Genomic DNA, 270,516 nt, shown 5'->3' with positions numbered 1-270,516 from the left:
CAATATGATTCCATGTAAATTATCCTGATGTTTAACAGCTGTAGATAAATAACTGCATATTGGCTAATAGCGTTTATACATGATTAATCCACACCATCAAATAATCCAGGCACTCTAATTTTAAGTGAGGGGAAAAAATTGACTTTGTGTGTTATATACAAAAAAATTATTCTAACATAATGACTCTGTTCGTAACCACTTCATCATTAGTGGAGGAATCATTTTGTTACCATCTTCCCGTAGAGTGTCAGCTTTTATTTCGTCCTGTGAATTTGTGATACCACATTTTCTAAAGGACTTTTCCGACAGTGGGAACAGACTGGAGTGCCACTCACAAATCTGGCTGCTCGATTTTTTCACTCTGTGTGAACTTGTGGTTATCTTCGGCCATCCATTATGTATATCACTGTTTAAGTGCAGCTTTGAGTGGCTAATTTACACACACACATTAGTGGTTGCATGACGGACGTTAGGGGTAATGACCAAGTCTGTGTTTCCTTTCTGTGCAACTTCTCAGACTTCTCAGTTCCTGGAAGCTGTCCAGGACAACCATGTTACATAAATATAACAACACATCAGGGCAACACTGCCAAACATGCATCACCCACTCAACCCCCACATCATGGTCCATCCACCCTTTTTTAGATTCACTGTTGCCAAAATGGATTGAACTGATAATTTTCGATTTGTTTTCCATTTAAATATCACATAAGGGGGTGGCTTTCATCTATATTCAGTTACATCATCACTGTACACCTTTGCTCCTTATTGCCGCCTGTTCATATCATGAGTCCCCTTTTCTTTTCATGGTGTTACTGAGTGACATCTCAAAATAGACTGGCATTTGATCCATTACCAGTTTACGAAAATGTATAGGAATGTTCATGCTTGTAAATTCTATAGCAATGAAACTTCACTACTTTTTCTCCGTAAGTGCCCGTAAGCCATTAAGCAATGGTAATTTCCCTCCAGAAGCATAATCCATGCCAACTGAAAAGTCTTGTTAGCCAGTGCCAGCTAGCTTTGAAAAAAAGTTATGGCTAGGTCTTTGGCTAAAGCCAATGGTTTGGGAAGTCACATTTAACTTGTCGCCACACTTCTGTATTGTCGCTTTTAACCTACTGTGTCACAGAGCATTTTTTGAAGTCCAGATGCTACGCTTTTTAGCCATGAAATCCCCAGCGATTATCATTTGTTTCTTGAAGTCACATTTTGTTTATTTGCCAGTCGCGAATACAACCCTTGCTCACATTCGACTTTCTTCCTGCTGCACGGTTTCCAATGTTCTCAGCTTCTTCGACAATTTTAAGTTTTTCTTTAGTTGCACGTAAGTGGTAATGAGAACTTGCAGGCATAATTAAAAGTTAACATGTGGTTAATACTTAATGACATGCTACTGACAAGTCGCGTACTTATGTTGCAGCAACATTGTAGCATTATCTATTGTTGTAGGCAGAGCAGTACCAACCTTACTAGAATTAATCTGTGAAACCCAGTTTTTTATCCTTAAATTCGGGGAAAAATATGTGCAGATTATTCATGTAAACATGGTATGTCTTAGCAATGAGCAAAGAAGTCATTACAGTGGTGGAGTCGTCCTCTCCCACTTTCCTATTTTATGAGGAGCTTCTTATGACATCTTCCTCCCCTTCCTGATTTCACATTGAACTATTTACCTTTGGCAGAAAATTGCATAATCCACCTGTACACGTGAGAGAAACGATCTGTGTGTTTTCTTGTCAGAGCAGAGTAGTTCACCTTTATTAGCATTCATGACCATTGTGCCATGTGTAATGGAGACTTGCAATGCAATATCATTTGAAGTATATCAAGTGTATTGTTAAATAGTGGTGTTTCTTAAAGTTAGTATGCTCCAGTGATTAAATATTGTTTTCATATTTGGATTGTTATAAGAAGGGTAAGCTAAAACATTAGTTTTATTGTAACTTTTACTATGTGTTTATGAGGCATTTTCACAGACAGCTTTTGCAATGTGTGTTTTCAATATCAGATCTGTAGTTACCATGAAAATGGGTTACACATCTAATGTAAACTAAAATTAATGTAGCAGGGTACTGTATCCAAACACAAAAACTGCTAGATCTGCGCTCACATATTGCAACATGTCTGTCAATCCCATTCTTGCCAACTTTTACTTGCTTTACAAACTTTTTGGCAATCTGCAGTATAGTATCCCCAAAGGGTGTGATCTTCTTGTAATTAAATGTTTACATTTTTGGGAAAGTTTGTTTATATTGTTGATATTAAAAGATTGTTATTGATATGTTTGTGAAATGGATGTAGCTAGGGCTCAAGGTCATTAGTTGTAAACACAATGATGAATAGAAACACTGTATTTCAACAGGGGTGTACACACACACGTGTGTGTGTGTGTGTGTGTGTGTGTGTGTGTGTGTGTGTGTGTGTGTGTGTGTGTGCGCGCGCGCACACACACGAACAATAGCTACAGTAAACCATCCGTTACCATGACCAAATGAATCATTTATATCTAAACTAAAATTAAGTCTGCAACTGCAGAAAACAGAAGGGCCGTCGAGCAGGGCTTGAGCAGCGACAGACTTCACTGGAATACGATTCTTCTTGTCTCCAGCTGTTGTAGCAAATTCGATGTTCTCGATTATCTTGTTAACTGTCAGTTTAGAAGAAGGAGACATATATGCTGATTTACCAAAGTCTTTATTAGCAAGTTCAGCCATATGGTAGGTTCGAAAAGCAATAATGTCTCTGTCCACAAAACTTTCAAGTCCAGGAACATTTGGTACTCCAAGACCATCGAGAATATCGAATTTGCTACAACAGCTGGAGACAAGAAGAATCGTATTCCAGTCAAGTCTGTCGCTGGCAACTGCATTGAACGCTGCCAAGATGCCGTACAGAAGATATCGCCGTCGTTCTAAACAGACAGTTTACAAGACCATCGAGAATATTGAATTTGCTACAACAGCTGGAGACAAGAAGAATTGTATTCCAGTCAAGTCTGTCGCTGCTCAAGCCCTGCTCGACGGCCCTTCTGTTTTCTGCAGTTGCAGACTTAATTTTAGTTTAGATATAAATGATTCATTTGATCATGGTAACGGATGGCTTACTGTAGCTATTGTTCGTGGAGGTACAGGAGTACCAAATGTTCCTGGACTTGAAAGTTTTGTGGACAGACATTATTGCTTTTCGCATTGCGTGCGCGCAGAGTATAGCAGTTACAGCTCTGCCCAAATACTTTTAAGTAATATGGGACAGCATGTGCTTTTTAGCCATGTGAAGGGGGAAAAGTGTGCACAGCAAGCTTTAAGTAAGAGAACTCACTCTCAACTTGATGTGTTTTTCAGCCAAAAGTCACCTGCAACCCAGTCACCTACTACTTCTGAGCCACATACTTCCATATAAATTGCTTCCAAATCAAAAGTATCTGTATTACATTCAACAGCAAATCACTCACAAAGACTTGCAGAATTTGTGTTAAAAGATGATGTTATGACTTCAGAAATTCTGATGCGTTGAAACAAAAATGACACAGAAGTCGCGTTGGAATGCTGAAACGGATGCTACTGTAATGTCAAGAATGTGTAAAGACAGATGCAACTTAAAGCATGTTCTTATGTTCGCAACTGCATCTTGCAATCAACTGTCGCTTGGATTGCTTGATGAAAGCCAGTTATATTGTTATTGGTTGTGTTGAATCACTAATAATGTTTTGGGCACACACCAATGGATGTAAACACACAAAAAAAAAGTAGTAACAATTTGTATTTTACATCTTTTTCGTGGTCACTCCAGAGCTACCAACCTTTCATCTTCACTCATTGATGTGACAAGATGTACCAAAGGTAAAATTATAAACATTTTGATGGACAGTCCAAATGTGAATTACCTGTTTCTGAAAGAATATAAAGCACATTCAACTAGTGTTAAAACCGCTAGATATTGGTAATGTAGTGAACAGTATTATGTGCGTAATGCCTTCAAAGGTGCAGTCAAGGCAACACATTGGAACACTGCATTATTTTTGAAAACCTTGCATAATTTGTACAAGAATGTTCCAGCCAGGAGAGAATTATATCCTTGGTATTCAGACTCCATGTTTCCAAAAAAATTTGGTTGTATTCAGTGGCTGCTGATTTTCTCAAATGCTCAAAGTGCAATTGATATGATACCAAACATGAATAAATTTGTCAAGGGTAAGAAGAAAGGCACAAATGAACTGAAGAGTGAAAGTTTCATGTTGATGAGTAAGTTTATTAATGAACCATTGCCGTGTCCCAAACTTGCTTGTTTCAAGTTGCCAGTCTATGATATCGTGCCTTTCCAAGCAAAGTTCCAGACAGATACTCTGTTAATTCAATTTCTCCATGCAGCTCTGGTATGTACAATACAGGCAATATTAGAAAATCTTATGAAGCCAGAGATATTAAAGAAAAGCAATCAGCCATGTTGCCAGATGCCAAGGGAGAAGAAATATCTGATAAATGCAGAAAACTAGGTTTTGACGCCCTGAAAAGAATTAAAGAAAACCAGTTCAGATGTGAAAGCCATTGATATTCTTGCATTTTGACAAGAATGTAGAACATTCTTCAGACAGGTTTCATCAAACTTAATAACAGATCACCCTTAATCTACATGCTGATGCTCACCATTATATATCTTGATCTGGGTTTGGTTGTGTCAAACATCAGTTTGGCAAAATACTGTCTTGGTAAGCTGCTTTGTACTCTCACAGAAAATAATCACTTCAGTGAAACTGCAATGGATAATTTAATAGGTGAATTAATAGACCTGACTTCTCTACAACATTTTATCAGTTCTTTTAAAGAGTACAAATAATCTGAGGAAAGAGTTGATCATCTCTTATTGATTAATACAAAAATTTGATGATTATTGTGAAATTAGATTGCAGTGTTTCCCATAGGAATGCTAACATTGAAAGGTGCTTTCCTGTTAATGGTGAATGCCTTTTTGAAAACACGGGGGAGAAATCTGTTGTTACATGTAGGCAGATATAGGATGATGTGTCTGATACTGGAGGCAATGACAGTTTGGATATTCCAGTCCAGGAATACACAGTATGTAGATTATTGTAATTAACTCAAAGAACAGCATGCAAAGAAATGGAGTATTCTAGAGAAAAGACATGGAAGTGAAAGAGTTGTAAGCAAAACGTTTGAAAATTTGAGAGTACTGCAAAAGAAGGAAAGATAATTATGCTTGCATATTATAACATGACCAAAAATCTCCTCTGTAAGACTCAGCATGGGTTCTGGAAATGATGATCTGCTCATTCCAGTATAAAAGCTTTCCTAGCTTTCTTGGTTAATTTATTAAACTTTCAGTAACCATCATGACAATGGTGGCAGTGTGATCATCTACCTCTGTCTATGAAGTGACACAGTCAGCATCATAATGTGCAGAATTTAATAGGAATTCAGCAAGGATCAAATTCATAATCAGATCCTCCTCGTCGACAAAAATAGCAGTGGCCCCAGCACCGACCCTTGTGGAACGCCCTACTTAAGTGCCCCATTGGGACTGAACATCACTACCACTCTTGATATTGTGGAGAATTACCTTCCGCTTTCTGTTCTTAAAGTAAGAGGCGAACCAATTGTAAGCTACTCTCCTTACTCCATAATGGTCCAACTTCTGCAATAATATTTTGTGGTCAATACAGTCAAAAGCCTTCGTTAAATCAAAGAAAACACCTAGCGTTCGCAACCTTTTATTTAATCCGTACAAAACCTCACAGAGAAAAGAGAATATAGCATTTTCAGTTGTTAAACCATTTCTAAAACCAAACTGAACATTTGACAGCAAATTATGTGAATTTAAATGCTCCAGTAACATTGTATATACAACTTTCTCAATAACTTTAGCAAACACCGATGGCATAGAAATAGGTCTATAATTGTCAATATTATCCCTGTCTCCCTTTTTATAAAGTGGCTTCACTACCGAGTACTTTAATCGGTCAGGAAACCGACCACTGCTAAAGGAAAAGTTACAGGTATGGCTAAGTACTGGGCTGACATACATAGAACAATACTTCAGTATTCTGCTAGATACCCCGTCATATCCATGAGAGTTCTTGGTCTTTAGTGATTTAATTATTAACGCAATCTCCCTCTTGTCAGTATCATGGAGGAGCATTTCAGATAACAGTCTCTGAACACTTTTTTCTAAGAGTGCTATATGATTTCCTGTTGGGACAAGGTTTCTATTTAGTTCACCTGCTATATTCAGAAAGTGATAATTAAATACTGTACATATATGCGACTTATCAGTAACACGGACATTCCCACTATGCACTGATTCTATATCCTCGAACAGACCAGCCACTTCCTTTACGACTGACCATATGGTTTTAATTTTATCCTGAGACTTAGCTATTCTATCTGCATACCACATACTTTTTTCCTTCCTAATAACATTTTTAAGCACCTTACAATACTGTTTATAATGGACTGCTGCATTTAGATTTTGACTGTTTCTAACGTTTTGATATCATTGCCACTTTGTTCTGCAAGATATTCTTATCTCTATAGTCAGCCACCCAGGCTGCCTGTTTGTGCTAGTACCCTGTTTTGAACGTTCTAACGGAAAGCAACATTCAAAGAGCATGAGAAAAGTCTTGAGAAAAGCATTATATTTATCGTCTACTGTATCAGTGCTATAAACACCTTGCCACTCTTGTTCCTTGATAAGATTTACAAATGTCTCTACAGCAACTGGATCAGCTTTCCTAAACAGCTGATGACTATATTTAACACGTGATGCAGCACAAAAATCTTTTAGAGTTAAAATTTGTGCATCATGATCTGAAAGGCCATTCACCTTTTTACTAACAGAATGCCCTTCTAGTAATGAGGAATGAACAAAAATATTGTCGTTGGTTGTTCTACTGTTCCCTTGCACTCTCGTTGGAAAGAATACGGTATGCATAAGATTATATGAATTGAGGTGGTCTACCAGCATCCTCTTTCTTGCACAATCACTTATACAATTAATATTGAAGTCACCACATATAACTAACTTTTTGTATTTCCTATAAAGTGAACCAAGAACCTCCTCTGGCTTTAGCAAAAATGTTGTGAAGTCGGAGTCTGGGGATCTATAAATAACAACAGTTAGAAGTTTGGCTCCATTAAATGTAACCACGCCTGCACAGCATTCAAACACCTTTTCAGTGCAGTACTTTGAAACATCAATTGACTCAAATGGGATGCCGTTTTTCACATACATGGCTACTCCCCCACATCACAAAGAGCTCCTCGAAAAGCTGCCAGCCAACCTGTATCCTGGTAAAGGAAGCCTCTGAATTATCTCCTTATTTAAGAAGTGTTCAGATATACCAATAATTTCAGAGTCAAGATCTATAAGCAGTTCACTAACTTTATCTCCAATACCTTGTATATTTTGATGAAATATACCTAAGCTTTGTCAAAAGTGGTTCCTTTGCTAGAGAGACTTCCCTTAAGCAGGAATACCTATCAGCTGACTTCAGTCTAAAAAAGGTGCAGCTCTAACACCCACTACTGCAGGAATTTTCCCATGAGTGATCCCACCAACCCCACCTATGCTGTCACCTATAAGCTTTGAAAACCTCCCCTTCCCATACCTGTTGAGGTGCAGGCCATGTCTAGTGAAACCCGTCCTGCTGATAGACTCCACCGACACCACTGAAATGTGACCCATGCTTTCTGTCATCAGCGCACCCCCAAGTCTCATGTTATTACGCCTGACGGCTGTATTAATATGAGGCCGATCATGACGAAATGCACATTCGTGTTGCCAGTCTGAGGCTATCTTTTCCAGGTCACAATCTATGTTAACACTCTCCATCCCTATCAATACTATTACCAGCCCCACCCACAATCACTATGTGATCCTCTTTAGTAAAATGCCTAAATAACCCCCCTATGTTAAGTCACCTGAGCCAATCCTGCATTAGGCTTCACAAAATTCTACTGACCTGGTACTCACTCCCCAGCACTTCCTGCAACTGCTGGCCTACACCTCTGCCATGAGAACTACCTAACAGCACAACCTTCTTCTTCCTCTTCGACTTTGCTACTGTTCTAGCCACCGTAACTACTGAGGTCTGCTGTATACTTCCTACATCTACAGCTACTAGAGATTCCTCTCCACTAGACTCTGACAGTTGGTCATATGTATTGTAAACACTAATAGTAAAACTATCTGAAAATCTTCTTCTCCTAGCAGATCTCTTGCCAACAACCAGCTCCCATTCCCCAACCCCCTTCTCCCTCCTCATCCTATCTAGCTCCTCCTGTGCGTTTTTCAACTGCTCCTCTATCAACTTACTCTTGCTACATAACCTGCAGTTCTAGGAGAGGGTCTCACCAGAATGCCCACTGACTTCCCCACTGCATTCCCCCCAGTGAAAACACTTCGAACAAGTCTCACACCGTAATCCACTACTCACGAACCTACGGCAAAGCCCACACTTCTCACTCATGGCAAAATTGAACTTTTCGCTACCACAATAAGAAGATGTTAAAAACCAGACTACAATAATCACAAACTTACTCTACAAGGGAAGTGACCACTATTATTAACAGTATTAATAAACAACAAATTTGAATATAACAAAAGACTAATACAGAAAGAGAATCAAACGTCTAATGACAGTAACGAAGCTGAAAACAGTTCCCAAAAGGTTCTTCTGAAATTATTTCACCAGAAAACACAAAAAACTCTGGTTGAAGACTACTAAAGTTCCTAAATAAACCACTATACACAAACAATTAATTAGTACTTAGCTTTCGATGCGCCGCTACAGCTGCAACTGGTCAGTGCGGAATGTAAACACAATGGCTGATCACATCACTACCACTCAGCATGGCTGTGGATGCCTGTCACAATCTCAGCACTCTTGTTGAATGAAGCTGTACTCAGGCTCAGCCCCAGAAATCTACATGCCCCTGTTGTTGAGATGGCATGTAGGTAGAAGACCAAACAGTGACACGCAGGACAGCTGAGGAGGATGTCCCAGCTTACAGCCAGTAAGGTAATGCTTGCACTGCCCATAAGTGTCAGCACATGTCCCGTGCTCTCAAGCTGAATACCTCACAGATGGGCAGAGGGGTTCTTCATTTATGCTAGATTGGCTCAGTCAATCACAGACAAAGTTCTCTTCAGCCAGACAGTTACAGTTTTATAGTAATGGACTCCAAGGTGGTGGTTGGATGTAGTCAGTTGGTGTATTCCCCAAGGTGTCCTGCAGCTAGCAGAGCTGACCTTTTATCAGTATCCAAGCTGCAGATGGAATGGTCTAACTCTGAGAGTAAGTGGAAGGAAGGCAAAGGTTTTGTTACAGTTACACTTGATTCCTTTCTGATTGTGACACCGCATGTGCTCCTGTTGTCTGAGCTTGTCAGCACTCATGGCTGGCCTAATGTTTAATTTCGGGACTTCAGAGTGTTCCTTTATGCAAGATTTGCAGCTTTCTTGAACCATTCCTAGGTGGTCTTACTACATGTAGCCTCATTATAGAAGAGTGTTGTGAGCTCTGCACTGTTGTCTGTGTTCAAACAGGTTCCTGGTGTAATTTCTTGCACGCTGTGAATCAGTAACTGGGTATTAGGAAGATACTTCAGTGTGAGACAACATGGCAGATCCTGGACAACATCGCTGATGCCATTTCAAGAAATTCTTTCATAGCGCTACATCTTATCAGCCAGCCTCCACCTGTTGCCTTTTGGGTGGTTGTGACAGAAGATCAAGAAGCAGTGCAGTAAAAACAGCTATGATAACCATCTGCAGCAGATAATTGCCAACAGAATCCCGCACTCCTTTCCATGAATGTAACTCATAAATGCAACTTCAAAGCGTACACTGATTAACCAGAACATTATGACTACTAATCTACTACTCATATATACCCATCCAGGCAATAGCAGCATCACCTGGTGAGGAATAACTGTTAGTCATGAAGGGCATCAATATGTTGGATCTGGTTGGGGATCGGTGCTTGTGATGAAGGTGAAAAATGAGGTATGTGTTAGTATGGAAAGTAGGAAGACAGTATCAGGGTATACACAGAAGAAAAACCTTTGATGTATGAGGGTCACTCCAAAAGAAATGCACACTATTTTTGTAAAAATACAGTTTTCATTCTGCATGTGTGAAAGTTTTACAGTTTGTAGATACATCCTTCCCACTGGTTTTCAAACTTAGTTCAACCTTTTCCCGTGAGTAGCACCGTCTCAGCCTGTCTTCAAGATGGCTGCTACACTTCATGTTCTTCAGAAGCAATGTGCTGTCATAGAATTCCTGTGCTGTGAAAACGAGACAGTGGGAAACATCCACAAGAGGTTGAAAAGGCATATGGAGATGCTGCTGGCGATCGCAGTACAGTTAGTCGGTGGGCAAGCAGGTTACGTAATGAAATCAGGCACGGCAATATTGAGGATTGTCCTTGCACCAGCAGGCCTCATACTGCACACACTCCAGAGAGTTAACGAATTGGTGACTGCTGACAGACGCATCACAGTGAATGAATTGTCACACTACGTTGGGGTAGGTGAAGGAAGTGTTTGCAGAATACTGAAAGTGTTGGCATCAAAAAAGGTTTGTGCCAGGTGGGTTCCCAGGATGTTGACAGTGGCTCACAAAGAAACAGAACAACGGTTTGCAGTGAACTTTTGGAACAGTACGAGAATGGTGGAAATAAATTTCTTGGAAGAATTGTGACAGGTGATGAAACATAGCTCCATCATTTTTCACCAGAGACGAAGAGGCAATCGGTGGAATGGCATCATGCAAATTCACCCAAGAAAAAAAAATCAAAATGACACCTTCTGCTGGAAAAGTTATGGCTACGGTGTTTTTCGATTCCAAAGGATTCTTGCTTGTGGACACCATGTCAAGTGGAACCACAATAAATTCTGATGCATATGTGATGACACTGAAGAAACTTCAAGCTCGACTGAGTCGTGTTCGACCACATCGGCAAACGTAGGATGTTTTGCTGTTGCACGACAATGCATGGCCACATGTCAGTCAAAAAACCATGGAAGCAATCACAAAACTCGGATGGACAACACTGAAACACCCGCCTTACAGTCCTGACCTGGCTCCATGTGACTATAATCTCTTTGGGAAACTGAATGACTCCCTTCATGGAACAAGGTTTGAAGATGACTCCCTTGTGCAAGCTGCCAAACAGTGGCTCCAACAGGTTGGTCCAGAATTTGACCATGCGGGTATACAGGTGCTGGTTCCAAGATGGTGTAAGGCAGTGGAGAGGGATGGAAATGATGTGGAGAAATGAAAATATTGTTCCTAAAGGATGTATCTACACACTGTAAAACTTCCAAACATGTAGAATAAAAGATGGGTTAAAAAAAAAATGTGTGTTTCTTTTGGAGTGACTCTCATATAAATAAATTGAGTTGCCAGATCAGCACATTCTACATCCACATGGATACTCTGCAAATTACATTTAAGTGCCTGGCAGACGGTTCATCAAACCACCTTCACAATTCCCTATTATTCCAATCTCGTATAGCGCGCGCGGAAAGAATGAACTCCTATATCTTTCCGTACGAGCTCTGATTTCCCTTATTTTATCGTGGTGATCGTTCCTCGCTATGTAGGTCAGTGTCAACAAAATATTTTCGCATTCGGAGGAGAAAGTTCATCTACGTCTACGTGATTACACTACTATTCACAATAAAGTGCTTGGCAAAAAACGAGCACTTAAAGTTTTCCATGCGAGCCCTGATATATCTTATTTTATTGTGATGATCATTTCTCCCTATGTAGGTGAGTGAAAACTTAATGTTTTCGCAATCGGAGGAGAAAATTGGTGATTGAAATTTCATGAGAAGTTCCTGTTGCCACTCCAATTCACATATCATGTCTGTGACACTATCTCCCCTATTTCATGATAATACAAAATGAGCTGCCCTTCTTTGTACTTTTTCGATGTCATCCATCAGTCCCACCTGATGCGGTTCCCACACTGCACAGCAGTATTCCAGAATAGGGGCACAAGCGTAGTGCAAGCAGTCTCTTTGGTAGACCTGTTGCACCTTCTAAGTGTTATGCCAATCGATCGCAGTCTTTGGTTTGCTCTACCCACAGTATTATCTATTTGATTGTTCCAATTTAGGTTATTTTTAATTGTAATCCTTAAGTAATAGTTGAATTTACAGCCCTCAGATTTGTGTGACTTATCGCATAATCGAAATTTAGCTGATTTCTTTTAGTACCCATGTGAATAACTTCGCACTTTTCTTTATTCAGGGTGAATTGCCACTTTTCACACCATACAGATATCTTATATAAATCATTTTGCAAGTCGTTTTGATCATCTGATGACCTTGCAAGACGGCATCATCTGCAAACAATCTAAGACGGCTACTCAGATTGTCTCCTATGTCATTAATACAGATCAGGAACAATAGAGGGCCTATAACAGTTCCTTGGGGAACGCCAGATATTACTTCTGTTTTACTCTATGACTTCCCGTCTATTACTACAAACTGTAACCTTTCTGACAGGAAATCATGAATCCAGTCGCACAACTGAGGTGATACTCTGTAGGCACACAGTTTGATTAGAAGACGCTTGTGTTCTGTGTGTCCTGCCAACAAAACGCAGCCTTTGGTTAGCCTTCCCCACAACATTTTCTATGTGTTCTTTCTAATTTAATTTGTTCGTAATTGTAATACCTAGGTATTTAGTTGAATTTACAGCTTTTAGATTAGACATGATTTATCATGTAACTGAAGTTTAACGAGTTCCTTTTAGCACTCATTTGGACGACCTCACACTTTTCATTAATTAGGGTCAACTGCCACTTTTCATTAATTAGGGTCAACTGCCACTTTTCACAGCATTCAGATATTTTTATGATCATAGAATAAATAGCCTAGCCATAATCATCTATTGCACAACAGATACCAATAGGATGTAAAAATGGAAGTTTGCAAGGGAATATGTAAGCATGTGTTCTGGTAAAATACCACATTTATTCAAGACACTAGTGAACAAACTAATAAACTAAAAGACTAATAAATGTCTGATGGCTGCTGTTCTTCATAACACTCTCAGCTGAGTTAAAAATTTACATTTATGGTTGGGTCCTGGAGGCTCGAGCATGATCTATCATTCATTATGGAGGGTCGAGGAATCGTTCAGTAGTGACATCCACGCATTTATTCACATGCTATAGATTCAGGACAAATTTAAGAATAAAAAAATACTTCAGCAGTATGAACGTGGTCAGCAAATGGTCGACCCCTTGGCTTGACTGCCGAAGCAAGTGAAGAAGAATTCATCAATAAAAGTAAACTGTTAATAATTGCACCATAGACAAAATTCTGAAACTAATTTGGAAGTTTTATCCGCAGATCAGTAACTGTGATATGTAATGATTCTCAGAGTCCATGAATACAGGGTTGTCACAAACAAAAATTGTGCATAAAATAAGTGGTTAAATGTAGAATAACTATGCATATTGGGCAAGATACATTATTATGAGACACAATCTGCAAACATGAGGGTCTCAGGTTCGTACACATGTGCTGAGACAACAATGAAGTATGGAACCTAGATTACGTTCCTGAAACTGAAAATGGCAAAGTTTCAGAAATATATTCAGTTATACTACACTCGTGAGATCACCAACGAACTAAATCAGACTCAACTGAGAAGATAAATCACAAATCCATGTGCTTGAACATAGGTAGGGCAGAAAAATAGCTTGCATGTGTGGCTAAGTGCAACTGCTTTCAATGTTCCAAAATTAGCAAGAAAAATTCTGTATACCACTCAACAAGCAGTGAACTATGAGAGCGTGGTGTTAATTTTGACTGGAGCTGAAATTACAAAAATAAGGTATTGAATTAACTATGAATAGGCACACTCGCATTTAGTATCGCCCATCTCACATCTCCCAGAACACAGCCAAGCGAGCTCTTTTGGAACCAATGCTCCGAGTTCCTCTGGAAGTGCCCTGAGAGCTCCCTATTGTGTGGCGCTAACCTACACAAGAGCTTTGTCCAAGGCGAACAGAAACCTCTCTGCTACCTGGTATGTGCTTTGTATGGTTGGATGTTCTTGGTTGGATGTTCTACCACAGGGGCAGACAACTTTTCCGCCTACAGATGTACATATTGAAATTTATCTTGTATACTCTCATTCATGATTTTCATTCATCAGATGAGATGATGAAAGGATGTATATACTGACATATTGCACATAAATGTGTGCGTGCGTGCGTGCATGCGTGTGTGTGTGTGTGTGTGTCCGTCCGATAATTACCAGAAAACTTAGTGAAAAAGTGAAATTGAGATACAGAGTCCACCAGAAAAATGTATGCACACTTTGTCAGACTCTATCTAGATACTGATATTGTCGTTTGATTTGAGTTATGAGTGTGTTGTAGTATGGTCTTTGGCTCAACAGATATTAGTACTTTCATCTCGGTATTGAGAAAACAAGATGGCTGGAGCACGGTTGACATTTAAGCTATGAAAATGTATTGTGAAGTTGTTTTTCAAGTTTGATAATGCCATTGAAGTGGAATGTCAGTGGAGGCGGGAGTTTGAAACAGAACCACCAACGTACCTAACAATTAAATGCATCATTGACATGTTTGAATTGCATGGAATGATCTGTGATATTCACAAAGGAAGATTAGGAAGACAGCATACAGCTACAAGCCCTGCTTCGTCGGCTCTCATCTTGGAAACGTTTGTTAATTCTCCTCGGAAGTCTGCTATGCAATGTGCGCATGAAGTGGGGGTTAGAAGTACAAGTGTACGAAGAATTCTAAAAGCTGCAAGGTGGGAAGTTTACATTCCATGATTACGGCACCGATTAATGCTGATGTTCCTGATTGCTGAATATGCAATTTTGTGAATGGTATCAGCAAATGGTAACTGATGACGAACAGTTTCTAACGAAGGTAGTGTGGAGTGATGAGGCACAATTTAAACTTAATGAAACCCATGAATCTGTATAACAGTGTGTATTGGGCACCGTAAAGTCCGCGTGTTTATGTGGATAAAGCGGTAAATCTACCAAGGGTTCATGTGTGGTGTGGACTATCGTCTAGGAGCTTAGTAGGACCCTTTTTCTTTGATGCTGCTGTCACTGGAGAAGTGTACCTGGAAATGTTACACACATCAATTTTGCTAGGTATACTTGCACTGTATCGAGCTGATGAAGAGGTCTTCTACCAACAGGATGGGACACCATCACACTACCACCTACCTGTACGAGCTTTCCTGGATGCCAGTTTTCTGGGGGAATTGGTTTGAACTAAGAGGGCCCATTGAATTCCCTCAATGGTCACTAGTCTGACACCGATTGACTTTCACTTGTGGGGGAACTGTGAAATATAGTGTTTATCGACGTAAGCCACGCACGCTGGAGGAACTTCACCAGGAGATTACAGCGACATGTGCAGCAATCTCCTGTGTAACATTGACTGACATAGTTGCAGTGCCTACTTGTCGTTCTGTTGTTTATATACACCAACAGTAAACATTTTGAACATTTTAAGTAACCATGTGCTAAACTGAAGATTGTACAACATGTGTGATCAATTATTAAATGTAAAATAAACATTAAGTAATACTTTTCATTCCTTAAAGTGTGTATATGTTTTTCTGGCGTGCTCTGTACACTGTGCCACTATAGATGTACCCAGTTGTGTCTCTCTCTCTCTCTCTCTCTCTCTCTCTCTCTCTCTCTCTCTCTCTCTCTCTCTCACACACACACACACACACACACACACACACACACACACACACACACACACCATTTTGTCCGTGTGTAGAATGGGGAAGGACTGTGATGGGATGGTTCAAGGAACACAGTGGCATGTTTCAATTGGTGTACTGGCTGCTCAACATGCAGATCTGAAGCCAATCAAACACTTCTGAAATGTGATCGAATATGACATTAGACCTCATTGTCCCTTCACCAGAATTTGTTGGAATTATGTGACTTGGGTGTGCAGATGTGGTGCCAACTCCCTCCAGCGATCTACCAGGCCTCATTGCTTTCATGCCGTGACACATCACCTCTGTTATCCGTACTGGAGGTGAACAGAATGGCTATGTGGTAGGTGGTCATAATGTTCTGGCTGATCAGTGTTAAGTGCGCCATGGGCCCATGCCTCATTGACTTCCATGGCCTGGCATGTTGGTTGCACCCCTCACTGTCAACAATAATGCTCCCTGAGAACAGGAAAGTCATCCCATGCAACAAGGGAGTCAGAATACAACGGAAGATAAGGATTCCACCACAGTGCCCTCCCCATTGCCCAGGGGATTAACAGCTTGTGCCTAAGGACTGAGGCGTGATGGCATGCCTTGTAGAATTTCGCAGACAAAAATTGGTGTTATTTCTGTTTATAATCTGTTTCAATTAGTTATAATGATTATGAAGAAGGGAACCAGACTTTAATTCAAGTGCAGTGGTAGATATAGTGGGGTATGGTAGTGAGCAGGGGTTCGAAAGTACAATTCTGAGACGGCATTACACTCTAGAGACTTTCGAGGACATAATTCACGGATCTTGGTAAAATTCGCGTACACAAATAACAAAAGCTGAACAGAATACACATGTGGTTTTCATCAGTGTTCAGTATGTTCTGGCAGTAGACTGTTGTCCTGCTGCAATATCATAAAAATTTATTCTATTCCTTGCTTCTGAAATACCGTTTTTAAAATATTCCCAGAGCTTCTACTGTAATCTTGTCTAGTATATTATTTATGAAAACATAAGATTTGTATTTTACAGTTAATTCTAAACACCATTTCATTGATAACACAACTAAAAAATTTGCTGAAGAGTCACTTAACAGCATTATTCTTTTCTTTGGGGAAATACGAGCACCTGGTGCAGTTAGTTCCACTGTATTGATGTACATTTTAGTCCTCTCTTCTATAGCCAAACCTGAGGGTGGGTGAGATAGATGAGTTGTCAGGAGACTGGATGGTTGAGAGGTGAGACTGGATGGCAGGCCAATGAAACCAGGAGAAAGAGGCTGACCAAACTAACACTTTTGTTTCCAACTGATACATTGGTTCTGTGGCATTATGGGGAGGCATTCATGTCCCTGTGCCACAGGAATGGGCCTGTAGTCAGTCAGCCAGTGGGTAGTGCTCATCCAGCTGGCTGCAACACATGTTGGCATCCTACTTTGCTGGTGGTTGCACTCAATGCCAGACCTGCGCACTGCCAATAATGCATATTATAATCTTGTAGAGGTAGCCCCTCTATGATGAGGCCAAACACAAGTGGCCAAGGTGAGTGGCAAAAGGTGCATCTCCTACATGTCGGAAGGCAGCTGCTGTGCCCAGGGTGTGACCCGCAGCACTGTGGCACCAAGTCCAGTTGGTGGAGTGGGTAAGTGCAGGAAGCAATACCCCAGCAGGGACTCAAACCCATGACTGCGGCAGCTGGTGGCTCCATCTACTTTCTGTCTGGTGTGGCCTCTGTGTTCTGATGGTCCTGCTGGACTGTGAATGAATCTGCTAAAAAATGAACTGTTTTTGTACCAGAGAGCAGTGCATTTGTTATGCCCCCGTGCCACTTCTGGTTATGTACATGGCAGCACCACTGAAATCATGATGATGTTGGCATTGCCTTGTCTGTACAGTGCATTACCGCTGCACTGGCAACTTATGCTGAGTGAGGCTAGCATGCCCCACAATAATTTCACATGCTTTTTGTCTTAAGCCAAATGTAAGCACATTGTGCTCACTGGCCATTGGAGCCTTATGCAAAGTTTCGCCACAATCTAACAAATTTTACTCTTCACCTGGTCATGGCAGTTCCCTGTGTGTCACATATACAACACAAGTTCCCTTCGCAAAACATCTGGCAGTACAATTTTTTAACTTAAGAGTTGGCATTTGATGATTTGCAAACATTCACTGCTTACTCGTTGGACTTATAGTCTCTTATATTATATTGGACACATTTTTCTTTTTTTAAAAAAAACCACAGTATTTCCCTTTCATGCTCTTAAGAATCCAGTCTACCAGAACCTATATTACCAGTGGATTCATCCGCTTGGTGACCCTCCACCTCAAACAGGTGAAGGCTATGCAGAGAGTTAAGTCACTATTGTGCTAGGTATCGTGATACTCAAGGTCACAGTGACTTGTTGTTGCCCTTCCTGATGTTGTTTAACATGCTGCATTAACTACTCCGCAGAGGTTCGCCCCTCTTGTGCAGCTATTAATTGGTTCAGAGAACAGACAGGATCTGGTTCTCATATATTGCTTGATTAGGTTCTGCTTAGGGAGTATCTCCAGGGGACAGTACAGCTGTGGCTATTTTATGTACAAGTGAGTAACTACAGTCATTATGGCTGGTAGATGAAAGTATCTCCTTGTTACTTTGCATGCTGTCCCATTAACCAACAACTCACTATCTTTCTGTGCCATCTGTCGCACCCCAGTGAGCCTTCTTTGCTCATAGTAACTACCTACAACTACCACACTGTCATAACGCAGAATAAATCCGATGCTGACTTGATTGCTTGAAATATGACTTACGTTCCACGATATCCCTCAGACAATGCTGTGACCCTCTGCTCTGCCCATGAATAACTGCACTGCATATCCATTCAGATGTATCTGAATCACACAAGCTGGACATAGTGTCACTTTCTCCATCCGGCAATGTCACAACTTTTCTTTTGTCATCACTGCATGACTGTCTACCTCTTCAGATATCAGCAACGTCTCACCTGTCCTAACCTACACAGATTTATCTATGGTTCTCAGTTTCACTGGAATAGGAGTATATGGTGTAGCACTTAAAATGTATGTGTCTACCTAACAACAGGATCCTGACCAACATGTATAGTTGTTCTTGGTCTGCCATCACTTCCACTGATACCATAGTTGTGACAGTAGAAAGGCAGATTCTGCCCACTAGGCTCTACTATTAATCCTAACTCTGACTGAAGCTCTCTCTACTATTTTCTCAACCTTGGCAAATACTGGTGACAATAAGATGAGACAACTGCCCATGTGAGGCATGATGAGTAGTCTCTTGCAAGCTCATCACCACCACTCTTGCACCCCAGATTCCAGCCACTAGTGATAGCAATAGCCTCGTTATGGTGATTCTCGCATCCAGTACTTCTACTCGTATGGTAGAGCATTTGCCCGCAAAAGGCAAAGGTCCTGAGCTCAAGTTTGTCCGGCACACAGTTTTAATATGACAGGAAGTTTCATTTTGGCCCACACTCCGCTCTGCGCGAGTGAAAAATCCCATTCTGGACTTCTACACTCACTTGCATTACTCCCATTTCCCAGTTCATAGTATTCTCTGATACCTTTATGTTGTCAGTAGTCATGCTTGTCAGCTTTCAGAGTATACCCATGTTGTTTAACACTGCTCTTCAAGCTCGCTTTCTGTGTGGTATGCCATTTTACCACTGGCTTTTGATCCTTGGCCAGCTGCTTCACTGCCTCCATTGTGCTGTTCCGTTCCTTTGTCACCAGCCTCCACTGTTCTAAATATATTCTTCAAAATTCTTCTGCTGGTGTCTATGCAACCTCCCCAAGTTCACCTCTATTCTTGGTTACCCATTGCAAAACATTAGAACATCTCCTTCAGCATCTTTATTTCATTGTGGAATTCCTGTGCCTTGAAAACTAAACTCTGCATCCTTTGGTGATGAGTACTCGCCGCATCCTCTTGTCTGGCAAACAGTACTCCTCCCTGCAGATGTTGATTCTGCAGTGCCACTCCATCGCATTCAAAGAGATACAGCACCACCACAACTAGCATCCTTCCCATCCGCATTCTTGATGTACAGCAGCCTGAGAATAGTGACTACTATGAACCTCCCTCCCCCCTAAGAAGTCTGCTGTCACTGGTCAGCACTTTTCATAGAAGTAAAATGAAAGAATTCCTATTGTAACTCAAAATTCATGTATTGACACTTAACATACTATACTGTTAGCCAGCACATAATATCCTAAATAATCATCAATAAACACAATAAAAATATATCTGATATTTCCATAATCTCAATGCATATGATACTTCTTTCACAGGTCTACTTACGCTTTCCCGTGTACTGCTCCCCGTAGGTGTGCACGGTGCACCGTAGCCGACCTCGTTCGTAACTGTAGCCTAATGTTGACTGGTGAATGTGGTTTCTATTACCTGATGAGGATCTTAGTACCTCATCACACATTTCATTGTCCTGCCTTTCTATGTGTAAGGACTGGACAAAATCATCCAGTCTTTACTGCAATATACTTCCTGTTAATGACATCTTCCTCCTGTCCCTCCAATGCCTTGATGTTTGTGCTCTGTACTCAATCCCATATCTCTCTCGCTATTCTCACAGCTTCTTGCTTCTTTTTGGCTTAACACTTACAGTGCTGATGTAGTTTATATTTGCAGTCCCCTGCGGACTGGGTAAAATCATTGTTTTTCTGTAATTTGTTACTGCTATACAGCTCAATGTTATAGGAATTCCAAAGCATTTTTATGTTAAGTACTCAGATTTTGGGGTCAATAATTTAAAAATTTGAAGGCACCAATGAAATTTCAAGTCAGTGATATTTACTGCCAGAAAAAAATTGAAAAAGAATTACAGTACTGTTATATACAATGAAATGATATTTTCCTCTAAAAATATTTTCGAAACACTCGAAATAAAGAAAAATAACAATAAGCATAAGTTCAGAACACAATTTAGCTTTTAGTGTGGACAACACTGTGATAGAACATTTCTCCTTTTCCCTACACACCACACACCTCCTCTGTCCTTTTTTCTTCCCTTCTAAAATGTTGACATGATTAGGGAAGTGTTTTTCTGAGGGTCGTACTAATTTTGATGATCCATGTGGAAAGCTCTCTGTCGAATCCCCAGCAGGCAATGCCAATACTGCACATATTTCTTGAATAAACTGAGACGTGGCTAGTTTTTTTTCTTTTTGATTATGTTATGCAGTATGCAGCCTTTTGATACTGCCCTTATTATGCAATGTACAGCTAGTTTCCTCCACCACATCACAGTCTTGTGATCCAGAGTCCAATACGATAGTCATTGGTCAAATAGGTCCACCCCAGCTTTGTTTTTATTGTAGTCAACAACTGCTGCAGGTTTCAGTTTCTCCATTGCTCTTCCTGTTCTGACACTCTGCATTGTAACTGTGTGCCTTATGCTGATCATCCAGACATCTCTTATATCTTTCCAGCGCAAGGTGAGCACATTCACTTTGTGACAGAAGATCTGTTCTCCTTTTTTCAGCTTTGCATCTTTCAGCAATTTTGGAAGTCCTTTCCTGTTTTTCATCATTGTCCCAACAAGACCAGTATTATCATCAGTCAATTCTTCGGGTAATTGAACACTTGTGTAGAAACGATCAACATACAATGTGCCCTTTACCCAGAAATTTATTGGTCAAACACTTCACGACACTAGAAGCGCTGTTGTCCATTGTCTCATCTCTTCCATGGTATATCTCAAAATTCCAGATATATCCTGTTCTGGATTCAGCCAAACTGTACAGCTTCATACCATATTTGTTTGGTTTATTGGCCATATAAACCTTGAAGCCTACTCTCCTCTGTAGGGACAGATTCCTTCATTGACTGTTACTGTTTTCTCTGGATAATAAATATTTTGGAATATCTCTCTCAATGAATTGAGGAGAGGTCTAACTTTATAAAGTGCATCAAAACTGGTTCACCATTCTTTTTTGCCATTGTGTTATCATTGTGGTGAAACGTAACTAAAATGTTTATAAATCTATCTCTTGGCAAAACACTGGGACAAAAATAAAAGCTGACAACAGGATCAGTATTCCAGTGTCTCTTCATGCTTGGCCACTCACTTATTGCCATATGCAGCAAAATAGTGAGGAACTTTTTTTGTATCTGCAATCGTTACAGTTTCCCACTGTTTGAACCTAGAATTAGGCAGAAGATTGTTGTCAGACTGGAGCTTAGCAAGTTTTTGCCTGGAATAACAATTTGCCTGTTCTTTCATTGTTGTTATGAGAGTAATGCCAAAGAAATAGAAGAATATATCTAAAGGATCACTTAATTCATGAATAGATACATTCTGTACCAACCCGTGAGGTCCTGTGTATACAGCTACGTCAGGAATTTCGTCAACATCTGTCCTGTCACCATCAAAGCCACTTCTACCTCGTTTTCTACTTTGAGTATTCGTAGATGTAGAAGGCGAGACATGATCTGATTCATTTTCTGAATTACCTGCAGGCGCATAATGCATAATATAAAATTCTGGGAAGCTAACAAAAAAAACAAACCGTTTGCAGCAAGAAAATCTGAAACAAATCTTGACTTACTACTATTTTCAGACGACGTATAATCCAAATCATCAGACAGCCCTATTTCACCATCTGAAAACTTGTTAAGGGCTTCATAAATCATTTGCTCCAAATGCTTATCCTGTTCACTGCACATATTGAAAAGCAAATCAACACGAAAATACTAAAAACGAATGAAACTGAGAGGATGCCAATGCCAGACGATGTCTATGAAGTATGCTACAATAACAAAGTCTTTCATAAATACAAAGTATTCAACTAAGTTAGCTGCTGCTATCTAGCGCTCGCAATTAAAACTACAAAGTCTGCAGACCACTCAAACTTCGCAGGAGTCATAAATGTACTTTTGATGCCACAGGGAAACATTGTAACTGCCACAAAATTCGGTTTCCTTCTGAAGATGTAATATTACGCCGGCAGCACGCTAAGTGTTAATCATATTAAATTGTGGTGGCATTTTTGTCCCATACACTACCTCACATATTGACAACCCTGTTCTGATGTGGACCTATGAATTGTACAGACACATTATGTAGGAAAGATCCATGTTCCAATCATTGTGGCTTGAGTTCTCATAGTTACTCAGCATCCTTCCGTTCGACTGAGGATAAAATGGACTAATTATTAATTTCTTCATGTGTAACGAATGGTGTAATTCCTTCTTCAAGTCTGGCATTAAGTTCATCCCCTGATCTGTAATAGTAATTTCCAGTACTCCAAACTTAAGTTTCCACATACTGACCATTGCCTACGTGACTGCGACCACTTGCTGGTTCAGCATAGGTAGCATCTCAACATGTGGTGAGAAATCAACCATCGTCAGCATAATATGTTTCCCCACTGGAGTCTGATTAAACAGTCTTAACACATTCACTCCAATCATCTCAAATGATTTTTGAAGCTTCTGGCAGTCTCTGCAATTGTAGTTGCTTAAGACTCAAGTCTGCATGCTGCGCACACTGCACGTGCATGCACTGATCCACATCCCCTTTTCTTCCTTTCCAGCAGTATTATTTAACCACTACCCTTTGGTTTATTGCTCTTGTGCACCACTTCCCATTCTTCAAGGCCCTGGCGCAGTACTTGTACTACCATTACCTTCCTGCTTAATGCATTTGAATTTGCATGTTTCTTTCCTTGCTTATCATCTACTATGTTGTCAAACTCACTGACTCTTAATGCCCATCTCGTTAGTCTGCTGGATGGGTCTTTCACCCTGATAACCCTTTCAGAGCAGCATAATTGGTCACCACTTCTTCCCATGAAGGTAACATGGAAAATACGTCACCCAGTGTGAGGCTAAGAATTTTTCTCTCCATGTCGGAATAGTTTCTCTTGGCCCTATTAACTAGTCTCAAAGCAAGAGCAATAGTGTGTTCCTCACCACTGATATCTTGACTCTGAACACACCAGAGAGAATGATTAGATGCACTTTAGGTCAATAAAATCTCCATCTGGAAATCCAGGAACACAAACACTGGACTCAGTGTCAGAACTTTTCAATTCTTCAAACACACTAACATTCCTCCTTCCAAGCAGATTTTCCACCCTTTTTCAATAGGTGCGTGAGTGTCGAACAACCCTACCACAACAAAGGTCAAAATTTAATAATTATTGTGGTGTTGCTCATGCTGCTAAATACTGCATTTTCGGGCAGCAAAAAAGTTATTATGTGGCAGGTGTCATTAGAGCACAGCTAATAAAGTCATTTCATATAATAATGAATAAACTAGGCACTCATCTTTTCGTATTTCCCACGCTGGTCTCATTGTAAAATCATGGCTGAATCGTCAAAAATCTACGTGGTGATGATTCCAAGCTCAGATGCAAAGAGGCCTAAGTTTTATTCTGCTATATTCAAAAGTTTTGTAGATGTGCTTCACAAACCATTCTTGAAGATTACACTTTTGCAGGACAATGGTGATGTAAAAAAAAGTAATCAGCACTCCGAATTTAAGGTACACTTCCTTTTAATTACTTTTATTGCAATATCACGTAGCACACAAAACATCATTTCACAATACAAAACATACTTGAAAACATCTTCCTCACAGTCACTGTTAAAGTTCACATTTTATAAGCTGACTACAATATGCGTCTTTCCAACATGAGGTCCAAGACTTGACTTTCTTCAAGGTCCGACTCTCACTACTGCTTACAGGCCCAAAAATCAAGAGTTACAAGTACGTCAAAGATCATAGCGACAAACGAAAGAATACACATAAGAATAATATCATTGCAATATAAACATATCGATGCATCAAAGTATCTAAACATTAATGAAATCAAATCTGAATGTTGTCTCAGAAATATGTCAACTACTTTACAGAAACACAGTAGAATATTGCTGGTATCAAGAGGTTGAGTTGAGGTGCCATAATGGTTACGTAATTCAAGTAGCATTACAAGTGGTTGCACTATAAATCAGCAAATCCCCTTTGAATTTCTTATAATAGTTAGTCCCAAGAACGACTGTAGTTCTTTACTCTTCTTCAGCACTTGAGAATCCTTCTCTGCCTGTACTGTACCAGTTTTGGGTCTGTCCTTACCCTCATCTTTGCTAATCACGTCTTAAGTAACTTGATTCCTCTAATAAAGAAGGACACCTCATACTCGTCAGATGTGCAACCTCTTAAATACTTCTCTCAAATGTTGTCTATAGTCTTCCATGTCCCATGAGAACACAATTATACTGCCCAAATGAAGTAGACACTGGCGAGGCTTTAACCCCTTCAACCAACGATGAAATGTCACAGCAGCATTCTTCATCCTGAACAGCATTCTCCAATACTGGTCATGGTCTCAGGGTAACGAAAAAGCCGTCTTCAGTTGATCCTCAGGAACTACTTCCAACTTAGACTATCCACTTCTTAAATCCATGGTAGAGAAATATCTGTACTGCCAGAAGTTACCACTGGTCTCTGTGATGTTGGTATGGGTTATGCACCTGTTACTGTCTTACTATTGAGATGGCGGACATCACAGCAAAATCTGTATTTCTTGGAATTGTCCATAGAATTTTTTGCACACTCACAATTCCCCAAAGACTCTGACTCTCTTCCATTATCCTAGTTGCTGGTTAATAATCTCCAAAGTCAGTTGCAAATGCCGAGGTATCCTATATGGTTTGCGGCACATCAGTCTTCATTTCCTGTCAGAATTCTGTTGTCTGTGACTTCTATTACGTAACACACCCCGAGAAAAAACAAATCCTCAAATTCCACTATAGCTCCTCCATCTGTGTTGTCTCCAGTCCCTTTAGATGCTCCACCTTCTTGCGTAATTCCGTCTCACCAGTATCCTGTGGCTGTTTATGGCTTACACCTTCTGTGCAGCAATTCTGCTGCTGTTGCTCCTCCTCCTCCTCCTCCTCCTCCTTCTTCTTCTTCTTCTTCTTCTTCCAGAATGTCCTGTTCCACTATCAACATCTTCTTTGTCAACTTTACCTTTTTGGCACGAAATCGGTCAATATTGATGGGTACTACCTTCATGCAGTCCTTTTCCTATCTGCATACAATACTCTTTTTAACCAAACAACTTGGTGAATCTAATACATCGTTCCCTTGCCAAGGTTCTACTATGCATAACATATTGACTGGTAAGTTAGCCTTCATTCTCACCCAAAGCAAATGCCCAGTGTCATTTGGCATACCATACACTCATGTGAATGAAACCATAATGTATTTGTATGCATTTTAAACAGATTGTCCACTATGACAGAAGCACTTCGCAACAGATCTACAGTGATGATGGCTTCCCTTAGTCGTTTCACCAAGTTTCACGTCATGTTGCCAAAGGTCAATTATGGCATGATGTTGATGCAAAAAGCCTAACCCCAGGATCATGCTGTACCCTCACATGAGGCTCTACTTCCACACACTGTTTAAATCTGACTCCTCCACCTGAAAATCTGTTTCCAATGACCCCAACGGCTGCTAACATATGCACCTCTGTGTCTAATAAAAACTTATGCTTCCTCTCCTTCACCACATCCATTATTGCACATTCTGCATTTGCATACATATTTGTTGTATCAAATTGTAATGGAACATCTCTTGGCAGTCTTTGGGTTCTGTCTTGTGTTTAATGGCTGCTTTCTTCCTCTCTGTTCACTTCTACTACCATTACCATGTTGTTGTTGTGGTCTTCAGTCCTGAGACTGGTTTGATGCAGCTCTCCATGCTACTCTGTCCTGTGCAAGCTTCTTCATCTCCCAGTACCTACTGCAACCTACATCCTTCTGAATCTGCTTAGTGTATTCATCTCTTGGTCTCCCTCTACGATTTTTACCCTCCACGCTGCCCTCCAATGCTAAATTTGTGATCCCTTGATGCCTCAAAACATGTCCTACCAACCGATCCCTTCTTCTAGTCAAGTTGTGCCACAAACTTCTCTTCTCCCCAATCCTATTCAATACCTCCTCATTAGTTACTTGATCTATCCACCTAATCTTCAGCATTGTTCTGTAGCACCACATTTCAAAAGTTTCTATTCTCTTCTTGTTCAAACTAGTTATCGTCCATGTTTCACTTCCATACATGGCTACACTCCATACAAATACTTTCAGAAACGATTTCCTGATAATTAAATCTATACTCGATGTTAACAAATTTCTCTTCTTCAGAAACGCTTTCCTTGCCATTGCCAGTCTACATTTTATATCCTCTCTACTTCGACCATCATCAGTTATTTTACTTCCTAAATAGCAAAACTCCTTTACTACTTTAAGTGTCTCATTTCCTAATCTAATTCCCTCAGCATCACCCGATTTAATTTGACTACATTCCATAATCCTCGTTTTTCTTTTGTTGATGTTCATCTTATACCCTCCTTTCAAGACACTGTCCATTCCGTTCAACTGCTCTTCCAAGTCCTTTGCTGTCTCTGACAGAATTACAATGTCATCGGCGAACCTGAAAGTTTTTACTTCTTCTCCATGCATTTTAATACCTACTCAGAATTTTTCTTTTGTTTCCTTTACTGCTTGCTCAATATACAGATTGAATAACACCGGTGAGAGGCTACAATCCAGTCTCACTCCTTTCCCAACCACTGCTTCCCTTTCATGTCCCTCGACTCTTATAACTGCCATCTGGTTTCTGTACAAATTGTAAATAGCCTTTCGCTCCCTGTACTTTACCCCTGCCACCTTCAGAATTTGAAAGGGAGCATTCCAGTCAACATTGTCAAAAGCTTTCTCCAAGTCTACAAATGCTAGAAATGTAGGTTTCCCTTTTCTTAATCTTTCTTCTAAGATAAGTCGTAAGGTCAGTATTGCCTCACGCGTTCCAACATTTCTACGGAATCCAAACTGATCCTCCCCGAGGTCTGCATCTACCAGTTTTTCCATTCGTCTGTAAAGAATTCGCGTTAGTATTTTGCAGCTGTGACTTATTAAACTGATAGTTCGGTAATTTTCACATCTGTCAGCACCTGCTTTCTTTGGGATTGGAATTATTATATTCTTCTTGAAGTCTGAGGGTATTTCGCCTGTCTCATACATCTTGCTCACCAGCTGGTAGAGTTTTGTCAGGACTGGCTCTCCCAAGGCCGTCAGTAGTTCTAACGGAATGTTGTCTACTCCCGGGGCCTTGTTTCGACTCAGGTCTTTCAGTGCTCCGTCAAATTCTTCATGCAGTATCTTATCTCCCATATCGTCTTCATCTACATCCTCTTCCCTTTCAATAATATTGTCCTCAAGTACATCGCCCTTGTATTAACCCTCTATATACTCCTTCCACCTTTCTGCCTTCCCTTCTTTGCCTAGAACTGGGTTGCCATCTGAGCTCTTGATATTCATACAAGTGGTTATCTTCTCTCCAAAGGTCTCTTTAATTTTCCTGTAGACAGTATCTATCTTACCCCTAGTGAGATAAGCTTCTATATCCTTACATTTGTCCTCTAACCATCCCTGCTTAGCCATTTTGCACTTCCTGTCGATCTCATTTTTGAGACATTTGTATTCCTTTTTGCCTGCTTCATTTACTGCATTTTTATATTTTCTCCTTTCATCAATTCAATTCAATATTTCTTCTGTTACCCAAGGATTTCTAGCAGCCCTCGTCTTTTTACCTACGTTATCCTCTGCTGCCTTCACTACTTCATTCCTCAGAGCTACCCATTCTTCTTCTACTGTGTTTCTTTCCCCCATTCCTGTCAATTGTTCCCTTATGCTCTCCTTGAAACTCTGTACAACCTCTGGTTCTTTCAGCTTATCCTGACCCCATGTCCTTAAATTCCCACCTTTTAGCAGTTTCTTCAGTTTTAATCTACAGGTCATAACCAATAGATTGTGGTCAGAGTCCACATCCGTCCCTGGAAATGTCCTACAATTTAAAACCTGTTTCCTAAATCTCTGTCTTACCATTATATAATCTATCTGATACCTTTTAGTATCTCTAGGATGTATACAACCTTCTTTTATGATTCTTGAACCAAGTGTTAGCTATGATGAAGTTATGCTCTGTGCAAAATTCTACCAGACAGCTTCCTCTTTCATTTCTTAGCCCCAATCCATATTCACCCACTATGTTTCCTTCTCTCCCTTTTCCTACTGACGAATTCCAGTCACCCATGACTATTAAATTTTCGTCTCCCTTCACTACCTGAATAATTTCTTTTATACCATTACCATAATGTTGTTAATAACTCATACCATCCCTATTCTGCAGAGGCTGGCAGCACTACTTCTGCACGTGCCCTGTGCACCCACAATTTTGACACTTCGCAATTGCCTGTCCCTCACACTCATCAACACATCAATCTTCTCACACTCCTTTCCTTCTCACACAGCTGAATGGAGGCCCTTAGGCACCCTTGTGCATCCTACCCAACATATATGGTGGCAAACCTCTTATGAAAGTATTGGGTACCGTGTGCTTGGCCTCCTGCACCAATATTTTATTTGCTTCACCATTTTGAGTCGGCTATTACATTTGCTTTTCTTATTCAATCAGGAAAAGCTTCCACAGCTTCTCTTTGCCTCTTTGTAATAGCACTGAACTGCACCTAAAAGAATCTTGCACTACTCTGCTTCTGATACCTCTACAGAAGCCCATTTCAGTTGCTCAAACATCTCTGCCTTATTCAACACCTTTGTGCATGTCACAAAAGTATTATTTGCCTATCCTGTTAAATGTAACTTCACTACCTGCAACAATTCTTTATAAGACCACCCGTCGACACTTGCTGACGTTTTCAGGCCCTCCACAAATGCTATCACACTCTCAAGAGGACCTTACAGAAAAGGGGCTTAGGTTGATGGCAGATGGATCTATAACAAGGTTTAGTGGCCTGAGCGATACTAACTCCTCACCTGTAGCTGCCAGCTCATTAGGTAATGCTGTGTTGTCTCCGCTCCATTGTGCTACCTTGTTAACTAATGCCAGAACTGCCTCCAGCCCAGTGATGCCCTACGTCTCCAATACCACCACTGCAATACATTTATCCTTCATTCATACCTAATAGTAACACGCTATGCTTACCAACTGACAAAAAGAAAATATTTACACCTTGTGCCTTATCAATTGCCACCTCGATTCTCCACACTGCTTCACAACATGGCCAAAACAGTGGCACATAAAACAAGTTCCAGATACTGATTCAGTGCACAGCACAAAATGCAAAAGCGGATTACACTGGAAGCGCCTCACAGGCTCTAAATACTGCTCTACTGCCATGAAATTCACACACATTAGCCAGTTCTTCTGATCTTAACAAACTAACCCTCAAGTTGCGATGAAACTCTTTCTTATATCCCTTGCATGTCACACACGTAAAAAGCAACATACAGTTTCTTCACTCACCCCACAGTGTTGAAGTTGCAGACTTGGTCCATACGACACGCTGCTCGGATGACACACCCTCTGCTGCCCACTGGAGGCAATGTCTGTACTTCTGACACTGCTTTATAGTCCACTCCAGGAATGGGATGGGGCATCTACATTGTCAGGAGGTTGGGTGGCTGAGGGTGAGACTGTTAAAATTAACACTTTATTTCCAGCTTGTATATTAACAGATCTGTCTGTGCTCCGACTGTTTGTTTGCACATTTTTGTGAAACGCCCAAGAAATCACACAGGGCTAACAGGTAATTAGGATTGTGGAAAGGGCCAAGGGAGATGCGGTCGGATTCATTTCACAATTGTAATTTATTATCATTTAGTTCACAATTACATTTTTGAAAGAATTGAATTTGCTTCACAGCTGAATGCCTCCAAACATGCTTTAGAATAAGTTCAATTTTGAAGAGACATGACACACAGTTAAATTTTCAAATAATATAAATCATATACATACTATGACCAGGAAATAAAAGCAGTCGAGCAAAGATACTACTAGAGGGGATATATCGATACATGCTGCTAACACCGCTCACAGTCAGGCAAAGCAGCAACTCGGTGACAGTACTAATTTTAATTAACATAGTGAGGTGGAAGTACGTTAAAAAAAAAATGAAAAACATGATGGTGGGAACACGAGCCATGTGTGGCTCTTACATTTTGGAAATACCGGTTTTGACTGTGTTATAATGATCGGAGCTGTGGTTCCAGCCAGAAACTAGTCGTAGAGTGAATTAAACATGTTTAATTTGCATCTTTGGCTTGTTTTTTGTTGTACTGATGAACAGAAATTGCTGCCTTACATTATTCCAGCATTCTGGAAGTTCGTAAACTGCTTACAGCTTTGCTCCTCCAAAGATATCCTTTTCATGTCAAGGCCCATCATATGCTGAATTCTTTGTGTAGTTTTATTTACACTCACCAGCTTGATGGTCTGACCTAGGGGGAAATCCAACATCATATTTCTGATCAGAGTGTCACTGTGGCCCATTGCGTAATGAAAAACATTCATGCAAACACGCTCTCTTTTTCTCACATTTAATTGACTAGTGCTTCCATCAAAGATTAAGGCAGACTATGAAGTTGTCATGATCTGACAATACACTCCAAGCCTGATTCATTGCTGCCAGTGTCAACATCATAACCACTCTCATGTGTCCCATCAAAACACAGTGAAATGTGTTAGTTATGGTAGAGATGCCTCATGAGGATGATTTCGTGCTTTCTTCTCCCTACTGTATCAATTGTAATGATGCCCATACTGTCTCATCCCATGAGTATCCTGTGTATCTTGACGAGTGGGCCATTTAGGAGATCAGGGTGAAGGAAAAATAACTATACCCTGTCGTTTGCAAGGTGTTGGCTACTCGAAAGCTCTGCATTCTACCATCTGGAACTTGTAGAACTGTTCTTGTTACATGTCGCTCCATGATGGATGTGGCCATACAAATTTGTAACCTCCCATTCTGTAATGCAGTTGTGAAATCGCCCACTGTCATGGTAGCACTGCCATTTCCCCCTCCTACAACTGTGCTACAAGCCATCAAATCTTCACCCCTGTGGCAAAATCACATGCCACACAACCAGCAGGCTGGAAAGGACAAAAAGTACACTCACACAAAGAATTTTAATGTCCCTCCAGCCAACAAATACCTGGGTCTTTGTCTGCTAACTGTTAAAGCCCTAATAAATAGAACAAATGCAAATGGTTTTCTCCTTTTCTGACTCTGAGATTCTCTTCAGTGGTGTCGCTGCATGATACCCTCAGGCGACCAACCTCCATTTTGCTGGTGCACACTGTCAACCATTTTTCTGCCCTGGAGTCCCCAGGTTGACCCAGGAAGAATGTCGATGCCTGTGTAGATTTCATGGAACAGAATCTTCCAGCCTCTGCATCCTGTAGCAGTGAATCTTCAAAGGCTGACAATCGGCAGCCATCGAAGTGACTGCCCTTTGTTTGAGCCTCCTTCCTATTCCCTGTTATGACTCTTCTCCAACTGAAAGTTTGTGGCATTAGATTTGACAAGGAGGAATTATGGCTGCTCTTTGAATCATAGTGTCTGGTTGTTTCCTTCTTGCAACCACTTTGATCTTTCACTTTTCCTTCCGGTCCGTTTTGACCTTCCCTCTGAGGACAGCATTCGATCTCATGGGGAAATCATGCTGCTCATTCGGAATGATGTCCTTAGCCAAACCATATCATTGAACATCCAGCTGCAAGCTGTTGCAGTCTGCAATTTCCTTTTTTGCAATCTGCATTTTCCTTCCTTGTTTCACCTTTTCACTTTGTAACATTTACATCCCTTTGTCATTTGGTGTCACCAGGGCAGGTTTAGCTTATTAGTCAGCTCCCTCATCCCTTTTCACTGCCGGCAACTTTAATGCCCACTATCCTCTTTGTGGCCTCTTCGAGAACCTGTCCAAGAGGCTCCCTCTTGGCTGACCTTCTCAACCAACTCAACCTTAACACTGGAGCACCCACATTGTTTCAGAATCCACACACACATGTTCACATTTTGAGCTCACATTCTGCACTGCCCAGCTTGCCCTTCGTCTGAAGGGTCCATTATAAAAACTGACAGGAGGCTTTACTCCTTCCTGGCAAACTTTGACAAACAACATTTCCTCAGTAGTGATGACCAGGTAGAATAACTTGCGAACATTTTCCTTACCACCACAGAATGTGCCATACCTTGCACTTCTTCTTTACCACACCATGTCCTGATCCTCTGGTGGACTGAGGCATGCCATGATGAGATTCGGGCACGGAGACTTGCTCTCTGCATTTTTAACCATCATCCTACAATGGCAAACTGTATATTTACTGCTCTCTGGTACCAATGTTTATTCCCCAATTTCTGGCCTAGCCGGCTCAGGTGATACCCTTCTCCTCTCACTATTATGAATGCTACAACGTCTCCTTTACTATGAGGGAGCTTGACCATGCTCTCATCTCATACCAATCTTCTGCTGCAGAACTGGATAATGTTCAAATTCAGATGTTGCAGCACCTCTCTCTTACAGCCAAGTACTTTCTCCTTCGTATCTACAATCACATTTGAGTAAATGGCACATCTCCCAGAAGCTGGTGTGAGGCTGTCATACCCATATGTTTTGTAATGCGCACACTAACACTATGCCTGGTAAGGACAAACATCTTCCTCAGCATCTGTGTTTGCCAGGTAACGGAATGTATGACTCATGGCCAGGTGGTATGGCAGCTCGAGCCTCACAACCTGCTACCCACTGTACAGTGTGGATTTTGTACACACTGTTCTGCAGTTGACATCTGATCACTTTGTCAACCAATATCATGAACAGTTTTCTGCAGAAATTTCAAACTGTATTCATGTTTTTTTGATTTGGAGGAAGGCTATGACACTCCTAGAGGACTGGTACCCTCTGTACTCTATACACATGGGGCTTCCAAGGCCACCTATCCCATTTCCTTCAGGAATTTTTAAAAAGACCAAGTTTTAAAGGTATATATGGGTTTGGCCGTGTTAGACAACTTCAGCCACGAGAAAGGGGTGCCTCAAGGACTGTGATCTGAGCATCATCCTCTTTGTTACAGCCATTAATCCTGTTGTGGACTGTCTCCCACCTAGCATGAATGACTTGACGATCTATAGCAATTATCGAGGACTTGTCTCCTGGAGTGGCATCTTCAGCGATGTCTTTATCGTCTTTACTCATAGATTATCGACAACGGCTTTCACTTTTCCTCTGACAAAACCATTTGTATGAATTCTTGGCAGTGCATTGGGTTTACTCCACTGTCTTTACATCTTGGGCCTGTTGTTGTTCCTTTTGCTGAAACTACAAAATTCCTGGGACTCATTCTTGATAGGAAACTTTCTTGGTCCTCCTGGCCACACACTGTACCCTGTCCCTCTGTGACCTACTTGTCCTAAGTGGTATTTCCTGGGGAGTTGATAGGACCACCCTCTTCCATTTATATCAGTCCCTTGTCCATTTGAAACTGGACTATGGGTGTTTCGTTTATTCATCTGCATGTCTGTGCATTTTATGTGATCTCAACACAATCCACCATCATGGAATATGTTTGGCCACTGGTGCCTTTTACACTAGACTGCTTACTAATGCAGAAACTGCCGAACCACCATTGTCACACTGGTGTGATGTCCTCATTAGTGGATACACATGCCGTTTACTTTCCATGCTTGGCCACCCCCCCCCCCCCCCCCCCCCCGTACCCCATTTTTCGATGACTCCCTCAACTGCCAGTATGGGACATTGGGACATGCTCTTCTCTGTAGCTTCCTGGAGTTTGCTTTCGGCTACTGCTCCGGCAGCTCAACTTCATGATATCTGCCATGTATTATGATGGTCAATGTTCATCTTGGACTTCATTCACTTTCTAAGGATGCTGTTCGAGATTCAATCTATCACAGCAAGTTTCCCGATCTTAGCATGCAACTTAGTGATACCACCTTTGTGTACTCTGATGGTTCTAAGTCTGACTGTGGTGTCAGGTGTGCCTTCATCTTTGGCACCAACCACTTTTGGTATTGACTTCCAGAACTCTGCTTGATTTTTCAGCAGAGCCCTTTGCCCTCTGTCAGGCTACCCAGTCCATCCAGCGACACAGGCTTTTTAATAGTGTCAAGTTCTCAGATTCTCTCATGTCCTTCAAAGCCTCTGTGTGCTGCACACACAGTCCATCTCTTAGTGCAACGAGTCCAAGAAAGCTTCCAGTTGCTCTCTGTTGAGGGAGTCACCATGATGTTTATGTGGATTCCTGGTCATGTCGGTCAAACGATAAATGAGGCTGCTGATGCTGCTGCCAAGTCTGCAGTCCTACCTCAGCCTGCTAGCTCATTCATTCTTTCAGATGATCTCCAAGTTGCCATCTGTTGGCAGATGCTATCACTTTGGGGTCACCACTGGTCTTCTCTTTACAGGCACAAGCTCCGGTAAATTAAACCTTTTCCATTGGCTTCATCAACCTCCTCTCATCATGACGATATCATTTTAGCTTGGTTGTGCATTGGGCGCTGTCTTTTTAGCCATCCCCAGTTGTTAAGTTGTCATCCCCTGCCACTTTGTGCTCATTGTCATTCACCTTAGACAATGCATCATTTCATGTAACAATGCCCTTTTTTTTAACTGTTTACATTTCAGTGTATGTTTACCAGCTGAGTTATTGGCCGTTTTACCAAAAGACATGTGGACTGTCGATTGCATTTTACCTTTTATCCACCAAAGCAATATGGCAAAGAACATTTAATCTTTGTTCGGGACCTCCGCTGTATCTATGGTGCATTTTGTGGATCTTTGTTAGGGACATGCACTGTATCTACGGTGCATTTTGTGAACGTTTCCCCAAGGGGAGATCCTTGTTTTTAGCTCTTTCCTTCTGTTCATTGGGCTTAGCATATAGTTGCTTTTAACTTCTTTTTCTTGTTTGTGCTCTAATGCTATGGCATGGGGAGCTTTGACCTCAGCCCTCTTTGCGCCCTAAAGCACAAAAAAACTCCAGTTCCCCACAGGAGTAGTTGATCAGCCAGTAGCACACAGTTGCATTCTGGTCTGATCTGCCAGAGGTGGCAGATAGCGGTTATTTGAGCTTGAGACATGCTTGCTTGTGTGAATGAATGTGTGTCTCTTTCCTTTTTCAAAGAAGACTTTGACCAAAAGCTGAATGTGTTACAGTCTTTTCATTGTGTCTGTCTGCAACTCAGCATGTCATCTTTATAGTGGGTGGCAATGTATCCTTTTCCTTATACTGTTGATATTCCAACCTGGAAGGTCCAGTGTTTAAGAAAATTGTTCACATATAATGATAAACCGTAGGAGGTGGTGTCTTCATTGCAGTTGACAAAAATGTTGTGTCTATTGAGGTCAAAGTGGTACAGACGAGCCGTTGTGTGAATTACTTTTGAACACATTATCCAAAAACTGTCTTGAGCAGCTAAATTGACAGCCAATGTGTAATGGAAATATTTTAGATCTGGTAGCCACGAACAGACCAGACCTCATCGACGGTGTCAGTGTTCAGACAGGGATTAGTGATCATGATGTTGTCATTACGACTATCGTTATGAAAGTTAAAAAGTTGGTCAAGAAGGCTAGGAGAGTATTCTTACTAGAAAGAGCACATAAGCAGTTGTTAACATCCAACATAGTAAATGAATCAACTTCATTTACTTCCGGTACGATGGACATGCAAGAATTATAGGCAAATTTTAAATACATTGTAAATCACGCATTGGAGAAGTATGTACCGAAAAAGTGGGTTACGGATGGAAAAGCGCAATTCGGAGAATGCTCAGGAACCAAAGGCAGTTGCATTCGCGGTACAAGAAAGATTGGGAGAATGAGGATAGGCAAAAGTTAGTAGAGATTCGTGCTGCTGTAAAAAGAGCAATGCGCGAAGCATACAACTACTACCACCATCATACCTTAGCAAAAGATCTTGCTGAAAACCCAAGGAAATTCTGGTCTTACGTAAAATCGGAAAGCGGGTGAAGGCTTCCTTGCAGTCACTCACTCATCAGTCTGGCCTGGCAATGGAAGACAGCAAAACGAAAGCTGAAATTTTAAATTTTGCATTTGAGAAATCTTTCATGCAGGAGGATCGTACAAACATACTGCCGTTTGAGTCTCATACAGATTCCCGTATGGAAGACATAGTGATAGACATCCTTAGGGGTTGTGAAGCAGCTGAATGGGTTGAAAATAAATAAACTGCCAGGTCCTGATGGGATTCCAATTCGGTTTTACAGAGAGTACTCTACTGCATTGGCTCCTTACTTAGCTTGCATTTATCATGAATCTCTAGCCCAACGTAAAGTCCCGAGCAACTGGGAAAAAGTGCAGGTGATGCCTGTATATAAGAAGGGTAGAAGGACAGATCCTCAAAATTATAGACCAATATCCTTAACATCGGTTTGTTGCAGGAGTCTTAAACATATTCTCAGTTCCAATATAATGAATTTCCTTGAGACAGAGAAGTTGCTGCCCATGCATCAGCATGGCTTTAGAGAGCATCGCTCCTGCGAAATGCAACTCGCCCTTTTTCCACATGATATCTTGCGAACCATGGATGAAGGGTATCAGATGGACGCCATATTCCTTGACTTCCAGAAAGCATTTGACTCGGTGCCCCACTGCAGACTCCTAACTAAGGTATGAGCATATGGGATTGGTTCCCAAATATGTAAGTGGCTAGAAGACTTCTTAAGTAATAGAACCCAGTACGTTGTCCTCGATGGTGAGTGTTCATCGGAGGTGAGGGTATCATCTGGAGAGCCCCAGGGAAATGTGGTAGGACCGCTGTTGTTTTCTATCTACATAAATGATCTTTTGGATAGGGTGGATAGCAATGTGCGGCTGTTTGCTGATGATGCTGTGGTGTACGGGAAGGTGTCATCATTGAGTGACTGTAGGAGGATACAAGATGACTTGGACAGGATTTGTGATTGGTGTAAAGAATGGCAGCTAACTCTAAATATAGATAAATGTAAATTAATCCAGATGAATAGGAAAAAGAATCCTATAATGTTTGAATCCTCCATTAGTAGTGTAATGCTTTACACAGTCATGTCGATTAAATATTTGGGCGTAACATTGCAGAGCGATATGAAGTGGGACAAGCATGTAATGGCAGTTGCGGGGAAGCCAGATAGTCATCTTTGGTTCATTGGTAGAATTTTGGGAATATGTGGTTCATCTGTAAAGGAAACTGCTTATAAAACACTAATACGACCTATTCTTGAGTACTGCTCGAGAGTTTGGGATCCCTATCAGGTCGAATTGTGGGAGGACATAGAAGCAATTCAGAGGTGGGCTGCTCAATTTGTTATTGGTAGGTTTGATCATCACACTAGTGTTACAGAAATGCTTCAGGAACTCGGGTGGGAGTCTCTGGAGGAAAGGAGGCATTCTTTTCGTGAATCGCTACTGAGGAAATTTAGAAAACTAGCATTTGAGGCTGACTGCAATACAATTTTATTGCCGCCAACTTATATTTCGCAGAAAGACCACAAAGATAAGATAAGAGAGTAGGGCTCGTACAGAGGCATATAGGCAATCATTTTTGCCTCGTTCCGTTTGGGAATGGAACAGGGAGCGAAGATGCTAGTTGTGGTACAAGGTACTCTCTGCCATGCACCATATGGTGGTTTGCGGAGTATGTATGTAGATGCAGATGTAAACCAATGTATAAAATGTCAAAATATATTAAAAGACAAATTTACGACGGAAGATGTGACTATATAACATACTCATCTCCATTTTTCAAAATAATTTGACTTATTTCATAAACTGTTCTCTTTAAGTATAATTTGCTTTTCTTCTAAGCAGAATCTAGGCCACCTAAGAAGTATGTTCAGTTTCCACTTTTCATAGATGCTAAATGCTGACTTTTAAGAAATGTAGAGTGTAATTTTTCATGTTAATAGTGTTTTTATCATCCTGAGAACGTAATTTTTACTCACAGAGGAGAATTCATGTTTGTAACACTATCATAGAGTGCTATGTCATACGCATATGTGATTCAATATGTCATTTTTCTGCTCCATCCATATTGGCAGTTTTAGTACTCCTGTCAGTGAACACTCAAGTGGCTGTGGATTAGATGTCGTAGGTGGCACCTGTGCAGAATGGCATGGTCAGTGACTGTTTCATCTATTTACTCCCTGTAGATTCACTCAGATATAGTTTAATTCCTCTTCCAGGGTTTAGCTTCTGGCTTGAAACTGAGCCACTATTAGCTCATACAGTTTACATTCTTGCCAACAGTGATGATTCACGATGTTGTCACACCTTGATTGGGTACTAAAGTGGTGATGCTGAAAGTTTTTACATGTGTGAAGTTGTTTTTTGTTTCATAGTGTTACATTGTGGCCACCATTTACCTGGCATTTTTGTAATGCTGGAACAAGCAGCTGTTCTTCCGGAAGCAGCAACAAAAGCTGCAACAGGAACAGATGCAGGAACTGCTCAAACAGAATGCAGAATTGCTCTGCACTCGCACCACACTGACAGCAAGCCAGGCATCAGAGAGATGCCTTTTCCCGTGATGTCCTCCTCCCACCCTACTAACCCCCACCTCATCACTGTTCACTGGTCTTGATGCAGCTGCACCCGTTTTTGCTGCACTGCCAGGTAACACATATCTTTGATCCAGCTGATAAGGCTGCCTCAGAATTGTCCAGCAGTGCAGGATTATACAAAATCGTGAAGAATTTGAGTTCCTTTACAGACTCTGAGAAATTTAAGTTTGATAAACTCCATCAATAGTTGACACAGTATTTTGCTCATTAAACCTGGGGGTGGCAGTATGATTAGTTTAATAAGCATCATAAGTGCTACAGGCAGTCTTATGTAGCATGCATTGCGACCTGTGAGTAAGCCAATGTTGGGCTCAGCAGATACACATCAGTCAACATGTCATAATCCCGCTCGTGACAGTTTGTGGGTTATTTGTGTTTACTTTTTCTGCAATTGCTTCCCCCAATGGGCTTGCCAGCTGTCATGTCCCAGTTGTCATTTGGTGTATGTCTGACAGCACTGTCCACATGTAGAGGCCATGTGTGTGGTCTTCTGCTGCAAAATAGGTCACTTGGTAACAGTTTGTGACATTCAGCAAGCTGTGGGACTATTGTCAGAAGCCTCAGCATTTTCCCTGGACTCAGAGACTGACTGTGATGCCTTGCAATTACTGCCCCAGCATATTCTGGTGCCATTGATAGTGGATGGGCAACCAATTGAGTTTCTGACAGATGCATGGAAGCAATAGCCAGCCTAATTAACTTCGATATGTACAGTCTGTTGGGTTGCTCTCCATTTCAACAATCACTACATCAAGTTATGTCATATAGTAAACAGTGCATTCCTTTGAAGGCACAATTCTGCATCCCTGCACATTATAAGACTGTGGAATCATACATTGCTTTGTTACTGGTAAATTCACTGTTGGTGCAAAATATTTTTGGGCTAGATACCTTTTTTGTTTTTTTGCTTCCAGACTGTTGACAAAATAAAGTATATTAAATGTCTGTCAGTCTCCTTTTAAGATTTTGACTCACTGTGATGACCTGTTTCAGAAAATCTTGGATTGTGCAGAAAACTTTGAGTGATAGTTACATTTTGTTGCCCCCACCGCAATCCCTTCACCATCTGTGACAAGGTCAGGGGAAGTTGCAACATTGGCAGTACCTCAGCATCATTTCCCCAGTTTCATCAAGTCAGTGGACCACTCCTTTGGCTTTGGCAGTAACTCAGAAACCAACAGAACCATGTGCCTTTGCAATAGTCTTAGAGAGAAAGTCAATGTGCAATGTGTTGCAAATTCATGTCCAGTTCCGTGGTCAGAAGAGCTGTTAATGAAATTGTCAGGTGGCCAGTATTTTTTTCGTGCATGGACTTCTGTGACACAATCCTGCAGTTGCCATTGGACACAGCTTCTCAGAATTTCTTGGTGGTCAAAAGTCTCTTTGGGCTTTACCAGTTTAATTGCTTGCCTTTTGGAATCAAGTCTGTGCCAAGAATTTATCAACAATATTTGGTACTGTTGATTCACAACATTCCCTGTTGCATAAACTATCTCAGTGACATCTGGGCAATGGACTGTACGTGAGTCTTTCAGTGCCTTCTGGAAAATTACTTCTGTTGCAAGCTGGAAAAATGCAGTTTTTCTTCTCCCCAGAGGTCCAATTTTTTGGGGCATCTGCTTAGTAAAGATGGCCTCATCTATACAGAAGAGCACACTAAAGCCACCAACAACCTGCTGGCACCAAGAACCTGAAGAAGCTCCAGTTGTTTTTTTGTTTTTTTTTTTTTAGATCTCTTATTATGAAACATTCAGTTCCCAGGCTACACAGATTTGCCATCTCCTTAACTGGCTGTGCCAAAATAGTGTCAAGTTTGTGTGGTCTACATATTAAAGGGTTTTCAGTGTCTCCAGCAGTGTTTCTGTCCACCTTCTGTTTGGATTTCTGTACACCAGGTAAACCACTTACCCTTTTTGCCGATGCCCTTCCAGTATGGTAGTGGTGTGATTCTACACCATTGTAACCCAGATGGGACTGATCAGCCTGTTGCTTATGCATTGAAGGCATTTTCCACAGTACAATGTAACTACTTACAAGTTGAAAAGGAGGTGCTCTCTATCATTTATGGCACTCAAAAGTTTCACATTTTATTGTTTTGAGAGAAGTTCTTACTCATCACCAACCACAAGCCCCTGGTTTCCTTATTCAGCCCACACTCTAAGCTACCAAATCAGATTGCCCACCAGTTGCACAGGTGAGCTTTCTTTCTCAGTAATTATAGTTACAACATTTGTTACCTACCCACCACCCAGCATGCTAATGCAGCTACACTACTGCAGCTGTCAGCCAATCCTGGTCCAAAGCTCAATCAACAGGGGACTCTAGTTTTTGCTTTGTATGGTACCTTGCAGCAGGCATTGCTGAATTTTTCTTTGATGGAGAGGGAGGTTGCGGATGGCATGGCTGCTGACCTGCTCTTCCAGAAAATCAGTTTAGCTGTTCAAATGGGCTAGCCCAAGCACACTCCTTCAGAAGTAGATTCAGTGTGGCACACATTTTTTTCTGCTGCTGGATCAGCTCAGCATTGTCTAGGGGGTCCTCATGCTTGCCATAGAGGAGTAAAACTGTAGATTGTCATCCCTCTGGTTTTGTGTCCTTGCATATTCCAGTTTCTACATGCACCACACAGGGGTATGCCTCTCATGAAGACTTTGGTGCAGCCTCATGTCTACTGGCCAGTGGTTAATCATAATATTGAACACCTTGTACCTTCGGGACAGAGCACATGTCAATTTTTTTAGGGTGCTTTCGATAACATGTAGTTGTTGGTGATCAAGGCATTGTCAAATTTTCCCTATGCTGCCAAACTGTCCTCTACATCACTGGCAGCCATTATTCATGTGTTGTCAGTCAATTTTGATAACTGTGGCACTCCTCACACCCTCATCTCCAATAACAGTCAGCAATTTGTGTTGCAGAATTTGCAGATAGTTGTGCACTCAGTGGTATCTAGCATCTCACTACTGCTTCATTTCAACCAGCTTCTAACTCAGAGATAGCACAATTTGTGAGAACATTTAAAACTCAAATGGAAGTCCTTGACTGCCTCACCTCATGAGGACATGCTATCTAGTTTTCTTGCCAAGTACTAGATGACACAGATTAACATCACAGTGCAGCAGAGTATTTGCAAGGCCACTAGTTGTGGGGTCATTTGGATTTGTTACACAAAGAGTCACATGCCCTGGACCATTGTGGCTCACCCTATTTTCCCTGTGGGGCTGCTGTTTTTCCCAATCTTTCAACCAGCAGCAGGGACCATAAAGATAAAGATCGGCATTTGTTTGTAGGGGACATCGGTCGGAAACAGCTGCTTCATCATTCCAGTCTGCTGCACCCATGGCATGTGGGGCCCCCATTGCTACTGTCTCTAAACCGACCAAGTAACAGGCTCATTCACAGCACTGGTCCAGTTGAATGCTCCCAATTGTGATAGCATGTACACCTGCTGCCGCCCCTCTGTGCTTTCCATTGTTCTGTCTTCGACCACAGACTGGGGCTCTTGAGGGTCTTGCACCCACGTCAGTTCATATTGAGGCCATGGAATTTGACCTGGTGCCCACTGCCCATCCCATGCACCAGTGGTTGAGTCTCCACCTCCACCGCTGCCAGTAGATCAACCATCACCCCAGCCTCTGTGATATTCTGGATCTCTGGCAGAGCTACCTGCAGTGGTGTTGCCTCTGTCAGTGATATGACCAAAGTTCAGTATGACAAAGTAGCCATACTACATAATATAGTTCTTACACATGTAACAGAGAAAGCTGGAACCATCCATTTGTTGCTATTCCTTATAATAGTTTTTTCCTCATTTTATCCCATTTTCTGAATGAGACATATATGATGGTTATATAAAACATTTACTTTCTTATTCAAGCTGATATTTATAAAGTATTGTTCAAAATATAATTTCCAGATAGCTGATGCTGGTAACCTATCTGATTTACCTAAAGAATGATTTTTATGAGTAGATATTCTTAATTTGAGGATTGGTACAGACTTGTGGAGGTGAAATTTAGAATAAGTTAACATGTTATTCTTAATGTAGTAATGTATCTCATCTGAAAACCTTGCAATACAGTTCAGCTTTTCCCAAAAATCACCTAATTCAAAAGTTATTCACAATTAGTATTTTTTTTCTTCTAGAATGTTCAATTTTTAACTAGTTCTTATTCCTGAAATTCTCTCTCTGTGTGAGAGGTTAACAATGTCTGATAGATTTCTAATGTTTGTAGACTGCATATGTGTGTAGGTTACAGCCACACACCTGTGACACAAGTGTTTTATTGTTCTGTTAACTTCATAAAATTGTAGGCAGTATTATGGATGCTGAAATAAATAAATATCATTAATTTAATATAATAGCATAATGAAATTTTCATTCAAAACTTGCTTAATACCAGGAGAGCAGCTACAGACTGAATCACTAGCTCGATTGAGAATGTACTAAGTCTTACAAACCATGCTGCTGTTCAAAGTTATCATTCACAAATAGGTTGTGGATAGTTTTCAAATTTCACAAGCCTGTGGTGAAGTTTCACAAATCTCTAAATATGATACTGCAGTTCACAGTTAGTCCTCAAAACTATGTGGAAATTTCACAAGGCTTTAACCAGTCTGTTGCTCAGTGTCTCAGTCCATGAGTGCAACTGCTGAAACTTCACTAATTTCCTAAACTCATGCTGAAATTTTACAATTCCCTAGACTTGCTGCCCAAAAAATTTTAAACACTGTATTTTTAACTCACACATTGCCCATCAGAACATATCTGTACTCACCAACCTATCAAATTGAACTGACTCAAGGCCAACAGGCCACTGTTGATTGCGTTCACTTAAACTTATGGCTTGACTATTTTTGGTTTCATAAATCTGTTATTACTTTTATGTTGTAATTTCATGTAATGACACATTCCGTGACCTTGAAAATTTGCTCCTCAATTTGGTCCTGCGGGACTTGACATGTAAATAAATATAAAATAAACTGTATGAACTTTTGGTTGAGGATGTCTATCTGTGTGTTCCTCAATTACCATGTCATTTGCTACTGAGAGGCTAAATATTTTCAGACAGAATGTTGTTTGTCATCCAGTGACAGGTCATTCAGATTCTTTGTTTCTTTAAAATGCACATGATACCTTTCATTGAGATTAATTTGAAAAGTCATGTAGAATAACTCCTGGGTATTCTCATTTTGTAAGTGTATATATAAATATGAAAAATACAGTCTTTCTGACCCTCATTTGTTTCTGTTGTTGGACTCTGTAAGTTGTCAAATGATTGAAGGAGTATGGGAGGAAGGGTTGCTGAGAAATAATTATTGGGTTACAAAATATGAGAAGTACACTAATTTCTTGGAATAATGTGGTGGTGAGACGACAGAAGAAAAACAAGCATGGCAAAGTGCTTCAAATATCACTACTGTATCTTGCATCTAGTAAAATATTGCATTTCTTTTAATATCTGGAAAGCAGATTATTGTGTCTGTCCATGATCTAGATGCTTAAATCAATGAAAAGATTAAACTCTAAAATTGTTTATTTTTACATACTTTATCAATATTAACTCACATTCTTGTACTTAAAACTAAGATATTTCTAAAAATTTGTTCAGTAGTTGGCAGCACTCAAGAAAGTGATGTAATCTACATGCTACACTGGTTCTGTTTATGATGTTTATATGTAAGGCACTTTTCAGCTGCTTCTGTTGGCTTCTTGTTAGATTTGCGTTGTGAAGTTAAATGAAAGAAAATTCGCAGTGTGAAAAAGTAAACGATCTCAAAACCATTAATCAGGCTAAATCCCAGCATAAGGCCAAGTATTCCACCCACAGTAGCTGTTGGGAAAAAGAAAACACAGGAACATGAGATCAGTGGTAATTCTTCTTTGTTTAACATAAGCACACTTTAAAATACAAGAGGATAAATTAAATGAGAGACTTGTTGCAAATAATATAATTAAAGATGCAGTGATGAAATTTCCGTACAAACTGTTAAGACTTGCAAAATCTGCAATGTAATGAATATGGTACACAGTGGCAGTTATGTTCATGACAAGTAAGAAATCTGATTTTGGGCCTCTGTCTACTACAAATTTCCACTTGTCATTACAACATTACTCATTATGACAAATAAGGCTCCAACTAAATACTTCTCAAAAAGATTTTTGCTTAACCCTCTCTTGCTTGTGCTATGCGTGTTTTGTACAACTTCCATAACCTTTCCTTCATGTCCAAAGACGTTTTTTTTCCATGTTTAGTGAACTTTTTATTTTATTTAGTTATCATATTTATTTGTTGGTAACCTTTTACCTGTCCCCAGTCATCCTTTTTGTTTATTCATCATGCTTTTCTCAGCATTCAGTGATCTATTTTTCTTTGGTTATCTCTCTTAATTGCTTTGCAATCAACTTTCTTTAGATGGCAATCCAAGTCCATGGTTAGTCTTCTCTCTTTATTCTGCAATAATTTTTTCCTCATTTATCAACGAACTTTCCTTTTTTGGCACCTTTTTTCTGCATTTAGCAACAATCTCCCATTCCTTTTCAGTTGTATTTGCATTTCAATAATATTTTCAGTACATTTAGACTCTTTCTCTTGTTACAATTATACTGTCTATTTACTGAACATCCACATAATTGTGTCAGAGCAGGGTAGAAGATGTTGAATCGAACAAAATTCTCAAGTTAACCATAGGTCAGAAATACACAGTCCTGGAGTGACGGCTTGAAAATAACTATTGAGCATATCTAGTAGTGTGATTTTGCCGAATTAAGCTGCTGCTTTGTTGTGCTTTGATGGATGTGCTTCACTGCACTTGTTGCTATGTGCTGTACTGGGTTGTCATCATCATGAAAATGTACACAAACTAGCTATTTGATAACCAAATTTTTTTAACAGAGCTGTGGGTGTAAGAAGATGGCAAGCTGAACATTTCTCAAACATAAACCTATCAGCAGCCAATACCTCTAGGCCTGTGGATGACTGCTTGAGGGAAAGAGATGTGTTTGACCCAAGAAAGTCAATACAGGATACCAAAGAACAGTGAGGACTCTAGAACTGGATGAAGATGTATCCCACCATTCATCCAGAATCAGAGTAACAATTCACAAAGTCTGTGTTACTCTTTGGCTTGTTTGTAATCAAACAAAGGAAAATGCTTTACATCCTTACTGTGCACAAAGGATCACGCATTTGGAAGTAGACTGTCATCCTAGACGAGCAAATTTTTGTGTCTGAGCATTAAGGCACTGACAGCACCAGTGTCCCAACAATGTGAATTTTTCCTACTTCATCTTGTTTATGTATGAAGTTATTTTTACTAGTGAATCAGTATTTAATGTCAACAACCATCACTGGGGAAGGGGGAGGAGGGTGGGGTATGAAAGTTTCCGTTACATTTTAGAACATGGTTACCTTGATTGGTTTCCATTGAATGTATGGACAAAAACTATCAGTGACAACTTGCTTGGACCTCTCCAATGAAATAGGACACAATAATTTACAATTTCTGCAAATGAAATTGTCCAAGTTGTTGGGAATCATTCCTTTCCACATGCATCCAAGGATGTAATTCCAGTAGGCTGCCGCAATCCCACATTCCACTCTGACAATTGGCCATCAATTGAATTAAGTGTTTGGATGCAGTTTGCCTAGTTTTGACTCTTCAGTTAAAATCATTATCTTTGGATAATTTAATTAGTAACTGCAGTCCTTAAATATAAGCTTGAGCAAGTTAGTTTAAAAGCACACACCTCTGCGCATTTGTCATTGATTGGCTACCGTGCATTTCCAGCCTATGGTTATATCGCAAATTTTGCTTAATTTGATGTCTTCTTCCCTGTATTGACCTTATTATCAGGTTGTCTTGTTGTTAGTTGAATAGAGTGCAGTGCCTCTCAAATTGTGAACAGAACAATGCAACTGAAGTACACTGCTCTCTATATCAACATGCTTCAAAGCACTATATCAGACATGGACAATATATGCTGTGTCACTTTATGGCAACTAGATTTTTCATCAGGGGAATTTCCAACTGAATTGGCTTACACCACATTGGTGTCATCATAATAGGACTCAAAAGATTTAAAACCTGCATTGCATTGGTCACTCATGCTCAACAACTCCAGCTGATGACTACTCTCAACAAATTATTGCTCTTAACTACTATGAGGAGAAGGCAACAAATTTTGTGCTTGGTTTCTGTGTCAAAATTAATGGCATCCAGTCATCTCTATATGATCAAATTGACTTCTAGGTGGCCATTATGAACACCAGAAAAAACATCCAGTGCCATGGTGCTTGAACATATTGAGCAAGGGAACACCTGAAATGGAACCCAGATCATTGACATCAGGTTCTCTTCACAAATGATTGAGTCATTTGTATGATACCTGAAATCATGGAAATGAGGGGAACTAGCTAGGTACCCTCACAACATCTCAGGCATTAAGTCCCAAGAGTTAAACAGAGAGGTGCCCCAGTGATGTTTTAGTTTGACATCATGTATGGATATTGTATTCCAGGAGGCAGAAATCAACCAAATGGAATAGCCTGTGCTATGTTTGAAATGTTTAGTTTGGCATCATGTATGGATATCGTATTCCAGGAGGCAGAAATCAACCAAATGGCATAGCCTGTGCTGTGTTTGAAATGAACCCAGTTGAGTGTGCTTGGGATTAGTTGAAGCTTGTAGTGTGTCATTCCAGAAACCTTCCTTACCTACAGGATGATAAGGGAGAGCTGACACCAAAGGAAAGGGTAGCCTTGAGTATCAGTGTCTCAAGCATGTTCTAGATGGCATGTCAAAAAGGATTCAAGAATGTTACTGTGCACGAGGTAGAACTACACATTATGAATGTTACACAGCAGCAAATTTTTATCTTACAGATGGACAACGATATCTACTTTCAAACAAACTGCCTTCATTTTGGATTTGATTTTGCTTTTATTTCATATAAAGTTATTTTATAGTTTCATAGAAAAATCCAGGATGGAAAGTAACCATATTCTGAGAAGGAAAGTGGCTACTCACCATATAGCAGAGATCCTGAGTTGCAGATAGGCACAACAAAGAGACTCTCACAATTATAGCTTTTGGCCATTAAGATCTTTGTCAACAGTACACACACACATACACACACACACACACACACACGCACAAGCGAGCGATGGCACGCGCGCAAATGCAACTCACACACTTGACTGCAGTCTCAGGCAACTGAAACCACACTGTGAGCAGCAGCACCAGTGCGTGAAGGGAGTGGTGACTAGATGGGAGTAAGAAGGAGGCTGGAGTGAGGAGGGGAAGGTATAGTATTGGGGGGGGGGGGGGTGGCAAGTGAAGTGCTACAGGTTATACTGAATACGGGGGAGAGGTGGAGAGGGGGCAGGGGAAGTAGCAGAAACAGAAAAGGACAGACATGAAAAGACTGGGTATGGTAATAGAAAGACAGCTGTTTAGTGCTGGAATGGGAACAGTAAAGGGGCTGGGTGGGTGAGAACAGTGACTAATGAAGATTAGGCCAGGAGGATTACGGGAATGTAGGATGTAGTGCAGGGAAAGTTCCCACCTGCGCAGTTCAGAGAAGCAGGTATTGGTGGGAAGGATCCATATGGCACAGGCTGTGAAGCAGTCAATGAAATGAAGGATATCGTGTTTGGCAGCGTGTTCAGCAACAAGGTGGTCCTCTTGTTTCTTGGCCGCAGTTAGTTGGTGGCCATTCATGAGGGCAGACAGCTTTTTGCTTGTCATGCCTACATAGGATGCAGCACAGCAGTTGCAGCTTAGCTTGTAGATCACATGACTGGGTTCACAGGTTGCCCTGCCTTTGAAGGGATACTAACCACCAGAAATACCTCCTCTTCAACAGCTGCCACCCGTGGTCGTCGCATCAGCATTGACAAGCAGTCTCTCTAAAAATCTACCGAGGGTCTCACTGATCATAATTATCCTCCCAACCTTTTACAAAAACAAATCTCCCATGGCCTATCTTTCCAATCTCCCACTGCTGCAGCCACAGAGGAGCATTCCCCTTATAACTCAGTACCACCCAGGACTGGAGCAACTGAATTACATTCTCCACCAGGGTTTCAATTACCTCTCGTCATGCCCTGAAATGAAAACTGTCCTGCCCACTATCCTTCCTACCCCTCCCACAGTGGTATTGCACCGTCCACCAAACCTACACAATATACTTACACAACCCCTGCTCCGAATCCCTTACCTCATGGTCATACCACTGTAATAGATCTAGATGCATGACCTGTCCTACACATCCTCCCTTCACTACCTACTACTCCAGCCTGGTCACAACGTTACCTACCCTATCAAAGCCAGGGCTACCTGTGAAACCACTGATGTGGTCTACAAGCTAAGCTGCAAACACTGTGCTGCATTCTATGTAGGCATGACAATCAACAATCTGCTCACATGAACGGCCACCAACAAACTGCGGCCATGAAACAAGTGGACCACCCTGTTGCTGAACACGCAGCCAAACTGTGTGTGTGTGTGTGTGTGTGTGTGTGTGTGTGTGTGTGTGTGTGTGTGTGTGTGCAACTCAATATCTCAACTGTATTGAGAGTGGCAACTTCCCTTTTCATAATATTGTTTTAGTTTCACAGGTGATATTGCTTCATTCTCTGCTCCCACTGAATCAAGCCAATGTATTTTTGCAGATATAAAGCTGATACAATATGTTTTTGAGCAGTTACTGTAATTTTACATCACATAAATAATAATTTGTGGACCCCAATGAGTAAGTCAAATATGTAAACTGATAGCTTAAAATTAGATATAGGGGGAATTAGTGAAGTTTGGTGGCAGGAGAAGCAGGACTTCTGGTCAGGTGAAAATGGCTCTGAGCACTATGAGGCTTAACATCTGAGGTCATCAGTCCCTTGGAACTTAGAACTAATTAAACCTAAGGATATCACACACAAGCCCAAGACAGGAGTCAAACCTGCGACCGTAGCAGTCGCACGGTTCCAGACTGAAGTGCCTAGAACTGCTCGGCCACAACGGCCAGCTCTGGTCAGGTGAATACAGGATTATAAATATGAAATCAAATAGGGGCAATGCAGCATGAGGTTTAATAATGAATAATAAAATAGGAACACAGGTAAGCTGCTGTGAACAGCATAGTGAATGCATTATTGTAGAGAAGATAGACATGAAGCCCACACCCACAGCAGTAGTACAGTTTATATGCCAACTAGCTCTGCAGATAATGAAAAGATTGAAGAAATGTATGATTAGATAAAAGAAATTATTCAGATAGTTAATGGAGATGAAAATTTAATAGTCATAGGGGACTGGAATTGCATTATTGGAAAAGAAAGAGAAGGAAAAATTGTAGGTGAGTATGGACTGGGGAAATTAATGTAAGACGAAGCCACCTGATAAAATTTTGCACAGAGCATAATTTAATCATCACTAATACATGATTTAACAATTATGAAAGAAGGATTTATGTGTGGAAGAGATCTTGGAACCAGATATTTCCAGGAACAGATGTGGACTCTGACCAACTTATTGGCTATGACCTGTGGAATAAAACTGACGAAATTTAAAAAAATGTAGGAAACTAAAGAGATGGGTCCTGGATAAACTGAAAGAACCAGAGGTTGTAGACAGTTTCAGAAAGAGCAATAGGGAACCATTGAGAAGAACAGGGGAAAGGAATACAGTAGAAGAAGAATGGGTAGCTTTGAAAGATGAAATAGTGAAGGCAGCAGAGGATCAAATACATAGAAAGGACTAGCAGAAATCCCTGGATAACACAAGAGATATTGAATTTAACTGATGAAAGGAGAAAATATAAAAATGCAGTAAATGAAACAGGTGAAAGGGAGTATAAATGAGATTGGCAGGAAGTACAAAATGGCTAACCAGGGATGACTAGAGGGCAAATGTAAAGATTTAGCAGCATATTTCACTAGGCGAAGGACAGATACTGCCTACAGGAAAATTAAACAGGTCTTAGAAGAAAAGAGAAGCATCTGCGTGAATATCAAGATGGAGAATGAGTCTTAAGCAAACAATAGAAAACTGAAAGGGGTTGGAGTATGTAGAGAGTCTATACAAGGAACATGTACTTGGAGACAATGTTATAGAAATAGAAGAGGATGTAGATGTAGATGAAGATGAGATGGGGGATACAATATTGCAAGAAGAATCTGACAGAGCACAGAAAGACCTAAGTTGAATCAAGGCCCTAGGAATTAGGCCTCGTTAGAACTACTGATAGACTTGAGAGAGCCAGCCATGACAAAACTCTTCCATCTGGTGTGTAAGATGTATGAGACAGGTGAAATACCATCAGACTTCAAGAAGAATATAATTCCAACTCCAAAAAAAGCAGGTGGCAGTAATGGTGAATATTATTGAACTATCAGTTTAATAAGTCATGGTTGCAACATACTAATACAAATTCTTTGTGGAAGAATGGAGAAACTGGCAGAAGCTGACCTCGGGGAAGACCAGTTTGGATTGTGAGAAATGTAGCAATGCGTGAGGCAATACTGACCCTATGACTTCCCTTAGAAGATAGGTTAAGGAAAGGCAAACCTATGTTTACAGCTTTTGACAATGTTGACTGGAATACTCTCTTTCAAAGTCTAAAGATGGCAGGAGTAAAATACAGGGAGCAAAAGGCTATTTACAACTTCTACAAAAACCAGACGGCAGTTATATGTGTCAAAGTGTATGGTGGGGATGCAGTGGGTGAAAATGGAGTGGGACAAGTTGTAGCTTATCCCTGGTGTTATTCAACCTACACATTTTTCAAGCAATGAAGGAAACAAAAGAAAAATTTGGAGTAGGAATTAAAGTTCATGGAGAAGAAATAAAAACTTTGAGGTTTGTTGATGACATTATAATTCTGTCAGAGACAGATGACATTGTAATTCTTTCAGAGACAGCAAAGAACTCAGAAGAGCAGTTAAACAGAATTGGCAGTGTCTAGAAAGAAGAATGTAAGATTAACATTGAGAAAAGAAAAATTAGGATAATGGAATGTAGTAAAATTAAATCAGGCAATGCTGTAGAAATTAGAATAATAAATGAGACACTTAAAGTAGTAGGTTAGCAGATGAGTTCCACTGTTTAGTCAGCAAAATAACAGATGATGGGCAAAATAGTGAAGATATAAAATGTAGACTGGCAATGGAAAGAAAAACATTTCTAAAGAAGTGAAGTTTGTTAATTCTGAGTACAGATTTAAGTGTTTGGAAGTTCTTCCTGAAAACATTTGTGTGGAGTTAGTCATATATGGAAATGAAACATGGATGATTAACACTTTACATCAGAAGAGAATATAAGCTTTTGAAATGTGGTGCTACAGAAGAATGCTGAAGATCAGCTGGGTACATTATGTAACTAACGTGGAAGTACTGAAGAGAACTGGGGAGCAAAAAAAGTGTGACAGGGGGGGGGGGGGGGGGTGTAAGAATCACAGGTGCACGTGTGTGTGTGTGTGTGTGTGTGTGTGTGTGTGTGTGTGTGTGTGTGTGTGTGTGTGTTAATTTCACACATAAAAATAAACTGAAATCTACAACCAGTGACATATTATTAAACAGTCAAATTTTATTCACATTGATTGGCATTTATCAAGGTTTAATTTCTCATCTTAAAGTACTTTTAGTTTTTGACATGATGAGTTGCTTTTCACCTGAATGACATTATTGTGATGCTATAGTAATGTTTATCATCTGTAAATTAAACCTGACACACATTAATCAGATTACATTCAACCCATACTTAGATTTGTGGCTGATTGTGATGTCAGTTTCATTTTATTTTCTTGTTTTACCTAGGCACAACTAGTTCAAACTCAAAATGCTTGTCTCCAGTGGGCTACAGCTAATTCCTATTAATTTTGCTTTTCCGAGTCTACATTTGTACAGTCTTTGACCTTTCTAGTATTTATTTCAGTATATTTAATTTTTTGTGCCACACAGTAATGTTTTTCACTCTTCATTTAATTAAGTGACAGATTTGCCAACTTACCCACAAAAGCCTGCCATTCAAGGAAGATATCTGTTCGATATTCATTAATTGTAAGATCTATGAAGAATATGTGGATGATACTGTGCCTTTCAGGACTCAAATTTCCACTGTAAAGTAAAAATGCTGGTAAACACTACAGTGAGTCATGGTATATGAAATAATGCAAAAAATTAAATACTAGAAACATCAAAACAGTATAAAAAGAGCTATACTTCTCTGAAAGAGCTTACAGGAGTAAATTTGAAGAAAGCAAACTGTTTGTTGAAATAGCATTGGTTGTGGTCTCAACAGTATAAATGAGACTTGAGCAATCTGGCAAACATTTACATGGTTTATCATTATATTCAATGTCATATTTTATTGTTTTGTCATATTTTCCTCTGTGAATGGCCTGAAGTACCTCTGAAACAAATACAATACAATGAAAATCATTATAAACGTGCAAGCAAGTGAAAACATAATTTTATTGTAGCAGAAATGAAGATAGCACTAAAAATAGTAATTGAAAGTACAAGGCAGAATGACCATAAGTATAGAAAGGACAAAATGCTACTCACTTAGCAATTAAAGTTTGCTAAGTTAGTTTATGGTCAGTCTGTAGCAGTTCTTCTTCTTCTTTTGTGAAAGTTGAGAATGTCTCTCCAGTCAAATGTATTATTGTAGTTTAAAAACAAAGGTTCCAAGACTTACCAAGCGGGAAAGCGCCGGCAGACAGGCACATGAACAAAACACACAAACACACACACAGAATTACGAGCTTTTGCAACTGGCAGTTGCTTCGTCAGGAAAGAGGGAAGGAGAGGGAAAAATGAAAGGATGTGGGTTTTAAGGAAGAGGGTAAGGAGTCATTCCAATCCCGGGAGTGGAAAGACTTCCCGTGTCTGTGTATGTGCGGATGGATATGTGTGTGTGTGCGAGTGTACACCTGTCCTTTTTTCCCCTAAGGGAAGTCTTTCCGCTCCCGGGATTGGAATGACTCCTTACCCTCTCCCTTAAAACCCACATCCTTTCATTTTTCCCTCTCCTTCCCTCTTTCCTGACGAAGCAACTGCCAGTTGCGAAAGCTCGTAATTCTGTGTGTGTGTTTGTGTGTTTTGTTCATGTGCCTGTCTGCCGGCGCTTTCCCGCTTGGTAAGTCTTGGAATCTTTGTTTTTAATATATTTTTCCCATGGGGAAGTTTCTTTCTATTTTATTTACAGTATTATTGTAGTTCATGCACAATGTTTCAGTAATATTTGAAAACATTAAAAGCATACTAAAGTTTACTCAGATAAAATACAGAATCTGTTGAGATGCAATGTAACAACATAATTTTTAAAGTACAAATCACATAGTGCTATAGAATAGAACATGTGTAACTAATGCATCAGTGTCAGCAGTATATGTAAGAATGTAATCTTTGGTGCACCACATGGAAACATGACTGGACTGCTCACATTGTCAATACATAAAAACACACTTGTTAAGTGAGCAGGAATTTGAGATTGTTTGTCACCACTTCTGCTGTGCATGAAAAAGTATTAAGACTGCCAGGTAATTTAGAATACTACAGTAAAATCTAGTTACATGCAGGATTAAATGAGGGTGCTACACCAGTACTGAGAATCTCTCTGATTTTTGTGAAAAATGTTACATCAGTGAGTTATTTGCACACCAAAAAATGTGATGCAAAGACAATAACCATCTACATAAGTTTTATAAAATGTTATAGTATGGGAGACTACAAATAGCAGAGGCTGCAAAGCATCCATTCTAGCTGTGTGCTGTAATCCTGTTCTGCTACCAGGTTGTCAGCCTTGATGCTCACCACAGTTTGGCAATGGCTATTCATTCAGGTGGACAGATGGTTGATAGTCATGTCCACATATAAGATGGTGTGGAAGAAACAGCAGAATTGATATGCGACTGCTTCCATAGGAGACACCCTCTCTGCTGGGATAGAATATGCTTTTAATGATACTGGATTATGGTGTGGGTCATAGAGCAGATTCTGTATCTGGATCTTTCCCTGGCTTGTAACACATGTGGCAAGTGATTGCTCCTTTCCACATTTTTGAGTGTCAGTAATTCAGAGCTGATTCATTCCACACCACGCCATATGTGAGACACATGTCCATCAGTTCCTCATTGCTGCACTCCAGGATAAAGTTAGGGAATTACTGTCTGCTATGTAAAGCATCACTATAATTCTTATATATTTTGTGCATGAGGTGCTCCATGCCTCTTAAGCACTTGGAAAAGAAGAAAATCATCACCATGAAGATGCCTTATTATTTTATTTATTCAGTTACTAGTTTTGATAACATTGTCATCCTATTATTTAAACATCTAAATTCAAAAAGGTTACACACATTCCATAAGTGTCGATATCTAAAAACAATTTTTTTTTTTTTTTAAGTTTCAGGTTATCTACAAATATAGATACTTATGAAATATTTGTACTGCTTTTGAATCAGGATTTTGAGTTAATGTGTCATCTATGATGATGATAAACTAGTTTCTGAATAAATAGTCACTTTGCAGCTTCTCGTCAAGTGTGTCTTCTCTTTTCATCTATTTGTATTTTTATGTACTGGTCATTTGAGTGCCTGTAATTGACTACTTATTCCTCTTCAAAAACTCCTCAATGTACAGAAAGAGTTGCTAAGGAAGTACAACTTTATTCTACATTAAGTGAACACACTTCTGCTGTCTGTCAGACATTTTAGTTTCATGGACAATGAATTTTATGATAGTGTATTTCACTGCTTCCTGTGTTGAAGTTAGATTTATTAGAAGGAAGTGCAGATGCTTTTCAGTTCTGTGATTGATTTACGGAATGTCTCTATTAATCTGAAGTTGCAATGGCTTAGAGACAACAAATGTCACCAGTGGATAAATGTACAGTGAATCTGTGGTTAATATTCCTAATTGTTTAGACAGATTTCTGCATGAAGTACATGTGTAAATGTTGCACTTAATTCTAATTACCTTATTTTGTGCAGTGAATACTTTCTGCTTAAATTTGGAGTCACCCTGTAATCTATATTACTTATTGACTAATGGTTCATGGTCCCAGTTGTAGGTTGCCTATCCAATGTCTTCCAGAGGCAACAAAAAATTGCATTTTCAATATTTCATATAATTTTTTACCTAATTTAAAATGCTATCATAATATACTCATCAAGATGTATAGTTTTAATAAAGATTTAACACAGTAAGACAAATATTACATTTAGAAACTGTGTATAAGTCTTGAGGCAGTGTGTGAGGCAGTGTACTCTGACTAAATTCATCCTATATGAGAAGTGAAGCATTTAGTGTCTTCCCACAAACTTTAAACATAATTTCAAATCTTAATGAACTTTACTCTCACATATATGCTTAATGTCAAATATTTAATACATCAACTCATTAGTAAAGTAATCAGGTGTCTGAAACTTTCTTACATGGGAGAAACAGCTATGTACAGATATCAGTGAATAAAAATGGGCAAAATTTATTGATGTAATCAGTTCTGTATTACCAAAGCTGGCAATTTTTCTTATGGGAAATATAGCTGAATCTACACACTTTAGTTGGGCTATTACATGCTGTACCAGTTCAAGTTTTCATTGTTATGTACACTTAGGAACTTAAAATTTTCTACCCTGCTTATTATTTTTTGTTGGTACTCTAAAATGATAAGTACAATATTTCTAGTAGAACAAAACTGACTGAGCTAAATTTTTCAATGTTCAAATCTATTCAACCTGTAAAAAAATTAATAACTTGGTGACATTTTCATATAAATACTTTTTACAAAACATCTGCAAGAGCATGAACAAGAGGTGCCAAGGAACATAGATAATTAACAACTTAATGATATCTAAGAGTAAAGAGCATCTAGGGATATACATTGACTTGCAGCACATAATAAAATATTGGCTTTTTTTCTGCTCTTTACCATATTCCCATCTGCTGCCAAATACTAATGGTACTTTCTCCTGAAATGGCCACAGAATCCAGTTCATATGATGATTGATGGAGGAGTAGGTAAGTCTGCAAAGTCTGTTGTGAAATCATCAGGCATCTTGTCCAGTTAGTTGTTGATATGTCAGTGGTGCAGAAAACTGGTTTAATGTGGCAATGGAAATCTGGTGTGGGTAGCATTAATGTAAACCTTAAATGCCTCATCTTTCCACTAAAAACTGGAGTCCATCATATCGTGACTGTAGGGGCTCATGCCTGACAGAGACCAGTTTGCATGTCCAAACAACAGAAAAAATGAATGGGTGGTGCTCCCTTTGTGCAAACTGGCTTAAGTTGGCGAAAGGTATGAATGTAACTATTCAACAAAGTTTTACAACTTAATAAAGTGAACAGGCTTAATGTTGAAGAATTAATCAGGTACCTGAATTGGTTGGCAATAGCCCAGTTCTACTGTTGTAGTGTTATAAATCATCTTGGTGGTAGTGCAAAGACCCACTAGGACAATAGATTGTGTCTCTGTCCAGCTCTGTGATTTGAGACATCTTAAAGACATTTTTAATTGGCTGTATAAATGCTCAACCAAGCTGTTTGTTGCTATGTGATAAGCTTCAGTCAGAATATGCTACATGTCTAACAAAATAAAGTGATATCAATAAAAGTGACTTAGATTGAATGACTTATTTGGTAATACAAAGACATGTTCAAATCCTTGGTGGGTGGGACATATATGCCAAGAGGTTCAACATCATGGCAGGTGATCTTACTATCTTGAGAGATTATGCACAGTTGCACAAAATCATTATATTCTCCATCCATATTTGGTAACACAAAATCTTGCTTAACAAGCGTTGGTACAGTCAGGACTCTGAGATAGGATGACTCAAGGACCAACAAGATTACTTGTTGGCAAAAATTCACTATCACAAAGGTGATGCACTTGATGTGGAAACATTGCAAAACTATTTTATGTTAAATGGGATTGTTGGACACAATAAAGCTGCAAAATGGATGAGTTTGCAAGGGAGTCTTGTTGTTATGTTATGCTGAAGCAAAGTGAGCAAGTCCTGTCATATTTGTTTGGAATTGTGTTTATTCAGAAAAGTGTGTCTGCCAACATCCCAGTCCTCTGTCAAAATGGATAATATGAGTCACAAATGATGCTATGTAATCGATGTGTAACACTTGTTGTGCCAACATCTTGTATATCCTCTGACACAAAGCATAGATAAAGCCTACTTATAATGTTTCAAGAACCAGCTTTAAATAATGACTCTAGGAATATACTGTAGCCCTTTATATATTGTTTCAATGGGGATCATGAATACAAGAGTAGATTAATTACAGCATGCATGGAGGCATTTAAACAGTCATTCTTCCTGTGTTCCATATGTGAATGGAACAGGAAGAAACCCTAAAAACTGCTACAATGGGACATACCCTGTGCCATGCATATCATAGTGATTTGGAGAGTATAGATGTAGATGTGAATAGATTAACAGCTTGTGATCAATGTAAATTGTTGGCCTTCAAGCTTATATCAGAATTTCTTTATGAAAGCAAAAGCCACATATGACTTGCAGTCGTATTTTGACCATCTCTGCAATGAAGGAGACAGTTTTTGGTGAAAGAGTGCCAAGGGATGACATTGTTGCTTTGCCTGTTGCTGGGGTGCACCACTTGTTGCAGTTGTAGATGTGTCAACCATCAAAGCAAATGGCACTTGCAGAACGGCGTATGCTAAAACTACAACCTCTGTGATAGCACTTGTTAAAGATGTTTTCCTGCTTCACTATGTCATTACAACTTATTTCCTGATTTCAATGAAACCTGTAAGAAGTTATTCAGTGGAGTAACACACAAAGTGAGTGTTCGCACATGAAGTAGTAGTTAGCAAGTAGCAAGGCTGAAAAATCATCACAACTCATGAACTGTTGTAGGCTGTGAGTACTTGGTAATCGCTTCCATTCTGTCTTTTGGCAGCAAAATTCCTTATATGTTGATGATGTAACACAGGAATTGAACTTCTTGTGCTACAAATATGCAATTTAATCAGTTGATGACTTATCAGTGTGAATGAAGGTGTTTCAAGACTTGTTGTAACTGACACTGGTGCTCAGTGTCATAGCTGGACATCATAATAAATATCAATAAAGATGTAGCGGAAGGCAAAATCATGCTTGATTTCATCCCTAAAGCACTGGAATGTCTATGTAACATTGTGTAATCCAGAAAGCCCCCTAGTGAATTCAAATAAGCTGAATAGATTACAGACAGTGGTCATAGGTACCTCTTCATGGGCAAAGGGAATCTGGTGGAAAGCAAGTTTGCGTTCTGTTGTTGACATGGCACATTTGCTAAGGAAAGTTAGTGAGAATTCTTCAACAAGTAGAACTTAGTACTGACCAGTAATTGTTCTTGTACTTGAATTAAACTGACAGTTGTTATGAACAGGTTGCCATTTATTGATTTTTTTTGGAATGACATGGAAGGGCAAGGCCCAGCTGCAGTGAGAGTTGATGAGTGAGCATAAAATGTGGTTGGGTATGAAGTGGCAGACCTAGGATTGTTAAAATGTAGTACATTGTCAAATTCTGTGCAGGCCCTAGAGTGGGCAGCTGCTGAGAGGTCTCCTGGAAGTGTCAAAGGAATTCCAGATATAGAGAATCACCAATGATTACACACACAGCTGTATTTCTATAGTGCATAAATAACCATAGCTACTCACTTCTGGTTTTATCAAGAAAGTGATGGTGGGTAAGGTCTAAAGCAGTTTGTAAAAACATAGAAAATCTGCTTCAAGAATGGGGTATAGGACATCTGACACTATGAGCTGCCACACAAGCTCATTGCAAAAGCAGTGGTTCAGTGAGAATGCGACACAGCCATTTGTCTTGATTGTGAACACCTTGGCAACATAAAAACAGTTGAGAAGTTGGATACATCAATACACTGGCACCTGTGTTCGCTAGAAACTGCAATTTTGTATGATGTTCATTGACAAACAGTTGACAGCTGCTGTCTGAGAAGCTAGTTGCTATTATTATCAGTTACCAGACATGATTCCCATCTCACATTGGAGCAGGAATCATCAAGCTTCTGAGATAAATTGCCTATGGTACCCATACATTGTTTCAGTTGAAGACGAATACTGGTGTATTGTCAGTGAGCATCAGCACTGTGGTGGACAGCTGCAAAGTCATGCTTGAAAAGCAGCGACCTATTTGATTTGAGATGCTCATCAGTTTATGCTTTTAATGTGCCCAGGGCACCGTCTGATTAGGGAAAGACAACTGCAGCACATGGAGACAGAGGCATTTGGTGCTATTCTCCACCATTTGTGCAATGGCATCAGGATTGTCAATGTCTGTGGTGAATACTTTTGTGTATTAGGTTATAAGTGCAACAGCCAGTGGTTTAAGAGAATGGCTTTATCAACAGTATTGTCCACCAGGGTCTAAAGGCAATGCAGCAGTTGGAAAGGATTGTAATTAATCTAACTCATCTATGTGGACTATATTTTCTACTCATTTGGCTTTGAACTGGACAAGTGTTTCATTAGTGCATATTTAATGGCAATGTGTATGTATGAGGCTCAGGTATCTTGGACTTCAGTGGCATGTCCTTGTTTAGAACAGCAACAACATAACTATACTTGGCTATGTCAGAAGTTATTTTACTGTCTGTCCCTTCCCAACAATATGTGGCTTTAGGCTTATTGTAAATGTCACTAAAGTCGATATTTTCAAGTGTTGTCTAAAATCCTCCTCTGTTTCATCATTAATCACATAACACTTCTCCACCCCCAGGTCACCACTTTTTGGCGGGTTTGTGATTGGCTACCACAGAGCCCCAGCCACTGCAGCATTTTTTCCCTTCCATCCTGCATGTCTATCCTATTGCTATTCTTTCTCCCCTCCCTTGGGGAACATGTCTGGGGTGTTATTGGGAATGTTCTGCATTATCTGTCGCTGACATAAGAACAGTCTCTCCATTGTTTTTTGCTCCCTTTTCCTTTTTTTCTTTCCCTTTGCCTCTCATTTCCCTGCTTTGGCATTTGAGGTTCCTCTTTTTCTTGTTCCTCCCTGTGCGCTCCTGAAGGTCGGCCCATGCATCTAACGCATGGTGAATGGGTAACGCATAACTCCCAGCCCTGGGTCGACAGGTAGGATTTGCACATACCACCTGGTACAGGCCAGGCCCAGGGAAGGGTGATTGCCTGAGCTGCAACCTTCCAAAATTGCTGATTGGTTACTCTGTCAGGTGTTCAGGATGTGTGAACAATCACCTAAGTCAGGTGTGCCACCTTGTGAAAGGGGCCCCCAGTTGGAAGGAGTGTGCCATCTGAGACACTGGCAATCATGGAGGATTTTCTTGCAATGAATCAATCATCTTCACAGTGTCTACAAAACATAAACACAATGAGGCTAATGATTCAAAGACCCTTCCCACTGCACCACGGTTCCTCCTGGTATCACGTACTGGAGACGGTCAGCCCTTCATCAAGGTAAAGTTTGTTTATTATTCAGAAAGATGTTGATGCAATTCATCCTGCTCTCATTTACCAAATGGCACTTTGCCTTTGGAGAATACTTTTGATTCTCATGCACAACAACTGCTTGCCCCCCTCACTTCTCCATGGCTACCCTGTTTGTGTCAAGGACCATAGAACTTCGAATTCTTCCCATGGTCTTATTTACACTTGGCCTCTCAATGGTCTAACTGAGGCCAAAATCCAATCTTACCTCTCTGATCAGGGTGTCATTGCCATCTGTCGTGTAATGAAAAAGGTAGATTCCTCCTCAGTGCCTGAGTTGTGGTAAAAATTGCTGTTTTGAAGAGTGTGCCGCAGCACATTGTGTGAACCAGTCACCCTCCGTTCCTGGCGGTGGCACCGCTGTTGCAATCACAGCCTTGGTGTCTCCCTCTGGAGGGAAAGGGGAAAGGTTGCCTGTTCACGTGCATTTAAGGGGTGCTATGAGCTCGGTGGTTGGCCACTCGGAGTGAGTCTGGGTCAGTCTTGCATCACCAGTTGCTGGTCTACCTCTCGTTCGCATTTGAGTGGCAGTTAGTGTCTGTCTGTCGTTGGAGTGCTAGTATGTCTGTCATTTGGATCAAACTTTAAAGCCAACAAATGAGAGTCTTGCCACTCTGCTAGTTACAGTACACAGCTAGTGGTCACCCGGTCAGGGCTGAGTTCCTGCATCTGAGTCTGTGCGTTAGGCCGCCAGTCTACTCGAGTTGCTCGGGCAATGGTCATTGGCGGTTGGATTGATTGGTTGGTCGGTGGCGCACTGAGACACAAGATGACTTGTCCGCCTTGAGCATCGACGCATGTGTGGTTGCCACATGAATGCAGTGGGCCGCACTGTATAGGGAGGGGTAGTGGCTTTGCGGACGATACGAGAGCAACAGGAGTCAACCCTTGACATCGGGTTGGCCAGTGCGAGCTGCGATGCTGTGAGATGGGAGATTGGCGTGCATTCCTGCGTCTGTTGAAATGGCTAGCAACGGATGGTTCACGAGAGCATTGCGGGTGCTGTGCCAGGTCTTCACCAGACATCGCAGTTTATTAGAAGTTAAGTGATTCATGATATGTTGTTTCATTTACTTGTTAAATTCTACTTGTTTCTTGGTCAGTCTCTCATCCCCAGCTTGCTCGTCTTGTCTCCTGTCAGCATTTGTTAGGCAGTTAGTGTCTGTATGTCTGTCTGTTGGTCTGCCATATGTTAATAGCTGCCTCTGTCATGTTTGTTGGGTTCGGTGTTAACGAATTTATTCCTTGAAGTGTAACGGCTGAATTCCTGAAATATGTTTTTATCTTGCCTATCATCTTGAGAGGCAGTATACGTGTAATGCAGAGCATGTTTGTATATTTTATGTAAGACTGCATTTCATTGGTTTTTATTTAAATGGTTATTTTAGTATATAAAGTTGCCACCCTTCCACGGTAAGAGTTTTTTTTTAATCATGTTGCACCTTCAGTGGCAAGTTAATTTTTCTAATGTTAGTGTTTTGTACCATTTACATCCAACCCTCCTATGGGGTGCATAGTTTGTGTGCTTGTGTGAGCTGTTAAATTTTTTAGTTTAAAGTAATCTGGTGTGTTGCAGATTTGCACCAGTGTAGTCTTTCAGAGGTTGTTGTTGAGCGGTCGTGACTACGGCCATGTCAAAAGGGAGCGGCATGGTTCTCAGCCCAAAAGCTTATACTGTCAAAATTTGTTCTTTCTGCCTCTGAATAAATTGTAACTTGATAATTAGAGGGTGCTTTCTGATTATAATTTTAAATCTGTTTTTAAAAAAGAAGGGGGCGGGGGATGTTTGGAATAAAATTTTCATTTGTTGAAAAGAATTTAACTTGTTTTCATCGGTTACGCACTGCCAACTACTTCCATGCTCACATAATGTGATTAAATGTGTTAATGTTCTTGTTGAATCACTAGTAAATAAAGTAAATTCTTAAGAAAAGGTTTTGAAAGTAAATTCATGGTTCAATACCCAATCACACTCTTTTTCTTACATTTGATAGAGTGGTGCTTCTGTCTAAGATCAAAGCATGCTATGAAATTGTCACAGTCCGGCCATACATTCCAAACCAGTGTCATCGTTTCAACCACACTATAACATCTTGTCGACACCCTGTCAAATGTGTCACCTGTGGTACGGATGCGTACGAGGGTGATTGTCCACCTCCTCCTCCCCACTGTATCAACTGCAATGGCAGCCATGCTGCCTTCTTTCAGGATTGTTCCATGTATCTTGATGAGCAGACTGTCCAAGAGATCTGGGTAAATGAAAAAGTACCTTACCCAGTCGTTCGCAAGTTATTGGCTAGTGGCAAACCCTGCATTCTCCTGTGTTGCACTTATAGTTCTGTTCTTGTTACCCCTCACTCCATGAAGGATATGGGCACATAGACAGGATACCTCCAGTTCAGCACTGAGGTGATGAAATTGCCAGTGTCTAGGTAGCAACGCCATCCCCCAGTCCAGCTGTGCAGCAAGCCATCAACTCTTGCCTCAAGGGGCAAAGCCACGAGCTAAACAACCAGTAGGCCAGAAAGGACAGAAGGTGTACTCCTGTGAAGACTTCCTATGGCCTCAGACTGGCTGGCCTCCATGTAGCTGGTGTGCACCACCAACCATTTTTCAGTGTTGGACTCCACTTATCAACTGCACAAGCAAGCCGGTGCTTCTGTGGACCCCATGGAACAGGATCTCCCAACTTCTGTGCCCTGTAGTAGCGACTCTTCACAGGCTGTCACTCGGTAGTGGCGAAGGTGACTCACCTACATTTCTTCCTCATAGTGACTCTCCTCCAATGGAACATTCACGGCCTTTGGTCCCACAAAGAAGATGTACTGCTGCTTGTAGCACTGCAGCATCCCCTTGTACTCTTCCTTCAGGAAACAAAATTGTACCCTCACGACCACTTTGAGCTTTCACATTTCTCACCAGTTCATTTTGACCTTTCTCCATGAGGTTGGCATTCCATCTCATGGAGGTGTCATGCTGCTCATAAGGGATGACATTCATAGTTAACCCATCTCCCTGACTGTCCATCTTCAAGCTTTTACAGTTCGCCTTCTCCTTGCCCACCTGTCTTTTTCCCTCTGTACCAATTATGTCCCTCAATTATTCGATGTCACCAGGGCAGACTTCCTTCGGCTGGCCGAAGTGGCCGTGCAGTTCTAGGCGCTGCAGTCTGGAGCCGTGAGACCGCTACGTTCACAGGTTCAAATCCTGACTCCGGCATGGATGTGTGTGGTGTTCTTAGGTTAGTTAGGTTTAACTAGTTCTAAGTTCTAGGGGACTAATGACCTCTGAAGTTGAGTCCCATAGTGCTCACAGCCATTTGAACCATTTGAACTTCCTTCAGCGTATTGGGCAGCTACCTCCCCCATTCTTGTTACTCAGTGACTTTAATGTGCATCATCCTCTTTGGGGTTCTCTCAGGACCTGTGAGAGAGGTGCCTTCTTTGCTGACCTTCTTAACCAACTTAACCTCTTCTGAAATAACTTTGGTGCATTCACTTTCCTTTCTGACCCCTCACACACCTATTCCCATTTGGAGCTATCCTTCTGCACTGTCCCGCTTGCTCATCATCTTGAGTGGTCCATTCTTTCTGACATCTACTCGAGTGACCATTTCCTGTGTGCTATCCATTTGCTGACTCCTACCCCATCTGCGTGCGCACCCAAAAGGCAGCTTACTAAGGCTGGCTGGCAGCTTTACACCTCCCTGGTGACCTTTAAAGAACAAGATTTCCCCAGTTGTGATGACCAGTTGGAATATCTCACAAATGTTATCCTTACTACTCCAGAACATTCCATTCCTCACACTTCCTCTTTACCACATTGTGTCTCAATCCCTGGACTGAGGCATACCGCGATACAATTCGCGCACAGAGATGTGCTCTCTGTGCTTTTAACCATTGTCTTACGATGGCAAACTGTGTCCATTATAAACAGATGCAAAGTGTCATCGCATTCTTCAGGATAGCAAAAGAACTAGACGGATTTCATTCACCAGTTCTTTCAACAGTTCCACCCCTTCCTCTGTCCCATGGGGCAACTTCTGATGGCTCTCTGGAACCAAGATCCATTCGCCAATTTGTGGCCTGACAGTAGCACATGATGTTATCATGGACCCTACTGCTATCTCCAACACCTTGGGCTGCCATTTTGTGTACATTTCGAGCTCTTCCCACTATCACCTTACCTTCCCCCATGGGAAATGAGTGGAGGCGGCTCAGGCGATATCCTTCTCTTCTCCGAATTGTATTACAAGCCACCTTTACTATGAGGGAGCTAGATCATGCTCTCAGTTCATCCTGACCCTCCACCCCAGAGCCAGATGCTGTCCACATTCAGATGTTGCAGCACCTCTTAACATGTACAACCACATCTGGGCAGAGGGCACATTTCCTGGAGATTGGCATGAAGTCGTCATCATACCCATACCTAAGATTGGTACAGACAAAAACCTTCCTTCTAGCTACCACCCCACCTCCCTTACCAGCTGTGTTTGCAAGGTGAATAGAATGTATGATTCTTGTCTGGCTGATATGGTGGCTTGAGTCTCACAATTTAGTGACAAATGCACAATATGGGTTTTGAGCATGGCATTCTACAGTTGACCATCTCATTACTATGTCCACTCATGAATGGTTTTTTGAAGAAATCACAGACTGTGGCAATGTTTTTCGATATGGAGATGGCCTACAACACTTGCTGGAGAATTGGCATCCTCTGTACTCTTTACATGTGGGGCTTCTGTGGCTGCCCGCCCCATTTTCTTGAGGAATTTTTAAAAGTCCGAGTTTTCAAGGGGCTTGTGGGATTCTGCCTTAGCGGACACCTTTAGCCAGGAAAACGGTGTGCCTCAGGGTTCCATACTGAGCGTCATCCTCTTTGCTATTCCCATTAACACTATAATAGCCTGTCTCCCGCCGGGCATCTCCAGTTCCCTTTTAGTTGACTATTTTGCCATCTATTGCATTTCGCTTTTCTCCATGGACCTGTCTCACTGAGCGGCATCTTCAGCAATGTCTTGATATTCTTTACTCCTGGAGCATCAACAATGACTTTCGTTTTTCCACTGACAAAACTGTCTGTATGAATTTCTGATGGTGCAAATGGTTTCTCCCACCATTGTTACACCTTTGGCCTGTTCTCTTCTGTTCATTACCCTTCTGTTCATTGAAACTACAAAATTCCTGGGACTCATGCTCAATTGGAAACTCTCTTTGTCCTCCCATGTGTCTTACCTGGCAGCCCGCTGTATGTGGTTGCTCACTGTCCTACATGTCCTCAACGATACATCCTGGGGTGCCGATTGAACCACCGTCCTCCATTTGTATTGGTCCCTTGTCCATTGGAAACTCTACTATGGGTGCTTCATTTATGCATCTGCACGTCCATCCCTCTTATGCTGTCTCAACACCATCCACCATCGAGGCATCCATTTTGCCACTGGCGCCTTTTACTCTAGCCTGGTTGAGAGTCTGTATGCTGAAGCTGCTGATCTACCAATGTCCTGCTGCTGTGACTTTCTCCTTAGTAGGTATGCAGGTATGCATGCCATTTGTCTGTGATGTGTGGCCACCCATCCTATGCCTCCTTCTTTGATGATTCCTTTGTTCACCAGTATGGGGCACATCACTTCTTCTCTGTTACCTCCTGGAGTCCTCTTTCGTCACTTGCTATGGTGGCTTAACTTCACACTACCTGCAACTTTTCTGGTGGGTGTGAACTCTTCATCACCTTGGCTTTGTGAAGTGGCCCATGTTAACCTTGGCCTTCATTCACTTCCTAAGGACACTACTCTCGCCTCACTCTATCGCCTTTAGTTTCATGACCTTCAAATGGAACTTTGCGATAGTACCTTTCTATACACTGATGACTCTTGGACTGACTGTTGGGTCAGGTGTGCCTTCATCATTGACACCTGTGTCTGACGATATCAACTTCTGGCACGCTGCTCAATGTTTACAGCTGAGCTCTTTGCCCTGTATCAGGCCATGGAGTACATCTGACAACACAGCCTTTTCAATTGTGTCCTCTGCTCAGACTCACTCAGCACCCTTCAAAGTCTATGTGTGCTGTACACCACTCATCGCTTAGTGCAGTGGGTCCAGGAAAACTGTCACTTGCTCACTCTTGGTGGAGGCAGTGTGATGTTTCTGTGAGTTCCTGGTCAAGTCGGTCTGCCAGGAAACGAGGTTGCTGACGCCGCTCCCAAGGCTGCAGTCCTTGTACCTCAGCCCACTAGCTCCTATATTCCCTCCAACAATCTCTGTCAGGAGGTGATGTCCCTTTGGCATCGCCAATGGTCCTCCCTTCATGGGAATAAGCTCTGGCTTATTAAGCCTCTCAGAGAGGCTTGGATGACCTCCTCCCAGCCCTCCTGCTGGGAGGAGGTCATTTTAACCAGGCTGCATATTGGGCACTGCCTTTTCAGCCATCGTCATTTGATAAGTGGCGCTACCCCAGCACTTTGTACACAGTGCGCCCAAGTTGTAACTGTCTGCCACTTCCTGCCGGAATACCCTTTTTTTAACCATTTATGCTCCTGCTTCGGTTTGCCGCCTGAGTTATTGACCGTTTTAGCAAATGACATGCACGCTGTCGATCATGTTTTACTTTTTATCCACCAAAGCAATATGGCAAAGGCCATTTAATTTTTAGTTTTTGGACCTCCGTTTCTGTATGGTGTCTTTTTTAGCCCGTTCTCCACATGCCTGTTTTTTGCTGTCTTCTCTTATGTCAATTGGCACTGATGTACAGTCGTTTTTGAACTCCTCTGTCTTCATGTTCCATAGTTTTGACTTGGGTGCATATGACCCCAGTTGTTTTTTGCATCCTAAAACAAAACAAAACAAAACAAAACCGAACCTAACACTTTTCTTTAACTGTTTGTGGCCTGTAAATATAACTAAGTTACATAAAGTAACTAACTGTGCATAATGATCTGACAGTCCATTTATTGCAGGATAGGCATGTGTTTGTTTATCTTTTGTTCATAGCATATCTTAATGCCTTTAAAAAATTTACATCAAAATTACCTTAAATTTACAACCACTTCTTTATATTTGCCACATAGCATGCTTAGGCACCACTTTTAACATTGATTTAGAAGAGGGCTATATCAATTACAGAAATTTAATTAAGGAATAAATATACTGAGAAACAGCAGTTGGTATACCCAGTTCTTTGATCAACATTCTACAGATTTTCTTGGATTGACACACAAATAATTGGTATTACTCACTTTTGGACCTGGAAAAATGTGAAATTAATTTGATGGGTTGCCCTAAAAACATATATTTTATAACATTTTAGAAGTACATGGAAATGGAAGATTTGAATATATTTGCAAAACATGAGGAAGAAAGTGAATTTAACATGGATTATGGCAAAGCAGGAAGAATTTTTCAATGTAATGTTCCTAGGCAAAATCATCACACTGTTGTAACTAAAATGACAGCATCAATAATTTTTCATTAGCATACATTACAGTCAATGAGAAATAATTACCATGCAAAAAAATATACTTAATTTACAAACACTTAAGGTAAATTAAAAGAAATTGAAGATTTAATAAACAGTAATGTTATGTGTCACTGAGCATATCAGGAGGCCTTCTGAAGAAGAGTACGTTGTGTTAACATAGTTTACATTGGAGGATCACCTTTTGAATCATATTCAGTGTTGGAGTGATCTGCATAATTATAAAAAATGATACTACTGCTTCGTCATTGTATTTGTGCTACTTACATAGTACTCAGAAAGACATAGAACTGTTTGTAGTAGAACTCACAGACCTTACCTTTTAGTAATACCAGTTCACATATCATTGTCTGCCAAAATGAACTCTTTTTGTAGAGATTTGGCCTCAGCAATAGAAAATTGACTAGAAGAAAATCTTTAAAAATTTCTGCCTCAGGTAATTTCAATATAAATTTTCTCTCAGCTATTAACTGTAAGAAAAATTATGAAATGCTATGACCTTGACCTGAAGGCTAAACCTTCAACTAGTCTAATCAACCACATTATACCCTATCCCAATAAACTAACAAGTACGTGGATTGCTTTGTATATTCTGTAAATTTAGGATTCCCTGACCCTTGTGCATTAATTATATTACTAATGTTACCAGTGGTCAAGTGACAACTCAAAGAAACTAAAATCAAAGCAGAAATGTTTATGGATATACATTACACCTCTGTCTACCCCATATGCAAAAGAAAACTGGCGGAGTGAGTACCAGTTTCATTCTGTGGACAGCAAATTTGAAGTTTTTTTCAACATTCCTTCATGTAACTTTGACTACCACTTCCCTTGGCAAAGTAGGAGTACATGCATCATTAGGAAATCCTCCAGACTACATCAGCAAGAAGAAACATGCACATCCTCACTCAAAAAGGATTATTTTGAAAGTTAGTGTAGTTTTCAGTCTTACTTATGTACCTGCCTGTAGCTCAACATTGTACTGTTAGTTGAATAGAGTGGTCCACTTTGCTCTTGGCCACGGTTTGGTGGTGGCTGTTCATCCTAGTGAACAGCTGCCTGGCAGCCATACCAACATCAAAAACTGAGCAACGATTGCACCAGAGCTAGTATGTGACATGGATGCCCCTGCGGCAAGGGGTTTGGGATTGGAAGTGGCATAGGGATGAACTAGGATGTTGTGAACATTGGTTGAAAGATGGAACACCATTTTAGGAGGTAGTGAGCAAGATCCTGAGTAGGATGTCCATAATTTCAGGGCATGATAATCTTTAATAAAAGCCTTGATGAAGGGTGTGGATCAGTTGCTCCAGTCCAGGGTGGTATGTGAAGAAGGGTGTGCTCCTTTGTACCTGGTTCTTGGATGGTGGTGGGAGGATTGGAAGTGTATGAGGATTTGTCAAAGGAAATCTGCTCATGGACTGGACTGAGGGATAGTGCCTCTCTATGAAGGCCTTCAACATACAGGGCAAGGGACCTCCCGTCACTGAAGATACAAAGTCTCTGGGTGGCCAGGCTGAATGGGAGGGTTGTTTCGTGTGAAAGAGATGGCAACTGTCAAACTGCTGGGTGGTGGGTTTAATGTGGATAGAGGAGTGGATGGAGCCATCAGAGAGGAGGAGTTCAACATCCCGGAAGGTGGCACTCGTGAGTTGAGAAGGACCAAGTTGGTGTCTATGGCTGTGCCGCAAATTTGTTCATATAGCTTCCCTTCAAAGGACAAATAATTGTGTGTTAGGATACAGTTAGGAAGGTGTATGACAAATGAGCTACTGGGCTTGGAACTGTAAGGATGTTGGTAGGGGTAGTGTTTAATACTAAGTTTAACCATGTTGGACTTTTCAAAGACCTACTCTCCTTCTCATGATCCCTGCAACAAAAACACTTTTTTGTCACAGTCCCTCCAACCAAAGCCAACCAAATCCCAAAACTGTACCCTGCCTCTCCCAGTTCATACCACCATGCAACTGTGACTCCCTCCTCCCACCTAACCATTTCCTGGTCATCTTCCAGGAATTATTTACCACTAACGTGGCCTCACCACACTTTCCCAGGTCTCTTCCTAAGAGCATCAACATTTCAGCAGAAGAAAGAACATGCATAAAAAGCCTTAAAACAAATCCTTATGTAATTTTTCCACCTGCAAACAAAGGTTCCACCAGTGTCATTATGTATCATTGTGACTACCTGGCAAAAGTCCTCTGCCAATTGTCTGAGTCCTCCACCTATAAACTCTACCAGAGTGATCCTATCCCAAAAGCCCAACATAACCTCCAGTCCATGCTTAAAGGCTTAGGCCTCCTCAGAACCTCTCCCCTGAATCCCTCTCCCTCCTCACTCCTACAATACCCCACAAATCCACCTTCTACATGCTCCCCAAAATCCAGAAACCCAACAATCCTTCCCACCTATTGTATCTGTTTATTGTGCTCCCACTGAAGGAATTTCAGTCCACATTCACCAACTCCTCCAACCTACTGCCCAGAATCTAGTCTTCCTCACCAAAGATACCAATCACTTCATTCAGTGATTCTTCACCATCCTCACTCCTTCACCTCCTGAATCCTTACTCATCACTGTTGACACCACTTCCCTATACACCAACATCCCTCATGCATGTGGTCCAGCCACTATTGAACATTATCCCTTTCCCAATGTCCAGTCTCTGAACCCACTAATTCATTTGTCACACAACTAACTAACCATACCCAAACACATAATTATTTCTTCTTTGAAGGGAAGGTGTACAAACAAATCTGCAGCACAGGTATGGGCATCTGCATGACACCTCCTGTGTCAACTTGTCAATGGGTCATCTAGAGTTATCTTCTTAGCCTCCCAAAACTGCATATCTCTAATCTGGTTCAGGTTCACTGATGATATTTTCATGACATGGACTCAGGGCCAGGGTATCCTATCTTCTTTTCTTTACAACCTCAACACCTTCTCTCCCACTCAATTCACTTGGTCCTACTCTACCCATCATGCCACCTTCCTGGACGTTGGCCCCTCCTCATAGATGGCTCCATCCATAGGTACTGTCCACATTAAACCCACCAGCTACCAACAGTACCAGCATTTTGACAGTTGTCATCCATTCCACACCAAAAAATTCCTTCCATATGGCCTGGCCACCTGGGGACTGCACATCTGCAGTGACTGGAGCTCCCTTGTCCTGTATGCTGAAAGTCTCATAGAGGCCTTGACAGACAGGCTGTACCCCCCAGACGTATCCACAAATAGATTTCCTTTGCCGTGTACCCACACACTCCCAATCCTCTCAGCACCCCCAAGAACCAGTTACAAAGGAGCACTCTCTTCCTCACCTGTACCATCTTGGGACTTGAACAGCTGACCCACACCCTTTTTCAGGGCTTTGGTTATCTATCATCATGTCCTGAAATTAAGGACATCTTATCCAGGATTATTCCCACTCCTAAAGTAGTTTTCCATTTTCCATGCAATGTCCATAACATCCTACTCCATCTGTAAGCTGCTCCCAATGCCAACCCCTTGCCACAGGAATCATATTTTTGTGGAAGGCCCAGGTGCAAGACCTGCCCAATCCACCCAGCTAGCACATCCTGTTCAAGTCCTGTCATAGGGTTATCCTACCGCATCAGCAGCAATGTCATATACCAGCTCTGTTGCAATCCCTGCTGAACTTATTACACTGAAGCACCAAAGAAACTTGTATAGGCATCCATATTCAAATACAGAGATATGTAAACAGGCAGAATACGGCACTGCAGTCAGCAACATGTATATAAGACAACAAGTGTGAGGCACAGTTGTTAGATTGATTACTGCTACTACAATGCCAGGCTATCAAGATTTAAGTGAGTTTGTACATGGCATTATAGTTGGCACACGGGTGATGGAACACATCATCTCCGAAATAGTGATGAAGTGGGGATTTCCATTTCACAAGTGTACCATGAGTACAGAAAACTTGTAAAACATCAAATCTCTGACATCACTGCAACTTGAAAAAGATCCTGCAAGAATGGGACCAATGGCAATTGAAGAGAATCATTTAACATGACAGAAATGCAACCCTTCCACAGATTACTACAGTGTTTCAGAAGAAGGCTTTGGCCTAAAGCTTATATATAACAAACAGTCTTTTCGTTTTGCCTGTCTGCAACTCAGTGTGTCATCTTTATGATGAGTAACACTCTATGCTTTCCATAATATTGCCAAAAAATCCTAGGTTCTAAATATTGTAATTCCTCCAAAACAAGTAATAGGATTTTGAAGAGTGCATGTGTACATTAAGTAGATTGACTGGCAGCACACACTCACATTACTGAATTTACTTAGCACATGTCTTGTAAATATATGACCATACATTCACATAAAATAACTCTTTACTACACTGTGTCTCAATATTTTTTAGTGCCTGAGACATCTCTTACTAGCATCATAACTATAATTAGAGCTTTGTGGTACTTCCTTATGAAAAGTAACATTTCCTAGTCTGATGTCTTTTGATTTGCATTATAACGGCAACAATTATTTATCATTGCTGTTACTAAGAAATAAATATGTAAAAAATGTTTAATATTGAAGTATTGGCCTTAGTGCAAAATGTAAACAAACAGCATTGTTCCAGTGTCACATGACAATACCAGATTGAATCAGTTGAGTCACTAGCATTGCAAAAATCTGTATTAATGATGATACAGCATTGTGATGGTCTCATTTAACTCCATATTAAGCAGGGAAAGAAACATATTTGTGTGAATATTTTGAAAAATAGCAAACATAAATATATTGAAATATAAACATATAAATTTTTACATGAATTTGTGCAAGCAGAAGACAGAAAAGTGTTACCCACTGTATTTGTAACACTACCTTATAAAAATGTCTTGATTCCTAAAACTGTTCTAAAATAATGGTTGAAACTGTGCACCTAAAATGTAGTCATCCACAAATATATAATGCTATTAGCCTTTGCATGGGTAATTTGTACTGATGTTTAATGTTCTGTGTTCATCTAATAATAATTTTGTGTATTAATACCAGTATAAGGATTTGAATATTATAATGCAAAATGGACAAGAAAGAATTAAGTAGTTGTTTTGATGAGCAATTGCTGTTCCAGTTCATGGAATATATTAAAATAAGAATAATTGTAATGAGAAAATATTATAACATGTGACAGAATCAGTGTGCACAGAACTGTATTAAGTATTTGTTGTCGTTGTGGTCTTCAGTCCTGAGACTGGTTTGATGCAGCTGTCCATGCTACTCTATCCTGTGCAAGCTTCTTCATCTTCCAGCACTTACTGCAACCTACATCCTTCTGAATCTGCTTAGTGTATTCATCTCTTGGTCTCCCTCTGATTTTTACCCTCCACGCTGCACTCCAATGCTAAATTTGTGATCCCCTGATGCCTCAGAACATGTCCTACCAACCGGTCCCTTCTTTTTGTCAAGTTGTGCCACAAACTCCTCTTCTCCCTAATTCTATTCAGTACCCATCTAATCTTCAGCATTCTTCTGTAGCACCACATTTCGAAAGCTTCTATTCTCTTCTTGTCCAAACTATTTATCGTCCATGTTTCACTTCCATACATGGCTACACACCATTCATATACTTTCAGAAATGACTTCCTGATATTTAAATCTATACTCAATGTTAACAAATTTCTCTTCTTAAGAAACGCTTTCCTTGCCACTGCCAATATACATTTTATATCCTCTCTACTTCGACCATCATCAGCTATTTTGCTCCCAAAATAGCAAAACCCCTTTACTACTTAAAGTGGCTCATTTCCTAATCTAATTCCCTCAGCATCACCCAACTTAATTCGACTACATTCCATTATCCTCATTGTGTTTTTGTTGATGTTTATCTTGTATCCTCCTTTCAAGACACTGTCCATTCTGTTCAACTGCTCTTCCAAGTCCTTTGCTGTCTCTGATAGAATTACAATATCATTGGTGAACCTCAAAGTTTTTATTTCTTCTCTATGGATTTTAATACCTACTCCAAATTTTTCGTTTGTTACCTTTACTGCTTGCTCAATATACAGATTGAATAACATTGGGGAGAGGCTACAATCCTGTCTCACTCCCTTTCCAACCACTCTTTCCCTTTCATGTCCCTCGACTCTTATAACTGCCATCTGGTTTCTGTACAACTTGTAAATAGCCTTTCACTCCCGGTATTTTACCCCTGCCACCTTTAGAATTTGTAAGAGAGTATTACAGTCAACATTGTCAAAAGCTTTTTCTAAATCTACAATGCTAGGTTTGCCTTTCCTCAATCTTTCTTCTTAGATAAGTCGTAAGGTCAGTATTGCCTCACATGTTCCAATATTTCTACGGAATCCAAACTGATCGTCCCTGAGGTCAGCTTCTACCAGTATTTCCATTTGTCTGTATAGAATTCACGTTAGTATTTTGTAGGTGTGACTTATTACACTGATAGTTCAGTAATTTTCACATCTGTCAACACCTGCTTTCTTTGGGATTGGAATTATTATATTCTTCTTGAAGTATGAGGGTATTTCACCTGTCTCATACATCTTGCTTACCAGATGGTAGAGTTTTGTCAAGATTGGCTCTTCCGAGGCTGTCAGTAGTTTTAATGGAATGTTGTCTCCTACTGGGGCCTTGTTTCGACTCAGGTCTTTCAGTGCTCTGTCAAACTCTTCACGCAGTATCATATCTCCCATTTCATCTTCACTTACATCTTCTTCCAGTTCCATAATATTGCTCTCAAGTACCTCACTTTTGTATAGACCCTCTATATACTCCTTCCACCTTTCTGCTTTCCCTTCTTTGCTTAGAACTGGGTTTCCATCTGAGTTCTTGATATTCATACAAGTGGTTCTCTTTTCTCCAGTGGTCTCTTTAATTTTCCTGTAGGCAGTATCTATCTTACCCCTGGTGATATGCGCCTCTACATCCTTACATTTGTCCTCTAGCCATCCCTGCATAGCCATTTTGCACTTCCTGTTGATCTCATTTTTTAGATGCCATTTGTATACCTTTTTGTCTGTTTCATTTACTGCATTTTTATATTTTCTCCTTTCATCAATTAAATTCAATATTTCTTCTGTTACCCAAGGGTTTCTTCTAGCCCTTGTCTTTTTACCTACTTGATCCTCTGCTGCCTTCACTATTTCATTCCTCAGAGCTACCCATTCTTCTTCTACAGTATTTCTTTCCCCCATTCCTGTCAATTGTTCCCTTATGCTCTCCCTGAAACTCTGTACAACCTCTGGTTTAGTCAGTTTATTCAGGTCCCATCTCCTTAAATTTCCACCTTTCTGCAGTTTCACCAGTTTTAATCTACAGTTCATAACCAATAGATTGTTGTCAGAGTCCCCATCTGCCCCTGGAAATGTCTTACAATTTAAAACCTGGTTCCTAAACCTCTGTCTTACCATTATATAATCTATCTGATGCCTTCTAGTATCTCCAGGATTCTTTCATTTATACAATCTTCTTTTATCGTTCTTGAACCAAGTGTTAACTATGATTAAGTTATGCTCTGTGCAAAATTCTACCAGACGGCTTCCCCTTTCATTTTTTACCCCCAATCCATATTCACCTACTATGTTTCCTTCTCTCCCTTTTCCTACTCTTTAGTTCCCATCACCCGTGACTATTAAATTTTCATCTCTCTTCACTACTTGAATAATTTCTTTTATCTCATCATACATTTCATCAAATTGTTCATCATCTGCAAAGCTAGTTGGCATATAAACTTGTATGACTGTAGTAGGCATGGGCTTCATGTCTATCTTGGCCACAATAATGCATTCACTTTGCTGTTTGTAGTAGCTTACCAACACTCCTATTTTTTTATTCATTATTAAACCTACTCCAGCATTACTCCTATTTGATTTTGTATTTATAACCCTGTCTTCACCTGACCAAAAGTTTTGTTCCTCCTGCCACTGAACTTCACTAATTCCCACTATATCTAACTTTAACCTATCCATTTCCCTTTTTAAATTTTCTAACCTACCTGCCCGATTTAGGAATCTGACATTCTACACTCCGGTCCATAGAATGCTAGTTTTCTTTCTCCTGATAACGACGTCCTCTTGAGTAGTCCCCGCCCGGAGATCCGAATGGGGGACTATTTCTCCTCTGGAATATTTTACCCAAGAGGATGCCATCATCATTTAACCATACAGGAAAGCTGCATGCCCTCGAAAAATTACGGCTGTAGCTTCCCCTTGCTTTCAGTCGTTCGTAGTACCAGCCCAGCAAGGCCCGTTTGGTACATTGTGAAAAGTGTTTTAAACGAATGATGGTCTGGTATATGGATGTTAATTTGGCTAGAACAGTGTGTCACATGAAAAATGCAGGACAGAGACACAAGACAGTGTCTTTTGTGTGCTTCTTGGAGCCATCCAGGTAAGGTGGGCTAGAGTGGCATGGGGCCACATGTGTGTTGATTCCAAGGCAGGATCAGGCCTATAGGAGTTTTCAGAAGCTAGTCTTAAGTTTGTAAGTTTCTTGCATTATATAAGTTTATTGCATTATATATCTTGTGTTGCTAGCCATCAACTGTGGCCAATGAGATGCAAAAACTTTCAAATGAATGCAAATCAGAGGATATTGGGAGTGATCATAGTAGCCCTAGTATCCCAACGAAGCATAGTTGGGTGCCAAGAAGTGAACTCATTCAATTATTGATTGTATTGACTGAGAAATTAGGTGAAAGCTTAGATTAAAAATTGGAAAATGTTGAATCTGGACTAGAGTCAAGTATAAAATCCAAAATTGCTGGTTTAGAAACTGAACTTGGAGATAAAATAAATGAAGTAAATCACAGGTTTGAGATGGTGGAAAGCAGATTAAAAAAACTTGTAAATAAACTAAAAGACTTGAAGAAACTGTTGAAGGCCTCAGCAAACAAACAGGCAAAGTAGAAAAGGAGCTGTGAATCAAACTAGAAACTGTAGAATCTGAACTTCGGAGATGAACTGAAGCACAGGAGAAGTAGTATAGGAAATGCTGAGCTAGAATTAATAATAATAACTGATAATGAAAAGTTAAAAGAGAAGTAGCAGTTATTCAAGGAAAGACAGACAATCTGAAGAAAACCATAAGTAATGTAGTAGCTGGGCAGACAGGTATGAGAGGGTGGCCCATGGCAGTTGGCAGTAATATAAAGCCATTCAGTGGTGAAAATGTGTACCATGCAGTAGTTTTCTTGGCTGTGTTTGAAGATAGCTTTATAACAGGGATGAGTGAGGAGGCAAAAGTAAAGTTTGTAAAGAGAGAGCTGGCGAGATCATCTCAGACTTCAGTTAACCAATACACGGAGGAATTTGTGAACTATAAGAAATCTGAAGCAATGTTCTTGAATAAATAGTGGGTTCAGGTTAAGCAGTTAAGGTCACAAGATGACTTCTTAAATGGGCAAAATTACACAAGTGGTAAAGAAACTATGAGAGAATTCTGCATGAGGGAACTCAACCAACTAATACATTTAGATAGACCCTTAGGGGTACTAACAGAAATATCAGCATTAAAATGTATGAACGGGTGGTCACAGACAACATTTATTTTGGTCATTTGAGCAGAGTGACAATGACAGGGACTGGAGAAACAGGCAGGAGAGAGAAGAAAGAAACCATTTGGTGTCTGGAATGTGATTGAGTTGATGCTGTAAGTTGACAAGTAATATGGTAGTGATAAATGAAGACATTTATGTTCCAGTATATTAGTTGTTTGTGTGTAATAGGTTAAGCATATTGGGAGATTATTATGTATATTGACGTATTGTTAGGTGTATACTCGTAAGAAATTTTGGAGAAATTATGGTCTGTGTTGGGTAAATGTAATTGTTATTTTAAGGGTTTGTTCAGTAATTGTAGGCAGAAAGCTTGTGGGGAAATAGGTTGTTTCTTAATATGGTGAGGAAAATTGTACACACAGCTTGTGGCAGGTGCATGGGGGTGGTGCCAGTAGTGAGCTGGTCAAAATAAATAAAATGTCACAGCAAGGCAAAATATCTGTAATTTGAAAAAAATATTGATATAACTATAATTAGAAAATATATTCAATGAAATGGAATTTAGTGTTTGCTGGGTGAATTAGCACATAATTTACCTGTTTAAGTAGAGTATTTATGAATTACTAAGTTTGTGGGTGTGATTAGGTTCTGAGATTGATTGAGAAGGAATTTGCATTTGTTTGTAATTTATCCATGCACTTTGCTCTGTGCTTCAAGATCTTTCACTTGTGAACTGATAAAGTGAACATATGGTAAACCATGGAGGGTTTTAATAGCCTAAATTGCTGGGAAGCCATGGTGTCACAGTTACAGGCAACTTTTTATTTTGGTCATTTGGCATTTGTCTGTATATGGCTTGCCTGTCATGGAGGACAAATCACTGGTGGCTGTGCTTTAATGTGAGAGAGATGGCGTGCTAATGCACAGATGGAGCTGGAATTCAAGGGGGTGGGGTGGGGATCCTTGCTGTGGCAGCAACTGGAGGACTGCAGTGAGTGCATAACCAGTGAAGTGATGCATAATAACACGGAGAACTGAAGATAAGCAGTTCCATTCAAATTTATTTGACTGATGACCATAGAGACCAATTATTGAAATTATAAATGTGTTTAGAAATGAGAGATCACTTATAATTTAGATGTATACTTACTTACACATCTCTTATTTTAATGCCGAAATTTTTGTCACATGAAGTTCTTATCCAGGTTTCAGCACAGTTTATTTGAACTCACATTTGATTATTTATATGTACAGTAGTAGAATGAGTGTGGAAGTCTTGGTGCTACTTCTTGTAGCCATCACAGATGTGGGGGTATGTAATGTAATAGGTGCAACTGTGTTCTTAATCATCCGCAAATACACAAAGCTATTAGCCTTTGCATGGGTATTTTTTACCAACATTTCAATTTCTACATTCATTTAATAAAAATTTTATGTACTAATACTAGTAGAAGGATTTTAATTAAATAATGCAAAAAGATAGAATTAAGTAGTTGTTTTGATGACCAGTTGCTGTTCTGATTCATGCAATATATTAAAATAAAAATATAATAGTATGTGTCAGAATAAGTATATAAAGAACTGTGTAATGTATTTGGTTTAAGTATTTGTACATAGTGAAAAGTGTTTATAAATGAATGATGGTCTGGCATATGGATGTTAATTTGACTAGAGTAGTGTGGCACATGAAAAAATGCAGGACAGAGGTGCAAGACAGTGTCTTGTATTCTGGGTGCTATGTGGGTAAGGTGGGCTAGAGCGGAATGGGGCCCCTCATGTGTGTTGATTCCGAGGTAGGATCAGGTCTATAGTATTGTTCAGAAGCTAGCCTTTGGTTTATAAGTTTGTGAGCTGTGAACATAGTGGAATTACAGTGACTGATGTAGTGAACTGTTATTGCCTGCCATCCACTGTACTAAAACTCTTTACAGATTCGATTGGACCATTGTGTGTAGGACCATCATTCATAGCTAAGCAAGTTTCTATGAATAAAGCAATGATATAAATCTAATTTGTGCTAAACATACATTAATATCCATAATTGTTTATTTCATTGCACAATTTACTCATATATATCTGCATTTCACTGACTAACCTCATAGGACACCTTAATAATTGTTTGTGTAAGGGCATAAAACAATGGTGTGCAACAAAACTCCTGTGCAGATGAATCATTTAGCAAGTTGAGCACTTGCCCCTGCTGAATTGCTAGTAGCAGTAGCTACCACTAACCACTGATGATGTTCCACTGTATCAGGCTGTAATAGTAATGTGACTGTATAACATGCTGTCAGTCAGTCAATAACAACAACAGACATCAACATATTGGCAAATGTTTTGTTGGCCAGATCTTACCTCCTCAACTTGCTCCTTCTTGTTTTGTGCACTGGCCCACCCTATGCTGTCAGTGTGCTAGTACCATGTAGTAGTGCTATTCATTGACTAATGAGTTAGTGGTCGTTCTTCACATTTTAGTGTTCCTATTAATACTAATTTCGAAAACAAATATTACACTTCTTGGGCCCCCCAGGGGGGCCACAGTCCTTTCATGGGTATGTGTGTAGCGTGCACTGGGTTCCGAGCTTTGCAGTCTCCTTTCCTTTCCTTTGAAGGCTCCATTCCCATCCTGTTCCTCTCCCTCCCTGTGCTTGCTGCTTTGTCCCTGCCCCTCTTTTCCCTCTTAGTGGACTTCTTTATGTCAGACTGACCATCCTCCAGGCTTTGTTTTGGTCTGTGCTATTGTTTAGTTTGCTGTTTCCATGTCCTTTTCAGAGTTTTTTGTCCCCTTGGGGTTTTATCTAAAATTTTCCGTTCAGTGTGAGCCTTTTGGGGGTGAATTCCCTACCTAGCTTCCATGGTGCAGGTTCCTCTCCCCCTCCCCTCCCCTTTCCCTTTGCACCCTGGCCCCCTCCTGCTATGTCACCAGCAGGGTAGCCAGTCCGTGTGGTGGGGCTATTAAGTACCCACTTGGCTGAGTCCCCTGAAACCACAGGGATCACACTACTAGTACCTGAGTTGTTAACACCTCGTGTATGTCCAGGAGTCGATGCTCATTGTTTTGGGGCACCAGAACTCCCGGCAATGGCTGCCGTGCCAGACGGCCCTTGCTGTGGCTGGGTGGCGCCCACGGGGTGAGCCCCTGATCGGAGTGGGTGGTACTAGGGTGGACGCTTGCACATGAAGTGACAAAAGCTTCACCATCCTGGCCATTCTGTGGCCGTCTCTAAGAGTGGTAGCAGACGTGACAATCCTTCTTCTGAACCTTCGGCCTTCCCCTCCGTGGCCACCCCCTGGGAGGAGGGGCAAGCTCGCTGGCTTGGGTTTAAACCTTTCCCTCAGTACCTGGTTTGTACCAGGATGGATGGCGGTAGTTTTGCCACGACCAAGCCTTTGTTTTTCATGGAGACGATTGAAGATAAGTATGGCGAAGTTGAATCAATGGGTAAAATTTGGGTCCAGTGCTTTGCTCATCAAGACAGCTTCTGCTGCCCAATCTGACACCCTGCATGTTTGTGACCATCTCAGTGACTTCCCAGTTTCTGCCACGCTCCACCAATCTTTGAACTCAGTACAGGGCATTATTTTCCACACAGATCTTCTTCTGCACACTGACGAGGAGCTCTGTGCTAACCTCGAGTGGCATGGGCTTCATTTTATCCACTGTGTGCAGCGAGACCCTCCAAACAATCACATCACTACTGGTGCCTTTATCCTGGCCTTTGTCCTCCCAGAGAAGGTCAAGGTAATGATGTATCAGTGTGATCTAAAATGTTATATTTCCCGCCGATGAGCTGTTTTAAGTGCTTAAGGTTTGGACACATGTCTTCCTGCTGCACCACTGATCCCCTCTGTTGTGACTGTGGGTGCCCCCTCCATGAGGGGAGTGCCTGTGCTCCCACGCCAATGTGTGTAAATTGTAATGGACAGTATTCTCCATGCTCATCTACATGGCCAGTGTTTGTGAAAGAAAGAAGGATTCAAGAGTACAAAACCTTAGATTGGATCACCTACACTGAGGCTCATCAAAAATATAACCGGCTCAATCCCGTGTCTATGACCTCTACTTTTGCTTCAATTATATCCATTCCCCTTCCTACACCCTCCTCTTTCAAGCCTCACCCCATTCACCCCATGCCTTCAGCCTCCTCCTCCCCCCCCTCTCTGACTCCCACTCCCCCTCCCCCTCAGTACCCATACCCACCCCTTCAGGTGCTGCTCACCCTCCCCCGCCGGAGAAGTGCTCCCCTCCTTCAGCAGCCCTCACCCCCGAGACTCCTCTTCCCGGCACCCCCCGCTTCCCCCTCCCCCCTCCCCCCTAGCCCCCCTCGAAAAGCGATCTACTGCTCCACATTGGCAGCGTGATCCACGGCCAGTGGGTGCCAAGATTGTCCTGTGTAATACCATGCCTGCCCTCGCTGAAATCTGCCCTTCTCTTCCTTCCCAAGAGAAGGAGCAGAAACGCAGGAACAAGGGCAAGATCCGTCTGGTGCCCCCTGAGCTGCAGCCTCCCCTCTACAGTCAATGAAACAAAGGAGTGTGACCCCACCTATACAGATATTACCCCACCCTTATTGGTGACGGATAGCGACTCGGTGGCGTGACCGACTCCGGTCCATTCACTTCCACTTTGGACTCTGGCTTGAGAATCCTCCAGCGGAATTGTAATGGATATTTGCGTCACCTTCTAGAGTTGCAGCCCCTTCTTTCCTTCTACTCTGCTGCTTGTATTGCACTCCTGGAGACCCGTTTTGTCAATTCTTACTCACCCACCCTTCGTGGGTTCCACGCTTTCTGTCAGAATTGAATTGGCCCCTTGCGGGCTTTTGGTGGTGTTTGCACCTTGGTCTGCAAGGGCATTGTTAGTAAATGGGTTCCCCTCTGTACCACTCTGGAAGCCATTGCTGTCAGGGTCCACCTGGCCACTCCAATAACAATCTGTAATCTTTACCTCCCACCTGACAGGCCACCCACATCCCATGCCCTCACCACCCTTCTTCAACAACTCCCTTCTCCCTTCCTGTTATTAGGGGTTTTTAATGCACACAACCCTCTTTGGAGTAGTCATACGACTACTGTCCTGGGCAGGACAGTTGAAGTTGTTCTGGCAGGGCTTGACCTCTGTTTACTAAACACAGGCACTCCCACACCCTTTAGTGTGGTGCACAGCACTTTCTCAACCATTGATCTCTCCATCTGCAATCCCGGCCTTCTTCCCTCCATTCAGTGCAGCATCCACAATGACTTACGTGACAGTGACCATTATTCGATTGTTTTGACCTTCCTTCAGTGTCTCTTGCTCCGTCACCCTCCCAGGTGGGCCATATCTAAGGCTGATTGGGGTGCCTTCTCCTCTGTTCCCATCCCCCTATATTGCCACACGTCAGTGTTGGTGAATCCACTCAGACCTTGACTGCCTCCGTCCTTTCAGCATCTGTTTCAGCAATCCGTTCTTCTTCACGTTCCCCCCACCAGAAGATGGTCCCTTGGTGGACTCCAGAAATTGCTGCAGCCATAAATGACTGCTGCCATGCTCTTCAACACTTCAAGCGGCACCCTTCTACTGCTCTTCTGCTGGTCTTTAAACGACTGTGCTACCAAATCAAATTTCAGAAACGGATTTGCTGGTAATGACATGTAGCTGCCATAGGACCCCACGCCCCCTCTTCACAAGTCTGGGTGAAACTCCAGTGAGTTTTCGGCCACTGTCCTCCCGCCGGGGTTGTGGGAATTTCTGTGCATGATGTTGTCCTTACCAATCCGGACTTTGTGGCAGAAAATTTCGCTCAACACTTTGCTCAAGCTTCAGCATCAGCTCAGTATCCACACACGTTCCTTCTCCTGAAGGAGCATTCAGAACACCTGCCTTTGTTTTTTGTTTCTCGCTGCTCAGAACCATATAATGCTCCTTTTAGCGAGTGGGAATATGCCAGCGCCCTCACCCTTTGTCCTGACACGGCTCCTGGACCAGATTGGATACATAACCAAATGCTCCAACACTTATCAGTGGCTGGCCACCGTCATATATTGATCATCTTTAACCGTCTGTGGGGTGAGAGATTACTTCCTACCCAGTGGCAAGAAAGCATTGTTATTCCAGTGTTGAAGCCAGGGAAGCTGCCACTTCAGTTGGACATCCAATTAGCCTTACTAACACCCTCTGCAAGCTCCTTGAACACATGGTGAGTAGACAGCTGTTTTGGATCCTTGAATCCTGCTAGCTTTTGTCATCAACTCACAGTGGTTTTCGCTGTGGCCACTCTACGGTGGGTAACTTGGTCCACCTGGAGTCTGCTATCTGCTCAGCTTTTGCTCATCGGCAACACCTCCTTGCAGTCTTCTTTGATCTGCATAAAGCCCTTGACACCACCTGGCACCATCAAATCCTCACCACCCTTCACAAATGGGGTCTTTGTGGCGCTCTGTTCATTTTTGTCTATAACTTTCTTTCTTGTCACTCTTTTTGGGTCTAGGTTGACTTCTCGTACAGCTCTCCCCATCGGCAAGAAAATGGGGTTCCACAGGGTTCCGTGCTGAGCATCCCTCTCTTTCTCATAGCCATTAATGGTCTGGTGACAGCTGTTAGGCAGACAGTGTCCCTCTCTTTGTATGCTGATGATTTTTGTATCTACCTCGCTCGCTTTCTCTGTAATGGTTGCTGCAGAATGCCATCTACAGGGGGCAATCTGTCAGGCCCACTCATGGGGTCTCTCTCCCAAGGCTTTCAGTTTTCGGCAACCAAGAGTTGTGTCATGCATTTCTGCCATTACCGTACAGTCCATCCCCATCTGGAACTGTTCCTTGATGGCCAGCCCCTCAAGGTGGTGGACACCCATCACTTCTCGGGTCTGGTCTTTGATGCCCAGTTGACATGGCTCCCTCACCTTTGCCAGCTGAAGAGGACGTGCTGGTCCCATCTCTATGTCTTTAGATGTCTGTGCAATATCACCTGGGGTGCAGACCACTCTGATCTTCTGTGACTGTATCAAGTGTTGGTCCAGTCTCGTTTAGACTATGGAAGTCCTGTCTATGGTTCTGCATCACATTCAATACTGCAGATACTAGACCCCAACCACCAATGTGGGGTCTGACTTGCGACTGGTGCCTTCCGGACTAGCAAGTACTTATCCTTCTCGCAGAGGCGGGGATTCCACCACTGCGAGTTTTGTGCCAGCAATAGCTGATATCTTCTGTCTTGTGGGCCCCTACCATCATGGCACAGCACATCCGCAGGTTGCGGATAGGGGATATGGCCTTCAGAAATGAAGGGTAGCTGCGAATACAAAAAATAAGCCATCGCGGACAGCCGGTGGGGAGCAAGCGATGGCATGATGAACCATCCCTGTTCTTCTTCTCTTACTGTCAAATCTATTCTTCAAGAATCAGCACCATTAATGCCCATGGGTACCTTTGAAATAAAATATTCTGGAGGTGAACTAGGTTCCCACTTGGATCTCCAGGCGGAACCTACTTCGAAGAAATTCAGGCCGAAAGGAACTTTCAGGTTTGGAACATGGAAGTTTGAACAGGCCAGGAACGTTACAGACATTATTAGATGAATTAGATAGATACAATGTATACATTACAGCTATTCAAGAAACTCGGTGGCAGGGGGAGGGTAGCATAAAGAGGGGTAACTATACATTTTTCTATGGCAGTGAGGAGTCTCACAGTTTCAGAACAGGTTTCTCAGTACAGAGAAAAGTGCTTCACGCAATCAGAAATATATGATTCATTAGTGACTGACTATCAGTTATAGTGTTGTCAGGCAGGTGGAATAGACTAGTAGTAATTAATGTACATGCACCGACTGAGGACGCTGAAGAAGTTGTTAAAGATGGCTTTTATGAAGAACTAGATCAACTGTGGGATGAGTTCTCCTCGTATGATACAAAATTAATCATAGGTGATTTTAATGCAAAGATAGGGAATCATTCCAGCCTACAACTGGGAAAGAAAGTTTGCATAACATTTCGAATGATAATGGCACAAGGGTGGTTAATTTTGCTGTTTCAAAAGACATGATTGTTGAGAGCACATATTTCAAAAGGAAGGACATTCATAAAGCAACTTGGGTCTCTCCGTATGGAAACATCCGAAACCAAATTGATCACGTTCTTGTAGATCGGAGGTGGCACACTAGTATAGAATATGTTAGGAATTTCAGGGGAGCAGACTGCAATTCTGATCATTTTCTTGTAGTTGCTAAAGTTCACCAACTGCTATCTACAGCAACATCAAGGTGTCACAATGCAGAATTTGATAGGTTTGACACTGACAAGCTAAATGATGAAAACTTTAGAAGAAGGTACATGATAGTAATTTGAAATAGGTCTGATGCTCTCAGGACACATGAAGATCAAGATGAGGATGCAAAAAACAGTGGACCACTGTGAGGAATAATATCCAAGAGGCAGCGAAGGTCACAATAGGTACAATTAAGAAGAACAGGAGGAAACTGTGGTTTGATGAGCAATGCACGAAATTGGTAGAGGAAAGGAGAAAAGCACGATTAGATTGGGATAGAATGGGAGACAGAAAACAAGAGGAGTTCTTGAACATGAGAAGGGAAGTTGGTCGTAGGCTACGGACAAAGACGAGGGATTATTTGAACAATCAAATTAAAAAAATGGAAACAAACAGTAAAACAAAAAACATTATGGAACTTTACCTAGATATTAATGGGTATAGGAAGGGTTCAAGGCTAGGACAAATGCACTTCGAGGGAATGCCAGGAGAATACTGACAGACCTCAGTGTTATGTGGAGTAAATGGAGGGTGTATTTTGAGCATCTATTAAATGTACACCAGGAAGCAGGAAATAAGCAGGCATACGAAATACACACAGCAGAACCCCAGATACCTGAGCCAACATTAAATGAAGTAAGAGATGCAATCAACAAATTGAAAAACCATAAAGCACCAGGATCAGATTCCATAACTGCAGAATTAGTTAAAAATGGGGGACAGAAATTGGTGGAAGTAGTTCACAAAGTGATAACTAAAGTATGGAACTCAGAGATGATACCTGAAGAGTGACAGGAGTTGATTCTGATCCTAATTTTTAAGAAGGGTGGCAAAATGGATTGTAGTAATTATAGAGGGATACCACTATTACCAGTAAGTTCCAAAATTTTCTCGAATATTCTGCTAAGTAGGCTTACACCATATGCAGATGAAATTGTGGGGGATTACCAAGCTGGCTTTCAGAGGAACAGATCAACTATAGACCAATTATTCACCCTGCATCAAATTTTGGAAAAGTAATGGAAATACAATAAACCAGTTCATAATCTTTTCATAGATTTTACAAAAGCATGTGATTCAATATTGCAAACAAAATTGTACAGAAATCTTTTGGAACCTGGAATACCAAAGATGTTAGACTTACAGAAGCGAGTTTGAAAATACAAAAGGTAGAGTACATGTGGGGCAATTGGAGTCATAAGAATTTGTAATAAAGAATGGACTTAAGCAGGGAGATGCCCTGTCTCCGCTACTTTTTAATTTATTCCTAGAATATATTATACAAATGGCAGCAGATAATTCAGAGGGTGAGGAGTTAAATGGAAATATTAAGATATTAGGGTATGCAGATGATCTAAACATCATTAATGATAGGAAAGAATCTGTAACAGCAAATGTGAATGTGTTAATCAAGGCTAGTGAAGATGTAGGTCTAAGGATTAGTGAAGACAAAACTAAATACCTGGTTACTACTAGAATGCCAACAACAGTAGATCAGGAAATATTAAGAGTTGGAAACATGCAGTTTGAAAAAGTGAGCACATTTAAGTATCTAGGTGTGGACATCACTTCGAGAAATGAGATTGAATCCGAACTGAAGAACAGATTATGAGCGGGAAATGCATGCTACTCCTCACTGAATAGATTACTTTCATCATGGATATTGTCTAGGAATTTAAAGATTAGAATATATAAAACTATTATTCTACCAGTTTTAATGTATGGGTGTGAGACTTGGTCTCTCACTGTGCAAAATGAAAAGCCGTTTCAAGTATTTAAAAACAAAATTTTTAGGAAAATTTTCAGAGCAAAAAGGGATGACATTAGCGGAGAGTGGCAAAAGTTGCATAACGAAGAGGTTCACGAACTCTATTCAAGCCCTGACATAATCAGTATCATTAAATCACGTAGGCTGCAATGGGCAGGTCACATAGCTCGAATGGATGAGGGCAGGGCAGTGCGCAGAGTACTGCTAGGGCACCCAGAGGGAAAACGTCCTGTGGGGAGACCGAGGCATAGATGGGAGGACAATGGGAAGGCTGATTTGAGGAAACTAGGTATTGAAAGTGAATGGAAGTAAATAGCCCAAGACAGGGGCAGATGGCGAAAATATGTTGCTGCAATAATGGACTCTCGAGTCCAGTATGACCAGTGAGAAAGAAAGAAACAGCTGATATCTTGTGTGCTCTGCATTCACTGCACCCCAAAGCATCCTAATTATGGTCTCCTCTATCCAGACATGGAGATCACCCTGCCGCAGCAGCAGCCACATTGTGGGCTTACCATGGCTGTCCACATTCACTCAATCTTTTCTGCACTCCAGCAATTGCCTTTACCACCTCTCTTCTCCACTCACACACATACCCTTCCATGGTGCGTCTCTCTCCGTGGCTCTTTCCCACCAGTTCTCTCGTCTCCTCAGTTCCTTTCAGAGTTCAGAAGTGATTTGTACTGATGGCTCCATGCTTGCTAGCCGCACTGGTTTTGCTTACACCTATGCGTGACACACAGAACTTCACTCCTTGCCAGATGGCTGTAGTGTTTTTACTGCAGAATTGGTAGCCATCTTGGGCGCACTGGACTATGTCCACTCCTGCTCAGGACTATCCTTCACTATGTGTAGTGACTCATTGAGCAGTTTGCAAGCTGATGGCCCTTGCTTCCCTCGCCACCCGTTGATCATCGCTATCCAGGACTCCCTTTCTCTCCTCACTCAACGAGAATGCTTGGTGGTTTTCATTTGGACCCCAGGCCATGTTGGGATTTCTGGCAATGAACTTGCCGATCAACTGGCTAAATTAGCTACTACCAGGCTGAACAAGCTCAGGGCAATGAAGGATTCTACAACTCCATGGCGGTCCTCCTTACAGGCCTCTCATAAGGCCTCTGTCATCCTCTGCCGGCTCCATATCGGCCATACTTTTTTGACTCCCGTTATCTTCTCCATCATGAGGACCCCTCTCTCTGTCATTGTGGATCAATGTCGACTGTTTCTCACATCTTATTGGACTGCCCCAACTTAGCCACCCTACGATGGACTTTTAGCTTTCCAGAATTTCTACCCCTGGTGTTGGCTGACGATGCCTCAGCAGTGGATCTCGTTTTAAGTTTTATTTGTGATGGGGGTTTTTATTGCTTTATTTAAGGGAGGGGCCTTCCACCTTATCGGTGAGTGGAGGGGATGGCAGGCTTTCATGCTCCCCCTTCTCCCTGACTGGATTGGCTTCAACTGGGCTTGGTGGTTCATCCCAGCCCTCTGCCTTCCCTCTCCTTTCCTCATGAGGTCTGTTATGTCCTGAGCATCTCTCTTGTCTCCTGTTCTTCTTCTTCATGCCCCTGTCATTAGTCACTTTCTTTCCCTCACCTTGTCTTCTGTCCTTTTCCTTCCTTCCTTGTCAATAGTTTATCATTTTATGCATGTTGTAGCTCCCTCTTTTAATATGAGATTTTATCAGTTTTTGTTAATCTCAGGTCAGAGGGACTCATGACCACATAGATTGGTCCCTTCTGCAACCAGACAACCAACCCCTTCTTGGAACACTGGCAGACATACTGATGGAAGATGCGGTACTACAAAAAAGTGTCATTACATCTGTTTCCGGCAAAGGTGTTGCCAGCAGGAAAAACACAGCATATCCAGCTTGTCTTGTATGCTGATGATGCAGCAATCTTCTGCTCCATCACAAATTCCAGCACTCTCCAACATCAACTGCATTTGCCTCAAACAACCTGCACACCTAAGCCTTCAAGTGGTGCCATAAATTCATTGCTACCAAAACGCAATTCTTGGTAGTTACTCACTATGCCATCGCTATAGTGCTGCCAACCATCAACAACACAGGCAGCCCTGTTCCACAGAGTGACACTGTGGGATTTCTTGGTGCCACACTAGCCTGCCATCTAATGTGGCACCAGCACAACTGAGATATGTCAGGAATAAAGTCAGCGGTTGGCTCTGCAAGGTGCACCCATTACTGAATCTACTTCCACCCTACTGCCACACCTTGGTGTCACAATGTGCAAGATGCTGCTCTATCCTGTACTGGAATATATTGCTGTTGTGTGGGGTCAAGCTGCTGAAATTCACATACAGACAATAAAAAGAGTGCAGAATTACACACCAAAATTGGCTCTGCACCTACCTAGGACATTTGTGACAGTTAGTTGTCCTCTGGCAGGGAATCAGTTGTCCTCTGCCAGGTGCACATAGGCCATACATGGGTAACACATGGTCACCTACACCATCCCGAGGACCCACCTCTGTGCCGCTGTGACTCCCAAATGACAGTCGTCCACCTCTTGCTGGACTGCCCAATTTTAGCCGCTCTTCAGCAGACTTTTAACTTCCCGAGCTCCCTACCTTTGGTGTTGGGCGATGATGCCTCAGCAGCAGCTTTAGTTTTAAGTTTTATCTCTAAGAATGGGTTTTATACTTCTATGGAAGTTTTAATGTGTTGCAGAGTGACTTGCTTCTCCTCTTTATTCTCTTGGTCAGATAGCCACTGTAATCTGCTTTCTTGTTTTACTCTCTTCTGTTTCTAGTGTCTCTATTGTTTTCTTGACCTCTTTTGTTTCTTTTAGAGTTCATTGCCTTTCCTAAATTCTTGTGGTTTTTCCCTTCTCTCCGTTTTGTGTTACATGTCTTGTCCATTTTATTCTCACAGTTGTGGCATTGTTTTTATTAGGAACGAAAGACCAATGACCTCATAGTTTGGTTCCTTCCCCCCTCTTTTAAAACCAACCAATGAACAGTTCAGCTGTATGAAATGGTTGAGACCTCATGCTGAAGGGACTATATTCTATGAGAAAACGCAGTGATCACACAACGTGAAAAATTCTTGAGCTAGGCTGAGAAATGCATTGTGGTATCCATTCAAAATGTCTGCAACAGCTAACTGCATAGGCAGTTGCTACTGGCCTGAGGAAAATTGGCTAAACAAAAAGACTATCACACCTAACATTTACAAAAAATCAACAAAGAATAGGAGAAAAAATACATACAAAGCAAACTCCAAAAACAGCTAGAGAATTACACACAACTCTCTGAAGATCCATCATGTGCATGCAGGCTCACTCTCATTGTCTGCAAATCAGCCAACTCCATGTTCTGATTTAAACCGACAATTGCCTAGACAAAGAGACGATATTTATGGATTTTGCTGGATAATGAACTGGAATGCTCTTACTGTTGTGCAAGTCAACTATGCCTCTTTATGAGATTGCTAAGAGTGAAGTTACGCTTCAGCATATATGGACTGTATACTTAGACAGTGTAGTGAACTAACTAGCCATTGCTGTGGTCTCCACCACTGTCTATCAGTATCGCCACACCTGTAAAAACTTATCTGTGTCCAATTTATTCAGCATGAATGGTGAATTATTTTTTTATTGTGAACGTATTTACTTTTTCATGTTTCAGTTTACTTATACAAGTGTAATAAATACTTGAAGCAATAGAAGAGATAGTAACAAAAGCACCAGAGTACTTTTCACTGCTCTGTTGAATGCACACACAAAAATCTGCTATTAAATTATTATTATTATTATTATTATTTAGAAACAAAATTGATGTCTGCCATTGATAATGGGCATAGCTTGACAAAAAGAATATTTCTTTGGACTGCACAGTGCAAAATCTAAATAGCAAATAACTGCCAAAATCCCATAGTAATTGCAACTGACACTTTTAGGAAAGACATCTAGGATAACAATGTTCCTCCAATAATGGTCAATATTCAGGACATAGGACTTTAGATGTAATATAAGGTAATTGCTAATAAAACTCCGTTTTTACAACATATGGGATTACTATCTTTGACTAAGGTTTTCAAATATTTCTTGGTTAGGGATCTTAGTGTTCCTTATTTGTGTTATTATTAACATTTTTAATTATTTCTTCTATATGCTCTTTTGCTATACACTTTTTTGCAAATTGATGCCTGGTGCACCATACAAAACACTCCTTTAATGTATGCTCTATTGGATTTTTTGTTATGCATATTTGAATCTGCTGCAGTTTTTATTCTCAAATTCCAGAGTATTATGAAAACAACAGATTGCTACTCACCATAAAGATGACACACTGGGTTGCAAACAAGCACAATGAAAATACTGTTCTGCACTGAGCTTTCAGCTGAACCTTTTTCAGAAAGGAAACACCAACCCACCCACCCACCCACCCACCCACCCACCCACCCACCCACCCACCCACCCACCCACACACACACACACACACACACACACACACACACACACACCAACCCCCCCCCCCCCCCCCACACACACACACACGCAAAATCAGAACATTTCAAATAAACATGACCACTGTCCCTGGCTGGAGCAGCTGGAGATAGTGGTCATATGAGGTGTGCTTGCTTTGTGTGTGTTTGTGTGTGTGTGTGTGTGTGTGTGTGTGTGTGTGTGTGTGTTGAGGGGGAGAGGGGGGGAGTTTACAATGCAGGCTCTTTTCTTATCAAAACACCAATATTCCATTCATTATCGTATATCAGTCCAGCACATGAATGCATGCATACTGTAGTGGTCCAGTTCCAGGATCACTTCCCATGCAGTGGGCAGCTGACATTCCCAGTTCTCTAGCCATTGGATCTGGATGATATACAGGAGGCCCCCCAGTCTGCACCAGGTCTGTTGTCAGATCACAGCCTGCTCTGGAACTGGCAGCAAGCCACAAGTCCGAGCCTCCATTACGTACAGCCTGTTTGGTGTTGGGACTGTGAGCAGCTTCTCTATTACTAACAGCACCTATAACGTGCACTCCAGTTGTCACAGCACTTGGCCAACACCCCCTCCCCCTCCTCCTCCCCCCGACACCAGCCATGATGGTTCCAGTCTTATGGTCCAGTTCAAGGGCGGAAGGCAGGCATATGACAAATCACTCGATATAATTCTATACACATTTGGCAAGTTCACTAGACATGGCATGGAAGGATACATCTGCCAGCACCTGGTCACATGGCAAATGCCCACAGATATTTCATGACTACCACAGACCATCAGGCAGTCATTTGTCAACCAGCCTCAGTTTACAGCAAATTTTTAAGTGTATCTATTGACAATGACCCTGCACTACTTTCTCCTGGACAGTGATTAGAATTTTGTTTTTTTTTTCCTATTGACAATGTGGGACTATCACATGGATTTGCCTGTCTGCCTAAGGTATGACTGTCTTTACTCACTGTTCATCTGACCATTCTATTTGCCATTAACACACTGAAGGCACGTGACTGCATGGAAGTATGGTTCATCTCTGAGAGCTTCACAGTTGAACTTGCAAACAGTGATTTCCAGCACTGACATGTGACTTATTCAACAACACACATTCAGAACACTGTACTGGCTATCAGGTATCCAGTTCCAGAAGTCTCTCATTTGTGCATTTGTGCAGGAGTCAAGAACTATTTATTATCTTCTGTAATTTAATTGTAAATAAGCTGTGCTTAAGAAAACCAGAGTTGTTGAAGAAGCTGACTTACAACAACTTACTTCTGTTTTTTGACAAGCATGGAATATCCAAGAAATTGCATGTTCTTCTAGTACCTGTAACAAACAAGTAAATAAGACAGTCAATTACAAATGACTTCTGTTTGGTAATAGATTAAAATACGTTTCTACTGCATAGGGACAAATGTGTATTCATTTTTTAAATGTGTTTGCTTTTCAGTATAATAACCACACACTATGACATGTACATTTGTGACTGCGCAGTCAGATTCCTGTAGCAAATGGAGCATGCACCAATGTTGAAGAAATAATACTTGTAGTACTTCAATAATAAAAATTAATCTAACCTGAATGAATAAGATATTGGCAGCCACTGAATATTTTTGTATAGATACTTTTGAGGTAACTAGATACTGGCAGTCAAATCTAATTTAATTTAAAAAACAAAGAAAGGAAAAATGTGTTTCTGCAACTGTCTGCCAATCAGGTTTGTTCAACAAATTTTTGTAAAAGTATTAGGCAAATTAAATACCTTAGAACCCAAATGTTAATATTTACTTTCAGGTAGTTTGACAAAAAATGCTCATCCATTCTTATCAGAGTGAAGAGAAGGAGATACAAATATCAGAGAATACTACAAACTTTAGGACTGTACTGTGATTTATCTGAACAATTACTGTAAGTTGCTTTGTAATTAGTCTCATTTACAAGTGAATGGCAACTTTAATTCATTTAATTTCAATAATATTTAGAAATTATTTAATTAAATCATCTAGAAAATGATGCTATCTAACCATGTTTCTTTATTTCCATATTTTAATCTAAACTCTATATGTCTTTCTCTGTTTATTTTCCATATTAGTATCTTCTTCATAGTGTTATGGTTTTGTCTTAAGAGATTCCATATTTATGTGAGCCACCTTACCTTTCAATTTGTCAAGAATATTATTCCCATTTTGTTCAGTTACAATGCTGTACTTATACATCAAATTTCTTGCAATTAAATTTAAAAAAAATTGAGCTAATTTATCTGTGACTTTCCTCAGTCCATCTCTACCTCCAGGTGCCTCTCAGCAGCTGCCTCTTGCTACCCCAATACTGCAACCAAAATTGTGACAGATACTGGCTAACTCCCATTTTGTGCTGTTGCAGCCAGATTATCCTGGCTCCTAGCTAGGATCTAGGGATCCTCACAGTAACCTCACAGTATATATATTCCCTTATGAAATTTATTGATAATAATCCAACCCAATTCAAAAGTAATAGCAGTGTGCATACCTATAACACCAGGAGAAAGGATGATCTTCACTATGCAGGGTTAAATCTGACTTTGGCATAGAAAGGGGTAAATTATGCTGCCACAAAAGTCTTTGGGCACCTACCAAACAGCATCAAAAGCCTGACAGATAGCCAACTAACATTTAAAAATAAATTAAAAGAATTTCTAGATGACAACTCCTTCTACTCATTGGCTAAATTTTTAGATATAAACTAAGTAAAAAAAAACTTAATCATTAGTGTCATGCAATATTTTGTGTAATGTAATTTCTTGTACAGACATCTTTTATTAACCTGACACGTTCCACATCATTACGAAGTGTCGTATTCATGATCTATGGAACAAGTATTAATCTAATCTAATCTAATCTAATCTCAACCCTGAATTGTGGCCAGTTAATTTCTGTCTGACACAAAACTTTACACTGCCAACAGACAGGGCAATTTCTGAAGAGATATATCAACCTCAACCATTTACTTACACTGGGGTGCATATCTCAGGTTCAAGATATGCACCATCAGCTGGAGAGTTTACAACTGATATCAAGAAAACACACTTCAGTAATTAGAAGCAAATGAACTATCTACACCTATTTGCTGCTAATTTGTTTCAGTAGCATTAGACCCGCTAACCTTAAACCAGCAATATTATTACAAGTGTCTAATTGTAATTACTCTCTGTTATTCTTTGTCTGTTTCCAACTCTCTCACTATTCTCTTACATCATACCAAGACTACTTCTCTCCATGGCATTGTCTGTGACCAGTTTGCTATAAAAGATTACCATGGTTACCATGATCTCTCTCTCTCTCTCTCTCTCTCTCTCTCTCTCTCACTCTCCCCTCTCCCTCCCTCCCTCTCTCTTCTCTATGGATGCCATACCATCTGCTTGATTGCGACAACTCCTCCAGACTAATCTCTCAGACCATGTGCTTTCCATACTTCCCTTAGTCTACCAGCAATATCAGAAAATTGTATGTCTGTCAGTCAAGCAATGACAAATTTTAATAGTCCGCAGGCAGGCAGCTAAAGCTGTCTCCTTACAGTCTGCCTCTGTAGTCCATTAAACAAAGGAAAATTAGGGACAAATATTTTTGTAAACACAATTTTTTGTTCAATGGGAAGATGGAGTATAATGAATAAAATATTACAGTCATAAGCATGGCGGGTGGGTGGAGGATCTGAGGGTGGCCTTTTTAAGTTTTTCTTGACTATCTCAGAAATTGCAGCATCTAGTAAAATTGTATAAACTATATTAAATTTCCTATAAAAAAGGGCTTATTCATTTTTACTTTAGGACTAATTGCAGGGGATGGAAAAATTGCAGATTATTAACAATATTAATTTATTGGTGTGAAATTGATGTCTATTGTTAAAAGAAGTGGGTTAAGAATGAATATTGAATGCATGTACCACACGTGAAAGCAGCAGAATAATGTTAAAGGATAAACTGCGTTCTGGGGGTGTAACAGGATGGAAAGGGGGAGGGGGGGGTGGAGGTTACAAGTGTGAGGGAAAAGAGGTCACCAGATTGTGGTCATGCACTGCCCTCCTTCATAGGCTTGCAAAATGAAGATCGAGCAGGCAGTTCCTCGTTCTCTGTACTGCATTTGTCAGGAAAAGCAACTACAGGCTATTTCACAAAGTTATAATGACCCTACCACAGCTCACCTTAGGTATCACTGATGATTAAGTCCACAGACACTCCCAAAGAGAAGGTTATTTATTTTCCACAAATTGTCTTAACACTACATTGAATACAGATTATGTTGTTCTTGTGGTCTTCAGTCCAAGGACTGATTTGATGCAGCTCTTCATGCTACTCTAACCTGCACAAGTATTTTCATCTCTGAATAACTACTGCAACCTACATCCCTCTGAATCTGTTTACTGTATTTATCTCTTGGTCTCCTTTAACAATTTTTACCCCATATGCTTCCCTCCAGTACTAAATTGGTGATCCGTTGATGCCTCAGAATGTTTCCTACCAACTGATCCCTTCTTTTGGTCAGGTTGTACCACAAACTTCTCTTCTCCCCAATTCTATTTAGTATCTCCTCATTAGTTGTGTGATCTATCTATCTAATCTACAATGTTCTTCTGTAGCACCACATTTCAATAGCTTCTATTCTCTTCTTGTCTAAACTGTTTATTGTCCATGTTTCACTTCCATACATGGCTACACTCCATACAAATACTTCATGAAGGACTTCCTGACATTTAAATCTATACTTGATGTTAGCAAAATTCTCTTCTTCAGCGATGCTTTTCTTGCCATTGCCAATCTACATTTTATATTCTCCCAGCTTTGACCATCATCGCTATTTTGCTTCCCAAATAGCAAAACTCATTTACTACTTTAACTGTCTCATTTCCTAATCTAACTCCTTCAGCATAAACTGATTTAATTCAACGACATTCCATTATCCTCATTTTGCTTTTGTTGAAGTTCTTCTCATATCCTCCTTTCAAGATACTGTCCATTCCATTCAATTGCTCTCCCAAGTCCTTTGATATCTCTGACAAAATTGCAATGTCATCATCAAACCTCAAAGTTTTTATTTCTTTTCCCTGGACTTTAATTCCTACTCTTAATTTCTCTATTGTTTCCTTTACTGCTTGCTCAATATACAGGTTGGATAACATCTGGGATAGGCTACAATCTCCCTTTTGTGCCCCTTGACTCTTATAACTGTCATCTGGTTTCTGTACAAATTGTAAATAGCCTTTTGCTCCCTGTATCTTACCCCCTGCCATCTTTAGAATTTGAAAGAGAGCACTCCAGCCAACATTGTCAAAACCTTTTTCTGAATCTATAAATGCTATAAACATAGGTTTGCCTTTCCTTAACCTATCTTCTATGAGAAGTCATAGGGTCAATATTGCCTTGCATGTTCCTTCATTTCTCTAAAATCGAAACTGATCTTTCCTGAGGTCGGCTTATACAATTTTTTGCATTCTTCTGTAAAGGATTTGTGTTAGTATTTTGCGTCTATGACTTATTAAACTGATAGATCAATCACTTTCTTCTTGAAGTCTGAGGGTATTTCACCTGTCTCGTACATCTTGCTCTCCAGATGGAAGATTTTTGTCATGGCTGGCTCTCCCAAGGCTATAAGTAGCTCAAACAGAATGTTGTCTACTCCTGGGGCCTTGTTTTGACTAAAGTCTTTCAGTGCTTTGTCAGATTCTTCAGGCAATATCATATCTCCCTTCTCATCTTCCTCTATGTCCTCTTCCATTTCCATAATGTATCCCTCAAGTGCATCTGTATTGTATACACCCTCTACATACTCCTTCCTCCTTTCAGCTTTCCCTTCTTTGCTTAGAACTGATTTCTCCATCTGAGCTCTTGATATTCATAGAGATGGTTCTCTTCTCTCCAAAGGTCTCTTTGATTGTCCTGTAGTCAGTTTTTATCAAATGCCTAGTGATATACGCTTCTACATCTGCACATTAGTCCTGTAGCCATTCGTGCACTTCCTATTGGTCTCACTTTTTAGACATTTGTATTCCCTTTCACCTGCTTTGTTTACTGGCTTTATACATTTTCTCCTTGCATTGATTAAATTGAATATCTCTTGTGCTACTCAAGGATTTCTACTAGCCCTAGACTTTGTACCTACTTGATCCTCTGCTGCCTTCACTATTTCATCTCTCAAAGCTACCCATTCTTCTTCTATTGTATTCCTTTCCCCTGTTCTTGTCAGTCAACCCTAATGCTCCCTCTGAAACCCTCTACAACCTCTGGTTCTTTCAGTCTATCCATGCCCCATTGCCTTAAAATCCTACCTTTTTGCAGTTTCCTCAGTTTTAGTCTGCAGTTCATAACCAATAAATTGTGGTCAGAGTACACGTCGGCCCCTGGAAATGTTTTACAATTTAAAATCTGGTTCCTAAATTTCTGTCTAACCATTACATAATCAATCAGAAGCCTTCTGGTGTCTCCAGCTCTCTTCCACGTACACAGCCTTCTCTCATGATTCTGAAACCAAGTGTCAACTGTGATTAAATTATGCTCTGTGCAAAATTCCACCAGGCAGCTTCCTCTTTCATTCCTTTCCCTAGCCCATATTCACCTACTACTTTTCCTTGTCTTCCTTTTCCTAGTATTGAATTCCAGTCCTCCAAGATTATTACATTTTCGGCTCTCTTAACAATCTGAATAATTTCTTTTTTCTCATCATACATTTTCTCAATCTCCTCCTCATCTGCGGAGCTAGTTAAACATGTACTACTGTGGTGGATGTGGGCTTTGTGTGTATCTTGGCTACAATAATTCATTCACTATGCTGTTCATAGTAGCTTATCCATGTTCCTATTTTTTACTCATTATTAAACCTACTCCTTCATTAAACCTATTTGATTTCATATATATAACCCTGTATTTACCTGACCAGATGTCCTGTCCCTCCTGCCACTGAACTTCACTAATACCCACTATATCGAACTTTAACCTCTCCATTTCCCATTTCAAATTTTCTAACCTATCTATCCGATTAAGGGATTTGACATTCCATGCTCTGATTGTAGAACACCAGTGTTGTTTCTCCTGATTACGATGTCCTCCTGAGTATTCCCTGCCTGGAGATCTGAATGGGGGTACTATTTTACCTCAGGAATATTTTTCCCAAGAGGATGCCATCATCATTCAACCATACATTAGAGCTGCATGCCCTCAGGAAAAATTATGGCTGTAGTTTCCCCTTGCTTTCAGCTGATCACAGTAGTAGCATATGTGCGGTCTAAGGCGCCTTGCCATGGTTTGTGCAGCTGCCCCCATTGGAGGTTCGAGTCCTCCCTTGGGCATGGGTGTGCGTTGTTCTTAACATAAGTTAGTTTAAGTTAGATTAAGTAGTGTGTAAGCCTAGGACTGATGGTCTCAGCAGTTTGTTCCCATAGAACTTAACACAAATTTCCAAAGCACTAACACAGTAAGGCTATTTTGATTGATGTTATAAGGACAGATCAATCAGTCATCCAGAATGTTGCCCCTGTAAGTACTGAAGAAGCTGCTGCTCCCTTCAGGAACCACTGGCCTCTCAACAGATACCCTTCCGTTGTGGTTGCACCTACCATACAGCTATCTGTATTGCTGAGGCACGCAAGCCTCCCTGCCAACAACAAGGTCCATGGCTCATGGGGTGTGGTGGTGGTGGTGGTGGTGTGGGGGGGGGGGGGGGGGTGAATACAGATATGAGTTGCTAGTAATACAAATGAATGAAAAGGGTATGGGCAGATCTATATAAATCTTTGCACGCTGTTCTACACTGCTGCAGAATTCTTAGTCCTAGTCATTCTGTGTGCCAGTTGTAGCATTCTTTTGAGAAAGACATCTTCCATCATGAGTGCTGCTTGCTTTTCAGTTTACAGATAGACTATATCTCCCCATCATTTCCTGTCCAGTTCTGTTACATAAGTAGATAAAATAACTTGAGCTGATGTTATGTAGTGGAGTTATTTTCAACATGCTGAGCTAAGCAAGCACCATTGTTCAGGGCCAACCAGCAAAACGATTTTCAAATATATTGTTGTACTGCTCTTCTGGAAAACTTTTTCTTTCCAGGGTCATGAAGAAGGATGCAATGATTAATAGTTTTGACCAGTTAAATGGCCATCTTCAGACATTTTGTATTTTATTTCTGTTCATCTGCTCATTGTTCAGAATTAAATGCATTGTGCCTTTATATGTACTTGTTTACCCTTTTTATATAGCATTTCTAACTGCCTCAGTCACATGTATTACGTCAAGGTCAGAACCTTCAGTTTTGTATATTTTCTGCTGTTTTTCAGACAAAAACACTGACATGCACTTAAGTGTAGCCAGTAGCTAAAAGAAGAGCTGAGTCTCTACATCAAAAATAAGGAAGACCCTAAGCCATTATGTGAGTAGCCATCAAAATGATTTTGTTGTACATAGTAGTAGCGTGCACTTCTAGATGGAAAGTTACCCCAGTCTCCCTTTCTTCTTCTTTTGTACAACTCTAAAACCCATGAAAGTACAGACCTATTGCTATTTGAGATGATACATGGATGGAAAATGCCAACACCATTTGAAGTAATCAAACCACAGGCAGGAAAAAATTAAAAACCAGTACAAAATTTCTTGAGAAAATTGAGAGAAGTGTGGAAACAGATAGAAAGAGGTCACACTTTGACAACAAACAGACATTTTCTCCTTGACATCACCTTCTAGTCTATAGAAGAATTTTTATCATTGTAATGAGTAAAAGGTGGTGAATAGGAATTATTAACTCATATCTGTAGACTTTTTAAATTGCAATTTGAATGTAAAATGACACATTCCACTTAATTATGATTTATCATGGAAATGATCCTTGAAACAGGAAACTAACTAAATAACTGCCAGAGGCCTTAAGTGTCAACAGAGAGTGGGACAATGCAATGCTAAACTAGAAGAATATCATGAGAGTCAGTGGGTGATGCTGACAGATCCGTATACCTCAAAATATTAAACAAAAAGATTTGTCACCCAGTACAATGGTCCATCTTGGGTTGCTGAGATGACCTCACCAGTGAATGCAAGTCTGCTGTTGCCAATGCATATCACACTGTGCATGTCAGACCTATTCATCCTTTCAGAGGTGCAACAAATTCATTGCCACTGGTAACAGCAGTCCTCTCAAAAATGAGTAGGAGGAGGTACGAAGTACAAGGACAAACCTGAAACATCCAAGCAATCTGCATGCATACTTTCATATGCATTTAGATCACAGAATAAGTAGCAGTATGTGTCATGTACCACAGAAACCAAAGCGTATGAGCTCTTGATCAATTGGTAATGGAAAATGTGATATCCTAGATATTAATTATGAATAAAAATGTATGTGTTGTGTTGTGAGGAGGGGGGGGGGGGGGACTGACCAATGAAAAGTTAGTGGTTAAGTGTCATTGTGTGGTAGAGTAAGAACCTTTTTGGGGGATGTTATGTCTATAGTTATCTTAGATTAACTTACTGTATTGACTGGGTAATTCAGGAGTTATTGTGTTATAAAGGAACATCACATGATGTGAGTAGAGTTTTTTATATTTATTTAGTGGGGAATAAAGACAAGGGTGTTATTTGCAGATAAAGGATTTGGACTGAGGAAGGGCAGAATTATTATGGCTTCCTTCGTCCTGGTAATATCATCAATAAGGATGACTTTGGGGCACATCATAATTCTGGCAGTGATGCACCTCTACAGCTGCAAGGGGCTGAGTGACTTGTAGCAGTGACCACTGGAGCGAGGAGCATTTTTCTCCAGGCAGGAAGACATAATCCTAACCAGCCACCTGAGTATATTAAAACTTACTTATAATGTATGACAATTTGGAAATATGGTACAAAGGCTTGAAGCTGGGAAGAAGAAGCATTAGGAGAGATACAGGAAGAACATTGATTACTGCAACTCTCCTATGAATGTCTCTGGGACCAATTACAGCAAGCTGTGGACTTGGTGCCACACAAATTGAGGCAACAGAAGAGGAGATCATTAGACATGTGATGCAGATTACATATTACAGAAAATAGAATTTGGGGCCACAAACACCAATGATATATGGAAACTTGACAACACACTTTTGCATGTTCAGAAGGTACTAAAACTCTGATGAAATTACACACAACACAACTAACAATGCTAGAGCAAGAAGTTCTGAACAATATCAGAATACCACAACAACAGAACTAACAAGCTATGTAAATGTTGTCACCAGTGTGTTGAATTGGGATTTAGGTATCACACAGATCCAATTAGACCTACAGATACCAAGTTAGCTGTAGCAAGACTTCTGCAAAGACTGGTCACCAGTGTAAGGGATACCTGGGCTGAGATAGTGGAATTGTGCTAAGCGATACACCACACAGTGCATGGTCAACTAACACTTACCATGTTACCATCAACATAGTTTCTGGATGGCCTTTGTAAGGTACAAGATGATCTGCCAGCTACATCAGAGCTTATTACTCCTCAGGACAAAAAAACCTGTCACTATTCTAGCTCCTCACAACAGTAACAGTCAACACTGACACCTACATGTGCTAGCCCAGTTTCCAATAGCAAGCACCAATGCCTGATACAAGTGCTATAAATTCTCCCATACTCAATGAGAGAGGAGAGTGGGAAAATTTGTGCAAGTCAGAACAAATGATTTTGTCAGGGGGTAAAACTAGGCCCTAATATCAGCAGATGAAGTTCATCACTGCCATTGAGAGCAAGTCACCATATGCCCATCCCATTTCATTCAGACTGCTACAGAAGCATAGTAGATGTACTACCTGCCTAATACTTGACCTACCTTCTAAATTATTGGGACAGGCTAATAGCAGTGTATGAAGGGGCATATCAGGGCTCAGTAAATGCTTCAGCATCTACAATATTGCAATAATTACAACCATAAAGCCATGGCCATCTTGATTGTGACTCTCATCTGTGTTGCCTCTCACTATTTATGGCAAAAAATAACCAACCTCCTGTACACTATAACCCAACCAAGTGGGTCACCATTAGCAAATAATTACTGATTTATTATACCAGCTATTAAACACTGTTATTCAGGCTGGAATAGTCAAATAGAAACCTGAATGGAAATATACCCAACTGTAGAAACATATGATATATATTATTAGCAATTTTCAGAAATAATACCAGTCTGTGATCTGGTGGACCAAATCTTCCAATGACGGAAGAAGTGCTGCACCACTGCCTTTCAAATTGACATCTGACACCTGTGGCCAAATGAGCAGACAGCTGTCAGTATATTTCTCTACCAGAAGCTAAAAAGAGGCCAATATTACATAACAAACATCTCCATCCTTGCAGAAAACAAGTCTGTTTGCCATGCATCTAGCCTCACTAAATGCTGCTAGGGCTGGAACACTATCAACTCACCAGCGAATATTAGTGCAAATTATAACATTGGAGACCTGGATTATGCCACATGTGAGCATGGCACTGCACTGCTTCTGTGGTCTTCGCAGTCAAAAATGAGTTCTTGTCATAACAGGGTGGTCAAGCAGCCATAAATAACTCCCACTCCACCCATGCAGTGTTTCTCATCATCTGCAGCCTCGCCAGTTGTTGGCCTGATCTGGATCATTCTGCATCAATTCTATTAGGCACTGGCTCTGCTAGATGTGGATCTGTGGCCTGCGCCTAGTCCTGATGCTGAGTGGAGCTGAAATGGTGCCTACCAGCTGGGAGCCATCTGCTGTATGCCTTTGTATGGCTTAAGAGGCCTACTTGGGCTCCATAGTTTACAGCACCAGGCATCATCTGCACCTGATTTGCTGCTGAGCTGTCACCTACCCTACCCCGTGTCTAAGCACTCTGCTAACACAGGTTTGCATCTGTGGGCTGCTGGTTCTGCATCCTACACCACCATTCCTTGTTTTGCAGCCGTGCTTGGGTACTTTCTGCATTAGGCTCACTGCTTGTTGGTAATGCATTTACACCAAATGGTGTAACTGTCTTAGTTCGAAGTTTGCTGCCACACCATCATTGTTATCTGCCCAGCCTAGTGTAGCTCTATGCACCTGCTGATGAGCCTACTTGGCTCCTGCACCAAAGTGTGCCTATACATCCTTGTAACTGTGTGCACAGGCCACTCCTGCTCCTGCATGCTGAGCTAAGCAAGTGTTACCGTCCAGGGCCAGTCAGAATTGCATGGCACTAACCCACCAAGACAATGCCTTCAAATTATGGTCTATAAAATTGTTTTATTTATCACTGCCCTCTGTGATCCCATGACAACAGAACGTCTGGTTCTACAAACTTGCTACCCTGGCAACCATCGTCCATCACCTTCATGAGCTGGAACTAGTCGATGAATGCTTGAGTCATCCTGTCCCCACTATATTGGCATCAGATTACTCCAGACCACCATGGTGTCACCACTTGGTTAGATCTTGTTATCATTAGCAAGCAGAATGCAGAATACAATTGGCTCAGGGCTTGCTTGAGCAAATGTGATATGATCTGTGGAGTGTGCATCAAGTGTGTCATTAGTTTAGCTATGGTTTTATGTTGTGGACTCTAGCCAGAGCTCTAGCATGGTGTGGACTGGCTTTTGTAATATGCACTTCAAACAGTTTGCATGGTTTCTTAGGAGCATTCAGCGTAAGTCTCCTGTTGTTAGTAAACTGGGGCAATTTCCCACTAATTTTGCATGTAACTACATTTTTATGAAATTTGTGATGAAGCAAGGTGGAATATTTTTAATTCCCCTCTTGTTTTGCCATCTGCCTCCTTAAATTCGTTTTTTCTCTATGAACTAATTACCATTAACACACATACATAAGTATAAACTACTTTTTCATAAAAGAGAAAGATTGACCCTTCGTTTTAAAGAATATAACACCAGATTTAGTTCTGTGCTTAGTTTTATGTATGGAACTGATTTTCTAATTTATTTTGACTATTCCTTGTTAGTATCATTTGTTATAGGGCGAAATCAGTAAGTGTTTCATAACTTAAATTCTATTGTTGATGTATAAACAAATATAAATTCTGTACTAAATATAAATGTTTGGAAGACTAAATACTAGTAATCTTAAAGTATTTGTTTAGCTATATTCAAAAACATGTTATTAAAGTCAGCCCTTAATTAATTTTGAAGTAATTAACAGTTTTGTCAGAAGTATTGTTTATGTAACTATATTTGTTAATTTCATGATTTAAACAAATAATTCAGCTTAACCCTTATAGTAGAAGAAATTGTTAAAAAGAGCCAATTTTCTAATGTATTTAATGAGTTAAGTTTTAATTGTAATTTCTATAAATGTAACTTTAAACAATATATAGTTTCAGTATCTATTATTGCGATGATACATAAGAGCCCGAATTTTGCTCATGAGACAGTTAGTGCACCGCTGAGTTTCAGACAAGTAACCTGTGCTGGTTAGAACAACAAAAATGCTTCAAATTAACTGTGGAATATGTGTTAAACAATTAGGCCATGTGTAAAAACAGTAACAGTGTCTGCTCCAAATGTACTTCATTATTCTTCATCAACTGTGAACTTTGTGGTTAGGTTTTACTGGTTGTAGATGTTCACCAGGGAACAACTATTGTAGCAGCATGTGGATGTTCGACTGCAAGCTATTAATGAGGCTTATGGAAAGTTAAACAATAGTGCTCTGGCCATATAAATGTGTATTTGGGGGTTGTGAAAAGTGAAAGTAAAAGACAGTGAAACGTAATTGTGCATCAGTCGGCTACATTATTTACAGTAGTCAGTGTACAAATTACAACCCTATACGTCAGCTAGTACGTCAACACTATGGACAACAAATGAAGAAATAAAAGCTGGTGGAACCGCTACAAATTGGAGATGACTTGGGATGCATGATGGACCCAAATGGAACCTTCATAACATATTTGTACCTACAACTACTAACACAAAACGTGCAGTTGTCAAGAGCTAATGATGTATTTATTACAGGCACTGCAAGCATGAGCAAATGTAGTAGGTGCATGTCCTGGGCTGCCTGTTTTTATAGCTTTTCCAGTATTTAATGAACAATGTGAGGAGTAGGACACTTACTGCTTTCAGCTTGTCATATTTTTGATAAGGAGAGACAGAAGGCCATGTTATTTTCAGGAAAGTGTATCATCCAATACAAAAAATTAACTATTAATGAACCCAACAAAACTTGAATTGTCTAGAATATTTTCTGTATTGCAAGAATGTCTTTCAGTGAAGTAACATATTATTACAGACAGAACAGAATTAAGGCAATGGAAAAGGGCCCTAATCAATTGTATTTAGACTTAGCTATTGACCTACATGGATTAAACTGTAACTGAAATGCCAAATGTTTTGATCAGGGAAATCATAATGCATTTTAGTTCTGACTTAGAAGCGAGAAACGATTGCCTGTATGACCTCACAAACAACCACACCTAGGCGATGGGCCATGTCAGAGGCAGCACTGCTGCCCAACTCTAAATGTTGCTTCTTTCATCATCCATGCAGTGCCTGACATGCCACAAGTACGGGGAAGAGGGACACTCACAGGAGGTGTTGTAATAATTCTGACACAGAAACGTCCCAATCTATGGAAGTGAGAGAAGTGTAGATTTGTCAGGATTCAACCCACCAAACATACTCAGAGGTGTTTACAGGCAGGTGTTTACGCTGTCAATACATCTGTGTCCTGTTAAAAAAATCTACTTACATTGCAGGCAGCCAGAACAAAACTTTGGCCGTATGTATGTCATAATGTGCCCTTGCCAGGAAGGTTTCCAATTTCACTCACTCACAACCAAGTGGTGGGGACAGACTTTTCCATGCTTTTGGATTTATGATTCATAAAATAGCAAAAGGACTAAAATGCAGCCTGTGCAAGTGTTCTTCCATGTGACTGGCCTTGACAGATTTGGGGTTGAACCTCATTACCAATTGACTTGAACAAATTCTGAAGGTGGCAGGGGTAAAATACAGAGAGTGAAAGGCTATTTACAATCTGTACAGAAAGCAGATGACAGTTATAAGTGTCAAGGGGTATGAAAGGGAAGCAGTGGTTGGGAAGGGAGTGAGACAGGGTTGTAGCCTATCCCTGATGTTATTCAATCTGTATAATGAGCAAGCAATAAAGGAAACAAAAGAAAAGTTCAGAATAGGTATTAAAATCCATGGAGAAGAAATAAAAACTTTGAGGTTCACCGGTGATATTGTAATTCTGTCAGAGACAGCAAAGGACTTGGAAGAGCAGTTGAACGGAATGGACAGTGTCTTGAAAGGAGGGTATAAGATGAACATCAACAAAAGCAAAATGAGGATAATGGAATGTAGTTGAATTACGTCGGGTGATGCTGAGGGAATTAGATTAGGAAATGAGACACTTAAAGTAGTGAAGGAGTTCTGCTATTTGGGGAGCAAAATAACTGATGATGGTCGAAGTAGAGAGGATATAAAATGTAGACTGGCAATGGCAAGAAAAGCATATCTGAAGAAGAAAAATTTGTTAACATCAAGTATAGATTTAAATGTCAGGAAGTCAGTTCTGAAAGTATTTGTATGGAGTGTAGCCATGTACAGAAGTGAAACGTGAACGATAAATAGTTTAGACAAGAAGATAATAGAAGCTTTCAAAATGTGGTGCTACAGAAGAATGCTGAAGATTAGATGTGTAGATCACATAACTAATGAGGAGGTATTGAATAGAATTGGGGAGAAGAGGAGCTTATGGCACAACTTGGCTAGAAGAAGGGATCGGTTGGTAGGACATGTTCTGAGACATTGAGAGATCACCAATTTAGTATTGGAGGGCAGCATGGAGGGTAAAAATCATAGAGGGAGACCAAGAGATGAATACAATAAGCAGATTCAGAAGGATATCGCTGCAGTAGGTACTGGGAGATGAAGAAGCTTGCACAGGATAGAGTAGCATGGAGACTGCATCAAACCACAACAACAACGAGAGTCAAGGAGGATAGCACCTGAGAAAGAAAATGTATATTGTTTCATAATATCGTAGGATGTCTCTTGGAATCACAAAATCTCTTCTCCTTATGAGTTCTTAACACTGTTCTGAATGGACAAATGAAATTTTTTATGGACTAGCTTCACCTAGAGACTCCATGGGGAAGCACAGAATATGTTTCATTAAGCAGTGAGTGGACTATGAAAGGTGAACTAAACGTAAATACTGTAGACAAAAGTAACCATTGAAGTTAAAGTGTAGTTAGTGTATATCAGTTATCATAGTGTCTATTCTCAGGATTCATGCTTAGTTTTCAGGAGCAGCCAGTGACTAGAAAATACAAACAATAGAGACTTGATGTTCCAAATAGTGTCTGAGTATGGTTCTACCTATACTTCATCGTAGCAGCACCAAGCTAAATTTGAGGACTGAATTTCTCCAAGGAAGGGAGTTGTGGTGTGGCCCCACCATGATATCTGGGAAATTCAGGACACAGTGTTCCAGTTGTCCCAAATGCACACAGCTGACAACATAGCATATTTACCAAATCACTACATATAACATGAATGTGTGGCAAGTTTCATAATGGTCCAGGCACTGTGGCAATAACTGACATTTGAGTGACATTTGGTGAACCATGTAGAAGACTTTAACTATAACAAGACTTGCCCACCTCTTCAGGCCGGTATGTCAAAACAGCCGGATTTTGAATTGGCATCCACTGTGTGCTGACTACTGCCAGAAGACCCCCAATGTTCTTCCTACTGGCTGCTGCTGCTGGGTGGGGTCAGGATAAGACCTATGTCCTCCTAGTTGAAGGGCTGCAGAGTGCCTGCAAGCATCCAACACTAATTTTAAATGGGTGGAACATAGCAGCATAACAACAACATAAGGCCTCTGCATCTGAAACAGCACTGCTCAGATATGCTGACTATGCATATTTGACACACTGCTTTTCGCCATCATGGGCTGCATGACTGCCCATGGAACATGGGTGCTATGAGTTAAGATCAGGCCACACTAAAAGATTAGGGCAACACCTGTAACTGCTGTAGCTTGTTGTAGTGATAAAGAGTTTACACACACACACACACACACTCTGCCTATCTCGCCGCAGCCATCTTCGCCACCAAAGGAATCCCATAGCCCTTAATAACACATCGAACCACAATTCTGAGGTGGGAGTCCCATTGCCATCCTGAACATCAGAACATCATCTCTTTCAGCTCTCTGTGTCAGTCATTGCATTCTGACCCACTACATTTTGGTGTCCAATGTGAGGCCCCACCAGTCCACTACAGGACTTGTGATCAAATACTTTCAGCATAGTCAAAAATTTTGGAAAGAAACAGATTCATTCATGAATATCCAACCTTTCCTTCATAATCATACTTAATCATAACACATATTTATTTATAAAAATACTAAATTAAAGTGAAAAAGATAGCAATGTGCATCTGAAGGACATATTTAATATGTCTTACCTGTAGTTGGATAATGATATGAATGGCATCCACACAATGCAACTGACTTATTCTTTTGGCATTCTGTGTAACAATTGTGGTAGGTGTACATTTTCATCACCTTTGAAAATCCTTCATCTTCAAATTGACAGCTGCGAACTTTGCTTGGCATGTCTCTCACGGAATCAGTAGCATATGTCTGAATTGCTGAAATACCAGCAAATACTTGCATTCCAACTGATATTACAACTTCAGCAGCTGCTCCACTGGGATATGCAGCAGGATTGTGGATGAAAATCTTGCAAAAAAGACAACAGATTATTACAAGAGATGCTAAGACAGATATCTACACTCCTGGAAATTGAAATAAGAACACCGTGAATTCATTGTCCCAGGAAGGGGAAACTTTATTGACACATTCCTGGGGTCAGATACATCACATGATCACACTGACAGAACAACAGGCACATAGACACAGGCAACAGACCATGCAAAATGTCGGCACTAGTACAGTGTATATCCACCTTTCGCAGCAATGCAGGCTGCTATTCTCCCATGGAGACGATCCTAGAGATGCTGGATGTAGTCCTGTGGAATGGCTTGCCATGCCATTTCCACCTGGCGCCTCAGTTGGACGAGCGTTCATGCTGGACGTGCAGACCGCGTGAGACGACGCTTCATCCAGTCCCAAACATGCTCAATGGGGGACAGATCCGGAGATCTTGCTGGCCAGGGTAGTTGACTTACACCTTCTAGAGCATGTTGGGTGGCACGGGATACATGCGGACATGCATTGTCCTGTTGGAACAGCAAGTTCCCTTGCCGGTCTAGGAATGGTAGAACGATGGGTTAGATGACGGTTTGGATGTACCGTGCACTATTCAGTGTCCCCTCGACGATCACCAGAGGTGTACGGCCAGTGTAGGAGATCGCTCCCCACACCATGATGCCGGGTGTTGGCCCTGTGTGCCTCGGTCATATGCAGTCCTGATTGTGGCGCTCACCTGCACGGCGCCAAACACACATACAACCATCATTGGCACCAAGGCAGAAGCGACTCTCATCACTGAAGACGACACGTCTCCATTCGTCCCTCCATTCACGCCTGTCGCGACACCACTGGAGGCGGGCTGCACGATGTTGGGGCGTGAGCGGAAGACGGCCTAACGGTGTGCGGGACCGTAGCCCAGCTTCATGGAGAAGGTTGCGAATGGTCCTCGCCGATACCCCAGGAGCAACAGTGTCCCTAATTTGCTGGGAAGTGGCGGTGCGGTCCCCTACGGCACTGCGGAGGATCCTATGGTCTTGGCGTGCATCCGTGCATCGCTGCGATCCGGTCCCAGGTCGATGGGCACGTGCACCTTCCGCCGACCACTGGCGACAACATCGATGTACTGTGGAGACCTCAAGCCCCACGTGTTGAGCAATTCGGCGGTACGTCCACCCGGCCTCCCGCATGTCCACTATGCACCCTCGCTCAAAGTCCGTCAACTGCACATACGGTTCACTTCCACGCTGTCGCAGCGTGCTACCAGTGTTAAAGACTGCGATGGAGCTCCGTATGCCACGGCAAACTGGCTGACACTGACGGCGGCGGTGCACAAATGCTGCGCAGCTAGCGCCATTCGACGGCCAACACTGCGGTTCATGGTGTGTCCGCTGTGCCGTGCGTGTGATCATTGCTTGTACAGCCCTCTCGCAGTGTCCGGAGCAAGTATGGTGGGTCTGACACACCGGTGTCAATGTGTTCTTTTTTCCATTTCCAGGAGTGTATATTAAATTTTGGAAAACAAAATTATAAAAAATTTGTGGTTTCCATCAATACAGATCAAATATTGTGTGTGTGTGTGTGTGTGTGTGTGTGTGTGTGTGTGTGTGTCCTAGCTCTGGAATTCTGGACAGTCAAACTTGGTACACAAATGACTTAGTACCAGGAGACAGTTACTAATAGGGTAAGATATCTCTAACTCGCTCTCTGGCATGTAAGTGTAACTCTGAAACTGGGGAAATCTCAACCAGTCTTGGTATGTATGTGCCTTACTATCTGGAAAAAAAATACACTGTTGGGGTAAGATAACCACAGCATCTTGAACAACCTATTAAATTTTATGTAGGTAACATAGTGGAGTTTGAGATTGACTTAAGGAATTTTCTGAAGGGCAATTCTTTCTACTCCAGGGCTGGCCATGGTGTGCTGAACTTCACATATGCAGCATATGTGGGCTGCGGGCAAGCCGAGGCCTGGCCTGTGACTTGGCTTTGCTTGGTCCTTCTCAAAAGTCCATGGAACAGTGCAACATTTCATTTAGCATTGTAGTGTGACATTTTGTGTGGCACAATCATACTGTCAGCCTTGTTTAACCTTTTGCTATTTGTCCATAGTGTGAAAGACATTCAGAGGTACTATGGTTGTTTGCAAAAAAAGAGGCAATCTAGCAATTTATCTTTGCAATTCTTTAAAATGAATGGAAATGACAGAAGAGAGGGATGAGAATTCTCAGTTTGCATAAGTGAAAGGTGCTACATATTTGCTGTGAAATGACATTGCAATACAATGGAGAAAGAATTTAAACACTTGATTGACAATGAAACAGCAAAAAACTACAATGATTGACAGACGTGATTCATTGTTCTGGCCATCAAAAAGCACTTTGTGCTAAGTTTGCAGGCCCAGAGCATGTGAAGAAATTGGTGGTACAAATAGTAAAGCTTCTGAAGTCACGTGGATTGTTCCACAAGCAGTTGCAACACTTTCCAATGGAACTGAATGAAAAGTATGGATACTTCATCTATTACTGCAAAGTACAGTATGTGATCAAAAATATCTGGACACCCCAAAAACAAGTGGAAATGTGGAGGACACATACAGCACAAAAGTGTACAGACTGATCTCGTCTACTGACTTACAGAGACTGCTGACAGTTGAGGAGAGTCATAATGTGTAATAGGGAGACGTTATTGAGACCGTCACACAGGAATTCCAAACTGCATCAGGATCAACTGCAACTGCCATGACAGTTAGGCGGGAGGTGAGAAAACTTTAATTTCATGGTCGAGTGGCTGTCCGTAAGCCACACATCACACCAGTAAATGCCAAACAATGCCTCACTTGGTGTAAGGAGCTTAAACATTGGACGATTGAACAGTGTAAAAATGTTGTGTGGAGTGACGAATCATAGAACACAATGTGCTGATCCAATGGCAGGGTGTGGGTACACTGAATGCCCTATGAACATCATCTGCCAGCATGTGTGTTTCCAACAGTAAAATGTAAAATGCAGAGGTGGTGGTGTTATGGTGTGGTCATTTTTTCATGAAGGGGGTTGTGCCTCTTGTTGTTTTGTGTAGCACTATCACAGCACAGGCCTACATTTATGTTTTAAACACCTTCTTGCCTCACACTGTTGAAGAGCAATTTGGGGATGGCAACTGCATGTTTCAACATGATCGAGCACCAGTTCATAATGCACAGCCTGTGGTGGAGTGGTCACACGACAATATCGTCCCTATAATGGACTGGCCTGAACAGAGTCCTGACCTGCATCTTATAGAACACCTTTGGGATGTTATGGAAAGCTGACTTTGTGTCAGGCGTCACTGACCAACATCAATACCTCTCCTCAGTGCAGCACTGTGTGAGGAATGGGCTGCCATTACCCAAGAAACTTTCCAGCACCTGACTGAACGTATGCCTAATAGAGTGGAAGCTGTCATCAAGGTTATGGGTGGGCCAACACCATATTGAATTCCAGCATTATCGATGGAGGGTGCCATTTTCAGTCAGGTGTACCGATACTTTTGATCACATAGTGTATGTTGGTTAAGTTACGGGGCCGGCCTGGGGCAATTTTTTATTTATTTAAAAGTCACTATTGTTGAATTTATGGACAAAGAAGTGCAAGAACAAAAATTAGACTATCTGGAATTGAGTGTAGACTTTGAATTTTAAGTGGACTTGACAGCACACTGTCCACAGTAAGACATTCCATAGTAACTTCTTTCTGATTTGATGAGGATGCATTTAAAAAGAAAATCATTTTGGAGAAGAGACACATTTTGACAGAGACAGCCCAGCTCCATAAACTCACCAGCGTTAAAGAAAACACAATGTTTGAAGAATCTATTGTGGCCTTGAAGGAATTACAAAGATAGTTTTATAAAGATTTGAGGACACTGTCAGTCTTACATGTGTTTCTGAGTTGTTTTCAAGACCATTTGCTGTTTCAGTTGAAAGGGCCACTTTGCATGTGCAAAAGTAACTGATTGTCCTGCAAAAAATTCCAGTTCTGATGAGAAATCTTTGTATATTAATACTGTCCAGAACATCTACATTGCTTTTCTCAGGCAGAGTTTCTAAGTCTCCATAATGAGACTGCAAAATTGCTTCAATTTTTCAGTCAACATATTTGTGTGAAAGACTTTTTTTTTATTTTTATTATGAAACTAAATAAGTCATGATTATATGACAACTTGAGTGTGAAACCGTGTGAAGTTGGGTGCATCTGTTCTAATGCCAACCATTTGTACCAGATAAAAATTATATTATGTCTTCAGTGCACCAAAAATAATTAAATAATATTGAAAATTTCATTTGTGTGTGATGTATGTTGTTGAGAAATATGAAATATAAAACCAAGTAGTATGTAATGCGACTGTACTGCCATTTAAATGTGGGACATTCATAGTTTTCCTCTCTTCCCCCTCCTTATGCTCAGACAGTGTGACTTGGCAGTGGGGAACATGTGAAGCAAGGCTGAGAGGTTTGACACTTGCATCTGGGCACAGCCCACAAACCGAAATCTTGGCTGGCTCTGTTTTACTCCATTGAAGAGCACCGTCAGAGAAACTCTTGAATTCAGTGTTTTAGCTTATTTTACAGTTAGAATTAGCTCTTTAAAAGAGTAATATAAAGCAATTTCACTATATTTCCATTAAATTAAATGTACATCGTGGACTTTTAGTCCACATCCCAGGGACCATTCTCTGTGGGATCCACTGAATATAACTGCTTCAATGTTTGGCAGCGGGCTGTAGGTGTGAATGTGGTGGCATGTAAAAATAATCAGAAACAAAGAATATTAGTGCTAAACACACAGTTTCTTGTGTTGTTAGAATGATTGGTGCTTGTCCTGATAATACATAGCATGTGATTTGGAGTGTGTGTAGGACATTTAGTGTTAATATTCATGTTAGTTTAGGTGTGGTGAGGGTGGTTAGCCACCTAGTGTTCATTATGGCTGACATAAAGCAAACATGACAAGTATTGCATTAAAAGATGAGAGTGTTGCTTTCCAAGAAAGTTTTTTTAGGGAGAGTCAGAAATACAAACAGTGGCATGATTTGGTATTCACCCCAGCAATGCCAGATACCACTGTAGGTAACAGCTAGAGCATGAGGAGTGGGACAGCCAGAGAGCACACAGGCAACACCACAAAGTGTGCTCCATTCTTCGCTCTGCAGAATGCATCACACAGCTACCTGGTTATTAGCCCACCATTATAGGGGCACATTTCAAACACTATTGAACTTTAAAAATTACAGAGGAGAAAGGAGTGTAAGCACAAAAAAGGCCAGGAAGACTATGTAACCAACTTCTCTGTACGCACACACATCTCAGAGAGAAAATGAAACTCGCATCGTGACTCCTTCCTCCACTGTCATTGCCGCAGGCCTCAGTATTCAGACAGGGTGAGAACTAAATATATCTGTAGCCTGGTAGCCTGTTGCAGATGCTGACTTCACTAGTAACTGGTGAGAAACTGCTATTGTGCTCAGATTTTTATATAGGCCATGCTTTCCACAATTGCTTAATGGCCATGTGTTTAAGAGCAATGGCCCTGAATTGTGTATATAAGTGGGTGTATTCTAGACAAGGCTGGAATTGTCTGTGTATTTTCCTGGTAGAATTATCAACTAAACTACAGTCAGTATCTTAATGAGAGAAAACTCTTGAAGAAGGCATAAGGATACTCATTTTCCTAACTTTAGTGGCATAAGCTCAATCTTCAGTTACCTTTGTGCCAGATAATGAATGTTCAAACAGTAAATTCATTTCTATAACATTTCCCGACTCATTGTTTGATCTCCTTTAGCTATCCTTAATTAGTAGGAGATGTGCCTATTGCTACCAAATTCAGCAGGTGCCTGGTAAATAAAGAAGAGTGAACTAGGACCAGAGTTGACGTGCAGTGGAGTTAATATTGCATTTCTTCCAGCTATTCACTGGTGCAACATCAGTTACAAGGAGCCAAAGATTTACAGGTGTTAGTAAGCAGGCAGGTACATCACACATTCACATGAAATGTCACGATCAAAATGTGATTAAATACAGCTATCTGCATTAGTCTAGTCCATGTCACCTCTGCATAACTACTGCAACCTATGTCCATTTAAATCTGCTTATTTAGTCACACCTTGGTCCTCTTCTACAATTTTTACCAGTTACATCTCCCTCTCCCTCCCTTAGCAAACTGGTGATTCCCCAATGGCTCAAGATGTGTCTTAGTTAATGAATACCGACTTCTAGTCAATTCCACCATAAATTTCTTTTCTGCATAATTTGAGTCACCATCTCTTCATTACTTACCCAATATGTCTATCTAATCATCATGATCCTTCTGTAACACTTACTTCAAAAGTATGTATTCGCATCTTCTCTGAATCATTTACTGTCCGTGATTCACTTCCATACGTGATTACACTCCAGACAAATACACATAGAAAACCCTTCCTAGCACTTCAATTTCCATCCATTGTTAACAGAATACATTTTCTTTCTATTGCTTGCCAATCTGCATTTTATATTATCTGCCATCTTTAGTTATTTTGATACCCAAATAGAAATTCACATCTGTTGCTTTTAGTGACTCATTTCCTAATGCAATTACCTTAACATCATCTGACGTTGAGGTAACTATTCTATCCCGTTATCCTTGTTTTACTTTACTGTGTCCTGATTAGTCCAGTCAGTCAAGACATGTTGTCACAATTTTTTCCACGATGCTGGAAGGGAATGTCATGAACAACATATTAAAAATCTTATCAGTGAGGTGAAAGCATTGTGGGGCAGGTGGATTTAAAGATATCTTTTTTATGTTTTTCTCAAATAATTCAAAAACAATGGTTCCTAGCAAAAATGTTTCCAGTACAAAATTAAACTACATTAAATTTCCTGCAGAAAAGGTCCAATTCATTTTTTAAACCTGGGACTAACAGCTTCCCTGCTCAAGGGATGGAAAAATCACAGATTATTACAAATACTCCTGTAAATAGGATAAAATTAAAATTTATTTTTAAATGAAGTAGGTTAAAAACAATGTGTGTACTGCATCTAAGAGCAGTAGAACCATATTAAGGGATAAATTGTGTTCTGTGACTGTAACAGGATGGAGGAGAGAGATGTGTGGTAGAAGTGTGAGGGAAGGCAGGTCCCCGGATTGTGTTTGTGCACTTCTCTCCTACATTGGTCTGCAAGTGAAGGCCAGGCTGGTGATTCCCCACTCTGCCTACCCTCTACGTGACAAGAAGCAACTACAGGGTGTTTCATAAAGTTATACTGGATTTCTGCAGTTTGCTTTATGAATCACTGATGACATAGTGCATAGACATGAGCGGGGAGTATTTATTTTGTACAATGCATTAAAGCCACATGGAATGCATTTATAAGTTACTAACAACACTGATGCTAGTAATTCATATGGACAGAACCTACATAAATCCCTAAACATTGTTCTACAGTGCTAGAGGAGAAACTGATTCTTAATCATGTACATCAGTTATAGTGTTCTTCTGAGAACAATTTGAGTAGGTTAGCACCAGTCAAAATTTTTTGTTAGTGTAGATTAAAGAGGTAGATACCAGAAGCTGCTTCTGCCTGTTAATGTGTAACTTGATTCAATCCACATCCATGAAGTTTACTCTCCTTCATGATGGATTTATGGAAATCAACGTGCGAATGAACAAAGCAAATGGATTAATCAGGGAAAAAATCATTTTTGTGTATATATTAATGGCATAACATAACCACAACACTTGTTTGTGATCTATGCTGATGAGTGATGACACATCAATGATTAGCTGATGTACTGAACTGCTAGCAGTGCAAAACAATAAAGAGAACTTCAGTCTGATCACAGAATATCTAATTATGCAAAGCAATAAGACACCTGTGATGAAGCTCTTGTAAAATTACAACCAGTGTCAACTGGACATAAATATTAAATCACTGTCTAAAGCTGAGACATCTTATAGACATAAATTTCTAGACATTGTAAATAACAAAAAATGTGAGGTCATCTACGTGAGTGCTAAAAGGAATCCATAAATCAGTCAAATGTAAAGGCTGTAAATTCAAGTAAATAAATATAAATTACAATTACAAACAACTAAAATTGGAAAGAGCACATAGAATATGTCGTGAAGAAGGCAAACCAAAGACTGTGCTTTACTGGCAGAACACTTAGAAAATTTAAAATCTCTACTAAAGTCTGCCTACACTATGCTTGTCTGTCCTCTTTTGGAGTACTGCTGTGCAGTCTGGGATCCTTACCAGATAGGATTAATGGAGTACATTGTGAAAGTTCAAAGAAGAGCAGCACATTTTGTATTATCACAAAACAGGGGGGAGAGTGTCAACTGACATGGTACAGGATTTGGGGTGGGCATCATTAAAACAAAGGCATTTTTTGTTAGGATGGAATCTTCTCATGAAATCCCCATTACCAACTTATTCCTCCAAATCTGAAAATATTTGGTTGACACTGGCTTACATAGGGAGAAACAATCATTATAATAAAATAAGGGAAATCACAGCTCACATGGAAAGATATGGGTGTTTGTGTTTTCCACATGCTGTTCAAGATTGGAACAATAGAGAATTATTGTGAAGATAGTTCAATGAACCCTCTGCCAGACATTTAAGTGTGATTTGTGAAGTATCCATGTAGATACAGATGTAGATGAATTTAGGACCAAGGGAAACCATTCTTTGAATAACAAAATTACTGGGTCATCAAAATGTGCTACCTTTTGGAAACATCCTTTAAGAAGCTAGAGCCCCTCCTCCCCCCTCCCCCGCCCCCCTTACACACACCAGCTCAACACACAATGCCAGACGTGTGCTAAGCTATTACCAACTGAAGGAAATGTTTCTTGACTGTAATGAAACTAAAGTTAAGTCAACAATTGTTTGAGGATACATGACTACTCAAATGGACCATTCTAAGTTTATTTGATGTTCCATATTTTTGCTCTAAATTGCTCATTGACTGTTTGTTTGACTGGGTTATTGTTATTGAATTTAATAGGGCACAACCAGCCCCTAGTTCAAAAGTTGAGCCATTAAATGTGTTAAATAGTTAGGTGTGTGCCTGCCTGCTGGTAGTTGTACCAGATACTTCACCATAGGTTTGTCTCATCAGCAAGCAGTCAGCAGTAGCAGATAACATTGTACAACCAAAGGCAATCTAATCCCAACATTGAATCCTGTTGTGACCTTCCACTCCTCCCACCTAACTATCCCCTGGCCACATTCCAGAAATTTTTTACCTCCAGCTTGAATTTATCATCCTTCCTCAGGTCTCTTCTTAATAACAAAAACGTCACAACAGAAGAAAAAAGCCATTCATAATATCAGACAGCCCTTTATTTAATCATCCTCCCTGCAGACAAAGACTTCATCACTATCATCACAAATCAACCCCCCCCCCCCCCCCCCCCCTCTCGTGGGTCCGGGGATAAGAATAGGCCTGATGAGGTATTCTTGCCTGTTGTGAGAGGTGACTAAAAGGAGTCTCACATGTTTCAGCCTTTATTTGATGGTCCCCTGTAGGGTTTCACCTTCATTTTTCCAAATTTCCCCAAAGAGCAAGCCAATTGGGGAAGGGCACCTTACATGATGCATCGTGTCCATTGTGCAATGAGATCTTTAGCCCACTTTAATGTTGGGGATTTGCAGTTTCTCCAGCTCTTGGGTGAGGACACCTTCCCAGATACCTTTTCCTCCATCCACTGTGCAGTGTCTTTTTCTGTGCTGGCAATGATCATGGACTTCTTTGCACCTCACATCCAGCACAGTAGTCAGTTCATTGTGGTGGAGCCGCCATGTACCATGTTTGTTGTAGCCCCCTGACTACACAGGGATCATTCTGCAGATGCCTGCGCCGTTAACTCCCCATGTATGCCAGGGAGTAAATGCCCATCCCCCTGGGGCACTGGGACTCCCAGCAATGGCCATTCTGCCAAGTGGCCTTTGCTGCGGCTGGGTGGCACCCATGGGGAGGGCCCCTGGTCAGAGTGGGTGGCATCAAGGTGGATGATGTACTATGAAGCATACTACATCATCACTTGCTGGTGATCAAACACAAGAAGTCTCTAAGTGTTCCAGGTCTCAGTTTAAAGCATGGCAGTATGACCCCAAATCATTTCCCTCCCTGCCCACACCATAGGAGGAATACAAGGCTACGGATGGCAGCAAAGCTTATTCTCCTTGCTACCTCATATGAATGAGAGTTGGGAGAATCCTTTGTGTTGATGAAGCCTCAGTTTTTTGTAGAGCATTATTTAGAGGGCAAGTTTGGGGAGGTGGAAGGATTGTCCAAAATGCAATCTGGATTGGTCTTGATAAAAACAGCATCCTCTGCCCAGTCATGGGCATTACTCACCTGTGACAAGCTAGGGATGTTTCTGTTTCCATCATGCCCCTTAAGAGCTTAAATATGGCCCAGGGTATTATATTCCATAGGGACCTTCTTTTACAATCTGATGACGAGCTGAACACTAACTTAGAGTGACCGGGTGTTCATTTTGTCTAGCGCATCCATTGGGGTCTCAGTGATAATCAGGTTGCCACAGGTGCCTTCATCTTGACCTTCGAGGGTGACTCATTACTCAAGAAGGTCAAGGTGATGGTCTACCACTGTGATGTAAAGCATATACTCCTCCCCCAATGTGGTGCTTTAAGTGCTGGAAGCTCGGGCATATGTCTTCCCACTGTACTTCCAGCGTCATCTGTCGAGGTTGTGTACAGCCTTCACATTAGTACTTCATGTGCCTGCTTCCCATCTGTGTCAACTGCTGAGAGCACCATTCCCCTTGCTCGTCAGACTGCAGGATTCTACAGAAAGAAAGGAAAATAATGGAATAGAAGACCCTGGACTGACTGACCTACACTGAGGCTAAGAGGAAATTTGAATGCCTACATCTTGTGTGTATGACAACCTCTTACACTGCTGCTATTAGAATGGCTCTAGTCCATCAGTTCTGCCATTTACAGTTGGCTCTCAGTACCGTAAGACTCCACCTGCCTCAGGAACAACACTCCCCCCCCCCCCCCTCCACAACCATTGGTGACATCAGTCCCTACTTCTAAGCTGGAGAAGCATAAGTCTTCTTCAGCTCCTCTTGTTAGGAAGGGGTCGCTTGGGTCCTTGGGTCACTCCCTTCCTAGGTTCCTACTAGTGGCAAAGCAGACACCCGCCAGTGGCTGAAGCAACCATAGGTACCTGTTCATAGTGCTTCACAGTCCTCCTCAGTCCCTGAAACTGAATCAGTGAAGCCCTCCCAGCCAGAAAAACCAAAGGAGCACCAAGAGAAACCCAAAAAAAAGAAGACCCCCAAGAACCCAAACATTTCAGTGGCACCCACACCACTGCTACCTACAAGCTCGGAATTTGAGGATGAGGTGGATATTCTGGCGTCCCCTGAGAACCTAGATCTCACTGGACCCTCAGTCACAATTGATGTTGATCAAATGGGTACTCAGTCAGTGGCAGCAGGTACTCTGAGAAGTAAACTGCCACCTTGAGCATTTCAGGCCGTCCTGGCCTCATAATAACGTCATCCCCCAGTGGAACTGCTGCGGTTTTTTCCACCAACTGGCTGACTATGACAACAGTTATGCTTGACAACTGCTTTCTGCATTGCCCTACAGGAAACCTGCTTTCTGGCAATGTTTACCCCTGCCGTTAGTGGCTATAGTGGTTATTACAAGAACCATAGTGAATATAATAGAGTGCCAGGTGGCGTTTGCATCTGTGTCCTGAACGCGGTATATAGTGTCCCTGTGACCCTTCAAACTCCTCTTGAAGCTGTGGCTGTCAGGATAAGGATGACACAAGAAATAACCATCTGCAACGTCTATCTTCCTCCAGATGGTGCAGTACCCCTGAACGAATTGGCTGTACTAATTCATCAACTCCCTAAACCTTTCTTACTTCTGGGAGATTTTAATGCCCATAATCTCTTGTGGTGTGGCACCACGCTTACTGGCTGAGGTAGAGATGTCGAAAATTTATTGTCTCATCTCGACCTCTGCCTCCTAAATACTGGTACCGCCACACATTTCTGTGTGGCTCATGGTACTTACTCAGCCTTGATTTATCACTTTGCAGCACAGGACATCTCCCATCTGTCCACTGGAGAGCCCATGATGACTTGTGTGGTAGTGACAACTTCCCCATCTTCCTTCACTTCCCTGGCATCATGCCTGTGGATGCCTACCCACGTGGGCTTTAAACAAGGCAGACTGGGAAACTTTCACCTCTGCTATCACCATTGAATCTCCCCCACATAGTAATATCAATGTGATGGTTAAGGAACAATAATTTCTGTGGCGGAAAATTCAAGCCATTGCTCTTTAAGGTGCCCCCAGGGGTCACTGGAAATTGTTGAGGCCAGTAAAGAGCATTGGTGGGCTCTACGGTATCAGAAGCAGCGCCCTTCCCTAGAGCACCTAATAGCTTTTAAACAGTTTTGCGTCCACGTTCAGCAGCTTATACAAAGATGGAAACAGGAGTGTTAGAAGAGGTATGTGTCGATTATTGGGTACCATACGTCACCTTCCCAAGTCTGGTCAAAGATCAGAAGTGTTTTTGGGTACCAGACCCAAACAGGTCTCCCTGGCATTATGTCCGGGTTGCTCTGCCATTGATAATCTTGTGTCCCTCGTCTCTGGCATCTGAACAGCCTTTTCCAGAGCCAACATCTGGTTGCCATCTTTTTTGATTTACGAAAAGCTTATGAGATGACCTGCTGACATCATATCCTTGCCAAATTATGTGAGTGGGGTCTCCGAGGCCCACTCCTGATTTTTATCCAAAATTTCCTGTCGCTCCATACTTTGTGTGTCCAAGTTGGTGTCTCCCATAGTTCCCCCCATATCCAGGAGAGTGGGGTCCCGCAGGGCTCTGTACTCCATTTTTATTCACCATTAACAGTCTAGCAGCAAGTATAGGGCCATCCATCTTACCTTCTCTGTGTGCAGACGACTTCGGCATTTTGTACTGGTGTTGCTGAGTGATGCCTACAGGGAGCCATCCACAAGGCTTAGCCATGGGCTCTAGCTACAGCTTCCAGTTTTTAGCCACGGAGTCGTGTATTATACAGTGCTGTTGGCATTGTGCCATTCATCCAGAATCAGAACTTTACCTTAATGACAATCCACTCACTGTAGTGGAGACATATCGATTCTTTGCACTGGTTTTTGACACCTGATTGTCTTGGCTTCCTCAACTCCATCAGCTAAAGTGGAAGTGCTGGCAGCAACTCAATGTCCACCACCTGAACAACACCAACTGTGGTGCAGATCACTCTATGCTGCTGCAGCTCTACAGAACCCTTGTTCAATCCTGCCTTGACTATGGGAGCCTGGTTTATGGTTCGTGGCAGCCTCAGCATTGTGTTTATTTGACCCAGTGCATCACTGTAGTATTCGACTAGCGATGGGAACTTTTAAGACGAGTCTGGTGATCAGTGTCCTGGTGGAGGCTGGAATCCCTCCATTGAAGGTTAGGTGTGCACAGATGCTCACCAGTTACATTGCACACATTCGTGGTTCTCCTGAGTATCCCAATTACTGTCTCCTTCCCTCAACCACAGCAGTTCATCTCCTGCATCAGTGGCCCAGGTCAGGGCTTACGATTGCCCTTCATACCCCATCCCTCCTGTGTGAACTTGAGTACTTTCCTTTACCACCCCCACCCCTTCCCCCAGGTCCATCCACATACACCTCCACGGTGTATACCTAGGCCGCAGCTTCGTTTGGACCTTTTGCATGGCCCAAGCACAGGAAGTGCTGAGTCAGAGGCGGTGCAGGATGGTGCTGTCGCGCCATGGCTCTCCGCTGTCACCTCCTCTCAATTCTTGCCATGGTTATGAAGTGGTTTACATGGACAGCTCAATGGCTGATGGTCACGTTGGCTTTGCCTATGTTCACAGAGGATATATTGAAGAGCACTCCTTACCAGCTGGCTGCAGTGTTTTCACTGTAGAGCTGGTGGCCATATCTTGTGCTCTTGAGCACATCTGCTTATGCCCTCGTGAGTCATTTCTTCTCTGTACTGACTCCTTGAGCAACCTCCAAGGTACAGTACTGACATCACCATCCTTTTGTAACAACCATCCAAGAATCCATCTCTGCCCTGAAACAGTCCAGTCATTCACTGGTGTTTGTATGGACGCTAGGACACGTCAGTATCCCAGGCAATGAACTTGCTGACACGGTGGTCAAACAGGCTACATAGAAACCACTTCTGGAGATTGGTATTCCTGTACCTGACCTACATTCAATATTATGCCACAAGGTTTTATGGCTTTGGGAGACAGAATGGCATAACAGTATGCACAACAAACTGCATGTCATTAATGACACTACAAATGTGTGGAAGTCTTCCATGCAGGCCTCTTGCAGGGAATCTGTTGCCCTTTACTGGCTCCACATTGTCCATATGTGGCTAACACATGGTTACCTCCTCTGTTGCAAGGACTCATCTCAGTGTCGCTGTGGCTCACATATGACTGTTGTCCACATCTTGCTGGAGTGCCCAATTTTAGCCACTCTGTGGCAGACTTTTAACTTTCCCAGCACCCTACCTTCAATGTTGAGTGACAGTGCCTCAACAGCAGTTTTAGTTTTACATTTTATTCACGACTGGGGGGGGGGGGGGGGGGGGGGTTACCATACCAGCTAAAGATGGGTGTTTGGCCTTCTCTCCAAGCCCTCCACACTCTCTCCATTTTAACTCTCTGTCTCCCTTTCTTTGCATTTGTTTATCTGGATGTTCATCTCTTCCCTTCTTGTGTACATCTCACCTTGTCTTTTTTGGGCTGGACATTTTAATCTGTTGCAGAGTGGCTGTCCCATCTTCTTTTATTCATGCAATCTGCCAGCCCAGACCATCTGCTCTATGGTTTTAATACCTTCATCTAATTTTCCATGTTGTGTCTGTTTTCCCTGTTTTTTGTTTGTTCCTTTCATTTTCTCTTTCGGCATGGTCCCCCATTCCTTTTTGCCCTTCTACTTTCCCAAACATACTTTTGGTGCTGTTTTATCTTGAGCCTTGTTTGTGGCAGGACAAAGGGACTGATGACCTTGTATTTTGATCCCTTTATACCACAAACCAACCAATCAACCAACAAATCACAGTTTGACTCCTCCACGAGAAATCTCTGCTATAGTGATCCCATCCCAGGAGCCTAACGTAACCTGTAATCACTGTTCATATCCTTAGGCTTATCCCAGAACCTCTCCCCTGGACCCATCTACCTCGTCATCCCAACACCCTCCCATACACCCCTTCTACATGCTTCCCAAAATGCATAAACCCAACAATTCCAGACGACCCAATGCAGCTGGTTTCTGTGCTCCCACTGAAAGAATTTCCACTCTTGTTAGCCAACACCTCCAAGAAATTTCCTGTAGCCTAGCCCCCACACCAAAATTGCAAACCATTTCCCTCACCGACTCTGGCCCAGCCCCATCCCATTACCACCTGCACCCCTACTCATCACTGTTGATGCCACTTCTTTATACACCAACATCCCTCTTGCCCATTGCCTTGCTGTTTTCGAACACCTAACATCAGCTGACTCAAAACTCACTACCACTTTCCTTACACACCTTACCAGTTATATGCTTACACACAACTACTCCTTTGAGGGAAAACATATGTAAACAAATACTTGTCACAACTATGGGCACCCAATTATATACTTACACACAACTACTTTCTTTGAGGAGTACATAAAAACAAATTCTTGTCACAACCATGGGCACCCAGATGGCCTTCTCCTATGCTAACCTGTTTATGGGCCATCTATAGGGAACCTAGCTAGACTCCCAAGACCACAAACCCCTTGTCTTGTTCAGATTTATTGATGATATCTTCATGATCTGGACCTATGTCCAAGATACTCAATCCTCATTTCTCCACAATCTCAACAAGTTGTTCTCCATCATTTTCAGGCTGTCCACCTCAACCCAACATGCAACCTCCCTGAACATCAACCTCCACTCCTCTGATGGCTTCATTTATACCTCCGTCCATATCAAGCCCACTAACGATCAACAATACCTGCATTTTGGCCACTGTCATTGCTTATAATGTTACATATCCCTTACTATCAAAATGTTTGTAGATATACGGAAAGTAAATAGCCTATGTTGAACTAACTATTCTAGTGTTGCCAACATTTATATAATTTCATAAGGGCAGAAAAATTGTATTAGCAGATAAATTTTCCTTATCTTGTAATGGCTGTCTCACTGTCTAGGGTGTCAGTTCCTTTTTAACCTTTCCAATTAAATATCCAACGTTTTTTTGTTTCAATAAAAGTTTCTGGAACATTGTTGCTTTTTACATCTTCAATATTTATTCATGAATTCTTGACACTTTCTACAATACCATTTGTCAAGTAAACACATTGTGCAACATTTCAACAAAACACAAAGCACTTCATAGTTAGAGTACCAATCTCGACAATAACTAAAACTAATATGGTGCATCTGGTGCCTAAAATTGCTGTAAGTACTACAAACCTACCTTCCAGATCCTTCCAGAACAGAAAGTAATTCAAATGAATTTTATTATGACTGTCTTAATTGAAATTACTTTTCAGGTGTAATTTACATAATGTTTTCTGGAAATAATTATTTACATAAATATTTATGCCGCTAATAATAAATAATGAAAGCTGCAGATTTTGACAATATAAAAACTATCAGTTTCTTGTCTTCATATAATTATTGACTGAATTATTGGTAATAAAATTAGAAATATTGAAAATGAAAATAGAAACTTTTGTTAGTTTCACTGTAAAATGGTTTTCGACTCATTTAAGCTAACAACTGTGATTACTAATTTTCTTGGTTCGAGATCAATGTTGCTAAATGCATTTATATCAAAAATAAAATTATTTTACCAGAAAAATTGTGTTTTGGTGGACAAATATATGCAAAATTATCTTTAGATATGGATTAAGTATAAAAATTAACTCAAGTCAGGGAGAAATTTATAAGGAATTGACCATTTCAATTGAGGTACAAAAATTTTGAAGAGATGAGATTCATTACACCCTTCTGCACCAAAAAATATTTCTGTTAAGCCTGGCCACCTGAAGCTGGTATATCTACAGAGATGAGAAGTTCCTTGCCCAGTATGCTGAAGGTCTCACAAGGACTTCACAGGTAGGCACCCCCCATACGAAGCCCACAAACAGACATTGGTACTTATGGTACTACTTGTTAGCAGCATGTGGTGCATAAAAAAAACACAAGAAAGATACAGTAATGGGGACTGATCATTACTATATCGAGACTTAACATTTTCTTCTGCACCGTCAACTGCTGCAACATTAATAACACAGTTTTGTAGTGCACAAAATATTTGTACCATTACCTTTACTCCTTTTGAAGCAAGAACTGTTGAATGGTATTCATGTGGCTGGTTGTCCAGAAGAAGAGATAGTCCCATTTGAAAGCCACAAGTACTTGTCCTTTGGACTTTATCTATGTTTCCAGTTACAGGTACACTTTGTTGTTGGCTGAAAGATTGAACACTCTCTAACATCTACAGTAGTTATATAATAAATTTTCTATGAAAATTTATCAGGATTATTAGTTCACACACAAAATATATCATCTGCTTCTCTTAAGGGATATCACATACTTTTTCTTTGCTATTTCTCAAAATAATTTCAGTTTTGTTCTTGTAGTGTGTAAGTGATGTCAGTTCAAATAAAGATTGCTCATCAGGAACAACATTTAATGTCCAATGTGGACAGAAAATATCTTGATTTCATTGTGGAAAAAGTGTGTTTTAAACTGTAATTTTATGTGTCTGATTGACAGAATAACCAAAAATCAGACTGATACAACATTCTCTTACCAATATTATTGACTGTGACAACAAAACTCAAAAATAATCTGTGTTTCAAGGAGTGACCAAGCATGTTTGCTGTGCCACCCCACACTGACTTCACACCCTTAACACACACTAGTGTGACAAAAACTTGAAAGCAGCGCTGATTGATTGATCTTTATTTTGTCCCATTTGATAAAATTATGTACAGAGTGTGTACTTATAACACAGGACAATTCAAGTGATCTAAAGTCTTGAAATATTTAGCCTACATATTAGAATATAAAGAATGAATTGGTAAATGTAATAGTAATATTACATTTTTCTCTTGATTTATATTTATGTCTTAAAGTTTTTTTACATGTTCTTTAACTCTGATGGAAACAGAACAGACATACAAAAATGTACAACATACAAAATAAATTCAGGTGATTACATTACACACTTACAGGCAATACAAACATTCCTAATTATTTACATAAACCTCACATCATAAAATTTGCTTTCCATTAAATAGTTCTTAAGAAGTTCCTGAAATGGCATTTGACTCTTACTGTCTTGTAGACTTTTAGAAACATACTTTACTAGTCACATGCCTGAATATTGAGGACCTTTTTCAACAGCTCTCAGTCTGTGTGGCATACTTCTCAAATGGCCTTCATGTCTTGTGTCATTTGAATGAACAACTGCATTTTTTCTAGTAAATTATTGCATTTGACTGATGAAATTCTTGTTATGTATTTGTACATGGATGGAAATATCAATATTTTTGATTATGGAAGGCACTTTTGCATGAGTCTGTTTCTATTCAGGGTGGTCCTAATGGCCCCTTCTTTAAATACAAATATTCTTTTTGTTTTATTGCTGCTGGAGTTTCCCCAAAAAGTAAGTTCATACTGTAAGCATACTTAAAAAGACCATCGTACACTGTGCATAGAAGATGTCTGTTACAAAATGTGAAGCTGTTTCATAATAAATATTTTACTATACCTAAGTTATAGCAGACATTGTATGAGGGTCATTCAATAATTAAAGAGGCAATTTGGTCTGAGAAAAAAAACTTTTAGTAGGGCAAGTTTGGTACTTTTATGGCTTTAAGTTGGCATGACTGAGATGAGCCCTGATCAGCTGATACAAACACTGTTCTGGCCAACCAGTTGCAGTTTAACTTCGTAACTTGAAAGTCGAATTGATGAGATTATTCATGCTGACTGCCATGTGACTATGGATATGATAGTTTTTAAGGTTCAAGTTAGAACTGTTACAGTTCGTAACTTTACCTGTAACAAGCTGAAGTACCACAAAACATGTGCAAGATGGGTCCCAAAGGAGTTGACGCGGCTACACAAGGAAACAAGGTTGAGAGTATGCACAGAGCTAAAGAAATGTTATGAAAGGGAAGGCGAATGCTTCCTCAACAAAATTTTAACTTTTGATGAAACTTGGGTTTACTATTATGAGCCAGAATCAAAAAGACAAAGTATGGCGTGGAAGCACACCAACTCACCTGTCAAGAAAAAATTCAAAACCCAAGAATCAGCAAGGAAAGTCATGTTGATGGTGTTTTAGATGCTGAAAGTCCAGTTTTTTGTGATTATCTCAAAGAGCAGCATACAATGAACAGGCAATACTACTTAGACTTGCTTTTAAACTAAGTGAAGCCAGCCATGAGGGAGAGAGATCGTGGATCTCAGAGGAGAGGTGTGATTCTCCAGCAAGACAATGCACATCCTCATATTGCTCAACTAACCCATGAAACCATTGACAGAATGGTCTGGGAAGTATTGCATCATCCCCCTTACAGTCCTGATTTAGCACCTAGTGCTTTCCATTTGTTTGGTGCACTGAATGAGGCATTAAGTGGGAAGAGGTTCCAGGACAATGAGGACGTGAAAAAGTTTGTGGGAAATCGGTTCAAACATCAAGATAAAACATTCTTTGCATCCAGAATAAAAAACGTTGTAGCCCATTGGAACAAGTGCACAAATTTTCAAGGGGATTATGTTGAAATGTAGAAAAAGTATTGCTTTGTAAAAATAAACAGCTATTTCTCCAGACCAATTGGTCTCTTTAATTACTGACTGACCCTATATATTATTCATGCTGACTGCCATGTGACTATGGATATGATAGTTTTTAAGGTTCGAGTTAGAACTGTTACAGTTCGTAAGCTACACATATATACACTCCTGGAAATGGAAAAAAGAACACATTAACACCGGTGTGTCAGACCCACCATACTTGCTCCGGACACTGCGAGAGGGCTGTACAAGGAATGATCACACGCACGGCACAGCGGACACATCAGGAACCGTGGTGTTGGCCGTCGAATGGCGCTAGCTGTGCAGCATTTGTGCACCTCCGCCGTCAGTGTCAGCCAGTTTGCTGTGGCATACGGAGTTCCATCGCAGTCTTTAACACTGGTAGCATGCCGCGACAGCGTGGACGTGAACCGTATGTGCAGTTGACGGACTTTGAGCGAGGGCATATAGTGGGCATGCGGGAGGCCGGGTGGACGTACCGCCGAATTGCTCAACACGTGGTGCGTGAGGTCTCCACAGTACATCGATGTTGTCGCCAGTGGTCGGCGGAAGGTGCACGTGCCTGTCGACCTGGGACCGGACCGCAGCAACGCACGGATGCACGCCAAGACCGTAGGATCCTACGCAGTGCCGTAGGGGACCGCACCGCCACTGCCCAGCAAATTAGGGACACTGTTGCTCCTGGGGTATCGGCGAGGACCATTCGCAACCGTCTCCATGAAGCTGGGCTACGGTCCCGCACACCGTTAGGCCGTCTTCCGCTCACGCCCCAACATTGTGCAGCCCGCCTCCAGTGGTGTCGTGACAGGCGTGAATGGAGGGACAAATGGAGATGTGTCGTCTTCAGTGATGAGAGTCACTTCTGCCTTGGTGCCAATGATGGTCGTATATGTGTTTTGCGCCGTGCAGGTGAGCGCCACAATCAGGACTGCATACGACCGAGGCACATAGGGCCAACACCCGGCATCATGGTGTGGGGAGCGATCTCCTACACTGGCCGTACACCTCTGGTGATTGTCGAGGGGACACTGAATAGTGCACGGTACATCCAAACCGTCATCGAACCCATCGTTCTACCATTCCTAGACCGGCAAGGGAACTTGCTGTTCCAACAGGACAATGCATGTCCGCCTGTATCCCGTGTCACCCAACGTGCTCTAGAAGGTGTAAGTCAACTACCCTGGCCAGCAAGATCTCCGGATCTGTCCCCCATTGAGCATGTTTGGGACTGGATGAAGCGTCGTCTCACGCGGTCTGCACGTCCAGCACGAACGCTGGTCCAACTGAGGCGCCAGGTGGAAATGGCATGGCAAGCCATTCCACAGGACTACATCCAGCATCTCTATGATCGTCTCCATGGGAGAATAGCAGCCTGCATTGCTGCGAAAGGTGGATATACACTGTACTAGTGCCGACATTGTGCATGGTCTGTTGCCTGTGTCTATGTGCCTGTGGTTCTGTCAGTGTGATCATGTGATGTATCTGACCCCAGGAATGTGTCAATAAAGTTTCCCCTTCCTGGGACAATGAATTCATGGTGTTCTTATTTCAATTTCCAGCAGTGTATATTAAAAACGAAGATTCCAAGACTTACCAAGCAGGAAAGCACCGGTAGACAGGCACAATAAATAAAACACACAAACACAGCCACAGAATTTCTAGCTTTCACAACCGATGGTTGCTTCTTCAGGAAAGAGGGAAGGAGAGGGAAAGACGAAAGGATGTGGGTTTTAAAGGAGAGGGTAAGGAGTCATTCCAATCCCGGGAGTGGAAAGACTTACCTTAGGGGGAAAAAAGGACAGGTGTACACTCGCACACACACACACACACACACACACACACACACACACACACACACACACACACACATAAATTTTACAAATGACTGCTTGTGTCTGCGTATGTGCGGATGGATATGTGTGTGTGTGCGAGTGTACACCTGTCCTTTTTTCCTCCTAAGGTAAGTCTTTCCACTCCCAGGATTGGAATGAATCCTTACCCTCTCCTTTAAAACCCACATCCTTTTGTCTTTCCCTCTCCTTCCCTCTTTCCTGAAGAAGCAACCGTCGGTTGCAAAAGCTAGAAATTCTGTGTGTGTGTTTGTGTGTTTTATTTATTGTGCCTGTCTACAGGCGCTTTCCCGCTTGGTAAGTCTTGGAATCTTTGTTTTTATATATTTTTACCATGTGGAAGTTTCTTTCTATTTTATTTACATCATTAATTTGAACCCAACAATTACGTTTGTTATTGTCTCTGTTGCATTTCGAAATCTTTTCTACCATCTTACTTTCTCTTCTTGTTTGTACAAGTAGTTTCACTTTGTATTCATCTTCCCTTTTTCCATACTCTACCATACATTTTATCCTGCCTAATTATACTCAATAATACGTAATTTACTTCCAAACCATAACCTAAAAATTTTTAACGCTTTCAACATTACCACTGCTATAAAATCCACTGTTCCAAGTTTACAAACATTTCCTGTAAACTCATGAATACTATTTCACAGCTTCAGTTCCTTTCACCCATTAAACAACCATCTCACCTATTTCCAACAACTTTCGTTTTATTTCCATTCCCGTTTTCCCCACATAACCGATCATTTTTTAGCAGCTTCCCACATGTTGAAACGTTATTATTTCTTCATCAAACAATTGTTAGCCTCATTTTCATAACCTGCCAGTACATAACCAGTCCTTTGTTTACATTTACACGCATTTTTTCGAAAATTTTCGAGATTTCTTTCAGAAATTTTTTTTTTGAAATTTCTTTCGAATTTTTTTTTTAAATTTTTATCGAAATTTTCCTGAATTTCTTCACCCTTTAACGTGTTTGGAGACAACACAACTACCTAACCTTTGCTCCCATTGTTGTTCACCAACCTAAGTTCAGCACAAGCTCATCTCAAACCAACACTTTTTCGACTTTTTTCGCACATTTATCTCTCCCTATATATATTTCTATTTATTTTCACTTAACCTCATATTACCCTTTCCACCTTCTAATAGCATGTCAACCTCACAACATCCCTACAACGACCCCATTAAATTTTATTTACATTCCCTCCGCAAACATGCCTTCACCCTAGCCAGATTACGCTCCCATATTTTATTTACTCAGGCTTGTCTGACATTTGGCGTTACCCCCAAAGGCCTCACACTTAAAGTTCCCATCTCTGGCTGCAATCATTCTTTCCATCAGTCCTTATACCAGTTACACACTGCACAATCCATAGCCCTCACCCGCCTAATCCTTCACCTATACATCGACTCGGCCAATGAACACACCCGTCAACCCCTATCCCAAATCAAAGTCCTCAATCTTTCCTCTCCCACATCCACACCGGCTGTTCATAGCATCCTCCTACAGACCAACCGCAAATTAGAACAGCATGCCACCCTCCACCTCAAAAAACTATCCACTCTCCTGGTTTCCCACCTCCACAACCTTTCCAACAAAGCCACAGCCTGGGGGATGTTTCCAGAATGAAACATCCCCCAGGCTGTGGCTAAGCCATGTCTCCACAAGTATCCTTTCTTTCAGGAGTGCTAGTTCTGCATGTTTCGCAGAAGAGCTTCTGTAAAGTTTGGAAGGTAGGAGACGGATACTGGCAGAAGTAAAGCCGTGAGTACCGGGCGTGAGTCGTGCTTCGGTAGCTCAGTTGGTAGAGCACTTGCCCGCGAAAGGCAAAGGTCCCGAGTTCGAGTCTCGGTCGGGCACACAGTTTTAATCTGCCAGGAAGTTTCATATCAGCGCACACTCCGCTGCAGAGTGAAAATCTCATTCAGGTTGAAGAAGAATCAACAATGTACGGATTCTTAAGATATGCCACACTTAATGGCCCTTATTTCAGGTCTGCATCCAGACTTTGTAATCTCATGCTGCTTTCTGTTGCCAGATTATGATTTTATCCAATGTTCTGAATATCCACATAAGTTTTTCAGTTAGTGCTGAATGGGTGATTGTGTCAAAAGATTTAGACAAATCCAAAAATGTAGTAGATACTGAGCTTTGCTAGTCTAATGTTTTTGCTAGAGATTCTGTTAGGCTTGTGATAGACATTTCTGTATATTTCCCTTTTTGGAAGCTATATTTCTCTAGAAATGTTATCAATGTAGGTGTTGGTATGGCGGTATCGTTTGGCAGGAGAGTAGCAGTAGCTACAACAAATCAATTATCCCTAAGTCGGAGATGCGGGTATTATATTACCAATAGCTGCAGTCCTGAACCAGGGATGCCTCCAAACGACACCCAGAGCCATTGCTCAGACGCTGGCACAGCGGTTTGCACAAAGTACTGACACTGCAACCCAGGATCCAGCGTTTCGTCGCTACCGTGCGACTGTCGAAAGAGCGAACTTGGACTTTCGGTCGAACAGTTCTGAGGCCTACAACTCCCCTTTCTCCATGTGGGAACTTGAATTGGCTCTTATTGAGAATTCTGACACTGCACCAGGTTACGACCACATCTGCTACTCCATGCTTTGACATCTGCCAGCAGTGTCAATGGAAATCCTCCTCGAATGTTTTAATCTCATATGGCAGACAGGAGTGTTCCCCACCTCGTGGAGGGAGGCAATCCTCATCCCTCTCCTCAAACCAGGAAAGAACCGCACATGTCCCAGTAGTTATCGTAATATCGCCTTGACCATCTGTGTCGGAAAGACCCTGGTACGAATGGTTAACCGTCGTCTGATCTGGCTGCTAGAGACCACACAGCTCCTTAGCCGCTTTCAGTGTGGATTCCGGAAATTTCGGCCCACGGTCGACAACCTGACCCTCCTAGAGGCGGCTATTCAGCAGGCTTTCCTCCATCAGCATCACTGTATTGGTATCTTCTTTGATATCAGTAAGGCATATGATACTACATGGAGACACTGTATCCTTACACAAGTGCATCAATGGGGCTTTCGTGGCCACCTCCCCATTTTCATTCGGTCTTTCCTGTCTCAGCGTTTTTTTTGGACCCGCGTTGGTAACACACTGTCTGATCGCTTTGAGCAAGAGAACGGTGTCGCCCAGGTCAGTGTTTTAAGCGTTATCCTCTTTGCCATAGCCATCAACAGTATAACGTCTACAGTGAGGAGTCCAGTACAGTGCTCCTTGTTTGTGGACGACTTTGCTGTTGTCTGTTCCTCCTCCAGTGTTGCAACTATGAGCCATCAGTTGCAGCTAACAGTGCGGCGGTTAGAGGAGTGGGCTGCAAAGACGGGTTTTCAGTTTTCTGCCAATAAGTGTGTTTGTGTTCATTTTAATCGTTCTTGTCATCTTTTTACTTTGCCTGCCTTGCATATGGGGGATACTGTCCTACATTTTAGAGACACAGTGCAGTTTCTGGGCCTAATTTTTGACTCCAGGTTGTCATGGCTGCCACACCTATGTGACTTGAAAGCCAGAACCCTGAAGGCACTGAACATCCTCAAGTGCCTCAGCCACAGGACTTGGGGAGTGGACAGGGCGCGTCTCCTTCAGTTTTATCGAGCTTTTGTACGTTCACGGCTGGACTATGGGTGCACAGTATATGGGTCAGCAAGGCCGTTTTATTAGCAGACCCTTGACGCTCTCCACCTTGCTGGTATTCGACTGGCCACAGGTGCTTATCGGACCAATCCCATACCCAGCCTCTAGGCTGAGGCTGGCGAACCGTCACTTACCATGCGGCGGCAGCTCCTGCTGATGCACCAGGCTTGTAAGTTTCTTGCAGCCTCCAGCTCGCCTGCTCACCACCTTGTTGCCCATCCACCTCTGGACTGCCTTTTTTCCCACTGTCCCCGGGCTACATTGCCATTTGGGATCCGTGTGCAACGTATGCTAGAATCGCTCAGTGTGGAGTCTGTACAACCCCAAATCCAGGGTTTTAACTGCCTGCCATCCTGGTTACTGAAGAGGGCTAGAGTGATTTTAGATTTATTGCAGTACTGTTTTCAATGCAGCATTTTCTGCTATTTTATCTGAGCACCACGGCTATGTAGCTGTTTTTGTGGATGGTTCGAAACAAGGGGATTCTGTTGGTTGCTCAGTTGTTTTTCCGGATCGTGTCCTCAAGGTCCAACTGACTCAGACTTTTACTGTCTTTGATCCAGAATTGTCTGCGATCTTGCGGGCACTGGAGCAGATGAGACATGCTTCCTCTCCTAGATTTCTTGTCTGTGCTGATTCACTCACTGCCATTCACTCATTGCAACGTTTGTATCCGGCAGACAAAATAGTCCAGACCATCCAAGATGCCCTCCTGCGACTACAGTGAACAAGGAGGCGTGTCTCGATCCACAAGTGTCTCAGTGTGCTATCAACCTGCACGCACTCACCTCGCTGTTGAGCTCAAGAGTCATGCGCCAGTGGGAGGATGAGTGGCTGGAAGTGACTGACAATAAACTCCGTATTGTCAAGCCCACAAGTGTGGTGTACTTCCTTTCAGCCCCATCGATGGGACGAGGTTCTCCTCACTCGGCTTCGAATAGGCCACAGCCCTATGATGCATGGCTTCCTGCTCCGGCCAGAAGACCCTCCAATGTGTGGTGCTTGCGGCGTCCAGGTCACTGTACGCCACAGTTTATTGCATTGCATTTTATTTTCTGACCAGCGGGCCATGGCTGACTTGCCAGTGGACCTGCCAACTCTTTTAGGCAACACTCGGATGAATGTGGTTAAAGTTTTAAAGTTCTGTGCCATGTTAAATGTTTTTCTAAAGATTTTAGGGAGTGGATTTTAATTTGCTCACTGTGTGACAAGCTCACCCATATTTTATGTAAGTGGCCAGCCAATGACAATTTCAGTGGCATTCTTGTTGCAATGTTTTCCCTTTCCTTCAGTTTTACTTTCTTATGTAGCATTTTCTTTCTTTTCCTGCTTTCTTTGAGTGTGTGCTTCAGTTTTCTTAGGTCCGTACACATTCATTCCTTTTAATGTTTGTCAGGGCACTGATGACCTTGATATTGAGCACCCATAAGCCCCAACACACACACACACACACACACACACACACACACACACTGTTATCAATGTACTGTGCGTAAGCATCTCAAGTATTTTTGAGAAACCAAATGTTAAAAGACACTAGTCTGCAGTTATTTGGGTTTCTTTTGTGTTGACACTATTTTTAATTTCTCTGGACATTCTCCTTTTGTGAATGAGCAGTTTTCCATTCTTAAAACTGGTACAGTTGTGCCACCGATGAGGTCGACACCAGCATCGATATACGTTTGTCTCTAGACTCCGAGCTTCGGCTTTGAACACTAAGCCAAGTATATCTTTGCTCTCTTCCACCATGTCCAGTTCTTTGTAAGCCTTTGATGTGTTTAGGAGAATAACTGAACTACTGCAAAATGGGAGTGTTGTTTGATGTAACCGACCGGAACTTCCTCCTCACTCATGACCCTGAGTTGTAATGTCTTCCGTTTTTGCCATTTTACTGTGTCCGCGACCTCCATGTCGGTTATTTTCATGTGTATTACATTGACACAGCATTTGAACAATGACTTCGGCCCAATGTCTAATGCCGGATTTTGTGATCGACATGTATCGTGTTGCAGAAGATGTACACCCACCAGGACTGCAACATGATGCCTCTCACTTGCCGATTACGCCAATTTCGCAGGACGTTTTTGGGCCTACAACAATACGTGAGGTTAGGAGTGTGCATGACTCAGGCTATCAAACGCCTTTGTTCCTACCACATGTGCCCTCCCTCATCGACTGTGCAGTTATCTCTTACGGATCTCCATGCAGTGCGAGACCAATTCCAATTTCTGCAGATGCTTCGTTGGACAACCTACCACCGCCAGGACAATGATTTACCATGCAGAAATCCGTGCAGTATCACACGGATACCTGCCACATGGCCGGAACTACTTCGTTCAGAGGTCAACCTACTCAGCATCCGACCAAGCCTGCGCCTGCCTCAGCTCAGCATCAGCACTTGCCTTCCTACTTTGATACCTTAGCCTGCAACAGGAACAATAATTTGTCATCTGTGCCTGACCTCCACCTCCATCCCACTGCTTTGCCTCAGTGTTTTGTGCCACAACATTCACCTTATCTGCACACTGTTTTGAGTGGAGTGACTATGAACAGTGAACTTCCACACATTCCATCCCACGTTCGACATCATTTCCCACACTGTGCTTCTGGACAGCCCGCACCTCCGCAACCCTCCTACACCACAGGTGGCCCCAGCTCTGATCATACATCAAGTTTTCTGCAGACTAACACGAGTTCTCAAACTTTGAACCTTTTCTCACCTGTCGCCCACGCGCCAGCTCCAGTCGAGCTTCCGCTACCGTTCTCGGCACATCTCAGTGCCTCATCTGTGTATGTCTTCCATGACACATCAATTCGAACACATCCGCAACATATTGAGCTTATGCAACCGCAATTGACACATCATGGTGTCTCACCTGTGTAGGCCTTCCGCATTGCGACGGATTACACTCAACCACAACGTGTCACCTTCACACTGCCTCCCGAACAGCCATCGCTGCCACATCCCCTGGAGGCACACTCTCCTGGAATACTACAGCAACAACAGCTCGTTTCAGGCAGTGCCCCAACAAACTCGACTCAACCTGTTCCTCCGAACATTCTACAACGCTTACCTACACTGCCGCCGTTTAATCCCGACAGAGCTACAACTTGGTTCAAAATTGCGGATAAAGTGTTCGACCATTACAAACTTGACAAGTCAACCAGATTTCTGTGCCTCATCATCCACCTGCACGACCAGGAGGACTTCATTGCTGACCTGGTCGATGCCTCCGACTCATCTACCCGGTACACTCTAACCAAAGAGACAGTTCTCCGTCGGCTTGCACACTCCACTGAGACAGCAATACGACAAGTGCTCCACTTCAAGCAACTAGACAATGACAAACCTTCCCAACACTGGAGACGGCTACATGCCCTGATCAGCGCCGATCTATTCTCTGACACAGCTCTCCTCGCCATCTGGTCAGATCTCCTCACATCCGATTTCCTCTAGCTCAAAGGCCTCCTGAACCCATTGAGCAAAGAATGACAATTGCTGGCAAGCTACATGATGCACCACTGCTCCACTTCGCCAGCCACTGCCTGTCTGACAAGTCTCAGGTTCAGGCTCATTACCCTACGGCTAGATGCGGCCGCTGCCGTACTGTGCCGACCGTTCCACTCGCTCTGGGAAGCAGTAACCAAGCAACTGAAACGTCACTGGCTCTTCCCGCAGTCACTTCCCCTCCTGCAACTGAACTTGCTGTGGCCACTGAACCTTGGTCACTGCCACTGTCAACGAACTTTCCACAGGAAATGCAACCGCACTACCCGTACTGTTACTTCCACACACAGTTTGGTGAGGCGGCACAGAACTGCAGACTACACTGCTACTTCCAAACGCCAATTGCAGGTAGGTTCGGGTGCTGCCTCCTGCGCACAACAGGACAGGCACCTCCAGTGCTCCATTCTGTCCAGGAATGACCAGATAATTGTGGAAGACTTTACATTAATGATATTTCGTCAGGATACCTTTTCCTAGAGGACCCAGGCGCCGATGTTTCACTGCTGCCCAAGCCCTTAGCCTCGTCGAACATCCGCCCTCATCATACTTCACTGCAAGCCATGAATTCAACTAAACTACAATGCTCGGGTCATCTTCACATGTTGTCTCACTCTCCGCAAACTGCAAACTCGAGAGGACTTTTTTAATGTGCAAAATTGATGAACCTATACTAGGCATTGACTTCTTGCGACACCACAATCTCTCACCAGACCTAGTGTAAAAAACACCGTGTATCACCGTCCGTCCAAGACTCATTTCCCCTGTGCCCTGTCGATCACCCCCCCCCCCCCCCCCCCCCCCCGCCCCCCTGACACAACGGTCCGTCCTCATCTCATCCGTACATGCTTGTCTCTGTCGACAACATTACAAGAAACTACACATAAGTGCCTTGTCGAGCTCGAACACGTCACTTGCCTATGCAAGGGAAACTTTGAGCTCTCCCTCTGGTTCTGCGAAACACAACTCCAGCTCTCAAATGCAGCAAAGGAATTACAGACACTACAGCAAAGACAAAGCAAGGTCAGTAAGTGCGCCGAATCTGCTTGCAGTCCCAGCAATCGAGCCCCCGTGTGTTTACCTCCCACTACCCCTCTCAACTGTGCTATCAAGACTGCCATAACATGTACTGACAGCTCTGCAGGGCCACACCCTCCTAACACGGCGGGGTTTGACACTCGGGTGGACACAAGTGCACATGCACAATGAGCATCACGTGTTCCCGAACTGACGGATCCTACCCCACCCCTCATGGACAGCACCTCAAACTATGCAACTTTGGCCCTGCGCACCAGCGTGCGACCACTACTGACAACACAAACAGTGCACTCGCACCTGGCGCTTCGCCCGCGACCGTTCTGCCACAGGCCGTGCCCTCGGACAATGGACTCACTAACGGTTCACGAGCTCTACTGAGCTCATCTGACCTTGGTGCCACTGCTTCACGCTGGCAGCCATCTTGTCGTGTTGACTACTGGAACACTTTGCTGCCTCGGCTCCCGTCGGATCCGCCGATTGGCTCCGAACACCACGACCACACCTTGCCTGCCCCGCCTTCCACACACTGTAAACAAACCGCCTCCTGCGCCACTGGCAACATTTCTGTCGTCACTAACGGCACAGTTCACAAACTTCTCCTCATGCCAGGTCCCCCGATCTCCAGTAAACCATGTCTACTTTGTCCCAAGCACCTCTCCGACCTTAAAAAGTAGATTTCTGAACTACTAAGCTCCGGCATCATTGAACCCTCTGCCAGTAGCTGGTCTATGCCCACACATATAACACCCAAGAAAGACGGGTCCTGGCGCATGTGCGGAGACTACTGTCGACTAAACCCACAAACAATTATGGACACCTGCCCTATACCCAACATTGCCGACTTGACCAGTTCCCTCGCAGGTGCGACCATGTTCTCTTTCATTGATTGCAAACGGGCCTACCACCAGATCCCCATAGCACCTGAAGATATCAAAAAGACAGCAATCACAACCCCGATTGGGTTATTTCAGTTTTGATTCATGCCATTCAGCCTGAAAAACGCAACCCAGACATGGCAACGCTTCATCAACGAAGTGCTATTCGACCTAAAATTCTGCTTTGCATATCTTGATGACATTCTTGTGTTCAGCTCCTCCATCAAGCGCAACATTTGACATGTGCAAACTGTTTTGAACACTGTCGCGGCAGCAGGCATCAAGACCATCCAGGGCAAATTGCAGCTACATCAAGCCGCTGTTACTTTTCTTGGTTTCAGGGTCTCTGCCAACGGCACACCGCCTCCTGAGAAGGTACAAACAATACTAAACCTACCCAGACCTGCGTCATTCAAAGAGCTTTGGTGCTTTCTGGGGACGATTAATTATTATTGCTGGCATCTGCCTTGACCTGCGGAGATTCAGGCTCCACTGATGGACGCCTTGGCAGGCACTCACACTTCTGGATCTCGACCCGTTCCATGGACTTCTGCTATGACTCACTCTTTCACTGCCCTCAAAAATCTTCTTGCTGAGGCCTGCACCATTGCGCATCCTCATCCCAATGAACAGCTTTTCATCACCACAGGCGCAAGAGATACTGCCATCTGCACTGTCCTTAGCCAGACAATCGACAGCCAGACTTCGCCTCTGCAGTTCTTCCCACACAAGCTCACCAATGCACAACAGAAATATTCCACATTTGACAGGGAGTTACTCGCGGTCTACGAAGCGTTCAAGCATTTTAAGACTGATGTTGAGGGATGCCCTTTCTATATTTTAACAGACCACAAACCCCTGGCTGCGGCCATTACAAACCCGCCAGCTGATCCGCCTCCTCGCCACTTGAGATACATGGACTTCATATCTCAGTTCATCACCAATGTCAGACACATAAAGGGCGCTGACAATAAAGTTGCTGAATTCCTTTCATGAGTCAACACCGTTTATTTGCTGTTAGACCTCTCTGAACTGTCAAACCTCCAACCCACCGACGAGGACACACAAATCCTGATTTCAGACTCTGCCTCTTCACCACACTTCGTCCGTACCACCTTCCCTGGCATTTCTGGTGAGATCTGGTGCGACGATGGTACAGGCACATTATGCCCCCTCATCCCAACCACGCTCCATTGAGCTGTCTTCAATGCACTGCATAATTTAGCCCACCCCGGTGTTCGTGCATCCACCTGCCTTGTTGCGGAGTGCTTTGTGTGGAGAAATGCCAACAAGGACTGCCAGCAATGGGCACGCTCCTGCGACGCGTGCCAATGTTGCAAAGTACATAAGTACACTTAACCCCCCCTTTGGAGCCTTTTCGATTCCTCCTGGTCGCTTCCAGCATATTCATATTGACATTGTCAGCCCTCCCCCCCTCCCCCCCCCTCCCTAATGGCTTTCGTTATGTTCTCTTGTCTATCGACTGAACAACTTGCTGGGCCGCGGCTGTCCCCCTCCCCAATATTACGGCAGAAACTGTTGCTCGAGCTTTCGGCGAGTTATGGGTATCATGTTTTGGATGTCCAGTTATCATCACGACTGACCAGGGCAGACAATTTGAATTGACCACACTTTCAAGGTGGCTCTTTGATGGCATGACTCTCTATGGATGGAGGCCCTTCCCCATGTGCTACTCGACATTCATTCGATCTATAAGGAAGACCTCAAAGGCACAATAGCCGAGTTTGTATATGGCCAGAACATTGTTCTCCCTGGCAAATGTGTGATCCCTTCCGCTTTGCTCTCTCAGTCTGACTTACCTTCCTTCATGGACCGCGTCAGACACCGCTTCATCAACCTCCATATCCCTCTGCCTGCCAGCCACCCTCACCCTAAGGTTCACGTCCTGAAATCTCTGGACAATTGTGAATACATCATGCTCAGAGATGACACTGTCCATGCTCCCCTCCAACCTCTATATACTGGCCCATACCATGTTCTCCAGCACTCAGCCAACACCTATGACATCCAGATAAAAGATTCAGCTGTTACAGTCTCTCTCAACAGACTTAAGCCTGCTCATGTTGAGCCCGCTTCCACCCCCCTTCACTGTCATGGCTCACGATGCTCCGACCACTCCCTCCACGTCGGACTCACACACTCGGTCGAGTGAATTCCAGCTCCAATTGTCGAGCTCTTCTCCAAACTTGTCCTCTACTCCGGTCTCAAGAACTCCATCGAGTGATCACATGCTCCCCACGTTGAGCTTACCTACGATCACACCCTTGCCGACGGGCCCTTCGCCGGTCCCTGCGACCTCTCCTCTGTTGCCTGCCTCGCCCTGCCGAGGTTTCTCATGCCTCTCCCCCCCCCCCCCCCCCCCCCCAATCTTGAATGTACCCTCGCTTGAGGTGTTTGTGCCTGTCCTCCCGGACATAATCCATGACATCTCTATAATACTATGCGATAATACACTTTTTGTCGTGTGTTTCCCTTCATCCGGTGCTCATGACTCAACCTCCACCATTCCCTGCCACCTGGTGAAAAGTGTTCGCCTCTCACCCGACATCGACCGGACATGCTTCGTGTGTTTGCCACTCCCACCAGAGACAGCATCGTTGTCGCTCCATTCTACCCGCAAACCCCCGACCTCCCTGTCCCCTCGCGACCAGCACACCAAGTACGACGCCCGGTGCGCTTCAACGACTTCCAGGTTCAGTGGCTGAGCCTTCCTTCACGATATCTACCCATGCAGCTCCCCTATCGTCTTTGGACACTAAGCTAAGATCATCTTTTCTGTCTTCCGTCATGTCCAGTTCTTTGTAAGCCTTTAATGTGTTTAGGTGAATAAACAAACTACTGCAAAATGGGAGTGTTGTTTGAGGTAACCGACCCGAACTTCCTCCTCACAGTTATTTCTTCACTCACATACTTTATTAGATAATTTTATATTTCACCATCTCTTGCAAAATTCTTAGATTTTAGCTTTTGAAATATTTTTATGATTTTTTTTTTTTTTTTTAATTGATTCCATGAACATGAAGGGATTGGTTGCCCATGTGTTCTAGGGCACATTGATACCTGATCATTTCCTTTACACTTTAAATTTTGTACAGCATCCATAACATTGTTGTTGAGTATATTAGCAAGTTTTGTTCCATCAGTAACTATTGCATTCTCAATTTTCACTGACGTGATAATATTTATGTTATTTGCAAACTTTTCTCTGTATTTTTAAATGGCAAATGCTCTGTGGAGCTGATAATACATATATTCATTTTCATTACAAAGCAATAACATATATGAGGGCCAAGCACCTTTCTCTGTCTGACTAAGTTAGTATCCACAGGCTTGAAGATGAGGCCCATAAGTGTCTATCACTGCCTCATCAGCTACCAGCAAATGGTACGTGGAGATTATGGCCTTCACTGATTCCAGCAAGTCTCCTATGATTCAGTTACAAGGTCTGAATAGTCATGAACTGCCAGTGTTTGTAATGAGGTTCATTATTGCATGGAACTGCATTCCACTAGAGACCTGTGCTACTAATATGAGTCTTACTGCTGTGAAGATTTTGTCACTCTTAATGCTGTACAACAAGAATAGGATGAAGCAGTCAGTGTAATGTGTTAATAGAAGCTTCAAAAATTGTTTAGAGGAATAGGGTATCCCTACATGTGTATAACTGATGTGTTACTTCCCACTCAGTCACATCAGATGCAGCTTGGTTAGCATCCAAATACTTCCAGTAGCAAACTACATATACGGCTAATATCCAGAAGAATATAATCTCACCATAGTTGTCATCATTGCATCCAAATGGTTTACAGTTCACTAACTTATTCATCATATTTAGAGTTAACTCACACGGCAACAGGGAGGGCATCCAGCCACCCCTTAAAAATTAACACGACAAATCCGGTTAACCATAACAGCAGACTTTGCAAGTCAGGATTAATGCTTGGAAAGAGAGATTTAGTGTTAACTCACAATGAAGGGGAATCTTCAGTGACATGGACTCAAATCAAGATAGGAATTAACAAAGTGAAGCAGCTATTAGAAACAGTAATTAATAATTAAATATCATTGACCACTATAACCTTTCTGTGCTTATTCGAATTAAATTCACCACAGTAAAATTATCAGCAGTACCACTGTTATGAAAATAGTTACTGCTATTTGAGTTACATTAAATAGCTGCTGGTTATCTTCTACTTTTAGTTTACCATTAACATTATCATACTGATATTTGTCAAGCAACAGCAGCTTTCCTTTTGCCATATGAACAGACCCCCTTTACTATAAGCATTGCCAGTTGTCATGCAGCTAAAAGGAATCTTCATTCTGAACCTGATGTTCCCTGTGTCAAGTGGAGGCAAATGCAAAAGGATAGGAGTCCATTATCTGTCGGCAACTCAGATATACAGAGAATAATGGTACCCCTTAGTGAAACGGCAGCAAATGACAGGAAGGAACACCAGGTCCACTCAGTGTACTTGCCTGGGGGACTCATTCAACATGTTGGGCAGCCACTGTGAGGACAGTGTTCAACCAACTGCAGACTGAAGTGCATATGGAACAAATAATGCCTTTCCTTTGTGCTCTGAGATCACACTTGGATCATTCTTGTGGCAGGCAAAGAAGGCTGAGAAGACCAGTCTTGCACACAGAGTTGAAATGAAGCTCACAATTTCTAGAATTGACCCCAGAACTTAACATGAGCCCATGGTTCTGAGACAAGAATTGAACCAGAGACTTTGAGGATTCTGTGTCAAGCATAGCTGTGACTTCTTGGACTTGCTCCATAGGTTCTGAACTCTGGGGTCCTAGTAAATGAGTCAGGGTGCACTATACATCAGAGGTTGCTACCCAGACAGCTGTCTGTGTCATGTCCAAATAAGGCTTTTGTGGATTAGGCATCTTTCAATCCAATCTAGAGAATGGCAGCTGTAGAAGCCTTGTCAGTATTGATGTAAGATCCAAGGGGATGTTCCCCACAGGCAAGAGTATTAAAATCCTAGAAGTATACTGCCAAAGCATTCATGACAAAGCGCCAGAGTTTTAATCATATCTGAAAAGCAGTGAAGCTCTCATAATAACAGGTGCAGAAAGGGTTAAAACCTGAAGTTGATAACAGTGAGATTTTTGATGAAAATATAAGTGTACATCAAAAGGATAGGCTAATGGGAAATGGGAGTAGTATATTTGTCACTTGGTCACAATAGACAAGAAACTATATCCACCACCAGACTCACCTTGTGATGTAACCAAAAACTTTAGAGAAAGCTTCAGTTCACTGGTATTTAAGTTCCTCAGTTGTAGAGTAATCCACTGGTGAAGATCTTAATCATTCAGCAGTCAGTTGAGAAACTTACAGTTTTGTTAGTGGTGGGCATGACAAGACCGTATGTGAAACACTACTATATGCCTTTCGTGACCTGACCTCTTTGAGGATCTCTACAGTGAAGCAGGTATCAGTGACCATGAGGCAGTTGTAGAAACAATGATTATCCAAGTACAAAATGCATCTAAACCTAACAGAAAGTTCAGAAACTGGATAAGAAAGCATTAGTGTCGTATATCAATGAGGAGCTTGAAAATTTTAGTACAGGACAGGAACATGTAGAGGAACTATGGCTCAAGTTTAAAAGAATACTTGACCATGTGCTGGATAGATATTCCCCAGCAGAACAGCTCATAATGGGAGGGACTATTCATGATCCAGAGTCACTATAAAGAAACAGAGTTTACTACGAAATAGGTGTAAAACAAAATACAGGGCTATAGATATGCTGGATGAAACACATTTGGCTGTCAATGTGTGAAGTCTATAGTGACTATCACAGCAGAATATTATGAAATGGTCTTTCACAAAATCCAAAGAAACTCTGGTTGTATGTAAAGACTGTTAGGGGCACCAAAGTCATTGTCCAGTCATTCATGAACGACACAAGAACTGAAATTTAGTGTATCAAAGCAAAAGCAGAAGTGCTCACCTCCATTTTGAAATGTTCCTTTACAGAGGAAAACACAAGAGAATTGCTCCAATTTAATCCACATACAATAAAAAATATGGTTGATATAAGTATTACTGTCAGTGGCATTGAAAAGAAGCTGAAACAATTGCAACTGAATAAAGCTCATAGCTCAATCGAATACCTATCAGATTCTATACTGAATCTGCTGCTGGGTTAGCTCCTCTTTTAAATATAATCTATTGTAGATCTCACAGACAGAAAACGGTTTCCAGCAGTTGGATGAAAGCACAGGTCACACCCATCTACAAGGTGGGTCATAGGAGGGACCAACAAAACTACTGTCCAATATCCTTGACACAAACTTATCGTAGAATCTTAGAGCATATTCTGAGCGTAAACATAATGATGTACCTCAAACAGAATAACCTTCCCCCATGCCAACCAACATGGACTCAAGAAATACTGATCATGTGAAACCCAACTCGCACTTTTCTAACATGTCATACTGAAAGCTTTAGATCAAGGCAGTCAGGTAGACATAGTACACTGAAGCACCAAAGAAACCGATGTAGGCATGCGTATTCAAATACAGAGATATGTAAACAGGCAGAATACAGTACTCCAGTCAGCAACTCCTATATAAGACAACAAGACAAGTGTATGGTGCAGTTGTTAGATTGGTTACTGCTGCTACAATGGCAGTTTTAAATGAGTTTGAATGTGGTGTTGTAGTTGATGGGGCACAGCATCTCTGAGGTAGTGATGAAGTGAGGATTTTCCCATACAACCATTTCATGAGTGTACCGTGAGTACTAGGAATTGGGTGAAACATCAAAGCTCCAACATCACTGTGGTTGGAAAAAGATCCTGCAAGAACAGGACCATTCAACATGACAGAATTGCAACCCTTCCACAAATTGCTGCAAATTTCAATGCTTGGCTTCAACCAGTGTCAGTGTGAAAACCATTCAATGAAACATCATCAATATGAGCTTTTGGAGCCAAAAGCCCACTTGTGTATCCTTGATGACTGCACAACACAAAGCTTTATGCCTCACCTCAGCCCATGAACACTGACATTGGACTGTTGATGATTATAAACATGTTGCCTGATGATACAAGTCTTGTTTCAAACTGTATCGAGCGGATGGACTTGTACAGGTATAGAAACTACCTCATGAATCCTTGGGCCCGCATGTCAGCAGAGGACTGTTCAAGCTGATGGAGGCTCTGCAATGGTGTGGGGCACGTGCAGTTGGAGTGATATGGGACCCCTGATACATCTAGATAAGACTCTGACAGGAGACACATATGTAAGCATTCTGTCTTATCATCTGCGTCCATTCGTGTCCATTGTGCATTCCAATGAACTTGGGCAATTGCAGCAGGACAATGTGACGCCCCAAACATCCAGAATTACTACAGAGTGGCTCTAGAAACACTCTTCTGAGTTTAAACAGTTCCGATGACCACCAGACTCGTCAGACATGAACATTATTGAGCATATCTGGGATGCCTTGCAAATGCTGTTCAGAAGAGATCTCCACCCCCGTGTACGCTTAGGATTTATGGACAACCCTGCATGATTTATGGCATCAGTTCACTCCAGCACTACTTCAGACATTAGTCAAGTCCATGCCACATCATGTTGCACCATTTCTGCATGCTCGCAGGAGTCCTACATGATACTAAGCAAGTGTACCAGTTTCCTTGGCTCTTCAAAGTATTTCTCAATTTCTGAAAATTGTGTGACTCAGCACTACAACTATACTTAAAATCAAAAGTTCAATCATCTGGGATATCAAGTGAAATTAGTGACCAGATAGAGACTTTTGGTAGGGAAGGTGCTGCAACTTATCTTGGAAAGAGTCATCAACAGATGTAGAATTAACTTCTGGTATTCCCCAGGGAAGTGTGTTGCTTTTAATGTTGTACATTAATGATGTTGTGAATGATATTAATATTAAGCTCTGACTTTTTGCAGGTGATGCAGTTATCTATAATGAAGTACTGTCTGAAAGAAGATGCATAAATATTCAGTCAGATCTTGAAAGATTTCAAAGTGGTACAAAGATTGGCAATTGATTCAAATGTTCAGAAACGTAAAATTATGCACTTCTCAAAATGAAAAACTTAGTATCCTATGACTATAAGATTAATGAGGCACAGCTGGAGTCAGCCAACTCTTACAAATATTTGGATGAATCACTTCATGGGGATATGAAGTGGAATGGACTCAGTCGTGGGTAAAGCAGGTGGCAGACTTCAGTTTCTTGGTAAACTACTGGGGAAACACAGTCAATCTACAAAGGTGATTGCTTACTATTCACTCATGTGACCAATCCTAGAGTACTGCTCAAGTGTGTTGGACCCATACCAGGTAGGACTAATAGGGGATATTGCATCTTATACATAGACGGGCAGCACGAATGGTCATAGGTTTGACTGAACCATGAGAGAGTATCACTAAAATAAACTGAACTGCATGAATCTTGAAAATAGATATAAGCTCTCTTGAGAAGGCCTGCTCACAAAGTTTCAACGACTGCCCTTAAATGATGACTCTAGCAATATACCACAGCTCCCTATGTATTGCTCCCACAGGGCTTGTGAGGGCAAGATTAGATAAATTACAGCACACATGGAGGTTGCTTCCTGCACACCATATATGAATGCAATGGGGAAAAAGCAAATAACTGGTACAATGAGACATCCTTTTGCTATGCACTTCACACTGGTTTGCAGAGTATTGATGTAGATGTAGATGTAGAAGTATTGATGACATTATGCAGGCTTAAGTGGAGAAACATTATTTGTGGACATTTTAATATAAATTTGCTGCTTCAAAGAAATTAAAGAATATTCCAAATCTGTTTCTCCACCTGATGACTTAAAGATGATGAGGCTACAGACAAAGTAGCATGTCACTTTTTCCATAAACTTTCCTGTATTTATGTTAGACGAAAATTTATAATATCTTTTAAACTTGTCAAAAATAATATCAATGAGAAATCATCTCCATTTGAAACACTTAGGTAACTAACTCTACACATAGGTTAGACTCAACAATATGAAAACTTACATGAAAACAGTACACAAACAAAAAAGGAGTCATAAACTTCCATCTTTCAACATTGAAGCATTATCAGACAATAATTTACACATACATTCATAGGTCTATTACTAGCAGGAAGATGGTATAAAAACCATGATGTGGAAAATGATTGGCAGATAATTCATTCAATTCATACACATACCTGAGTCAGAGAAACTACACGAGAAGATCTCCACAATATCTTCTTGCATGGCATTTAGCAGCTGAGTTTGGCAACATAGTTCAGGCATTTAGCAACATAGTTCAGGCATCCAAAATCAAATACTTACCAGAAACCATATGATTCTCAAAATTAAATCACAAAAGAAAAAAGAACAAAAAATTTAATGTACATACAGCATATGGAGTCGCATGTAACAGGTACAAGATGAAATCAATATGCTAGAATATAAAATTAAGACATTACAACATTGTAATTGAGCCTGAAGCATTGAAGCGGATTATTAAATGAGATATATAAAAACAAGAAACAAAATTAGCCAGAAAAATTTTACCGCTATATTGCACAGGGGAAACAAGAATGGAAAGAAAATCTTAAACACACACATCAAAAAAAAGTTTTGCATCACCCTGTTCCCCGGAACTCCTGAAGGTAGACATTGACTGTGTATATTGTATTACAGACACAGTGCTTTTGACCACTCAGAGATGTCACTAAACCTGCCCAAAGATGTAAACAACCATGCATGAGCAGTGCCTATTAGATGGAGGGGGTCCGACAGCGGCTCAGTTCCAGTCATTCCACCAAGAAGGAGGTACACGGCTTGAGTTGTCTGTAGTTCAACCATGCCTAGACAGTCAGTACTGAAGTTTGATTGCATCTGCATTGTTACTTTGTGCCAGGAAGGGCTCTCAACAAGGGAAGTGTCCAGGCGTCTCGAAGTGAACCAAAGCAATGTTGTTCGGACATGGAGGATATACAGAGAGACAGGAACTGTCTATGACATGCCTCACTCAAGCTGCCCAAGGGCTACTACTGCAGCAGTTGATCACTACCTACATATTATTGTTCAGAGGAACCCTGACAACAATGCCACCATGTTGAATAATGCTATTCTTGCAGCCACAGGACGTCGTGTTACTACTGAAACTGTGCACAATAGGCTGCATGATATGCAACTTCACTCCAACATCCATGGCAAGATCCATCTTTGCAACCACAACACCATGTAGTGTGATACAGATGGGCCCAACAACATGCCGAACGGACCGTTCAGAATTGGCATCATGTTCTCTTCACCCGATGGGTGTCAAATATGGCTTCAACCAGACAATAATCGGAGACGTGTTTGGAGGCAACCCGGTCAGTTGAATGCCTTAGACATACTGCCCAGTGAGTGCAGCCAAGTGGAGGTTCCCTGCTGCTTTGGGGTGGCATTATGTGAGGCCAACACATGTTGCTGGTGGTCATGGGTGGTGCCATAATGGCTGTACAATAAGTGAATGCCATCCTCCAACTGATAGTTCAACCATATTGGCAGCATGTTGGTGGAGCATTCGTCTTCATGGACAACAGTTTGTGTCCCCATCATGCATATATTCTGAATGACTTCTTTCAGGATAATGGCATCGTTCGACTAGAGTGGCCAGCATGTTCTCCAGACATGAACCCTATCGAACATGCCTAGGATAGATTGAAAATGGCTGTTTATGGACAATGTGACCCACCAACCACTCTGAGGAATCTATGGAAAGTTGCTGTTGAGGAGTGGGACAATCTGGACCAACAATGCCTTGATGGATTTGTGGATAGAATGCCACAACAAATACAGGCACACTTCATTGCAAGAGGACATGCTACTGGGAATTAGAGGTACTGGTGTGTACAGCAGTCTGGGCCAGCACCTCTGAAGATCTCACTGTATGGTGGTACATCATGCAATGTGTGGCTTTCATGAGCAATAAAAAGGGTGGAAATGATGTTTATGTTGATCTCAAATCCATTTTTCTGTATAGTTTCTTGAACTCTCGGAACTGAGGTGATACAAAACTTTTTTTGATGTGTGTATTATATAAAAAGTCGCAGTAAGAAAGGACTCAAAATTTGTAGTCCTATTGTTAAACAGTACAATTTTATAGATGCCAAAGAGATTGGTAAAACTTTCCCTGTGAAAGGCAAGAGCAACAATTGTCTCAAAACTGACAGAGACTTTCAGGAGTAGTTCTGATAGAAGAGATCATATGGAACAGAATTAGATAGAAAACTTTCACCAGTCAACAACAGCTGATGGAAACTAAATATTAAATCTAATAAACCATGCATAGTATAATAAGTTTCATCGAGAAGATGAATAAATTTAAGAAAAAATCACATAAGCTAATTAAACAATATTATGAAAATGAAAGTTGCCCCTCACCATATAGTAGAGATGCTGGGTCGCAAATAGCCACAACAAAAAGACTGTTACAGAATAAGCTTTTGATCCAACAAGGACTTTGTAAGAAATAGACACACACCACACACCATGCACGCACACACAAGACTGCAGTCTCTGGCAACTGAAGCCACTCTGAAAGCAGCAGTAGCAGTGTATGATGGGAGTGGCAACTGGATGGGTGTAAGGAGGAGGCTGGGGCATGGAGGGGGACGGACAGCAGCATAGGGGTGAGAGACAGTGAAGTGCTGTGGGGAGTGTCCAGGGACAAGGTGGAGAGAGGTTACAGCAGCTACATGCAATCGGGAGGTCAGACAGTGGGAAGGGGAGAGGTGAGGGGGAGGGTGGGGGGTAGTGGAAAAGGAGAGAAGTAAAAAGCCTGGGTTGGTAGAATGAGGATTGTGTAGTGCTGGAACAGGAGCAGTGAAGGGGGTGATTGGGTGAGGACAAAGTCTAACAAGGGTTGAGGTCAGGAGGGTTACGGGAACATAGGATATATTACAGGGAGAGTTCCCACTGTGCAATTAAGGAAAGATGGTGTTGGTGGGAAGGATCCATATGACACAGGCTGTGAAGCAGTCATTGAACCGAAGGATGTTGTGTTGTGCAGCATGCTCAGCAACAGGATGGTCCACTTGTTTCTTGGCTATAGTTTGTCAGTGGCCATTCATGTGGACAGACAGCTTGTTCATTGTCATGCTCTGATAGAATGTACCACAGTGGTTGCAGCTTAGCTCATAGATCACATGATTAGTTTCACAGGTAGCCCTGCCTTTGACGTGATAGCTGATGTTTGTGACCAGAATGGAGTAGGTAGTGGTGGGAGGATGTATGGGACAGGTTTTACATCTAGGTCTATTACAGGAATATGAGCCATGAGGTAAGGGGTTGGGCATGGGTGGTTCAGGGACGGACGAGTATATTGTGTAGGTTTGGTGGACAATGGAGTACCACAGTGGGAGGGGGGGGGGGGGAGGGTAGTGGGCAGGACACTTCTCATTTCATGGCACAATGAGAGGTAGTCAAAACATTGTCGGAGAATGTAATTCAGTTGCTCCAGTCCTGGATAGCACTGAGTTATGATGTGACTGCTCCTCTGTGGCCAGTCGGTGAGCCTTTGGGACGTGGTGGGAGATAGGAAAGACAAGGCCCAGGAGATTTGTTTTTGTACAAGGTTGGGATGACATTTACAGTCTGTGAAGGCCTCAGTGAGACCTTCAGTATATTTTGAGATGGACCATTTGTCACTGCAGATGCAACAACCACAGGTGGCTAGGTTGTATGGAAGGAACTTCTTGGTATGGAATGGGTGACAGCCGTCACAGTGGAGGCATTGCTTTTGGTTAGTAGGTTTGATATGGACAGAGTTACTGATGTAGCCATCTTGGAGGTTAACATCTAAGTAGGTGGCTTGTTGGGTTGAGTAGGACAGATGAAGCAAATGGGAGAGAAGCTATTGAGGTACTGGAGGAATGTGGATAGGTAATCCTCCCCTTTGACCCAGATCACAAATATGTCATCAATGAATCTGGACTTGTTTAGGATTATGGTTGCTTAGGAAGGATTTCTCTAGATGGCCCATTAATAGGTTGGTGCCATGTGGGTGCCCATAGCTGTAGCTTGGATTTTTTTGAAGATAATGCCTTCAAAGGGGAAGTAATTGTGGGAGAGGCTGTAGCTGATCATGATGACTAGGAAGGAGGTTGTTGGTTTGGAATCCAACAGGCATTGGGAAAGGTAGTGTTCAACCAGTGTTAGTGTAAAGGGAAGTGTCATCAATAGCAATGAGCAGGGCACCATGTGGTAAAGGGACAGCAACTGTGGAGAGTCGATGGAGGAAGTTCAAATGGCTTTGAGCACTATGGGACTTAATATCTGTGGTCATCAGTCCCCTAGAACTTAGAACTACTTAAACCTAACCAACCTAAGGACAGCACACACATCCATGCCCGAGGCAGGATTCGAACCTGTGACCATAGCGGTCGCACAGTTTCAGACTGTAGCACTTAGAACCGCTTGGTCACACTGGCCAGCTGGTGGAATGAGTGGTTGGTATCTTCTATATTGGAGGGCAGGTTCTGGGTAATAGGCTGAAGGTGTTGGTTTATGAGAGGAGAGATTCTGTCAGTGGGGACACAGTAACTGGCCACAATGGGGCATCCTGGGTTGTTGGGTTTGTGGACTTTGTGAAGTATGTTGAAGGTAGAAGTGTGGGGAGTGGTAGGGGTGAACAGAGATATAGTCAGCGGGGAGAGGTTCTGGGATGAACGTAAGGATTTGTGGAGAGACTGCAGATCCTGCTGGATTTATGGATTGGGGTCACTGTGGCAAGGTTTGTAGGTGGATTTATCTGACAGAAAACAGCAGTGGTGGAGCATTTGTCCACAGGTAAGATTATAAAGTCGGGATCCCTTTTAGATGGTAGACTGTGATTCTTCTCTCCAGCCATAAAATTCCCCTACTATGCAATCCCAAATTCCTGGAATCCATAACACACATTGAAACTCTTACCCTCCATGAACTAGAGCAACATACACATTGCCACCTCAAAAAACTCTTCACCCTCTCACTTCCTACTCCCGCTTTGAATCACCACTGTCCAGCAGCCTTACAACAAGTTCCAAACCTCCCCCATGTCCTCTCATAGCTGACAAACCCTGTCTTGCAGACCTACCACATTTACCCCATCACCACACAGAACCCATAAGCTAAACAAACCTGAAACACAGTCATGAACCTTTCCTAAAGAAATCTTACCCCCACAGAAATATAGTCCTTTCCAAAGACCCCACCATTTGCCCCACTCCCAAATTCAATCATGCAGGACTTGTTAAAGACCTTATCTCCTTCTCCCAGTCCCTACACTGGAAACACCTTTGCGCCACCAACCCTACCAATCAGACTCAACCAGAGACCAAAGTTGAACCAAGCCTGTCTCAATTCACTCTTCCATCCAACTGTGATCCACCCTCCCTGCCCCTAAATCATCCCCAGTTAACATTTCAATATTTCTTAACATTGAAGCTTGCCCCACCATCATTCCCCAAATCCCTCGGCTTGCAACTAACCTTACGTTTGCAGAAAGAGCCACAGTCTACCATCTAAAAACTGTTACCAATCTCATAATCCTACCTCTGGACAAAGGCTGCACAAGTGCTGCTTCAAGCTGCAAGCATTACCTGTCAGAAGGACTCCTCCAGCTGCCAGATACAGCCATCTACAAAACCTTGGCACAGTGACCCCATTCCAGGAATCCAGGAGGATCTCCAGTCCCTCCTCAAATCCTTATGCCCATCCCAGAAACTCTCCCCCAGAGTCCATCTCTCTGCTCAGCCCTACCACTCCCCACACTTCTACCTTCTACATGCTTCCTAAAGTCCATAAACCCAACCTCCCAGGACACTGACTGTGGCCAGTTACTGCTCTCATAGACCAACACTTCCAGCCTGTTACCCAGAATCTACCCTCTGATATAAAAGATACCAACCACATCCTCCACCATCTCTCCACAGTTCATGTCCCTTTAAAACATGGAACCCTGATCATCACTATTGATGTCACCTCTCTTTACACTGGCATCCCTAATGACCATTGCTTTACTGCTATCGGAGAATACCTTTCCTAATTCCCAATGGATTCCAAACCAACAACATCCTTCCTAGTCACCACGACCAACTATATCCTCACCCACAATTACTTCTCCTTTGAAGGCATTACCTAGAAACAAACAATTCCAGGGTACAGCTATGGGCACCTGCATGGCACCATCCTGTGCCAACCTATTCATGGGCCATCTAGAGAAATCCTTCCTAAGCAACCATAATCCTAAACAAGTCCAGATTCATTGATGACATATTTGCGATCTGGGTCAAAGGGGAGGATTACCTATCCACATTCCTCCAGTACCTCAATAGCTTCTCTCCCATTTGCTTCATCTGTCCTACTCAACCCAACAAGCCACCTACTTAGATGTTAACCTCCAAGATGGCTACATCAGTAACTCTGTCCATATCAAACCTACTAACCAAAAGCAATGCCTCCACTGTGACGGCTGTCACCCATTCCATACCAAGAAGTTCCTTCCATACAACCTAGCCACCTGTGGTTGTTGCATCTGCAGTGACAAATGGTCCATCTCAAAATATACTGAAGGTCTCACTGAGGCCTTCACAGACTGTAAATGTCATCCCAACCTTGTACAAAAACAAATCTCCTGGGCCTTGTCTTTCCTATCTCCCACCACGTCCCAAAGGCTCACCGACTGGCCACAGAGGAGCAGTCACATCATAACTCAGTGCTATCCAGGACTGGAGCAACTGAATTACATTCTCCGACAATGTTTTGACTACCTCTCATTGTGCCATGAAATGAGAAGTGTCCTGCCCACTACCCTCCCCCCCCCCCCTCCCACTGTGGTACTCCATTGTCCACCAAACCTACACAATATACTCGTCCGTCCCTGAACCACCCATGCCCAACCCCTTACCTCATGGCTCATATTCCTGTAATAGACCTAGATGTAAAACCTGTCCCATACATCCTCCCACCACTACCTACTCCATTCTGGTCACAAACATCAGCTATCACGTCAAAGGCAGGGCTACCTGTGAAACTAATCATGTGATCTATGAGCTAAGCTGCAACCACTGTGGTACATTCTATCAGAGCATGACAATGAACAAGCTGTCTGTCCACATGAATGGCCACTGACAAACTATAGCCAAGAAACAAGTGGACCATCCTGTTGCTGAGCATGCTGCACAACACAACATCCTTCGGTTCAATGACTGCTTCACAGCCTGTGTCATATGGATCCTTCCCACCAACACCATCTTTCCTTAATTGCACAGTGGGAACTCTCCCTGTAATATATCCTATGTTCCCGTAACCCTCCTGGCCTCAACCCTTGTTAGACTTTGTCCTCACCCAATCACCCCCTTCACTGCTCCTGTTCCAGCACTACACAATCCTCATTCTACCAACCCAGGCTTTTTACTTCTCTCCTTTTCCACTAAGCTAATTAAAATTGTTCATGTTCCTGAAGGTTGACACAATGGAGTAAAAATAAATAAAATTATTAACTTCTTCTAAATTCATGAATATTCTACTTAAAACATCTAAATTGTCTGTGATAATTTAGGCAATGTTTGATATGTGAATCACTGTTGTTGCTTTCTTATGACATATTACAGCTACACTTACATCCATACTCTGTAAACCACTGTGAAGTACTTGGCAGAGTGTGAAACGTAACAGTCTAATTGAAATTAACTTAAACACATAAATTTAGCCATGAACAGTAATTTCTGACATAGAAGTGTATGAAAATAAGTACTTGAGAAAAAGTTATGCAGAAAATAATTACGCAATTTTGATTACACTAATGTGTAGAAGCCCATTAATTGGTAGGAACATTTTATATGATTTGAATCTTCTGTAATTAGTAAATATAACAAGTGTATTGTTAACATTTATCACCTAAGCATTTATACACCATAGAATTAGTGTATAGACTAGAATTTACTCATGTGTTTAATATATAAGAATCTAGGTAATAATTGAAACATATAATTTGTTTTAGGATTAGAGTTTTAATTGTTAATTAATGAAATAATAATTTTAAACAATGCTGAGGATTGTTCAGGATTGTTAAGAAAGTATAAATACTAACTGCCATGTTGGCATAGGGAGTCAGTCTGGTTTTAGTTTTTGAGCAGTGAGCATGTAGCTGCTCCTTTTGTATTGTAAGTGTTGTCTGCCTTTGTATTAATATTTTAATTTTGTTTTGAAAGTATAAAAATGTATTTAAAACATAAGACAAGATTAATTTTAAATTTAACTTTTCTGAAGTTAAATGTTACAGTGACTGTAAATGTACTCACGGCCACGATTGCAGCAGATAAAGAGTAACTATGATCAACCCCATTATTATAACTAATCAGAGAAAAGTTATAAGTGTATTTTCCATTGTAGCATTTATTTAGAATACGAAATGCCATAATTTTTGGACATATAATGTAAGTTATTAATGCATTCATGACATCAAATTTTTAAAAACTTTGGTATAATGAGGACAAGATTAGACTAATTAAACTGTGTGCATGGGGCATTTATACAATCCCTCTGCCATGTACTCCACAGTGGTATGCAGAGAATGGATGTAGATGTAGCTGTAATAGTCCATAAGAAAGCAGTAACAGTGATTCTCGTATCAAATTATCACAGTCCTGTTTTGCAAATCAGTAAATGTCATTTACATAAAAACTCTTTTAAGACTGAATGCTGCACAATGAAACAAGTCTCTTAAAGAAAAAAGAGTGAGTTTACTTCATAACTTCTTCCAGATATCCATTGTAGTTGAATGCACAGCAACGCCCTTCAGTAGTTGTTATATCTTGGAACATCTTATAGCAATTATGTACAAAGCGTCCCTTCCATGTGCAGTTAGCAATGAGTTGCTCGCACTGTGGAGCTAGCTGTAATTTTAATTGTATATGAGTTTAGATTGTAAATATTATGTAAGTTTTTGTTACAAAAGTATATAAATAAAAGTACATCTGCAGAATTAAAGTTTTTGCTTTTTAATTGAGATATATATCATTACTTACATATTTGGTTAACATTCTGACTGAAATATTATTTGCATCAATTGTCTCCTGCAAGTTAGTCAAATCATCTCTCTGCTCATAAATATTTGGGTTTAACAGTTGTGTTACTATTTGCAAGTTTTTGAAAATCTGTTGATGTGTCACATTTTTTGGTAATACCCTGAAAGAAAAATAGACAATTAACAACAGGTGCCAATTTGATAACAACAGATCTAAAAGAAACAAATGGTCATACTAAATCTCATAAATATACTTAAACTATAAAGAGTTAAATGTAAAACAATCAAAATTAACATTTATTTCAATATTTAGCAGCCAAAAAGGTTAGTGAATCACCACATATGCTGCAAACTGCAAGTATCTAATAATAAACATAAACAATGTCAGGTATCTACATAATAATAATATTCTGATTAAAAGGGAGAACACAAATTTGCAATCAAGTGTGTAAGAAAACAGAAATGACATTTCTTTAATTCTGGTATTTGCATTGATCAATCTCATCATGGGTAATGCAGTGGTGGATACAGAAAAACCTCAAGAAAGGGATGCTAAAGATATCTTGAGCTACCTTTTCTTTTACCATAATAAAAAACAATCAAGTCACATGCAAAATTTTAGAAAGTTTTACTTAAACTGTTTGTACACATATACAAGCTAATGCCATCTTATGATACAAAAAAGTTACAAGTTTCTTAAATGATGAATTTTATGCGCCTATTCTTCCTAGAAAACTGGTTAATTACATCGTCAATAGGATAATCAGTGTCAGGGTGAGTGTTCAACAGAGCTAAGCCATTAAGTCGATCCTCGCCCATTGTCGGCCTCAGCCATGTGTTAGCTGTCTATGTGCCAGACAGAAACATGCGAAATACGATGACGTGGATGTGCATACTACATAGGAAAGTATAAGTACTCGATAACTTGATTGAGTCGAGTTGACTGATGAAAGAAACAAATGAATAGTGTGCAGGATGACTGGCAGGGGCGGTACGGGTGTCAATGCGGGCGGCCCTGCAAGGGGGGGAAGCACGCACCCTGCGTGCATCCCATATGTATCTGCCACTGCGGTAATGTACAAGAGGGTTTTATACAGAAATATGACACAGTAAAAAATGTACTTACTCACACTATAGTATTACGTATAGCTTAAGTACATATTTCATTTTATGAAAGAAGGTACCACACTCAGTCGTAACTTATGTTTATTGTAGCAGCTCTAGATTTTGGTCAACGAGTGACCATCTTAAATGCAGCAGGTAAAGTTAATACATTTGAACCATTATTTTGCATTTACTCAATGTAATTTGAACTCTTGGCTTGTATAGTCCAAATGGGTCTATGCCAAATAACGGCTGAAATGTGTTAACTTTATCGGTTGCATTGAAGATGCTCACTCAGTGACCAAAATCTAGATTGCTACAATAAACAGAAGTTGTGACTGATAGTTGTACCTTCTTTCACCAATTCTTAACTTACTTACTAAGTTTCACACAATTAACGAATATGGGACATACATAAACATTTCCTAATGTTGTTAAAAGTAAAATATGAGTTGAACACCATTTAGCTACTTGCATACTCATTATATATGCAAGACAAGGCTGAGGAGAGTGTCTATGAGTGTACCTATAAAAGCCCACAATTCACATCCCAGTGCCATTACATTATGTTTCTTAGAAGTCTTAAGCCCTAGAATATTCTGCAACAGTAGAGAAATAATTTTTAAATTCCTCATTACCAGAAGTTTGTAAATTCAGAAATTTTAATAAAAATGGAGATTCTAAGATGCAAATAACCCAATAAAAATGAGGTAAGACAATTACTCACTTGCAGATGATTGCTCAGCAAAACATAAATACATGAAACCAATCACATTTTGGGCCTTCACTGTTTTCATACCCTAAGTACAAATACACACACACACACACACACACACACACACACACACACACACACACACACAACATCACAGTATGTTTGTGAGTTTTGTCTAATAGTGGAATATTTTCATTTTTGTTTCTTAGTTCAAAATTAGCATAAAAACTCATGTATTAATTAACTTTGAGATTGGAAAGGAATATTTATTCAGAAGTCACTGAAACTGAAACATGGTAGAAATACTCAGTTATGTCCCCATCTTTCACATTTTTTAATAAGTTTCTTCAGAGGACACAGAACAAGAGAAACTAAGAATGGCTAGGATGTTCAAGCACATTTCTCATGTTCATAAGGCTTGGAGCAATCCTCTTTTCTCCCCATCCCCTATGTGAGCAATTCTTCCTTCTCCCTAGCACCTGTATTGATTACTCTTTCTTTCATTATGGTACTCCCATCTTCTGTTTTTTATTACTATAGCTAACAGTATATGGATGAAATACATGTTTACTATCCATAGTAAGGTTGAAAGAAACTGCTTGTCAGTGGAGAGAAGATTTATTGTTGTTGTGTCAGCTTTCAAAGTTGAGATGTTGTTTCTCCTACAATTAGCTGTTCAGATTTTAATGGCTCCAAGATATATAAGTTATATACATTTTCACATAATATTTCAACAGCTTTCATATTATTTTGTTTCCTGAGTAAGTTCGTTCAGTAACTGTCACACTATGATTCAATTTCAAGTCTTGCTAATTAGTCATGATACTGAAAATAACAAAATGATGGTGTTAACAGATTCTTGATCTTCCACACTTAAAGCATTAGGCATTTTCCTGCTGCAATACTCATCCATTTCTCACTCTTTCTCAACTTCTTCTCCCTTTATGTATGTATCTTATGGCTCCGAGAGGTAGTCTTTGAGTACTCACCCTGGTTCATAACTCATAGTGTAATAGTGGTGGCTGATCAGAGGAGACAAGGGAGGCTGGGCCTCCTCATTTTTCTGTGTTAGAAGTAATAGTAGTTGTAGAAGCAATAACAGTTTTTACAGTAAATCTTTATGCACTTTTGTCAGCAAGAGCGAAAGACGTTATCCTATGTTAGCTCTTCTAAACTACCAGCATTACAACAAGTCAAAGTGCAAAGGCTTAACCATAACCTAAAGCAGTTGGAGGCCTGAAGCATATGGTGAGGAGGCCACAGCCATTTGAGGCTGCCTGCAAACACTCAGTTGCCATGATACCAGACACCATTACAAGGAATACAAGAGGGATACAGGCTGTCATAGATGTGTTGCTGTGCACTTTGATGGCAGGAGAGGCCAGCAGATGTGGTGCTGTCTCTCTAGATTGCTCTTACTTTAGTTGTTGCTGAATATGGAGAATTAAATGGCCTGCAAACTAAGGTCTGTGATATTGCCCCCCTCCCCAAGCTCTTTTTACTAACTGTTTTGCACATCAATTGGATTTAGTTTAGTGGCAAAGCTGTTCTTGCATAAAACCACTAAGCATTTTTTCTCCACATTTCAGAGTGTTCCTGCTTTCTTCCACCAGTCTTCCAAATGCACAGCAATTCTCTACAGTATTGTTGGTAAATGTATTCCTTCAGACAGTGAAACAAAATGGAACTATACTACCAGAACAAAGACAACCATTCATGAAAACTGTCTGGGGCTAATTGAGGTTTTAAATGAAATGATTGATAGTCCAAGCCTGAGTGCAGTGACTGCAAGAGAAGTCTATGGTTTCAAAAATAGCCCCCTAGACCTTGACTTTGTTTTCATTCCCTCTGTTTTAGAAAGTATGTTTTTGAAGACTGAACTGGCTTTCAACATAATGATGCTCAGTTTTGTAACAATGGTGTCTCAGAATGCATAGGGTACATAAAAAACTTAAGAAATGATGATAAATTGATTGACTTTCTAAATTCCATGAAATGCTTGACTAATTCACAACCTGAAGCTTCCACAGATTGAGCTCAAATGATGAATGAATGCATTGGCAATCCTTTGATGCCAAAATATAAACAGGTGTAGTTTGAGGTATTGTGTAATATTGTAATGCAGTCAGAGACAAGATTTTCACTTCGTGATAAACTCCCTTTCTTAAATTATGTGATGCTACTCAGTTCGTAAATTATGCTCAGCATTTCCCTGTAGAGGGTTTGGATTCATTATAGTGCATCCATCAATCACTTGCAGTTATTTGTACAACTATAGACTGTATTTTCTTTTGAGCTTAAAGAAAGATTTCGTCTGTCAGTTTGGGAGTTGTTATCAAAAGAATAATTGAGAATGAAACGGACTAAATTCTTCAAGAAGCTTTCAAACTATTTTGTCTAATTTCTATCATCCCTACAATAAGTATTTCATGTGAAAGGAGTATTTCTTGTCTTAAATGCATAAAAATTTATTTGAGGAACATTATGGCCCAGGTTCACTTATCATTATCAGCTCTTGCTTGCACCTTGGTTGAAAAACCAGTACTGCGAATGCCTGAAAGCACATAGTATGATTTGAGAAGAAGAAGAATCATCCAGTTAACTTGTTTTACAAGTAACAGTGCTGAAACACCCACTCTACTGGTTCATCTATAAATAAAAGTGAGTGTCATTGTTGTTGTTATTATTATTATTAGCAGTAGTAATAGTAGTAGTATTAGTCGTAGTGGTGGTGGTCACTAGGCACACAAGTTACACTTTCATTAAAAGGGAAGGAAAGGAGATTTTCTCATACATTTTGTAGCCTCCCCAGAATTTAGGTTCATGATCCATACAACAGTTTAGGTTTAAATATAGCAAAAGTTTACATTATGTTATTTCAAATAAGAAATAATAATCTTTCAGTGCCACAGGCAGACATTATTTATCAGACAAGGAATGAAGCACAATGTCTAAATTTCCGTTAGGTCTAGTATGAGAACATGTTACAATGGAGTCAATACATGTATAAACTAATTAAGAAGTTCAGTTCAATATGTTATGCCCTTAGAAGCATCTCCCATTGTTTTGGCCTAATTAGAAAAGACTGTTTGCTTATTCTGCATAGTTCCATTCCCTGTTGCCTTTGTAATTATCTTCTGGGGCAGAGCACCTAAAGTAAATAAAATGTTCATTCAGCAGAAATGAGAAGTAAAAATACTGTGTAAAGTAAACAATCATACATCTGACAGAAGCCTTTCTAAGATCTTGGAACTCTTACACTCATTTCCCAATATATTTATCTGAAATGGTTTTTGTTTCTGATAATAAAAATCATTTTCAACTGCAGTGTGATATACATAGTCACAATTTTCATATAGACATGTGTACGGTTCAGAATACAGTTATATACACTAGTAAAAAATTATTTAAAAATCTTCCATCTGACATAAACTGAGAAAACAATAATTCCTACCAATTCAAAAGAAAATTAAAAACATATCTCATTATTCACTCTTTCTACAAATCATCTGAATACCTAGATTCAGTAATTGAATGTTTCTGTTAGCTGCAGACAAGCAGCAGTGTTTATTATAAAGCTATATGACAAGTAATAATGCACTATAACAGGAGTCAGTATTTATAGATGTAAAAATATTTTCTTTGAAAAATACAAAAGTATTCCAATAAATATTAAGCTAAATCAAACAATGGAAAATCCAGATGGAATAATGACACTTTAATGAAAAGAATAGACTGCTACTCACAATGTAGCAGAGATGTTGAGTCACAGACAGGCACAACAAAAAGACTGCTAACTGTGTAGCTTTTGGCCAGAAGGCCTTCTTCTAAAATTGACAACATACACACACATTTATTTATTTATTTAATTTATTTTTTTAATTTTTTTTATTTTCCACACACACACACACACACACATTCACACAAATGCAGCTCACATCTACATGATCACTGTCTCTGGCTGCCTGGGCCAGACTGAAAGTAACTGTGCATGATGGGAGAAGCAATTTGAATGGTGGAGGTAAGAAAATGACTGGGTTGGAAAGGGCGAGGGGCAGCATGGTATGGGTGGAGGATGGTACAGTGCTGCTTGTGGGAGGGTACAGGGCCAAGAAGGAGAGAGGGTAAGGCATCTAGGTGCAGTCAAGAGGTCAGACAGAGGGCGAAGGGGAGAGGGGGCAAGAGGAGGGGAGACTGAAAAGGAGAGAAGTAAAAATACTGTGGGTGTGCTTGTGGAGTAGAAGGCTGTGGTGTGGGAACAGGGAAGGGGGTAGGTGGGTGAAGGACAATGACTAACAAAGGCTAAGGCCAGGAGGGTGACAGGAACATAAGACATATTGCAGGGAGAATTCCCACCTCCACAATTCAGAAAAGCTGGTGTTGATAGGAAGGATCCAGATGGCACAGCTGTGAAGCAGTCATTAAAATGAAGAACATTGTGTTTGTCAGCATGCTCAGCAACTGAATGGTCCAGTTGTTTCTTGGCCACAGAATGTCAGTGGCCATTCATTAGGACAGACAGCTTGTTGGTTGTCATGCCCATGCAGAATGAAGCACAGTGGTTGCAGCTTAGGTTCTAGGTCACATGACTGGTTTTACAAGTAGCCCTGCCTTTGATGGAACAGGTGATACTTATGACTGGACTGAAGTGGGTAGTGAAGGATGTATGGGACAGGTATTACATCTAGGTCTATTATAGGGATATGAGCCATGAGGCTAGGGGTTGGGAGCGGGGACTGTGTAGGGACGAATGAGGATATTGTGTATGTTCAGTGGATGTCAGAATAGCATGGGAGGGGTGAGAAGGACTGTTGGTAGGACATTTTTCATTTCAGGAAACGACAAGAGGTAGTCAAAACCCTGACAGAGAATGTGAGTCTATTGCTCCAGTCCTGTGTTTTAGTGAGTCATGAAGGGAATGTTCCACTGTGACCGAACAGTGGGACTTTGGGAGGTGGTGGGTGACTGGAGAGATAAGGCACAGGAGACCTGTTTTTGTACAAGGTTGAGAGGCTAATTATGATCTGTGAAGGCCTCAGTGAGGCCCTTGGTATATTTGGAGGACTGCTAGTCACTGCAGATGTGATGGCCGTAGGTGGCTAGGCTGTATGGAAAGGTCATTCTGGGAAGGAACAGGTGGCAGCTGTCGAAGTGGAGGTATTGCTGGTGGTTGGCAGGTTTGATGTGTATCACGGTAGTGATGTAGCCTTCTCTGAGGTTGAGGTTAACACCAAGGAAAGTGGCTTGTTGTTTTGAGGAGGACCAGGTGAAGTGAAAGGAAGAAAAGCTACTAATAGCAGATAAACAAAGGCTACACAAAAAAAAGCTTAGAATTCAGCAGATTTTCTCAAAGTCGCAGCTTATGTGCTAATTTATTCAGTTAAACTTAGATGACATAAGTGTGACTGACTCGTTCATATCCCTGAAGGTTCCACTTCTTAATGGTAGCCATGGAACATGTAGGATAGATTACACATCATCATTGCCCTTCATTTCATTCTGCTTTTCATTCTGCATTTTATGCAACAAATTCTAACTAATGTTTAATCCTCATCTAAGTTATGCCTAGCTCTAGCCTGTTTACATAAGTCTCCTGGTTTTCAGATTTTCATGGTCTGCCCATTCCATTTCATGACATGCTTTTCCTCTCCCTCTCTCTCTCTCCCCCTACTTGATGCCACTTTCATGTCAGGTACCTTAAGCATAATTGTGTCATGCAAGTGATTGCAAAGGGTACATGTACTGTGCAGCATCATGTTTGTGTTTCTACTGATAGGGAAGGGATATCATCTGCTGCCTGCTTAAAGCATGTATCTCTCAAACAGTACCACACAAATGTCATATAAATTAACTGTCTTACTTCCACTTCCACATTTCATTTGTGAATTTAATAGCACAGAAGTGACCACCTGGTCAGTAGTGCTACTGAAATTATAACTGACAGGAAAAGTTTTCAGAAGATTTGATATTATGATTACATTTTTTTTGACAGTTCCAGAGCCCTGGAACGAAGCACTTGATTGGTGTTGCATATGGTAATTGCAGGGAAAGGTATATTCCATATTGGATAGTGATCAGTTTCTAGTGTTGTTAAAGTAGGATGCCGTTCACTTAAATACCATGCTACATTGACCATATATGCAGCTGTTATAATGGAGAGGCCAATGACAGTTAGCCACATAAATCTGAAAAATAAATGAAAGCATAATTACATTTCTTTCAATTAACTGCTTATTAATTAAATCAATGACTGATTCAGCATCCAATATTTAACTGCCAACTTAATTAAATCAGCAATGTGTGAGATTCTATATTATAATTGGCATTGGATGACAATAACATTTGCCTAATTTTTTCACAAATCAAAATTGTTCAAAAATAGTAAGTATTTACACACTTTCAAATATTTTTTCTTATATCTAGATACTTTGGGTACTGAAAATTGCCCACAAAAGATACATTAACATGACAATGGATTTTTACAAACTTGAACATAAAGTATAGCTTTTTCTAGTTGGTAATTTTTTTTTGTAATCACTTCCAAGATCCAAGTGAATGCCATGTTCATCATATTATACAGGGTGTTCATTTTAACTGAAAACATTGAAATATCTCAAAAATTACACATCAGCTTGAAAAAAAATTATAGTTCCAATTTCTTTGTCTCGGAAGCTGACATCCAACAATCCCACACTCAACCCATCACCTCAACCTGTATGTGGGTGGCAGGTGGGCAACTTCGAAATCTTCAGTGGAAACCCCCATTTGTTAAATGCAGATTACAATTCAACAGCGAACTCTACATAAGTTTTTCCCAAAGCATTTTCTTTGTTTTGCCATGGATGGTGCTGCAATCAGAGGAGTAGAAATGGGAACACAACCCTAATTTATGAGATTCCACTCAATGGCCATTGAATATTCAATGGCATGTGGGACTCCACCTCTATTCTGCAAGAGTAGGACAGACTAGAATTTTATAACTTATAATTGGAAACCCCATTTGCAGTATTTTTTTCCTCTGATATATTGAACAGGGGAACATTTGACACATGACCATGGCCGTGTAGTAAACTACAACGTATCATAATAGGCAATACACTGCAACTGGAGCTCACGTATCATGCAGAGGTAGAACAGATAGAACAATACTTGAAGAGTGTTCATTGCCTGCAAACTACCTATCATTTGGAGAACAGATGAGCAAGTGGACAGTGAATGTTACAACCACAGAAGAAGAAACTGAAATGGTCTTGATTTATAGAGAATGTAGGAGAAATGTTGTGGCTGCTGTTGCCTTCTATGCCAAGTATTTTCAATTGAATGCTCACTCTCATTTTTTCCTTACACACTTGTGAACACCTTTATGTCTAATGATAGCATCCAGACTGGCAGAAGGAAATGAAGCAAACATGTTACAGGAGAAGCTAATGAAATAGCTGTACAAGCAGCAGTGTGCCACAACCCTCAGATAGGCACATGGCAGCTACACTGTAGTTCTGATATGTCCATAGGTAATACTGACACAAGTATCATCCATACCATATGTCACTGCACCAAGAACTTCATAGTACCAATTTCCATAACCATGCAGTGTCTTGTGAATGGGTATATCAACAAATTCAAATGACCCTCACTTTCTTTTCCAGGGTACTATTTTCCCATGAGTCTAAATTCATAAACCATGGTAGCATTAACTGGCATAACATGCATTACTGGAGTGTAGAGAATTTTCACAGGGTACAGAAAGTTGACCAACAATGTCCTTGGTTGGTTAACATATCGTGTAGCATCAGGGGGAACAAGCTCATTGGTCTGTATTTTATCAATGACACATTGAATGGACACAAATATCAAACGTTTTTGGAACAGGGGCTACCAGTAGTACTGCAGGCTGTTGCCCTGGATGTTCAACAACATATATGATTTCAGCATGATGGTTGCCCAGTGCATTATTCAATTGAAGCACAGGAAGTATTAGACTGTGTTTACACTGGTCGGTGGATCAGCAAAGGTGACCCTATTAATTAGCCCACTCAGTCACTGGATTTGAAGCCTCTGGATCTCTTTCTGTGGGAGTACTTAAAAGATAAGATGTACCAGCAAGTGACAATATGCCATGAAGATATGATTGACCACATTAGAAACACCTGTGATGACATTCCCGCACAAATGCTTTTGTCCTGTATATGGTCATTTGAAGAGTGGATTACTAAGTGTATTGAAGTTGGTGGTACTACATTTCAACACTTACTGTAAGTGAAAAATAGAGTAGTGTTCACATCAAACCACAGCCACAGTGGTGCGTCAAGTAGTCTCCTGTTCAATATGTTGGAGGAATACAACATTGCAGCCTGTCCTACCATTGCAGCATGGAGGTGGAACTTCACATCCCATTGAATATTCAAGGGCCATTGAGTAGCATGTCTAAATTACAATTGTGTACCCTTTCCTATTCCTCTGATTACAGTGTCATCTGTGGTGAAATGAAGAAAATGCTTCAGACAAAATGTATGTAGATTTTGCCATAGAATCATTTGCAATAAAAAATGGGGATTCTCATTGAAGATTTCAAAGTCACCCCCATCACCCATGCACAGGGTAGTGGGGGGAGGGGGGGTGGTGGTCAAGTGCAGTGTCACTGGATGTCCACTTTTGAGACAACAAATTGGAGTTATGACTTTTTTTGATCCGATGTGTAGTTTTCAAAATATGGTATTTCAGTGTCTTCAGTTAAAATGAACACCCCACTTAATAAACCACTTGCTTCTAAAAAAACTCTGTACTGTGGTAGGCTTTATGAAATGCCTACAGCATCTCATCTCAGTGCTTTGCACATCAACTTTTAAGGAGCATGAATGACATTCTATAGAATATCTGTGGATATTTTAATGTGTACTTTTATACATTTTAACATAAACTAATTTTCACTTCAAGTATCCAATTGTCTCACACGCAGTTTAAGCTAATGTGCAATATTTTATTACATTATCTTCATTTGAATTCATACCTGAAGAATACAAGTTAGTAAGTAATAGAGTTAATAAGATCAATACTTTAAAAATAATCCACTGATGGACACTGACATTAAAACTGATTTAATTCTCAAAAATTTTTCTTGGGTTACTAAGTAATACATAATGTCATAGTATATAAAAATAGTGTTGGTATGAAAAAATTCCATTAAAAGGTATTATGTAATCAGCATGATACAGTTGCTTGTTTCTAATGCCAATGCCAACAAATAAATAAAACACATAGATGCGAATGGTTTATACTTGCTTTTCCAACCAGTGTTGATGTTGCAGAACGAGGTATTTATAACCATGCTGTGCAGTACAATTGCAAAAATCCCTGACCCACAGCATTACCCACTTTTTAAAATCCATTACAACATTAGTACTCTGTTCACCATCTCTCTGCATTTTTAAAATTATATCTTTTTTCATGTTATACACCAGCAGCACTGTGAAGCAAGAAATTTATTTCAATGATTCACATAATTTGTGCTGTTTATTAATTTACCATAACAATGGGAAATACAGTCTCATTATGATATTATCTGTTATGAATATGCCACAAAATGGAGGAAGGTAAACTGGTTAAAATCCAATGCTAAGTACAGTGCACAACAGTCTGCTGCAGTAATCAATAGTCAAGTGTTTAATTATGAATTCATTACACATGCTCAAATGCTGATGGCCTTTATAGATTACCTAACAGAGACATGAAACCAGAAATGAGAATCCTGTAAATAATATACTGTCATATTCTTAATACTAACTTTTAACACTGATGATCTTGAACTGTCTTTAAATATGCTCTATGATCAATACATAGATAATTAACTGTAAGAAGTCTTCAAGGTAAAAGCTAAAACCTGTTGTTAACATTTACCAATATAATCTTCCATTACTTCATAACACATGAAAAAGTCTAACATAGCATTTCAACACAATTGGCATTATTCAGATTGCCATGTAACTGAATTACAGTCAGGATGCAAAATTATGTAAAGTGCAAAAAAAGAGCAACAGATCCTTAAGAGCACTTAAAAATCGATGCTGACTATTGAAGTCCCCAATAATAGGCTCTCTTCACTGAATGTTAGAAGAAGAAAAAAAGAATACATGTCCCTGCAGTAAATAGGTGAAACCTTAGATCTGGAGATACAAAATAGACACATGGGAGGAATACAACATTAGTTGTGGCCCACATTGTTCAATGACTTTTTACTGAAAAGGAAATTAATAAATGATAGAAATATTTTGTGACTTTGTCAAAAATTATGTTTATGTAAACCATAAAAAACTTAAAAAAATTCTGCATCATAGTATGCATGACATTAACTCTTACATAAATCACAGCTTTTATATCAAAGAAATCTAAAAAGATATAATTTACTCATTTTCAACCAAACACAAATGATCCATTACTGAAAGAAAGAAATATTAGGAGTCATATAGTACATGAAACAATATGTATAAAATTTTTTTGGAGTTTCTTACAAAATAATCTAATATGTAGCAAATACAAAGAAAAACTATACATGAATATCAGACTCATATTGTATATTTTGAACTTACATGAACCTCTTCCATTCTATTGACTTGAAGGTAAGGATGTTGGCTTATTTCACATGCTTTCACCCCTTTACGTATGGATTTACCTTCTGGAGAACTGCAGTTAAAGTAAAAAAAGTATGGATTTAGCAAAAGTTACCATATGATTACCAAGCAAAGGAGGAAACCAAACATCTGCCACAGACTGCTTCAAAACTCTTGGAAGTCTTATACTCACTTAACTGTAAATTTACTCTTTAATGATTTTGTAGCTAACTGTAATTTAGGTTCACAACTACAACATAAGATGACAAAATGTTTTCATATGGACTTTTTCTTCTTGACTATGGTTTTGTTGTGACTCGCCGATCATTCAAAGTGCCGCGGCGCAATTATGTGCATCCTTTATGTGCGGCGCAGTCTGCCAGCCATGCAGCAGCTGCGCCACCTAAGTGGCCAGCCGAGCAGCGGCCGCTAGACTGGGAATCAGTGCTCATTCGAATGTTAATGCATGCACATGTCTTGCTTGTCAACTTACTCTGTGATTTATATGTGCTGTGTTGTTCTGAAATATATGTGTTCAACTTGACGTTATAACAATTGGCAACGAGGATGGGATTTTTCCTTTTCACCGTTGACCCATAGATTTCCATGGCTCCTGTTGAGCAACTATTGCAAAATCTGCTTGAACAGCAAATGCTTCTAACAGCGGTGATTCATGATTTTGTTGTGACATCAAATGTGCGGCGTTTCTGGTTGTTGGCTATACCTCCTTTTCCTCCTTATGACAAGACGGCGGAAGACTGGTCTGATTATGAAAAACATCTTCGACAGCACTTCTTGACATTTCATGTCACAGACGAACAACCATGTAAGTCTCTGTTCCTTTCCTGGATTTCACCTCAAATGTATTGGTTGTTGTTGCAATTGGCTCCTTTGAAGGATCCTGCATCTTTGTCCTTTGCTGAAATGTGCTCACTTCTGTCTGTCTATTTTCAAAAGCAAACACATGTGGTAGCCTCTCCTGTTGCCTTTTATCATTTTCAAAAACAGCCACATCAATCCTATCGTGCTTGGAGTGCTGAACTTCACGGCTTCAGTCGAAAGTGTCAATTTGTTACTGACATTCACAAAGAATCATATGCCAATTCCATGGTATGGGATGCTATTATCTGGTCGTCACCTGACAAAGAAGTTCGGCAACGTGCCCTTCAGTTGTCAAATCCTACTCTAGATGAAGTTCTCTCCATTGCGCAGTCTTTTGAAATTTCTCGCACCGCTGGGGCACAAATAGAGGTGTGGGTCAGGGAAATACAACCTCTGTGCACTGTTGACGACACGTGTGGCGTGTACACACTGGCCAACGTGGCCGCAGTGCGCTCCCATGCACAGCCTCGGCATAACCATAAACAACCCGCTAAGAAACTGCAGCAAAACCCCCGGCAACTTCCTTCATGTCCACGGTGTTTTACAAAACATTCACGCGAGGATTGTCCCCCAACGTTGGGCTGTGTGTCACAATTGCAAAAAGAAAGGTCAGTGTCTTCTGTTTGCAAATCTGACCGCATACACGATGTTTATGAACATGACGCTGATTCTGATTCTGTGTTGTCTGTCAATTGCACTTCTTCCCTTTCAGGGAAGTTATTCCTCACTGTCCAAATCCTTGGTCGAGATGTTCACATGCAGGTTGATACCGGTTCTGCTGCCACTATAATTAATTCTCAGACATATCTTCAGTTGGGTTCTCCACTCCTGCCACCTGTCACTCGACAATTATGGACGTACAATAAACAGAAGATTTCTCTCTTGGGACAGTTTAATGCTGAGGTATCTTACAAATCTGTCATTCGCATTGTTCCCATATTTGTGGTCGACCAGAGTAACGCAGAGAATCTTTTTGGTTTCGATGCCTTTCGTGTTTTTGGGTTCTCCATAGATGACTCTGTCAATATCGTCTCTGGTGCTATTCCTTATGCCCAATTGGATTCCTTGTCGATGACATTTTCATCCCTTTTTTCTCCTGGGTTAGGCCGTGCAAACGACTTTGAAGCTCATATCATGCTGAAACCCACTGCTAAGTTTTTTCAGGCTCGGCCCATTCCTGTGTCCCTTCGTAATTGGGTAAAACAGGAGCTGGATCATCTCAGGGGTCTTGCTTCCTGTCACTTCCAGTGAGTGGTCCTCTCCTGTCGTTGTCGTTGTTAAGCCAAATGGTGATATTCGTCTCTGTGGCGATTTCAAAGCCACTGTAAATGCTCAATGCCTCATCGACACTTACCCTATGCTCCAATCTGAAGAACTGTTCACTAAACTTCCTGGAGGCCAGTATTTTTCTAAAATTGACATGTTGGAAGCTTATCATCAACTTCCTCGTGACGCTGCTTCTCGGAAGTTTCTGGTCCTTAACACTTCTTTCGGCCTTTATCAATACCAACGCTTGCCATTTGGGGTTGCTAGCGCCCCTGCTCTCTTTCAGCGATTCTTGGAACAATTATTGCTCCCTGTCCCTGGGTGTATCAATTACATGGACGACATTGTTGTCACTGGCTCCACCACTGAAGAACATCTTCAAAATCTCCACACACTTTTTCATGTCTTACAGACTGCCGGTCTTAAGTGCAATCTTCAGAAATCACATTTTTTCATGCATCTATCACGTACTTGGGGTTTCAACTCCCTCGGGATGGTATTTGTCCTCTTCAGCAAACTGTCGCTGCAATCGATGCCCTTCCATGCCCTACATCTGTTAAGGAACTGCAGGCCTTCTTGGGGAAATTAGAATACTATCACAAGTTTTTACCATCTGCGGCTTCGGTGGCTCAGCCGTTGCATCGCCTGTTGCATAAAAACATGCCTTTTCACTGGTCTGCATCATGCGATGTGGCTTTCCAGAAATTGAAGACTGTGCTGAAACAGGCCCCATGCCTGGTTACTTATCGACCTGGCCAACATCTTGTTCTTGCTACAGACACCTCTGTACTGCACCTCAGCAGTTTGGTCCCAAAGGAATTTACCATCACCAATGGTAGAAATAATTCAAAAGCCAAGATCGCTTAAATACTGTTTACTGGATAACCGGTTTCAAAACACTAAAGGTGCCATCATCGGATCTGAATATAGATTAACATTTATAAACCATTTGGATATAATGATACAGGAGGCAGACCAGCTGATATATCATTGTCACAAAAAAAAAAAAAAAAAATCTCTGATGGTCATTCTTTTCCATAAGATATGTAAAACCGAAGTCACAAGATTGGGTACATGAATGCTGCTTGACTAGCAACGGTTGGCATCACACACTGGAGTGTGTTACACTGCATCACCAATGGGGCTGGATATGGAACTACATCATACCCAGGGGCCTCCGAAGGAACGCACGCACCTAAACACCTGGAGCTTTGTCCTACTGTAACCACACACTATCCATGATTTTCATGTATCCAAACTGAGATTTTAAACAAGTTTGCAACTTAATGAGATTAGAGTTTCCTTTCACATATCTATACTAACAATAAAACTACAAAACCATCATGTCTGCTTGAACAAACTTATCTCCAAAATCACTAGACGAATTTTCATGGGGTTTTCACAGGTAACTTGAGCGCAGCTTGGGGCAACATATCGGTTTTATTTCATAAAAATCGGATTATGGAAAAAATATTGTGGTTTACATTATATCTAAATCCGTCATGTCTGTTCACTTGTTTGGACACGCTAATCTCCAAAACTCCAGATGAATTTTAATGAGAGTTTCGCCAGTAACCGAAGCGTAAATTGGGCCAACATAAACCTATATTTCGTCAAAATCAGATCACAGAACAAATCGTAATTTAAAGTTTTAGGAGCCTACTCAGCTCATCATTTCTCACGTTTACCTTAGTGACGACATACTACACCAAAGAACTATTAGATGGCGCTGTTAGTTTTGTAGTGCACCAGAGAATGAATAGATGGCGCTGTTAGTAATTTTTTTTTTTTTTTTTTTTTTCCCACATTGACAGAAGTATTTTTGGAACTTCACGACAGTGACAGAATTAAGCGCCAAAATCTTATTTTTACGAATGCAAACTAACATTGAATTTATGTGGCTGGGATGTACTTATTCGTTGATTTCTCTTTGTTTATTAAAAACTTGACGAAATTGATTTGTATCATTCGATATGTATCATTAATATTTGAATTATTGGCTACGAAAAACTAATTTATTGACAAAGTGATCCTATAGGGGTGGAAGCTTTTACTGATAGCGGTACAGAGCCCTAAAAAGTGGCAGTATGCAAAGATTCTTCTTTAAGTTTCGTTGCGAAGCACGAGTGTACTGTACTTTTGCTAAAGGATTTCATTTAAGACTGCTCAGACGATGCAGCGTCTTCTTTACATCCACTACGCTGCCTGTCCTTGATACTGCCTAAAATGAAATCAACCAGAGTTACTTCATTAGGTGGGGCCTCGAGAAAACGATCCACTCAATATCATCGGTACGTCAACCGTCAGATATGGTACACAGAGGGCGCCACACGATAGGGCCAGACTCCAGTGTGCTGCCACACAGACGCCACATAGATTGTGCATATGCTTCCACAATGCATCATACAGACAGCACAATCCATCCACCATAATTATACTCTGAAACTACCGAGAGTGCTCAACAGAGGGACTACATCCTACTCTGCATGACGTCAGACAAGTAGTTCGCAAACAAACATCATCCGATAACAGTGGATAAAGACGGACCCACAGCTCCAATCGGCTAGTTATCATCACACAGTCATCGCAGTTGACTGTAATTATTATGGAAGGACTCATCGGACAGTCATCGCACATCGCAACACGAGGCATTGGAAGGAATAGGAAGGAATGGGAGAAGAGAGTGTGTGTAAATCAGCAAGCAGTTACAGAGCACTGTGGTAATGTTCTTCACATGGCTAGGAGACAAAATTTGGATGATTTCACATTGGGGTCGGTGCAGTCCTTGCACACCGTTTTTCTGACGGTTCAGAACAACCCATTGCTTATGCCTCCAAAATGCTCACGGATGCCCAACATAAGTATTCTCAAATTGAAAAAGAAGCTTTGGCCATTATTTATGCTCTTCATAAGTTTTTTTTTTTTTCTCTATGGCTCAAAATTTCATCTTGTTACAGATCACAAACCACTTGTTTCCTTTTTTCATCCATCAACGTCACTTCCTGACAAGGCTGCACACCGCCTCCAGCATTGGACTCTTTACTTGTCTCATTTCAATTATGAGATTCATTTCCAGCCAACAGCTCAACATGCAAATGCTGATGCTCTGTCTCGCCTTCCCATGGGTCCTGATCTGGCATTCAATAGGGAAGAACTTTTGTGTTTCCACCTGGATGTTGCCGAGCAGCAGGTTGTGGATGGGTTCCCCATCACTGGGGACAGGCTAGCAGCTGCTACTGGTTCTGACCCTACCCTCTCCCAGGTTTTACGCTGTATTCAGAAGGGTTGGCCAGATCGCCTGTCCACTAAGACTTCTGATCCATTGCAGAACTACTAAGCTTTGGGCTACCGCCTCACAGATAGGGATGATGTTACCCTCCTTTCCACTGACAATGCTTCGCTGTGGTTTGTGGTACCTGTGTCTTTGCGTGCTTCGGTCTTGCGCCTCCTTCACCAAGAGCACTGGGGTGTGTCTCGCACAAATTCTGTGGTGCGCCGTCATGTGTACTGGCCTGGCATCGACTCTGAAATAACACACATGGTCGCTGCCTGCGGCCCTTGTGCGTCACAGGCCGCTGCCCCAAAGTCATCTTTGTCACTGTGGCCTTCGCCTGTGAAGCCCTGGGAGCGCATTCATGCTGAATTTGTGGGACCCTTTTTAGGTACTTATTGGCTCCTTGTAATTAACACCTACTCTAACTTTCCTTTCATTGTCCGTTGCACATCGCATACCACCGAGAAAACCACCAGTGCTCTCGCCAACATTTTTTCTTTGGAAGGCCTTTCCTCTACTCTTGTTACTGATAATGGTCCGCAATTTGCCTCTTCCAAATTTGTGGATTTTTGTGTGCTCGTCACGGCGTTATGCATGTCACGGCCCCGCCTTCCACCTCGTGGCTGCGGGTGCCTTCACTTGGCCGGTTCACCGCCGACGACCTAGTCTGGGTACGGGGCTATGGCAGGCGGCCAAAATGGAGCCCGGGCCGCATCTTATGACACCGTGGCCAACGCCTTTATGAAATCCAGATGGACACGGGTGTTGCAGTGTGTCATTCGGACCAGCTTCAGCCTTGTGTGCTGGCAACACCTGTTCCGAATGCCGCTACACCACCTTCAGCTCTACCTGATGCTCGGGATCTTGGTATCCCTCATTACTCACAACGCAGCCCTCTCACCATCATCTCAGTGCCAGTACAAGAACGGACACCACCAGGAGACGTGCCCATGCAGGAACCGGATGACCATCCTCTGTCAGAGCCAATCTACTCACCTCCTCCTCCAATGGATGCCGACACATCCCCCATGTCTCCTGTTATATCAACTGGACTTGCCACAATGGGCAGATTGGTGCATGAGGCCCCAGCAGATTCAACCGCTACGTCTCCTGTCATCTCGACCCGTTATCATCGGGGACACTTCATCCGTACGGGAAGCCTCCTCCTCGAGACTTCACGGCAAGTCAAACAACGCCTATGGACATTAGCCATCTCCAGGACACCTCCATCAGGACCAGTGCAACAATTTCAAAGAGGGGAAAAGTGTTGTGACTCGCCGATCATTCAAAGTGCCGCCTCCCAATTACGTGCATCCTCTACGTGCAGCGCTGTCTGCCAGCTATGCAGCAGCTGCGCCACCTAAGTGGCCAGCCGAGCAGTGGCCGCTAGACTGGGACTCAGAGCTCATTCGAATGTTAACTCGTGCACATGTCTTGCTTGTCAACTTACTCTGTGGTTGATATGTGTTGTGTCGTTCTGAAATATATGTGTTCAACTTGACGTTATAACAGGTTTACTTTTAGTATTAACAATATTATGAAAAGATAAGTTGCCACTCACCATATAGTGGAGATGCTGAGTCACAGATAGTGTGAGTGTAGAAGCTGTGGCAGGAGTTTAGAGTGGCAGTTTCCTGCCGGAGAGTGCCAACTCGCATCTCTGTGTCATGCTTAGTTCTGTTTTTATTAATTTTTCCTCGGCATATAAATTTCTCCAAGTGTGCAGACACGGGCATATGTGGCCCTGCCAAGTGTCCACTAGGGTTTTTTCAAGACTGCATAAACACTAGCCACTCACCATGGCCCCATAGCAACTGCCAGCCACATGCTCCATGGCGGAAAACTGCTGCTCTATACTCCTGCCACAGCTTGTATTCTCACAATAGGCACAACAAAAAGGCCAACAAATGGCTCAGTGTCTCCACTATATGGTGAATGGGAACTCCCCTTTTCATAATATTGTTACATTCCATCTTGGATTTTCCATTGTTTGATTTTCACATTTACTATTCTAGTGCAAAGGGCTTCAACACAGTATGTCTAATATAGAGCAAGAAATTGAGAATCCATCTACATTCAAAATATAACTACAAACATGCCTAGTTAGCCACTCCTATGCATTATGATCGTCTGAAGTCTATAACTTCAGATTGTTGTGTGGCATTCACTGTGTTATTCAGTTGTTTGGTATTTAACTAATCTGTAAATGGAAATGATAATCTTATTTCATTACATTGAGTAATGACTAAATAATTTTTCTCCTGACTTAAGATTTGATCAAGTTGCTAAAGAACTCCAAGTTAACGTCGTGTTAAAGTGTTGTCTGTAAGTTGTGTAAGTGTCACTAAATAACAGTTCATACAACAGATTCAATACAACTATTGATTAAGATGGAAGCAGTTATCTTTAGCAAAATGGTCATTAAAACCACCAAATATCAGCCGCGCACAACACTGACGTATGTTACCTGAAACAATATTCTTCACAACTCGTGCATAATTAATTTCAGCTCCATACATCAGCTAGAAAAGTTTCTTATAAGGATCATGCTATGAGCACTGTTTTTAAAGAACCAATCTGATTCGAATCATTTTCATTAAAATGAGATCGGGACCACCAGTGCACATTTATTTTTACACATTTGTATTACCTTCAGCATTTACTCTGCAGAATTGCGTAATTTAAATTTGAATTTACCACTGAGATAATTGTTAAGATGGCAGCAAACAATTGATAGAGACTTTCTATTGTTAGAGCAAATAAGTAAATATTTAAAATGCTTATTAAACGCTATAAAATCTACTTTCATATTGTGCACTATTTAGACTTCATCAAGCAAACATCTGATTTGTTTCTAAGGAAAAAACAGACAAAAATGCGATACAAATCGCTATCATCAATGGCTGCACTCCTTGGAGCGGAAAGAAATAATTAACACAAATAATGCTTAGTGAGAGAGGAATTAAAGTTACAAATAATTATTCACTCATCTTTATAATAATAATGAACTCTATTTTCAAGTAATAATTAACAAATAATTACAATTTCTAGACAGACCTCAGTTCAATATGCGACCGCAACCTACAATAGCCAACCAACAAAAGGTAAAAAAAGAAGAAGACAAACGCAGATCGTAAAAGGAATTTACAATTATCATTGTCTTTGTATAATACACATCGATATGTCCAATTACATCACAGAGTATTACATAAATAATTAATATTTATCATCATTTTTATTATTTTTTTTATATGTCGAATAGATAATGTTTATAGCTGTTACAGGCTCATTGCACTGTAGCTAAAATTTATCTTGTGGATGTTACAATGCCCCTTGGGCTGAGAAAAAAAATTGTTTATCTATTGTATTTTTTTTTATCAGTCCACCTAATTTATGTACATTTGCTACTCTCAAGATGCAAATGTTTAGTTTCAATGTTGTTTTACACACGATAAAATTATAGTTGAATTGAGTACTTTAAATGACTTCAGTGACTGTATTATCTCTGAAATTGCTGTGGATACTTCCCAGATTAACTTATCCCCCCCCCCCCCCCCCCCATTTGGGTTCTCTGGACTCGGAAAACCAGGAATAAAACCATCCAAGGGTCTTCAAGAAAATACAGACACCTACTTTTTAACAGTCAGTCTTGATGTAATTGTAATAAAATATGCTGGAAAATGCAAATTTATGACTCTGTTGTAAGCATCTGATATAATGAATGTTTTTTCATGGTGGTATAACATAACAATTTCCAACATGACTCATTTATCAAATGTCATAAGAATTTGTTGCTGACGTCATAAGATCGCCCTCGTGTCGAGCCGTTGGACCGCAGACAGGTAGTGGCTGCTACTGGACTGTCCTCGGCCAAGTTGGTGGGGCGTCGGCTGCATCGTGGTTAGGATCTGCTGCTGGCTAGAAGGTCTTGTTTCTCCTTTCCCACGTCCCTCAGGTACATGAAATGTCAAAATATAAGCATCAATGACAAGATAATTACTATTCTCATTCTGTGGAAAAGTTTATTAGTGTCCATTTCACTTGCATTCACACAGATGGAATTAGACTGTTTTTGGAGTATGTTCTGTATTTTGACACTGTTCAGCATAATGTAGTGATTCACATGTAAGTTTATCACAATATGCACATTTTGAACACTGCATCGTTAATCATACAAGTGTCCATAGTGTGCTTCGTTTACTTAAGTGGAATGTAATTATTTTCGCGACGCGCTGCATTGCCAATGTTGCATTGTTTTGCCGCCCGGCTGGCTGTACAGTCCATCACATTAAATTTGGCACGTGGAGATGCTTCATATCAAACTACTAAAGGTCATCAGTTCAAGTTAATTATTAATACAGTCAATAGTACTCAACATTCATAGCATTGCAGCTAACTTTGACACTCCAAGAGCTTTCATATGGTTACGTGATCACAGTTTTTATCGCTATTCATCATTATTCACAATGTAAATCACAGTTCTTCATGCGTCCCCTAGTTCCTGCGAAACACGTTTCACTGTTCTGATTGCTGTCAGTAGTTTTCCACAGTACTTAACAGGCAATCTATATGCAAATGGCACTTTTCAAGTTATGAGGTCTGGTACACTTGCACATAAGTTCATATTACCATGACTGAACAACAAAATTTAAAATTTTACACTGTCACATGAACTTGAGACAATATAAAACTTTCAGAATCTGCTACATTATCTTGACCATGAGATCATTAGTGAACTGTCCAGATAACAGTATATTTCCATTTTTATTACAGTATTACAGATACATATATTTATATTTTTTATTTTTTTATTGGGATTGTTATTTACCATGTTTTAGGGACAGATGTCCATGTTCGGTTTATCTAACCAGAATTTTCCTCATAAGAGCATTTTAAATGACTTTGTATGAAACCGGGTACATAAATCAGTACACATTCATATTTCGCTTAACCTCCCCCCCCCCCCCCCCCCCCTCCCCCGCCCCCCACCCACCACCGTCTCACACACACACACAACTCACACAACACATATTTTTGTTATATCCATTCTTACACATGAACAAATATATGATTTAAGCATTTTAATGATTCCTATGCTACATATAGAAAGGTAAAATTCCTCACATTTAATGCAATATCACTCAAGTTTTTATCAAGTTATTGATCTCTTTTAGAGTAAAAAATACATTTATCATGGGGATTCTCTACTCCTTCTTCAAATAATTCAAGAATATTACAGTGTAATACTTGTCAGAAAACCTTATAAACTAATCCATACATAAAATTATCAAATTATTACTGCTAATTATTTTACCACAAACATAACATTTACAGTTATGGGGTACAATTAATTTCAGCTCCATACATCAGCTAGAAAAGTTACTTATAAGGACCGTGCTATGAGACCTGTTTTTTAAAGAACCAATCTGATTCGAATCATTTTCATTAAAATGAGTTCGGGACCACCAGTGCACATTTATTTTTACACATTGTATTACCTTCAGCATATACTCTGCAGAATTGCGTAATTTAAATTTGAATTTACTGCTGAGATAATTGTTAAGATGGCAGCAGACAATTGATAGAGACTTTCTAATGTTAGAGCAAATAAGTAAATACGCTGTCATCAATGGCTGTGCTACTTGCAGCGGAAAGAAATAATTAACACACATAATGGTTACTGAGAGAGGAATTAAAGTTACAAATAATTATTCACTCATGTTTATAATAATAATGAACTCTATTTTCAAGTAATAATTAACAAATAATTACAACTTTTTACAGACTTCAGTTCGATATGCGTCCGCAACCTACAAAAGCCAACCAACAAAAGGTAAAAAAAAAGGAAGACAAACGCAGATTGTAAAAGGAATTTACAATTATCATTGTCTTCGTATAATACACATCAGTATGTCCAATTACATCATAGAATATTATATAAATAATTAATATTTATCATCATTTTCATTTTTTTTATGTCGATAGATGATGTTTATAACTGTTACAGGCTTCTTGTCACACTATAGCTAAAATTTATCGCATGGATGTTATAGTTGTCAGGTGTTTGGGAAGGAGGATTGTAGGAATGTTCATTTCCAAAGTGTTCCACTCTTAAATCATACTGATTTGTATTATTTTGTGGAAGATACCAATGTGTTCAAGTAGTTGTTAAACTAATAGTACAGCACTACAATTAAACAGCATAAATCACAGACAGTATTTAGTGTAACTGAGGGAGCAGCAATGTGTTCTGAAGTAATAATTTGACAGTAAATTTTACTATGTTAAAATTACCTTGAGTAAGCACTGTTAGTAAGCAGGTAATTATCAGTGTAGTACCTAACAGCTGCTCCACTTTATTGTTGTACAGGGTGGGTCTGAAGTCTCTGTATAATTATTAACATTTATTTTACAAAAACTATGGGTTTTGAAAATTTGTGGTTTGTAACAAATAAAAAATAAATCACCATGGTTTTGTTATGATGTCAATAAGCCTCAATATGTGCACCATTTATTGCTCAAAGAAGCCTAATCAATATTCAGTTTCATGCCACATGTCTAACAACATTCCTGATGTAACACCATCAACAGCATCCATTATTCTTCTTCTTAATGTATCCAGGTCATGTATTCATGTAGCATAAAATGAGTCCTTTACATAGCCCCACAAAAAGAAATCTAAAGACATTATATCCATTGATCTTGCAGGCCAGGCAGTGGGACTATCATACCCAATCCACCTGTAAAGAAATGTTTCATCAACAAAAATTTTAACCCCAAAGTGACAGTGCACAATCTTGTTGGAAAATCAGTCAAACTGCAAGTCTTTCAGTTGCAGTTATGCAAACTGCTCTAGCATATGCAGACAGATGTTACCTGTCAAAGATTTTTCAACAAAAAGAAAGAGCCAATTTGTTGCACATTAAATTGTACCAGTCATTTATTTTAGGGAAATTCTGAAAGTGATCTAAGGCAACATATGGATATTCCAGACCATATATCCTCACACTGTGCTTGTTAACTTTACTAATGTGTGGAAAGTAGACTCATCTGAAAAACAAATTCATTGAATTACTTTCCCATAGTCAGAGTTTACAATCCTGTAGAATTTTTTAAAGGATATCATATTCACTGTCGACTGCAGAAATTATTTATTCCACTATTGCAATTTTGGCCTTTGGGCCACATTCAGGTGGTACTACTCACTGCTGGTATCAATTGAAGCCAATATATGAGTCACAAAAGCTGATCAACACGCCCCATCACATGGTTGTAAGTGTGTCCTGTCTGGAACTTACATGCACACAGATTCTTTGAATTGTGGTCCTAGAAATCCCTAAGTAACCATAAATTCATTGAGTAGATTTGGAAGGGCTCAATAATAACACTTGTTGCACATCTACAACATTTTGTTCACTCACTGAAGGCCACCCTATTCATGGAAGACCCAACACACCGTAAGTCTGTTTAAGTTTCATCTAACATGCAACAACACTCTTTTTATCAGGTGCTTTGGTACCATATTGCCTTTAAAATTTTGCTGCACAGTGATTAGAAATTTTGTATTGTGATGCCATAGAACACTCCCATGTGACACCATTTTACAACAAAAGCAGTTACAGTGCTCTCTACTCAGCTTCTATATGCAACAAAGATATGCAGACAAACTTGATGATTTAGTCTTTCATTTGTCACAAAGAACACAATTTGAAAGTTCTAGAGTTTTTTTATAAAATTAATGCTGATAATTGTACAAACACTTTAGGCCCACCCTGTATTTCTTGTATTGTTGTATATCCTAAATGGCAGGATCTATTGAACATGCTAAATGAATGAGTGAATGAATCAATGATGTTATGATGTTTACAGCATTTGATGCCCCACATATTGTCCACCATGCAACCACAACATTGGCTGCTAATTGCAATAAGGGCAGAACTGAAAGTATCCAATGGTGAGCACAGCGTAAGGCAGTGGCGTGTAATTGAAATGCATAGTCAACAGGTAACTCACAATGGTGCTACAGTGCTAGTGGTGTTGGTGTTGATACAAAGCAGAGTAATGGCAGTGATAAACAAAGCAAACATCATATTATACCTGCAGCAAGAGTTGCAACTTGATGTCTTGTCACACAGGAATCCAAGGAATTCCACAGAGTGAGAAAGAAGTAGTGGATCAAATATTAATGTTTCTGCAAGATTAGTCAGTGGAATGAGTGATGTTGTATCTGCTTGACTGTGCTGACAATGTACATGAGAAATACAATGTTAATGATACATGCTTACAAATGAATTGAAACAGGTGTCAAGCCATGTAGTTCATCATCCTTGTCAGGCAGGGAGCCACAAATCCCATCCCCAGTGAAACGTAGTAAAGGACAATCATAGTCCAAGGAGTGGATACTAAACATAATTCCATACATCAAAGATCATCCATAGCACAGTAGGGAACAATTATGAACATATTTGAATAAGTCTGCAGCAATATGACTGTGTAGTGCTTAAGAAAAACTACAGATATTCGAAGGAGGACAGGCATACTTGTTACAAGAACTGTTGTTTGCACATTTCAGTTATGCACATAATGTTATATAGGTTACAGAGATTTTGAGGGAAGCAGTGGGTGGTTGCTTAACTTGAGACAGTACTACAGAACTGGAAGACATAATATAATGAAATTTTGAACAATGCATCAATTTGATGATGTGGCTCAAAATTTTGTAGATGATATAAACAAACTTATCCAGTTCTTCAGTGAGGAATTTAATTTCATCTCCAACCATTTGGGATTTGAAGAGGAAATGTATATGAAAGGAACTCTGAAAATTAGAGGTACCAAGAGTGTCATATCAAGATCAACTAACGTCAATACCTTAATGCATTGATGTACAATTATGATGACTGTTAATCTGCATCTTAAGTTGGCTGGAATGTTATTTATTGTACTGTGAGAAGTTGGAGGTGCTCTGCTTCTATGATTCCTTCTTATGTTCATTGTCTTGCAAGGGAAATAGGGGATATTTACATCACAGCAAGCAAGAGTGGGAAAATGGGCATAAGAGAACTACAACTATGATATGAGCACTGCTTTTAGCTGATATCTTGTCAAAATAACCTGCTCTTGTGTTATTTCTGGTCTGCCACTTTACACCATCTGGAACCACTGGACAAATTTGGTCTCTGGAGTTTTTATTTTTCTGTGCCTATAAAATATATTATCACACTATGCGCAGCTGTGCCTTAAAGTATAGTCAGTTTCATTATAAGCTCCTTGACAGACTGTTTCACATTTGGTTGCATGTCATCACACTCCATCAGTTCCTCCATATGCATTCTTTAAGAGTGGATACCTAACTGAATGTCATGTATGGTTTGTAGCTCCCAAGGAGTTCACCTTCAATCTTGATGGTGCAAACCTTTGCGATGATTGTGGAGCACCATTTTTCACTTGATGTCATGGTGCAAGTTAATGGTTTGCTTTGAATGTTACTTGTATATCAAGTTAAAAATAATACTACAAGTGTCTTCTCAAATTCTGAAATTGTGAAATATGGGGTTCCTCAAGGATCCATCCTTGGTCCACTACTTTTCATTCTGTATGTCAGTGATATGACCAAAACAGCATCTGATAGTGTAGTCATATATGCAGATGACACTTCATTTGTTGCTACCAGTTCTACGACAGATGACCTGCAAGAGAAGGCTTTGCTAAATATGAAAAGTGGAAACAATCATTTCAGGGACAACAATCTCTTTATAAATGGAAACAAAACAACATATATGCGAATACATGCAAACAAAAATCACACTTTGGACAACATCACAGTCAGGCTTGGAGACCTAGAACTAAAGGAGACAGCTATAAATTTCTAGGCATAACAGTGGATAGGTACATGACATGGGAGAATCACATAAATAACATGTGCAGCAAAATAGGTTCAAGCATATTTTTGATCAGAAAAATGTCAAAGTCAGTAAAAAGACACACTGTACAAACAATGCACTATGGACTTGTCCATTCAAACCTCTCACATCACATCCTGGTTTGGAGAAATGCTGAAAATGTGCACACAAAAGGTATTAAGATAACAAATGAGAGCCATATGATGCAGCACAAAAGCATCACCTTATCGCCTAGAGAATACTGCAGAAATAAATTCAGGGAACTAAAATTTTTAACACCAGCATCAGTATAAATAAATAAAACAATTATCTTCTTAAAAAGTAACTGCACTGCATTGCTAAATGGAGAATATCAGGAACATAATACAAGAATAAAAAATGACTATCATGTAGAAGGAAGCAGGCTAAAATTAACAGACAAAGAACCTGTAAATGCTGGCTCCATACTGTACAACAGTTTACCACAATATATAAAGATGATAGAAAGTATGTCTCTTTTTAAAAGAAAATTAAAAATACATCCAATTAATATTTACCCTTACAATTTTAAAGAATATCTTGAAATAAAAAATTAAATAGTGTGTCAGTATACGTTTTTATAATGTACTTTTAATGACAAAATATATGTAAATGTACTATCTTTTTGTAACTAGCAAATATATGTAACAGATAGACTATAAATGTAATCATACATAAATTGATATATATCACTATATTTTTCTACTATGTATATGCAAGAGTTATATAAATATGAAGTGTCCAGTATTGTTGTAAGAAATGATCCATGGACAAATAAAGAATAAAGAAATATGCAGAGATTTTTACTGGCGATGCTGATGTCATTATTACAATTTCTAGCTCTAGAATGTAACATTGATTGGTATACAATAAGTACTTGCACTGAGAATATTCCACATAAAAATCTTTCATTTCAGTGTTGACACAATGTTGTATATGTGGGGACATCAATATCTATTAGCATCGCTGGTGAGTGAAGAATTTCAGGTATTTTGCTTGTTCAATAAATCGTGTGTCAGAACCACTGTTTCCATCACATTATTGGTACATTCCTACTGTCTCATAGTGAATTCTATCAAAGTTGTGCCCCTGGGCACAACCATGACATGCAATATGTGAGCTTTCATTACAAATGGCTTATACATATTAACAATGCAGATATCTTTTGTTGAACTCCTATGAGACCAGCACCATCCAATGTTGCAGCCAGATTAATCTCATGAGAAGTGTACTGACTGTAATTAATGTGCTCAAAACCACTCAGTGATAAAACACAACAGCACCACAACTTTAAACAATACAACTGCCAAATCAACAACCACCACATCGTGACAATGGTCAACAACATGCAACCTATTGCTAGACCTTGAACAAGATTCCCCTGGGAATCTCCACCTCAGTGCAGTGAATCAACATGTGGCACAGAGTCTAATACCAAACTATTTCATGAAACAGCCACATTTCCTGTGACACATGTTTTGCTTGAACATTTGCACATTCTGCATCTGCACCCATGAACAATCAGTAACTATCAACATAACTGTGTACCAAACCAACAAGTGGAACTTGCTGCTAATTGTGATACATTTTGCAAATCATCCGTGCTTCCTGGACCGTGTGATACATCTGAACCATTGCCCATCTCCCACCTACTAACACCAACAGCTGGACAGCTGGGTGTGATGAGCAGCTGGTCCTGCATTCATTACCTCACCACAACCACCTGTGTTTTCAACACTGAATTGGTCAACTGTGATCACACCACCCTATGTACTTTTGCATTTGCTCAAACTTTTGTCTGAAATGAGACTACCACCATTCAGAACAGAACAGCTGGTTCTATGGTTTGTCACTGCTAAATGAAACAACTGAAATAACAGAACTGCAAATAGAGGTGCAGGATCTGAGATCAAAGGGTGAAGCTGAAAATTATAAAATGCTATGAAAGAAGTACAGAAAAATAATAAGAGAGGCAAAAGCAAGAGCAATTAATGTCACCATAATGAACTTAAAAAATGAAGTAAAGGCAGCTTGGAATACAATGTATGGTGAAAGAAAGGAAAAAGCTGGATCGAACACAGAAACAGGCATCAGATCAATGAAAATAGAAAATACAGAGCTTACACATGGTACAGAAACTTTTAACATACTCAGTGATAACTATATAAACATGTTAGAAACTTAAAATTGGAAAGAAATAGTCCACAAATGAATATTACTAAGTTATCAAAAAAATTAACCAGAATCATGTTCTTGAAAGCAGTCACAGAAGATAAATTGTGGAAACCTGTACATAAATTGAAGTCCAAAAAATCTGCTAGAGATGACAAAGTATGAAATCATATTATAAAGCAAATAATTGAGCAAATAATTTCAACATTGCTGGACATGGAAAACAGCTCTTTCAGAGACAGAATTTTTCCAGGAAAATTGAAGATAAGTAGGTGGTACCAGTGCAGAAGAAAGAGGATAATGATGACCCCAACAACTGCAGGCCAGAAAGAGTAAATCTATGGAATCAGCAACTGCCAGTCTGACAAAATATATTATTCAGCCCTTAGATGAAAAACAGGTTGTATATGCAATGTTTCTGGATCTCTCCAAAGCATTTGACACTATTGGGCATGAAATATTGATACAAAAATTGGAAAACTAAACTATGGTAGGCCTATTTGAGGGAAAGCAGGTGAGTGTGTAGAATCATACTTATGCAACAGGAAACAACGTGCATGAATAGGGAATGCAAATCAGTTAGAAACCAAATCCATCAAATATGGAGTGCTGCGGGGATCCATAATGGGGCCATTGCTGTTAAATCTGTTTGTTAATTATACAGGGTGCTACAAACAGGTATGGCCAAACTTTCAGGAAACATTCCTCACACACAAAGAAAAAAAATATGTTATGTGGACATGTCTTCAGAAACGCTTATTTTCCATGTTAGAGCTCATTTTATTACTTCTCTTCAAATCACATTAATCATGGAATGGAAACACACAGCAACAGAACGTACCAGCGTGACTTCAAACACTTTGTTACAGAAATGTTCAAAATGTCCTCCATTAGCGAGGAAACATGCATCCACCCTCTGTTGCATGGAATCCCTGATGCGCTGATGCAGCCCTGGAGAATGGCGTATTGTATCACAGCCATCCACAATACGAGCACAAAGAGTCTCTACTTTTGGTACCAGGGTTGCGTAGACAATAGTTTCAAATGCCCCTATAAATGAAAGTCAAGAGGGTTGAGGTCAGGAGAGCATAGAGGCCATGGAATTGGTCTGCCTCCACCAATCCATTGGTCACCGAATTTGTTGTTGAGAAGCCTACAAACACTTCGACCGAAATGTGCAGGAGCTCCATCGTGCATGAACCACATGTTGTGTTGTACTTGTAAAGGCACATGTTCTAGCAGCACAGGTAAAGTATTCTGTATGAAATCATGGCAGTGAATCGAGGAATTACAGTACATACTGACGAAACTAAAATGAGCTCTAACATGGAAATTAAGCATTTCCAGACACATGTCCACATAACATCTTTTCTTTATTTGTGTGTGAGGAATGTTTCCTGAAAGTTTGGCCGTACCTTTTTGTAACACCCTGTATAGGTGCTGAAGAGGACGAGAAGAAAATTTTGTATGCAGATGACATGACAATACTAACCAATGAGCAAATTGTGGTACAGCTTGAGAGAAGAGCATACACATCTGCAAAAATACCACAGCTCAGCGACTCCTGGAAATTTGACCTACAATAAACCTAAAAAAGACTATGTATGAAATGTTCAGAAATAAAGAAAAGGCTGTGCAAATGCATTTTGAGTTGAATGAAATGAGACTAGAAGAAGCACAAGCCATTACATTCTTAGGTATTTCTACAGATAATGAGCTATAATTTAAACAACATATTAATGCTGCCTGTAAGAAACTCAGTTATGTCCTATTCATAATGAGGCAGCTATCACAGTATGCAGACAGACAGCTTCTGTACACAGTATAGCATGGAGACTTCAAACCATACCTGCAGTAAGGAGTGATCCTGTGGGGAAACTCAAACATTCCACAAATAAAAAGAGTGGTGGGGAAACTCAAACATTCCACAAATAAAAAGGGGGTTTACATTACAAAAAAAGCAATCAGGATCATATTAAGAAGAAAGACTTCTGAAACATGCAGAGACTGATTCATAAAACTAGGTATTTTAACTTGTACATCCTTTTAAATATATGAAACTATAATAAATGTCACAAAAGATAGTGCAGAGTGAACTACAAGTGCTAGTATACACACCCCCAACACACAGAGGAATAACGGCATATGAAGCATACCCCACTGACTGACAATGCCTGAAAAATGACCCAGTTCTCAGGTATCAATTTGCCTAAAAAAACTGTGTAACATTGTACATGACATGAAGTTTTCAAAACACCTTGAAGAATATCTGGTGGAAAAGGAAGTTTACAATGTTGAAGAGTACTTCACCTACATCTGCATCTATCTCATACTCCGCAACCCACCTAATGGTGCATGTCAGAGAGTACTCTTTGTGTCACTAACTGAGCCCTCCATCTCTATTACAATCATGACTAGTTCATAGGAAGAATGATTGTTGTTAAGCCTCTATATTGGCTTTAATTTCTCAAATTTTCTCCTCATGGCCATTGTGCAAGATGTATGTTGCGGGAAATAATATGTTGTCCCACTCTTCCCAGAAAGTGCTCTATTGAAATTTCAATAGTAAGTCTCTCCATGATGCACAAAGTCTCTCTTGTAACATTTGCCAATGGAGCATGTTGAGCATCTCTGTAATGTTCTTGTCCCGACTAAACAATTCTGTGATGAAACATGTCTCTCTTCGTTGGGTCTGCTCTATCTCATCTATCAGCCCTAACAGATCTTCTATTAGTCATATATGGTAGGGAAACTAGTACTCAAGAATGGGTCAGAAAAGCATCTTATAAGCCACTTCCTTCATGGAAGGCCGTATAGGGTAGCCACACGGTTTGAGGCACCTTGCTACGACTCGTGTGGGTCCCCCCATCAGAGGTTCAAGTCCTCCCTTGGGCAGGGGTGTATGTGTTGTCCTTACCGTAAGTTAGTTTCAGTTACATTAACTAGTGTGTGAGCCTACGGACCAATGACCTCAGCAGTTTGGTCCCATAGGAACTTTCCACAAATTCCTTAAGAGTCTTCTTATGAATTTGAGTCTGGCATCTGCTGTTCTCACTATTTGTTTTCTATGGTCATGCCACTTAAGGCACTCCAGATAGCTAATCCTAGATATTTTATGGCAGATACTATTTCCAGAGGCTTGTCATCAATAGTGTAGCTATACAGTAGTGGTTTTCTTTTCCTATGTATGCACAATATGTTACGTTTATTGATGTTTGGGGCAACTGCCAGAGTCTGCACGGTTCATCAAATCTCTGGAGGTCATTCTGTAAACTGTTACTATCTCCTGGCGTTCCTACTTTGTTATAGACAACTGCACCATCTGTGAGCAGTCTTAGAAAGCATCTGACACTTTCTCCCAGATCATTTGTATACACTGTAAACAGTAATGGTTCCACAACACTTCCTTGGGGTACATAGGGAATTATCTTTACATCTGTCAATTTTGTTTCGTTAAGAGTGACATGTTGAGCTCTGCTGCGAGGAAGTCTTGAATCCAGACGCAAATCTTCTCCAATACTCGATAAGTTCATATTTTTTTCATGAAATGGCAGTGCAGGACAATCTAAAATGCCTTTTTGAAGACAAGGAACATGGCATCAACAGAGCGCCATTGTCTACAGCACTGTGGGTCTCATGGATGAACAGAGCAAGCTGAGTTAGGTGGATCTCTGTTTGTGGAATCCATGTTGATTTTTAGAGAGGAGATTTTCCTTCTCCAAGAACGTCATAATTCTTGAGCATCACACAAAAGTTTTATATATTGTTACTTATAATTAGTGGTGTTAGAATGTAAGAAAAATGGTTAGGAAGTGTGTGATGATAATGTTTCCTATTTTTGACATGTCCTATATTAAATGTATATATACCATGTAATCCTACAGGATCACATAAAATTCAAATACGAATTGCTGATTTCTTATCAGGGGTTAATACCATCTCCCTCCACCTCTTCTGGAAACAGTGACTGCCACCCAACACAGTGGTGCCAGCACCACCAAACTACAATGACACCACCATCAAAATTGAAAGCACACTATTCCAGGTAGTGGAACATCAATTCTTTGTGATCTCTCTCTCAACAAAATTCAATGGCTTGTACCACTAACACTGTGCATAAAATCTTTAACCAACTACATGACCTATGACACCCCAGCATCTGACCCATGGTCTGCCTAATCACTGAACATTTTGTGTAGCACAACATTAAGAGAGACTGCTGCACCTGGGCACAGACATGTGGGTATTTTCAACATAGCAAACTATGATGACACACTCAGTCCATTTGAGACACCTAAAGCTCATTTCAGCCACCTCCTCATCGATCTTGTAGGACCCCTTCCCGAGTCAGAAGATTACAAGTTCCATCTCTCCAACATAGAGAGGGCTTCACGTTGGGTCGAAGCATCACCCATCAAAGACATTACATGCAAAATGAGCCATCACTACAGATGAGAGCCAGCAACTTGAATCAGTGCTCTTCACTGTACTTCCCAATCTGTGTGGTATTAAATGTACCCGCACCACCGACTACCACCCGCTGAGCAATGGCTTGGTCAACAAGTGGTACAGGACTTATAAGGCTGCTATCATGTGCCATGGCAGATTTGAGACCTCTGTTTGGGTCCTTCTTGGAGTGCCTACAACCTATAAAGAGGACCTGCAAGCATCGTTGGCCAAAATCTTATACGGGGATTCTCTAGTCCTTCCGGCTACTTAGTACCAATTCAGTCCTATTAGCATTGGCAAAACACATCAAAAACGCAGGGGGGTGATCCTTCCATGTACCGCCATCCGCTTCTCGCACCACACCTACATTATTTGTGCACAATGTCCTTCCAGATTTTGCATATGTTACGCTATATCATGGTACAGTGTGGCTTGTGCTCCAACCACCTTATTTAGGCCCATACAAAGTCATCAAATGAAATATACACACTTTTGACATCGCTGTCAACTATAATGTCACTATTGTAACCAACAGTCAACTAAAACTAGCATTCGTACTTCAAGAAAGCAATGCTCCAGATGATTCGAACAGCTTCAAGAGTTACCCACCTCTAACTACCATGCAGATATCCACACCCAATGCAGTAACATCTATCACCATCCAGCTCAATGTTGCTGCCTTTGACCCAAATGATGTTTCCACTAAACACTTGGACAACTACATAACTATAGCCAATCTTAACAATGATTCACCTCTGAACAAGGCTGCATGTATTCAATGACTGCAAGACTCTTTATTTCCTTCCAGATGACATTGATTTCACAACCATCTCATCCAAAGTTTCCAGGGAGGGCATCCTTACTGTTACATGCACTAGGACCACACATCAACAATCAATCCATTCACTCACTACAAAAATCCACCAGATACATCAGCAGGGATGATTACCCTCCTAACACCTCCTTTGACTCTCCTGCATCCTCCAGCATCTATGTATGGACACTCCCTATGACTCCCTCCACATCTGAAACCATACAATCAGTTTAGCATAAGCATTTCACCCAACTCCACAACACTTACCATCAAGAAATGGTCAACTATGCCTTGCACTAGTGCCACTCATGACAGTCGGTCATGCGCATTTCAACCAACTATCCCCAAGAAAGTCCAACCATGCCTTGCACCCATGCCAGCCACAACACGGTCAGTCATGAGCATCCATGCCACTGAACCCATGCTCCAGCCATCTCCACACCAACTGTCTTGTCTGTGAATGTGTCTACGAACATTCTCCCTTCAGTATTCTGGGTGAAACCCTGGAAAAAGTAGAGATGTAGTCAACTTTGAAAGACTAGCACTGAGAGGGACCATCAGGAGAACTATCACCTTGACCATAATCAAAACTGAGTCACAAAATTGCACTAGTGCCACTCATGACAGTCGGTCATGCGCATTTCAGCCAACTATCCCCAAGAAAGTCCAACCATGCCTTGCACCCATGCCAGCCACAACACGGTCAGTCATGAGCATCCATGCCACTGAACCCATGCTCCAGCCATCTCCACGCCAACTGTCTTGCCTGTGAATGTGTCTACGAACATTCTCCCTTCAGTATTCTGGGTGAAACCCTGGAAAAAGTAGAGATGTAGTCAACTTAGTCAACTTTGAAAGACTAGCACTGAGAGGGACCATCAGGAGAACTATCACCTTGACCATAATCAAAACTGAGTCACAAAATTGCTGAACAGACTGCAGACAGGATCTACAAAATCCAAAGAAAATCTTCTAAATTCCAGACAACCCAACACATCTATTCCTATGCTGATTGTTCCATTCAGTGCAGCCTCAATGTCAGCAATTCATAATGAATCTGACTTTGCCTGCTTCTGTAGTAAATTACTTTTCAATTAATTTGCTCTCTTTTTTAATGTATTTACTTGCCTTACTTCCTGGTGCTTGTCATAGGTGTTGTAAGAGCAATAAGTGTAGAAACACTAAAATAATATAAAGGGGGCATTGTGGAAGGTGTCTTGAGAAACAAATTGAGGATAGGGTCTCATATCCTGAAATTTCACCTAACACCACTAAGGAGTGTCAAAGCTATAGGGGCCAGCACTTGCAGCTACACCACACCTACAGCTGTTAACTTGAGTTTGTATGCTCCACAACATTGTTGTGAGAGGGTGGATGTGACTGCCACCATGTAAGCCCATTGTGATGAGTTCTGTTTGCTTCCATAAGCACACTTGTATGTATCTGCAGACCTTAAACAATAAGCTTAGTTTTAATCTGTCAGGCAGTTCATAACTGCATTCATTCCACTACATTTTGGAAACAATTGTTAGACCACTAACACATCACTCATACGCCACATTCTTTCTCCCTGGAGTATTTATTTATTTATTTATTTATCCTGTGGATCACATATTGTACAAAGTACACATGATATAGGCCAAGTCATTTTTCTTAACAAATATGTAGTTTGGAGAAAGAAAAAAAATAGGCAATGGACTGCCATTTTAAAAAATGTACACAAAATTGTTCATTGATGAATATAGTAACTTCACATACAGAGAATACAAACAATTTACATGGGGAACTAAGAAACATGTAGGCAATGTAGTGCTACTTTAAATTTACACAAATAATCACTGAGATTACAGAATAGTGAAAATGTCAACTGGAAACACAACAGAAGGACAATGTCATTTAAAAACTACATTAAACATGAAATTAACATTGAGATTTCACAGACAATTAAATTTTAATACTAATAGAATGTGTACTTGTACATTCATAAAGCGAGTTGAAAAATTTTGGGAAGTGAAACTGAAACATAGTTGTGTATAGTAGAAATTAGGTTATTATTTTGCCTACAGAATGTTTTACTCTAATCACATTATTTTACAAAGGAACTTTATAATGTTTCATTTCCAGGAATTCTTGTACTGAATAGAAACAGTGCTTTGTCAGAAATGCCTTTAGTTTATTTTGAAATATTGGATCTGGAGCAGTTTTTATTAGTTCTGGAATTGTATTGTGTAATACGACACCCAGATGAGTTCTATATTTTTGGTATGATGATGTCCTTGAAAAAATTTGATGGATATTATATTGCCCTCTGGTATAATGAGTGTGTATATCATTGTTTTGGATTAATTTGCCTGTTCTTGAGAGGTATTCCCTGGTGAATAGGATTGTTTCTTGAATGAATAGGGGTGGGAAGCTTTGAACATTAAGTTTTATAAATTGACATTTACAGGATTCCAGTTTTTTGAGCCCACAGATTATCCTCAGAGCTATTTTTTGTAGTTTAAATATATTTGTGCTGTGAGTTGAATTTCCCCAAAAGATGATTCCATAGCGGAGCAATGAGTGAAACTGTGCATGGTATGCTTGCATTAGTGTTGATTTACTTGTAGTAGATTTTAGTATTCGTAGTCCATAGCACAATGATGAGAGTTTCTTTGATAAGTTGTTTATATGTGTGTCCCATTTTAAATTTTGTTGGACCCACAGACCCAAAAATTTTGTTGCATTTACATTTTCAATTTTATCATTATTTAACTTTACTTGGATAGTTTTTTGACTGGATGTGGGAATTAGATGCAAGTTGATAAATATAGTTTTCCCACTATTAACAATTAGGCCATTTTTCTTAAACCACTCAGAAAGTTTTTTCATAGAGTTATCAGATATTGTCTGAAGGGATTTAGGGCTAGATCCAGTCAACAATATGCTTGTATCATCAGCAAACAGGATAGTTTTTTGTGGGCTCATGCGTTCAACACGATCATCTATGTAAATGAGGAAAAGTAATGGCCCTAGAACAGAACCCTCGGGAACACCATATCTTATTGTTCTTTCCTCTGAGAGGAAAACTGTGTTATTTATTTTATTCTGTACATTAATATCGTATTGAAGTGATACCTTCTGTCTGCAGTTTTGTAGGTAAGAGCATAGCCAGTTGTGAGCCACACCTCTTATTCCTCTTCTTTCCAATTTAGCAAGCAGTATTTTATGATCTAGTACATCAAAGGCTTTAGAGAGATCTAAGAAGATACTTGCAGCTATATTATGTTGGTCAATTGATTTCAGTATGTGGTCAAACAGTTCAAAAATTGCTGTCTGGGTGGATAAAGATTTACTAAAACCATGTTGTTGAATGCAGATTGGTGCGTGGTTTTTTATGAAATTTATAAGCCTGTCATAAAAAAGTTTTTCCAGGATTTTTGAAAAGATGCTTAATCCAGAGGAACATGGTCTATAATTGGATACTAAATCAGGGGAACCTTTCTTTAGTAATGGTGAGACTTTAGCTATTTTGAGAGCATCTGGAAAAATGCCAGTTTTTAATGATTGCTTGTAGATGGTTGATAATGGCTTTACTATATGGGGAGCACACACCTTTAAGATGAGGTCAGGTACTTCATCATAGCCACTAGAGATTTTATTGCATAACAATTTTATTATGTTCATAATTTCATCAGGGTTTGTTTCATAAACAAACATTGTAGCATTAGTGCTGTTTGACGTATTGGTGGAATTGAAGAACGATACCTTGCAGTTTGCCTGAATGAGATCTTCTGCTAGTGAGGTGAAATATTCATTGAACTTGTTTACAACTGTGTATGGATCTGTGACCTTAAAGTCATTAAGTCTTAGAGAAATGTTTTCCTTTTTAGGTGTTGAACTACAAGTTTCTTTTTTAATAATTTTCCACATAGCTTTCATTTTGTTTGAAGAGTTTCTTATGAAATTGTCATTCCATAAAAGTTTTGCCTGTCTAATCACTCTAAGATTAGTTTTTTTGTCGGCCTTACAATAGTCAGAAAATTCTTCAGTGACTATGTATTTTTTGGAGCAATATTGGAGAAATCTGTTTCACTCACTAGAAACTTTGATTCCTTTTGTTACCCACGACTTTCTATTTTGATTGCTTGAAGTTTTTGTTTCAAAAGGAAATGCTGTATTAAAGTAATAAAGGAAGGTGTTATGGAAGCTTAAGAACATATTATCAACAGTTGTTTGCATGTAAACATTGTCCCAATTTTCCTTAGCTAATAGGAAGTTAAGAATCCTAATATTGCCACCTGAAAAGTTTCTTCTTTGAAATACTTTTTGGGGCTGATTTTACTGTTTTCCATGTTAACACTCAGTAGCTGAGCATCATGGTCACTGTATCCCATGCTCAGTAGTTCGCCAGTGAATTTGTAACAAGTATCAGTTATGAAGATTTGATCAATTATTGAATCAGTATGCTCTGTTGATCTTGTTGGAGAGTGTATTGTGGGAATCATATTAAAGGATTTGGTCATGTTTAACTAATCAAGTTTAGCATTACAGTTTTTTGATAAATCAATGTTAAAATCGCCACAAAGTATTATTCTCATATTTAATGAGCTGACACTATTCAGCAGAACTTCTAATTTGGTCACAAAATTTGGAACATTACTACTTGGTGCTCTGTATACATTTATACTATCTTACTGTAGTGTATATTTATTGGGCCAGTTATACCATGTACTTCAAACTGTCCAAATAATATTGGAGAAGCCAGAGGAACATGCCATAAGGTAATATGTGAAATTAATCATATGGCCACTAAATCCAATACAAACACACCTTTACATCTTTAGAAATTTTTGTATGGATAAGAAAAAGTGTTTTATTAAAAATATCTTTAGCTGGGCTCAAATTCTGGCCATGAAGAAACTTTCAAGTATATATTGTATTATGTAATATTAAATTAAATTACACTTTTCAAGGTAGTGTAAACGTGTATATACTTGTTGTGCATCAATTTATCAATTTTTGGGAGATAGTACTTGTTGAATGAAATAGTTTCATAAACAAAAACACATTGGTCATTTAGATGCAACTTCAGTCTTTTTGTATATTTCAGTAAAATAGCAGACAACATAATAAAAATAACTCACATAGTGTTTGTATGTGTCATCCCTAGTAACTATTTAGAAATTGTAAATGTGTCAATGCTTCACCATAAAAACTAAACACTGCAATAAAACTACAAATAGAATATATGCTTTAGTTAAAATGGCAACAATGTAGACTTAACAGTTCGAAAAACTGGAAAACTTTCCAAGACCCCTAACTCAGGCAGATAATACATCCTTTTGCATTTGCAATATTTTATAACCTTTCACAAGTTGCTAGAATTAACAGTACCCAAGTCCACAAAAAGAAGCTGGAAAATGTATTACCAATGCAAACCAGACTCCCACTCATCACATTGACTGAAGGGAGTGAGGGTAAATGGGAAATGGCTTTATGGCTCCCCATTTAGCCAGTGTTTTGAGTGTATCCTTGGCTTTCATGGATAATAACAAACAGTCGAGTACCCCAACTCAGGAAATTTTCAAAATACTTCAAAAATTGTTTTACAAAATAGACAGGTAAGCTGTGTTGCAAAATTATATTTAAGATCTGAGCATCAGCAAATATTTAGCAAAATAGAAATGATGGCCACAGCAATATAGCGAAAACACTGAAGCACCATACCATTATGCAATAATACCACCACAAAACTGTTCAATGAAGTACCTCCTCAAATTAAATCTGCTGTCAATGATATGTCAAAACTTAAACAGATTCTTAAGCAGTTACTATAAAAAATTGAGTATATACTTTATATGAATATCTAAACAAACAGGAATATTTTTATCAAGCTTTGCTAAATCTGTCTCTCTGTACCATCTGCAGTAATATAATACTCATTATTTTGTTTTGATTTGGGAGGATTAAGTATGAGCAATTTTATACCCACACTTTTGACTGTAACGTCCACAGTTATTCAAGAGAATATAATTTACTGCTATTCAATAGGAGCAATTTGTTATCAATGAAGTACTGAGGTCCACAATCTGTTCTTTATTTTTGAAAAGTCTCTATTTTCTTTCAAATATCTAGTAACCTCTGAATGAACACTTCATCAGGGTCTGGTTGTGGTCACTGTGTTTCTTTGAAGATGAATAGCTACTGCAATGTTTTACTTAGTTTCTAACACATAATTTCACTGCAATGTAATCAACCTGTTGTCTCCTTAAGTCTTCTGGGGCCCTCCAGATGTATCTTCTTCGCTTGTAATGTTGGAAAACTGTGTTTGTGGCAACTAAATGATGCCTCAAGCCAAACTCAATCAGTCAGGTTCCTCTTTCATTCCTTCTCCCAATACCAAAGTTTCTGACAATCCCGATTGATTGGTTGATTTTTATTTGGTCCCATTTGACTATGTTTTGTACAACGTGTATACTTGTAATAGAGGGCAAGTCAACTTAAACCTATTTTCTTGCAATATTTAACTTATTTATTACTTTTTAATACATTGAAGTGGTAATACTTATAATAATATTGCATACTTTTTCACCCATTTTATTAGGTCCTGAAAACTATTTACACACTATGTTATACTCATATTTATGTTTTTCTCAAGTATTCATCTTCTCAAGTCATTTACACACTACATTATGCTCATATTTACGTTTTTCTCCAGTATTCATCTTCTCAAGTTATTTACATATCATAATATGTTCACTTAGTTACAGTACCTCTACAACAGTAATAGAAGAAATTTCATTCATATACTCTTCTACACTATACAATTCTTTTTCCATTAAATAGACCATTAAAAGTTTTTAGAATGTCTTTTTGCTCACATTGCTCTGTAAACTCTTTGGAAGGCACTTTATGAGTTTGACACCCTAGTATCGAGGACGTTTTTCAGCTACCGGGTTCGATTCCTGGCGGGGTCAGGGATTTTCTCAGCCTTATGATGAGTGGGTGTTGTGTGATGTCCTTAGGTTAGTTAGGTTTAAGTAGTTCTAAGTTCTAGGGGACTGATGACCATAGATGTTAAGTCCCATAGTACTCAGAGCCATTTGAACCATTTGAACCTTTTTCAGCAACTGTTGTATACTACTCAACTGGCCTTTATTTATCATTTCATATGTATGAACATATGCATTTCTTTCTAGTGCTGCAATTCCTTTTATTAATGATATTATTGTTTTGCAAATGTATACAGATGGAAATGTAAGTATATCTAGACTGCAAGAGTTTCTTTATTTCTTCTTCAAGATGGTTCTAACAGTTCTTTTTTTTCCAATGTAAATATTCTTTTTGTATTTTTACTGCTGGAAATTCCCCAAACAGTAATTCCATATTGTAGGTATGGTTCAAATAGAGCAAGGTACATTGTACATAGAAGCTCCTTGTTGGCATTATGAGCAAACTGTTTCATAACAAATATTGCAGTGCTTAATTTACAGCAAACATTATCTGTATGTTGACCCCACTGGGGCTTATTGTCAACTGTAATCTCACAATATTTTATATTGGTAACTTCTTCCAGTCTTGTTTCATATGCGAATATGTCTATGTGTTCTTCTTTTCTCTATTTGTGAACACCATGGCCATTATCTTTATTACATTTAAAATTAAGTTATTTTGTGTAAGCCACTGTACTGTATTATTTCTTGACACAAATATACTTCTTTCCAGTGTTTCCAGACTTTTTTCTACATTCATTAGTGTTATGTCATCTTCATATAGTATTTTTTTATCTTTCTCACTGACATCAATGTCGTTTACAAATAGGTTGAACAGAAATGAGCCAAGTACAGATCCTTGAGGCACTCCGTACTTATTTCTGATTTCAGATCTGCATCCAGTTTCTGTTTCCACATACTGCTTTCTGTTGGTGATGTATGATTTTATCAACTTGGTTGCAAGTCCACGAATACCATAGCTTTCAAGTTTTTCAATAGGTGTAGTATGGGTGATTGTGTCAAATGCTTTAGACAAATCCAGAAACATAGCAGACACAGAGTTTCTTTTGTCTAATGCATCTATAATGATTCTGTGAGACTTGAGATGGAGGTTTCTGTAGATTTCCCTTTTTGGAAACCATGTTGTGCAGGAGTCAGAATATTATGTTTCTCCAGGAATGTGGTCAATCCACTATGAGTGAGCATCTCTAGTATTTTTTAGATTAAAGACACTGGTCTGTAGTTATCTGGATCATTTTTGTCTCCTTTCTTAAATATTGGTACTACTTTGCTTAGTTTTAATTTTTCTGGGAATATTCCTTCTCTAAATGAACAGTTTTCAATATCCAAAAGAGGTTTGATTATTTATTCATTCACATATTTTATTAAATAATTTGATACTTCAACATCTCCTGTGGACTTTTTGGATTTTAATTTCTGGACTATTTTTACGAGTTCTGTTTTTGTCATTGGTTCGAGGAACATTGAATGGGATGGTTGGCCAAGTGTTTTAGTATGCTTCAACTACTGATGATTTGTTTCCCTTTTCATCTTTTGTACAGCATCTTTAAAGTTGTTGTTTAGTATATTAGCAATTTTTGTTCCATCTGTAACTATCTTGTTATCAATTCTCATTGACTTAATAAAATTGCTATTTTTTACTTTTTTGGTTATATCTTTCACTGTTGGTTATATCCATGTCGCTGTTTATATGCCTCCATATTCCCTGCTCATCTGAGTTACTTCAGTCTAGTCCTGATTTCATTTATTTCTTTCATAATCCATTTCTTACTGTGACCATGCTTTTTCTGATGGGCTACTTTGGGGAAGACTACATGACAGTGTTGCATTAGTGTGTTGAGAAATGCATCATACTTCTCATTCATACCTTGTGCTTGCATGGTTTCAGCCCAGTCTTGTTTCCTCAGTTGTTTTGAAAATGTTCATGTTTTGTATATTAATAATCCTGACTTCTTTCTTATCTTGCATTTCTTCTGTTTTTGAGCTAGTAATAAAGTAATATTTCTGTGGATGTGAATTTTTAATCCATGATAGAGATTGCTGTCTGTAGAATTTTTGCTTCCCATTTACTATTCTCAGTATTTGTGATTATGTTGTCAATGATGGTCTGACCATGATCAGTCACTCTTGTAGGTACATCTATTATTGTTTTCATGTCACATTGTAATAATGTCTCTTTCAATTTTTGTTTTGGATTTGATTCTTTACCCATATTTGTGTTATAGTCCCCATATATTACAACATCTTTCATTTTAATCTTCAGTAATAATTTTTCTAGGGTTTTTTTTATTTAAAAATGTTGTATTATTACCACTTGGGGACATGTATACACAGATAATTCTGAGCTCATCACTCATTACGCCAGTAATTTCAAAATCGTTTTCAATGCAAGCTGGAATATTTACATATTTAGAGTATTCAGTACCTTGTAAACTTCCAATTTTCTTCTTGTATAAAGCAACACCTCCACCTTTATGTTTTGATCTACAAAAATAATTAATCAGATCATAGTCTCTTATTATTAGGCTGCTAAGTTCTGCTTCATTTATCCCATGCTCACTGATGCACAATATATCCAGTAGTGCTTCATTCAGAAGCGCTTTCACTTTAAGTTTTTTGTTGCCTAAATACTAAATACTTTGGTACAAGATTTTAATGTTTTTTTCTCTTTATGTGTCCTGGGTTGCTGAATATCTGTTGTCGTTGGAGCTTGATATGTCACTATTATTCATTATTATTTATCTTACCTTCTTCTCTTTCATTTGCTGTGGAATAAAAAATCTTTTGCTAAATAGTGGGAAACTGTTCATACTCTCTATGAAGTCCCTGTTGGTTTCCTTTTTATTTGTTCAACTTTAGAAGTTGTTGGTTGTAAGCTTTGATGTATTTCACAATCTTTTTGTGGTGCTGTGTGTGATGGTCCTTTATCAGTTGTTTCTGTTGACACACGATCTTCCTGTTTTTTAAAGTGTGTTTGATCCAATATTGCTGTTAATGTTGCATCTGCTTCTACTTTTGTTGATTCTATGTGGTCTATCTTATTATTGGTTTGTGATGTTCCTGTATTTCCATGTTCCTGGGTTTTTAATTCTACAGAAGTTTTTCTACTTCTGACATGATGGTTACTACTATGTTTTACCCATGCCTATGGTCTGCCTTTTGGTTGTTATTGCATACTTTAATTCTCTGCACAGTTTCTTTCTTCCTCTTCTGATTCTTCATTCACACTTGAATTTGATATCCCCTGTAATTAATTGTTGTTAATTTTGTATTTCTTGCACTTTCCTGGAATCTGAAAACATACTTCTTGTTCATTACAGAGTTATCCTGCACTTATAGAAATGGTCTGCAGACTTAGCAGTTCTAAGCATTTACAGGAAATATCGTAGCTTTAGCAATTGATGTATAACATGGATTTGTTTTGTTGTCTGGCTATTCATGAAAAATCATACAACTGGTTTCAGTATTGTCCTATGGTCAAGGTGGTATGTGCCTTGTAACAGTGTTTGAAATAATCTTTGTAATTTTTTGACCCATTCTACAGCCAGCTGATTCACTAACTAGATGCACTGGATTGAAATAAATATTTTTGAAATATAAAGGAAAATGCATGAACTTTCCTTTGTGAACAGCAGAGTGAACTCCTTTCCTATTAAAAATTTGTACAACATAGCAAAGGAGTTGTGATAATACCAGTATATCATTTTATTTACATTTCTGGAGAAAGTGAATTCATATTTATGTTCTGGCAGTCGTGAATTTCTTTGGTACTCCAATACTGTCTCACATTTTCACTTGCTTATGAAAGCCATCATCCTATATTGAATTATAAACTATTGCTGATCTTCTATGGGATGGCAGTTACCAGCATCGTGCGTTTATCTTCTGTATTACTACACACTATTGATTTTATATTTTCTGAAGTCAGTCTGAACTATGTCACATTGAGAGTATCCATCAGTTTGAAATATTAGAAATACTGGTTTCCACAACTGAAACTTTGGCAGCAATTGTAGGCTTATGATACTATCAGAAAACATACATAGTGGTTCCAGAGTCATACCGAGGTGATCCTGTGCCCTTGGCATGATTGCTAAGTTTTGAATTGCAGACTAAAACTGAATAAATTAAAAAAAGTAGGAGATTGGGACCTGGATAAAAATTGCAGCTGCCATAAATTTTTATAGATTTCATAGGAAGCATTAGACAATGTTTTATTCATGTAGGGGAAATGAATACAACAGAAAACTAATGGTAGCTTTGAGGCAAGAAATAGTGAAGGCAGCTAAAGATCACAAAGGTAAAACGGCAAGATCTTGTAGAAGTCCTTGGATAACTAAGGAGATAATAAATTCAATTGAAGAGATCGGCAGAAGAAAGTGCTAACCCACAAGTGTATATTTTGCAGTAGTACTTGATGTATGTTTGTTTAAATTTAAAGGCAAGGTCATAAATACAACAACACAAAGCAATTTGTATAGCAGACAACATTTCCTTACATTACATTAATACTTGTTCCGCAGAACAAGAATACAACATTTCATACTGGTGTGGAACATGTCAATTTTAGAAAGAAACTTCCACATGGGAAAAATATATTAAAAACAAAGATTCCAAGACTTACCAAGCGGGAAAGTTCCGGCAGACAGGCAGAATGATCAAAACACACAAACACAATGGTTGCTTCTTCAGGAAAGAGGGAAGGATGTGGGTTTTAAGGGAGAGGGTAAGGAGTCATTCCAATCCCGGGAGCGGAAAGACGTCCCTTAGGGGGAGAAAAGGACAGGTGTACACTCGCACACACACACATATCCATCCGCACCTACACATACACAAGCAGACATATTTAAACGCCTGTCTGCTTGTGTCTGTGTATGTGCGGATGGATATGTGTGTGTGTGCGAGTGTACACCTGTCCTTACTTCCCCCTAACGGAAGTCTTTCCGCTCCCGGGATTGGAATGACTCCTTACCCTCTCCCTTAAAACCCACATCCTTTCGTCTTTCCCTCTCCTTCCCTCTTTCCTGAAGAACCAACCATCGGTTGCGAAAGATAGTAATTCTGTGTGTGTGTTTGTGTGTTTTGTTCATTGTGCCTGTCTGCCGGCGCTTTCCCGCTTGGTAAGTCTTGCAATCTTTGTTTTTAATATATATTTGTCTATTTATTTATTTTACAATTACTACTTTATGTCTAATAATTCACCTTATGAGTAGAAGGACTTGTCATTCAGAAATTCTTTAGTTTGTTTTTAAATGCTGATCAGTTATCTGTCAAACTTTTAATGCTATTTTGTAAATGACCAAAGGCTTTTGTGGCAGTATAATTCACTCCTTCCCGTGTCCAGATCATATGTAAGCCAGAGAAGTGAAGATTATCCATTCTTTTGGTGTTGCAACTATGCACTTTGCTATTAGTTTTGAATTTGTGTGGGTTATTAATAACAAGTTTTATAAGTGAATACGCACATTGTGAAAGCACTGTGAATATCCCTAGTTCCTTAATAAATAAATGTTTGGAAGATGATCTTGGGTGGGCTCCAGCTATTATTCTGGTTGCATGCTTTTGTACAACGAATACTTTTTCTTACCCTCAAATATGGTACCATATGAAAACAGTGAATGAAAATAGGCATTGTAGGCTAATTTACTGATATGCATATCACCAAAATTTGCAATAATCCTAATAACATAATTGCCTGAACGCAAACATTGAATTGAATTGAACTTTATTTGATCCTGTAAGATTACATTGTGTACAGTAAATGTACGTGTAATATACGACATGTCAAAGTATTAACATTCCTTATCACTTATTTTTCTACACCTTTAGCATACATTTTTACGTCACTGATAATGAGTAACAATATATACAAATTTAATGCCATAAGTATTCTGCAACACTGTAAAACTCTTTTTCAATGAGATAGTCTTTAAGTTTCTTGGGAAAGTCATTGCAAAGTACACTATCTTGCAGGTTTTTGGGCAGACTTCTTAGTAGTCTGATACCAGAATACTGGGGTACTTTTTCTAGCATCGGCAGTCAGTGGAGTATGCTCCGTACTTCATTCTTCCTTCTTGTATTGTGGGTGTGTACACTAGCATTTGTACTCCAGTCCTCACTACCTTTTGTGATGTACATTGTTGTTTTGTATATATACAATGATGAAAAAGTTAAGATACATAAATTCTTGAAACAGTTTCTGCATGTTTCAGAGGTCTTTCTTCTTACAATGGTACTAATTGCTGCAGCTTTTTTTTCTTTTTTTTTAAAAAAAATGTGAACACTCGTTTTGTCTCTTGTTTGTTTGAGTTTCCCCACACAGTCACTGCATACTGTAAGTATGGATCGAAAAGTCCATGATACACTGTACACAGAAGGTTCTCGTCTGAATACTGTGATAGTTGCATCATTAAGAATATGACAGAGCTCAGTTTCTTACAGACATTATTAATATGTTTTTTCCATTTCAGTTCATTATCCACAAGAATATCTAAGAATCCAGCAGATTCTACTTCTTCTAGCCTTGTTCCATCAACCTCTAAATCCATGTCTACTGCCTTTTCCTTGTTTTTAAACACTGCATACATAGTCTTTTTTATATTTATAACCAGTTCATTTTCCAACAGCCATTGAGCTGTGACAATTGCAGATATGTATGCTCTTCACTCAAGCTGTTCCATATTTTGGTCACTATTTAGTATTGCCATGTCATCAGCATACAATATTTTCTTTTCTTCCTCCACAACATCAATATCATTAAGAAACACATTAAATAACAATGGCCCCATTACCGAACCCTGCAGCACTCCATATTTGATGGACTTGGTTTCTGATTGGTATGAGTTTCCTAATGATACATGCTGCTTGCAGTTGCACAAGTATGGTTGTATCCATTCACCTTGGTTACCCCCAAATGCCATAGTTGCTTAATTTTTGTATCAGCAGTTCATGGTCATTGGTGTCAAATGCCTTTGAAAGATCCAGAAACACTGAAGAAACAACCTCTTTCTAATCTAAGGACTGTAAAATGTATTATGTTAGACTGGCAATTGCTGATTCCGTAGATTTACCCTTCCTGAAACCATATTGTGAGGGTTTGAGAATGTTATGTTTGTCCAAATAGTTAACTAATCTGGTGTACATACGCATTTCTAAGATTTTTGAGAAACCTGATATTAATGAAACTGGTCTGTAGTTGTTGGGATCATCCTTATACCCTTTCTTGTACACTGGCACTACCTTCGTTATCTTCAGTTTTTCTGGAAAAATTGCTTCTCTGAAAGAATAGTTTGCTATGTTCAGCAGTGGTGTTATTATCTCCTCACATACCAGCTTTATTACATGATTTGATATTTCATCATCACCAGTTGATTTCTTGGACTTCAGTTTTCCACAATTCATCTTCCGTGACTGGTCTTAAGAGCATAGTACTGCATAATCTTTTTGGTACCTTAATACCCTTTTGTTTTTGACTATTTCTTTCCAATTTTAAGTTTTCTACTAAACTGATATAGTTATTATTCAGTATGTTTCCTATTTCCATACCATCTGTGACCACTGTGTTGTCTATTTTAATTGACCTAATACCTTCTTCTTTGTTTGACCCATCTTTTTCCTTTCTTTCAGCACTGATTGCATTCCAAGCTGTCTTTGCCTTGTTTTTTGAGTTCGCTATAGTGGTGTCAGTTGCTCTTGCTTTGACTTCTCTTATTGTTTTTCTATACTTCTTTTTTAACATTTTATAGTTTTCAGCTTTGCCCATCCGTCTCACATCCTGAAGCTGCCTTCGCTGTTCTAGTATTTCACTGGTAATCCACTGTGTTTGATCTTTCTGCCTTTCTTGTCTCTTTGCTTTGGGAAATGCTACATTAAAATAGTACTTAATTGTTGAAATAAATGCATCATATTTTTCATTTACACTCTGGGCCTGTAGGGTTTCATTCCAGATTTCCTTACTTAACATTGTTCCGAAGATGTTGATATTTTGTTGACTAATGATCCTAATTTCTTTGGTTGTTTGTTTTGCTTCTGATACTGTGTCATTACTTCTGCAAATGCTGATTAGTTGTCCATGATGATCAGATATTTCCGTCTGAACTACATGTGACTCATAGTTACACATATTAGTAATTATGTTGTCAATAACTGTCTCACTTTGTGAAGTCACTCTTGTTGGTGCAGTTATTGTCACTTTCATGTTATGCTGTATTAACAATTCTTCAAAATTCTATTTTCTCTTCATATTCATTCTCAATAAGCTAGTAATTTTTTTTAGAAAGATGCTAATATTGCCACATGGTGACCTGTACACACAAAACACTCTAAAATCCTCTTCCACTATACCAGTAACTTCAAAGTCTTTTTCTCTAGCTATAGGAAATGTAGCAGCTTCACTGTTTACATTCTTTGATAGAGTACCTGTTTTAATAATATATACAAACGCCACCACCCTTATATTTAGATATGCAAAAGTAACTAGCTAGTTTGTAGTCCTTTATTGCAACATTATGTATTTTACTTTCAGTTAGTCCTGTTCACTTATGTATAATAAGTCTCGTCTTACTTCACTCAGGAGTAGCGGAAGGTGAGGGAAATACACGCATGTGGGTAATCCCACGCAGGCTGATTTTTGCAGTTTGAATGACGCAACCTGTTCTCAGTTGGTGCTACACCCTGCCGGCAGGAGTAACAACTACTGTGCAGCTTACGCCAGACATTTTCCAGTGGCATTGTTGGAGCAGTGAAGTATTGTTTATTTTCGGCGTGTCTCATGTAATTTTGGTCAGCTGTATTTTGCAAGATAAGTGCTACTGTAAGTTGCTTTAATGTAATTCTTGCATATCAACTACTGACCCTAGATGAAACCTTTAATTTAATCGTAGATTTGTCCCGCTATTTGAATTAAGTGCCGAGTTATGCTTAGGTTAGTCATCGAACTTACGGAGGGGTAATGTCACGCAGCTGTTGAAGTGCGTGGTATTTCCCCTTGCAGGTTATATTTTCAATACTAACAAGGGTTTTTTTTAAATTTCAGATGGGTAGATATTATAAAAGAAAAACACAGAAAGCAAAATGGACGCCAAGATGAACTTTGTAAGGCTCTTGATGCAATCAAATCTGGAAGAAAAATAAGAAAAGTATCAAGAACTTTCGGGATTCATGAAGCTACACTGCGAAGGAGAATGAAGGTTAAAAATACTGAGGGTCTACATGTATCCAGTTGCGAAAGATTGCATTTGAGTATGCAGAGGCTAACAACATTGCAAATAATTTTGATAAGTCATCTAGGTTAGCTGGAAAGGATTGGCTAGCTCTATTTTTAAAAAGAAACCCAAGTATTAGCACGAGAAAACCTCAAGAAACTAGCATTAACAGAATACAGGCATTTAATGAAGAAGAGGTTAATGCATATTTTAAAAATTTAGAACTTGGCTTTGAAAAATATAAATTTAAAGAGGGGCGAGTGTTCAACGCCGATGAATACCGTCCAAAAGCCCGACAGAGTTTTGGCTCCTAAAGGTGTTAAACAAGTAGGTGTAGCCACGTCCTGGAAAAACTAGAAAAATGCGACTGTGGTATGTTGTTTCAGTGCTGCTGGTACCTACATCCCCCCTATGTTTATCTTCCCCAGGAAGAGGATGTCAAATCTCTTAAGTAAAGGTGGACCAGTTGGAGCAATATATGGTTGTTCCATCAATGACTGGTCCAATGAGTCATTATTTTTAGAATGGATCCAACATTTTCAGAACAATGTAAAATCAAATATTGATTACCCTGTGCTGCTGATTTTAGATAATCACAGCAGACACATTTCACTTGATATTTTTGAATTTTGTAAAAAACATTCTACTGTCATGGTAACCATACCTCCACACACTTATCACAAGCTTCAACCACTAGATGTTACATTCTTTTCCTCTTTGAAATCAGCCTTCAATCGTGAATGTGACATGTATATGAAGTCAAAGGTTTATCAAAAAATTACACCATACGAGTTAGCAGAACTTTTTAATAAGGCATATATTAAGGTCGCTACCATGGACAAAGGGCAGGCAGGGTTTAAGGCATGTGGGATTTACACTTTCAATCCAAACAAATTTCAGCATTACGACTTACAACAATATGATATCTTCAGAGATGTTGTCCTTGAAGATGAAGAGATTCCAAACGCAGCAATTCAAATGAAGTGGTTGCATCTACAAACGAGCCACATATCCCGAAAAGGAGTCAAGAACAGATTCCTGAATCTTCAGCAGAAGATGTTCCACTTCTAGTAGGCCTAGAAGAGGTCACAACAACATCAACTAAAAGTGCATGTGTCAAGCACATTAGTGTTGTTCCAAAACAAAAATAAGTTCTTCCTAAGACGAAACAAGCCAAGGAAAACCCTAAGGGAAAGTCAGTGATCCTTACAGCAACTCCAGAGAAGAATAAACTGCTAACAAAGTTATCAATAGAGAAACAAAAAGAAGCCATGACAAAGAAAACTGAAGGAAACAAGAAAAGAAATCTTAAGGATAAAGCAGATAAGTGCAGAAATCTGCAAGTTAAAAAGTCTCAAAGAAGAAACGGACATTATATAAGAAGAAACACCACCAAGAAAGTGAAAGTAGCAGCGAGGATGACCTAAATCTGAACTTGCAGAACATTTGTGATGACGATGAAATGGATGATATTGTTCCATTTGGCGATTTCAGAATAAGTCTGTTTGGTTTGTGGAGAGTTTGGGAAAGATGGAGAACTATAGTACCGATGTATTTCTTGTAGCAGATGGAGTCATGAAGAATGTAGTGGCTGGAACACTCCAAAAGGTTACAAGTGCGATCTTTGCTGTATGAGAAAATGAACTCTTTTCACATCAATAAAAATGTACGAAACGAAAATTGTAAGAGATGTTTGTAGAATAATATTATTTCGTTCTTAAATATACTGTTTACTATTTGTAGTAACTAATAATCAAATAAAAATAGCAATTATTGTACATTTTTATGGCTTGTTTGTTTTATGTGTTATTACCCAATACTTTGCGTGTCATTACCCTCAGGGGTGGGGAATACCATGTATTTGCACTTTTTTTATTTTAATGTTCAAAATTAAGGTACTGTTTATAACTATTTACTGACGATTGGAATATGTTGAGAAATGTTCATTGTATGGTATGTACTTATTTTCGTAGGTTTTAATGACGTTACGAATGTATCACATCGATTTTTCCTTAGGTGCGTGTATTTCGCCGTCTCTCCCCTACTTCTGCTTCTAATTTTTTGTTGCCAAAGTATTGAATATTTTGATGAAGTACTTTTATGTAATTTTTCTTTTGTTGGTGTACATGCTGTGAGCTGTATTCTGGGGCAAATCGTCTTTTTTTGTATGGTGCTTATATTTTTCTTTTCCATCTGGAGTGTATCATTTTTCATCCCCTTCAGGTCATATTAGTTTCCCTTGCATCTAATGATTTTGGAGACATCTGCAAACATTCTGCTGAACGTTACAGACCCCAGTCTATTTACATGCAAGCCATCCTTCGCTAGTGAATTTTCACAAACGAACTTGTTTGGGTCTATAAAAATTGCCCCAAGACGATCACATTGTTCTTTAAGAGCACAGTTTATTTTGGCGATATATTTCCATTCGTCTGTAAAGAATTCGCGTTAGTATTTTGCAGCTGTGACTTATTAAACTGATAGTTCGGTAATTTTCACATCTGTCAGCACCTGCTTTCTTTGGGATTGGAATTATTATATTCTTCTTGAAGTCTGAGGGTATTTCGCCTGTCTCATACATTTTATGAGACATGAAAAAATGGAATACTCTTTTTCAAATTCTAAAGGTGGCAGGGGTAAAATACAGGGAGCGAAAGGCTATTTACAATTTGTACAGAAACCAGACGGCAGTCATAAGAGTCGAGGGGCATGAAAGGGAAGCAGTGGTTGGGAAAGGAGTGAGACAGGGTTGTAGCCTCTCCCCGATGTTATTCAATCTGTATATTGAGCAAGCAGTAAAGGAAACAAAAGAAAAGTTCGGAGTAGGTATTAAAATCCATGGAGAAGAAATAAAAACTTTGAGGTTCGCCGATGACATTGTAATTCTGTCAGAGACAGCAAAGGACTTGGAAGAGCAGTTGAACGGAATGGATAGTGTCTTGAAAGGAGGATATAAGATGAACATCAACAAAAGCAAAACGAGGATAATGGAATGTAGTCCAATTAAATCGGGTGATGCTGAGGGAATTAGATTAGGAAATGAGACACTTAAAGTAGTAAAGGAGTTTTGCTATTTAGGAAGTAAAATAACTGATGATGGTCGAAGTAGAGAGGATATAAAATGTAGACTGGCAATGGCAAGGAAAGCGTTTCTGAAGAAGAGAAATTTGTTAACATCGAATATAGATTTAAGTGTCAGGAAGTCATTTCTGAAAATATTTGTTTGGAGTGTAGCCATGTACGGAAGTGAAACATGGACGATAACTAGTTTGGACAAGAAGAGAATAGAAGGTTTCGAAATGTGGTGCTACAGAAGAATACTGAAGATAAGGTGGATAGATCACGTAACTAATGAGGAGGTATTGAATAGGATTGGGGAGAAGAGAAGTTTGTGGCACAACTTGACTAGAAGAAGGGATCGGTTGGTAGGACATGTTTTGAGGCATCAAGGGATCACAAATTTAGCATTGGAGGGCAGTGTGGAGGGTAAAAATCGTAGAGGGAGACCGAGAGATGAGTACACTAAGCAGATTCAGAAGGATGTAGGTTGCAGTAGGTACTGGGAGATGAAGAAGCTTGCACAGGATAGAGTAGCATGGAGAGCTGCATCAAACCAGTCTCAGGACTGAAGACCACAACAACAACAACAACAACATTTTTCACTCATCGACCTTCTGTTTATGATTCCGCTAAGTATCAGACAAGATCCTGCAACATTGCAGAACGAATCATGTTTCTTGTTTCGTTTGCCATTTCTTCCTCACTGCTGCTTCTTAACGAATTCGTTCCAACATGTATAAACACCCCTTTATAGTTATGTCTGGTTTCAGAATCTGGTTCTGTAGTATCTTGTCTTGCATTTACAATATTTTTAAAATGTTCACCGAGTTGATGCGTTCTAATTCCAGGTCGTACGTCGATCTTGGAATTGGGGACAGCGATATTCTTCAGCACCGAATCGCCAATTATTAAAAAGTATTTTCCTTTTGTTGTGTATCTGTCACCTTGTTTTTCCTTTTGCTGTATGTCACCACCTTCCATTTACATTTATCTTCCGGTTTCTGGCTTACTGAGTTTACCAAGACATCAACGGGAACACTTGAAATATTGTTTTTAAAGTACGATCGGTCACTCGTATTTTCGCGATCTTCTTGCTTTTCCGTTTGCTGGCTTTTACACACACAGCAGACATCAAAGTGTTTCTTCCAATTCAATTTCTCATCAGTGCACACACCCAGAAATATTCTGCCTTAACAGACTTTTGTTCAAAGTCTATATTTATCAATGATGATATGCCATTTAATGTACAGAACTGTATACACTGTTTTCTCACAATGTTGTGACAGTCCATTTGCAGAGAACTACTTAATAATTTTCTAAATGATATTATTTACAATTCCCTCAGTTAATTCTTGTCTGTTGGATGTGATAACCACATTTTTATCATCAGCAAAAAGAACTAACATTGCACCTTCATGACTATTGATTGGCAAGTAATTAATATATATTAATTTATTTTCTTTCTTTATTTATTTGTCCATATAAATCTCTGTTTAAGTACATATATTGTGCACAGGATATTGGACAGCAAACCTTTTTAGCTATTGGATTTTCAAATGTCAAACATAAATTTTATAAATTTTTATGACAAATTAGATCTATGCCGTTAATAATTACAAATTTTTGAAATACTGTATATTTATAACTTATTTCTACAATTAAAGATTCAATTAACATTTTTTTTCTTGCATAAGATACTGTGAGATTGAATAGTAGCAGTTTTTCAGAAGGTAGGGTGTCACAGATTTTTAAAGCTTTGTAGTTCAGTGAGAGATTTTATATGTCTTGGTAAACTGTTGTAAAGTTTTGTTCCTGCATGATATACACCTTTTTGGCATAATGTGGTGTTACAATGCTTGACATGTATGTCACTGTCTGACATGGTACTGTAATCATGGACACTTTTGTTTTGAGGAAAAAAGTTTTCTTTTCTCAGTATGCTTTTTTTGACATTCGTGACTACTTCCAGTGTATAAATGCAGGGAAGGGGTAGGATCTATAAATCTTTAAATAAAGGTTTGCATGATTTTCTGCTGCTCACTTGTTTCATTATTTTTATAATTGCCTTTTGTTTCCTGAAAACTCTTATGGCCTGATGTACATTTCCCCAGAAAATGATACCGTACTTCAGTATTGAATGTACACAAGCAAAGTATACAGCCCTAACTGTTTCTGCACTAGTACTGTTGCAGAGAATTCGCACCACATAGCTCATTTTTGCTAGTTTTGAATTTAGGGCTGTGCTATGAGTGTTCCATTTACGATTTTCCTGGATATGAATCCCAAGAAATTTAGTTTCATTGACAGAACTAATGTTTTGGTTATCTATACATATTACAGGTTGGGCCGGAGTTTTATTTGGTCAGTGTGGAAATTCATGAGTACCTTTTTTGGGGGATTAACTATTAGCCTGTTTCTGGTAAAACATTCAGACTCTCCTTTTGTAATATCTTTTGCATATGCAGTAAGATTTTCTCATTATTCCCTTCAATCAATAGACTGGTGTCATCTGCAAACAGTACTGGTTCAGAATCCCTAACGTGTGATAGGAAATCATTAATATAGACCAAAAAAGAAAGGAACCTAAAGTGGAGCCCTGTGAAACACCATGAGTTAGTCCACATGGTTCTGAAAGGTGTACCTGGAGTTCATTTCCTTCCGTGTACTTAATTTGAGTTACCTGAGAGCGATATTCCAAATATGATTTGATCCACTGATTTGGCACGCCTCTTACACCATACCATTCGAGCTTCCTCAGGAGTATAGAATGATCAATCATATCAAAAGCTTTAGTTAGGTCCAAGAATAAACCTGAGATATTTCTGTGGTTGTCCACTGCATTTAAGACATGGTTTATCAGATTGAAAATGGCAGTCGCAAGTGATCTCTGTGGTCTGAAGCCATGTTGACATCCAGAAATAATATTATTCTTGTCGAAGAATGTAATTGACAATAGAGACACAGGCCTATAATTACCCATACATTGATGATCACCTTTTTTATATAGGGGTATTACTTTTGCCAATTTTGTTTGTTAATGACTGTACATTCTGATGTTCAATCTTCAGTCTATATTTGCAATTTAATTCTGGTTCACATTTTTTTGTGATGCAGTCCACTTCCCTAAAAAATGTCTTTCAGCCTTTTTATAAGACATCACATTTTTCTTTATGACCCATTTGTCCAAAGTACTTCAGAGTGCTTCTGTGTTAGGCCTATTGTGATTCCAATTTGCTAGACAACAGATTTCTTCAACCAAAAATTGTTTCCCACTTTGTTGATTTTTGGCGATAATCATGGTCGTCAGATTGCAGAAAATACAACTTTTTGCTCTTTTTTACTCATTTGAGGCCAGTCAATTGATTTTTTAATCACATTTCTTTGTTTAGCATGCGACATGCGCGAAAAATTTACAATGCACGGCTGTTGTTGTTTGTAATTATTATCTGGACTCATATGTTCCTGACTCACATGGTTTGTGGAATCACGTTTGTCATTATAACTATTTGATGCACTTACTTTATTATTTCTAAGTTTTGTACTGGTTTTCACAGTAGTTCTTCCTTTGATTACATCACTCGTAGCCGATATTTCTTCCAGGTTCAGACGATGCTCTGTTTGTTGAGTTTTACAGCCAAGATGTTGCAGCTGTTTCTCCAATAAGGCTACAGTCCTTTTAAGTTCGCTGATTTCACTGTTTTTTGCAGTTAAATGAGACGAAAATCATCGCAGTGTTTACATGTCGATGTCACTGAATTTGGTTTTGCTACGGTTTTTTCACTAGATTTTGATCTAGTAATGATTTCGTTTGCGTTTTTTGCAATAACATTTTTCAGATCGAACAACGATACTTTTTTTTGCACTGAATACATAAAGACTCATTCATTTTTTTCGCGGAACTCGATTTTCGTGAACCTTTTTTCAGCGCCATCTTGAAACAATAACGGGCCCAAGGCTAAAACCTGTGGGAATCATTTTTTATACCTCCCCAGGTGGAGGTCTCTGCTGATTTCTGCAGACAATCTGCACTGTTACTTTCCATCTTCTGCATTCTTCCAGTTAAATATGAATTAAAACTTTTGTACACTGCGCAACTCACACCACAATACTTGTGCTTATTCAGAGGACCTTAGTGATTCACTCAGTCAAAAGCCTTTGAGAGATCACAAAAAAATCCCAACAAGTTATGTTCAGTCATTCAGAGCATTTAATATGTGAAAGTAAAAGCATGTAAAGCTTTTTCTGTTGAAAAGCTTTCTGAAAACCAAATTAACATTTTGTTAGTACCTAAATGAACATATGAATCTTCTTCCTGCCAGATAGTGGTCCATTTGAAAAACCTCCCAAGCCAACGCTATGCAAAGTAATGAAAGGTGAGAAGTGAGAGGACTGCATGTGTTTTATACACTCCTTGAAATGGAAAAAAGAACACAATGACACCGGTGTGTCAGACCCACCATACTTGCTCCGGACACTGCGAGAGGGCTGTACAAGCAATGATCACACGCACGGCACAGCGGACACACCAGGAACCGCGGTGTTGGCCGTCGAATGGCGCTAGCTGCGCAGCATTTGTGCACCGCCGCAGTCAGTGTCAGCCAGTTTGCCGTGGCATACGGATCTCCATCGCAGTCTTTAACACTGGTAGCATGCCGCGACAGCGTGGACGTGAACCGTATGTGCAGTTGACGGTCTTTGAGCGAGGGCGTATAGTGGGCATGCGGGAGGCCGGGTGGACGTACCGCCGAATTGCTCAACACGTGGGGCGTGAGGTCTCCACAGTACATCGATGTTGTCGCCAGTGGTTGGCGGAAGGTGCACGTGCACGTCGACCTGGGACCGGACGGCAGCGACGCACGGATGCACGCCAAGACCGTAGGATCCTACGCAGTGCCGTAGGGGACCGCACCGCCACTTCCCAGCAAATTAGGGACACTGTTGCTCCTGGGGTATCGGCGAGGACCATTCGCAACCGTCTCCATGAAGTTGGGCTACGGTCCCGCACACCGTTAGGCCGTCTTCCGCTCACGCCCCAACATCGTGCAGCCCGCCTCCAGTGGTGTCTTGACAGACGTGAATGGAGGGACGAATGGAGACGTGTCGTCTTCAGCGATGAGAGTCGCTTCTGCCTTGGTGCCAATGATGGTCGTATGCGTGTTCGGCGCCGTGCAGGTGAGCGCCACAATCAGGTCTGCATACGACCGAGGCACACAGGGCCAACACCCAACATCATGGTGTGGGGAGCGATCTCCTACACTGGCCGTACACCTCTGGTGATCGTCGAGGGGACACTGAATAGTGCACGGTACATCCAAACCGTCATCGAACCCATCGTTCTACCATTCCTAGACCAGCAAGGGAACTTGCTGTTCCAACAGGACAATGCACGTCCGAATGTATCCTGTGCCACCCAATGTGCTCTAGAAGGTGTAAGTCAACTACCCTGGCCAGCAAGATCTCCGGATCTGTCCCCCATTGAGCATTTTTGTGACTGGACGAAGCGTCGTCTCACGCTGTCTGCACGTCCAGAACGAACGCTGCTCCAACTGAGGCGCCAGGTGGAAATGGCATGGCAAGCCGTTGCACAGGACTACATCCAGCATCTCTACGATCGTCTCCATGGGAGAATAGCAGCCTGCATTGCTGCGAAAGGTGGATATACACTGTACTAGTGCCGACATTGTGCATGCTCTGTTGCCTGTGCCTATGTGCCTGTGGTTCTGTCATTGTGATCATGTGATGTATCTGACCCCAGGAATGTGTCAATAAAGTTTCCCCTTCCTGGGACAATGAATTCACGGTGTTCTTATTTCAATTTCCAGGAGTGTATATATAAGAGAAATGAACTTAAGATAATGTTTTAAAGATGGATGAGGAAGTAGGTGAAGATGAGAAGGGAGGTATGATAATGCAAGAAGAATTTAGCAGAGCACTGAAAAACATGAGTGGAAACATTGAAACAAGGACCCCAGAGCAGACGACATTCCCTCAGAATTGTTGAGTTACTTGGAGGAGCCAGCCATGGCAAAATTGTTCTACCTGATTTGCAGGATACATGACAAAGGTTACATGCACTCACACTTCAGAAAGATCATAATAATTCCAATTCCAAAGGAGACAGGTTTGCCAGGTGTAAATACTACCAAACAATAAGTAATGGTTGCCAAATATTGACACGAATTATTCACAGGAGAACGGAAGACCTAGTAGATGTTGACCTTGGGGAAGAGCACTTTGGGTTCCCAAAAGATATATTTATTTATTTATTCATCCAGTATATCTCTACCGATAGAGGAATGTTTTCATTCTATTTGGTCTTGCTTTGGCAGCAGTAGCAGTTTTGGCATATTATTGCTTCAGGTCTGTTGTACTTCACATGGTTAAAGAATACTACCACTGAGTAGAGGCAGTGAATAATCCTAGAAGATTGGTCAAAGAAAGTGAAATCTACTGTTACAGCATTTGTGGATTTAGATAAAGCTGTTGACAGTGCAGATCTACGACACATCTAGTTATGTATGCTTCATTGAAATTTTAAATGTAGCACAGAAAAAATACGGGGACCTAGAGGTTACTTACAATTTATACAGAAACCAAACTACAAGTATAAGATATGAAGGAAATGAAAGGGAAATAGTAATTGAGCAGGGAGTGAGACAAGGGTGTACCCTATCCCTGATAATCAGTCTGTACACTGGACATGCTGTGAGTGAAACCAAAGAGAAATTTTGAAAAGGAATTAAAGTTCAGGAAGAAAACAAGAATTTTGTAGTTTGCTGATGAAAATATAATTCTGTCAGAGATGGCTAAGGATTTAGAGGAGCAGCTGAATATATTGGATAGCGTCTTTAAAAGAGATTATTACATTGTAATATGGCAGCCAACTCGAAAGTTCGTTATGTTTCTCCGCGGAAAAAAGCTAATTCTATCGATAAAAAGAAAGCGTGTACAAATTGCAAGGACGAAATAAACAAATTTAAAAGAACGTGTATCGAGCCTACAATTTATAATCACTGCTATGAAAGAAGATATTTCGAAATTTCAGCTCAGAAAAAGTGAGCCTAATTCTCTAAAAGTTCCGAAAAACATGCCTGCTGCCAGTGAAAAGTGGATTAAAATCACATACAAGAAAGATACTCCAGAACTGAAAAAACGTGTGAATAGTAAATGTAACAACAACGCAAGCATTGTGCATGAAAATGCTTTCAAAGTGCTCTCAATTATAGACAGTTATAATAAAACGAAATGTGTCGAGCCGCATCTGAAAAAAGACGACGGAAACAAAGCACAACAAAAAAGCTTTATACCTCAAGGAAAATACAATTCCACCATGAGTGTGGTCGCCGACAGAGTTTAAAAATCAAGAACTTCTCAAGATGGGTTCTCGACTACTGTGGACAAAAGACAAGAAACAAACTGTGTCAACATGCAACACAAAAATTCAGGTAGACCAAATCATCATCCAACAAATTCTGGGAAAATAAACCTGTTTGCGGACAGTCAGTGGAGGAATATAGCAGCTGAATTTCAGTGTAGAAGCATTCACAGTATTACTAGTACAGTGAAACCTGGCGCAACATTTCAAGCAGTTACTTCTACAAGTCATGTTGGGAAAACATCAACAAACAAAGACTTTTCGTGTTCTTAGCGGGAACGGACGATGTAGCAAGAAATGAAACGAAAAGCCTAATGATCTCACTCAAAAGGAAGCTACATGAACTTAGAAACTCAAATGTTATCATCTTCTCGGTTCCGCATCGACACGACTTAACCAAATTGGTCAAGTGTAAATGAAGAACTGTGGCGAGCAAATAAGGACATACAAAATATGTGCTCGAGATTCGAAAACATAACATTTGTGGACATAAGCAGCATAGGAAGAAAATTCACACAACCCATGGTCTACACCTCAACAAACTAGGAAAAGACTTGGTTATAACACAGATCGAAGAAATAGTAAACAACAAACAGATTGCAGAGTGCTATGCTACAGTGACCATCCCTCTCAAGGACAAAAATCACGAATTCACAGATGAATCAACCACAAAATACCTGGTCAGTGATACAATACATCAGCAGGACAAAAGTGTCGTTTTTTTAGGACAATAAAACTTTTCACCACTGCAACTGCAGATGCGAGTGTATGCGGTCCACATATGCCTCAAGCAGACATCAGTTCAAACGAGTGCAATTGATCGTTTCTGCATTACAATGTACAGGGTTTAGGAAACAAAATAGATGCATTTGAAGCATTCATCACAGAGCTAGCTCCACATGTAGTAATAGTCACAGAACCCTAAAAAACAGTAAACAATATTCATCATTTCAAATTAGAAGACTATAACCTAGTAACATTGTAGTGTAGAACACAAAATAAAGACGGTGGTGTCGCCATTTACGTGAGAAAAGTTAAGTTAACAACTTCCACAGAAAAAGTGTTATGGACAAAAAAATTCAATGCTGACAAAGATTTCGAAATTACAGCTCTTAAACTCACATTTTTTTACTATTTTGTTCTCTCTTATAGGTATATATAGATCCCCGAGTGGAAACATTGACACTTTCAGGGAATCACTTGATGGAGTTCTAAGTAAATCAATGTCAGGTTGCAGAAATGTAAATGTTATCATACTTGGAGATCTGAACATAAACACCTTACTCGACAGCTGGGAAAGCAAGCATTTTGCAGATTGCATCCTCTCCTATGGGGATAAAGACATTCTTGGAATAGTATCCACTAATATATCTAACACACCTACATCACTTGATCATATCATTACAAATTATGACCATATCATCTCAGCAGACATCATAAATGGTCACCTTTCAGATAATTTAGGCCAAACACAAGAACTAAAATGTAAAACCAAGTTCAAGTCAAGAAAAATGTATGAGCACAAGCGAATACTATCTGCACCAACATTGCCAAGCAAAGACTTAGCTTAAGTCAGGAATCATGATCAGTTATTACTACCAATGGGGTAAACCATAAATGGAACGAATTTGTAGAAATCCTGACTGGGCACCTAAATAGGACCATGCCAATAACAAAAGTAAATATTCACAAAAACCAACCTTTAACATCAAAACCTGTACCATTAGACTGTAAAACAAACGAACTAAAAGAAAAAAATGAAAAACATGTATCGCTTACACAGACTAGCTGAATAAGATGTACACAAAGAAACCTACAAGCAGTACAAATACAAGTACCGAAAAGAAGTCAGAAAATTTAAAGCAGAAAGAATCAGCCAAGAGATTCGAAACTCAGATAATGTCTCAAAGTCTTGCTGGTCACTTGTAAATAAAATAAGAAATAAGGAAACAGACACCAAAATTAATAAAGTAGAATTAACTGCAAACAATAATATCATTTCTGATCCCTTTCTGGTCAGCAACATTTTCAATGATTACTTAACAGACAATGTCGAAAATGATGTATGTATGAAACAGGATAAACACCACATATTCATGAGTAGTGACAAACAGAACTGCAGTAATACACTACCCACAGTAAGTGCTTATGATATTTTGCAGCACATTGATAGCCACAAAAACAAAAAATCAGCAGGAAAGGATGAAATTTCTCCATATCTAATGAAGAAATGCAAACATGAATTGTTGAAACCACTACTTCATCTTATAAACTGTACACTCGAAGGAGGTGTGTTCCCTGACAGGTTGAAACTGGCTGCAATGAAACCATTACAGAAAAAGGGGGAAAGAAAGCGTGTACAGAACTACAGGCCCATAGCCCTTATCGCAACATTCAGCAAACTGATAGGAAAAATTATATTAAAAAGAATCCAGGAACACTACAATAACGCTGATGTACTTGGGGATTTCCAACATGGTTTCAGAAAGGTTCAAAGTACCATGTCAGTAGCTATACAATTTGGTCACCATGTACATGAAAACATAAAGGAAAAGTCTCAAGTGGCAGGAGTATTCTTGGACCACTCAAAAGCTTTTGACAGGGTACAACATGATGTACTCTTGTCAAAAATTGTGAAGAGTGGTGTCACTGGAAAACTCATGCAATTGCTTGAAACATATTTAAAAGGCAGGCAACAGTGCACAGAAACCATATATTGCAATGGAGAAATACTAGAGTGGCAAAGGTCAAGTATAATAAAAATAGATTTTGGGGTTCCCCAGGGCTCCATTTTAGGTCCAGTCCTATTCATATGTCACGTAAATGATTTCACAATTTCTCTAGATAGTAAGCAATTGGTCACTATGTATGCTGATGACACATCTGGTGCCTGTTGTGCAGACAGTGAGACTGGCCTAGTTGAAGAAAAGGCAAGAGCACACTTCGAAAAAGACAATTTGAAAATAAACATGGAATAAACAAATATCATTCATTTTAAACCCAGTGGTATAAACAGGCACAACATTGAGACTAAGGAAACTCTGTCGAGTAGCTGTTCAGATTGTAAATACTTGGAACTATACATAGACGACAGACTCTCATGGAAGCAGCAAGCTGACCATGTCTGCAAAAAAATAACATCCAGTAGATTAGATTAGATTAATACTTGTTCCATAGATCATGAACATGACACTTCGTAATGATGTGGAACGTGTCAGGTTAATGAAAGATGTCTGTACAAGACATTACATTACACAAAATATTGCATGACACTAATGTTTAAGTTAGTTTTTTGCCCTCCCTTAATTTATATCTAAAAATTCAGCCAATGAGTAGAAGGAGTTGTCATCTAGAATTTCTTTTAATTTATTTTTAAATGTTGGTTGACCATCTGTCAGGCTTTTGATGCTGTTTGGTAGGTGACCAAAGACTTTTGTGGCAGCATAATTTACCCCTTTCTGTGGCAAAGTCAGATTTAACCCTGCATAGTGAATATCATTCTTTCTCCTGGTGTTATAGCTATGCACACTGATATTACTTTTGAACTGGGTTGGATTATTAACAACAAATTTCATAAGTGAATATATATACTGTGAGGTTATTGTGAGGAACCCTAGATCCTTAAATAGATGTCTGCAGGATGACGGTGGGTGGGCTCCAGCAATTATTCTGATTACACGTTTTTGAGCAATGAATACTTTTCTACTCAACGATGAATTACCCCAGAATATGATACTATACGAAAGCAGCGAATGAAAGTAGGCATAGTAAGCTAATTTACTGAGATTCTTATCACCAAAATTTGCAATAACCCTAATAGCATACATAGCTGAACTCAGACTTTTCAGCAGACCATCAATGTGTTGCTTGCAGTTTGACCTCTCATCAATGGACACACCTAAAAATTTTGAAAATTCTACCTTAGCTACAGACTTCTGTTCAAAGTCTATATTTATTACTGGAGTTGTGCCATTTACTGTACAGAACTGTATATACTGTGTTTTATCAAAATTTAAAGAGAGTCCATTTGCTGAAACCACTTAATAATTTTGTGAAAAACATCATTTACAATTACATCATTTAGTTCTTCGTTTTTGGATGTTATTACTATACTATATGATTATTGAAAATATTTCCAATTTCTGATTGTTTGTTAGTACACTTGTCATTCAGTTTTATGGCACTAAAGTCTTCCTGTGCTCTTTGTTGTCCTGTTTCCCTTTCAATAATATTCCAAATTGCTTTAATTTTATTATCAGAGTTACTGATCTCAGACATGATACACATGCTTCTGGACTTTTTAATAACTTTTCTTAGTACCGCACAATAGTTTTTATAATATCGAACAATTTCGGGGTCAGTACTCCCTCTTGGTGTTAGATACAGTTCTCTTTTACGGTTGCAAGATATTCTTATTCCTTTAGTTAGCCAAGGTTTTTTATATGTTTTCTTGGAATTATGTTTAACTATTTTCTTGGGAAAACAATTTTCAAATACCCTTAAAAATATATTGTGAAATAAGTTACATTTCAAGTTTGCATTGGGTTCCATGTACACTTCATCCCAGTCTAGCTGCTTTAGGCTTTCCCTAAAGTTTGCAGTATTTATATTGCTAATTGGACGCACTGCTTTGAAATTCTGATTTGTTATATTGCATGGAGCTATGTCATGTACTGTAACTAGCTGTGCATAATGATCTGAAAGACCATTCTCAACAGGATAAGCATTTATGTCCTTAAACTTATCTTGGTCTATAAAAAAGTTATCTATCAATGTCCTGCTGTTCTTTGTTATCCGAGTAGGAAAATCAATAACGGAGCTCAAATTGAAAGAACTGAGTAATACTACAAGGTCCCCACAAATGATAATTTGCTTCCCCCTGTCTGACAGATAGCACAACAAAGCATCCAAGTTTTCTAGAAATAGCTGGAAATTCCCTGAGGGGGACCTAGTTCAGTGGCACATTCTTCCATATGTTGCTCTACACAAATTTTTTAGTTTCTAATTTTTTTGTGGTGTGGAAGCTTTTGACATATGTCGCAACTCCTCCTCTCATCATATTATCTCTACTTATATATGCAGCTAATTTGTACCAATTGATGCTAACCTTTTGCATATCAGTGACAATTCGATGCTTAGACAGGCATAGTACATCTATTACATTCTCAGTTTCTATATCTTCTAAACAAAGCAGAAGCTCATCAGTTTTATACTTCAGTCCCCCAATATTTTGATGAAATATACTAACATTATTTTTCATTTTACTTTTGTATCTTGAACTTTTTTAACATCTTTAGTACTTGCCTGGCTGAGTTTCCCACTGGACACTGATCTTACTCTACAAAAGAGTTACCACCATGAGATGTAGTTCCTCCCTCCTTTAAATTTCCTACTATTAGCCCAGCCAGTTTACCCTTCCCCTTCTTGTTGAGGTATAGGCCATGTCTAGTATAGTCCCACCTACAGAGTGAATCAACAGGAACCACACCAATGTGTGACCCTGCATCAGATCCAAGTAGCCGTTCCAACTCAAAATTAACTCTCCTGACAGAAGAGCTCAAATGAGGCTGGTGGTGGCGCTCCAGAACCGACACAAACCCAACACTGGTATGACTCGATGCCAATGCAATATTTGCCAGGTCACACTCTATGCTATACCCCGGATCTCTGTCAATACTATTGCCCGGCCCACCCACAATAACCACGCTATCTTCCTTAGTAAACCCTCTACATAGTGAACCTAAATCCTCTGTAACCTGCCCCAGTCCAGCACTAGGTTTGAAAAAACTTGTGACCTGGTATTCTGACCCTAATCCATCCTGCAGAAGTTGGCCCACACCCCTAGCATGCGAACTACCTAGCAACAAGACTTTCGTTCTCTTTGCAGACTTCCCTACCTTCTTATTCAATTTGCTACTGAAAGCTTGTTGAGCCCTGTCTACATCTACTTCTGTGAGAGGCTCATCAGTTTCTGACTGAGGCAACAGGACAAACCTATTTTGTACATTAATAACAAAGCTGTCAGAAGAATTTCGTGGCCTGTTCCTTATGCCTGTTGCCACTTCCCACCCCTGTTTACCCTTCTCCCCCTTAACCTGCCCAGTTCTCGCCTAGCCTTATCTAGCTCGGCCTGAAGGGCAGCATTTTCCCCTCCTATTCCACAATCTTTCTATCTCCACTACAGAACCTGTGATGAGTCTCGCTCATTTTCCCAATTCCCATGCCACTATAACTATGAAAAAAGTTACTACATCCATCACACCAGACCTTGGAGCTAACGATTCTACGGAACGTCAGGCACTTTACTCTCATGGTACAAATCGATTTTAATGACAGAAAGACAATTAAGTTACCGGAAAACAATGAAAATTCGTGTACGAAAAATTAGGCCTACTCGCGACAATATAAACAATGGTTCAGAAGTTTATTACTGGAAATTACTTAAGAGATGACGATACTCTACAGATATAAAGGGGCAGCAAACGTATTTAGCACACTAAACTATCAGTAAATGCACTTAAAATAGCGGTATGAAGTTTAAAGAGGTTTAATCTGAAAGCTCAAAAGTTCGGCCTGGCCGCGATATGTAAACAAAACGAACTTTGCGTGATTACTGTGAAAATACGCGAGTAAGACAAAACCTTTTAATGGTACGCTTGAAGAGCACTATAATTATCGTAATAAATTAGTTTAAAGTGTCAGAAACAGTTTATTACTACTCTACTGGCTCACATGGACTGAAGACATGCAAGTGGCTTTCGCATTCGCAGTTGATAGTTTGGTTTCAGTGGTGGCTATATGTACTAACAAGATTATCACCATATCTCAATTCAGAAACTCTAAGGGCTGTACATTATGGGTTAGTATACCCTTTCTTGTCATATAGGATAGTGCTGTTGGGCAGCACATGCCAAACAAATATGAAAAGAGTCTTCATACTGCAAAAGCAAGCCTTAAGGATTGTAGCAAAAGTAAAACAAAGAACTTCTTGTAAAACACTCTTCACTAGACACAATATTATTACAGTTTATGACATATATATACTACAAACCTTAATGCTAGTGAAAGAAGACACTAAGATCACAAAAAGAAGTATGGACAACCACTACTATTAAACGAGACATAAAAAAGACTTTCATATGGTTACCAGAAGATTAACTCTATCAGCTAAAAGTCCTTATATCCACAGAGCTGTCTTCCACAATTTATTACCAGATGAAATCAAAACAGTGACAGGCCATACTTTCAAAAAGTTCATACAACAGTGTTTTATTAAAAAATGCCCGTTAATCTGGACCTAAATCAATTATGATGTAATAAGAAAGCAGATGTAATAAGAAATAATGTAAAAAGAAAATTCTGATTCAGAAAAATTAATTTTTACTTTTTATATACTTTATTTACATTTATGACATAATAAGAAATTAATTTTTATTGTTTTAGATACTTTATATACATTTATAATGTAATAAGAAATAACGTAAAATGAAAACTCCAATTGTAAACATTTCACTTTTATTCTTTATATACTTTGTTAAAAAGGCACATGCATGTAAAAATAATATGTTACTAGCAAATTAAATAAATGGGCATGAATAAAAGTAAAACAAGGGTAATTGAATGTAGTTGAAGTAAATCTGGCAGTGCTGACAGAATTAGATGAGACACTAAAAGTAGTGTATGAGGTTCGACATTTGTGCAGCAAAATAACTGATTATGGCCAACTTGCAGAAGAAATAAAATGTAGACTAGTAATGGCACAAAAGGCTTTTCAGAAAGTGGAACCGCTAATATCCAATGTAAACCTAAGTATTAGGAAGTCTTTCCCCGACGGTATTTGTCGGGAGTGCAGCCTTGTAGGGAAATGAAATGTAGGCGAAAGGCAGTTCAGACAAGAATAATGTCTCCAAATGTTGTGCAATAGAAGAATGCTGAAGATTAGATGGGTAGATCGGATAACAGATAAATCGAAATGAAGGGAAAAAATGTAAGTGCAAATATACTAAACGAAGGGATCAGTTGTTAGTACACAGTCTGAGGAGTCAAGAAACGTTTTTTAATCGAAACAAGTGGGTTGGGAGGGGGAGGGTGTAAGACTGCAGAGGGAGACGAAGGCTTCAAAAAGTTAGCAGTATAAGATGTATACAGGTTGCAGTAGTTATGCAAAGATAAGTGCTTCGTGGGGAGCTGCATACAACCAGTTTTCAGACTTATGACTCACAGCAAATGATGAAAAACACTATAAATTAAATGCATCATTGTTTAAATATAAATTACCAAAAGAAACTGAAAATAAAAATCTGTCATATTTTTTATATCAGCTACTGCACAATGATTTTTGTGTGATGTGTATTACATGGCATATTTTATTCGATCCTCTTAAATTATTAATATTGCAAAAATTATCAATTGGAATAAAACGAATAAAGATTTTGTGTTAAGTGTTGAGATCATATTCCTTCCCAGAAATTAATTTTCTATTATAATTACAGTTCCCATTCCTTTGCTTTCAGCGAAATAAACTCATTGGTGCCACTAAAGCACTTATTGTATTCTATCGACAAGACAGCTGAATCTGAGATTCTACTTCATCTATACTCGACCTTACATGGCTTGTTTGATCATCTTTAATTTGCTAAAACTGCGTTGAAAAGATACTTCGCTCACTGGAGTTGTCGTAATTAGTCTCAAAGTTACACTCCTGGAAATGGAAAAAAGAACACATTGACACCGGTGTGTCAGACCCACCATACTTGCTCCGGACACTGCGAGAGGGCTGTACAAGCAATGGTCACACGCACGGCACAGCGGACACACCAGGTACCGCGGTGTTGACCGTCGAATGGCGCTAGCTGCGCAGCATTTGTGCACCGCCGCCGTCAGTGTCAGCCAGTTTGCCGTGGCATACGGAGCTCCATCGCAGTCTTTAACACTGGTAGCATGCCGCGACAGCGTGGACGTGAACCGTATGTGCAGTTGACGGACTTTGAGCGAGGGCGTATAGTGGGCATGCGGGAGGCCTGGTGGACGTACCGCCGAATTGCTCAACACGTGGGGCGTGAGGTCTCCACAGTACATCGATGTTGTCGCCAGTGGTCGGCGGAAGGTGCACGTGCCCGTCGACCTGGGACCGGACCGCAGCGACGCACGGATGCACGCCAAGACCGTAGGATCCTACGCAGTGCCGTAGGGGACTGCACCGCCACTTCCCAGCAAATTAGGGACACTGTTGCTACTGGGGTATCGGCGAGGACCATTCGCAACCGTCTCCATGAAGCTGGGCTACGGTCCTGCACACCGTTAGGCCGTCTTCCGCTCATGCCCCAACATCGTGCAGCCCGCCTCCAGTGGTGTCGCGACAGGCGTGAATGGAGGGACGAATGGAGACGTGTCGTCTTCAGCGATGACAGTCGCTTCTGCCTTGGTGCCAATGATGGTCGTATGCGTGTTTGGCGCCGTGCAGGTGAGCGCCACAATCAGGACTGCATACGACCGAGGCACACAGGGCCAACACCCGGCATCATGGTGTGGGGAGCGATCTCCTACACTGGCCGTACACCTCTGGTGATCGTCGAGGGGACACTGAATAGTGCACGGTACATCCAAACTGTCATCGAACCCATCGTTCTACCATTCCTAGACCGGCAAGGGAACTTGCTGTTCCAACAGGACAATGCACGTCCGCATGTATCCCGTGCCACCCATCGTGCTCTAGAAGGTGTAAGTCAACTACCCTGGCCAGCAAGATCTCCGGATCTGTCCCCCATTGAGCATGTTTGGGACTGGATGAAGCGTCGTCTCACGCGGTCTGCACGTCCAGCACGAACGCTGGTCCAACTGAGGCGCCAGGTGGAAATGGCATGGCAAGCCGTTCCATAGGACTACATCCAGCATCTCTACGATCGTCTCCATGGGAGAATAGCAGCCTGCATTGCTGCGAAAGGTGGATATACACTGTACTAGTGCTGACATTGTGCATGCTCTGTTGCCTGTGTCTATGTGCCTGTGGTTCTGTCAGTGTGATCATGTGATGTATCTGACCCCAGGAATGTGTCAATAAAGTTTCCCCTTCCTGGGACAATGAATTCACGGTGTTCTTATTTCAATTTCCAGGAGTGTATTTCGATAATTGGATTAGCATCTGATAACCCATACAAAATATCGAAATGTGAAATTGTATCAATGCTCTTAGTCAACTCTTTCAGTGGAATATGAAAACCGCTATTTCGTTAACTAGCTCAGATGCATTGATGTTTCCACTTTATTTGAAACCAAAATATACTGTGTGTTTTTCAGATTACAATACAGATTTCTCATTTAAGACGTTGTTGACAGATCTGTGCAACTATTTTATTGCTGTTTCAAGTACTTATTGTTAATTATCTGTTTGAATATTTATCTGTCATTCACTGAACTATGTGGTTCATTTACCTTGTAATTGATCTATTAGGAAACTTCTTGTTGTTATTGACATTTGTATCCATCTTGGATTATTATACTGTAGTTAATAACATTTGTCATATAGAACTTCATATTATTATTATTATTATTATTATTATTTAACACTGACGACACCAATTGCATATAAATATCCGCATCGGTGGAATAAAACATTTGTATTTGATCCCCATCTCATTATTCCAGCAAATAATTTTAAGCTCTCTAGCTTAAATAGTTTCACTCCAATCTCAAGTCGGTGGAAAACAGCAAAATGGATTTTTATAGGAGATTTGCTTCGGCGCAGAATAGTCTACATTTGAGATGTTGCACTACAGTACCACAGCGAATATGCTGCAAAAACTCCATTGTTGAACAGTATTAAACTGCGTAGTCAGCAGCGGTATAAACTAAGTGTGCTGTTGCAATGGAGCCATGTCACACTAGTTCGATAGTAATTTCGTTATGATGCTACTTGGACGAATAGCCGCTTTCACAACAGATGCGTTTACAATCTCTGGCACAGTGAAACGCTTCGTCTCGCAGGCACGGCAGGCGAACTCAAGCTCTGCTCCCAGTAAATTCTTAAAGCCTCTTTTTTTGGGGGAGGGCCTCAGTTTTTCCGTCCTCTCTGTGCCTGTGCCTTTGGCGGGGGCCAATATCGCCATGGTTTTGCTACAGCCCTGAGTGAATCAGGCTGTGATGCGATTGCCGTCTCGAAAGCAGCGAAACTCCCGCAGGCGTTAGCGATACGATAATATTGTGAATCATCAAAATACGGAATCACCATGTGTAGCCACTGTTTGTCCATCATAGTACTTGGTTCAATCACACCATCGGAAAAATGACAGAATTCGAATTATGTGTCACTTCTACTGTTTAATTATTACGAAAATGAAACGAGACACATCAGCAAAATTTAGTGCTTTTCTGCCAACAAAATACACTATGCGAACGACGTGTTTCTGTTCTCCTCGGTTGCCAACACAAAGTTAATTAATGGTTGCACTCGTCGACAATACTCAGCGCTAGCTGTTTACGTTGTTTAAAATAACTCCAGTATGTTAATTGTGAGGCTCTACAAATTCAAGCTGTACTTACAAAGCTTGCTGTATTATTTTATGCAGTATTCTCACATGTATCCACATATGAAAACAATTTTTATGCTTAGTTTTTCGCATAGAATTGAACAATACATACTGAAAAGGTGAAGCAACGAAAGACGAAGAATAAGAAAAGAAATTTCTAAACTCCACTAAAATTATGTACAAAGCGTACTCATAGTGTGAGTCTTTAGTAGTGATGGGCAAACTCATTCATGTTTTGGAATTAGTTCATTGCTGATCATTCTTTTTCGTGAACTGTCCATTTTCTCTAGTTCATTTATCCTTATTTATCTAATTGTGCGTGCTATGTCAGAATCAGATAAATTTTCATAAAAAAACAACTTCAGATACACACAAATATTACTTCTTATTAGATCTTGAAGTAATGCACTTAAAAATTTTAACATTTTCAATTTTAATCGGTAAATTTCAAAATTTTATAATGACATAAAAATCCGAAAATGTGAAAACAAATTTCCTTTCCAACTCCCCTTAAAGTTGCCAGATGAAAGACTCTTGAGTGGCACAGTGGTCAAAGTGCTGGGTAATGCAAAGGAACCTAGCTAGGGTGTAGTTTTGCATCCTACTACATCCAAAATTTTCTTCCTCCGATTTTTTAAAAGATTCTGGGGTCTTATTAATTTAAGGAAAGCACACTGAGATGCCAAAAGTCGTGAGATACCTCCTAATATCGTTTCGCACCTCCTTTTCTCCAGCATAGTCCAGCAGCTCGACCTGGCATGCACTCAACAAGTCATTGGAAGTCCCCAGCAGAAATATTGAGTCATGATGTTTCTATAGCTGTTCATTACTGTGAATATGTTGCTGGTGCTGGATTGTGTGCATGAACTGATCTCTCTAATACGTCCAGTAAATGTTCAGTGGGATTCATATCAGGTGATCTGGGTGGCCAAATCATTCACTCAGATTTTCTAGAATTTTCTTCAGACCTAATGTGAACAACTGTGGCCACGTGATATGATGCATTGTTATCAAAAAAGTTCCATCTTTGTTTGGAACGTGAAGTTCATGAATTGCTGCAAATGGTCTCCAAGTAGCCGAACATAACTATTTCCAGACAGTGATTGATTCAGATGGAGCAGGGAGCCTAGTCCATACCATGTAAACACAGCCTCACCATTGTGGAACCATCACCAGCTTGCAAAGTACCTTATTGACAACATGGGTCCATGGCTTCATGGGAAATCAGGTCTCATCCGACCATGCCAGTTATTACGGTGTAACTGATATGGTCATGTGCCAAAGACAGGCATAGCAGGTAATGTTATGTTCTTAGCAAAGATGTTCATGTTGGTTGCCTGCTACCATAGCCGATTAACGCCAAATTTCGCTGAACTGTCCTAGTAGATACGTTAGTCGTACATCCCAACTGATTTCTGTGGTTATTTCATGCAGTGTTGCTTGTCTGTTAGCACTGACAATCTCCATAAGGGTTCTGCTTTCGGTCGTTAAGGAAGACTGTCAGCCACTGAGATCGCTGTGGAGAGAGGTAATGCCAGAAATTCGGTATTCTTGGCACACTGTTGACACTATGGATCTCGAAATATTGAATTCTCTAATGATGTATCTCATTATAACTACAGTTCCACATTCAAAGTCTGTTAATTCCCGACATCCAGATATAACCATGTCGGAAATCATTTCACATGTACCACCTGAGTGCAAATGACAGCTCCACGAATTCGCTGCCTTTTATACCTTGAGTACATCATATTACAGTCATTAACATATGTGCATATCGCTTTTCATGACTTCAGTCTATGCTCTGTAACATTTAATGTTATTGTTGTTGTTGTGGAGGTTTTCAGTCCTGAGACTGGTTTGATGCAGCTCTCCATGCTACTCTATCCTGTGCAAGATTCTTCATCTCCCAGTGCCTACTGCAACCTACATCCTTCTGAATCAGCATAGTGTATTCATCTCTTTGTCTCCCTCTACGATTTTTACCCTCCACACTGCCCTCCAATACTAAATTGGTGATCCCTTGATGCCTAAGAACATGTCCTACCAAACTATTCCTTTTTCTAGTCAAGTTGTGCCACAAATTTCTCTTCTCTCTAATTCTGTCCATGTTTCACCTCAATATTAACAAACTTTTCTTTTTCAGAAACGCTTTCCTTGCCATTGCTAGTCTACATTTTATATCCTATCTACTTTGACCATCATCAGTTATTTTACTCCCCAAATAGCAAACTCCTTTACTACTTTAAGTGTCTCATTTCCTAATTTAATACCCTCAGCATCACCTGACTTAATTCGACTACATTCCATTATCCTCGTTTTGCTTTTGTTGATGTTCACCTTATATCCTCCTTTCAAGACACTGTCCATTCTGTTCAACTGCTCTTCCAAGTCCTTTGCTGTCTCTGACAGAATTACAATGTCATCGGCGAACCTCAAAGTTTTTATTTCTTCCCCATGGATTTTAATACCTACTCCGAATTTTTCTTTTGTTTCCTTTACTGCTTGCTCAGTATACAGATTGAATAACATCGGGGAGAGGCTGCAACCCTGTCTTACTCCCTTCCCAACCACTGCTTCCCTTTCATGGCCCTCGACTCTTACAACTGCCATCTGGTTTCTCTACAAATTATAAATAGCCTTTCGCTCCCTGTATTTTACCCCTGCCACCTTTAGAATTTGAAAGAGAGTATTCCAGGCAACATTGTCAAAAGCTTTCTCTAAGTCTACGAATGCTAGAAACGTAGGTTTGCCTTTCCTTAATCTTTCTTCTAAGATACATCGTAAGGTCAGTATTGCCTCACATGTTCCAGTATTTCTACGGAATCCAAACTGATCTTCCCCGAGGTCGGCTTCCACCAGTTTTTATATTCGTCTGTAAAGAATTCACATCAGTATTTGCAGCCGTGACTTATTAAACTGATAGTTCAGTAATTTTCACATCTGTCAACACCTGCTTTCTTTGTGATTGGGATTACTATATTCTTCTTGAAGTCTGAGGGTATTTCGCCTGTCTCATACATCTTGCTCACCAGATGGTAGAGATTTGTCAGGACTGGCTCACCCAAGGCCGTCAGTAGTTCTAATGGAATGTTGTCTACTCCCGGGGTATTGTTTCGACTCAGGTCTTTCAGTGCTCTGTCATACTCTTCACGCAGTATCGTATCTCCCATTTCATCTTCATCTACATCCTCTTCCGTTTCCATAATATAGTCTTCAAGTACATCGCCCTTGTATAGATCCTCTACACACTCCTTCCACCTTTCTGCTTTCCCTTCTTTACTTAGGACTGGGTTTCCATCAGAGCTCTTGATATTCATACAAGTGGTTCTCCTTTCTCCAAAGGTCTCTTTAATTTTCCTGTAGGCAGTATCTATCTTACCCCTAGTGAGATAAGCCTCTACATCCTTACATTTGTCCTTGAGCTATCCCTGCTTAGCCATTTTGCACTTCCTGTCGATCTCATTTTTGAGATGTTTGCATTCCTTCTTGCCTGCTTCATTTACTGCATTTTTATATTTTCTCCTTTCATCAATTAAATTCAATATTTCTCCTGTTACCCAAGGATTTCTACCAGCCCTCGTCTTTTTACCTACTTGATCGTCTGCTGCCTTCACTACTTCATCCCTCAAAGCTACCCATTCTTCTTCTACTGTATTTCTTTCCCCCATTTCTGTCAATTGTTCCCTTATGCTCTCCCTGAAACTCTGTACAACCTCTGGTTTAGTCAGTTTATCCAGGTCCCATCTTCAGTTTTAATGTACAGCTCATAACCAATAGATTGTGGTCAGAGTCAACATCTGTACCTGGAAATGTCTTACAATTTAAAACCTGGTTCCTAAATCTCTATCTTACCATTATATAATCTATGTGAAACCTGTCAGTATCTCCAGGCTTCTTCCATGTATACAACCTTCTTTTATGATTATTGAAGCACTTTTTGGCTATGATTAAATTGTGCTCTGTGCATAATGCTACCAGGCAGCTTTCTCTTTCATTCCTTAACCCCATTCCATATTCACCTACTACGTTTCCATCTCTCCCTTTTCCTACTACCGTATTCCAGTCACCAATGACTATCAAATTTTCGTCTCCCTTCACTATCTGATTAATTTATTTTATTTCATCATACATTTCTTCAATTTATTCGTCATCTGCAGTGCTAGTTGGCATATAAACTTGTACTACCGTAGTAGGCGTGAGTTTCGGTCTATCTTGGCGGTACGCCTATCTGTATTGCAGAGGCACGCAAGCCTCCCCACCAACGGCAAGGTCCATGTTTCATGGGGGGATTTTATGTTATGTACTTGTAAAAGCACTCTCTCCCAGGAGTGAGCATGAAACACGCAAACGCAAGTAAATGTTTGGAATATGTTAATTATCTGGTAAAACAAAGTATCACTCAAAATACAAAAGCATAAAAAAGACTGATACATTTGAAGCAGAATCAAAACCCAGCTTAGTCTCACCCATCTACAAAATTTAAAGGAAAATTTACAAGCTAGTTATTTTAAGGAAGTTCTTTTCCAAACAAATTCATCTTGCATACAGATATAATTTATTCTGATACTGGTACAGAGATGTACCTGCAGCTGTTTTTTCTCCTTGATTCAGTTACCTTCAAGAGCACAGAGGAAGAAGTTCATTTTCTCATAGTGAATTTTAATGCTTAACAAAGTTAGAGCATATTTCACACAATCACTACACTTTTACCCCTAAGTAACCTTATTATTTAGTACTTTTCACAGTACATAATTATGGTCTGTAAATAACAAGAAAGAAGTTATCAATTTTTTACTTTCAAAGAAAAAAAGACAAGACTGTTTCTATAATTTCAGTGAATGCACCCACTGAAGATATGAGTTGTTGCTTTAATTCGCAAGAAAGAATGACCACCATAGTCACAAAGATATTCCATATTTTCAATCATTTCGCAGTTTTTTTTAAGTTTTATGGTAATACTACGTTTATTATTCAGATGTTCAAAGCACATATAATTTGTATATCTAACAAGAGAAAATGACTTTACATATATGGTACTCAAATGAGTAAACAAATCATTTAAAACTATGTCACTGAATAGGTGAAATCGAATAAGATGAGGGAAATGTGACTTATCCTCCGGTATGCAGCCAATAAATTCGTTTGAAATTTTCAATACAAATGAGGCAGACACAATGAGTGGTTATTTGCAGACCATTTCTAAAATGAACGTAACACATTACTTTCATGCTTCTAAATAGTTAGGTATTGAAAACAGCAACCACGAACGTTGTTTCGGATCGGAAAACTGCTATTACAAAAACGTTCCCTAGGTTGTGGCATACATTACGCTCACCACGTCGATATCTCTCTGTAAACACAAAATGAACGACTGTTCCTTGGGAGCCTCGCCGCGTTCAGACTCGATGCGATAACGGAAGTCGGTAGACGTCCCCGATGGCTGGAACTGTGAATGTACACGTCATAGTGACGTCATGGAGAAGTGTTACTGAGGTAGAAGTATCACACTTTCTTCCGACAGTTGGTGAAGAAACCGGCAACCCCTCTCTGCTGTGCCAGTCGTCCGTGACGTCAGGCCTCCGTCCAACCACTACCGAGATGATGTGACTCGCCCTAAACGTCTCCGACTAGGGGCCACCACTCCTCCACAGTGACAGTTGACCGACACAGAAAGCCATCGTGTGGCGGACAATTATACTCCATGTCTATGTTGGTTCCACCTGCGTTTCCGCCCTTCCAGACGGGAGTATTGGCGGACATGCACGCTCTGCCCACAGGATGTGCTGTCTGCACCTAATCACACATCAGGGTGTATACACCCTGGGACTCCTGAGAGATTCAGGAAAAACACGGAAGTTTTTTCATCCAAAAAAGAGAACCTCTGCTTTTTTAGGAATTCCGACCATTTTTCATTGTTTTACTTTTTGAGTTAAATTTTTGTAATTTTGACTATTAAGGACTGATACTATAATAAAGAAATTTACTTTAGCCCGCTACTGCAGGGCAACGCTGTAGCAACATAACATAAATGAGTTATAACACCAAAAAAATCTCGAGTAGTAAAGAAAATGCACGATTTACAACAACAAAACACAATGCACACACACAAATGTCTGCTGACATCAAAATATGTCAAAGGCTTTAGGATGAAGACCATACAATACTTTATAAAAACAAACTGCTTTCGATGTGGAGCCCACAACTGTCATCGGCACCGTTCCGATGAGATGCCCACGAGAAATAAGAGCATCACAACGAACTTCTGACGTCACACTAGTCGCCTTGTCCGCCAACCCCATTGAAAATTAATACATAATTGAAATGATACCCACTAAATGCCTTAGCTTTGTCATGTGCTAACGAATGCTTGCATGCATGTAAATGCGCAATCAAGAATTATCAAACTGGTCTGAAACGGTTACTTGCTCCCCACTGGAGACAGCTCCTGCTACTTGTAAGACCTACAGTGTGCTGTGATGTACACGCCATGGCCTATCTTTCTTGTCGGCATCGTTTCGATGAGCGTGGCATCACAGTTGTTTACACTGAGATTCGCTCGAGCAGTTCCCAAGGGGATCACGTGCATGTGAAAAGCTAAAGTCGCATATGAGCAGTGCCATCTCCCACTTCTGACTACTTGAAGTGTGTCTGTTATCTGTTTGAGCAATAGCAGCAAGCAAGCAGATCCTACATTTAATTTTTTCTGGCATATTCTGCCAGATTTGCATTCACATAATTATGGAAGACTAAAATACATTATTAGTTTCAGTTTTCAGATTTTTTTTTATTTTCAAATTATTGGCAATCAGGCATTAATCATCTTGCAGAACAAAGAAGTTATTTTCTTTTCTGCAGAACCAGCAAATTTGTTTGAAACAAAATGTTCTTTCCACACATTGGCTAGTTTCAATTGTTTGCTGAATTTCAAGCACACATTTATATCTTTGGCATGTATGGCATAATGCCAAACATGAGGTAATAAAACTGGTACTCCAAGAAAATTGGCACTTTTAGGGGACTACTTAAGTGTCAGTCTGGATATATAAATGTGAACTTTAAGGCGAATTTTGTATTTTAATATGGTTTAGGAAATTCTGAAGCTCTTGGGGTATTCTGATGTCCTGTTTTTACATTATGTAAGACCTGTTAACGCTATATACATATGAACATACATAAGAGTTCACCTGAAGATGACTAAGCAGGCAAATTAAGTCAATAGTATTGAATAAAATGTTTTGCTTTAAATATATTGACAGCTTTAGCAAAATTTTACAAATCTGCCTTCCGTGAAACACAAAGTTTTTTAATCACAAGACATGATCTGTTACCAGTCTGGTACCTCCACTAGAATTGACATTATTCCTTAATTTGTGTTGTTTATGTCTTAATTTTACATAACGCCAGTCTTTGCTAAATTATAGACTGGGCACCACACTTGTTTTATCATTGTCACTCCCCCAAAGGCTTTACGTTTGCTCCCACAGTACAATATAAACTGTCAGTTGTACAGTTTATTGGCTACACAGATAACCTTGTTAATTTTTCATACATTTGAAAAAGTCTTGAAAAATTTATTGTCCTTAGTTCTGTCATATATAAACAATTTTTTTTTATTTCTGTAAGATATTTGTATTACTTCTTACTAGGTTCTTCCAATGTTATGTGGATGTAAATATGATTGGAAATGCTAGATAACAGTAATGCATAGTATGAATAAAAAAAGTCTATGTTAAAGTCACCACATAGCAAAATATTAGGGTACTTTGAGTTGTAGAGTAAAGTTTTGAAATGAATATTATATCAAGAACTGCTTCCTTGTTTTACCTCCCTTACCTGGATAGGATATGATAAAACACTTTCCCTAAGTACAATAACTATGTATGCCCTCTCTACAGTGATACACTTGGTAACATGATGCCTCAATTCACGAAATTCCAATCAGAAATGCGACAAAAGATGTAAGAGAAGTGCAAACACCAAGCATGGACTAGAAATTCATCATAGCTGCACATGGCCAGTAACACTTACTTCATGGCACTCTCTGGCAACTGCTCAAATTTCTATTTCTAACAGGTCATATGAAAAAAATTTTTAAAATAAATTCTTTTTATGCAAGATGAATTATATTACATGTGAGAACGTGCAACAACTTTCTTAAATCATGGAGCATTTGACACTCATTCAAAATTTAATTTTTAGGGCCAGCCCCAAAGACCAACCATTTATTGAATTTTTTAAAGTTTTATTGGAATACTTGTGTTTGATATACCTTAAAGGTTAACACTCTGCTAAAAAGAATCAGTACTACATATGAAAACTTAACTTTTCTTGTAGCTATTATATATGAACCATTATTTTATCTATTTGCGTATTCACACTACTTAACAGTGAGTTTGCTATTTGCTGACTACCTCACGTGTCCTATGGGCTGAATATCTACTGTCATTGGCTGGTAAGTTGACAAAAGTGAGATGACACAGTATAAACTCGATTTAAGTGCTTCAGAAGGTACTGTGCTGTATTTGGTGAAATTTACATTTATTATATTGTAACAGGAAAATATGCAGTGTACATAGTGCCATGTATCTAAGGTCTTCCCAAGACACATTGTCATTATATTACATTACATTTATCGTTAGCCATGGATCCCTTGGAGAGGAGTCTCTGGGAAAGAGTCCAACTTTTTTTTCCTCCTAGAGGTGCCATGAAGCACTGAGCCTATGTGTGAACCCTTTATGATTCAAATGACTTGTAAGTTTCACAGCTCAGAGAAAAAATTTGCTGTCACTTAACATGGAAAATACGCATTTCCACCCAGAAAAAACTGTATTTTCACCAAAAAAAGCGCGTTTTCACTTGGGAAAATGTCTATTTTTAATTGTAAAATCTGGAAAAATCCAGGAATTTGTTTGTCTGCAAATGATACTCAAGGCACCAGCCTCCTATATGACACAGCATAATTACCGACATGCAGGACAAACAACGATCATGACAATATCATACTGCAGCAAATACACTGCACAGAGAACCATGTCAAGGCTATAGTTAAGAGGACGTGGACGTCTTCGGTGCCAAATAAATGGAAATTTTTTATTTTATAAAATTCTGTGATTCTTCTTGAGTCTAAAAATATACACTTTACCTATAGTACTTCTTCATTTTGGAATTTACATGCCTTTTTAATGCAGCTGTAGCACCTGAATCCATATCTGTCATGCTGCTATCAAATACAAACCCTTTGCCTACACTGTCTTGCTTTTAATTTTTGCGCCACTGTTTCAAAATAAACTCATTTGTGTAATACCATTAAGGGGCCTGCACACATTCAATATTTAATGATAATACTAGTTTGTCAAAACTAGAATATACTGAAGCGACATCTCACTATAAATAACATTGACAAAAATTGCCAGTTGACGACGCAATTGTGTCAATGAACCATGGACCTTGACGTTGGTGGGGAGGCTTGCGTGCCTCAGCGATACAGATAGCCATACCGTAGGTGCAACCACATCGGAGGGGTATCTGTTGAGAGGCCAGACAAACGTGTGGTTCCTGAAGAGGGGTAGCAGCCTTTTCAGTACTTGCAGGGGCAACAGTCTGGATGATTGACTGATCTGGCCTTGTAACATCAGCCAAAACGGCCATGCTGTGCTGGTACTGCGAACGGCTGAAAGCAAGGGAAAACTACGGCCGTAATTTTTTCCAAGGGCATGCAGCTTTACTGTATGATTAAATGATGATGGCGTCCTCTTGGGTAAAATATTCCGAAGGTTAAATAGTCCCCCATTCGTATCTCCGGGTGGGGACTACTCAAGAGGATGCAGTTATCTACAGATCGGAGTGTGGAATGTCAGATCCCTTAATCGGGCAGGTAGGTTAGAAAATTTAAAAAGGGAAATGGATAGGTTAAAGTTAGATATAGCGGGAAATAGTGAAGTTCGGTGGCAGGAGGAACAAGACTTCTGGTCAGGTGACTACAGGGTTATAAACACAAAATCAAATAGGGGTAATGCACGAGTAGGTTTAATAGTGAATAGGAAAATAGGAATGCGGGTAAGCTACTACAAACAGCATAGTGAACGCATTATTGTGGCCAAGATAGATACGAAGCCCACACCTACTACAGTAGTACAAGTTTATATGCCAACTAGCTCTGCAGATGATGAAGAAATTGAAGAAATGTATGATGAAATAAAAGAAATTATTCAGATAGTGAAGGGAGACGAAAATTTAATAGTAATGGGTGACTGGAATTCGAGTGTAGGAAAAGGGAGAGAAGGGAACGTAGTAGGTGAATATGGATTGGGACTAAGAAATGAAAGAGGAAGCCGCCTGGTAGAATTTTGCACAGAGCACAATTTAATCATAGCTAACACTTAGTTTCAGAATCATGAAAGGATGTTGTATACATGTAAGAACCCTGGAGATACTAAAATGTATCAGATAGATTATATAATGGTAAGACAGAGATTTAGGAACCAGGTTTTAAATTGTGAGACATTTCCAGGGGCAGATGTGGACTCTGACCACAATCTATTGGTTATGAACTGTAGATTAAAACTGAAGAAACTGCAAAAAGGTGGGAATTTAAGGAGATGGGACCTGGATAAACTGACTAAACCAGAGGTTGTACAGAGTTTCAGGGAGAGCATAAGGGAACAATTGACAGAAATGGGGGAAAGAAATACAGTAGAAGAAGAATGGGTAGCTTTGAGGGATGAAGTAGTGAAGGCAGCAGACGATCAAGTAGGTAAAAAGACGAGGGCTGGTAGAAATCCTTGGGTAACAGGAGAAATATTGAATTTAATTGATGAAAGGAGAAAATATAAAAATGCAGTAAATGAAGCAGGCAAGAAGGAATGCAAACATCTCAAAAATGAGATCGACAGGAAGTGCAAAATGGCTAAGCAGGGACAGCTCAAGGACAAATGTAAGGATGTAGAGGCTTATCTCACTAGGGGTAAGATAGATACTGCCTACAGGAAAATTAAAGAGACCTTTGGAGAAAGGAGAACCACTTGTATGAATATCAAGAGCTCTGATGGAAACCCAGTCCTAAGTAAAGAAGGGAAAGCAGAAAGGTGGAAGGAGTGTGAAGAGGATCTATACAAGGGCGATGTACTTGAAGACTATATTATGGAAACGGAAGAGGATGTAGATGAAGATGAAATGGGAGATACGATACTGCGTGAAGAGTATGACAGAGCACTGAAAGACCTGAGTCGAAACAATACCCCGGGAGTAGACAACATTCCATTAGAACTACTGACGGCCTTGGGTGAGCCAGTCCTGACAAATCTCTACCATCTGGTGAGCAAGATGTATGAGACAGGCGAAATACCCTCAGACTTCAAGAAGAATATAGTAATCCCAATCACAAAGAAAGCAGGTGTTGACAGATGTGAAAATTACTGAACTATCAGTTTAATAAGTCACGGCTGCAAATACTGATGTGAATTCCTTACAGACGAATATAAAAACTGGTGGAAGCTGACCTCGGGGAAGATCAGTTTGGATTCCGTAGAAATACTGGAACATGTGAGGCAATACTGACCTTACGATGTATCTTAGAAGAAAGATTAAGGAAAGGCAAACCTACGTTTCTAGCATTCGTAGACTTAGAGAAAGCTTTTGACAATGTTGCCTGGAATACTCTCTTTCAAATTCTAAAGGTGGCAGGGGTAAAATACAGGGAGCGAAAGGCTATTTATAATTTGTAGAGAAACCAGATGGCAGTTGTAAGAGTCGAGGGCCATGAAAGGGAAGCAGTGGTTGGGAAGGGAGTAAGACAGGGTTGCAGCCTCTCCCCGATGTTATTCAATCTGTATACTGAGCAAGCAGTAAAGGAAACAAAAGAAAAATTCGGAGTAGGTATTAAAATCCATGGGGAAGAAATAAAAACTTTGAGGTTCGCCGATGACATTGTAATTCTGTCAGAGACAGCAAAGGACTTGGAAGAGCAGTTGAACAGAATGGACAGTGTCTTGAAAGGAGGATATAAGGTGAACATCAACAAAAGCAAAACGAGAATAATGGTATGTAGAAGAATGAAGTCGGGTGATGCTGAGGGAATTATATTAGGAAATGAGACACTTAAAGTAGTAAAGGAGTTTTGCTATTTGGGGAGCAAAATAACTGATGATGGTCGATGTAGAGAGGATATAAAATGTAAACTGGCAATGGCAAGGAAAGCGTTTCTGAAGAAGAGAAATTTGTTAACATCGAGCATAGATTTAAGTGTCAGGAAGTCATTTGTGAAAGTATTTGTATGGAGTGCAGCCATGTATGGAAGTGAAACATGGACGATAAATAGTATGGACAAGAAGAGAATAGAAGCTTTGGAAATGTGGTGCTACAGAAGAATGCTGAAGATTAGATGGGTAGATCACATAACTAATGAGGAAGTACTGAATAGGATTGGGGAGAAGAGAAGTTTGCTGCACAACTTGACCAGAAGAAGGGATCGGTTGGTAGGGCAATTCTGAGGCATCAAGGGATCACCAATTTAGTATTGGAGGGCAGCGTGGAGGGTAAAAATCGTAGATGGAGATCAAGAGATGAATACACTAAGCAGATTCAGAAGGATGTAGGTGGCAGTAGGTACTGGGAGATGAAGAAGCTTGCACAGGATAGAGTAGCATGAAGAGCTGCATCAAACCAGTGTCAGGACTGAAGATAACTACAACAATATAGGATGATGAACAACTGCAATAATACTAGCTACAGTTTTCAAGCAACATTTTTTTACGTTTTGTAATAATTTGGTGAAACTGACATGTATTTAGCAGACCTCTTACTTGTCACCGCAGATATTTTATGTACTTTTCGAAACGGGAGCGTTTTTCAAAACTGCTTTGTAACACGATCTGTATTACATTTTCAAACTCATGAATTAAAAAATGTCATAGAGAATCCTCCATTAACAATCCTAAAATTGCATATACAAGGTGGGGGAAAATTGTGTCGAGAAATTTTAACCCTGGATAGCTAATGCCAGTAGGAACTAATGCTTTGCCTGCCAGAGATTGGGGCGAGGGAAGTTTGTATGTGTGAAACGACAACCATAGTGCTGCCCATCAACTGACGAATGGAAACAGGGCAACCCCATGACCAATCGGAGAGTGTAGCCCCAAGTTTCTGTAGTTTAAAAATGGTGCATTGTCGACCTACACAACATTAGTAATTTTGGTTCCTACTGGCATCAGCTATCCAGGGTTAAAATCTCATGATGCAGTTTTTCTGCACGATTACTTGAGTGTACTTACGGTTTTCACATTTTTTCGTATTGTAACCAGTTTTTTGTGATTGCCTATTTCAGCCATTTTACATTCCAACACGCAAAAAACGAAGAAGCTTAATCGAAGTGAATTTTACGGTAATCAACCCAAGCCTGATGTTGAAAATTGCACAAATGAAGAAACTGTTATGCATCAGTGAAGTGAGGTTAGGCCTAAAACTTAGTCAGGAAATGCTTCAGCACGCAGTTTGAAACGTCTTACTGAAAATGGACAAAATGATGGCGTGGAAAATAGTGACAATGAGTGTTACATTTTAATTAGTGCAAGCTGTCAGAATTTCTTTTGTCTGTGGGTAAATGTAAATACTGTAATAGTGAAGAAAAGTTTAGTGAGGACATAAGTAAAAGAGTTCTATCCAGTAAAATAGTAGTGGAATGCCAAGTGTGTAAAGTAACAAAATATACAATGACATATTCTGTAATATGCACAAAATACAGTGAAGTGATTATTCGCCCAGCTTATGTTAAGAGGTATGTTGGGAAGGGAAGAAAAACAGCCTATGTATTCTATGCTATGATGTATTTTCCCCCACGAACTGGTGTGAACGTTTAAATAATGCCCTAACATAAGTAAGTGAAGCATCTATGCCAAGGGCTGCGAAAGAAACTACAAATATTTGTTAACTTACTGACATTGCTGCTGCACTGTACTGTTCCTGACAGAAGAGAGGACATAAATCGATGAATGAAGCTCTCACTGTTATCTCTGCAGGAACAGGCAAGGTGCTGGATTATGAATGATTCACAAAACATTGCCAAGTTTGTGCCAATAAGGTAAATGAAAAGAAATGTGGCAAAAACTTTGAAAGTTTCAGTGATGATACGGAAAGCAAGGCGGCTGTCTGTTTTTAGTAGGTCGATTGCTATATGTTGAGGCGAAACATGTGCTGTATCATTGTAAGAGGTCCAGAGGCGGGCAAATGTGCCAGGACCTTCGAAGGCCTTCACTACTGCCAGTGTTATGTTGTCGTAATGCGCCTGTGCTTAACATACAAAGGAGTACACCATAATGTAAGAGGGGAATTAAAAATTAAAATAACTTTTCCAAAGTTCGTTAGTGTATGCTTCAGTATATTAATGTTAACACTGTAAGGTCTTAGAACAATCAAATATCGAACTTCAGAAAAAGGTAAGTGGTGCTAAATAATAAAACAAAAAAAGTTAAAAACTGGCCAGAATATGCAAAAGTACGTCACAATTAAAATTTGCAAGTCTCAACTCGATCAGAGCAATATTTGGCCAAAATCGGCGTTTTTACGAAAAATTGAAGGCGCTAAGTATTAGACTCAGAAAGATGAAAATTAGTACATAAGCTCAGTTCGGTATAAAAACCTTATATAGGTGTCATATATAAGCTACCACGCTTAGTTTTCAAGTTATTTACTAAAAACTGGATTTGGAACGAAAATATTCTTAGTCCTGATAAATTAGGTATCATTCGTATTTTTAATAGAAATTTCTAATTACAGCAGTAAATTACATTCAGATAATGTTATAGCTGCACCAAATTTAAGCCTGAACAGTAATAATAATAATTACAGGAAATCTTAAAGAGGCAGTTCAGAGTTCAAGTTCTACTCTCAGTTTGATTCTAAAAATTCTAGCTGGGAAAGTTTAAATTAAGTCGAGATAAAACGTTTTCCGTAAGTAAAGCAAACGTAACTCTACATAAAGATTAATACGATTGTAAACTGTTAAACGACGGAGCTATTAATTAATACATGTGCGAGGAAGGGACCATTTAGATACTAATACCTGTGCCTAAGGCAGCTAATAGCAGATGTTTCGTTTGGCGATGTGCTGTGCCCATACATAAATATGGCCACAGAGGCAGTGAGGAGAGGCACTTTGCACCAAGCATCAATCTGTCTGAGTCAGTCGAATGCCTACGTGTGTAATGCCTCAGATGACATCGGAGCTGAATTGGCTTGAAGGCATTTTCGGTAAAAGTAGGAAGTGAACTCTCGAGCACTGTACACCATCCTTGATTGCTTAGATATCACGAGAGTAAATGTTCGTGTGCCGTCCGTGATATTGACAAAACCGTGTGGCAAGTGGTGCGATTACTTTCTACTTTTAAGACAAGCAATTAACTTTGGGCGATTAGAAGTCAGGGAGAAGCTATATTACTTGAACCTTTTCGTAGAGGTCGCACCTGAACTGTTAATAGTGCTGTTTCCAATAGAAATATTATTATTTTCTTTTGGTGAACTCAAAGGGTAATGTGCAGACTGGAAATTGCGGTGAGCATGTTCTTCATTGCTTTCTGGCTGACAGCTAAAATAGCTTTAAGTCTCTTGTAAATGGCGAAGGTAGATGTAAAGCACACACAGAAAATTGGAGTGACTTTTCACTACGACATTACGAAAAACAGCAACCATTTGGATATTTACCTCCATCCCACAACGTGGTGTGCCATACTCTCACTACCTTGGTGATGATGATCTAAAAGCTTCAGTAGTGTTGTGGCTGCTAAATCATACAGTGAAACTGAGATTTAAAAAAATGGACATGTCCAGCAGAGAATGGGGGTGAGACCTGGAAAACTCTGCAAGAACAAGACAGGAAATAGCTTTCTGATGACAAAGCAGCTAGTGGACAAGATAAGGCACACTCACCAAATTAGAAGCAGAAAACTGCACAGAATATTATGGTCTAGCTATCAGGAGAAGCAGCGAAAATGTCAATGAGGTAAGAAAAGCAATTTTGGCAACTCTGTCTCAGAGAATATCCAGTGATGAGCATCTGCAGTATGGCCTCTGTCAAAAACGAAACACTTGGCGCAAGTATAACAGGTGTGAAGCAAGTGAACAGAAACATGAAAATCTACATCCCATGCCAGAAATTGTTATGGTAGAACTAAAGCCAATATACAGGGTGAGTCACTAACTACTGCCACCAAGAATAGCTCCGAAAGTATGACAGAAACTGAAATGCTTGGGGCAACGAGTGTTGTGGTTGGCAGGAGAGCCAACACCGTGTTACTAGAGAAGCTCAAAAGGCACGCGTTTTAGCTCACGCAGGCTGGCGTGAGGTCTGGAACAGGACAAGGAAATTAGAATTTAGAGAAACGGACGTAGCTGGTGGAATACTTAACTTTAATCCATTTATGAAGAACGTCGCTCTTGACGGTACATGGTTCACAATATCAATAGTAACTGAATATGGCGCCTTGCTAGGTCGTAGCATATGACGTAGCTGAAGGCTATGCTAAACTATCGTTTCGGCAAATGAGAGCGTATTTTGTCAGTGAACCATAGCTAGCAAAGTCGGTTGTACAGCTGGGGCGAGTGCTAAGAAGTCTCTCTAGACCTGCCGTGTGGCGGCGCTCGGTCTGCAATCACTGATAGTGGCGACACGCGGGTCCGACGTATACTACCGGACCGAGGCCGATTTAAAGGCTACCACCTAGCAAGTGTGGTGTCTGGCGGTGACACCACATTCCTCCCCCGCAAATCTGCGTACGGTTGTGACATAAGGCTTCCGCCCGCCGTGGGTAGGACCTCATGTTGACGAATGCGACGAGGTGGGGAGCCTAACAATAGGAGAGGCTGTGCCACCCGCACCCTGCCATTCGCACCGCGGGGAGCTAGGAAACGCCTGAAAACCTGCTCCAGGGTGCACGCCAACATGCGGTGTATGCGCCCGTAGAGAGACAGGAGGGGCCGAAGGGTCGACCTCCATCGGGCCGCGGCACCCGACGGGCGATGACGACGTATGGTCCGGAGCGGGCAAGAGTTCCATGTCGGAGGACAACTGGTCACGGGAAGCGATCGGCGGCGCGTGACCCAGGGCGGCGTCTGACGGCTGCAGCGGCGCGTCCACTGCGGGCGTCGCCGGCGGGAGACCAGGGGGCGGCGGCGCGTCGCCATGGGGCAAAATGGAAGGCAGCGTTGGTAACACCTGGGGCTGAGGCGAGCCAGTAGATGGGGCCCCGGGGCGCTGACCGGACGGCACCATCGCTGAAAGCAGACGGCGAGCGGCAGATCCCGTGCGACGACAGAGGCACAGCTGATTGAGATGCCGACGCACCTCACCAGAGGCCTCCAAAACTAGATACATAGCGCGTCCAAGGCAGCGAAGAATGCGGCCTTCGAGCCAACGCCGTGAAACTCGGTAGTGGCAATAGTAGACAACGTCGCCTGGAGCAAAAGCAGGAACGTGATGCGGCGGATGTAGCAAAGACATCAAGGTTCGATGAGGGCGACCGTGGAGCAACTTAGCCGGCGAGCGACCATCTCGGGGCTGAGAGCGATACGACGACAAGAAGAGCAATAACGCGTCCTCCCGAGAATGCGACTCTTTTAACTTGAACATCTCTGACTTGAAAGTCCTGACTAATCGTTCAGCAGCACCGTTTGACTGTGCGAAAACGTAGCGGACGTCAGATGTTGAATACCATTGGCCTTGCAGAATCACTTAAATTCTGTGGTCATGAATTGTGGGCCATTGTCGGAAACAATAGTCTGTGGAAGACCTTCAATGCAAAAGATAGCGAGAGGAAAATAGACCAGCGAATGAATTTCTGCGCTGCACGTGGAGGTACAGGCTTCGTCGGATGAAAAAGCGATGTCAAAGGCTTGTGGTCTGTGATTATGGTAAAGTGACGACCATACAAGAAATCATGAAACTTTGTAACACCAAATGCTTCTTTCTCGATCTGTGAATAATTTCTTTGAGTAGACGAGAGTAATTTGGACGCAAAGGCAATACGGCGATCGTGCGATCCATCTTTGTGCGCAAGTACAGCACCGACCCCGAAATCCGATGCATCCACCATCAACAAGAGGGGCTTCTGGGGATCGAATGGCGTAAGGCAAGTATTGGAAAGCAACGCCGATTTCAACCGGCGAAAGGCGCGTTCGCATTCCGTCGTCCCGACGAACGGAACACCTTTACGGCCTAAGCGATGAAGCGGAGCTGAAATGGAAGAGGCGTGTGGTATATAACGGCGATAATAATTAATTTTTTCCCAGCACACTCTGAAGCTGCTTCAAATTCTGCTGCGACGCAAGTCTTGTATGGCACGGAAGTGCGTTGGACTGGGATGTATGCCTTGGGCATTGAGCACATATCCCAAGTATGGCAAGGCACGAGCAAAAAACACACATTTGTCCTTCCGCAAGCGGAGACCATTTTGTCGTAAGACCTGAAATAATGTTCTGAGATTGGCCAAATGCTCCTCTTCCGTCTTTCCAGAGATCACAATATCGTCCAGATAATTTGCCGCAGTAGGGACCGACGCACAAACAGTTTGTAGATATTGCTGAAACAATGCAGGGGCGGATGCACATCCGAATGGCAGTCGTTTGAATCGATACAAACCAAGATGCGTGTTAACCACCAAAACGCGCTGGGATTCTTCGTCCACCGGTATTTGCAAGTACGCGTCTGCTAGGTCCAACTTCGAAAAATATTTACCCGGGCACAGTTTGTCAGAAAGATCTTACGGGCAGGGTAAAGGAAAAGTTGCAATCACTAGTTGTGGATTCACTGTTGCCTTGAAGTCCACACAAAGTCTCAATTTGCGAGAAGGTTTTGGCAGAATTACTAAGGGTGATGTCCAGAGAGAAACCTGCACACGTTCAATTACACCTTGTGATTCCAAATCGTGTAATGTTCTTGCAACCTCATCACGCAATGCGTGGGGAGCATTGCACGCTGTGAAAAATTTCGGTTGTGCGTTTACTTTCAGTTCCAAATGTGCTTTATAGTTCTTAGCGCAACCGAGGCCCAGTGCAAAAATGTCTGCAAATTCTTCACATAGACGAGAAACACTGTCTGATGGCACCGTCTGGTTCATTGATAGGACCTGATTTACTATAGACAAGTTAAACAGCTGAACTAAATAGAAACCAAACAAGTTCACTGTAGAAGAAGAACGAAGGACGTAAAATGAAACAAGTTTTGTTTGTCCTTTGTATGTTGCAAGAAGGCTGCACTGTCCTAACACAGGGATCTCTTGACCTGAATAGCTAGTTAACTTAACATTTGCGGCACGCAACGGAGGTGTGCCCAGCAGTTTGTAAGTGTCTTGATTGATTAGTGAAACTGCAGCTCCGGTATCGAGCTGGAATGGTATCACTTTGCCGTTAATGTCCAAGTCTACAAAAAGTTTATTGTCCTGCTGCCGACAAGAGCGACTGTCTCATGTAACATGAACTGACACTGGTACATAACCACTGATAGTGGCGTCACGCGGGTCCGACGTATACTACCGGACCGCGGCCGATTTAAAGGCAAGCAAGTGTGGTGTCTTTGGCGGTGACACCACAACGAGTACCATAATATGAAATTGGTTTTTTCGTTGCTAGGTGGAATAGCTTCAGAGATATTAAGGTCAAGTTTGTTTCTTAAAATGGAATGCTATCGTTTGGTACTCATTTTCTGATAGTGGCTATCGAGACAAATTCAATGATTTGTAACAGTAAGGTCTTTGAAGGTCAATGAAGGTCACGAGGGTGGTTTGAACGTCCATTTACAGACGATGTTCGAAGTGATAACCATTGGTATCAACGCAGTGCTGCAATCTTTTTATCATGGATTGAGTGGTATTCCTTATCACTTGGGCACTTATCGAAGCACATGCTCTGACAACTCTCTCTCGCATTTCTTCACGTGTAGTTGGAACATCTTTATAAACAATGTCTTTTACGAATCTCCACAAGAAAAAATCCAGAGGCGTCAAGTCTGGTGAACGAACTGGCCACGACCCATCTCCTCCGCGCCCAGTACAAAGATTTGGAAATTGTCTCTGAAACTCATTTCTAGCCATCAGCGAAATATGCGCGAGATATCCATCATGTTCATACCGCATTCTATTCCTTGTTCCTAAAGGTATTTCTTCCAATAACAGAACTAATGTTTCTTGCAGGAATGTGATGTACTTCCTACCATTAAGATTTCCTTCGATGAAATAGGGGCCTATAATTCTGTCCTCCCGAACCCCTCACCATTCATTCACCGACCACGGTTTTTGGTGTGCAACTTGCCACAGCCACTATGGATTTGCAGTTGGCCAGTAATGCATGTTACGTAAATTAACGTTTCTATGGTTCGTGAATGCAGCCTCCTCAGTAAATAAAATCAAATTAATAAATGTGTCATCCCTCTGAATCTGAAGCTGAGCCCATCAGCAGAATTCAATGTGATGCATACAAACTGTACCTGTTAACTTTTGGTGAGGACGTATATGGTAAGGATGATATTTATGGCGAGGCAGAACATGAACAACACTACTCTGGCTGATGCCAGATTCCATTGCGATCTGACGCGTACTAGCACAAGGATCTGGAACCACAGTGGCAAGAGTACCAATTTCCGTTTCGTCGTTAGTAACTTTCCTTTGCTGGATGTGTTAAATATTCAGTTGTTATCAATTTATCATACACATATTTAAATGTAGGACGTGTAGGGTGAGTACACTGAGGATATCTTTCAGGGTATAAGTCTAGCTCTCACTGAATTTCGTTGGCATTTTCCGTAAGCATATCAACTTCTTCTTTAAAGTAATACATCATTCATATTCGCCTGATTCGACGATACTAGTCTTACCGTTCCTATTAGTGCTGTACTGAAAAACCGTTGAATTGTGTGTACCTGTCAATGGCACGTTAGATGGATACGCTGTATTCGGCGAATATTTACTATTTGCAAGATATAAGAGAGAGAATTGTCAGAGCATGTGCTTCTATAAGTGCCGATGTGATAAGGAATACCACTCAGTCCATGACAAGAAGATTGCAGCACTGCATTGATACCAATGGTCATCACTTTGAACACCTTCTGTAAATGGTCGTTGATGCCACCTTTGTGATCTTCGTTGACCTTCAAAGACCTTACTGTTCCACATCATTGGATTCGTCTCGATAGCTGTTATCAGAAAATAAGTACCAAACTAAAGCATCCAATCGAAAAAAAAGTGGACCCTCACATCTCTGACGCGACCCCTCCTAGCAACAAAAAACCAACGTCATATTATGGTTCCCATTGTCCCATGCAACATTTATCCCACAAACTTTTCAGCTACTAACATACTTTCATAGTTATTCTAAGTGGCAATAGTTAGTGACTCACCCTGTATAAAGATCTTTCAGATTCTATACTCTTGGAAAAATGTGTATGTGCTAAAACAGAGAACCTGAATGAAAGCTTCAATAACTGCATTTGAGAACGCTTGCCAAAGATTGTTTTTGAGGCATGTCGGCTTTTCAGATTGGTGTGGTTGATGCTGTAATATGTTTTAATGAGGGAGTTAGGTATAAAAACTGGGGACAACACGCAAAGTGGTCTGCTATGAGCGGAAACGCAAAGTGTTGCTAAAGGTGAAAAAGATGTAGAAATCATGACAAAGGAGGCCAGAATGACAAAGAAAAGAAAGGAAAGCAAAGAAGATGAAAGGACACTCAGAATCAACAAGATTATGGAGCTGGAATGTTTTCATATGTTATCATTGAGAAGAAAATGTTATGCAAAACTTTAGTTTCAGTTTCCCATAATCAGTGTTTTTACATATTTAGATGTAACTATCTCCTTCAATATTAAAATTACAAAAACGAAATTTTGCATGAGTAATAATGTAGTATTTGTCTACACAGCGAATTACATTATTCAACAACGTATTAAATATTCTAAGCTGGAGCAGTCATATCTTCTTAAATTATTACAAGAAAAATACCCAAAATGAAACAAATTGATATTAATCATTAAAAGAATGAAATTTGTTATGGCCTTTTATTTTGATTAGTATGTAAGTACAGTGAACCTAAAATAAAAATTAAATGTAATTCAGTACATAAGATAAAAGTCATTATTCACTCCATTATGTATTCCACAGTTTTTAAATTTTTTCACATAGATGTCACAACATACACTATCAGCCACCGACCTATTATCGATGGAAACACGTTCAAGCGATAACAGCATCACCTGACGAGAAATGACTCTAGTCAGACATACACAGGGTTCATGTAATATCAATGTGTGTAGAATGGGTGTACGATATATCAGCAATTTACCTAGGACAGATTCTGATGGCCCAGAGGCTCAGCACGAGCATTTCGAAAACTACACAACTTATCGAGTGTTTGAGTAGTGTCATGATGAGTGTCCTCATATCATGGAAAAACCGAGGTGAAACCACATCCAGATGCCGTGGTGTTAGCAGCCACCCCTCACCACAGATTTTGGATGTCATAGGTTGGGCAGACTGGTAAAACGAACTGTGGCAGAACTAAGTTCAGAATTTAATACTGGGTAAAGTACACAGGTTGCCTGAACACAGTGCACTGAGTTCTCCAAACAAAAGGCCTCCACAGCCGATGACACATGCATATGCTAACATTCACTCCACAACATCTGCAACTCTGAACGAAATGGGCATGTGACCATCAGCACTGGACATTGATGCAGTGACAGAGCACTGCACGGTCTGACGAATGCCCATACCTGCTCCATCATGCTGATGTGAGGGCGCAAATATGTCATCTTCAAGGGCACAGCTCCTTGACACTTGGACTGTGAGTCCATGGCTGTGGGGAACATTCACATGGGCATATGTGGATCCAGTGGAGCTCGTGCTAGGCACCATGATGCTCAAGGAGTTCCGTACACTACTTACAGACCTTGTCCCCCCGTTCATGACGATCATGCTTCCCAGTGACAGTGGCAGTTTTCAACAAGATCATGCGCCATGTCACACTACCAGGAGTGTAATGGCGTGGTTCGAGGAACACAATGGTGAACTCCAATTGAACATTTATATCTACATCTATACTCTGCAAACCATCGTGAGATACATGGCAGAGGGTGTGTCGTGTTGTACAAGTTTTTAGGGTTTCTTCCTGTTCCATTCATATATAGAGTGTGGGACGAATGATTGTTTGAACGTCTCTGCACCTGCAGCAATCATTCTAATCTTATCCTCACGATCCCTATGTGAACGATACCAGGAAGGTGGGGGGGGGGGGGGGGGGAGTTGTTGTAGTATATTTCTAGAGTTCTTGAAACTTTGTTGATAGACTTTCTCAGGATTTTTTACATCTGTCTTCAAGTGTCTTCCCATTCAGTTCGTTCAGTATCTCTGTGACACTCTCCATGGATTAAACAAACCTGTGGCTCTTTGTACTGCCCTTCTCTGTATATGTTCAATATTCCCTGTTAGTCCAATTTGATACAGGTCACACACACTTGAACAATATTCTAGACCCTGTCGCATGAGTGATTTGTAAACAATCTCCTCTGTACAGTGATTGCTCTTCCCCAGTATTCTACTAAAAAACCGAAGTATACCACCTGCTTTACCCACGATTAAACCTATGTGATCATTCCATTTCATATCCCTACAAAGTGTTACACCCACGTATTTGTATGACTCATTAACATTGTGGTCATAGGATACTAAGTTTTTTTCGTTTTGTGTGGTGCAAAATTTTACATTTCTGAACATTGAGAGCAAGTTGCCAACCCCTGCACCACTTCAAAATCTTATCAAGATAGCCAACATGAATAGCAAAGGTCCCAAACAATTCCCTGGAGTATACCTAATGTTAGATCTACAGCTGCTGATGACTCTCCATGCAAGATAATAAGCTGCATCCTCCATATCAAAAAGTCTTCAATCCAGTCACAAATTTCACTTGATACCCCATATAATCGGACTATTGACAATAAGCATAGGTGTGGTACTGAGTCAAATGGTTTACGAAATCAAGAAATGTTACAGTTACCTGACTGACTTTACCCAAAGATTTCAGTATATCATGTGAGAAAAGTGTAAGGTGAATTTCACATGACCTATGTTTTCGAAATCCATGCTGGTTGGCATTGAGTAGGTCATTCTGTTCAAGATACCTCATTATGTTCGAACTCAGAATATGTTCTTAGATTCTACAACAAATTGATGTTAAGGATATTGGACGGTAGTTTTGTGGATCATTTCCACTACCATTCTTGTAGGCTGGTCTGACCTGTGCCTTTTTCCAAGAACTGGGCAAGGTTTTTTGTTTGAGGGATTTACAGCAGATTATAGATAGATGAGGGGCTTACTCAGCCGCAATCTGAATCTGACAGGACTTTCATTTTCATGATTTCAGCTGTTTATCATCATCACAGCACTGATGTACTGGTGTCCCAACTCGCCAGATCTGAACCCGATTGAACACATCTATGATGTGATTGAATGTGGGCCAGAGCTCGTCGCCCCCTGCCCTGAATTATAGGAATTAGGTGACTTGTGTATGTAGATGTGGCGCCAACTCCCTTCCAGAGATCTACCAAGGCAGCATTTCTTTCAAGCCACCATGTGTTGCGACTGCCAAAGATGGACATACCGCCTATTAGTTAGGTGGTTATAATGTTGTGGCTGATCAGTGTACTAATTATATGGTTAAAGTTTCATTCCAGTATCTATTTAAGTTATTAAATTTCAAAATACTGGTAAAAACTACAAGTCATGATATCTATGTCTCCTTAAGTTACTTTCAATGCGTGACAGTTATATCACCAAAATAAACAAGGTGCCTAACTTCCAAGATGCCTGGTCCCTTCCCCAGCCACAGCACTGTTGGTCAGAAGAGAATCACTCTAATGAGAAATAGTCTAGCAGTGCCTTGTCCCTACTCTAGCCATAGCACGATTGCCCAGGAAGATCTGTGAGTCACCATCAGGGTCTATCTCCCACCTGTGCTCTGCACAAACCGAGGGGGCAAGGTGATGCGGTGGGTGGGAAGCTGTATGGGAACAGCAACATCGCTGAACAGCGAGACCAACTGTATGGGTTCTTTCTATTTGGTGCATGCTATGCCTTTGTCATGTCCGGATGATTTCTGTATACTTACCAAGCGAGGTGGCGCAGTGGTTAGCACACTGGACTCGGATTTGGAAGGACTACGGTTCAATCCTGCATCTGGCCATCCTGATTTAGGTTTTCTGTGATTTCCCTAAATCACTCCAGGCAAAAGGCCGGGATGGTTCCTTTGAAAGGGCGCGGATGAATTCCTTCCCCATCCTTCCCTAATCCGATGAGATCGATGATCTTGCAGTTTGGTCTCTTCCCCCAAACAACACAACCCCTCTGTATACTTTCATCAATAAAGTAGTTATAACTCTGTATATGGGTCATGTATCGTGTATCCATGCACCATGCATATCAAGCTGGTGGAGGCTCTGTAGTGGTGTGGGAAGTGTGCAGTTGGAGTGATATGGGACCCCTCAAACGTCTAGATACGACTCTGACAGGTGACACGTACGTAAGCATCCTGTCTGATCGCCTGCATCCATTCTTGTCCATTGTTTATTCCAACTGATTTGGGCAATTCCAACACGACAATGCGACACCCCACACGTCCAGAATTGCTACAGAGTGGCTCCAGGAACACTCTTCTGAGTTTAAACACTTCCCTTGGTCACCAGACTCCCCACACATGACCATTATCGAGCATATCTAGGATGCCTTGCAAAATGCTGTTCAGAAGAGATCTCCTTGTACTCTTAGGTTTATGAACAGCCCTGCAGGATTCATGGTGTCAGTTCCCTCCAGTACTACTTCAGACATTGGACGAGTCCATGCCATGATGTAATGCAGCACTTTTGCATGTTCGCAGGGCCCTACACTATATAAGCAGGTGTACCAGTTTCTTTAGATCTTCAGTATATGAACAATTGCTGCACTTTCTCGTGTGGATTTACAGCTGTAAAGGTGAACTCTTTTATGGGGCTGTAATAGATTTTCATGGTAACGAGAAACAGTGTGAGGATGAAAACTGGACCATACAGAAGTCTGCGGTACAATATTTATTACATGCGTAGTAGAAAAACGACGTAGACAAACGATACTATTACAAATAGATGCATTTAATGCTTTTTTAAAAACATGGGACAAACCTGTTCTTGCATCGATTCAGTTCACTGTCAGAATTGTCGATGCAAAAGTCATGGCGTCGTTGGCCGCGTGGTAGAGTGCGCGAGGTATTTGGAACAAGCTACATGTCGCGTTTCAACAGAAAATAAAGTAAACTGCACGTCCCGTTCAGACAGAATTCTTCAATACTCACGTACGTTCAAGTGACGAAATGGCGGCACATCTCGTTTTGAAAACTTGGATCCTCGAATACAGCAACTGAACGTGAAACATGATTAATAATCATTAATGGTGCTACTGCTGTCTGACAGTTATGAAAGTCAACGGCAGTCGTGGTGGGGAAGATCAAAAGATGGACAAACACTAAAACATTAATGAAAGTATTAACGTATGATGAAGATAATCGTGATTACCGGAGGGAGAAACGAGACGAGTTAGTGGTACTGATGGCCAACAACGAAAACATCGAAGAAACGAAAATGCAGGCGGCACCAGTGGTAGGAAGGTTACTTCATCCCGTAAGTACAAATGGTTGGCTAACAGAAAGAGGCTGAAACGTTTCGGATGTGATGGATTTGCTCATATAAAAAAAACATACGCAAATATCCAACACCAACAAAGAACTTTTCATAATTAAAAAAGTGGATTGTGTCACCAGGTTTTCATTGATAAAAGTAATGAGTGCAGAATTGGACGATGACTAGTGGATCATTGACAGTTGAGTAACAAACCACAAGACCAAGAAAATTGAGTGGTGTATATCGTTTATTAAGTTTGCGAAATCAATGCAGATGTGCATGTGCAGTAATTCGATATGAACGCACTATGAAATGCGACTATTTGTTTCGAAGCTTTTGTCAACGGTTACTAAAAGCTATGCCATATGAATAATGTTTTGTACACACCAGAAGGGCGAAGAAATCTCCTTTAAGTGTCATCTGCTGTGAACAAGGGATTAGACTTTTGTTCGTGAAGAAAAATTTGAGTTCCAGAACAATGGCGTTGTAAAATCGTGTGGCATACGCAATGACAACATACTGAAGATGTCGATTCGAGTAATAAAACAAATTCATCCTTATAATCCTGAGATAAATCATGCATCTAAGAAGTCTCTGCAAATTTCGCATAAACGCTTGGGTCATATGAACAAACGTCATGTCCGACAATTCCTGAAGCAACGCGCTGTTGAAGGTGAAGACTTTGAGAAACAATTTCGTGACGCATGTATCAAGGGGAAGCAGCACTGAAGTAGTTTTCTGTCACAATAGCAGTGTGCCACACAACCAAAATAAGTGATTCATATTGATATGTGTGGGCCTGTGGAGGGTAAATCACTGGGAGAAGCTGAATATTTTATGTGATTTACTTCTGAGTTTTCAAGGTTGGCCTACTATGGTATGGCTGGCCGCTGTGGCCGAGCGGTTCTAGGGGCTTCAGTCCGGAACCACGCGACTGCTTCGGATGCAGGTTCTAACCTGCTTTGGGCATGGATGTGTGTGATGTTCTTAGGTTAGTTAGGTTTAAGTAGTTATAAGTTCTAGGGGGCTGATGACCTAAGATGCTGAGTCCCATAGTGCTCAGAGCCATTTGAACCTACTATGGTATATTTTCCCAAACAGAAGTCTCAGATTACAGAGAAAATTGCTGAAATGGAGAGCATTGCGAATATTTGAAGATTTGATTAAATTAAATGGTAACCTGTGCAACTCATCATCACAAATTCTTACACTCCAGAGTAGAACAGGTGTAGTACTAGATCGAACTCAAGAAACGTTTTGGGGGCGGAAGCGGTAAACACGGTTGTACAAGTGTTAAACAGGACTGGTACAAGTAGTGTGAATGGCAGAAAACCCTAAAGGTTTTCACTGGAAAGACGATACAGCTAAATAAACTTCATATTTTTGGAGTGAAGTCTTTTGTTCATATTCCGAAAGAAAAGTAAAGGAAGTGAGATCCAAATGGAAAATCAGCAATCTTTGATGGTTATTCTGATGACAGTGATGGCTTTCGAGTGAGGATTGACTAAAAAACCGGGGTATTCGGAATAGGCACGCTTGTTTTGAACTCGAGAAAACGGAGAGGACAACAGTATTATTCCCAAATGAAGTGTGGGATAAAGAATCGAAGAGTCATCGTGAAGATGGTGGAAGTGTGTAAAGAATCTGCAGAAGCAAGTTCTAGTGGACAGAAATTGAGGAATAGGCAACAACTGAAGAAGCCAGAGCGTCTTATCGAAATGATGCTGGCTGAAATACAAGAGCCTTAGAATTATACAGAAGCTATTAATTCTATAGACTGTGAACACTGGAGTAGAGCAGTGGAGGAAGAAACGACTTTGTTGGAGGAAAACGCTGTGTGCCTTTGGACGTCTGCGACCAGATCTTAATCCCATCACAAACCGTTGGATTTAAAGAATTAAGGCAAATCTGATGGTAAAATTGATTGCTACAAAGCAAGACTAGTTGTTCGCGGATTTAGTCAACCAGAAGGTATTGACTATAAGGAAACATTTAGTCCTGTTGTTATATACGATACAGTTAGAGCAATTTTTGCTAGTGAGCATTTTCAGTTGACACTGTTAGATGTAAAATCTGCTTTTTTGATGTTTTTTTTTTAAAGGAAAGCTATAAATGGAGTAGCCTGAGAGATTTAGGGGTGGGGCTGATTGGGTGTGCAATCTTCATAAAAGTTTATGTGTACGAAACCGATCTCTAATATGTTGGAACCGATGGTTCAATAATGTCCTAATGAATCTTGAGCTTGTGGAAAGTAAAACATCTCTGTGTCTGTTCTATCAAGAAGACTGCAGTGACAAGTTGGCGGTAGTTCTGTATGTCGATGATGGATTAACATCTGCAGATAACAAGAAAGACACTGAAGTTTTGTAAATGAATGTTTAAGATTATTGCTGAGCCAGTTGGATATTTCTTAAATATTAATATTGTGTGTTGAGAAAATTTATCAATGGAGATTAATCAAGAAAGTTATGTTAAAGACATTTTTCAATGGTTTAACATAACGGAGGCAAATCCTGTGTAAATTCCAATTGAGCAATATCTAGAGCCAGATGAATTGACTGATGATAAACCAACCAATGCCCCATATCAAGAAGCTGTTGACTGTCTTACATATTTAGCTGTTCGTACAAGGCCCAATATAATAGTTGTAGTGAGCTACATGTCAATATGTTTAGAGAATTCTCAAGAAAATCATTGATCTTTAGTAATAAGGATTCTAAATTATAGAAAAGGTAATGGGTAGCATGATGCTAGCCACACAAATGGAAGACTGAAGATATATGATGATTATTATGCCAATGATCCAACAAGTTCGCTAACTAGTAGAATCATGCTAGATTTTGTGGAGGAGCGTCAACATTCATCTCACTGCCAACAACTGAGTCAGAATATGTGGCTGCCAGTAAAGAGGCAAGAGAAGGAATATGGCTGTCGAAGCTCTATGAAGAAATTTCGCCATTGAAGAGTGCTCTTGTACTTATTGCTGATTATACAGGCGCCATTAAACTGGCCAGAAATCTATAATTTCATATGAGATTCAAGAGTATTGATGATGTTTGGTTTTTCGGCTGCTCAACTGCGTGGACATTGGCGCCCACAAGAGTATTGATGTTTGTATGCACTACATCAGTGAGAAAATTCAAGAAGGCCAGCTAGCCATCCAGCATATACCACACAGTAAGCAAACAGCAGATATTCTCACCAAACCAGTGGCATATATCTGGACTGAATATTTAAAATCATTGGTTGGAATGTGACATGTATTGTATTTATCAATACAAACATTTAGGGGAAGTGTTGAAGCAAAATGTTTATGTTAATATCTGTGCAGTGTACCTTATCTCTGTCTTTTGTTGCTACCCTAAAATATATGTGTGTTGTTGTAGCAGCCTACTTTATGCATCTGTTTTGTATTGTATTCTTTTTTCTTGAAGTTTCTCTAACACTATTAACTCAATTAGCAACACGTTTTGCAGACAGTATCCACATATGCTGCTGAGTGTACCTATGACCTTACATCACTGTGTGGCACATAGAGCAGAAGATATGACATCATAAACATTGAGGTGTATGAGTGCCACATCAAGCACGATGTATAAATATATTACTTCTTTGCTACAAATTCTGTTCACAACATACTTCGCTGATAGTATTCACATATGCCACTGAGTGTGCATTCACGAAAATATCTCTGTACGTCTCATAGATCAAGATATATGACGTCATGGACACTGAGATATGTGAAGAACTGCCACAACATGTATGAAGTAGTTTTACATTTATTCTTTACCAATAAGACACTGCTACAGTCGAGTCAACTAAAGGAGATCCCTGACACCTGGTAGCCCTTTTGACAGCTTTCAACTGCAAAACATAAGCGGTTGTAGGGGCAAAACAATGGCTGGCTATAGACCCACAGTCTACCATATGATAGTCTGTCTTAGAGCTATAAAGGAGCATTTCCATGGAAAGGTTCACAGCAAATTTGAATACTGTTCTGATATATCTTAACATTACACATATTCGTTTCTACGACTTTCTATTTTCAAAGGTGTTTTCACGAATACATGGAAATGAAACTGTTTCGATATTATATTACAAACACAGATCATTTTTTGTTTTCGTTTCTAATAGGAAATTGGCAGTATGAGTGACAGGGAAATAGCAGGTTTGTCAGCCGAGTATAAGATAAGCCTACCCACAATTAATCCATTAGCTTCAGCACGGATCATTAGTTTATTTCACAACATCATATAATATGACAAATTTGAATGCATGCATTTTTTCTGAAAACATTTTGGAGATAGAACACGTGTATTTACCCTGCAGGTATATGATATATTATAAGATTATACTTAGAGTCTTAATTCACTGTAAAGTCTATTCTCGAATAATCATATTATTGAGTACTTTTCCATAGTCAAAGGGGATTCAACACGCAAAGGCGATTTAGAAAGCCTTTTATGTATTGAGGAAGTTTATGTTCCACGTTGAAGTTTAATTACAACTACGTGAAAAGATGGAAATGAGTCTGTTCATATTTCCTCACCATTATAAGCTGAGGAATGGTCCTGTGATGTTTCAGAAGTCAAAACACCATATTTAGATTTCGGAATTCTTTCAAAGCTTTATACATGCTTAGTATCTCATTGTGGCGATGCATGCTACAAGAAGAGAAAAGTGCCCAGGGGGCCAAGAATGATAGAGCTTTATTACTAACACATAGAGTACACAATAGCGTTTGAATCCAGATAACAACTGAAATAAAAGCTTCTGAATGAAAGCGACTACAAGTTCGCCACAGTTGGGAAAGACTGCAGTAGGCAAAGCCGATATAAACTGCATTAGTGATGTCGCAGGCTCTGACTGGCTCTAACGAGTAGAGCTTCAAGTGTCGAACACTACTTTCAAGGTCGAGACTGGAACTTACAGTGACTGTCGAGCTGCTGAACAGCGTCCTTTAAGGTCATCCAGCGGAGAACTATCAGAAAATTATCCTAGGACCACTTGGCTCTTGGAAACGGGCTAATGGAGGCGCAGCAGCGTTGTACCCAACAGACGTGGCGCCCGATGGTACTGCAGCTGCTGTCGCAGGCAGTGATTGCTGCAGTGGAGTTCCAGATATCTTGACAGGTCGGCAACTCGTAGCACTCTGTTGTGTCACTTGTAGATGGGTCGTAAGATGCCAGCTGGATGCCATATACACTCCTGGAAATGGAAAAAAGAACACATTGACACCGGTGTGTCAGACCCACCATACTTGCTCCGGACACTGCGAGAGGGCTGTACAAGCAATGATCACACGCACGGCACAGCGGACACACCAGTAACCGCGGTGTTGACCGTCGAATGGCGATAGCTGCGCACCATTTGTGCACCGCCGCCGTCAGTGTCAGCCAGTTTGCCGTGGCACACGGAGCTCCATCGCAGTCTTTAACACTGGTAGCATGCCGCGACAGCGTGGACGTGAACCGTATGTGCAGTTGACGGACTTTGAGCGAGGGCGTATAGTGGGCATGCGGGAGGCCTGGTGGACGTACCGCCGAATTGCTCAACACGTGGGGCGTGAGGTCTCCACAGTACATCGATGTTGTCGCCAGTGGTCGGCGGAAGGTGCACGTGCCCGTCGACCTGGGACCGGACCGCAGCGACGCACGGATGCACGCCAAGACCGTAGGATCCTACGCAGTGCCGTAGGGGACCGCACCGCCACTTCCCAGCAAATTAGGGACACTGTTGCTCCTGGGGTATCGGCGAGGACCATTCGCAACCGTCTCCATGAAGCTGGGCTACGGTCCCGCACACCGTTAGGCCGTCTTCCGCTCACGCCCCAACATCGTGCAGCCCGCCTCCAGTGGTGTCGCGACAGGCGTGAATGGAGGGACGAATGGAGACGTGTCGTCTTCAGCGATGAGAGTCGCTTCTGCCTTGGTGCCAATGATGGTCGTATGCGTGTTTGGCGCCGTGCAGGTGAGCGCCACAATCAGGACTGCATAAGACCGAGGCACACAGGGCCAACACCTGGCATCATGGTGTGGGGAGCGATCTCCTACACTGGCCGTACACCTCTGGTGATCGTCGAGGGGACACTGAATAGTGCACGGTACATCCAAACCGTCATCGAACCCATCGTTCTACCATTCCTAGACCGGCAAGGGAACTTGCTGTTCCAACAGGACAATGCACGTCCGCATGTATCCCGTGCCACCCAACGTGCTCTAGAAGGTGTAAGTCAACTACCCTGGCCAGCAAGATCTCCGGATCTGTCCTCCATTGAGCATGTTTGGGACTGGATGAAACGTCGTCTCACGCGGTCTGCACGTCCAGCACGAACGCTGGTCCAACTGAGGCGCCAGGTGGAAATGGCATGGCAAGCCGTTCCACAGGACTACATCCAGCATCTCTACGATCGTCTCCATGGGAGAATAGCAGCCTGCATTGCTGCGAAATGTGGATATACACTGTAACAGAGCCGATATTGTGCATGCTCTGTTGCCTGTCTATGTGCCTGTGGTTCTGTCAGTGTGATCATGTGATGTATCTGACCCCAATAAAGTTTCCCCTTTCTGGGACAATGAATTCACGGTGTTCTTATTTCAATTTCCAGGAGTGTATGCTATCAGGTCGTCGATAGTGATACACAGTGTGTGGCTTTACAAAAACTGAAAAATCATTCAAGGTGGCATGAAAAAGAATGTGTTACTAAATAGAAGGTCTGGCTGAGATAGGCATCAAATTCATGGAACACTGTAATAAATATTGTTAAAAAAGTGAGGAACAGAAGCTATGTATACTTCAGGTTTTGTCTGAGGATTCTCATAAAAGTCCAGGCCAAATAAAGAGACTTTGTCAAAGAATAAGTATTTTTCTCATCATATTTGTCTCATGCACTAGGTTAATAGTAGATCTATAGGCAATATTATTACAGCTAATGCAGCAATACTCTATTGAAAGTAAAAACGTATTTCGCTAAAAAGCTTGTTCTGAACAATATTTCTGATATAAAGATTTTATGTCATTCCACAATTTTTTAAATGGAGAGATATTGCTTCTTTCTCTGCTTAGCCAAGATCATACACAACCAAACTAGGGAGTACCACAGAAAAACCAAACTTGAAAAATAAGCGCCTTTCTAAGTATCACATTCTGTTTTTGGAAAAAATGTGAAAATCACAATTTGATGTAAAATTTCTTATACTAAAATTTAAAAAACAATTAAAAGTTACCTTATAAACTAATAATTAAATCATACAGATGAAACTTTAAAAACTGTTAATAAAAAACTAAAAAAGTATTGCTGTGTTTGGCGTTTTCCACATATATGCCTGTGTGTTAAAAAATCTGTTAATAAAAAACTAAAAGAAATTCTGTGTTTGGTGTTTTCCATATTTATGCCTTTGTGTTACTAAAATATGCAGTTTCAGTGATATAGCACATTAAAGATCTATCCAAAATTTGTCCTTGTAAGTATGGTTTGCTGTGCTACAGTGGTAGGAAGTGTCACTTCAGTATATAAAAAGTTCATGAACACGTAACTATAATTTATATGGTGAAAGTATGTGATATTTTTATTATGTGTGCATGGATAAAATTTTTGGTGAATAAGCAATCATTATTGAGTGATTGGGTGAAAGGTGGCTCACATAATTCTTCAAAGGATGCAAATTAAAGCAATGCTGGCAGTATATTCAGATTCGAGTATATGGGCATCTTCAGTGATCATAAACGCTTGCCCAGTGAGTTTGAGAAAGGAAGTAACAAGGTTTCTGGTACCAATAGAATTTAGCTTCAGCGTAGCTCAAGGAAATCAACTATATTACAGCGTATTTTGGTACATTTTCTCGATGCATAAATCCAAAATTCGGTATAGAATAACTTCAATATTTCATCGTATTTAACTTTTGTGGGGCACAGATCGAAAATATTAGATTTCAAATGAGTCTCCAGGACACTGTAAACAGATCCAACACATCATACAACAAATACGAAACTGTAGTTTTGAGGACATTACATACATATTGGAGCAATGACAGGTAATCAGCAGATGTCAAATATCCAAGCATCACTTGTTTCATTCGTGCAAGTACTACATCTCTGAAGTGAGCATCTGATATTTAAATAGAGCTGGATATGCAGCTCAAAAGTCACTCAAAATATACTTTTGATACCGAAAAGTGGTTCAAGAACGGATTCTCGTTTATGAATACTACTTCGTTTATATGTGTATTTGATGCTCCTTTGTTATTTCTGTGCAATACCCTCTTCCAAAACCAACAGTGATGCTTCCTCATTTTCTGATTGGATTCTTGACTCAATTCTAATGTCATAATCTAAATGATGAACACTAATTTCTGTTCAAGTAATCTCAGTTGACACTAAATAGAAAGTCGAACAACTGGAATTTTTGTCAAGTGCATGAACAGTGCACGGATATCAGCTGTCATATGCTTGCTTCAACTTTGTGGTATGCAATTGACTTGTAATTGATAGTACTGACAGCTAATTGAAAACTGAGCATTTTTAATCATATATATATTGAGGAAAGAAAATTTTATAACTGCAGCTCTTATAGCCAAGAGGTTCAGCGACCAATCCATCTGGCTGGGGAGCAGAGAACTTGTATTCGATTCTCTGATGTGCTCTACATAATTTCCGTATCGAAATTGATAGGAATCAGATAGTTGATAAGGTAAGTAAATGTAAATAAAGAATTAAAATTTTTAAGCCTCATTGTATGAAAGCAGTTCCAAGTAAGACTTTATTGAATTCATCAGAAGGTATCAGTCAGCCCACCACGCCGTAGACAAGTTATTCATCATAAGTATTCTCTAAAGAGAAATATTTTTAAAGGCAAGTGAATTAAGTTTTCCCCCAAATATTGAGGAGCAAAGATGTAATTGTACAAAGACTGCATTCATTATTTGTTCTTGATGCCATGAGTATATGTGCTTCTAATGTTACTGTGACAAATACCATCCATGTAGTTGTTCGAAGGAAACTGAAGACTTGTAACAAATTGAGTGAAAGAGATATTGTAAATCGACCCACAGTAAATTTTTAGTTCTTTACTAATCCAAGTCGTTTGGAATTTATTTGCCTACCTTGTTATTTAGTATTCCTTATTAATCTACTTGCCTTATTAACCATTCTATTCTTACCAGCAGCTGAATCAGCTGCCCTGGCCCTGGATGCCTCTGGTGTGTGTTGGGAGCCAAGACAACTGCCCACAGTAACAAGCCATGAAGTGGCCATCGCTGGCTAGCTACGGACCCCACATCGGCCCAGAGGGTCGAACCAGCCACCCACCATGGACTCGAGCACTGGTGACCCATCAGCTGCTGCTTGTAGCTGGTGGTGTGACATACCCTGCCGTCCAGGAGAGCTGTCACACTTGAATGCCTTGTTAGAAAATCGGCACCTATTTATACGTGGCTGTGCGCCTCTGTTTTGCTAATGTGCCGCTCTGAGTCATGTACTCACAACACCTAGGTTGTGCCAGTGTGCCTCTTTTGCTTGTGCCTTGCACAATGCTAACTGCTGCGTGTACTTTTCCCAGCTGTTCTATGCCGCTACATTATTCCTCCCTTTGGAAAGACCCTGTTTCCGGACCGACGTTTAACTAACTCTTAACTTGTTTAGGTCGGCACCTATGACATATTTTCTTACTTTTAGAAAACTTAAATGTGGTCTAGTGCTCCTTAAAACACATGACATGAAACAAAACGTACAAATTCCTTACTGGACGACCAGTGCTGGATCAATCCCTTACCTACTCGTCTCACGCCCTCGGTATCCAACCCACAGGTACTTGGGCTACCCTTGGTTCCCCCTTGGAATCAACTCTCCACTTGATCAGAATGAAAACAACACATAAGAAATTTAAGGCTGCAAAGACACAATGATCGTTATTGGCAGTTGCCTTTCCCTATACTGAGTGGCTTGTTGCACAAGCTGTTCAGCTGATATGCGCCCCTCTTGCTCTAGTATGACCTGATTTACAGATCTCAACAGACCTCACTCCAGGGTTTGGTTTAACAAGGTCAGATTCTGCCTTGACAAAAACTCTAAAGTTGCTTATAGCCAGTACAGCTGTGGCTGCATAACGTTAAGTTGCGTGACTCCTGAAATTGACGGCTGGCAGATGGAAGGTTGGTCCTATTATGTTACACACAGTTCCATTGATTAAAGTTCCACTCCACTCGAGCCCCATACGTTTCGCTTCTGCAAAAAATCCCTGCTCAAAACAACTTGCTACTACTACCAAATTCTCGTAGATGGACAAGATCGAATGCATCTCGACCCCCTTGCAAAGCTCAATTTTGGCTCCATGATGTCCCTTGGAAGTCTATTTCTTTCCTCCTGGCTAAAAATAACAGCATCGTGCAAGCGTACGGACTGGTGCTTATTACCCTGGCCGGACATACCACTACCTTCCCTCTATGGTGGCTTTGTAATTCCTCCCCTGTCATCTCCGTGTACCGGCTGTTAACTGTCGAGATCAGCAATATCTCCTCAGTTTTTACTTCTACGAACCATTAACCTTCCTTCCTCTTCATAAAGACTGATGTCCCTAGCAGGCTCACAATACTGAAAAACACGTACAACATACGAAAATACAATGCCTAATTAATCAATGCAAACACAACGACACATAACAAGAAAACAAAAAACAAAAAACTACAAATACTCTACTACTTTCTCGTTT

At 40.5% G+C, this 270,516-nt stretch overlaps 1 protein-coding gene across 1 annotated transcript; it reads right to left on the bottom strand.

Moving 5' to 3' along the window:
* Positions 1 to 44,767: 44,767 nt before the first annotated feature.
* LOC126356137 (sodium channel protein Nach-like) lies at positions 44,768 to 181,165 on the bottom strand. The gene is made up of 11 exons (XM_050006846.1): positions 180,676 to 181,165; positions 170,868 to 171,055; positions 167,571 to 167,777; positions 159,775 to 159,934; positions 159,494 to 159,642; positions 128,258 to 128,402; positions 110,607 to 110,883; positions 94,458 to 94,511; positions 53,486 to 53,657; positions 53,256 to 53,362; positions 44,768 to 45,082 (listed from the first exon to the last, which is right to left on the bottom strand). Exons 2-11 carry the CDS (start codon positions 170,915 to 170,917, stop codon positions 44,892 to 44,894), a joined length of 1,512 nt encoding a protein of 503 aa, XP_049862803.1. The 5' UTR covers positions 170,918 to 171,055; positions 180,676 to 181,165; the 3' UTR covers positions 44,768 to 44,891.
* Positions 181,166 to 270,516: the final 89,351 nt, after the last annotated feature.

Source organism: Schistocerca gregaria, chromosome 3, assembly GCF_023897955.1.
Source record: "Schistocerca gregaria isolate iqSchGreg1 chromosome 3, iqSchGreg1.2, whole genome shotgun sequence".
Classification (NCBI taxonomy): Eukaryota; Metazoa; Arthropoda; class Insecta; order Orthoptera; family Acrididae; genus Schistocerca; species Schistocerca gregaria.
The sequence above is the reverse complement of the archived record's forward strand: the minus strand, read 5'-3'. Positions and strand labels throughout refer to the sequence as shown.

Bases quoted from the DNA above. Each gene is read 5' to 3' on its own strand.
- LOC126356137 (XM_050006846.1), bottom strand. From the start codon at position 170,917: ATGGTTATAAATACCTCGTTCTGCAACATCAACACTGGTTGGAAAAGC. The intron at 159,643-159,774 runs GTAAGTAATGAT...TTAAAATTACAG, and splicing joins TCAGAATGTTAACCAAATAT to CTAGCTCCACAGTGCGAGCA. The intron at 110,884-128,257 runs GTAATGGTACAA...CTTTTTTGCAAG, and splicing joins TTGCTTCAAAAGGAGTAAAG to ATTTTCATCCACAATCCTGC.